Consider the following 271,384-nt stretch of genomic DNA (forward strand, 5'->3'; position numbering starts at 1 on the left):
CCACAAGGGTCATCGAGTCCAACCCCATTCTGCCATGCAGGAACTCTCAACCAAATCATCCCCAACAGATAGCCATTCAGCCTCTGTTTAAAGACCTCCAGGGAAGGAGTCCCACTAGGTTGCCCTTTTCTGTCCCCTTCCCAGCCTCTACTGTATTCTTTTTCAGGAGGAGTTCAGGTCAAAAGTCACACTCTGGAGAATGTGCCCATGTACTGTTGGTATTTGTGAAGGGATGGAGTGTGTTGTGCTGTTGGGATTTCCCTAGAAACTGAGCTGTATCTCTTGTAGTGCTTGGAAGAACTGGTTATCCATCTGGGAGTGGTTTCTCATGTTCAGAGGAGCGTTGCTCTTTTCCTGCCAGGCTGAGTGGTGTGTGCCCTTGCAGTGTACCCACCTCTGGGGTCTGGCCTCATTTTATGACTGCATAAAAAAAACGAGAGCGAAAACCGCTCCATCAAGCATTCTCCCGGCATGCGTTGCGCCTTCTCCTCTGTGTATCACAATCAGGCCAAAGCAGGTTGCAAATACTGAGCTGGTGTTTGCTTTTGATTTGAAAATCAGAGATGAGAGATGCGAGGTTTCTGAATGCAACCTGGCAACGCAGAAGCAAAAATGCCTTTCTTTTTCATGCTTTGGGCTTGCAAGCACCACTTTGCCATCTAGCTTTGGAAATGGCCATCAAAACTTAGGTAGTTTTGCACTGGCTAGAAGAGGCTTTGGAAATGACCAGTGATGGAGAGTGTCTAAAGGTCTTAAAAATAAATGTTGGAAATGTGGTGTACGTTTGTAATTATTCTTTATTTGTTCTTTATTTTGGATGTTTTGTGTTTCAAAGCAAATCAAAAAAGGTTCATTAAAAAAAGGACATGGCCAGCAAAGAAGAGTGAACTAGGCCAGAAAGAGGGAACTTTTGGGAGCTGAATCTGGCCATCTGGGATTCCCTGGAGAGCTATCTCCCTTCTCCATCGCACCTTTGTTGAGTGGATTTTCAGATCTTGTACAGTGTTGTTGTTGTTTTTCAAGCGCAAAGGCTGAAAAGCTTTCCCTGAGGCTTAATTTAAAGTATTAAGGGCTTTGAGCACACCGATTTATTTCTACCGTTTTAGGCTTAGCAGGCCTTGGGGACTGGCTGCTAAGCCTAAAACGGTAGATCTACAGCAAAGAGACACGTCTCGAAGCAAGCAGCAGTGAGGGAGAATATAGTAGTATTATTTCAATGTGCGAAGAGGCTTTAAAGCTAGATGTCCGTCCTTTTCTCACTTCCTGCAGGCACTAAGGTTATGTGGCCTAAGTGTGAACATGTGTGCATGCATATGTGCATTGCATTTGTGCAGCATAATGCCTGGAGTGAGGAGAAAGAACCAAGAAGAGAGGCAATGCGTGCTCCACTTGGACCCACCATGTCATTTGGAACAATGGAAAAAGTATCTTGTAGGACCTTTGAGACTAAGAGACTAAGTTGCTAGCATAGGCTACATGGAGTAAAGTGTCTAGGAACAGACTTTTATAGTTATGATTGAGCAAGCTGTGTGTATGAAGGAGAACAGAAATGCAGAATGTGCGGGTAGCATAGTCAGCCCTCCGTATCTACAGATTTTTTGTCATGGATTCAAGCATCCATGGCTTGAAAATATTCATATATATATGCTATCCATGGAGCGGTCCTGGAACCAAACCCCAGCAGATACCAAGGGCCCACTGTAGTAATAGCAGTAATAGTAATACTAGTAGTAGTAACCTGCTGGAAGAGATATGACAGCTGAAAATGGTGACAGCATCTAAAACAGCCTTAAAGACATATCTCTTCCAGCAGGCCTACCCAGTCAGTTTTAAATCATGACTTTGTAATTCGACATGTACTGTTACGAGTGTACAGTCGGCCCTTCTTATACACGGATTTTTTATACACGGATTCAAGCATACACGGTTTAAAAATGTTCCAAAAAAGTATAAATTTACCTTGATTTTCCATTTTTTATAAGGGACACCATTTTGCTATGTCATTATATTTAATGGGACTTGAGCATACACGGATTTTGTTATACACGGGGGATCTTGGAACCAAACCCCAGCATATAACAAGGGTCCACTGTATTTTAATGGTTTTATAGTGTTGTATTTTCACTTATGTGTTTTTAATTGTGTTTCCTATTTTAATATGCTGTATCCCTCCCCCCCTTGAGCTTTGAGGAGAGGTAGGAAAGATGATGATGATCATGATGATGAACCAATAAACTTTTGTAAGACCCCAGAATTCTCTGGCTTAAGGACTCAACTGACAATGCTTGACGTTTAAGTTACTCTCCACTGCATTGGTGGGATCTGCTAGAACCAGTCACAGCAGAAGCAGATGTTTCCTCACATCTGAAGCATAGTCATTAAGAATCCCCAAGTGGATTATCTGTCTTGTCCCATTGATCAAACCCTTGGGATACATTTTTCAAGGAAGCTTGAGCAGTCATTATTCCAAAAGCTGAGGATTCCCTTTCTGTAAGCAGAACTAGCAGTGGCTACGTTTGGAGTTAAAGGGTTAGAATTTAAAACAGAGGTGAAGTCTTTATGAAACTAGACTGAAGCCTGCATGAAGCCTACAGACCACAAATTTCCAGCCCCACAATAATCGTTCCCACTGCTGTCGTTTTTACTGATGGTACCATTTTTCCTTTTTTGTTCCAGAGTTGACCCATGATCTTGAGATGAAGGAATTTGAAGCCAACCAACAAGGTAAGAGAAAACAGTAACCAGGGAGAAAGGGGGTTCTTGCCTAGGATGCGTGCATCATGGTCAGAAGGTCCTAGCAGTCTCCAAACCCAGTAATCTCCAGATGGGAAAGATCCCAAAATTGGAAGAACCACTTTGTAAGTAATAATCGTAGCAGTAACATGGTCCTGGGGATGGAAGGAAGCAGGAGCATGATACAGGTACAGCCCATCCCCTTGAGATGACCAGCTGGCATCAAACACCATACATGTGCATATGATGATGATGGAGTTGGAAGGGACTTGCCAATGGAGAAATCGGACCCAAATGCCAACTCTCACAAAACCTGTGGCGAGGAAACAAAACAGACACTACCTGCCAAAGTGCTGAAAGTCACACTCACCAGATTGTAAACTCCTGCAGTTAAACCACTGAGGCTTTCTGCCTAACAATTTGGCACGGACCTCCGACTGACCTCTCCTGCGCTGCCAAGTTTCGGATCAATCTGTTAAGCCATTTTCTAAATATAAACTGTAGACGCTTGTACACACACACAAACTGATTATAACAGTCAGATGCAAGTTCATCCAATTAGCCTTCCATATAGCCAGCATGGCTTAGTGGTTTGAGCGTTGGACTATGACTCTGGAGACCAGGGTTCGATTCCCAGCTTGGCCATGAAACCCACTGGGTGACTTTGGGCAAGACACATGCTCTCAGCAATGGCAAACCTCCTCTGAACAAATCTTGCCCAAAACAAAACCCATGATGAATGCAAGCATCGTGGTCAAAAGGTCCTAGCAGTCTCCATCTTAGGGGGAAATGGCTTGAAGGCACCCAAGATGGAAATGGTTTCCAGCAGAGGGAGAACGTTGCACTTGCAATCCTCCCCAAAAGAATTGCATTTCCCTATTGAGCAAAAATGCTGTGCATCTCTGCCATAGAATTCGCCATCCACCTTCTTCCCATTCAATTTCTGGTGATAATGGCAGAATGCAAGTGGCCAGGTTTTGACATAGCTAGGGCTGCATCTACACTGCAGAATTAATGCAGTTTGACACCAACTGCCATGGCTATGGAATCCTGGGATGTGTAGTTTGTTGTGACAGAGAATGCTATTTCACAAAATAATGAATGTCAGAATTCCATGGCATCGAGCCGTGGCAGTTAAAGTGGTATCAAACTGCATTATTTCTGCAAATCAGACCTATGTCATCCATCAATATCGAGTGTTGGGCTAGCATTCTGGAGACCAGGGTTCAAATCCTGCCTTGTGATCTTGGGCAAGTCACACTCTCTCGCCCTCAGAGGAAACATGCCAACAAAACCCCATGACAGGCTCACCTTGGGATCGCTATAAGTTGGAAACGACTTGAAGACACACAACAATAATTGAGACTATTTGCACTGGTAGTTAACAATTCTTATAAGGACAGCTTTTGTATTCATGGAATGCAATTCACCAGAGTGGCTTCTAGTGCCAAAAAGAATGTCTCTTCTGTAGTTTCTTGTTTTTCCTCTCCCCGCAAATACACAAACCTTTTGATTCATTCCTAAACCTTGCCCTGATATAGCCAGCAGAGGGCATGAAGCGCATGGATGTTGCACATTCTATTCCACCAGCCCTTTTATTTTTTTTCCTCCAGCAGTTTCTTCTTGGCTTGGAAATGTTCCCAACCATTGTGATCTCTTTTGTGACTCTTGTCTCAGGTTCTGACCCAGCCTAGTTTCACTCTTTACCAAGGATGCTGACAGGAGGCAATAATATTGTTTCAAACTGGCACTGTGGGGTTTGCAGCCTCATCTAGGAGTTGCGCCTTCACTGTACCTGGAACCATAGCTGTGTGCACACATGACATGTGCATCAGCAGTGCATGGTGTGTGGATTTGTGGTATATGTTAAACCATATAAGTGAGTTTAAACAGTTTCATTATGTGGGGCCGCAGGTATGGTTTCTAGAGCCATAGAATCATAGAAATGTTCCCAACCATTTTTTGTGATTCTCGTCTCAGGTTCAGGTTCTCATAGAGTTGGAAGAGACCCCAAAGGCCATCCAATCTAAACCCATTTTGCCATGCAGGAACTCACAATCAAAGCACCCCCGACAGATGGCCATGCAGCATCTGTTTAAAAACCTCCAAAGAAGGTGACTCCATCACATTCCCAAGGCAGGATATTCCACTATTGAACAGCTTTTACCATCAGGTCAAGTCAGCTTCGATATATGATGACCCTATGAATGAGAGACCTCTAAAGCTATCCACTGTCCGGGTCAGGCTCTGCAAATCCAGGATGATAGTTTCCTCAATCCATTTGTGATGTAGTCTTCCTTTTTTCCCTACATTGAGAGAAAGGGAAAGACATTTTCCACACTTCCATAACATGAACGGAATAGGGGCAACGATTTTTTTCCCCTTGACAAGTGGCCCAACCCTGCCATTGTCCCAGTAAAAAACATCCCCTAAAAGAATGGTCACTTCTTTTTTTGGAAACCAGATTTTTACAAACACACACACACACCCTCAAAATTGCATGAAAATGGTACATTGTAAAGCCAGTGTGGCATAGCAGTTTGAACACTGGACTATGCCTCTGTAGACCAGGGTTCAGTTCCCCACCCGACCATGAAACTCACCTTGGGCAATAAGTCACACTCTCTCAGCCTCAGGGGAAGGCAATGGCAGACCTCCTCTGAACCAATCTTGCCAAGAAAACCTCACGATAGGTCTGGCTTAGGGTTATCGTAAATCGGAAACGACTTGAAGAGACCCAAGAACAACTGCCAAGAAAATTCTGGAGGTATTTATCTGCCATTGAGAAAAAAGTAGGGTATAAATCCCATATCTACAGAGGCTGCCCAATGCCCACCTTTGTTTTATGCTTCATAGACTGGCATGCTTCATTTGCTGTTGAACTGTGACTCAACATTAGCCTCCATAAACAGGGTCAGTGGCAGAATTCAAAGATATAGCCGTGTTAGTCTGCAGAATCTGTATGTAGCCCCTTTGAGACCAACTAAAGAAAGAAGTTGGCAGCATGAGCTTTCCTGGACTTCAGTCTACTTCATCAGATGCATTTGAGCCAGTGAGACAGGAACGATGGGAGCTGCAGTACCGAAACATCTGAGCATTGTCTCATAATTTTCATTTTATCTCATGCATAATAGAGGCAAACCTCAGAGCTGAGGCCTGATGACATTCTTCCGAACAGTGGGGAAACCTGAGGGAGGAAAAGGTCTCGAGATCTTTCTCGTTCGTGTGGCATCTTTTTTATCATGGCAAACTGCAGCTGGATGGGCAGACTGGCCTCACCCAGGCCTCCGGGCGAAAGGCGAGGCTGCTGGGTCTGTCTTGGTTAAAGAGTTTGAGGTGTCGACAGCAAAGACGTCTCAGATGAATGGAATGCTGGCGGAAAGCAGCCCCAGATTGCAAAGAAAAGCATCCATCCCTTTCTCTCCTGCACTCTGGCAGAAACTGCGTTGCATTCATTCTGCCATGCCTTGCTCTCTTCAGCCACTCTTTGGAGAATATGATGGGACCCTAATTCCCTAAAGGCTTAGTTCCAGAATCCCAGAATCCTAGAGTTGGAAGAGACCCCAAGGGCCTTCCAGACCAACCCCATTCTGCCATGCAGGAACTCTCAATCAAATCATCCCCGACAGATGGCCATCCAGCCTCTGTTTAAAGACCTGAAAGGAAAGAAACTCCACTGCACTCTGAGGAAGGAGTATGTTCCGCTGTCAAACAGCCCTTACTGTCAATAAGTTCCAATAAGTAATGTCAAGCTGGAATCTCTTTTCCTGGAGATTGCATCCATTGCTCCGGGTCCTAGTCTCTGGAGTAGTAGAAAACAAGTTTGCTCCCTCCTCAATATGACATCCCTTCAAGTATTTAAACAGGGCTATCATATCACCTCTTAACCTTATCTTATCCAGGTTAAATATCCCCAGCTCCCTGAGTCTTTCCTCGTAGGGCATGGTTTCCAGACCATTCACCGTTTTGGTCGCCCTCCTTTGGACACGCTCAAGTTTCTCGATGTCCTTTTTAAATTGTGGTGCCCAGAACTGGACACAGTATTCCAGGTGGGGCCTGACTAAGCAGAATAGAGTGGCACTATTACTTCCCTTGATGTAGACACTATACTTCTATTGATACAGCCTAAAATCGCATTGGCCTCGTTAGCTGCTGCATCGCACTGTTGACTCATGTTCAGTACTGTTTTATGTGACATTTATTTTAAAATGCATACCAGTAATGCCTTTGTTGTTGTTGTTGTTGTTGCTGTGTACCTTCAAGTTGTTTCCAACTGATGGCGACCCTAAAGCGAACCTATCATAGGGTTTTCTTGGCACGTTTCGTCAGAAGGGGTTTGCCATGGCCATCCTCTGAGGCTGAGAGATTGTGACTTGCACAAGGTCACACTGTGGGTTCCCAAGGCCAAGACGGGATTCGAACCCTGGTCGCTCAAACCATTACGCCACGCCAACTGAAATCTGAAAAATAGGTTGCAGATGCTTTTGAAGGTTTCTGCATCATTCATGAAGACGAAGGGTCACAGCACTCTACTGTTCTTGAGATGTTAAAGCTGAGTGTAAGACAAGGGTTTTGTGCAAGTGGAGGCCACACTCTTTGCTGGGAATGAGACGTTTGGGAACAAAGGAAGGCAAAGCAATGTTAAAAACAAAGATGTTTCCTTTGAGATCTATCCCCTATAAGTCCTGTGCAAAGTGACAAGCCACTTTGTAGGCAAAATCCAGTGAGACTCTGGACCGAACTGTCTGGAGGAAAAGTTCGGATCTGTAAAACAGTGGTTCTCAAACTATAGTTCTCCAGATGTTTTGGACTCCAGCTCCCAGAAGTCTTAGCCAATGTTCAGGAATTCGAGAAGCTGAAGTTAATTTACTGTAGAAACAGTGGAATTTGACCCCGCTTTAAGCACTGTAGCTCCATCTGAGGGGATCCTGGGATTTATAGTTTGCTATGGTACCAAGGACAAGCCTGCCTAGCACACCAAATTGTAAATCCCAGGATTCCCCTGCACTCAGCTGTTAAAGTGGTATCAATTCTGCAGCACGGAGGCAGACAAACTGACTAGAAATAATCCAGTTTGACACCACTTTAGGTTCCACAGCTCAATGCGATGGAATCCTGGGATTTGTAGTTTTGTTGTGGCACCTGAACTCTCTGGCAAAGAAGGCCGAATCGCTCACAAAACTACAAATCCCAGATTTCCAAAGCATGGAACCACAGCAGTTAAAGCGGAGTCAAGCGGCATTATTTCTGCAGCGCAGATGCAGCCTAAACTAATGCTAAAACCCCAACTCAAATCGATCCCTTTCACTAAAAAAAAGTAAATTTAATTACATTTTCTCTTTATGCTAGGAAATTTCCAATTGAATTGATCTGCTAATTGTTTTTAACTAGTTATTGATTTGGTGTTTATGGGGACTGAAGGGAACAGGGACCTGGAAAGGCGAGGCAGAAAATTGTATGGATGACAGTATGTGACAACACAGATTTTGCTACAAAAACTACCTACACGCATCATAGAAATCCATATAAAGCCTTCTAATTTCTTCCATTTTAATACATGACCAAAAACAACTAAAGAAAAAATAAGCAGACTCTAATTTTTAGCTGTTAGTAGGGGAATAGTATTTCATATCCTGTGTTTAAATGGTATTTCAAGTCCTTAGGGGAAAGCCACTAGGAAGGCTAAGCTGCAGGAAGAAGGGGATACAAATTGCATCAGAAAGTGTTGGGAAATGTAGTTCTTTCTTGAGGATCGTTAGAAACTCAGGAAAGTAAGCAAGATTGTTTAATCTCACTAGCAGAGCTTACTCAGCAGAAAATGGGGCAAGCATAGGGTTGCCATAGTGCCGGACCTCCAAACCGGGAAAAATGTAGGACAAAATTTTCCCTTGCAATCGCAGCGGGGAGCGGAGGCCAATGTTCAGGAATTCGAGAAGGAATTCGAGAAGGGACCAGGAAGGAGGCGGGGAGAGCGCCGGCGATGGCTGGGGCCTCGCCTTGTTACTGGCCCCCGCAGGGACCAGGAAGGAGGCGGGGAGAGCGCCGGCGATGGCTGGGGCCTCGCCTTGTTCCTGGCCCCCGCAGGGACCAGGAAGGAGGCGGGGAGAGCGCCGCCGATGGCTGGGGCCTCGCCTTGTTCCTGGCCCCCGCAGGGACCAGGAAGGAGGCGGGGAGAGCGCCGGCGATGGCTGGGGCCTCGCCTTGTTCCTGGCCCCCGCAGGGACCAGGAAGGAGGCGGGGAGAGCGCCGGCGATGGCTGGGGCCTCGCCTTGTTCCTGGCCCCCGCAGGGACCAGGAAGGAGGCGGGGAGAGCGCCGGCGATGGCTGGGGCCTCGCCTTGTTCCTGGCCCCCGCAGGGACCAGGAAGGAGGCGGGGAGAGCGCCGGCGATGGCTGGGGCCTCGCCTCCTTCTTGGCCCCCGCGGAGACCAGGAAGGAGGCGAGGAGGCTGCAGGGAGGCGGGGAGGTTGGCGCGGCTGCGCCCAAGAGGCGCCGCCTCCCTGCAGCCTCCTCCGCCCCAGGCCTCGCTGCCCTCCTTTTCCTCTGCGCGGCCATGCATGGTGGAGGAGGAGGAGGGCAGCGAGGCCCCAGGGTTGCCTAGCAACCCTGCTGCAACCGGGCTTTTCATGGTTTTTGGCTGCACCTGTGCCGTGACCGGGCAGGTGCCGCCAAAACCGGGAAAAACCCGGTTGCAGCCGGGTTATGGCAACCCTAGGCAAGCAGGAAAAAACTTTATCTAGCTCACTCCTCTCCCAGCCACGTGTCCCCAATAAAAACACACACTCACTTGGTTAAAAGTGAAAAAGAAAATAAGTTTACTTACAAAATCATGTATGAAGAGATACACAGGTCTAGCTTCATGTGGCAAGAAAAATGAGGTAGAAAAGGTAGTCTCCATGCATATCAGGAAAGATGTTCCCTCAGCATGCTTCCGCTCCGGAGATAGACATGCTGATGAGTTTGCAAGCAAGTTTAGTAATGGAGCCGCATCTCTGCTGCTTCTTCACTCAAGACAAAGGAAATTAGGTGTCCTCATGGTAAACAGGAAAGGAGGAGGGGGAGTGAGGAGGGGTTTTGTTAGTAAGCAATAAACTACCATAGACATGCATTACTAGAAAGTCTTAGCATGCGAAGTTGCTATATCCCAACAGAAAGTTTATTTCATTTTGACATTTTATTTATTTAATTAGTTTCTGTATATACTCATGTATATGTCTAGACATTTAGGTCAAAGAATTGACCCCAAAAACCTGAGTCAGTTTATCTACAAGTCAATGTAAATACTGTATCTTATTTAAAAGAAGGGAACATCCCCTGGTGAAAAGCAAATCTGTCCTGGAAGCACTTACCCTCTGTTTTCTTTCATCCATCCAGCCTTCAGACTAAGCTATAAGCCCCTAAGTTTTACCCTCGACTTATCCACTGGTCATAGCAGAGGCTGGATGGCCATCTATCATGGATATTTTGACTGAGAGTTCCTGCATGGCAGAATGAGGTTGGACTGGATGGCCCTTGGGGTCTTCTTCAGCTCTATGATTCTATTATTCTGTTAACTTCCCTGTCATCAGATTCACCCACGCAGCTCTGCTGCATCACCTTTTGCTCCCCTGATATCTCACAGGACCATGAATGGACAACGTCATCCAATAACTGAGGTTGCAGCAAGCTTATTTTCTGCTGCTCCAGAGTCTAGAACATGGAACAATGGATGCAAGCTACAGGAAAAGATATTCCAGTTAAACATTAGGAAGAACTTCCTGACAGTAAGAGCTGTTTGACAGTGGAAGACATACACATGAAGAGTGGAGGAGTCTCCTTCCTTAGAGGGCTTTAAACAGAGGCTGGATGGCCATCTGTTGGGTATGCTTTGATTGAAAATGCATGCATGGCAGAATGCGGTTGGATGGCCTTTGTGGTCTCTTCCAATTCTATGATGTTTATCACACTATACTCTTATAGTGCTACTATTCCACTTTGACTGCTCTAGCTGCCTCCTGTTGCATTCTGGGATTTGCAGTTTTAAGGAGGGGTATTTAGAATTCTCAGGCAGAGAACTTCCATTCATGGTCCTGTGAGATAAAACTGCCAATCCCAGAATGCAACAGGAGGCAGCTAGAGCAGTCAAAGTGGAATAGTAGCACTTTAAGAGTATAGTGTGATAAACATCTATGATTCTAAGATAAGTGCTTTGTCTCCTTTAATGATTACAGCCCTACCTTTCTTCAAGGGCTCACTCTAAAAGACTTCGAAGACAATGCTGTAAGTGGAGTGGATTTTTAAAAGAAAGAAAGAAAGAAAGAAAGAAAGAAAGAAAGAAAGAGAAAGAAGAACAGAGAGAGGAAACTAGATCCAGTTTGGACAAGTCGCTGCATGGCTAAACACTGGTGTGGATGTATTCATGCAACTACAGCAGCATAGATCTGCAGGCACTGGGTTTGTTTTAACAAGGCATTCACACACATATACACACCCCAACCATATACCTGGGGTTCCCTTGTTGCTATATAAAGCTTGGAATATGACTCTGGAGACCAGGATTCGATTCCCAGCTCAGCCATGAAGCCCACTGGGCAACCTTGGGCTAGCCACACACTCTCAGCCTTAGAGGCTGGCAATGGCAACCCCCTTCTGAACAAACGTGTCAAGGCAGCCCTATCCTAGGGTCACCATAAGTCAGAAACGACTTGAAACAGCAGCAAATGTAAAAGTGGGATTCTTTTAAAAATTATTATTGCATTTAAAATACCTGTATTTATGTTCAGTCTCAAATCACAAGGCCTCTGTCTACAATTAAATCAGTTTGAAACATTTCAAATTGAATAAGTAACTATGGAAAACAGATTAAACATGTAAAACAATTGAGATCTATATAAAAAGTGAACGTTAAAATGAGCTAAAAGTATATACATATATAACCATACACACACACACAAACACATATATACCAAGTTATATGTGCCCATAGACCTGGTTACGAGACATGGGCTGCTGCCACACTGTAGAATTACTGTAGTTTGATACTGCTTTAACTGTCATTTGTTGTTGAATTCAAAGATATAGCTGTGTTAGTCTGTAGGATCAGTATCTAGAGAGATCCTGCAGCACCTTTGAGACTAACCAAAGAAAGAAGTTGGCAGCAGGAGCTTTCCTAGACTTATGTCTACTATGTCAGATGCATATATTTATTCTCAAATGCATCTAAGGAAATAGACTTTAGTCTAGGAAAGCTCATGTTGCCAACGTCTTTTTTTCAGTGAGTCTCAAAGGTGCTACAAGATCTTTCTACATACTGTCATTTGCTGTTGTTGTTGTTGCTGTTGCTGCCTTCAAGTCATTTTTTTACTTACGGCAACCTTAACAAACTTTATAAGGAGTTGCGATCTCCCTGTAACATGTGCATTTAACAGTCAAGAGAGCGCGAGACAAAGAATCTTGGCTATTGAGTCTCAAAAGGATGTAGCCACACTTGGTAAGGTAGGCAACCTAAAATGGCTGAGCCAATATAAAAAGACCTTTCAAATAGCTAACTATTTAAGAATGCATTAGGGAAGCATTTACTTGAGCTAGATTTGATCAGCTTGACGCTATGGTAAGATATGGGAAATTTAAGGGCATCCCTTATAATGAGCGAATATGTGTATGTGAAGAGCATGAAATTAAGGATATCGCACATATACTATTTAAGTGCAAATTGTATCAGCAAGCGAGAGATTTGTATCTCAGACCCTATATTAAGCGAACAATGCACTGGATACCCACATTAGAACAACGTATTTTACGAGTGGTCAAGAATAAAAACTATCTCTCATGACAGCTCGGTATTTGAGTAAAACAATTCATCTGAGATTTTCATATGTGGGGCTGATTGGAGTAAATTGTAGAGGTTATAAAGAAATATGATGTATAAACCTATGTCCACTGTACTTATTTAATGTATTATTGTTTATTGTACAGTGCACCTGCATCATATGCTGAAAGCCGTGTGGGGAGGAAGGGGTGGTGCGACCCATAGGGACTAATGGGGTGCGTACTCCGCCGCGCCACTGTGCCGCTGCGTGCACGAGCCCCATTAGTTTAAATGGGGCTCGAACATGCGCAGAGTTTGCTTTACGTAACATGGGGGAGTCTGGAACAGATCCCCGCATAAAGCAAGGGCGCACTGTATTTATATTTTTACTTCTTCATTTTTATATCCTTTTTATTTAACATTTTATATAGAGGGCTTTTACAGAGGTTATACAAATTTTGTTGTATCTGTTGTGTTTTGAGATGGCCCACAGGCTAATCAATAAGCATTGTTGTTGTACTTATGGCAACCCTAAGGTGAACCTATCATGGTGTTTTCTTGGCGGGTTTCTTCAGATGGGTTTGTCACTGCCATCCTCTGAGGATGAGAGAGTGTGACCTGGCCAAGACCACCCATTGGCCAGTGCCTCAATGGATGACAATAAAACCCTTAGCATGGGTTTTTATCTGTGAAATGTTGGAGGTCATACCAATCTGATTTCTACTTTCCATCCAGGACAAATATTATACCCCAAATATGAAACATTTGGGAAAATCATTCTCTGAAGATGCCACCCCCAGATGCTGGCGAAACGTCAGGAATAAACTCTTGTAAAACATGGCCACGTAACCTGAAAAACTCACCAAAAAATTGGGGAAACTATTTTCTGATGTAGGCTACTGCCATGAACTGCTTTACGGTTGGTTTTATGTTTAAAATTGTTCATTTTCCTGCTTGTTTTGTCTTGAATTTAGACATGATTGACCAAGAACTGGAAGAAAAGTGCAAGATCATGGAGGCCCAGCTGGAGGAGAAAGAGAAGGACAACCTGGAGCTGCGCAAGGAGTTGAGACATAAAGAGAGCTTGGTGGCTGCCCTCCGGTCCAACCTGAGGAGTAAAGAGAGGAAGTTCTTGGAGGAGCTGAAGAGGAGAAGCCACCGGGTCACTATCCTCAACACGGAGCTGCAGAAGCAGACAGAGGCCGCCGCTTACCTCTCCTTCCAGCTCCACGCAACCAAACAAAAACTTCACAGCTCCAGGCAGAGTGGGAAACTGCTGTCCGAAAGACCACCAGAGAAAGCCTTCCTTCCTCCACCTTGCGGTGAAACCAGACCCAAAAAGCGGACTCAGAAATCCCACTCTCGCAGGCCGGCCACCAGCAACTTCCACAACAAAGGGGCCTTCAAGGACTCTTCGTCTCGGGACCGGCTGAGCAGCTTTGAAGATGCCGAACCCATGCCCGACCCGGCCCTTTTTTTGTACACAAAACGGCACCACGCTCCCACTCACCATCTGAAGTCGGAGCAGAAGGCTTCAGCCTCTTCCGCCAAGGCGGACGTTGACCAGAGTGCCCCCAAAACGGGTCGCTACAAGTCGTTGCGCCAGGCTTCCCAGGAGGCCTCCGAAACCAGCAGCGGCGTCAGGACTTTGGGCAAACCAAGACTGTCTTCCAAAGGGGAACAGCGCAAGCGAAACAGCCCCCAAATGTCAAAAGAAACGGAGTAAAAAAGGGGTTTGAAAGAAGAAGGAAAAACACACAGCCATTTTGAAGCAGGTTTCCTGAAGATGTCACTTCCAAGGCCGATCTTTCCAAGCGCACCCTACATCCGAAGTTCATTGTGGGGAAAATGCTCAGTCCTAAGGCCTTGCAGATACGACCGTTTTGTCTGTCGAATACGTATGGCATCCGGAATAACCCTGTGTTGCCCAGGGAATGTTGTCGGCCCCATCGCCATGGCCAAAGTGCCAACGCTGAGGTTGCTTTGAACATCGTGAAGTGAATGTAGCAAAAATCACTCGCCCTTGCGACAACGAACACCATTGCACAACATTTCGGCAAAGAGGCTCAGTAAATTGAACCTCGAGTTTCCGTGCCTTGAGATTACAGCTTTTTGGGGTTTGGGTTTTTTTTTCCCCATTGCAAATTCTTACATGAGCTTCAAAATATGTGGCTTGAAATCGAGATTTCAGTGCCAGACCTGAAGCTTTGGCACCGATGTCTGGGTTTTGATTATCTTGAATGTGTACTATTCATCCCATCTCAATTGGGTGTGATTTCTTTTTAACTTATTTCTGGCTTTATCATCACTGCTTGTTCTACCATCATCTCCAGGAGAAGATGGCCCAGGACCAGTGGATGTGAGTGTTTAGGGAAGCAAATGTTACCAGATGTGCTGAGGAGGAGTGAAGTATTTTGAGCAGGGTATCCTATAGAATAGTTTCCTATCCTCTTCTCTATGGGATTACAAGAGAGCAGGAGGTTGGACAGTTGAGCGCATTGCAATAGTCTAAAGCCCCATTCCCACTTACAGATAAATTGGTGTGCTATCCAAATCGATGGATCGATTCAACAACGGAGCGTGGTTCCCACTACCTTTGCCCTGATCGTATTATTTCCCTCCAAAACAATCCACTTGTGGTTCCCATTCACAAATGAATTGATTAAAAATGATTCGGTTCCAGCCAGACAAAGGGGAAAGTTGAATCAATTCTGATCCGCATGTGGTTCACACTTGCACAGATTCGATTTCTCGAAAAAGAAGCAGGAAAAATCAGCATCAAAAAGACGTGGGTTAAATGGGTCTAGCACATGGCCCCCCTCTCGGAATCACTTCAGCAATTCGGTTCAAGTGGGAACCAGGATCGTTTGAACCGGTTCAAAATGATTCACGATCCGTTTAAAAAGTAGTGGGAATGAGGCCTAAATCACTAGTTCACAACCTTGGGTCTCCTGACGATGTTGGACTGCAGCTCCCACAATCCCTGACCATTGGCCCTGCTGCAGAGGGCTGCTAAGATCTAAAGTCCCACAACATCTGGAGACCCAAAGTTGGCAACTGCTGTTCTAGACCATAAAACATGAGTCATGATCATGGCTCTATCTGACTCAGGAAACTGGTTGAAAACCTTGGAAAGTTGCAATGCTTAAATTACAGGATCGGCAGAGAGGTTCGGACCCACTTTGCTGGTGTGACAGTGCCTTTGGTAATTTTTTACAGTGGTACAAAAGGACCATGATTTGTCTAAAATTTTCAAGGAGCTTCAATACTCTAAATGTCCTGTCTTATACCCAAACATTCAAGCATTGGCAGGCATCACTTTGCCCCTTATCACACAAGCAAAATTTGAAGTTATCCCAGGGTCAGTGTGAAGGCAATGCAGGGGCAATCATGGGGTTTCAATCAGGAGCAATCTTAAACACAATCAGGGGTCATTCCAGGATCATTCCAGGGTTAGGTAAATCCTCCTTTTCCCCTAACCCTGGAATGACCTTGGAATGACCCCTGATTGTGTTTAGGATGGCTCCTGATTGCATTTGGTGTCATGTGATAACCAAACTTGAAACTTTACCAAACCCTGGAATGATTCTGGAAGGACCCTCGATTGTGTTTAAGATGGCTCCTGGTTGCGTTTGGCGTCGTGTGATAAACAAACTTGAAACCCCATGATTGCCCCTGCATTGCCTTCACATTGACTCTGGGATATCTTCAAATTTTGCTCGTGTGATAAGGGCCTTTGTGAACATGATGCTAAGTTCCCATCCTTAAAGGTATTTGGGAGAGGTTTTAAAAATTGCGAAGGGGAAAGAGGTCCTTTGCACATGCACAAAAAACAAAACACATCTGGGAATTTCAAATTGCTGTCGTCCCCCTTCCCATTTTCCCACTCTCTCCAAACTCGGCAAATATCTCTGATTCTTTGATGGACAGGGAAATTTTGGAAAATGAAATTTAAATTGAAAACCAACCTTAAATTCTGAATTTTTGTCAAGTTTTGAAGGCAGACTAAGATGCGACCACGACAGAAGCTGAAAAGAAAGTAGGCATTTCCCATTTCCTATGTGGTGGCAAGGGTCACATTTAAGATCCCACTTTGAAATTTTAAATGAAAAGGTCTTTTGAGGAGCTATTTTAAACAGTAGTCCTGGATTTGGATACCAACAAACATGAGGCTTGTTGATTCTCATCTCCTCAACCCTTCCTATAATTCAAGCACTGATGTGAACGTGAATAATTGACTTTAAAAGAAAATCCTGGGGAGACAAATTGTCAGGCAGTGGAAAGAAATCCAATATCAAGCAAGTGGAAACCCCACTTATATTATTACATTATTATATTATTACATTCTTCTCCTCTTGCAGCCGTCCCAAAATCTCCAGGGCCACTGGAGACAAAAATAATCGCTCTGTTCCCCATCCACCGGTGGAACTTGTTTTGTCGATAGCATAAATTGGATTCCACTCTGAGGATATTTCTAATCCTGGTCCCCAGTTCGTGGTGCTACATTCTCACTCGCTTCCCACCAGTGGAGATAATTTTGTACGTGAGATATATATAAAAGTCTATGCATTGAGATGGGTTTCAAGGGAGGAAATTGCATAGTAACTTCTTCAGCCGGTTGCAGTGGACATGAAAGAATCAACCTCCTCAATCTGGGTCAGAACTCTGCTTTTCTTCCATGGAGTTCTAACATGGTTAGGTTTGGTTCCAGATATGTGTAGATAGATTGTTTTATATTTGGAGGGGGAAAACTCCCAGAAGATTGAATGACAATCAAGATGGATAAAAGGGTACTTGGGGGGGGGGGGGTTGCTACAGGGGTAAAAGCATACCAGGCAAGCGAACGAGGTCAAAAATAATTTTGCCCGTCTTCGGATTCATGTGTTTGTTCCGTTCATGTTCTTTTATAATGATGCCAGTTCAAGGCAGTGGTCTGAAGTGCTCCTAGGTTGCATCCATATGTGTTTCTAAGCAACTGCCTCAGATACAGGAGGAAGATAGGATATGGATGGATGGATGGATGGATGGATGGATGGATGGATGGATAAAACCAGATGAACGCAAGTGGGATCTGCAATAAAAGATTGTAGTGATTAAGGTTCCAGTCAAGTAGTCATGTCCTTTTCCAGAATACGGCATTTCTACTCTCACTTCCCAGTTTTTGCCTCCCCAAATGTGCAGCCAGCTCTGCCCTCCACAAATTGTTTTGGGAGCTGTTAAGTTCATTCCAAAATATTGTTTTCTTTTGTACATCTGCAAACCTTGACATCCACCTCAGCTTGCAGCCATCTCCGTTTTTGTATGTGGAGTACAAAGCTTGGAAAGGTTACCGTTTCAGACTACAACTCCCAAGAACGCCTAGCCACAAATGCTTGGTGGCCATGATCGCCAGGTCAAAAAGGTAACTTTCCAAACTTGGGGAGTTGTAGCCTGAAAAAGTAACTTTCTGCTTTGGGAGAAAAGACCAGCTCTCAGATAATTAATATTGATTTATTTGAATCGTAATCTTTGCCTACCTGTTTGACTGGGGGAAACAAACTGAGAAAAGTGTTATCTAATCCCATCGCCAGGATCTATTCACATGTTACATTTTACAGGTGAACCTACCTTTTTGGTCAAGTGCACATCTGAAAGATAAGGTGAAACAAATAGGAATTTAGACGGGAGTATTCTTTAGAAATAGTACAATATTGGGAAAAGATTGGCTGAGGTTTTCTCTCAAGGGTACATTTACAGTGCGATTCTGTTCATGTTTACTCAGATGTAAATCTAATTTCCTCCCCCGGTAAATGTGAGTGAAATTGTGGAGCCAGTAGCAAACCCCAAAATGTGGCAATGTATTGTGTCCAATGTGCCTAAAATAGCCGATCCTTGTTTTAGGGATGTTTTCAGAAGCCAATATCTAATCCAGAAAAACAACACAGTTAAAAAGGAATATATAATTCAGTGCAGGTTGAGTATCCTTTATCCAGAATTCTGAAATCCAAGACTCCAAAATCCAAAAATGTCCACATGGCTGGTTGAGACAGTGGCACTTTTGCTTGCTGATGGTTCAATGTCCACAAACTTTGTTTCATGCACAAAATGGCTAAACAGGTTGTCTTTGGGCTATGTGTATATAAAACATAAAATAATTTCATGGAAAAAATTGGGTCCCATCTTCAAAATATCTCATTCCAAATATTCCAAAATCCAAAAAGAAAATGCGAAATCAAAAACACCTCTGGTGCCAAGCATTCTGGATACGGGAGGTTCAGCCTGTAATACTAGAGATGGGTTCTTGGAACTGGATAATGATTCAGAGCTTGGAAATGTTACTTTTTGGCTACAAATCCCAGAATGCTCCCATCCTGGAAAGCTTGGAAAATGGACTCAGGTCCATATCTGAGGGTTGTGATCCCTTGCCCTCCAATAGTTAACCCTTCCAAGCTCTGAAACATATCCAACATTTCAAAGATGAAACCCGAGAGACATGTGGTTGAGCAGCATCAGAGTGTGGTCAAGATGGCAAAAGGTCTTGATGAGGAACAAAACTCAAGATAGGAGAGACTTTAGCAATTTGCTTTCACCTGAGACTATTGAGAAGAAAGGCCATATTCTTCCCCCCTTCTCTCTCCCCACTTAACTAAGGAGTTTATCACAAGGGAGGGATCCCATGCAAAAATGGGATTTAAAGTTTAAAAAAACCACAAAAGCAGATGTATTATCAGACAGTAAGTAGAAAAGACACACAAAAGTGCAATTGGTTTTCAGACGACATCACTTTTAAGGTGCATCTGGAAAATTCTGAAAGTAAAAAAGGATTGTGTTTTGTTGATTTTTCTAGCTGGTTTAATGTTGCGTTAACCCCGATGTGTCTGAAAAATCAATTGTGCTTTTGCATGTCTTTTTAGGGTGGGGGGGGGTGTTAAATCCCTTTTTATAAATCCCGTTTCTGCATGGGATGCCTCTTGTGTGATAAGCTCTTGAGTACAAACTACTTTTGCACTTTCAACTCAATTTGCACCTGCTGAAGTACGTTGAGGACAAAGTGAGAAGGTGGAAGGAGTAGGGAGAAACTGGGACATTTTAAAAGAAGCTGGAAAGTGGGGTGGTAGAGGAGTAATAGGGACTGCCTTCCAAATACGAAGTGATCTAGTGGTTTGAGTGTTGGACTACGATTCTGGAGACCAGAGTTCGAATCCTCGCTTGGCCATGAAGCCTTGGACAAATTGCACACTCTCAGCCTCAATGGAATGCAATGGCAAATCTCTCTGAACAAATCTTGCCAAGGAAACCCCATGACAAGTTGCAAAGAATACAAAAGGCACTTGCCAAGAGCTAGGAACAGGATAGGAGCAGGTAGAAGTAAGGAGATTATCGCACTGTCTTTTCTCCCAGAGAAACTTTGGGCAGAAACTTTGAAAACGGGTGTTATCGCCTCTGTGCCCAGTCTGGGAAAATCCCATTCTTTCAAAAAGTATGCTGGAGAGGTATGGATCAAGTACAAGATGCCAAGATCCGTATGGGGTGCCTCTGGATTGGGCACGGAGCCATGCAACAGCACAGTTTCAGCCTGTGCAGTGCAATAATCTCCTGAGTTTAAACCAATTTGCTTCTCAAGGGGAAAGTGAAAATACAACAATAGGAAGCTGCATTACAGCACATCATTTCGGGCCTGAACAGACAGGCCAAAATAAAGCTGCTTTGGGTCACTTTGGAGGTATGCTGTTTCAATGACAAACGCATCTTAAGAGGCCAGAAGCTGCACTCCAGTCCTTAGGACTCTTAGGACGCATGCATCATTTAAACAACATACCTCGAAAGTGACCCGAAACAGCTTTATTTTGGCTTGTCTGTTCAGGCCCATCATCATTCCCTCTAGCTCAGTATTATCTTCTCTCAGTGGCAGTGGCAGAGCCATTCTGGTTTTAAACTCAAGGCATTTTGTATGCAAAGGGCACATTCTGTTGCCACGGAGTTGCAACCCTTCTGCTGGACCTTTTGAAATCCCAAAGCTTGGCGTTGCTGCAATGTATTTATGGAAGGCTAGTTTAGTGTCCAGCAATAATAGTCAACCTGCTGTCTTCAAAACCTTTCCTCTGTGTCCTTGTAAAAAGAGAAAAGGAGAGAACCCAAACATTATACTCCAAATACATAATAAATAAATACATTACAAGGCTGAAGAGGCAAGAACCGAGGGCACAAGGTGGGGATGAAAAAATGGTTTCTAGGAATGAGGTAGAGAATTATAAAAAGACATGGAAATACCAAGAATGAAGGGTCTACAATAAACTTGATCCGTATAAATAAAGCTAAATCCAAAATCCACAGGCAGGCAATACTTACACTGCAGGGTAGGCAAAGTTCTTGTACTGCAATTCCTATCAGCCCTGACCATCATGGCTAATAGCGAGGGATACGGAAAGTTATAGTTAATAATATCTGGAGGGACATATTTGACTGAGCCCTACTTTATTGCAACCAGTTATAATTCCATAATAATGTGCAAGATTTGAAGTTCTTTTAACTGAAGTTCTTATAATTCCATAATAATGTGCAAGAGTTGAAGTCCATTATAGTGAATGGGTGTTGTTGTTTTAAATGGGGGAAGGAATATGGAAGCCCTAACATTTGGCAAAATATTAACCTTGAGCCCTATAGTTAAACCTAGCTCCAAAGCAGAATGATCTCTGATTGATGAATTGGAGATAGATGTGCAGGACTCCGATTATATCTAGCAAAGCCTTCAGAGATGAAGGCAAAATGGTGGATCCTCATCTCAGGAAACAGAAGGCAGGTAGCAGTTCAGGCATCTGCCTGACGTATACAGAGTCTAAAGATTTTGGTTAGCAGGGAAGCACTGGCTGAGCAAACTCCTATATTGAATTCAACACCTGTTCTTTGGCTGCAGGTTTGGAAGTTAAAAAATGACCCCAAATCCCTTTTGAAATACAGTGGGCCCTTGGCATCTGCTGGGATTTGGTTCCAGGACCCCCGTGGATACCAAATCCCATGGATGCTCAAGTCCCATTAAACACAATGGCATAGTAAAATGGGGTGCCCTATATAAAATGGCAAAACCAAGGTTTGCTTTTTGGAATGTATATTTTTGGGAACATTTTCAATTTGTGGAAGCTTGGATCTGTGGATAAAAAAATCCGTGGCTATGGAGGGCCATCTGTGCAACTATTTTAGTACGTTCCTTTGAAAACGTTCTGCTTTGATATTCGGTGGGGGAATGGAAATATCCCCGTGATAGCAATAAGTGATTTTTGTTGCACTGACTATGCAATCCTAAACATTATCTATGTGGAAGACCCTTTTAGCTGAATTGGGTTTGCTCCCAGGTAAACAGCTACAGGATTGCAGCCTGAGGAGTGTGTGACTTGAAATGCAAAAGCCATAATATCTGGAGGGACATACTTGACTGAGCCCTACTTTATTGCAATCAGTTATAATTCCTGCCAAGGATGCCTGTTACGGGTGGAGTCTCCTTCTTTGTTGGGGGGGGGGGGCTTTAAGGAGAGGCTTGATGGCCATTTGTTGGGGATGTTTTGATTGTGAGTTCCTGCATGGCAGAATGGGGTTGGACTGGATGGCCCTTGGGGTCTCTTCCAACTCTATGATTCTATGATTCTAGGTTGGCTCAACTAGAGACTGCTGCTCCCTTGGCCACAGTGGGCATTCCTCCAGCAGTTACTACTTGCTTATGTATTACTTTTCTATAACCAAGAGCCCAAGTACAGTGGGCAGTTCACAAAACAGGAGGGATCCCATAAAATGTAAGCATAAAACAGAATGTAGAAACTAAAACAAACAAAAAATAGTCGGACGGTTACAGACAGGGACTGTGGCTAATGCGTGTCAGGTTAAGCCAAGGCTGTACTATCAATGTTGTGTTAGGTGCTAGTTCAAACACACTCTTTAGGTCTCCATTCATTGATATTTACTCTATATTCTCATGTATAAGTCTATAAATTTTAGTCCCAAAATCAATCCAAAAAAACTGGTTCATTTTATCCATGGGTCAGTGGAAGTACTGTACCTTAAAACTCTTATCCAAATAGGAACCAAAGCTATAACCGTGTTAGTCTGTCAATGTAGCGAGATCTTGTAGCACCTTTGAGACTAACTGAAAGAAAGAAGTTGGCAACTTAAGGATGACCTAATTAATGGAGTGCAAGTGGTGGGATCCTTAGGTGGAAGTGACCATGTTCTCCTGGAGTTTGTTATACAGTTGAAAGGAGAAGCCAGGCATAGTCAGACACGCATCCTAGACGTTCGGAGAGCAGATTTTGGTAAACTTAGAGAAATACTGGGGGTGATCCCGTGGTCAGAAATACTAAAAGATAAAGGAGTTCAGGATGGATGGGAGTTTCTCAAAAGAGAGATACTGAAGGCACAATTTCAAACAGTTCCAGTGAGAAAGAAAAACGGGAGGTTTCTCAAGAAACCAGGATGGATGACTAAGGAACTTTCAACTGAGCTAAGTTTGAAACGGAACATGTATAAGAAATGGAAAAATGGGGAAATCACCAAAGAGGAATTCAAACAAATAGCAAGCACATGTAGGGGTAAAGTCAGAAAAGCTAAAGCACAGAATGAACTCAGGCTTGCTAGAGAGGTTAATAACAATAAAAAGGGCTTTTTTGGATATGTCCGCAGCAAAAGGAAGAAGAAGGAAACAGTAGGGCCACTGCGTGGAGAAGATGGCAAAATGCTAACAGAAGACAGAGAAAAGGCAGAGTTACTCAACACTTTCTTTGCCTCAGTCTTCTCAGAAAAGGAAAAGGATGTTCAACCTGAGGATAATGGAGCAGAGGACAGAATAGGGGAATTTCAGCACAGAATAAGTAAAGAGATAGTGTAACAGAAATTTCAGGAAACTTAAAAATCTAGGCCTGGCATAGCAATGATTGACAAGAGGACCTAGTAGATTGAAAATCCATAAGTTTATTTCCAGTTGTTGACAAAGGAAAACATTGAACTCAGTGGAATTCAAGTTCCAAAAAGCTGAGATCCTGGCTCTTTTTATATTATTGAAGACAAAGAAGCTTCTTCAATACACCTGATTGGCTAATTACAATTTAAACATACAGAATTCTTACAATCAGAACAGAAATACATGCATACATTAAAACTGCATCATCACTCCTTATCCCCTCCTTTAGGAATTTAGTAGCTTCCTTCTAACCTTGCTTCTGAATATCAACAATGTATCCCTATCTTAAATTGTGTATATTATGTCTAATTCCGTTGGTGCCAGCTTCTTACGGGTCATGATGCTCTTTTTACTCCTTTGCTCTAATTTTTTCTAAACTCCAAGCCTCTATTTTAAAAACCTATTTTTCTTTAACCAAAGCGACTCCATGTTTCTATGGCTTTTTATTTCAACAAGGAATTTCCACCACAATAGTACAGGAATACCTTGTTAATCTAAACAAATATAAATCTCCAGGACCAGATGAACTCTATCCAAGGGTACTAAAAGAACTGGCAAATGTAATATTGGAGCCATTGGCAATGATCTTTGAGAACTCCTGGGGAACAGGAGACTGGAGGAGGGCAAACGTTGTCCCCATCTTCAAAAAGGGGAAAAAAGAGGATCCCAGCAATTATCGTCCAGTTAGTCTGACATCAATACCAGGAAAGATTCTGGAGCAGATCATTAAACAGAAAGTCTGTGAACATCTAGAAGGCAATGCCATAATCACAAAAAGTCAACATGGGTTTCAGAGAAACAAGTCATGCCAGACAAACCTAATCTCTTTCTTTGATAAAATTACCAGCTTGGTAGATGAAGGGAATGCTGTGGATATAGTATATCTTGATTTCAGTAAGGCCTTTGACAAGGTTTCTCATGACATCCTTGCAAACAAGCTTGTAAAATGTGGGATAGACAAGGCAACTGTTACATGGATTTGTAATTGGTTGACTGACCGAACCCAAAGGACTGACCCAAACCCAAAGCAATGGCTCCTTTTCATCCTGGAGAGAAGTGACCAGTGGGGTCCCACAGGGCTCTGTCCTGGGCCCAGTGTTATTCAACGTCTTTATCAACGACTTGGATGACAGAATTGGAAGCATTCTTATCAAATTTGCAGATGACACCAAATTAGGAGGAGTAGCTAACACTCCAGAGGACAGGATCAACATTCAAGATGACCTGAATAAACTAGAAAGTTGGGGCACAGCTAACAAAATGAACTTCAACAGGGAGAAATGCAAGGTACTGCACTTAGGGCGGAAAAATAAAATGCACATATATAGGATGGGAGACACATGGCTGAACGAGAGTTATATGTGTGAAAGGGATCTGGGAGTCAAAGTAGACCACAAGCTGAACATGAGTGAACAGTGTGATGTGGCAGCTAAAAAGGCCAATGCAATTTTAGGCTGCATCAGTAAGAGTATCGTATCTAGATCAAGGGAAGTAATAGTGCCACTCTATTCTGCTTTGGTCAGGCCCCACCTGGAATATTGTGTCCAGTTCTGGGCGCCACAATTCAAAAAGCATGTTGAAAAACTGAACATGTCCAAAGGAGGGCAAGTAAAATGGTGAAAGGTCTAGAAACCATGTCCTATGAGGAAAGACTTAAGGAGCTGGGGATGTTTAGCCTGGAGAAGAGAAGGTGATATGATAGCCCTGTTTAAATACTTGAAGGGATGCCATACTGAGGAGGGAGCTGACTTGTTTTCACTTGCTCCAGAGACTAGGACCCGGAGCAATGGATGCAAGCTACAAGAAAAGAAATTCCACCTCAACATTAGGAGGAATTTCCTGAGAGTAAGGGCTGTTCGACAGTGGAACACACTCCTTCCTCAGAGTGCAGTGGAGTCTCCCTCCTTGGAGGTCTTCAAACGGAGGCTGGATGGCCATCTGTTGGAGATGATTTGATTTGGATTCCTGCATGGCAGGGGATTGGACTGGATGGCCCTTGTGGTCTCTTCCAACTCTATTATTCTATGATTCTATGATTCTAAGTAGACTTTAGTCTATGAAAGCTCATGCTGCCAACTTCTTTCAGTTAGTCTCAAAGGTGCTACAAGATCTCTCTATATCACAAAATAGGAGCGGTTCCCCTTCTCTGAGTGGCAAAAGGCAAGATCATAGTCCATCCTTGGAGAACCTAAGAAACACCAACCCATTGTACTATTTCCTCTGTGGCACTGCATCCGGCTTTTTTCAATGCCTGGGCAGGAAAATGCCAGCATTTTTGTGGGCATCGTTTTCCTTTGCTTTATCCTTTATATCTTTTGCTACATACACCTAAGATTTACCCTCAACTTATCCATGGTTTATATCAAAAGCCCTCAATTTAGACATGACGTCAACTTACACACGAGTATATAGAGTATTTATTTATCCATCTATTTAGCTGTCTTTCTCCCAAGATGGGACCCAAGGCTGTGGTGGGCTACAAACTGGCATATTCTGTTGTCCTATGTGTAGTAGTAAAATTTATTCTACTGCGTCTGCATTCAGGCCTTTCTAAGGGTCCCAATCCAGCTCTCTTGGCTTTCCCAGAGAGGAAAGCCCCTTGACCTTTGGTGCTTGCTCCAGCATTCGTACAATTGTTCCCCACTCAAATATGTCGAAAAGCAGTTCCTAAGCCTTCGTAAGAGTGTCAAGCTAAAACAGGCTGGTATTTTTAACCTCATACTTTTGCTTTTGCCCCCCTTGAATTGGTTCTATAGCTAGGATCCCTTAATGTTACCCAGCAGGGTTGCCAGAGTGAAAACTGGAGAGGGCTCCTGTACTTTTAACGGTTCTCTAGAAGAGGGAATTTCAACAATTGTTGCTTGTTACCTGGTTGTGTGGCACACAACACCTGCTGAAATTCCCTCTTAAGATTACAGGAGCTCTTTCCAGTTTTCACTCTGGCAACCCTATATCTGAGCAACATATATATATATATATATATATGGACAAGTGACACCTGTGGGAACTTTCTTCCATGATGGAATACAAGGGAGTTTATGTAGGGTCCCTAAGTGGTCATTTATATGACCAAGGACCTTTATTGCATCAACAAAAAACCTGACTGCTCTCCAACGGGATGCAGTTGGGTTGCGGGTTACTACCAGGGATTATTGCACGTAATTCGCCACCGATTCCGCCGGGCGACTGCAACCTGGCTGAATCCCGGTTCCAGGAATGCTTCAGAGGCCATTTTCCAAGCTGGGAGCTTTCTGACTTGGAAAAGTGGCCTCTAAAACACACCTGGGACCCAGGATACAGCTGGGTTGCAATCGCCCAGCAGAATCGGCGATGAATTATATGTGATAATTCCCAGTAGCAACCCACAACCTAACTGTATCCTATTGGGAAGTAGTTGGGGTTTTTGTCTATATGATAAGATCCCAATACCCAGCTATAGGTCCAACACTCAGCGACAGCAAGATAGCTGCATCATCTGCCCTCACCTGAGGACATTTTATAACCCAAAGTGATTATATTGTTCTTGATCTTAACCCCAGTTCCTTTTGCTGAAAGGGTGGTTCCAGTTAGATGGGGAAAGTTTCTGAAATCTGCTATGCGATGTGGCCGGGTAATTTAAACGTTAGTCAAATACTTTGTAAAACTTTGAATTACAAAGTCTAAAATCTGTTTAGGACTAGGTCTGCTTTTCCCAACATGGTGCCCTTTAGGTATGATGAACTACATTTTCCACCATCCCGAACTAGAATAGGTATTGGCCGCCTTAAGGATACTTGGCAAAAGCAGGAATGGTCATGGCTTAATCAGTTTCACAAGTGTTAACCCTGATTCTGTGTTAATCTGTGATTATTATTTGTAATAGCTCCACAAAACTTTACATTTGAATAGGTGTTTAATAATTAAAATGTATATTTTAAAATACACTCGTCCCTCCACATCTGCAGCTTTCACTTTTGTGGATTTGGACTGGATGGCCCTTGTGGTCTCCTCCAACTCTATTATTTGATTATTCACAGATTTGATTAATATGTTCTCTCTAGGAATATTTCGGTCCTCCAGTGCAACTCCATGGTCAACTTTAACTAAAGGTTGCACTGAAAGACCTAGAGATTCCTAGAGAGAACACTCTACTAGGCCTTTGTAGCTCCTCCAGCGCAACTCTATGGTCAACATTAACCAAAAGGACTCAGGAAATGCAAATAAATAAAGAAGGATAACTGAGTTCTGACCCATACATTAGTCCAGCAGCTGAGGTTCAACTCTATTCATAATGGAATCCGCAAAAACAAAGGCCCGTTACAAACGGGCCTTTTAGTACGGAGTCAGTCCGTACTAGGGTTAGGAAGGTGCGGTGCGTCTGCACCCCCCCTAACCCTAGTACAGACTGAGTTCGTACAAAATGGCGGTGCCCCATCTACATGGGGGCCGCCATGACGACGTCATGACCGCGCCGCCTCTATATGGGGCGGCGCGGATGTGACGTCACACTGCGCCAGGGCGCTTAGTGCGCCCTTTGCGCGGAGCAGGAAGGAGCTCCGTTTCGGAGCTCCTTCCTGGTTTGCGCCACTGGGCGCAGCCTTCACACGGCTGCGCCCAGCAACGCAAACGAGAAAGGGGCCAAGGGGCCCCTTTCTCCTCCTCCCCACTGCCGTGGGGTGTCCTTGGGGCTTGAAGCCCCAAGGACACCCCTTTCCAGGCTGTGGGGAAGCGGCCTTTTGCCGCTTCCCCGCAGCCTGGAAAGCGGCAAATCGGGGCCTCAGCGGCTGCCGTTCTAGCTGCTGAGGCCCCAATACCCCGGGGAAAGGGGCGGGTACAGGCCGCCGCTTTTCGGCGGTCTGTAATGCACCTAAGTTAACTAAACATCACAACATAAAAAGGTTGTTACTCCCTTGTCTTTAGTCTCTTAAACCACCCTGGGCATTTGTAGTCCTTAGTTATGGTGGTAGGATTCAAGAACAGTAACAAACTTGCGATGCTACCTAGTGTCCTAGGATATTGAAATTAATTCTAAAGCAGTGCTTAAATCTGTCACTTTAAGGGCCTCCCTGCAGAGATCACCATCAAATGTCAAAACTGGATGGGCAATATATGGTTTTATGCTACATTCCCTCATCCCAGTTTTTGCAGCTGCTGAAATTCAGCAATGTAACAGTTTTTTAAAAATCACATTTTGTGGCAAAACAAGGAGAATCATAGTTTTTTGTGGGTTTTTTGGGTTATGTGGCCATGTTTTAGAAGAGTTTATTCCTGACGTTTCACCAGCATCTGTGGCTTTGGCATCTTCAGAGAATGCTGGCATGGAAGTCACCCAGTATATATACCCCACTCACTTCCATGCCAGCCTTCTCTGAAGATGCCAGCCACAGATGCTGGCGAAACGTCAGGAATAAACTCTTCTAGAACATGGGCACATAACCCGAAAACCCCACAAAAAACTATGGATGCCGGCCATGAAGGCCTTTGACTTTACAAGGAGAATCATGCTCCTGGAAGAACAATTCTCCTTTAAAACAAGGTGCATGGTCCCCATATACCTTCTTTTAGTACCGTTAAAAGGTACATCTTTCTACATTTCCGTTATTGAAATTAGAGAACAGGATTCGGGCCCTGGGGAATGGGGATAAGAGGAGAGTAATGGAGGAACCCACCAAGGTTCTCCACTCTTCCTTAAAAATAATGCATGGAGGAAATGTCAATTAAGTCCTGAATTCAACAGTCAGTCTCAACTAGAGTAGGCCCATTAAATTAATAGGTACAATAGGTACAAAAATCAATAGGATCAATAGGTATAAAACAAAGCTCTATGTGAGTCTGATATGGAAGTAGAACCAGTTCACAAAGGTGTTGACCTTCAGTGGGTCTACTCTTGTTGGAACTAACCAAGATGATACGGACATAGTCTGCATTGACTGGAACCCTTTGTAAATTGTCACGCAAAAAAATCAACATCTCCAAGCTATGTTCCTCCTTGGGATGTATTGTAGATGCTTGCCAAAGGAGAACCCATAAACCACAACGACAACAACAACAACACCAGCTTTCCCAAAATCAATTTTTTAAATATGTAAAACAAGTAAATGTTGGACAGTAGCATCCCTAGGTGATACGTTGTTGGTCATCATGTAGACACAACATTGTGCATATTAAGAATTGAGGCAAATTGACTGCGATCTCCAACAACAACAACAACAACAACAATAATAATAATAATAATAATAATTTGTATCCCGCCTCTCCCTGTATTGGATCAATGAGGGTAACAGCAAACAAGAACAACAAAAGCAAACATGAGTATCAATAGATAAAAGCGTAACAGGACATATTAGGTCCTAGTTCCCCTATCTCCAAGACCTCAGTACATACAAATGCTCACTGAGTGGTAGACTGGTATCTGGGCTGTAGTACAAAGTGTGAACAGCCCCGCCATTGCTTGGGCACTTCCACGAATGTCCAAGAAGATACATGACTAGATAGCTCATCCTTTGTGGAAGGCCGGGAGAGTTTAGCAAGCTTCCCAGATGAAATCAAATTGCTAGCGGTTACGCTGGCAGTGCCAGGCGCCATTGGGTATCACTTGCCAACCGTGACACTTGCATCAGGCTGTTGCTTGGCAATTATGATGCTCCATCTAGTTGTTGCTCTGTAGTCATTCAGTGCTGCTTCTGGTGGGAAACCAGTCCCCTATTTTTACATTATGATTTTCCTTCTGCTCCGCCGTTACACATTTTAGACAGCGACACCAATCACTTTGAGGAAGTTTGGTCTGCAATGATCACCAAACGACAACATTGAGCGATAGAGGATTCTGCCATATACTCACGTCTGCCTCCACCTTTTTTAATTCATCGCCTTCACCGCTGCTTCCGCGGATGTTTTGGTACAGAATATCCAAAGCTCCATGCGGTTCTGATATGGGAATGGACCGCCACACCCGGCTGTCTCATCCAATGCTCCGCATGCACAATGAGATTTTCCCATTGCATGAGCAGAGCAAAGCTCAGAACGGAGCCGCATTCACGCATGAAGCGCCACTTAGCGACGTAGCGTCTCCATGTGAAATGCGATGCAAAGCATTCAAAGCAATTCTGTTGAACTGATATATGTTCAAGGAGACTTGGGTTTCTTCCTTTGGGTTTCTTTTTTTAAATAATCTATTTCTATAAACAATCAGAGAGAAAAAAACCCATATTCTTAGTGTTTTTACATTTGTAAGTGAGGGAGATCTGGAGTGTGAAGGAGTAACATATACATCATATACACATACATACCAGAGGAAATGCAGAAATTTTTGTACCAACTGAGGATGGGTGTTTGTAACTGTATAGACTTCCTTGTGTAATATACACTATGTATAGGAGATTTTTATGGCGTCCACTTCCTATCATAGCCTCCTTCCCACAAGATAAATAGTTTATAGTTTGTGTGTGTGTGTGTGTGTATGTATATATATGCACACACAAAAATGTACCTAAACTGTATTTACATTTACAAGGGAGCGTACCAAATGAAATCCAAATGACTAAGGACCAATGGGCAAAGTTTTGTTAACTTGTAAAGCCTCAAAAACTAGACTTTGGGAAAACGGAGACATCGCTCTTAGCAATAACTTGTACTACAAACTATGTGTCTCATGATATTCACATGTGCTGATCATCTCCCGGCTATGGCTTAACCATCACATGGACTTGGATCTCCAAGATCTCCGTTCCTTTCCTTCATTCTGGAACTGTACGGTTGGCTCCACGGCCAGTTACCATCTTTAGTTGCACACTCACCTTGCTCTTTCAAATGAAAACCGTTTTCCTCACAATGTCTGTGTTCAGCTTTTAAGATTTATTTCGCCAAAATAAGAAACTGGGGAGGGGGCTGATGGGATGGTGGTCAGGAAATTCTTTGCTCACTTACCTGTCATGGTGATTGTTGGTCTGGTCATGCTGCGTAAGGCTCACTACTGGTACATGAGGTGCTGCTTCCGGTTGAAAACCTGTCCCCATTTCACTACCGGTACTCACTACTGGTACATGAGGTGCTGCTTCCGGTTGAACACCTGTCCCCATTTCACTACCGGTACTCACTACTGGTACATGAGGTGCTGCTTCCGGTTGAAAACCAGTCCCCATTTCACTACCGGTACTCACTACTGGTACATGAGGTGCTGTTTCTGGTTGAAAACCAGTCCCCATTTCACCACTGGTACATGAGGTGCTGCTTCCGGTTGAACACAAGTCCCCATTTCACCACCAGTACTCACTACTGGTACATGAGGTGCTGCTTCTGGTTGAAAACCAGTCCCCATTTCACTACCGGTACTCACTACTGGTACATGAGGTGCTGCTTCCGGTTGAACACCAGTCCCCATTTTATCACCGCTACTCACTAATGGTACATGAGGTGCTGCTTCCGGTTGAAAACCAGTCCCCATTTCACTACCGGTACTCACTACCGGTACATGAGGTGCTGCTTCTGGTTGAAAACCAGTCCCCATTTCACTACCGGTACTCACTACTGGTACATGAGGTGCTGCTTCCGGTTGAACACCAGTCCCCATTTTATCACCGGTACTCACTAATGGTACATGAGGTGCTGCTACCGGTTGAACACCAGTCCCCATTTCACTACCGGTACTCACTACTGGTACATGAGGTGCTGTTTCTGGTTGAAAACCAGTCCCCATTTCACCACTGGTACATGAGGTGCTGCTTCCGGTTGAACACAAGTCCCCATTTCACCACCAGTACTCACTACTGGTACATGAGGTGCTGCTTCTGGTTGAACACCAGTCCCCATTTCACTACCGGTACTCACTACTGGTACATGAGGTGCTGCTTCTGGTTGAACACCAGTCCCCATTTCACTACCGGTACTCACTACTGGTACATGAGGTGCTGCTTCTGGTTGAAAACCAGTCCCCATTTCACTACCGTTACTCACTACTGGTACATGAGGTGCTGCTTCTGGTTGAACACCAGTCCCCATTTCACCACTGGTACTCACTACTGGTACATGAGGTGCTGCTTCTGGTTGAAAACCAGTCCCCATTTCACTACCGTTACTCACTACTGGTACATGAGGTGCTGCTTCTGGTTGAAAACCAGTCCCCTTTTCACCACCAGTACTCACTAATGGGACATGAGGTGCTGCTTCCGGTTGAAAACCAGTCTCTATTTCACCACCAGTACTCACTAATGGGACATGAGGTGCTACTTCTGGTTGAAAATCAGTCCCTATTTCACCACTGGTACTCACTAATGGGACATGAGGTGCTGCTTCCGGTTGAAAACCGGTCCCCATTTTGGTACTGGTACTCCTAGTGGTACATGAGGTAGCAAGAATGTGGCCATACTGGGTGGGGGATTTTGGTCATGAAAGGCTATGGAAGGCCTTTAAAGACATGGGAGTGCCAATACCTCTGATACTCCTGATGAGGAATCTGTTTTCAGGACAAGAGGCTACTATCAGAACAGAACATGGAGAAACAGAATGGTTCCCAATTGGCAAAGGGGTCAGACAAGGCTGCATCCTTTCATCCTATCTCTTCAACTTGTATACTGAATAATAATAATAATAATAATAATAATTATTATTATTATTATTATTATTATGTAGCATATTGTATAGCATATTATACAGAAGGCATAGGAGTGAAAATAGGAGGAAGGAATATCAACAACCTCAGATACGCAAACAACACCATACTACTAGCAAGAACCTGTGAGACTTGTGTACTCTAACCAAACACCGACAACAACTATTGTAAAACAAAAATTTATTGTGGATAAAGTAGAAATACACTGGATCACGTCTTTGCTGAATCTGAAGAACTCCCAAGAGAAGCCGCACTTTAAAGAACCCCGACCCCCACCCTTTTTTTCCTGTTCAGCCCAAATAGTTACTCCCAGTCCCCCTCCTTCACCACAGAGGAGGGAATTCTACATCAAAGCTGTCCTAGCGAAAGCGCCATTTGGTTCCTAGTCTCTGCTGCCTTGAGAGATCTATAGATACTGGAATAGAGGGTATCTTGTTACCCATCACTCCGTCATAAAACTGTCTTCCTGGCGGGAATTGTTTGCTGCTCTCATGCTGATCATCCTGAGCATAGCCCATGGTGGCAGCAACTCTTTCCCAGAATGCCTTTCCCTGAGAGATTTAGATACAGGTGTTGTTGACCTAAGATCCATCATGCCTATCTATCTATCTATCTATCTATCTATCTATCTATCTATCTATGGCGGGTTACAGACCGCCATTTAGTACGTAATGAATACATAATAGGGTTAGGAAGGGGCGGTGCTTCCGCACCCCCCTAACCCTGGTATGTATTCTGTACATACAATATGGCGGCGGCCCTTCCACACTGCCGCCGCCATATTTACATATCGGACGCTGTGCGTCTGCACATGTCACGGTGTCTATGACGTTGCGAGTCCGCCCCTGGCGCCTCGCGACATCATAGAGGCGCTGCTTAAAGAAGCTCCATTTTGGAGCTTCTTTTTTGCTCCGTAACGGAGCCGCGCGGTTTGGCTGCAGCGGCTCCCTTACGGAGCAAACAGCGGCGGCGGCAGATTGCCGCAAAGCAGCGGTTTATAACCCGCCTATCTATCTATCTATCTATCTATCTATCTATCTATCTATCTAACTATCTATGTGTGAGAGCTTACCCACTGGCCTTCCCTTCTGCAACCTCCCTCATGTCTAGAAACTATCCCTAATTATCTCACTAACTTATACAATCCCCATGGCAGAATAAACCCTGAATCACTGCATGACTGTGGATTCTGACAGAACCATCATAGGCCTGGAACAGCTACTAAGGAAGATCAAGGACGCAAACACAAAGGCAGGCTTACTGTTGAATACAAAGAGAATATACACAAATCTAACCTCCTAGACAATTTAGAAATAGTAAAAGAGTTCTCATACCTGGGATCAAACATTGACTGGAATGGGGTCTGCAGTTAAGCAATCTGAAGAAGACTAAGGCGTTTATTAGACGGGGTCTTTGCAGCTCAGATTCGGAGCGTCTGTGGATTGGGCAATTCGCATTCACGTGATAAGGAGAATGTATTTTCATACCTGGTTGCTTTAAATGTGAGCCCCTTCCGTGGGACTTCCGTGGGACTTCTGAACTGAATCCTTACTGGCTCCTCATTTTGGCGAGTTCACTAAATAAGTGGATTGATGCAATTCGCATTGGGGCTCGGTTCAAACTCACTGCGAATTGATCTGGTGTGGAATCCCAATTTGCTTGTGCTCCTGAACACCATCACAAGACCCCCGGGTTGCAAATCTCCCATGATGCCCTGGTGGAATGTTGCCCCATTTGCTTCCAGTGGCCCTTTTCCCTTTCAGAGCAACCGGGGCTGGGAGTGAGCTCCTTCCTCGCTGCACCTTCTGCAGAGCAGCCTGGCCAGCAAGCGCTCTCTCTTCCTCCCTGCCTCTCTCTCTCTCTCTCTCACACACACACACACACACACACATATATACACACACAAAAAACACACACACACAGCTTCTTTGTTGTTGGTGGTAGTGATGTGTGCATCTGTGTGTGCCAACTGTAGGGCAAAAATCTGGGGGAAATTGTAAATGGGGGGGGGGGGGGTTGAAAAAGGTAGAAAATCAATTATGGAGTATTTTATTTTATCATGATTCAGGAAAACTAGAGCCAAAAATGGTCTTTATCCTAGTTCTTTTCGTGGGCCTTCACATCTCTAGTCTGCACTCAAGTCATTTCCGGACTTATGGCAACCCTAGTCAGAGAGGGTTTGATTTTGCCATCCTCTGAGGCTGAGAGAGTGTGACTTGCCCGAGGGGTTTCCTTGGGCAGATTGTTCAGAGGGGGTTCACCCTTGCCATCCTCTGAGGCTGAGAGAGTGTGACTTGCCCAGTGAGGTTTATTTTACACCCAAGCAAGGAACCAAACCCTGGTCATCCTCCACTGCTGCCTCTTGCAGCACTTCCTCAGATGCATCTAGGTGCTCCAAAATATGTCTTTGAATTCTATTATTATTATTATTATTTGAAAGAAAGAAGTTGGCAGCATGAGCTTTCCTAAAGTCTGCTTCCTCAGATGCATTTAGTCTCAGAGGTGCAACAAGATCTCTATAAGGATGTATATTAATGTTTTTGAAATAGATTATTTCCTAATGCAGATGCAGAGAAAAGGGATTTCAATCCAGATTATAGATATGAATGAAATGAAACATGAGGCTTGAGGGAGAGATGGAACTCCCAGAATTCCATAGCACTGAGCCAAGACAGTTAAACTGGAGTTAAACTGGATTATCTCCTCAGTGTGGATGCAACCAAGGAGAAGGCAACTGCTACAAAAGGAAGGAGAGATGTAGATGGAATAGATGAGGAGAATGACAAGAGGATGGATGTAGATATATGTAGCTGAAATAGATAAGGAGAATGACAAGAAGATAGATGTAGATGTGGATGAAAAGAATGGGGGCTCTGACACAGAGGACGCTTTGAATTTGGCTGCCAGAAATGGGGAAATAGAAGGGAGTAATAAAGGGGAAGCTGTCATTCCCGTGAAAGTGGAGCCAGGCTCCCTTCTTAACCCCGAAAGTGCAAAAGTTCAGGATGCCTTCAGGGCCCCACTGGGCATGTGCAAGGGTCCCAATTCGAATCGTTGTATCCACATGGTATGCACCAGTGTGGAAATACAATTTGCACTCACTCCGCTTTGCCTGAATCTGCATCACGTGACTTCCTTCGATTCGATTCCTGTCAGTTCGGAAGGGCAACGGAACAGCAACCAGGTATGAAAATACATTCTTGTTATCACGTGAATGTGAATTGCTTGATCCGCAGAAGCCCTGGATCTGAGCTGCAAAGACCCTGTCTGATAAATGCCTAAGAATGGGGAGGGCAGCTATGAAGGAACTAGAGAAGGTCCTAAAGAGCAAAGATAGGCAACTGAGCATGAAAAGCTAGAATCGGACAAGCCACTGTATTCCCCATCACCATGAATGGATGCAAGAAGCGGATAGTGAAGAAAGCGGATAGGAAGAAGATAAATTAATCTGAGATATGGCGCTGGAAGGAAGTGCTGAGGATCCCATGGATGGTCAAGAATACAAGCAAATGGATCCTAGAGCATATCAAGCCAGACATCTCCCTGGGAGCCAAGATGACTAAACTGAGGCCGTTGCTCTTTGGCCATATCATTGGAAAAGACAATAATGCTAAGGAAGGTGGAGGGAAGCAGATAGATAGAAAGGTGTCATGGCCAGCCAAGAGCCGGACTCAGAGGATGAGGAGGAGGAGGATGTAGCTCCTCGAGTGCAAGGGGAAGTTGTGGCTACACCAGGTGCTAATCCTGCTCTGCCAGATCCCAGCTGCGACCTCTCAGCCCCAGAGGAGGAGGCTCAGCCAGGTCCTAGTGCTGGAGGGATTCCTCCTGAGGCTCAGCAGCCCAGTGGTGACTCTGGGAAAGAGTCAAGCTTGGAGGTGCCTTCCTTTAAGCAATGCAGGGCTGAGAGTGCTTGCATGCATTGGTCCAGGAGAATTGCTGAGAGACAATTGGCTGGCACTGAGAAGAGCGTCTCCTACTTAAACACCTGGGAGAGGCTGATGTGGTGCCAGAATTTATTGCCGTGTCCTTCTGTGCAATTAATGTCAGCACTGGCTCCTTGCTCCCTGGAACCCTTGACTTTGGACTGGACTCTGGTTACCTTCTGGCTGCCCTGACCTTGGACTGAGCTGACTTCTGTGGACTCTGGACTCCTGACCTTGGCTTTGTTACTGGGGTGCTTCTTGTGGACTAACCAAAAGGTCTGTAGCCTGCCTTTTAGCTCCTTTTTTGTTAAACAATCCTTATCAGCAATTGTTTGGACTTGTGCTGGCCATAGTCCAGGACAAAAGGCTCATAGAATCATGGAAGAGACCCCAAGAAGGGCCATCCAGTCCAACCCCATTCTGCCATGCAGGAACTCTCAGTCAAAGCATCCCCATTGACAGATGGCCATCCAGCCTCTGCTTAAAGACATCAATTCTTTTGAGGTGTGAAAGGCTGGATGGACTCTATAAAAGAGGTCACAGATATGACTTTACAGGAACTAAGTGGAAGGCAAGGAGTCTTGGAGATGTCTCATCCACAGGGTCACTATGGGTCCAGATCAACATCAGGCCAGTTAACAACAAAAACAACAACAGGTCTGCAACTTTTCCAACCCCTGTTTAGGACTTCAATAATGGAATGTAATTTGAGATGAAAATGAACCCTAGACCAAGGGCAGGCATCTCTTTGGGGGTGGGGGTGGGGGTAAGGATTCACACTGGATACTCAGAGGACCTTTGAGGTACATACCTTTCACCTCCAGACCTCAAAAGGATTGAAGTCTTTAAACAAAGGCTGGATGGCCATCTGTCAATGGGGATGCTTTGATTGAGAGTTCCTGCATGGCAGGTCATTTCCTTTGGGGAAAAGAGTTTGGAGCCTAGAAGTTTAGCAGGAAATAAATAATATTAATTATTATTATTATTATTAGAATTTAATAATAATAGGGTTTGGGAAACAATGCTGTTGTGTTAAAAAACCACAAATGAATTCAAGACTGAGAGGAACTATGCATCTGCACTGTAGAAATAACCCAGTTTGATGCCACTTTAACCGCCATAGCTCAATGCTTTGGAAATCTGGGTTTTGTAGTTTTGTGTCAGTGGCACCACAACAAACCACAAACCAGGATTCTGTAGTTTTGATCCGTGAAAGTTACAGTAGTGTCAGACTGGGTTATTTCTGCAGTGCGGACGCAGCCTATGATCCCCTTCTTCAAACATTTGGAGGGAGGCCACATGGAAGGCGGAGCAAACTTGTTTTCTGCTCTTGCAGAGATCAGACCATGGACCAATGTACTCGGATTATAAGAGATTCCCATTAAACGTTAGGAAGAAGCTCCAGGTGGTAAGATCTGTTCAATGGTGGGTTTTGGATGGCATCTAACCATGGCCCAGAATTCCCTGGAAGGAAGAACACAGAAGCTAAGAGCAGCTGCAGCGGTTTGCTTTTGCCTGAGGCCCTTGGGAAGGGAAAGAGACTTTATATATCCCTTCCTCTTCTGTCTGTTCTTCCCATATTGCTTCATTTGCACAATTGCGTGTGATAACCATTCCTACTTTAAATGCGCTTTAATCTCGACATCAGCCCCAGTGTGATGAACTAAATAGTTGAAGACATCTCTCTAGGCTGAGAAGGGCCGCCTGGGATCGAACTCGCAACCTCAGGGCTGCAGTACCGGCGCTTAACCACTGCGCCACCAGGGCTCCTTCCCTTTCCCTCTCACTCAGACTCAGTTCCTCTCGCTGGCCCTTTAAGGCGCTTCCCTTTGCTTTCTTCGCTCTTTAGTCCCAGCGGCGCCGCCGTAGTCGACGTCGACGTCGTCCTCGGCGGCGGCAACGGAGCAAGGTGAATGGGCGGGGCGAGGGGCGGAGTGGTAGGGACGGCGCAAGGTGATTGTGCGGAGAGGCGGTGATGGCAGAGGGTGAGTGGGCGGGGAGAGGGGCGGGGCAGTAAGGACGGCGCAAAGTGATTGGGCGGGGCAGCCATGACGGCAGCGAGTGAGTGGGCGGGGCGCGGGGCGGGGCGGGGCGGCAGTGACGGCGCAAGGTGGGGGGTCAGATCGGCGGCCGAGGTGAAGCGTGGACCACGTGGGGCGGTGGCGGAGGCAGCAGTCTTCGTCTGTCCTTCGAGCGGCGAAGGGAGAAGCAGAGGGCCATGGTCATCAAGGCGGACGAAGGGGCTCCGGCCGAGGAGAAGGCCGAGGCAGCGGCGGCGGCGGCGCCTCAGAGGGAGGCAGGTGGGTCTGGCTCTGGCGGGGCGAAGGCTGGAACCGCCGCCTCTCGCCTAAGGAGGCCTTGAGGGCGCCTCGGTTGCCTTCAGACGGGGGCCATAACCGCCGAGGAGGGCAAGGAGCCACAAAATGGAGGACCTTCCTTCAGTTTAAGGCTTCCGTCATGCGCCTTCCTTGGTGGGTTTCTTCAGAAGGGTGGCTTGTTTGTGGCTCTTGAGGCTGAGAGAGTGTGACTTTGGGCCCAAGGCCCAGTTGCTGCGTGCCTCTTAGTCATCTCTGACCCACGGCAACCCTATCCTGGGTCTTTCTTGGTAAGTTTCCTCAGAGGGGGGCTCTGCCATTGCCTTCCTCTGAGGCTGAGAGAGTGTGACTTTGGCCCAAGGTCGCCCGGTGATTCGAACCTGGAGCCAAGAAATCAAGAAAACCTTATGAGGGTCGCCAAAGGTTGGGAAGGACAACAACAACAAACAACTCCCTCTGAGGCTGAGAGAGTGTGACTTCCCCAAGTGGGTTTCCATGGCCAAGCTGGGACTCGAACCCTGGGCCGTCGTCCGACGCTCAAAACGGCCACGCCAGGCTGGCTTTAGAGGCCAGTAGCCCAGTGGTTCCCAAGCTTTGGTCCTCCATGTGTTTTGGACTTCAACTCCCAGAAGCCCCTGCAGGCTTAATCAACTGTCAGGAATTCTGGCAGCTGAAGTCCACAGAGTTTGGTAATCTCTGCGCTCTGAGCAGTCATTCCCAGACCTTGGCCCTCCAGGAGCTTTCGACTTCATCTCCCAGAATTCCTGACCTGGCTGGGGCTTCTGGGAGTTGAAGTCCAAAACATCTGAAGGACCAAAGTTTGGGAATCACTGCCCTAGACAGTCGTTTATGATTTAATGAATGCAGTTCACCTGCATTTTGGTAAGCAGCACACGGTCAATAGTGGCTTGACTTTGTGACTCTGGAGACCAGGATTCGAGTCCCAGCTTGGCCATGGAAACCATTGGGGGACCTTTGACAAGAAGTCACACTCTCTCAGCCTCAGGGGAAGGCAATAGCAAGCCTCCTCTGGACAAGTCTTGCCAAGGAAACCCCATGATAGGTTTGCCATAAGTCAGAAACAACTTGAAGACGCACAGCAGTAGCAAAATCTAGATCTGGAGAAGGTCTTCTTAGGCCCGACCTATGCTTTCATGTCCAGCTTTGGCAGAGAGTGGCTTAAGTAGGCCCTATGGAGACCCCTGGCGCCGCAAATAGGGCTATAAGCATGCAGTGCTCAGAAGACCTTGAGCTTTTCTCATGCATATTGTCCCCGGTCTGTCTTCCCTCAACCACATACGTGAAAAAGCATGTTCCTGAGCTGTCTTTTCTGCAGTCGCTGTGTCCAACCTTCAAAGGTATAGCCGCATTAGTCTGTAGAATCAGAGATCTTGGAGCCCTGGGGGTGCAGTGGTTTAATGCCTGTACTGCAGCCACTTACTCAAAACCATAAGGTTGCAAGTTTAAGACCAGGAAAAGGGCTCAAGCTTGACTCAGGCTTGCATCCTTCCGAGGAGGTCGCTAAAATGAATACCCAGATTGTTGGGGGCAAATCAGCTGACAGTTGTAAACCGCTTAGACACTGCTTAGGTGGTATGAAGTGGTATAGAAATGAAATCGAGCTTTGAGATTAACAGAAAGAAAGATGTTGGCAGCCTGAGCGTTCCTAGACTTCAGCCTACTTCCTCAGATGCGTTCAATACTAATCCTTTTAGCTAAGAGAACACTTCTCTAGAATTCTCCAAGTGCTCCAATGCAACCCTATGGGCAACACGCAGCAGGAGTTGACCATAGAATCACGTTGGAGGACCTACAAATGCCCAGAGTAGTGTTTCCTCTAGGTTCTCCAGTACAACATTATGGTCAACATCCAGCAGAGTTGCGCTTGGAGGACTTAAAGGATTCCCAGAGAGACCATATTAATCAAACCCACAAATCATCAAATGTGCAAAAGTCAAAACTGCAAATGTGGATGGCCAACTGTAATTGGAGGGGATTTGTATCCTTACCTGGTCAGTCCTTTTTCCTCCCATTCCCTCCCTCCCCTTCATTTTGGGTGCATAGAAAAGTAAATGAGAACCAGTGTGGTTTGAGCATTGGACTATGACTCTGGAGACCAGGGTTCGATTCCCAACTTGGCCATGCGCATCCATTGGGTAACCTTGGGCGAGTCACACTCTCTCGGTCTCGAAGATGGCGGTGGCAAACCCCTCCAAAGAAACTTGCCAAGAAAACCCCATGAAGTCGGAAACGACTTGAAGGCACTCAACAAGAACAGAAAGGTAAAACTGGACCCGTTGCCGCTGTCTCCTTCCTTTTGCGCACACTGAGGATTAGCAGCTTTATTGTAATCACGCTGAAGGATAAATTATTCCTGTCCCAGGTCTCATTCTGAGGATCCATATTTTGCAAGGTGAGAAGATCAGCAACACCACGAGACATTTTCCTAAGCCTGACGGTAGTGACCTTTGGCCAGGTCCAGCCGGCTTTTGCCCGAAGCTCTTTCCAGGCCTAAATTTCTGACCCCTGTGTAACCTTCCTTGGAACAGACTCTATCTTGGACTCTTTGCTTAGTGAGGCCTTATTTGTTACTATTATTATTTGGCTAGCATACCTCTTTAGGAATCTGCTATTCTCCCCAAAACGATTTGTTTGGCAGTAATGTTTTTAGCCTTATGTTATCCAGGTTTTTCTTAGGAGAACAATCTGGATAACATTCAGAAAAAAATATGGACAGCATTTTACTTACTTAGGTGCCATACAGACAGGCCAAAATAATGCTGCTTCGGGGCACTTTGGAGGTATGCTGTTTAAATGATACATGTGTCCTAAGAGTCCGGAAGCCATGCCAAAGTGATGCTGCAGTCCTAAGGAATGGAGTGTGGCTTTGGTGAAGCTTCCGGACTCTTAGGACGCATGCATCATTTAAACAGCATACCTCCAAAATGACCTGAAGCAACTTTATTTTGGCCTGTCTGTATGGGGCCTTACTTACTTACTTCATTTATGTACTGCTTCCAAAAAGGTGCTGTATGGGTTGATGTTTCCTATCCTAGTTATATGTACAAACACAGCCAGCCCTCCATATCTACGGCGTCAACCATCCATGGCTTGAAAATACTCCCAAAAGATATGGTTTCCAAGAATCAAACCTTGATTTTGCTATTTGATACAAGGGGCTACGTCATTGTATTTCATGGGACTTGAGCATCCATGGATTTTGGTACCCACAGGAGGGTCCAAAATCAAAACCCAGCAAATACCAAAAGCCCGCTGTATAGACAGTGGTTCTCAATCTTTCACCCTCCGCATGTTTGAGACTTGAGCTTCCAGAATCCCTAGCCATTGGCCAAGTGAGCCTGGGCTTCTGGAAGCTGAAGTCCAAAACACCTGGAAGATCATAGTTTGAGAACCCCTGGTGTAAACAACATGGGGTGCCCATATCCTTTGGGGTGCCTGTTTAGAAACTTTGGGGTGTTTGACCATAGCTCCTGTGTAAGACATCTTAGTCTGAGAAAAACCATACTTAAATACATCTTTTCACAGGATGCCACCCCCATACTAAACTCTTCGCCATTTTGCAAACAGACCTTCCTCCTCCATTCAGGCTTGTCTTCTGATTGCCCCCATGTTGGTTGGATCCTTCTCATTTTAGGCTGCATCCACATTGCTGAAAAAATCCGGTTTGACACAACTTTTAACTTCCATGTCTCATTGCTATAGAATTCTTGGAACTTATAGTTTGTTGTGGTGCCAGAGTTCTCTGACAGAGAATGTTAAATGTCTCGCAAAACTACAATCCTCAGAATTTCCTAGCATTGAGTCATGGCAGTTAAAGTGGTGTCAAACCGGATTATTTCAGCCATGTGGATGCAGAATTAAAAGAAGATGGGAGATGATCCAGAGATTGAATGTGATGTCTCCGGGAAGACCATATGTGAGTTGTCCCCAGCATCTACTTCAAGGTCGGCTTCCTATCTAGATGAAGCCTTGATTCACGAATGCAAATAAGGAGTTGGTATAGAGTGACATATACTACTAATGCCTCCTTTGCATAGTGCCATTTTTGGTAGAGTCTTTCTTCAAGTAAAAATTATATGAAAGAGTTCTACATTTGGGGAAATGGCTCCCTTCTCATCATTTCCTCATTCAGCTACATGAATGGAAAAAACATGGTTGTAGAAACAGAGTTCCTTCCTTCCTGACTCCCATTTTCTCCAAGTGGAAAACAAGAGCTGAGGATGGAGATGAACCTATCTACCATTTTTAGAAGATGAAGTAGAGAGAGGGGGCACGTCTCCAAAACCACTTTTGGAATTTGAACACAGGAGAAGGCAATGGAAAAGGTTAGTAGACACTGGCACAGGAGTGGGCATGTGCCCATTGATAGAGGTGTTTTCATGGCTCCTGTGAGTAACTAGAAAGGGCGGCATGTGCTGTCACACTGGTATCTGCCTTTGGTGGCTCTCTTTTTTGCAATGCCCAGAATCTCCCATGACAATTCTGGCAGTTGCAGTCCAAAAAAGCCAGTGTATGTTCTTCTAATACAAATGTATCGAACTGGCTTCAACATTCCTGATCAGTTATAGAGAGGTGTTTTTGTTAGAAGAGAGGGGTTACTCAGTTGAATCCTAATCACTTGTGTGGGTTGTGGGGAAACCTCCAGAAGACTGTTACAGCTTCCAAAGCTGAGCATAGAAAAGTTACTTTTTTAGACTACGATTCCCAACAGGGAATTGTAGTCCATGCTCTCCTCTTGGAGAGCATGAGGAAAATGTGTAGTTGAATCGGTGTGGGTTTGCTTGCTTACAGAATTACTTGTGCTTCCTTTTCAAGCTCTTGAGCAATATAAAATATAGAGCGCGTGTTTTTCTGACGTTAGAGCAAATAACTAATCCATTTAGTAGGGTTTTTGTGGGTCAAAGGCCTAGCAGAACGTTTGAACGGCTAACTAACTGTGAAGCAAGTCTGGTTGAAGGCCGTGTCTGAACTCTGAAGGTTAAGTTGTGGCCAGGGTGTGTGTGTACATGTTGCATGTTACGGTGGAGTTACTCCTGAATAGAGCAGGTATAGCAGGACAGCGCACTAGGGTTTCAAGGTTTGCCTAAAAACAACAAATATTCAAGGCCCTGTTAAACTGTAATTATAGCCACCCCATTTAGGGATTTGGAGACGTAGTAAATATGTATTTAGAGGTGGAGGAATCCCTCTTTACATGTTTGTTAAGGTGTTGCACTGTAACTCCTGACCCTGTTTTCCCTGAAAGCAAGGTGTGTGGCAGGCATTTTGGTTTTGTGTTTCTGAGAGTTGTGAAGGGAAGAGGGTGGTGTTAAGAAGGCGTTGGCTTCTTGTAACTGCCAGAATTTAATTTGGCATTCTTGTCTCTTCCTCTTGCTTACCTAACGGAGTTAGAGACAAGGTGTGCATGAATGTGTGGGACTTGCATATTTAATCTTTCCCTGGGCTGCACAGGGTTCAATCTCTGCCAGGATCTGTTTAATGCCAGAGTGATGTTCTGGCATATGTGTCTTAATAATAAAGTGGTTCCCCTAAACATCTGTAAAGTGCTTTTTGCAGCTGTACACAAGGCACAGGGTATTTTTTTGGTAAAGGGTTGCATTTGCATGAGGGAATATTTGGGGTCGATGACAGAAATGGGTCAGATCAAAGTGAAATGTAGCTGATCCTTTCCGTTTCCCTCTCCTACTGGAAGGATGGATGGATCCTTCTCTCAACAGTTTTGAATATAGCTTGGAAAACTGACTTTTTTGGACTGCAACTCCCAGAATTGTCTTGGGGGATTCTGGCCATTGCAGCATAGAAAATTTACTTCTTGGGTTGCAAGCCCAGAATCCCAAGAGCAATTCTTGGAGTTGCAGCCACCTTTCCAAGCTCTGGTTCTGAATAAATTGCTTGCAACAAACTACTGAATCACAGAATCATAGAGTTGGAAGAGACCGCAAGGGCCATCGAATCCAGTCCCTTGACCCTCTGAAATTGGGCCAGGAGGACCACAGGTTGCCTACTCCCTGCTACAGAGTCTAAAAAGCAGCACATCTGTGCAGATACCATCATTCCTGGAAAATGTAAGTGCCATCACTATTTCAAACTTGTCGTGAGGTTCCTTAGTTACTTTCCTTACATTTTATGGATATGCATGGGTATACATGCAGTGGGGTGTACACAAGAAGGAACTTCTCTATGGGAAGCCTCCAAGTAATTCTGAAGGGGAGAATGGAGTTAGTTTTAAAACCAATACTCTGTTAATGTTGGACCCACTTTCTCTTCTCTCCTGCTCCATCATTCTTTGCCTCATAGGAGGAAGTGGAAAGAAAATAGGAAGGAGAGAGACATGCAGTTTCCCCAACATCTGTCCTGTCCTCTTTTAAAATCACCCTTGAAATGCGTCATCTGGAGGGGAAAAAGTAATTAGAGCAAGCTACAGGTTGAGTCTCCCTTATCTGAAATGCTTAGCATCTTGGATTTTGGAATATTTGCAGTTACGTAATGAGATATCTTGGAGATGGGACCCACGCCTGAACATGAAATTCATTTATGATTTGTACACATATTATAAACATAGCCTGAAGGTAATATCATACATAATGCTTTTAATAATTTTGTGCACGAAACAGTTTGTATGCCGCGAACCATCAGAAAGTAAAGGTGTTGCTATCTCAGCTATCTCATGTGGACAATTTTGGAGGATTTTGGATAAAAGGCGAGGGGACTGGACTGGAGGGCCCTTGCGGTCTCTTCCAACTCTATGATTCTATGACTCAATCTGCATTTTTAAAAATAGCTATTAAACTTTAATGTATTTGAAGAAGTAAATTCTGTTTGTCAGTATATGGGCATAATGGAGATAATTACAGTAGAGGGTGTGTGTATGCGCACACTTGTGCACCAGTCTGTTTTCATGTGGCTACTGGGGGGGAAAAGCCAGTGGTCTAGCTAACTCTGCTTCCCTACCAATTTGAATATATACTTTTATTTTCCAGTGTGGCAAACATTGTGGGAGTAGATAATGGCTTTTCTGCATTGTACAGGTGGGAAAACTGCCAGAGGAGATATTTTTTAACTCCCTGTGTGAATTTGAGGGCTGCAGTACTCTTAGCACTGGCCCACAGGATTTCTCCCCTGCGCCTCAATTCTTAAACAGTGGAAAGTTACATCCAGTTCAGTCTGTGGCCAAATTCAGGCTGAAAGCTTAGCTCAGTCATGACGAGTAAGTCTGTCTCCTACTCCCGCTGCCCTCTGATTTTTGTATTGGATGAAGGTATTAACTTGGTCAAGAGAGTGTTGCTTTGAAATGACAGCTTAATCTGTCGTGACCTGGGAGAAAAGTGGCTAGAGACACCCCAGTGTAGTCTCTATCCTCTTGCCTGCTTACTTGGAAGCAAATCCAACTTCAGTGGGGCCTCTTTCTCCTATCTAGATCACAGCTGTGGAGAAGACAGCCGTTTTTTCAAGCAGATTTGACCTTTAAATCTTGTCTCCCTCTCCCTTCCCCAAAGCTAATCGTCTTCCATGTTATCTCCCTACTTCTATAACATATAATTGCCAGCCTGTTTGACAACAGCCCCCACCTTTCCTACCCCCCCCCCCCCCCCCACAATTGTTAGATCTTTATGGTTGGCTCTTTGGATGGGGAGAGAGAAGCATTTTGCTTGCTCTGGTTTGTTGGACGATGTTGCCCTCTAAGCATTTAAGAAACGAATCTCCTTTTTATCTAACTTGTGCAGGGTTGGGAATATTTTTACACCGAAGGCCTCATGATGTCGGGCATGGCTGTGGCCAGCAGTGGAAGGTGGGGCCAAAACTGGTCATGGTCTCCTCCTCTTTGTCCAGGAGGCTGTCGGGAGCAAGAGTGATTCCTTCACAGACCTTTGCCTGAGTCTCCTAGAGATCTGTATGGATTTAGGAGCATTCATTTTGGAGCTGAGATGCATCTGCCTTCCACGCAGAGGGCCAGCCTCATGGTGGAACATGACATGTGCATACTATGAGCTCTATAGGAATGTACCTTCAGCTAGGTCAGACTGCTTGTCCGTGCAACTCAGGTGTAGGAATGATGTGGCACTGTCACATGTTGAACCACATTGTCCAATATTTCTTATCATTAGCTGTGCTGGCTAAAGCTGTGAGGAGTTTCAGTCCAGCAACACCTTGGTGTAACCCAATATTTTCTGCTCTGACTAGCAATGATTCTTCAGAATCCCAGGCACAGGGCTTTCTTTCCCATCCTCTGTTAATGATCCCTTTATCTAGAGGCATTGAGAACTGAACCTGCAACCTTTCACCTGGAAACTTTATGGTCTTTGTTCATAGGAACCTAACTTATGCAGGGTTGGACCCTTGGACTTTTTAACTCTACATGGTCTGCAACAGAGGTGAGCAGTGTGTGGACAATAGGCCACACCACACTCCCATTCTGATTTTGTGGTTCCCAGAAGTTTCCCTGCCTCAAAAGTCATTGTCTGCTTCTGTGAAGAAGGAGAATTGTGTTCCTGGAAGCCTCTTCCTTTAAAGTAAGGCTTCCTCCACATTCCTAGAAGCTTCTTCTTTAAAATAAGGTTTACTCCATGTTTCTGTAATTCTCTGTCATGCCCATATACTGACAAATAGAATTTAATTTTTCAAATACAGAAAGATTTAATAGCTATTTTTAAAAATACAGATTGACCCCCATCCCTAACACAAAATACTCTAATACCATCTACATGGGTGGCTGAGATAGTGTGCATATGCACGCACACCTCTGTATTACCCCTCAAAGCTTTGGGGCCACAGCTTGAGGCAGTGTGATATAGTGGTTTGAGTGTTGGACTACAAAACTGGAGACTCAGATTTGATTCCCAGCTTGACCATGAAACCCTCTGGGTCTGGGCGTTCTTGGCCAAGTCACACACTCTCATCCTCAGGGGAAGGCAATGGCAAATCTCCTGTGAACAAACCTTGCCCAGGAAACCCGGTGACAGGTTTGCCTTAGTCAGAAACAACTTGAAGGAACACAACAACAAAACACCCACAGCTTTCCCTATCAGGTATGTTTGACAGTAACTCCCATCATCCTCAGACAGCACAACTCCTAGGTGCCAAATTGGTGAAGACTACTGGGAATGCTGGATTTTGAGATCTTAAGGAGAGTGGAGAGAGACAGAAAAAATAATGATTTAATTAGCCCTCATAATGAAAAGTAAATTATCCAGTTATTGGAGCCGGAGGACCCAAGAAGAGTGAAAGGAAGGTGGAATCCAGGAGCAGAGATTGTAAGGGAAGAGTGTCTCTGAGGAATAAGCTGTTGAAAGCCAAACCTTATCTTTCCCCACTACAAGTCCCAGAATCCCCAAATAGCTTGTAGTCCAAAATTGGAGGGGAGAGGTTTGGCTTTCAACAACTTATCCACAACCAGCTTGGGGATTTGGACTCTGTCCAGAATTACAGTGGGCCTTTGGCATCTTCTGGGGTTTGGTCCCAGGACCCTCTGTGCATACCAAAATCCTGTAGATGCCAAGTTATTTTCAATCATGGATGCTTGAAGCCATGGATTAGAAATCTGTGGATATGGAGGTCTGACTGTATAACTTAGCCCTAAGTTCTATGTACAGGGGGACAAGGTGGAGCGGTTGGGTTGGCTTAAAGCAAATTTGCAAGTATGGCTGATTTTGTGGCTTTGAATGTTCATGCCAGATTTTTAATTTTTGGAGCGGTGGTGGTGGTCTGAAGGCATTTGGTCCACCTGGCCACGTGGTGGGCATCACTTGCACTGCAGCTGCTGTTCTCTCCTGGTTTCTCCTCCTTCCGTTTCCCTTTTTCCTCTACACCTCCTTCCTCAAGGTCACCTTCATACTCCTGGGTGCAATTACTGCACAGCCAATCCAAGCTGAGTGGGAGGGCTCTATGATCTCAGGATCCTTTAAGGTGTCCCTTTGTACCTTTTTTATATTAATATTATTCCTTGGCTCTCTTTCCCTTCTTCCTTAAAGATTGTTTTTTAAAACCAACTTTCCCTCTTTGATGGCATGCCTGTTACATAAAGGGCTTGTCTGGAAGTGACTGATCTTATTTTGGGGAAATCCTGCTGCCCTTGGGTGGTCATTGCAAGCCGGATAGGAAGGATTCCCTCCTTCCATCTCCTTTCCTCCCCCCAATTGCACATGGGCATGAGTTGGCCGTGGCCCAAATCTATGGAATGTGGCTCAAAGGGAACATTTAAAGAGGCAGGCATGCTGCTTCTCCCACTCTTCTGCCCCCCTTTTGCAGCCTCTTAATTCTTTCACACTGTGAGTCTGACTCATTTCAAAGACGATGGCAACTGATGGCAGGTATTCATCCCATCTGATCTTGAAAGTCAAGCAGGGTCATCCTTGGTTAGCACTTGGACGAGAGGCCACCAAAGAATACCAAGGGGCTGTAGGCTGTATTTCAGAGGAAGGAACTGGCAAAATTATCTCTGATTATTTCTTGCTTAGGAAAACCTATGATATTCATGGAGTTGCCTTACTGGTCTGCGTCACTATTGTGTCCTATCCTGTCCTATATTAATTTGCAAAATTTTAAAACAATGTTCTTCAAACCCATCTTTATCTACATATTGTCATTTTCTTTCTTTCTTTCTTTCTTTCTTTCTTTCTTTCTTCAACACACACTCTTTCTCATCTAAACTTGTATATTTTAACTGAATGCTTTAATTTTGGGTCTAAGGACTGTAATAAATTATGAATGAATGACTTTCTTCTTATGTGCTGTAAGCTTTATTTCAGACAATACAAAATCACCTTAGGGGATTCCTTGCTTAAGAAAACCCTATGAAACACATAGGGTCGCCATAAGTTGATAGGCAACTTGAAGACACATATATACTCACACACATACCCCTTGTGTGCCTAATGCTTTTACACAGTTGAAGTCTCTTTTGTAGTGTTTAGAGTTACGGATGTTGGTTAAACACTTGGCTAGGTCTGCTGCCTGATGTTGAAACTTGCGCAGTTAGTTGGCTCAAAGTTTTCTTGGAAGGTAAGTGTTCCTGTGAGTAATTCTAGTTCTACTCTGGAGCATTTTGAATGATGCATGAACTTTTCTTCTGCAGCAGATGCTCTCTGAGGACAGGTGCTTGTGCTGCAGGTGGGAGCAGAACTTGGAACATTACTTTCCCCCCCTCTGGATCACACAATCGACATGGTTGTTGTAGTCTTAAAAAGTAACTTCTAGCCCTTGGTTTGGGAGAAGTCAGATGAATGCCACATCTTCAAAACAGCCTTCTGTAAACGGCCATCCTCTGGCTGTTTGTAACTACAACTCCCATTACATGCACACATTGCCATCATGGTCGGGGGTAAAGCCCATCTCCGAAGGTATACAGTATTAGCTTTCCTCCCTCTGCTCTCCAGTTTTGGAAGCACTTATTTTAATTATATTTACTTTAAAGCAGGGATAGGCAACCTTCGGCCCGTGGGCCGGATGCGGCCCGGCAAGGCCTTGGGACCGGCCCCAGCCCGGTCCTGCCGCCGATTGCCGCCAGGGCCTTTGGGGGGCAATTGTCTATAGAAGCCTCAGAAACATGCATTTATATTAACACTTTTTAAAAAATCAGCAAATTTTTTCGCGTGTCCTTCATTTTTTTAAAAAAAGTGTCTTCCATTTGAAAATTTTGTCCTACATTTGTCCTGGTTTATTTATATATTTATTTTTTTTTTAATTATTTAATTATTTATTTTTTGGCTTTGGCCCCCCCAGTTGTCTGAGGGACAGCAACCTGGCCCCCGGCTCAAAAAGGTTGCCTACCCCTGCTTTAAAGAAAGTTTGCCTTTGAGGCAGAGGATTCTTGGGACGATTTACAAGCAACAGCTAATCATTCTGGAAGCCCACAGATTTGTATGCGCAGATAAGTCCCCAGGCTGAGATATGAGACCGGGGGGGTGCTTCCTACGGCTTCTATAGTTACAAGGCTACAAGCCACTGAAAGCTCTGTCTGGTGTGTGTGTCCTCCTGCGCAGGAGTGTTGCAACAAGGAAGGTAGGGAGGTTCATGTATGCTGCCTTAATCTCATTGGAGCAAAGGAATATATGTGTAACTAATAAATCAGGGATGTGGAGCATGTGGTCAGTGGTGATACACACACACATACATATACACATATACACATATGTGTATAGACACATACATACCTAGTGAACTCTTAGTATCTGCTGGGGTTTAATTCCAAGACCCCCTGTGGATACCAAAATCTGTGGATACTCAAGTGCCATTAAATACAGTGGCATAGTAAAATAGTGTCCCTTAAGTACAATGGCAAAATCAGGGCTTGCTTTTTAGAAATTACATATTTTAAAAATGTTTTTCAAGCCATGGATGGTTGAATCCATAGCTAAAGAATTCAGGGATATAGAAGGTTGACTGTATTTGCAAAGCGTAGGCGTGCATGCGCGCACATATTGTAGCACATCATGTCTGAGGAGAGCTATAACCACTTACGTTGAAGTGGGAACAGAGCTTGGAAATCAACCATCTTTGGTAAAACCTATAGCATCATCACCATCAGCATGGCTGTTGTAGTCCAAAGATGTACAGGTTGAGCTAATGCCCTGGTGGCGCAGTGGTTAAATGCCTGTACTGCAGCCATTCACTCAAAACCACAAGGTTGCGAGTTCAAGACCAGCAAAAGGGCCCAAGCTCGACTCAGGCTTGCATCCTTCCGAGGAGGTCGCTAAAATGAGTACCCAGACTGTTGGGGGCAAATTAGCTTACTTGCTGTTCACCGCTATAATCTTTGGAATAGCGGTATATAAATAAAACATATTATTATTACTAATATTATTAATGTCAGTTGGACACATGAGTCTCTGGGAACTGTAAACATGTCAACTGCCGTAGTGTATTCCTGAGGTATGTGCAGTTGTGGGGTTTCTGCATCACATCAGCACTCTTGTAACTTGGTCCCTTGGACTGGTAGCTACTGCCTTCAACAGCAGACCTATGCAGTGTATGAGAAAATGTGCATGTAGTCACTGAAAATGGTATTTAAAACTTCAAATACACAGCCATTGGAAATGATTTTTAAAGCTTCAAACACACAGCCACATTAATAAATCAATATAAGAAAACTAGAAAGCATTTCAGACACCACACCTTTGTGACTCCTTTTAGTATGTCTGTCAAGAGTCTAGTTTTCATGGCTTTGGAGCAATGGATCTGGCACCCACATTTTCAAATTTTATGACAACAGGCAAAGTTGGACTGCAGCTCCTATGATCCCTTACCATCAATTATGGTAGTTGGGAAATGTGGGCAGAAGTATATTAAGAGGGCCACAGTTGCCCACCTTGATGATAAGATGATAATAATTTCATGTAATTACTATATATACTTATGTATAAGTCTAGAAGTTTAGATTTAAAAGTTGACCCAATATACTTGAGTCGACTTATTCATGGGTCAGTGTAAATACTGTACTTTAAATTGTGTGTGTGTCTATATCTATATCTTTCTATCTAAACCCATCCCCTGGTGAAAGGTTTAATTTGCCCTAGAAGCACTGACCACCTCCTACTCTCTCATCCATCCAGCCTTTAGTATGAGTACAAATAGTTATACCTGCTGGAGTTTTGTAAGTTCTTTGGCATTGTTTTCCTTTGCTTCGTCCTTTACATTTTTCATTGCATACCCCTAAGTCAGTGATAGTGAACCTTTTTGAGGCCGAGTTCCCAAATTGCAACCCAAAACCCACTTATTTATTGCAAAGTGCCATGTCCCTCTTGCTTTCTAGTAACAAGCTCTGGCAGACTCTGTGTTGGGACGATGGCACATATGCCCACAGAGAGGGCTCTGAGTGCCACCTCTGGCATGTGTGCCATAGGTTCGCCATCACTGCCCTAATTTTTACTCTCGATTTATCCAAGGGTCATATCAAAATCCATAATCTTGGCCTCCAAACCTGCCCTCAATTTATACATGAGGTCGACTTATAGTTGAGTATATACTGTACTTCTTCTCATTAATTTATTTTCCTCCATTTATAGAGAACTTGAAGAGCGTTTGCCCATTCTGTTATGTGTGGTAGTAACTCCATACCCAGCTTCATGGTTTGAAAGAGCTTGGAGCGTGTGTTCTTGCTCCAACTTGTTCATAACAGGGCTGGCATGGCTGCTGCAAAGGAAGAGTAGCCAAAAAGTGCTGGGGGTGTGCTTCTGTATTAGTGGGGACCATTGTAGGAGCATGTTTTCTCTTGGCAGCGGTTGGGAGACAAAAATCATCTCTGTGTCAGCATTGGCCTGTTTCTCTGTTTGCCTGTTCAGAGAATCTGGTTTTGCGAGCAGAATTGCTGGAGGGATTTAGGGTCTGGTGTGTGATGCTTGGCAGCACTGGCAAGAAGAGACTTGCGTATGGGTCCTTACCAGGAGCTCAGTTTGTGCTACCAATTAGTGTTTGGTGCCTGCCAGCTTAAGTAGATTGTGGGGAAATGCTTTTTTATTTCTTTTCCGTTCAGGGCCTGCATTCCCATGGGGATGATCCATCAAGGAACAGAACAAAAAAAAAAAACCTGGAAAGCACGTATTCGCAGTAGAAGAATGAAAGGAAACAAAGTCCCACGTGCTTTCCAGTTCCAGTGGACCCTCCAAGTATCTGAATACAGTCGGAAGTCCCGTTGTCCCTAATGGTAGTGTGGCATGTGGACAACTGCATGCAGGCACCACCATTGGGGACAACAAGGCTTACCATCTGCGGAGGGTCAAATCCGCAGATGGCTAGGTCCCACTGTACATCTAAAACTCAGAAGTGTATTAGAATACATCTTATGAAGTAGACTGAAGTCTAGGAAAGCTCATGCTGCCAACTTCTTTCTCAGTTAGTCTCAAAGGTGCTACAAGATCTCTGTACATACTGATTCAACAGACTAACACGGCTGTATCTTTGAATACTATCATGTGGGATTTGGTCTGCTTTCATTCTTCTGTGGTGAACCATCAGGGGCCAGATAGCATCAGTGAGCAAGGCAAAGAGCCAATAGTTGGTAGGACCCCTCTCCTAACACTTCCTTCAGTGCCTCCTCCTTCCTTCGACACTTCTTTCTTCCACTCTTTCTCTGGCACTCTCTCTATTTCACCAGTCAAAGTGCTACAGAGCGAGGGAAGACATATTCCAGAGCTTTGAGTGAATAGTTAGTAGCAGCCTTTTGAAATTAAACTGGGGCTGTATGTTGCAGTTTTCCAGAGGCTAGATCAGTGGTGGCGAACCTATGGCACGACTGCCGGAAGTGGCACTCAGAGCCCTCTCTGTTGGCACAAACACCATCACCTCAGCACAGGGTTCGCCAGAGTTTGTTACTAGAAAGTCAGAGGGACATGGCACTTTGCAATAAATAAATGGGTTTGGGTTGCAGTTTGGGCACTCAGTCTCTAAAACCTTTGCCATGACTGGGCTAGATGTTGTCAAGTTGAGTTGCATAATAGGATGGTATGGAATAAAACGGGTGTTTGCAAAAAGTTTTAAGTATTGCTCCCTCTGTGGGATTTAGGGATGCTGTAGGGTCACTGTAAATTAGAAACAACTTGAAGGTACACACAACATATGAACCTGTCATAGGGTTTTCTTAACAAATTTCATCAGAGGGGTTTGCCATTGCCATCCATTGAGGCTGAGGGAGTGTATGGTTTTTCGTTGTATGGTTTTTAATTGGTTTTTAGATTGTGAAATTGATTGTATGAAATGTTTTAGTATACTTTGTATTGTTTTTTAAACTGGTATCGTGCGTTTTTGTATTGTAGTGTTTTGATGGTGATTTTTGTAAACTGCTGTGATCTGCAAGGAATAGCGGTATAGAAATAAAATTTCATTCATTCATTCAGTGTGACTTGCCCAAGGTGGGTTTTTATGCTTGAACAGAGATTTGAACCCTGGTCTCCAGACCAGACCAGACCAGAAAACAGGCGCGCACACACACACTTTTTGAAGCTCTCCTGTAGTGCCTGCCAGTCAAGTGGGTTGACAAGTAACACTGGTTTTTCTGCTTTCGGATGTTGAGCTGAGTGCCCAGCTCAGCAAAAGGTATGAGTTTGCAGAATGTACACTCTCTATGCCCTAGAAGAAGTACATGTTTTTTAAAAAAGATTACAACCTTTCAGGGTGTCAAATGAATGCTTTCCAGCCAAACGCATTAAGAGAGGTGCCTATGAGTTGTTGGCACATCTTTCATAACCCATTCTTTTGATATTTTGTGTTTGTGAGTGTGGATTGAAGAGGGTGCTAACCTCTCCTTGCGGAACCTATTAAGTATTCCATTGCAAAGTTATGTCAGCAGCCGTGGTTCTCCAGATTGTTTTTGGACTGCAGCTTCTATCAGCCCCGGCTAGCATGGCCAGTGATCATGTATGTTGGGAGTTGCAGCCCAGCAACATCTCGAAAGCGACAACTGCTCACCTCAACATGTTGTTCAAATGTATTTGATTAAATACATTCAAATGTGTTTAATAGAATATACAGTAATTTCTTAGAATGTGCAAACAAATCTAAACCTTTCATTGAAGCACAGTAGCATCCAGTTTCAAGGGTTGCTCTCCTTAGGTCCAAAGCAGTGATCCCCAAACTTTGATCGCCCAGATGTTTTGGTCTTCAGCTCTCAGTATTCCTGACAGTTGGCCAAGCTGGTTGAGGCTTCTGGGAGTTAAAATCCAAAACATTTGGAGAGCCAAAGGAGTATGTTAACTTGTAAAAGCTTAGTACTACTAAAACAACTTCTTGTTTGAGTAGGGAGGGTTTGTTGTTATTGTTGTTTTGATGCACACATGCTGCAGAACAAGTGTGTACTGGAAAAGTCCTATATTGTGTCCTAAATCTGTCAGAAATTTAGGGTTTTTACTGCCCCAGGGAAAAGATTCCCAAACATAAGTGCACCTGCTGCAGTTTTATCACACTGACTGCAAGTAAGAATATGGCCTAAGTACCCTAAAGGCACCCAATCCCATCCGGTCTTGGAAGCTAAGCAGGATCAGCCCTGGTTAGTACTGGCATTGGAGACCACCAACAAATACCAGTGCTGTAGGCTATATGGAAACTGACAAAACCACTTCTAAGGATTTGTTATCTCCCCCCCCCCCAAAAAAAAAAAAAAAAACCCTGTGAAATTCACGATGTCAAAGTCCACAGGTGACCTGAAGGGACATAAACACACAACTTTACAGAACTTGGAAGCGTTCCTACAACTCACAGAATTACCTAGCTGGCAGTCAGGGGAATCTAAAAGTGCAGTTGCCAAATCTATACATCCATTTTATTTTATTTTATTTTGGCTACAAAGGCCCAGGAACCGCCAGTTTAAAACTCTGGGAAGTGCAAACCTCTTTATTATCTGGAGCATGAGAACCAAGCACTCTGCCAACCACTGACAGCTTAGAATGGCTGAAGTCTTTTCAAATGAAGCCAGTCTCCAGTTCTCATCTCCTATTCTCCTTCCTCCTTTGAAATAAAGAGTAAAATATTCCCCAACACTGGCTCTATAGTTTAGGGAAAAAGCTACTCACTGCTTCTGCTAATTTCTTCCCTGGTCCCTTGATCCTTGGAATTTAGTTTTGGGCCTTGAGGATTTAGCATCCAAATGCAGTGCACATGATTGCTTGCTTGTTCTTCATGTGGACTGATCCAGAGTAGTAGTTATGGCTTGCGTTCATAACATGTACAGTATGCCCTTGGTACCTATTGGGGTTTCGTTCCAAGACCCTCTGTGGATACCAAAATCTGGATGCTCAAGTCTCATTAAATACAATGGCATAACAAAATGGTGTCTCTTACATAAAATGGCAAAATGAAGAGTTGCTTTAGGAATTTATATATTTTTTGGAATATTTTCAAACCGTGGGTGCTTGAATACATGCATAGAGAATCTGTAGATACAGAGGACCAACTGTAGTAGAGCAGGACAACCCTAGGAGGTAGACAAGACTTAGAGGGCATTCATGTTCATATTTTTGTCCCAAGGAGATGTGGACCGCCACACTGATGTTTGTTGGGTTTGTTGTTCCCATTTTGTTTTGGGCTTGCAAATTCTTCAACTCCTTGTAACCCCTTGTTATTGACACATGCAATTGTTTCGGATTAAAATGGAACTGCCTCCCTTTCAAGGAGAAGCAATGATTCAGAGTGATCTGCATCGATTCAGAAGCTTATTCATACTGCTGACAACGCGGATCTTTCAGGAAACTAAGAGGGAGGAAACAGTTTCAAATCTCCCAGGTTAAGTGGTTTTTTTTGCCAGCCCCCCAAAGACATGCATTGAGTGCATTCAGGACATGTGTGAACAAGAAAAATTCAACCTGGATTCATCCCAGATTATTTTCATGGTGTGAATGGGACCTGAGAAAGAATGTTACTGGCCCAAGATGAGCCAGTGAGGGACTACTAGAATCTGGCTCACCCGGGCCCCTCTCCAACCAGTATACTACTGAAAGCTTTTTATCTGCAGGGTGTGTGTAGATTTTTTCATGTGAGTTCTTATTTATCATTAGAACATAAGATACAGATATAGTTTAATAACTGTGAATAAGCCCAGGCACAGTTTTGGTAACTGTGGGCTTCAGCCCACTTTCTGCATCTGTCCGTTAATGCTTTTTCCTCTTGGTCTGTTTTGTATGGAGAGCTGTGCAGACATCTAAGTATACTTCACTTGCTATTGCAGCTGACCTTGATTCTGTCGTTCAGTGTTTGTTAGTAAGTTTGGCAGAGGGGAATGCTTCAGCTGTGGTCCCGTGTTGGTTGGTACAGAGCCCATCCTCGAGACTCTATTTATAACCAACTTTGAAGCTGCCACAGTGCTCTTAGTCCCAGTCTATTCCAGGGTCAAAGAGGAAAAGAAAAACAACACTATTTTCTGGGACTGTTCTCCAGGGCAACAGAGAAGGAAAACCCCAGCTTCTAGTGGCACTCATTCCTGGCATCATACAGCAGGGCAGTCTGCTGGCGTCTTGCTTTTTCGGAGAGACGAAGACTGCAACTGGGAACTCCGGCAGGACTTGCACTGTGGGAACGCCAGGTCTGTTGGATATTGCTGATGTTTCCCCATTATTTTTCTTTCCTGTTTGCCATAGGAGGAAAAAAAGCACCCATGCCAACTCTTGTTACTAGTTTTATTACAATAGAGTCTATGTCTTCTGTGAACTTATCTCAGTCTGCATGCTTGCTAAGACTCTAGGAAAAGAGGAATTGCCATTTTGGAAACCATTTAAGCCTCCAGGCCGTGAACATTTTGAGAGCGCTGCCTTGTATGTAGGCTACACCATTGCTAACCAGCATGAGAAACCTCTACATACACCTGAAATTATGGGAAACACCCTTCTTGCCAATTGCTGCCAGCACATTGCCAGCTTGATCTTCAGGGTGCATGGTGAAGATTCATTGGATGAGAAGTCACCCCTCTTGCTGACACATCCGGCTGTGGCTCAGGAGAGAAGTCCCCAAATCTAAAACAAAATGGATGCTCCTGAAGCTTGCGTGTGCTCACCAAAGTGCTCACACGTTTCCCTTGGCTGTTCATCTTGTGAATGCTTACAGAGTGGAGGAAAAATAGAGAGACCCTTAACAGAGGAGAATAGAAATGGGCAGCCAGCCAGGGGCTCTGATAGCTGTGAAGCCTTTGCAGCGGCTGGACTCCTCCAGCAGTGTTGTGTTCCTGATGACCTTCAGCGAGAATCGACATGGCCTCCAAACTATTCTTGCTCACCTCAAGCCTCCCAGGATTGTGAGGTGCCCAAGGAGCTACTCTCAAGCTTTCAAACAAAGGAGTACAAAGAGACTACAGGACCAGCCAGTGAAACACAGGCTAGTCATGGGATGCCAGCTTTTAGGTTGCACCATTGCCAAGAAACCACGGTGACAAACAGGGCTGTGTGCTGTGAGCCCATTTCCACAGATCAAGCAGTGGTAGCTTGCAGTGGTAGCCACATCAGTTCTGCTTTTGAGTCCAGTTACTTAGGTAGGAATATGGTCTTGGACAGAAGACCCCTGGGTTGCTCTGGAAAGAAGAGCTGGATTGTTCCAGAGGCCACTTTGTGTCCCACAGAAGACCATGAAGGCATGCCTGCAGGTAAAAGACCTTGTTGCTTATTGATGAATTTTAAGATTGCACAGAGTTCAGCAATGCAAACAGAGGATGAGAAGGAAACAAATCTTTACGTCTTGTTTGCCTTTTTAATCAGGCTCCTTAAAAACAAAAAAAGCTAAAACGAAACATGGCAATGAAGCCATGAAATTGCTTGGCCACTATTGACATTCTTGGGCAAACGCAACATCATCATTATTGGTGGCGGCGGCAGTAGTATCAATATTTAAATGTCATATTGCAGGTTGTCGTTTCATGCCTCCCATGTAGAAATGTACATTTTCTGGACATTTTGAAGCTGGGATAAAACAGTCCCCCAGCCCCACTGGGCTGCTTGGGGTAGGAAATGGAAATTTGGGGAATAATTGAAATATGTGCAATGTCTATTTTCAGATGAAACCCAAGCTTGTTTTACGTCTTCAGCAACAGATGTTCAGTATACCATATATACTCGACTATAAGTCGACGTTGTGTATAAGTCAAGGGCAGGTTTGAGGGCCAAAATTATAAATTTTGATATGATGCGTGGATAAGTCAAGGGTAAAATTAGGGGTCTATAACAAAAGATGTAAAGGATGAAGCAAAGGGAAACAATGTCAAAGAACGTACAAAATTCAAGAAGGCATTACTGTTCGCACTCACCCTAAAAGTTGGATGGATGAGAGAACAGAGGAAGGTCAGAACTTCCAGGAGAGATTAGATATTTGTAACACTGAAACTCTTTAATAGTGTGTTATCTTTGCAAGCATGAAGATGGCAGCACCAAGTGAGTGAGAAATACATCTTGGATTTGAGGGTTGTATATTTCCACAGAAGGTTGACAAGACACATACATGAATGTTGTAGATTTAATTTGTGCATTAACATTGGAAACCCTTTTAAATGAATTTTAAAACTCCTAGTTTTACAAATACCAATAAAGACTGAATTGACATATGACTCGTCTTTCTCTCCCCCCCTCCACCTCCTTGTTTTTGTGGGTAGAGTACACACTTGCTTGCACATGGAAAGGTCCAAAGTTCAGTCCCTCATGTTGCTTGTTAGGCGGGTTGGGGGAAGACAGAAAGCAGATGCTAGCAAGAAGCAACAATGGGCTAGAGGGGTCAGTAGTATCCGTTGTATACAGCAGTTGTTTGGGGGCTACAACTTCCATGTTTCCCCTACTCAGCCTTGCCAACTGGATTTTGAGAGTTGCTGTATACCAAAGGATAGTGTTGATCTCACTAGACCATTGTTGCTTCTGGAGACCAGAGTTCGATTCCCAGCTTGGCCATGAAATCCACTGGTTGACCTTGGTCACATGCTCTCACTTTACAGGGAAGGCAATGCTAAACCTTCTCTGAACAAATCTTGCCATGATAGGTTCACCTTAGGGCCTCCATCAGTGGGAAACAATTTGAAGGCACACAACAAAAACAATCTCAAGCTTTGGGTTAAGTCTTTCTGTGCTTTCTAGTCCTTCGCATTTAAACATGGGAATGTGCAGCATTCGGGGCTAGAGTATTTTTGGACGGACTTTGGCAGTATGCATGTTTGCAAACACTGAAACTTGGGAAATATTAGCATTTTCTCTCTCACACACACATGTGCACAGAACTGCATCTAAACACACCATGGAATTCACTATGCATCCCCCTACTCCTTCACCCATATCTCCCATGCGTACTCTCTGGCAATGTGGGTTAATGTTTAATGTTGTAAATTGCATCACAGGCCTTATAGGCTGGAGTGCCATTCAGATGCTTTTTAATGGCTGCAAACAATAGAAAAGCAGATAAAACTCTGTGACCAAATAGTAGGCATTAGAACCTTCATCTTGTTTTAGTGTGTAGCTGAATTTCTTGCAAAGGAAAGTGCCTATTTTGTTCTTTAGAATGGGAAGGTATAGAGGTCTCTATACCTTGTCCAGCCTTGTCACTGGGTATTTGGGGAAGGTTTGCCACTCAGCAGTCCAGGTCCAACACTTGCATATTTCTTCTCCTCCCGTAATCTCAGAAGGAAAAGAAGAGTTGAATTGAGTTTGCAGCTCACTTTGTGGCCATAGCCCTCCTGGACAGAATGTTTAAGTTTAAAACTTTTTACGAAGCATGTGCTGAGACAAGGAATTGCATGCAGCTGACTATAAGGAAAGTGATAAAGAATGGAGTGCTCTGGTCATCTTCTGTGCCCACCATTAGACGCCAAATGAGCTACAAAACCTGGGAAGCCCAGTCTATACAAAAAAGAAGTGGGCTTTTATAAAAAGGTGGATGCTCTCAGTCTCGGCCCCTCTTTTTTCCTGTCATTCCCTATAACAAGGTAGGATAACTTATTTTTGCAAATTTGTACACTGGACAACAAGACATTACCCCATTGTATACAGTACACAGAGAGATCTTGTAGCACCTTTGAGACTGACTGAAAGCAAGAAATTGGCAGCATGAGCTTTCGTAGACTAAAGTCTGCTTCCACAGATGCATCTGAGGAAGTAGACTGAAGTCTACGAAAGCTTATGCTGCCAATTTCTTGCTTTCAGTCAGTCTCAAAGGTGCTACAAGATCTCTACGTACTGATTCTACAGACTAACACAGCTATATCTTTCAGTTCTACTATTGTATACAATGAGACTTGAGCATCCGCAAATTTTGGAAGCCATGGGGGGGGGGGGGTAGAGTTGTCCTAAAACCAAACCCCAGTGGCTAGCAAGGGGCCCACTGTATTTCCATATACATCATGGAATAGTTTGGAGATGGGACCCAAGTCTAAACATAAAGGTCATTTATGTTTATGGACTAGGGGATACAGCCTGGTAAGGGAGCCAAGATAGATGGATATGGAGCCCAGGAAAAGTGATTTTGTCCCCAGAGAGTGACAATCCCTGTCCCTTCACTAGACAATGGATTTCTAAGATGTTTGAATGAAAATAGCTATAGAAAATAGCAAATAGGCTTAATCACAATTGTTCATTCTGTCTGACCAATGCTGGGATCAGTGCAGCATCCTTGGTGATACAAGATGACAGTTGCTCTGCCCTCTGAACAACTCCACACCTGGCTGGCTGGTGCATCAACATCCAGTCTGCTCAATATGGGATGATCCAATCAGGAAGACTTCTTTTTAGCACACATTCTTAGAAGGAGGTAGCTAATCCGTCGGCATTGCATCCAGATTTGGCACCTGGCAATCCGGGTTGCAGTACAAAGTTGGATGTTGTGCCTTCTCACATTCCAAGGGAAACCAAGAGTTGTGTGGCTTACCTTGAAGCACCCGTGGCAGTTGCCAGCAGACATGCCCGGGCAGCCGTACCTCAAACGAAAGGAGCTTCCTCCAAGAGCTTGGAAGCAGCACAGTACAACCAGTGTAGTTACCTCTAAGAATAACTCTACCTCTCTTTGTGAAAAGGGTGTGATGAAGTTGCCTTTTAAAAGTAATTCAACAAAGCTAAATCCTGGTACAACAAAGTAGGGACAAAGTTAAACAACCAACCTAGTTGGTTTCATGGCTGAGTGGGGATTTTAACCCTGATGCAACAACCAGTATTTTCTAGTAAGAATGTTTTTGTTGTTATTGTTGTGTGCCCTCAAGTCTTTTTTGACTTTATGGTGACCCAAAGGAGACCCTTTAATGGGGTTTTCTTGACAAGATTTGTTCAGAGGTTTGCCATTGCATTCCCCTGAGGCTGAAAGAGTATCACTTGCCCAAGACCACACAGTGGGTTTCATGGTCAAGCAAGGATTTGAACCCTGACCACCAGAGTCATTGTTCAATCTTCAAACCATAGCAGCTTGACATTGCTTTAATTGCCATGGCTCAGTGCTATGGAATTCTAGAAATTGTCAAAAAATTGTGGTACCAGAGATTTCTAACAGAGAAGGCTAAATAGCTCATGAAACTACAAACCCCAGAATTTCATAGCATGAAGTCATGACAGTTAAAGCAGTGTTAAACAGTCAGGGTTTCCATCCATTATGCACTTTCTTGGAGACCTTTGCACAGAATCCTGTAGAGCCTGGAAGTTGCACCCACTGATTTTCAACTCCCCTGAAAGTGTGCCATTTCAACTGTGAGATAGTATTTAGATTGGTATATGCTGTACATATACGTGTATAAGTCTAGAAATTTTAGTCAAAAAATAGACCCCAAAACCTGAGCCAACTTATCCATGGGTCAGTGTAAGTATTGCAACTATCTTCTGGTGAGAAGCAAGAGTGAAATCTGTCCTGGAAGCACTAACCCTCCTCTACTCTCTCATTCATTCAGACTTTAGTGTGAGCACAGTTATGCCTGTGGGAATATTGTAAATTCTTCGGCATTGTTTTCCTTGCTCCATCCTTTAGATCCTTTGTTACATGCCCTTAAGTTTTGTCCTTGACTTATCCATAGGTCATATCAAAATCCATAATTTTGGCCCCAAAACCTGTCCTCAATTTATATGTGAGGTTGACTTATAGTTGAGTTGGCACTCCATTTTCGTGGGGGATCAGTTTCGGACCCCCCTCACAAACAGAGGCTCATGCATATTCAAGCTTCATAGGCTTGAATGGGGTGCGCCCCCCCATGCGCACGGACCATTGGAGACTAAGATTTTTGTCTAGTTTTTTAAAAAGGTTTCTGGGGATGATCCCAGAAGGCCCACGCTAGACCTCCCCAAGAGCTGCATGTGGGCTGTGGGCTGTGTGTTCCCACCCCTCCTTTACAACATAAATGATAGTGAGGAAGTAGACCTTTTATGTTTTACCTTTTACATTTTATTTTATGATTGTGTGGTTCTATGTTGTTGGATATTCTTGCATGGCACAGGCTGACACTAGGTGACACTTGTAGTACCTTAAAACTCTACTGTTCTATTTCTCCCCATCTTCATGTCTTTAGGGTGACATGCTTTGTTACCCTACCTGTTCTATCTTTACAACAACCCTGTTGGGTAGATGAAGCTGAAAGTGAATGACTCAAGGTTTTAATATACTTTGTGCATGAACAGTACAGTGATAATATCATCCAGTGTTTGTGTAATGCCCTCAAGATAACTTGAACTCCATAAACTGGGATGGGCAGATTTGGACTTCTGGGGTCTACTTTGTTAGACTTCTGGGGTCTACTTTGTTGGGGCTTTTTAAAAACTTCTACCCCAAGATGGATCAATCAGAGCTGAGTGCAAAACACGTAACACTTGAGATAAAATCATTCTGTGCCCAGATTGTTTTGGACACAGTCTTTGTACATATATACCTGCCTTGTCCCCAAGCTGGCTTCACTTGAGGCATAGAATTTAGGGTGGAGAGGGGAGTCATTGTGTTGCCGTTAGGGATGAAATGGCCGAGGGTGAGTCAGAAAACCTTTGCTGATCCTCTTTAAATCCCCTAGGGCTCTACCAGTACAACCAGCTCTACCTGCTGGTGTTACCTGTTTGCTTGGGAATTTGGGGGCATTGTAGTCCCAAAAAGTAACTTTCCCAGGCTCTGCCATCCTGCCACAAGGCGTTCTCCTTGAAGAAGTGAAGGCGCAACATGGGCGAGGTCTCTCCCTTCCTTTTTGGTTGCAGGTTAGCAACGTTTGTGCAATCCACGGATCTCAGTGGGCATACCGGTTATTGCTGCCCCTGGGCATCAATGTTCGTTCGCTCGCACCCACTTTGTGGTGGTTTTAATTAAAGAGGGCTCTTCAAAACCTGTAATGAATGAGTATTTTTTTAATCCCACCTTCACTGCCAGTTACACTTCTTCTCTTCCTCTGTTGGCTGCTTCTTTTCCTTCCCAAGATGTATATCCACCCCTGGGCAAAATATGGAAGGGTGTTGGTCTGTTGGGCAGAAGCGAAAGAAGAACACCTACTTCTAGCAAGCATCAACCCAAAGAGAGGGAGGGAGGAGAGGGAAAATGGGAATTTGCAAGGAACTAGTTTAAAAGTTCCTTGCCTCCAGTTTTTGGCAAGCTTGGGAAAGTGGTTTTTGTGGGACCACAACTCCCAGTATCGCCAGTGGCCCTTTGGGAGTTGTGGCTCCACAAAAGCCACTTCTCCAAACTCTGTTCTTATATACATGGGGCCCTCTGGTAAATTTGAATTGCTAACTGGTAACCTACACCTAACCAGGCTGACCCTACTTAGCTTCCAAACCCCAGTGGTATCTGGTGCCTTCAGGGTGTTTAGGGTAGGGGCAGCAAATAGTTATCATATATTTATAAAAACACTTACTATAACTAGCCCTATTATCTTCACTCACAACTACCAATACACTACAGGCACCAGAACCTAAGCCCTGGTTAATACTTGGATGGGAGACCACCAGCAAGTGCTGTAGGCTATATTTCAGAGAAAGAAGCTGGTAAAACTATTTTATTCCTTGCCTAAAAAAACCCAGTGAAATTCAGCGAACCCCAACTCTTTTTATCTTTCATAAAACCCAAACCCTCTGCATGCCCAATGGCTGAAACTCATGCACATGATTTACTGTTCTTCAGGTGACAATGTTAGTAATTTTTTCCTTTGGACATGTAGTTCTGTGTAAATTCTACAACAAAGCATCACACTGTCCTGACGGATGAGGGTTAAGTTGAATGAATGGACTTAAATCAGGAATAGACTGATATAACCTAAAAAAGTAGGTTAGGGTCTAATGGTAATCTCTTGGTGATTCCCAGTAGATTGGTAAAATCTTCATATTCCCCATTGTGTTAACAGTAGTGACAACTAATTTGGATTCAGGAGCTAGTTAATTAGTCTACTTAGACAGAGGAAACTTAGGGGAAAACCAGAAAGGGATGTTTGTGTATAAAAGGTGTGCAAGGTCTGTTCTGGAATAAGCTCAATTCCCAGTCTGAGAGCTTTGGCCTTTTCCATTCTTTCAGTAAGCAGTTTTTAATAGTGGGTACTTCTTCATTTGGTGGCTAGGAATCTTTTGATTGCAGTGTTTAATGCTATAATACAGGAAGAGTCAGGAAACCTTTTGTGTATACCACACAAATTTCTAAACATATGTCTTGTCCGCCTTAATCCCCTCTCAAAATACCAAAAAGCACCAAGAACTGTAGCCATGTCATAGAAATCATGTTTTCCCCCAATATATTTTTCAACCCTATAGCATTCTGTTGTAGACGTTGCTTCCAGACCATTACATAACACAGTGATCCCTTGGTATCCACTGGGTTTGGTTCCAGGACCCCCCCCCCCCCCAAAAAAAAATATCCATGGATGTTTGAGTCATACTGTATACAGTGGGGTAATAATTTTGTGTGTGTGTGTGTGTGTGTGTGTGTGTGTGTGTATTGGCTTCCAGTGAGTCCAGCAGTGGATGTTTTAATCCGTGGATAAAGAATCCATGGATGCAGAGAGTTGACTGTATTCAGTGTGTGATATATTTGCCCAAGCATGGCCTGCAATAACAGTGCTTGGTGATCAAGCCCTTTGGGTGTTGCGGAGCTCATGTAGAGGCCTTGAGCCAGTCACAAAATATCAGCCAAGCTTGCATTAGTTGTTGTTTGTTTGGATAAAGTGGAGGGTTGAGTTTCACTAAGGCAAGTGAAGCAGACCGGCCCTACCATTGGGCAGGGAAGAGGTGGCAGGACATGGCAGGCGGCACATTGAACCAGGAAGGTCCCTTCTTCCCACCCACTCCCCATAAACTCCTGCTGCTCAAAGCAGCCAAATTATCTTAATGCATTGCTCACAAAATCAGGCTGGAATTTCATTTTGCCGGGCAAGGAAGAAGTAGCTGAGCACACTGGGGTGTGCAGATTTACCTACGTTTGCAACCAACCCCATGAATTTCATAGGGTTTTTTTAGGAACTGAATACACACAGTTGTTTTTCCCAATTCCTTCCTCTGAAATGGAGCCCACAGCACCTGGTATTTGCTGGCAGTCTCCCATCCAAGTACTAACCAGTGCTGACCCTACTTACTCTCCCAAGATCAGTTGTGTCTGTGTCATACCAATGTTAACTGTCTTGGCTCAGCACTAAACAGGGACGTAGCCAATGGGGGGGGGGTTGTTCTTGGGGTCCAGACCCCCCTTTCCATTAGAAAAATGAATGGTGTGGGCTGCTGTGCCGCCGCGCCCAAGCCCCATTATAATGGTGGCACTTAGTCTGGATCCCCCCTTCCTAAAATCCTGGCTATGTCCCTGCACTAAAGCATCTTGGGATTTGCAGTTTGTTGAGATACTTAGCATACTCTATATGTCAACACTGGAGCTCTGTGGGATAGAATCCTGTGGTTTTACCCAGTTACAAGTTCAGTGATTCTGTAGGCTGTTGCCACGATAATGTAAATGAATGGAGTTTAGAACAAATCAAGCCTGAACTATCAAAAGAAGTGCAAATGACTAAACCAAGGCTGTCGTACTTTGGACGTATCATGAGAAGACATGACTTACTGGAAGACAATAATGCCTGGTAAAGTGGAAGACAGTAGGAAAAGAGGAAGACTGGATTGGTTGAGTCAGGGATGCCATTGCTACCCATAGTTTGCAAAACCTGAGAAGGGCAGCCGATGACCTGGGCTTTTGAAGGTCTCTCATTCATAGTGTTGCTGTAAGTCAAAGTTGACTTGATGGCAAATAAAAACAACAGGAACAAAACCCAAAAGCTATAATAGTCAGTTGTATAGAGCTGTAATAATTGTGTTAGTATAAATGTATCCCCGGTGATGGCTGCAGGGCTTGGGGGTAGCAGTGTCATCTTTTCCAACCCTCAGGCAGTAGGAAACCTGGGGCCACCACCGATAGTGAGAGTTTGTGTGCTTTGTTCATGCTTTAGTGGGTCTCAGTGGTATGCTTTAGGCCCAACTCTCTTTTCCCTCTCCCAAGTTTAACACGTTTCAGGATTCTGGCATTAAAAGCTCCTTCAAAAGAGGAAAATAGGTGTAACAAATAACACAGTTCCGTTGGTAATTTAGAAATCCTGAGATATTTAATGCTGCAGTACTTAAAATTGCACTTCTCTCTAAAATGGAGTCACACAATGAGTGGATACAATACCAGTCGAATTGAGCAGGTCCAAAGGTGTAATTACCTTTTCCCCCGGGTGACTTGGAAGCATGCATGCATATATAACAAAATAAAATTTGCTCCTCTTCAGCCATGTTAAAATTAGTATGCAGTGGGCCTTCCAGAACCTCAGGCTCCAGATCTGCAATTTTGAGTGACAGCAGGCTGTCATGCCCCATATTATTAAATGCACACGCTCCAGTGTGTCTGCATTCACGTTGCCGTCATTTAATAATATGGGACACAATCATCTGCGTTTTTTCTATCCGCAGAGAGGGAGAGCAAAACCCCCGCAGCTCTGAAAGGCCCACTGTATTACCATTTTTTGCGCCTTCTCTTTTTATTCTTCCATTTCACACAATGGAAGGAAAAGCCCATGCTGCTGAACTACGATGTCACAGATGTTTGTGAAAACTCTTGCAGCAAATATTTTAAGTAAAGCTTTGCATCTGTTTGGAAATGCGGCATTTAAAAGCAAATTAACTGTATTTGGTTTTAATCCAAGTGTTAAAGCACAGCTATGGGCTACTGGGAAAATATTTTTGAGATTACAATCTGTTCAGGGTGTTGGGTAATGTTTCCCACAGGAAACCCACATTTCTGCAACCTTATTGATACCAAAGCTCTTTTGGGTCTTCAAGTCTGCTAAACATCTCTGTTTCTCTTTCTTCTGGCCAGAGGATCATCCGTCCAGCATAGCCTTGATGAACGGTGATGGCTTGCATGAGAACCATAAAGAGGAGGCCAGACAGAATGGCCATGAAGAGACAGATCACACGGACGATGGGAACGACCAAGAGGTCATTGTCATCCAGGACACCGGTTTCACTGTCAAAGTTCATGCGCCCGCCGTAGAACCATTTCCCTTGCAAGTGAGTGCCACTGGTAGATCCTTGGGCTCCCATCTCCGTGGGGTTGCTATCGTACATTCTGGGGTGTCTTTAGAAGGAGTCAGGGACAGTTTTGCTTCTCTCCCTTCAAGGACACACCTTGGTTTCAAAAGTCCAGTCCTTGTCTAAATACCCTTCACTTAAAAAAGGTGTGATGTGAGGCACAATGTGATTTTAAGGTAGAGCATGCCCTGGAGCATCTAGACGTGTTATTAATTCTCTCTCACGCATGCATGCTCTCTTTCTTTCTTTCTTTCTTTCTTTCTTTCTTTCTTTCTTTCTTTCCCTCTTAAGACTGTGAGGGGATTCTGGGGCTACTTGCAGCCCACAAGCTGCAGGTCATCAACCCCTCCCTTAACTCCTTGTTTGTTTGAGTCAGAGGACGACAACTTGTTGCCCTCCAGATGTCATTAGATTGTAACTTCCATGGACCCAGAGTGTTGTCTAGAGCTGCTGGGAGTTGCAGTCTGAGAACATCTGGAGGGCCACATGTCTCCCACCCTGGTTTAAGCTTTTGTGTGGATTACATCCATGGTGAGGATGGTTCAAGTTTAAGGGCTATGAGCCAAGCAGCTCTGGTGAACTTCTTCTGTGTTGGTAGCCATGGACAGCAGCCACACTGTGATAAGTGCACCATTTCTTTTAGTTTCCCAGAATGCCTCACTGTCGGAGTGATTGTGGATATATAATGGCTAATAGCTCCTTGACCTGCTCATGTAGTGTGAGTTGGCCCCGACGGCAGGAGTCAGCACAGAAGTGTGCTCTGTCAAGTTGCTTGGGGGAGGAGGATGTTGTGTGCTAACACTGGCCTTGCATAGGGTGTGCTGTCATAACACACATTTGGGCAAGTTGTGGACCTCCATAAGTTGCTGAACTACAGCTCCCATCCAGCCCAGCTAGCATAGTCAGTAGGAATGAGGTGAGGAATCCTGGGAGTTAGAATCTAATCACATTGGGAGGGTCACAGGTCATTCACTCCCATTTGACTAACAGAAGCACATCACTGGGCAGGGGGCAGGGCTCCCTGTGACCATGTGGGATGGAAGTCAAAGTGTGGTCATTGGGAAATTAGAGAAGCTTCAGCTCTTGTTTGGTGGGACTATGTGGGTGGTGGGTTTAGAGTAGCAGAATTATATCCCCACCATAACCATAAGGAAAAATGAAGCCAGACTCATATGTTTGTCAACTAGGTAGGGGGAAAATATGACTTTGAAAATAATAATAATAATATAATAAAATTATATTTTTATCCCGCTTTTCCACGATGATCAAAGCGGCGTACAAATTAAAATTTCAACAAATATCTTTTTGGCCAATAGTTCTCTGACTTTCCTAGGCAACATGGCCTGATTGTGGGAGATATATGCGACAAAAATCACTTCTTCTCATGTTTGGGGGAAAGAAGCGGAAAAATATCTGGGGACAGAGGAGTTCATGGAATTTTGCTCGTTGAAGAATAGCACACCTTTTTGGGGAGCACTTTGGTGCAGGTCCCACTTGTATTTTGTGTTAGATTAGTTACACTCCTTTATAATCTTACTTTGTGGATAAGGCTTGTCTAAACAAAACAAAGCAAAACTGGTTTCAGAAACTGTGAACCTAGAAAGTGTAGCATGTGTACTATGTGTTGAAATCTGCAAGCTGCATTTCTTGGCTGAAATGGAATTTAGTTACATCCAGACAGCCAATTCGTTTTGTCTAGGGATGAGACATTTTCCCCATAATGCAACTCTGTGGCCTTCCAGATGATGCTGAACATCCAAGTCTCATCAGACCTAACAGGGCTGATGGGAAATAGAGTCCAACAACATCTGGAGGACCACTAGTGTCCCAGCCTGTCCATAGAAAGGAAGTATGGTAGAATGAGAACCATAACATACTATTATTCTCTCTTTATTACTGAAAAACATGGTGTTTCTGTGATTTAATTGTGTGCACAGCACACACACATACTTCCAACTAGAATGAGTTAGAAATTTAATGAAAAGAGGCTCAGTTTTTTCAGATGCCAGATTCTTTGCCAGATATCAGTTCTGATGCTTTCACAATCTGCATGTTGGTTGCTTAATGTTGCACAACAAGGCCAAAGCTTAGAGGAGCAAAAGGGCAAGGAATTCTTTCAGAGGGAAGATCTGAGTGAGAGCAGGAATTCTTAACCTATCGTTTCCCAGGCAGAATCATAGAGCTGGAAGTCCAATCCCTTGCTCAGTGCAGTATCTTCTTCTAGATGAACCCAGCAATTAGCTTTCCAACCTCTTTTTGAGGACATCCAGAGAAGGAGACCTCACCACCTCTCTAGGCAGTTGGTTCTATTGCCAAACCAGTGTTACTGTCAAGACGTTGCTTCTAAAGTTTAATCAAAATCTTTTCTCCTGTTAACTGAAAACCATTTTGGTTTTAAGTTAGAGATGTTTTGATTTTTACCGTTGGATATCTCAGGCTTCTTGGAATTGAAGTCCAAAACATCTAGGGCACCAAAGTCCAAGAAGCATAGCTCTAAGGTGCTTGAATGTTTAGCCTCTATTCTGAGCTCACTGGTGAAAACTACCCAGTGTTAAAAGCTTAACCAGTAGTTGAATATATTTCCATTATATTATAAACATGAGAGACTGTGATTGAAGAGTGTGCAGGGAGAGGAGAAGAAAGAGCTATACAGTACGCCCGCGTCATACGTGGCTTTGAACATATGCTGAAAGCTGTGTGGGGTTCAAGGAGCGGCGTGTCCCATTTGGAGGAATGGGGCGCGCACCGCCACATACATGAGTGAATGGGGCTTGAGCATGCTCAGTATTTGGCTTACACGGGGGGGGAGGGGTCCGGAACAGATCCCCCATGTAAGGCAAGGGCGCACTGTAGTAGCTTCATAACAAAAACTGAGACTCATCCTCACTATATTTGACCCTCTGTACCCATGAATTCAAGCATCCATATCTTGAAAATATTTTAAAAATTATAAATTCCAAAAAACAAACCTTGATTTTGCCATTTTATATAAGGGACACCATTTTACTATACTATAATGGGACTTGAGCATCCACAGATTTTGGTATTCACAAGGGGATTTTAGGACCCCCTTGTGAATACCAAAATTCATGCATGCTCAAGTGAATACCAAGGACTCACTGTATAACAAAATGACTCTTATTCTTTTAAAATGCTGCTGCTGCTATTTCAAAAATAGACTCAGATTAGTCAAGTGTCCTGTTTGTGCATCCGCTTACTCTAAACCATCTCAGATTCAGGGAGCTAATCCTGATCAGTCTGGATGGCGATTTGTCCAGTGAGAGTATGAAGAGCGGTTTAGTGTGGGGAAGCAGTTACTTTCAGCATCGTTGGGGGAATCATAGAATCATAGAGCTGGAAGAGACCGCAAGGGCCATCCAGTCCAACCTCCAGCCATGCAGGAAATCGCATGCTGGGCTGATCCCGAGACTTGTGGCACTGCAAAAGCAAACTGGACAAACTGGGGTAATTTTATTAAACAGCTCCTTGAAATGCAGAAACTGGGAGCCAAGTGAGGTATTGAGAATGCTGGATGGCTCTTTCTGGACTGTACCATTTTGAAATTAAAGTAAATATGAGATGAGGAAGATAGGTAAAGACTTCATGTCTTTGTAGGGATGAGGTTATAGGGATAAGGAAAGTTAGAGAAGAAAGCACAAAGGCAGACTTACTGCTGAATGTTAAGAAAACAGAAATAATAACCACTGAGGTTTTGCTTAAATTCAGTGTAACATGGAAATCTAAATAGTTGAATACTTCCCATATCTTGGCTCAGAATGGGGACTGCAGTCAATAAATCAGAAGAAGGCTAAGAATGAGAAGGGCAGCTATGAAAGAACTAGACAAAATCCTAAAGTGCAAAGATATACAACTGAGCACTAAAGTTACAGTTGTGCAAGGTATTCTATTCCCTATCACCATGTATGGATGTGAGAGCTGGACAACGAAGAAAGCTGACAAAAAGAAAATTAACACATTTGAGATGAAGTGCTGGGGAGGGGTTTTGAGGATACTGTGGACAACCAGAAAGTCAAACAAATGGGTCCTAGATCAGATTCACCCTGAACTCTCCCAGGAAGTCAGTATGACTAAATTGAGGCTGTTGTACTTTGGCCATATAATGTGAAGACACAACTCACTGGGAGAGACAGTAATGCTAGGAAAGGTCGATGTAGCAGAAAGCACATGGATTGATTCATTCAAGGAGGCCATGACCCTATATCTACAGGACCTGATCTGAGCAGATGAAGCCAGGGAGAGCTTTGGAGTCTCTCTCTCATGGGGTCACCAAGACTCAAAGTCAGCTCAAAGGCAGTTATGAACAAGGGGTGAGGTATCACATAGTTCAGTGGACAGGGCATGTGCTTTACACATAGAATGTCCTAGCAATCTCTAGTTAAAGAGGGAATTTCTCTGCTACAGGCCCAAATTCAGCTTCACAGAATTTCTTAGGGGCCGCATTATTGACTTTGGCAAAACCAAAGGCAAACAGGTGGCACCAAAAAGACCAGCAGGTTTTAGTTTAAAATTCACAATTTAAAAACCACCTGGATAAGCTTGCTGGGGGAACCTAAAAGTTTAAGGCTCTTACCAGTAACTAAACCTTAGGAGAGGCATTTCAACCAGCTGATGGGGAAAATCTTTGTTTGTAACCTAAGGCTGGAGGTTGCAGGTAGACAGAAATTGTACTGGGTTAAGTGGGCAAATACGTTCACGTCAGGTATAAGGGAGCTTCCTATATATCTGTGTTCCTAGATGAACGTACAGAGACCTTGCTTAGTATGCTGCAACACCAGAGTATGGTTTCCTGGTAAGTGAGGGGCAGGCATGCTTCCACAGAAGCACAAGAGCTGTTGACCTCTTTCCTGAAAGAAACAGTGAGGTGAACTCTCTTCACCATGGGTCTTTAGAAGCCAGCTTCTTCTGGAGGGTTTTGCATTGTCTTATTACTTTTGCTATGGCTAATTTGGCCACAAACTGCCAAAGCTTTCAAAGGTGAGCTTGAGTGTACTTTTCTCAGATCACACCAAGCTATATGGCCACTGGCTAAGTGATTCTGGGAGAAGTAGGTCCACAAAATAACCTCCCTGTTGTGCATGTGTTTGATCTTAGAAGTTTGTACTTTTGTGTGTGTGTCCTGTAGTCAGCTTGGCATGTTTTTTTTTTAAAAAAGCAGGATGTAAATAAAGAAATTGTATTCTGCTCCTTCTCTTCCTGTGGCAAGGTCTCTCCCCAAGAGATGGTCCAGGAGATCCACCAAGTTTTGATGGACCGTGAGGATACCTGTCACCGAACGTGCTTCTCTCTGCAACTCGATGGAAATGTGCTGGATAACTTTGCTGAGCTGAAGACCATTGAAGGATTACAAGAAGATTCAGTGTTAAAAGTAGTTGAAGGTAATACATGGACCAAAACAAAACACATGTACAAAATCTAATCCTGGTGAGATGATATAAAAACCTGGAGCCCCCAACCCTATATTGGAGGTGGAGAACCTTTTTCCCATTACTTTGCACAAGCACCATGAACTAGTCAACAATTCATAATTGCTGTGGTGGTGGTGATAATCATAAATAATAAATATTTTAAATCACAAATTACGTCTATGTAAAATCACAAATTAGAAATGTTCACTAAATACGGTTAAATCAATAAATGTCCACTAAAATGCAATAACAACAATACAAAAAAACAGCAATGAAGGACAAGGAAACCAGCTGCTTATTCCTTGAAAGCTTGTAGAAATAGTTATGTTTTTTACTGGATTCTGAAAGAGAGGACTGTGGAGGCAGTGGGATCTCTATGGAAAAGGAGTTCCCTTAGTTGGGTGCCACCACCACAAAAGCTCTGTCATGTAATCTGAGATCTATTGGCACAGAAGTAATGTTCTTTCTTGTTGGCAGTTCCCAAGACAATTAGAATACCACTGCACTGTGTTGGTATGAATGTTGGATAGTGATGAAGACGACCCAGCTTCACACACATCCTTTACCATGGGTCACTCCCATTCTCTTGGTCTTACTAACCTCAACAAGTATAATTGGAAGTGTAGGTGGAGAAAAACTTGTGGAGGAAAGGATATGAATGTAAAAATCTCCCTCCTTATAAGTAAAGTGCATGAGATCTAGTCCAAACTTTGGTCAGTTCCAGAAATCCAAAGCAAGAGCATCCTCATTAGGATTGATTCTCAAGACCTCCAGAGAGGGAAAACTCACTTTTGCTAATCACTGAATCCGTCAGATTGCTTTTACCTAAACTCTCATTTCAGATCTATTGTCCTGTAATGTAACTCCGCTAGATCGTTTCCTGCTCTCTAGGGCAACAGAGAACAGGTCTTTGATGTGGTACCATTTAGATATTTAAAGAGTGCTACTGTGTCCTCGTTCTGTATTCTCTTCCCATGGTTAAATGCACACAGTTTTTTCAGCCTTTCTTCATAGGCCTTCTTTCCCATGTTCTTGATGGCTGTTTGCCCTCTTTTTAGTTTGTCTTCTGAGTGAGGCACCAAGAATGGGCTCTTCTTGAGTTCTTAGGTGATCAACTGGACATGGTATGTGCGCAGAATAAAGTTGGAACTACTACTTCTCATGGCTTGTAAATAAGGGGTCTATCAATGCAGCCTGGCAGGGAAGAGGTCTTTTTTTAACAGCAATAACACACTGCTGTTTCATGTTACAATATTCCAAATGAAATCCAACATGCTGTTTAATCTTTATCTCTCTCTCATTTTTTCCCAAACCTTTCCAGAGCCATACACAGTCCGGGAAGCCAGGATCCACGTCCGCCACATCCGAGACCTCCTGAAGAGCCTTGATCCCTCAGACGCCTTCAACGGTGTTGACTGCAACTCACTCTCATTCCTTAGTGTCTTTACCGATGGGGACCTTGGAGGTAATCACACCCTGGTCTTCTAGTTGCTTCTGCTGTGTGAGGATATGCTCTTTCCTCTGTCTTCCTTGACATATTTAAGCAGAGCTTAGACACAGTCCTTCAATGCTTTTCATCTTAAATTGTTACTAACATTAGATTCCTGACATTGATGAATCGGGTAAAAAACAATCACCTTTCATTTTGTTACTTATATTGGCAGAGGAGAGGGAGTACTCAGTTAGAGAACTCCAATTTGTATTTAAAAGCAAGAAAGGAAGTTGGATGAAGAACATGGAAATCTATGTGCACAGTAAACAAGTTTCTGGGCTTATGGCATCTGCTGAACCCATAGTCATGGGCCAATATCTGAAGTACCTCCAGATAACGTTGATCTAAAATGGTATGAGAAAATTGTAAAGTTAACGCATTACAATGCTTGTAGTTAATTTGTGTTGCACCATGTGCATATGGATGGCCACCTGAAAAGCGACATGGAGCTCTGTGCAGACTAGAGAATCTCCTCTCTCCTTCCAGAAGCAGACAAATGAGACACCAGGCAGATAGCTCTCAAACAGGCAGTTTATGTTTTGTTCCTCTATATACAAGCTTGTCCTGACCGACTATGAGCCTGTACAGACATGCCAAAATAAAGCTGCTTCAGGTCACTTTGGAGGTATGCTGTTTAAATTATGCATGCGTCCTGAGAGGCCAGAAGCCATGCCAAAGCCATGCTCCAGTCCTAAAGACTGGAGCGCAGCTTTGGCACAGCTTCTGTCATCTTAAGATGCGTGTGTCATGTAAACAGCATACCTCCAAAGTGACCAGAAGCAGCTTTAATTTGCCCTGTCTGTATGGACCCAAAGCTACTTGCAATACACCATAACACCCACACTGTACATTGAGGCTCCTCTCTTATATGCATGTGCATCTCTCATGCACGTTAGTCCAGCCTCTTGTGTGAACCCTCTATACAATTCTCCCATGCAGGGTGATTTTGCAGATTTCTACCCATGATGATGTTACCTTCTGTGACTCAGCACAACCCAAATGCTTACTCATCATGGCTCCTGAATGACCAGAGGTAACCCAGGGATGTAGCCAGGGGGGGTGTTCTTGGGGTCCGCCCCCCCTTCCGCTAGATAAAATGAATGGTGTGTGCTGCTGCACCGCTGCATCCAAGCCCCATTATAATGGTGGCACTTAGTCTGGATCCCCCCCTTCCCAAAATCCTGGCTACGTCCCTGGGTAACCCCTTCACCTTTGTTTCACATCTGGATATTTCCCCTTAGGGCCTGTTCCTAACAATTTGTCCTTTATATTGATAAAAAACAGTATAAAATCCCCTTCAGATTACCAACCCATCCAGAATAACCCCCCCCCCGGTGAAATAAAGATTAATATAAATTGCTAATCACTGAAAAGTTAATGCAGATTGCATTTAAGGATTAAAATAACACATTTTAAAGTAACAGCTGAAACATTTTACTGAATGGAAGTAACAATCATTGCTAGGTCAGGGACCTACATTGCTCCATCAATGTTCAAATGGAGGGTGCAAGTCCAAAGGACATCCTGGGAAGATGCTGGTTTTCCATGATTAACTGGTGCAGACTCAAGGAGTGACTCGGTTTTATCCCTGTATGTTTTTTGATCTCATGTATTTTATTGTTGATATGGCCAGCTAACTAATCAATAAACTTAGAATCATAGAACTGTAGAGTTGGAAGAGACCGCAATGGCTATCCAGTCCAACCCCCTGCCATGCAGGAAATCACAATCAAAGCATCCCCAACAGATGGCCGCTGTTTAAAGACCTCTCCACTACACTCCGAGGGAGTTTGTTCCACTGTCGAACAGACCTTACTGTCAGGAAATTCCTCCTAATGTTGAGGTGGAATCTCTTTTCCTGTAGTTTGCATCCATTGTTCCACATTCTAGTCTCTGGAGCAGCAGAAAACAGTTGTTGTTTTTGGTGGTGCAGACTGTTGGGTGCAAATTCAAGGAGAGAAAGCTCTCCTATGGTTCCTGACTCCCACTCAAGTGTCCCTGTTTATAGTAGACTGGGGACTGTCAACTCATTTTACATCTTATATTGACCATACAAGTTCTTCTGATTTTAAATGTTCACGCTTTCACCTAGAATTGGTTTTTCTACAGAGGAGAAAGGTGTACTCATTTTTTAAAAAGGCTTATGAGAAGACTTCAAACTAGGAAGATCTTTGAAAGCATATCCAGGGGGTAGCTATGCTGGATATACAGCAAAATGCAGTGACATCCAAAATCTACAAAACAGCAATACCTTTATTGGGCCAACCCAAAAAAGCAGAATTTACATCATGCAACCTTTCAAAATTCCACTTACTTCTTAAAGGACAACAGCAAAAACAACTTTTTGACAAAATGCAGGCCTGTCACTATAACATCAGTTTTTTCCTTCTGTATGACTTTTAACACCTTTGCTTGATGAAGAAGCCAACTGAGCATCAAAAGCTTACATGACATATTTTGTGCATTTTTCTTTTGTGGGTTTTGGATGTTATTGTATTTAGCAAGATCTTTGCTTTAGATCAGGGCCCTTGGATCAGCCAGTGAGAAGCAGGTGCAAAAGAATTTCTGAGTGCCGTTTTCTTTTGAGTACCAGAATGAAACGGAGCTCCCAGTCCTTTTAAGCAAAAATCCAGTCCAAGTTCCAACAAGCTTTCATTGTTTCAGCCATGCAATTTAGGGCAGAGAGTGGGAGTCTTTTTGTTGCTGCAGTTAGTAAACAACTAGGTGTGGTTAAGTGAGCCTTACTGCTGAATTGTGGTATCTATATTGGTCTGTGAGTTGGTGTTCTCTCTTCAGCACCTTTCCAGCACTGCAGTGCTGATGGCCAGTGGGTAGTATGGAATCATAAGTTGGAAGAGGCCACAAGGGCCATCCACTCCAACCCCATTCTGCCATGCAGGAACTCTCAGTCAAAGCATCCCCAACAGTTGGCCATCCAGCCTCTGTTTAAAGACCTCCAAGGAAGGAGACTCCACTACACTCCAAGGAAGGAGTCTGTTGCACTGTCGAACAACCCTTTCTGTCAGGAAATTCCTCCCAATGTTGAGGTGAAATCTCTTTTCCTGTCGCTTGACTCCATTGTTCAGGGTCCTGTTCTCTGGAGCAGTAGAAAACAAGCTTGCTCTCTCCAAGTATTTAAACAGGGCTATCATATCACCTCTTAACCTTCTCTTCTCCAGGCTGAACATCCCCAGCTCCCTAATTCGTTCCTCATTGGGCATGGTTTCCAGACCCTTCACCATTTTAGTCGCCCTCATTTGGACACGCTCCAGTTTCTCAACATCCTTTTTAAATTGTGGTGCCCAGAACTGGACACAGTATTCCAGGTGGGGTCTGACCAAAGAACAGAGTAGCACTATTGCTTCCCTTAGACACTATACTTTTATTGAGCCAGCCTAAAATTGCATTGGTCTTTTTATCTGCTGCATCACACTGTTGACTCATATTCAACTTAGAATCATAGAGTTGGAAGAGACCGCAAGGGCCATCCAGTCCAACCCCATTCTGCCATGCAGGAAATCCAAATCAAAGCATCTCTGACAAATGGCTATCCAGCCTCTGCTTAAAGATCTCCAAGGAAGGAGACTCCACTACACTCCAAGGAAGGAATGTGTTCCACTGTTGAACAGCTCTTACTGTCAGGAAGTTCCTCCTAATGTTGAGCTGGAATCTCTTTTCCTGGAGCTTGCATCCATTGTTCCGGGTCCTACTCTCTGAAGCAGCAGAAAACAAGCTTGCTCCCTCCTCAACGTGACATCCCTTCAAATATTTAAACAGGGCTATAATATCACCTTCTAACCTTCTTTTCTCCAGGCTAAACATCCCCAGCTCCCTAAGTTGTTCCTCATTGGGCATGGTTTCCAGACCCTTCACCATTTTTGTCGCCCTCCTTTGGACACGCTCCAGTTTCTCAATGTCCTTTTTGAATTGTGGTGCCCAGAACTGGACACAATATTCCAGGTGGGGCCTGACCAAAGCAGAATACAGTGGCACTATTACTTCTCTTGATCTAGACACTATACTTTTATTGATGCAGCCTAAAATTGCATTGGCCTTTTTAGCTGCCACATCACAATGTTGACTCATGTTAAACTTGTGGTCTACTTGAACTCCTAGGCCTGTTACAGACAGCCAAATTAAAGCTGCTTTGAGTCACAGTGGAGGTATGGTGCTTCAATGATGCATGCGTCCTAAGAATCCAGAAGCCACACCAAAGCCACACTCCAGCTTTGGTGCGACTTCTGGACTCTTAGGACGCATGCATCATTGAAACACCATACCTCCACTGTGACTCGAAGCAGCTTTATTTTGGCTGTCTGTAACAGGCCCTAGATCCCTTTCACATGTAGTTTCAGTCAGCCAGGTATCTCCCATCCTATATCTGTGCATTTTATTTTTCTGACCTAAGTGCAGTACCTTACATTTCTCCATGTTGAATTTCATTTTGTTAACTTTGGCCCAGCTTTCTAGTCTATTCAGGTCATTTTGAATGTTGATCCTGTCCTCTGGAGTATTAGCTATTCCTCCTAATTTGGTGTCATCTGCAGATTTGATAAGTATGCTCCCAATTCTGTCATCCAGGTCATTGATAAAGATGTTGAATAACACTGGGCCCAGGACAGAGCCCTGTGGGACCCCACTGGTCACTTCTCTCCAGGATGAAAAGGAGCCATTGTTGAGCACCCTTTGGGTTCGGTCAGTCAACCAATTACAAATCCATGTAACAGTTACCTTGTCTATCCCACATTTTACAAGCTTGTTTGCAAGGATGTCATGAGAAACCTTGTCAAAGGCCTTACTGAAATCAAGATACACTACATCCACAGCATTCCCTTCATCTACCAAACTGGTAATTTTATCAAAGAAAGAGATAAGGTTTGTCTGGCATGACTTGTTTTTCTGAAACCCGTGTTGACTTTTTGTGATTATGGAATTGCCTTCTAGATGTTCAGAGACTTTCTGTTTAATGATCTGCTCCAGAATCTTTCCTGGTATTGATGTCAGACTAACTGGACGATAATTGCTGGGATCCTCTTTTTTCCCCTTTTTGAAGATGGGGACAACGTTTGCCCTCCTCCAGTCTCCTGTTCCCCAGGAGTTCTCAAAGATCATTGCCAATGGCTCTGATATTACATTTGCCAGCTCTTTTAATACCCTTGGATGTAGTTCATCTGGTCCTGGAGACTTAAATTCGTTTAGATTAACAAGGTATTCCTGTACTATCTCTTTACTTATTCTGTACTGAAATTCCCCTATTCTGTCTTCTGCTCCATTATCCTCAGGTTGAGCACCCTTTGCCTTTTCTGAGAAGACTGAGGCAAAGAAGGTGTTGAGCAGTTCTGCCTTTTCTCTGTCTTCTGTTAGCATTTTGCCATCTTTTTAACACAGTGGCCCTACCATTTCCTTCTTACTTTTGCTGCAGACGTATCCAAAAAAGCCCTTTTTATTCTTTTTAACCTCTCTATTAAGCCTGGGTTCATTCTGCGCTTTAGCTTGTCTGACTTTACCCCTACACATGCCTGCTATTTCTTTGAGTTCCTTTTTCGTGATTTCCCCCTTTTTCCTTAGTCATCCATCCTGGTTTCTTGAGACACCTCCCGTTTTTCTTTCTCACTGGAACTGTTTGAAATTGTGCCTTCAGAATCTCCCTTTTGAGAAAGTCCCATCCGTCCTGAACTCCATTCTCTTTTAGTATTTCTGACCACGGGATCACCCTCAATACTTCTCTAAGTTTACTGAAATCCGCTCTCCTAAAGTCTAGGATGCGTGTCTGACTCTGCCTGACTTCTCCTTTCCATTGTATAACAAACTCCAGGAGAGCATGGTCACTTCCACCTAATGATCCCACAACTTGCACCCCATTAACCAAGTCATCCTTGTTGGTTAGGATCACATCCAAAATAGCTGATCCCCTTGTTGCCTCTTCCACCTTTTGGACCATGAAATTGTCTTCCAGGCAAGTGAGGAATTTGCTAGGCCTTGAGGATTTTGCTGAGTTTGACTTCCAGCAAATATCAAGATAGTTGAAGTCGCCCATCACTACTACATCTCTCCTTTCTGAGTGTGTGGTCATCTGTTCTAGAAAGGCATCATCCAATTCCTCAGTCTGACTTGGGGGTCTGTAGTAGACTCCCACTGTAACATCCTTGTTGTTTCCCTCCCCTTTGATTCTTATCCAGATGCTCTCCACCTGGCTTCCATGATTGATGTTCAGGATCTCTTCACTGGTGTAAATATCTCTGACATATAGTGCTATTCCTCCTCCTTTCTTGTTTGGCCTATTTCTCTTAAAAAGATTATACCCCTCTATTTCCACATTCCAATCATGAGACTCATCCCACCAGGTTTCAGTGATGCCTATTATATAATATTTGCTTTGTTGTACTAGGAATTTGAATTCATCTTGCTTATTTCCCATGCTCTGTGCATTAGTGTAGAGACATCGCAAACCATGAGTCTCCTTTACTTGCTGCCTGTGCAAGATTTTTTGCCTCCCACTGTTGGGTCCTTGCACTTTTTTCTTGTTTCCTCTATGTCTGTTTGACTATTTTCGCCATCCCTTTTGCTTTCCTTAATATTGTCTCCCTTCCCCACGGAACTCAGTTTAAAGCCCTCCTGATCAAGTTCTTGAGACTGTTGGCAAAAACATTTCTTCCAACTGGCGTGAGATGCAACCCGGCTGTTGCAAGAAGTCCCTCCTCATGGAACCGCAGCCCATGATCGAAGAATCTAAATCGTTCTCGGCGGCACCATCTGCGAAGCCAGTTGTTCACATCCGCTATTTTCCTCTCCCTTCCTGGACCATGCCCTTCCACTGGCAGAAGAGACGAGATGACAACCTGTACATCCATTCCTTTCAGCTTCCTACCAAGCGCCTCGTAATCCCTTTTGATGTCCTGAAGGCTGTGTCTTGCAGTATCATTGGTTCCCACATGGACCAAAAGGAAGGGGTATTGGTCAGTAGGCTTGACCAGTCTTGTCAGTCTCTGTCACATCACGGATATTTGCTCCAGGGAGACAACACACCTCTCGAGACATCTTGTCAGGCCTACAAATCACTGCTTCTGTACCCCTCAGCAAGGAGTCTCCCACTACGACCACCAGCCTCCTCCAAGGCTTAGCAGTGATTGTTCCCTCGGATGGGATTCTCAGGCTCCCCTGCTCTGTCCCTGAAGTCTGTCCGTGCTGCTCTTCCTCATCCTCCTTAATAAGGGAAAGAGCTTCGAATCGATTCTCTAGCTGCAAGCTCCCAGAACAATCCCTTCTTGGCCTACTTCTCTGTGTGACATTCCTCCAGCTGTCTGCCACCTGTGTATGGGAAGTGACCTCCTCCGCCCCAGTAACTTCCTCTGCGTGGTACTTGTCCAAGATCGTTAGTTCTGTTGTGTCCAGGAAATCCTCCTGCTCCCTAATATGCTGAAGCGTAGCTACTCTGGACTCCAGCTGCTGCACTTTCTCCTCCAAGAGTGCTACCAACTTGCACTTGGGGCATGTGAAGTTCTCCACTTCTGTAGGCAAGAAGACAACTTGTGGTCTACTTGGACTCCTAGATCCTTTCCACATGTAGTTTCATTCAGCCAGGTGTCCCCCATCCTATATCTGTGCATTTCATTTTTCCATCCTTAATGCAGTACCTTACATTTCTCCATGTTGAAATTCGTTTTGTTAGCTTTTGCCCAGCTTTCTAATCTATTAAGGTCATTTTGAATTTTGATCCTGTCCTCAGGGGTATTAGCTACTCCTCCTAATTTGGTGTCATCTGCAAACTTAATAAGAATGCCCTCAATTCTGTCATCCAAGTCATTGATAAAGATGTTGAATAACACTAGGCCCAGGACAGAGCCTATTGTTGTTGTGTTTTTTTCCCATGAGGCCTCCCACCACCAGGATGTGACCCACCTCCCAACCCTATTTCCCCTTTGACTTTCCCCAGCCTCAAAACTGGGTTGGACCATTGCAAGAAAAAGATAGGGTTGTATACCATTCGATGTTTCAAGAAAGGCTTAATTTTTTACCCTACACAAAGATGATAGAAATGTAATAGATTTGCTCATGTTGGTTCAGTTTGGTTCAGTTTCTTTTCTGCTACTCATGCAAACTGGCAAAGCACTGCATTGGTATGGAGCTCCGATCTCCTCCTACTATAGAAAAATACTGCTTACACCTCCTTTTCCTGTTCCACCTCTCACGATATGAGCTATGAACTTGTTTTGTCTTAACAAATACTTTTTAATGAGAGAACCGAGATGCTTTATTACTCGTGATGAGGACAGATAGTTTATTTCTGGCCAGTCTGCAAGATTACTTATTAGTAGCACTAAAAGTAATAATGCTGGGAAAGGTAGAAGGCAGTAGCAAGAGAGGAAGACCACATGCCAGATGGCTGGACTCAGGGAAGTCACAGGCCTGAATTTGCAGGATCTAAGGAGAGTAGTGGAGGACAAGGGGATGTTAGAGATGTCTCATCCACATGAGTTGAGTCGACACTTAACATACACACAGCACTGATCTCTCTCTCCCCTCCCCCATGTTTTTGTTCTAGACAGTGGCAAGCGGAAGAAGAAGGGTACAGAAATGGAACAGATCGACTGCACCCCTCCTGAACATATCTTGCCAGGAAGCAAAGAAAGACCCCTCTGTCCCCTTCAGCCTCAGAATAGAGACTGGAAGGTAGGCCTCAGGACTGTACAGCTATACCTCTTGCTCCAGCCAGCAGCTGCATGTGGCATCTTTGCATTCACCTAACTGCTTGCAAATTGTTCTGCATAATTCCATCTCTCAGTGTGCCATTTGCAGGAAAGAGATAATTTGCTTGTTTATTGTTGTTATTATTAACCACTAATTAATAATTACAATAGTAGCAGTAAACATATCTAGGGGTAGCTGTGTTGGCCATGTGGCAAGGTACAATTACATCCAAAATCCACAAAACAGTGATACCTTTATTAGCCAACCAATATATGTATCGCAAGTTTTTGAAGCTCCATGGGCTTCTTTATCAGACAAAAATGTTAAAAATCACAGGAGGGAAAAATAAATTATGATAATATTAGTCACAAGCCACATTTTGTCAAGATGTTGCTCTTCTCGGTTGAGGGTTTTTTGGAGAGACATTCATGTAGGCCTGCCCCATCTCCTCGTTCCATGAGGGTATTCCGGGGAATTAAACAGATTAAATGCTCTCTTTTATTTATTTTATTCCAGAGTTATTGTAATCGGTCTCATCCATTGTGACTAACCCTAAAGCTACAGATGGTTGTGATGTGAGTGATGAGCATGCTTTGTTTTATTTAAAGCTTGTTCCTAATAGAAAGTGTATTTTGTTCCCCTTTCTGCTTTTCCCCTGCCCCACCAGCCTCTCCAGTGCCTAAAAGTACTGACTATGAGTGGCTGGAATCCCCCACCTGGAAACCGGAAGATGCACGGCGACCTCATGTACCTCTACGTCATCACGATGGAAGATCGCCATGTGAGCATCACGGCATCCACTCGAGGCTTTTACCTCAATCAGTAAGTAACTAGAAATGGGTCTGTTTTGCAGCACCCTTTCCAAGTGGAAAGAGTTTCATTTACTGCAACTTGGAACTTGCTTTACAGCAAAGTCCCCACTGGTGTTCACACAAGTATGTTTTTATTGCTTGATGGGCATGCGCTATAAAAGCTTTCATACTAAGCCACAACTACTCTAGAAGACCACCTTTCCTTATCATCATATTTCAGCAAGGGCCTTAATCTTATCTAGACCTGGCTAGTTTTGGTGGACAGTTTTCTTTTGATCTTGTATAGGCAAGGTGCTTGCTCAAAAACAAAAGTGCAGCAGCCATGTGGTTTAAATGAAGATCATTGATGAACAATAATTTGTTACTAAGGCCACTAAAGTTGCAACTATACAGAAAATAGAACCCTTTGTGAGTAAATTCTCAGAATATCCAAATGAAGACTGGGTGTGATTAATGGCTATGGGATGATGGATGGATGAATGGATGGAATGGAGGAGGAGAAGGAACAGGGAGGGGAAACCAGGGGAAAGGGTCGCAGAAATAGAGTGGAGTGAGTGGAGTTTCAAACAGCAAGAATCTACATTGCAGTGTATTGTTGTTGGTCCCACTTTAATCTTTGAGCATCTCTGCTCCCCCACATTTGCTGTACAGGGCCTGGACAAGCCTTTTCTAGCCTTGTCTAGTAGATTCCGTATCAATGGAATAGTGAATCTGCACCAGCTTTTAGTCTGCATTTAAAGGAATTATCCAAGGTGCTAGACTTTATCCCCAAAAGATGTCCAGAACTTGGAATAGCTGGAGCAGATTCACTACCCCAATGATGTAGAAGCCACTAGGCACCACTAGCTTCAACACTATGGAGAGAATGGATTCTGCCTGAGGTCCACAAATTTGGCCAAATTTATGGTTGTTGTTGATCCTTCCTCTTCCCATGTGTGTGTAGACTGTTGCTTCTGGTGTCCTGGAGTGCTTTAAGAATATTCCTGTCATCTCCAGGGCCCAGCAGGATTGTAGTCTATTTTCTCCTTTCGCACTAGTATGTTTTCAATCCCTTCCTTTTCACAGGTCCACAGCCTACAACTTCAACCCCAAGCCAGCCAATCCCAGCTTCCTCAGCCATTCCTTGGTAGAGCTTCTGAACCAGATCAGCCCCACCTTCAAAAGGAACTTTGCCTCACTGCAGAAGAAACGGTAGCCTTCTACTCCCTCCCTCAACTTCCTTTTCTTTACTAGATTCCTAGGTTTCTTTTGGAAGGATAGACCTTTATATTTGTATCCCTTCCTTCAAGAGCTTTTAACTTCCTTTAAAAACAGAAATACCAAAATCTGTGGATGCTCTAAGTCAGCCCAGAAAGTCATACTGATAAAATCTCCGCTTGGCTGAGTGTTCCTTATATAAAATTATGGTTATAATGCTGTCCCTTATATAAAATCAAGGTTTACTTCTTGGAATTTCTGTATTTTTAAAATATTTTCAAGCCATGGATGCTTGAATCTGTGGATAAAAAATCCATGGCTAAGAAGATCTGACTGCAAACCAAAAATGATGGTGTAAGGGTAATTGACTATCTGGGGGACCTCAGAAGGGCCAGAATCACCACCTCCCTGTATATAATGTTCCCCATCCCCACATAAGAGGGTCATGTGCAAAGCAGTTGGAAATACCTTCCTCTGCCTAATATGCTGGATATTTGCTGGAAATCAGAAAAAACTTTTAGAAAATCAGAATATTGTTGTTTTTTTAACTCCAATATTGACTGAACTAAGTGGCAGCATCTCTCCAAAGTTTCAGAGGAGAATCTTTTCTAACCCTACTTGGAGATGATGGATATCGAACCAGGGATTCTTTGCTTCCAAAGTGGGGGTTCTACAGCCATTCCCTAAAAGAATTGTGGGCCTTTGCCTTCTTGTTGCTTGAACCAGTAGCATTGGTATTTGCATTGCCGCATACTACACAGGTGACAAAGTCTATTTTTCCCAAGAAAAAGTAATGTCAGGGCTTTTGTGCCTCATCTATCAAATAGGGCTCTCAGGGGAAAAATTAGAAATACAAATAAAATAGTTAAAAAAATAAAAACTGGGGCAAAGACAAATTATTTTCTGAAAGCAAATCTAAAGAAGCTTAGAAAATCATTGGCCTGTTACAGACTGCCAAAATAAAGCTGCTTCGGGTCTCTTTGGAGGTATGCTGTTTAAATGATGCATGCACCCTAAGAATCCAGAAGCTGCACCAAGGCTGCACTCCAGTGCTTAGGAATGGAGTGTGGCTTTGGCGCGACCTCCGGACTCTTAGGACCCATGAATCATTTAAACAGCATATCTCCAAAGAGACCCGAAGCAGCTTTATTTTGGCAGTCTGTAACAGGCCATAGTGGAGTTTAAGAAGAGATTTAAACCTTGCAAAATTAAAATGCCTCTACTGCGACTTAGTTACTGAAAGTAAGAGCTTTAAATTAAAATATACTGGTATCTTTCATCCCATTGTTTTGCTTTTGGTTCCACATATCACTAAAACATAGCCTGTAAGACCCTTATCAATTCAGATGTCATCTGTCTGTTGATTCTGCATGAATTCTGCTGATGCGTCAAAGAGGGTTGAATTCTAAACTTCATATCATTTGACTCTAAACCAGTGTTCAGAGGCATCCACTGGAGCGGATATCCACTCCTTTCCAAGTGTACACCTGGACAGCACCTCTGGCTGAGCATGCCATGGACTGTGTGAGAGCGGAAGATGCTTATACCTCAAGGCTTGGCTATGAAGAGCACATCCCAGGACAGGTAACAAAAGTTTGGGCTGTGGGGCTCAATTATTTTGAATACTGCAGTAGGCTTGCACATGGAGGGTCTATCCATTGTGGTTATAAGAGTTGTTCCTTCTTACAATCAGTGGGTAAAGAAAGATGTGAACCTACTACTTTAGACAAAACTGTCTTGGGCAATAAACGGTGATTAATCATAGCTTAATGGTGGGAGGACTTGTTCAGATGTTGCCATCTTGAGTTGATGTGTTCCCTGGGTACTCTGCAGCTTTCTCTGCCCAGATGTAGTGCTGAGATGATGCTTGTTTAAGCCATGCTGTGTCTGAATTGGGAGTCTGTGGTTTAATATGTACCTCATAGCTAGATATAAAATAAAATCCCACTTTCATGTCCTGGTTAGTAAGGGATTAAGTAACAATTTTCCAAGTTGATGTAGTAAGGGACCATTGCTTGTAAAGAAGCCATGGCCTATGCGCAGAAGGCAGGGGGGGAAAAGCCAGTAGGTAGCATATGTAAGTTATTGCTTCAATACTGTTATTATTCCTTATTGCTGGCCGGAATCTAACCTTCTGTTTGATCTAGATGATGGAATATATCCTTGCAAATTTTATATCTCTCTTACAAATTAACATTTTGATGCCTGTTTTGTGTGTGTGTGTGTGTGTGTGTGTGTTCCGCTGTCATCTCCTTTTCAACCACTTCAGACCAGAGATTGGAATGAAGAATTGCAAACAACCAGAGAACTGCCACGGAAAAACCTACCAGAGAGGCTGTTGAGGGAACGGGCTATTTTCAAGGTAAATTCAAAATGACGGGGCTGGTGGTGAGGGCAACAGAGTTGTGATCCTTATGGTTAGAAAGAACAATGTAGGCATGGTGTTTGCTTTCTACTAGCAGCTTAGAAATTCAGAAGGGAAGATTAGGTGGGGTATCCAATGGCCTGATGGTGGTGCTTTATTTTTATGCATTTGATAGATAAATAAAATATATGTTTGTGTTCGCTTTGATTTAAATCACCTTTCTTCCATCTGTGAGAGCTTTTTCACTGGGGAATGTGAGCAACACAAACACCCTATTTTGCCTTCTCCCTTGCTTAGCTGCTAGGCATCCAAAAAGTCCTGAGAAGATTTAGTCCTGAGAAGCTGTAGCCCTTAAATGCCTATCTGAACTCACTTCCACTTCCTTATTCCCTGTAGCTGGTGTTAAAAGAGGGACCAGAACTGAGCAGTTCAGTGCATCATGAGCATATAGAATGGTTCAGATTTAATCCCTAGCGTCTCTGGTTAAAACAGTCAGATAACATGTTTCTTTTCTGGACACTCTGGCGAGGAATAGAGATTGGGGGCATAAGTAGTAGCTTGAAGTGTTTCAGTGATCCAAGAACAGAGTCCCACACTTGTTTCCACTGTTGGTGTTGCTTAAGGCTACGGATCCTTTTATGTGAGGGGCAGCAGTTAATTCTTAGAACCTTTGGCCCACAGGTTGTGGTGTATGTGGGCAATGGGACTTACTACTATTATTATTAACTTTTATTTATAAAGCGCTGTAAATTTACACAGCGCTGTACATACAATCTTTTTAATTGGATGGTTCCCCACCCTCAGGCTTACAATCTGAAAAGAAATGACACAAAAAGAGAAGGGAGTGGTGGTGGGGAAGGGGATGAGGGCAGCAGTTCTTCTCTACCTCCGAGGCCTGGATCAGGGGAGATGGACTGGAGGGAGGGCTTGGCTTCTTAATGGATGGTTGTAGTTTTACACACGTGGAAGGCACCTGGTGTCAGTGATGGTCAGTGGAGCCTGCAAGATTGCACACGCATACACCCCTTCACATCACATGAAAGTAGGCTAAGGGTGCTGGTTCTCCATTGCAGGTATATTTGCGTGTATAAAAGCACCGTGTTGATTCTGGCATTATTCCCTCTGAGTTAGGGTTGTCTATGTTGATTGACAGTTGCTCTCCAGGGTCTCAGATGGGGACTTTTAACTCATGGGTGGAGAATCATAGAGTTGGAAGAAGCCCTCAAGGGCCATCAAGTCCAACCCCCTGCCATGCAGGAGGACACATTCAAACCACTCCCAACAAATGACCATCCAGCCTCTATTTAAAAAACCACAAAGAAGGAGATTCCACCACTCCCTAAGGCAGCGTGTTCCACTGGCAAACAGCTCTTACCATCAAGAAGTTGGCCCTCAATCCAATGTGAAACCTGAAATCCTAAAAGCATACTCCTTTCTCCATGACATCATTGTTTGGAGTTTTCCCAGCTTTGACATTTTTTTTCTTATTCTGAACCTTTGAAATGCCTCTCCTACAGCTTAGTTACTGAAAATAAGGGCTTTACATTAAAATGTGATAGTATCTTTTGCCTTTCGTTCCACTCATCACTGGCCTGTGGCCCTTAAGAACCTCTCTGAAGTTGAATCCAGCCCTTGAGCTGAAAATATGTTCTAGCTCTTGTATTTACTGGAGGTACTGGTGACCTCCAGAATACAAAGGAATGCTCTTTACCACTGAGTTACATGCTTCCGAGTTGGTGAGTATAACCACTCCTTGCAATCCATCCTGCGTCTCAACCCAACTTTGTCCTATCCAGCTGGTGTTCAGTTGCAGTTCCTATAAGCTTCTGCCAGCAGGTTGTGATTTAAGTGGGCAATGGGAGTTATAGTCTCACACATCTGGAAGGCATATGGGTGGAAGGCTTGTTTGTTTGACTGTGCCTTTTTGCTTCCCAGGTTCATAGTGACTTCACTGCAGCTGCCACGAGAGGGGCCATGGCGGTCATTGATGGCAACGTGATGGCCATCAACCCCAGCGAGGAGACCAAAATGCAGATGTTCATCTGGAACAACATCTTCTTCAGCCTGGGATTTGATGTCCGTGACCATTACAAGGACTTTGGTGGAGACGTGGCGGCCTATGTGGCACCTACCAATGACCTCAATGGGGTCCGGACATATAATGCAGTGGATGTAGAAGGGCTGTACACCTTGGGCACCGTGGTGGTTGACTACCGAGGGTACCGGGTGACTGCCCAGTCCATCATACCGGGCATCTTGGAGCGGGAGCAGGAGCAGAGTGTCATCTATGGTTCGATAGACTTTGGCAAGACCATCGTCTCCCATCCCAAATATTTGGAGCTGCTGGAGAAGACCAGCAGGCCCCTCAAGATCCAGAAACACACGGTGCTCAATGATAAGAATGAGGAGGTGGAGTTGTGCTCATCTGTGGAGTGTAAGGGGATCATTGGCAATGACGGCCGCCACTACATCCTGGACTTGCTCCGCACCTTTCCCCCCGACTTAAACTTTTTGCCTGTGGAAGGGGAGGAAATGCCAGAAGAATGTCAGAAAATGGGGTTTCCCAAACAGCACCGGCACAAGCTTTGTTGTCTAAGGCAGGAGTTGGTTGATGCCTTTGTGGAGCACAGGTGAGCCCCAGGAGTGCCCCTTCTCTGTTTTCTGTCTCCCCATTCCTCCCAAGCTGATGCCACTTCACCATGTTTACATAGCTGGGGCATTCTGTTTATTTGAGTGCATTTAATCAAATAAATTAGCTTGTGATACCAGCTTTTGTGCAAACCCCTTGCCATCTCAACGCTTCTTCCCTGGACACTTCCCTACAGTGTTTTTTTTCTGTAAAATGTTGTAAGATTCCTCCCATTTTGGTTGTCTTCTTGAAATGGGATGCCCAGAGCTGGACAGAGAGCATCCACTCTGTAGTAAAGCTGGAACATGGACTTCCCATGACTTATAGACTGTACTTGTGTTACTCCAATCAAAACTTACCAGCTGATGTTGTTCCCTCTCACCTGGAATCTGGAGGACTCTTCACCTCCCAAGTTCCCCCCAAGCCTTACTTCCATGGCTGGCTAAAGCATTACCTTCTCTGCCTTCTGGTGCAGGAGGTTTGGGTTCATCTTGGGAGGAGGTTCCCCCTAGTAGACTAATAATACCAGCTCCACCAGTGGACTGCCATGAAGTGATGGTTATTTACACAATTATTCAATGTGGTGCATTTCCAAATGGCTTGGAAAGTGACATTGTAAAAGTAATTAGTGCCTACTGTTCATTGCAGTGTGTGCATAACAACTGTTTGCCACTACTCATTACAGGGTTAGAAAAAGCAGCTTTGTTGAGGTATTAATGCCTGTTGACTAAAAACCCATGAAGATTGGTAAGAGTGGCATGAAACTTACAAATATTCATGACAAAGTACCTCTAAAATGCTCTTTAAAAATAACTTTGAACAATAACCGGAAATGTTACGCATTGCATCAATAAACTTTGTCCCTATTTCTTTTGATTTAAAGGTAACCTCACTATGCTCTTGTTACCAACACATTTAAAGTCTCCAAATCCAATTTTGTTACAGATGCCACTGCATCACTTATACTTTGTTTTGTCCAAGCACTGCTTGGAAATTAAGTCAATGCAGGTGGCATGAACAATAAAGATATTTTTATAGGTGCAACTGAAATATTTGTAATCAACATTTTAGCAACCAGCAAATATTGAAATCTGTTTAAAGCATCCACAATTACTAAATAAAAACCTTTACTACCATGTAATCCAAATCACCATGGTAATCAATACCATAAAACAAATCCATTATTGATGTTACAGTTTAAATTTGAAGACCTCCAACATATCAATACTAGGAAAACAGGAACTTCTTTTTGAATCCTATCTAAATGTATTTATCAGACTCTCGGTTATGTAATTTATATTGAAGATGAAAGACATTTCGTTATCTCTGGTCCATAAAAACTAGAGTTGTCATGCAACCCATAAGTAAAAACAAAAATCAGAGATGAGTAATACCTTTTATTATGTGTATTGAAGGGTTACAGAAATGATTGCTAAGTGATGAGAACCTTTTGAGTTTTCCAGAATCATGGTATAAAAATTAGGAATTAAGGGAAGAATCAAAAGTCAGTGGAGGTCAAATTTAGATGTAAGAACAATGAATGTAATCCCCTTGCTGCTTCACATACATACACAAATGGCCAATCCACCAAGACAGATAATTGTTTTCTTGATTCTTCCCCTATCCACTAATTGTTCTATCATCCCCAATTAAGAATTCTGAGAGAACTCAATAATGGATGCTACTTAGGTATCACCTCTGTAACATTTTAGCAGCACTGATCAAACATATTACTAGCCTTCCATGAATCTTTCTGATGGTTTGTAGTGAAGTATCTTTGGCCACAGGTCTTGGGCTGATGGTCATATGCCGGCTTTGCAAACAGACATTTCATAGCTTCAAGCCTCCCAGTAAAAGAAACTTCAATGGCATGAATTTTAAAACCTAGGGCTTGTCTACATGGATTTTTTACTTTTAATTCCCCCTGGGCTCTCCGCATCCTGTTTGCATGACACAGGGCCAAAAATGCTGAACTGGGCATGGACTATCTTAGAATCATAGAGTTGGAAGAGACCACCAGGGCCATCCAGTCCAACCCCCTGCCATGCAGGAAATCTAATTCAAAGCATCCCCGTCAGATGGCCATCCAGCCTGTTTAAAGACCTCTAAGGAAGGAGACTTCACACCCGACTCATGCTTTCCTGCCTTTAACCTGAATTCTGAAACATCACCTTTTACTGCGGGTTTTTTGGCTCTCTCTACAACAATGATGGACATTTTCCTTCAGACGCTGCCCCTGCAACCCAGCTAGTGCCACCACTGTAGGTGCAAGTCATTATGAGGCCAGAATGAGATGCCCAGCATCTATTATTATTATTATTATTATTATTATTATTATTATTTATATGTTTTATGTATATACCGCTATTCCAAAGATCATAGTGGTGAACAGCAAGTAAGCTAATTAGCAAGTAAGCTAATTAGCCCCCAACAGTCTGGGTACTCATTTTAGCTCCCTCCTCGGAAGGATGCAAGCCTGAGTCGAGCTTGGGCCCTTTTGCTGGTCTTGAACTCGCAACCTTGTGGTCTTGAGTGAATGGCTGCAGTACAGGCATTTAACCACTGCGCCACCAGGGCTCCATGGCTGGGTATCTTGTGACTTCAGCGGTGGCACCAAACAACGGACAAGGGATAGCATGGGAAGACAGCCACCATTGTCACTATGAAGAAGGGTCTGGAAACCATGAAACCCTATGAGGAACACCTTAGGGAGCTGGAGATGTTTAACCTGGCGAAGAGAAGGCTAAGAGGTGATATGACAGCCCTGTTTAAATAATTGAAGTAGTGTCATATTAAGGAAGGTGCAAGCTTATTTTCTGCTGCTCCAGTGACTAGGACCCAGAGCAATGGATGCAAACTGCAGGAAAAGATTCCAGCTCAACATTAGGAGGAACTTCCTGACAGTAAGAGCTGTTCAATAGTGGAACAAACTCCCTTGGAGTGCAGTGGAGTCTCCTTCCTTGGAAGTCTTTTAACAGAGGCAGGATGGCCATCTGTCAGGGATGCTTTGATTGAGAGTTCCTGCATGGCAGAATGGGGCCTTGCATTCTTTTCCAACTCTATGTTCTATGATTCTAAGAAAGCACAGGTAAGGAGCAGAATACTCCATGGGCAAAGTATTTTGGCTAGTGAAGACAAGTCTTATTGCTGAAGTTAGTGAGGACATCAGTGTCTGTTAAAGAAGTTAGCCCTAAGCTAGATGGACCATAATCCTGTATCAAGTGCTAAAGCTGGACAGGCTTGGTTATGGTCATTGTCTGGATGGGTGATGGTCTTGGAAAGACTGGTGCTTGAGCTAACCGGAAGATGGGCAACATGTATTCATGTTAAATAAATACATTGTGCAGCAGACCTGGCAATGCGCCTTGGTTTGTCATGTTCCTTCAGAAGAGGTTGCTTGCAAGTACAGCCCTGGGAAGCTGAGCCATGTTGCAAACCCATAGTGTGGTGGGCTAGCTCCTCAATATTTTATGTTTTTCTCTTGCTTTCCAACAGGTACCTCATGTTCATGAAGTTGGCAGCCCTGCAGCTAATGCAGCAGAAGGCCAGCAAGCAGGAGAATGTCACCACTCTGGAAAATGGCGGCAGCCCCACCGCCTCGTTTCCAGAGAATGGGGTGGAAGATGGTGAAAAGTCCCCACTGGAAGATGAAAGACTGGAGGGCAAAATGGATGGCAAGGGAGAGGATGGTGTGGCGGGACTGGATCAGGTGAAAGAGCTCACTGAGACGATAGCGTCAGATGATGGAGCAGGTATCTGTCACAATCCCCTATGAGCTGGTAATTTACTGCTTATCAACATATTTAAGAAACAATCTATTGCTGTGGCTTGTTATGTGTTAAAACCATCATATACTGGGTTGTTCTTTGTTGTTGTTGTTTATTACTTTTAGGGGGGAAATCCCACTTAGTACAGTCGTCCCTTCCGATTCACAGGGGATCTGTTCTGGACCCCAACCTCCCACGAATTGGGGAAATCACCAGTATTGGAGCCCCATTGATTACAATGGGGGGCACTACCGCGTGTGGCGCTGCATGTATGTCTCAGGCCATCTACTTCCCTGAGATGGCCTTCCTCAAAGTTTCCCACTTCTTGCACGCTTGGCAAAAACATCTTTATTGAAAAGAATGCATGAAAAGTCAGCCAACCAAAAGACCCATCTACCCATTTCCTGCTTTTCATAGCCGAATACCACGGAAGACAGCAGTCCCATGACCAGCAGCATTTGAAACTCGGGGCTGGATAACGCCTGAGGTTCCATTTAGCCATTGTGCATACTATTTGACTTTATTTTATGTTTTGTATGACCTTTTACATAATGTAATTTTGCACATACATAGCTAAGTAGCAGAGGTGCTAAGATGCCAGGTTACTGAATTGCAAAGATGCATATTGGAAGATCAGCAAGTGTGCCTGATGCGCATTGGTGCCTGATCTTCATCAGGAAAGATGTGCTGCACATCAGAACTCATGCAGTGTGCATGGGGACCGATGTGCATGATTCCCATTGTCCATTGTGTACTAACATGCATTGGGCACTTTGCCAGCTCTGCTACATAGTAAACTAACAGCAGTGCTCTTAATGGATGTTGGAGTTGCACAATTTGTATAGTTTTAATTCCCACAGATGTAAGCCACTTACAAAGGTGCGATGCCCCAACAGAAGTGTCGCCCACATTTATATACCAGCCAATAACTATGTTCTCTGCTAGTGAAATCAGTAGAAATCAATAAAATGCAAGCCTCCAGAGACGTTCTCATGGTCCAGATAGGTAAATGTCTGTCATTAATTGTAGTAGGAGGTGACCGTTACAGGTAATAGCACTAATAGACCTCCACTTTCTCTTCCATGGCTTTGTCTCAATCCCTTGTAAAGACATCTACTGTATATACTTGTGTAAATCTAGAAATTTTAGTCAAAAATTGACCCAAAAAATCTAAGTCTACTTATCTCCAGATTAGAGTAAGTACTGTATTTCAACTCTTATAAAAAGGAACCATCCCTTGGTGAAAGGCAAAACTGTAATCTGCCCTAGAAGGACTGACCCCTGTCTGCTCTCCCATACATCCAGCTTTTACTGGGAACACAGACAGTTATACCTGCTGGGATTTTGTTAAGCTCTTTGGCAACATATTCCTTTGCTTCATCCTAAAGATCCTTTGTCACATGTGCCTAAATTTTACCCTTGACTTATACATGGGTCATATCAAAATCCATCATTTTAGCCCCGAAACCTGGCCTCGACTTATACATGAGGTTGACTTATAGTCCAGTATATATGGTAAGTCTGTTCAAAGCTAATCAGTGCGATGGATATCATATGTTTGCAAATCAATAATTTTGTCCTCTATCTCGTATTAGTTCCTTTGGGTGACCCTTTTCCTATTTCTTGGTCCACACCAAACCTTAACATTCTAAATCCCTTGTCTCATCAGCCCACATTATTATTATTATTATTACTACTACTACTACTACTATATCCTGTTCTTATCCCAAAAACTGGACTGAAGTGTATTCCCAAACACTTCAGTCTAGCCATCCCCAACCTGGTGACCTCCAGGTGGGTATGTGCTATGAACCATGTTCTCAGCAACCATGTTGGGGCTAACACATCTGGAAGGCAGGACATTGAGAAGGACTGCTTTACTCTTTCCTTATAGCAATAATTCTTTCCTCTCCTTTTTTTAAGCCACACTTTTCCCAGCTCTTACCACATAGATGAGCCCCTTGTGATCCTCCAAATGTTGTTGAGCCGCAGCTCCCATTGTGCCTCACCAGAGGTTATGGTGAGTTAGACTGATGGGACTGGCAGTCCAGCAACATCTAGAGAGCCACAAGGGTCCCACCCTTATCTGACGGTATCCTTTTTTGAGGTTGTGTAGCCAGAATATCTGGTACTCCCTAAATTTAGCCACACCAAAAACCCTATAGATGCAGTAGCAATACCGGCAGCTTTCTGTGTCTTCAGTCAAACCCCCTCACAATGAAAAGCCTTTGCAATAATCTCTGCCTCTCTTTTCCATGTCCAGTGGATCCCAAAAGCCGAGAAGTGATCCAGAATGCATGCAAAGCTGTTGGCTCCATCAGCAACACATCTTTCGATATCCGGTTTAACCCAGATATCTTCTCACCAGGTAAGTAAGTGTTGCTGGTACAGCTGTGTGGCTGTCCTGGCTGGGGAGTTTCTAGGAGTTGTAGTCCAAAAAATAACATCTCTTGAGCTCCACAAAAAAATGGGTAGCTTAGCAGTAGAACACTTGCTTTGCACATAGAAGATCCCAAGTTCCCTTCCTGGCATCTTCAGTTAAAAATATCCCTGTCTGAGACCCTGTAGAACAGGGGTCGGCAACGCCTGGCCCGTGGGCCGGATGCAGCCCGCGGAGGCAGCAGGACCGGCCCCAGCCCGGTCCCGCCACCGCCACTGCCTCCTCCACCACCTGGGCCGTGCGACCGCGCTGCCCTCCTCCTCCTCCACCGCGTGGAGGAGGAAGAGGAGGGCCGCATGGCCTGGGGCAGAGGAGGCAAAGGGGGAAGCCCCGCATCGCCCTCCCTACCTCCCTGCATGGGCCTGCGCTGCCCTCCCTGCCTCCCAGCGCCGCCCACCTCCTTCTCCTCTGCCTCCTCCGCCCCGCCCCAGGCTGCGCGGTGCATGGAGGAGGAGGGGGAGGAGGAGAAGAAAGAAGAGGAGGAGGGGGGAGCAGGAGGAAGAGGAGCAGAAGGAGGAGGAGGAAGGAGGAGGTGGTGAGTGGCCAGAGGCCTCAAGGTTTTTAAAATTTTTATTTTGGGTGCTTTTAATGCTAACAAGTCTCCCTTGGTTTGACAGTGATAGTGTGTTGATGATGATGATGATGATGATGATGATGATGATGATATGAGTCAACTTGAGAGGCATGCAGGCACTGTTTCTTAAGCCGAGAGAGTGTCACCTTCCAAAGTGTGTTTTGGGTGCTTTTAATGCTAACAAGTCTCCCTTGGTTTGACAGTGATAGTGTGGTGATGATGATGATGATGATGATGATGATGATGATGATGATGATATGAGTCAACTTGAGAGGCATGCAGGCACTGTTTCTTAAGCCGAGAGAGTGTCACCTTCCAAAGTGTGTTTTGGGTGCTTTTAATGCTAACAAGTCTCCCTTGGTTTGACAGTGATAGTGTGGTGATGATGATGATGATGATGATGATGATGATGATGATGATGATGATGATGATATGAGTCAACTTGAGAGGCATGCAGGCACTGTTTCTTAAGCCGAGAGAGTGTCACCTTCCAAAGTGTGTTTTGGGTGCTTTTAATGCTAACAAGTCTCCCTTGCTTTGACAGTGATAGTGTGGTGGTGGTGGTGGTGGTGATGATGATGATGATGATGATGATGATGATGATGATGATATGAGTCAGCTTGAGAGGCATGGACGCACTGTTTCAGAAGCCAAGAGAGTGTGACTTTCCAAAGTGCCTTTTCTGTGTGTTTTTGGTTCTTTAATGGTGATATTGATATCAGAAAGCCTCTGAGGCATGGTCAATGTAAATTGCTGTGATTTTTACAAACTCATGCGCAGTGAAGAAAAACCAAAGTCCCTTGACCAAGTACACACTTCTGAGAAGTACACTTGGTGCAAGAACAGTGAAACCACCTTGACATGTTCAATATGCATAGCCATGTTAAAACATGCTAAGTGTTAAACCCAAGAGGTTTAGTTATGGAATAAGCCTCTGAGATATGCAAGAGGCCATCTTAAGTAAAGCCATGTCAAATGCCCAAATGTGCTATTTGGAATGGGGGGAGGGGGTGGCCAGAAAGGAAAGTACATTTCTGCCATCTGTCTAGGAATAATGCCCAAATGTCCTCCATTTTGATTATGCCTAAGAAACATGCATTTATATTAACATTTTTTAAAAATCATCCAATTTTTTGGCATGTCCTCGATTTTTTAAAAAATGTGTCCTACATTTGAAAATGTTGTCCTATTTGCCTACCCCTGCTATAGAACATCTGCAATATTGGGATAGGGGCCAGTAGTCTCACCTACTAAGAGGCAAGTTCCTAGCGTCCTTCCTTCACTTAAATACACATTGAAACAGGTTTTGAGTACCAAACAAGTTTCAATCCTAAACAAATGACCTGGTGCTATTATGTTTTCAGCCTCTTGCAGCAGATGGTGTGATTTAGAGAATGGGGAAAGTGGCATCTGTCACGGTTACTGGCATAGTCTTGGATCCTGTCTGCATCTGCCTGGTGTAGTAAAATATGTTCCTTCTATTGTGAACTGAAACCCAAAACAAGATCCTAGTAACAATGAAAGGGAGGTGGCAGTTTTTGCCAGTTCCCTTGTTTCCCTACTGCAACACATCCGCACTGTTTCAGAGTCATCCTAACCTTTTGAACAGATTTTTAGTGTTCTGAAAGGGGAATTGGCAGAGACTGTTTCCCTCCTATTCTCCTCCTCCAGTGGCAAATAAAAACTCAGGACCTCAGCCATCAACAGGTGCTTTCCTTCTCTTCTCCCAGTTGCCTGATCGTTGTTTTTCGCCACATAGGTGTCCGTTTTCCAGATTCCAGCAAAGAGCAGATTCAAGATCAGAAGCGGTTACTGAAGGATGCAGCTGCATTCCTAGTTTCCTATCAAATTCCAGGCTTGGTAAGCAGAGATAGTAGAGTGGAGATTGGGAGGGAGAAATCCTAGGCCAGCAGGAGACGAGATTGGGGGCTTTGGCCTGGTTTACTTTATGCTTTAAACCTCATTGAGAAAGATTCAACAAGCAAAACCTCAACTGAGAGATTTAATCTGGATATTTTCTCACCCCAATGAGAATTCAAGTCTTTTGCAGAGGGTAAAGGTGCCCTATGTCCACAAGAAGTAAGAACTGTTAGAAAAGCAATGGCAGTTTGATAGCCTTAAAAACGCACCCCTTGAAACTGCAGCAAAAACCATCAGTGGAATAATAACATAGGACCAAACACAGAGGATGTAGTTTTTAAAAACGAAATCCTTAAAATATGCTGTACGTCCCATCATTGTTTGCCAAGGTTCAACAATGGGTCAAACTTGAGTTTGCAAGATCCTGGAAAGGGTGTTTCAGGCTCAATATGATATTGGCCTTTTTTGTACTTTCTACTTTTGGAAGGTTTTTTAATGTATGGTTGAGCAAAGACAGGGCCAAATATTAGCCCCAACAGTCAATGCAAACAGTATTAGCCCCAGAGACATGTAGAAATTCCTTCTTCCCCTCTCCACCCAAAATAATCTACAAAATGGCAAGAATTCCACTTTGGGTATTCAGATCTGCGAGGCTACTTAATTTCTTTTAAGTGCTGATCCTTGAGTGCCTAAAATGGCAACATCCAAACACAGGAGGAAAGGTATCATCTGGCTTGGGGAAACCTCAAGTTTGCCAAAGTATACACACACAGGTGGCTGGCAGGGACTGTCTTCATAAAGGACAAGGCTGACCAGAATAAATTGTAAGTGGAGCACAGGGTTTTGTTTTTTGGTGGCATGTCTCACTTGTAACTGAAATAAAATATAGTCGGTCCTCTGTTTTTGCAGGGATCCGTTCCGGGACACACACACACACACCCCGAAAACAGAGATTTGCGATATTCAAGCCCCATAAGCTTGAATGGGGCACGTTCCTGTGGGTGTGCGCCACGGGGGCGCGCCCCATTGAACGCAAGAATGGTGAGGCAAGTGTAGATACAATGCAACATGTAGATAAATAGCTGATACTACTTCACCAGCTCAGACCTAATTGAATGCCATCCACCCACAGAAAAAAAATTGAAAAGATTCCAACAAAGGCAAAGAAATGTGGTCCTTCTCTCCCTCAGTGCTTGTTTTTCCTTTGCAGGTCAAAGATTGCCTGGACCACACCATGCTGCCAATGGATGGCGCCACCTTGGCAGAAGCCATGCACCAGCGGGGTATTAACATGCGCTACCTGGGCAAAGTGATTGACTTTATCACCAAAACCCCAGCCCAGACTCAGCTGGATCACATCTACGTAAGCCTCACCACCTTCTGCTTCTGCTTCCTTGAGGATCATTTCCCATGGCTGCATCTAACATAACAAATCGCCTTTCACCTAAAAGCAAACACACTCTTTCCATGTCTGCTTGAGATCAAAGGCTTGTCTTAAATGGTCCAAATATTTCAAATATCCCAGGAAGTTAAGGGTGTTCCCTCATGCCCTTGTCTTTGATTGCTATTTTAATTTTAAATCTTTTAGTAAATGCTGTATTTAAGATTTGGAAGCAGTCAGTACTATGTGGAGTCAAAGGCTTTCACTTCCAGCATCCATAGTTTTTTGTGGTTTTTTCGGTCTATGTGGCTGTGTTCTAGAAGAGTTTTTCCCTGATGTGATCATCTGTGGCTGGCATCTTCAGAGTAAAACCCACAAAAAGCGATGGATGCCGGCCATGAAAGCCTTCGACTTCACAGTATGACTTGGCTTTATATAAAATCTTGGGCTACATCTGCAGTACAGAATTATTGCAGTTTGACAACATTTTAAAATCCAATGCTCATGAGATTTGTAGTTTTCTGAGCTATTTGGCCTTCTCTGTCAGAGAATGCTGGTCCACAGCAAAGGACAAACCCATGATTTAGTGGCGGTGTGGTCTCTCTTAGGTGATACCAGTGTTTTCTCCATAAAACTAGGTGAGAATGTGATGAAGATTTTCCAGAACCTAGAGATGCTCTTTTTCCATGATTTTGGCAGTACCAAGGGATCACAGAAACTGGGTCCAAGATGTGTGGCACATCCATCATCACATCTCTTTGTCAACATTGTCATTGTGTGTCAGTCTTAACTGGTTCTCTACTTCTTTGTGTTTCTTTGTACAGAAAATCGGAATCATGGACCTGATCACCCGATCGGCCAAACACATCTTCAAGATATATCTTCAGGTACAAATCGGATTATCTAACCCCGACTGCCTTCCCTTGTCTGCCCTTTCCTTAGCATCTCTCTCCCCTGCAACCGGCATCAAGGGAAGCCATTTCCTCATTAGTGCTTTTACGACAGTTGCCTAGCAACTAGAAGTACAATCTCATTAAGGACCAAAATAGGTGCAGGTCTATGTGCGGAGGCAAAATGAGTCCCCACTTGACAGTGGCGACTTGCGTGTGTGTGCATTTATTTTTCCAAAGGCTGTTTGCTCATGCTCTGGTGTTTCAGCTCGAAATAGAGTGAAAAGCTAATGCAAGAGGACTTTATGTGGTTGTGCAGTCTGCTGCAATGTTGAACAAAGGTCGGTTATTCCTGCATCCCTGAGAAGGAGGTCTGTTTTGGACAGGCTCCACTTTCCTCTTGCATTAGCCCTGCCTCCATCCCAGACATTGCACTTAGCAGTTGGTTTGTTTCTGAAACGACGCTTCCAAGTGTTTTGCATGCCAGACAGTTGCTTCTTGGCCACTCACTGCAGTTGTGTGTGTGCAGAATTTTACAAGGGTTTCAGCCTCTGACACACAACCTGGAGCGGCTGAAGGGTGTGTTCGTAATGAAACACCCCCTTGTTTTTGCATTAGCATTTCTTCACAACTGTGAAGAACAGAAATAAAGTGGGAAAACAAAGATGGACAAGTCTTTGGAAATTCTGGCAGTTTTTATAGAATTTTGCTGTCACGGTTTGTTTCAAAGATGAAAGAGCTGCTGGTTTGGATGGTGTTTCAAGAGGGCAAATCCATGAACTGTTGAAGAATAAAGATAGCCTCCATGCTCAACAGCAGCCTACCATCCAATGCAGTTGCTTGGAAACTGCAGGAGGAGAGAGCAATTGAACTTCAACTCCCATCAGCCCCAAACAACAATCCATTTGGGTGAGGATGTGGGGTTGTAGTCCAACACAACTAGAGGACATTAGTTTATGGAATCCTATTACTAGATTAGATGTCAGAAGCCCAGTGACTATGCTGGTTGGGTTATTCTGGAAATACTAGTTCAAAAAGTAATGTTTCCAACATTTGCACGTTCCCTTTTGCTCTTAATAGAGCAAATTGTAAACTGCTTAAGAGTAGTGGTCCTCAAACTATGCCCTTCAGGAGATTTTGGACTTCAGCTCCCAGAAGCCTCAGCCATATTGGCCAGTAGTCTGGGATTCTGGGATCTGAAGTCCAAAATCCCTTAAAGAGCACAGTTTGGGGACCACTGGGTTAGAGAGTGCTGAATTCACTGATAAGTAGTATAGAAACGTAAATGCTATTGCTATTGCTATTTGGTTCCTGTGTGCATTTAACATTTGGGAAATATCACTGGTCATCATGTTGTTATAATTGTAAGGAGTAGAGGTCAAGTCTCCTTTATCTGGAATTCTGAAATATTGCAAAAACCAAAAGCTTTTTAATGTGTGGATGAGACAGTGACTCCCATGTTTTCTGATGGTTCAGTCTACACAAACTTTGTTTCATGCACAAAATTATTTAAAACATTTCATACAGTTACCTTCAGGCTATGTGCATAAGGTGTATAGGAAACATAAATTAAGTTTGTGTTTAGACTTGGGTCCTGTCTTCGAACTGAATATAGGAATTCAAAATCCAAAAGATTCTGAAATCCGAAACACCCCTGGTCCCAAGTATTTCCGATAAGGGAGATTCAACTTGTGTTTTGTGCTCATTTGCACACATTTTCCACATTTGGAAAGACTGAGTTTGGTGCCCGTTCGGTTTATAAAGGTCCATTAGCCTTATAAAAGTATGTAAAAGTAATACAGGTATTAAAGTATTACAAGAACAGGCCTTATAAAAGTATGGATTTTGGAATATATGCTTATGTACAGTGGTCCCTCCACATTCACTGGGGCACAGGACCACTATCTTTCTACCTGAGAGGACACCTCTCTAGGCATCCCTTGGTCCTCCAGTGTAATTATGTGGTCAACATCTGCCAAATATTGACTGTAGAATTGGGTTGGAGGAGCTACAAATGCCTAGTGGAGTGTTCTCTCTAGGAATCTCTAGGTCCATCAGTGCAACTTTGGGTTAAAATTGACCATAGAGTTGCACTGGAGGACCTAGAGATTCCTAGAGAGAACATACTAATACAATCCATGAATAATCAAGTCCGCAAAAGTCAAAACTGCAAATGTGGAGGGATGACTGTATATGTATATTTATATGTATGTGTGTGTACCCTTCCCCAGTCATGGATTCCTATCTTTTTCTTGCAGGGCGTGGAGCTTTCAGGCTTGTCAGCAGCCATCAGCCACTTCCTCAACTGTTTCCTTAGCTCTTTCCCCAATCCTGTTGCCCACCTTCCTGCTGATGAGTTGGTCTCCAAGAAAAAAAATAAGCGGAGGAAGAACCGGAACCTGAGCTCCTCTGACAACACTGCCTGGGCCACCATGAGCCCTCAGGAGCTGTGGAAGAACATTTGTTCGGAAGCCAAGAGTTATTTCGACTTCAGCCTTCAGTGGTGAGTCTAAACATTCATGATTGTCAGGTTAGGTCAAACTTGCATTGGTATTATTAGCTCAGTGAGGATTCGGACAGCCATATATGGCTTTGGTTTACTGAAACAGGTGGGTCCTGCTTTTCAGATTGTTGTTGTTGTTGCTATCACCATCCATCATCCTTGCTTTTTTCATGATGGAGCTCAGGGTAACATTGGCCTGATACAGACAGGCCAAAAAAAAGCTACTTCAGGTCACTTTGGAGGTATGCTGTGATTTATTATTATTATTATTATTATTATTATTATTATTATTATTAACCTTTATTTATAAAGCTCTGTAAATTTACACAGCGCTGTACATACAATATTTTTAATTGGACGGTTCCCTGCCCTCAGGCTTACAATCTAAAAAGACACGACACAAAAGGAGAAGGGAAAGGTGGTGGGGAAGGGGCCTCTCTAGTAGGATAATACATATAAAATACATAGCAATACAGGAAATGATTCAGTAAAACAGACAACAAAAGAACAATAAAAAGCAAGTGACAATTATGCAATGCCTGGGAACGCTTCTCTGAACAGGATGGTCTTCAGCTCCATTTTGAAGCTGGTTAAAGAAGAGATGGCTCTTGCTTGTGGGGGAAGAAGGTTCCAGGAGTGAGGGGCAGCGAGTGAAAGGGGGCGAATCCGGGATGGGGCAGAGGAAATCCTAGGCTGGGACAGCAGACCTTGACTACCAGAATGGAGGGCCCTAGTGGGAAGGTGAGGAGAAATAAGGTCTGATAAGTAAGGAGGGGCCAGCCCATGGAGGGCTTTAAACGTCGACAGCAGGAGCTTGTACTGAATACGGAAAGGGAGTGGGAGCCAGTGAAGGGATGCCAACGCAGGGGAGATGTGGTCAGAGCGGTGGGCGGATGTGATAATGCATGCAGCTGAATACTGGACAGAGATTAAAGGACGGAGGTGAGAAAGAGGAAGCCCAGCCAGGAGGACGTTACAGTAATCCAGTCGGGAGATCACTAGGGCATGGACCAGGATCTTGGCAGTAGAGGTGGAGAGATATAGTCAGATTTTGGTAATATTGTATAAAAAGAATCTACAAACCTTGGCTGTGGTCTGGATCTGAGGGATACACGACAGAGAGGAATCAAAGATGAAACCAAGACTGTGGGCTTGCTGAACTGGTTGAATAGAAATGTTGTCCTCAGAGACAGAAAAGGAGTATTGAAGGGTGGGCTTAGGAGGAAAGACAAGAAGCTCTGTCTTGGACATGTTGAGCTTCAAACGCCGATGGCGCATCCACTGCGAAACAGCTGTGAGACAAGACGAGACTTGCTGTTCAAGCCTTGGAGAAAGGTCAGGGGCGGAAAGATACAACTGGGTGTCATCGGCATACAGATGGTAGGGAAAACCAAAAGAGCTGATGAGTTTACCTAAGGACAGTGTGTAGAGAGAAAACAGAAGGGGACCCAGAACAGAGCCCTGGGGAACTCCAACAGATAAGGGAACAGGAGATGAAGTCTGACTACCTGCAACCACTGCAAAAGATCTGTCTGACAAATAAGATCTAAACCAGTCAAGAACAGAGTCTGAGAACCCAAGGTCAGAGAGTATGTCAACTAGGAGACAGTGATCAACGGTGTCAAAGGCTGCAGACAGATCCAGAAGGATGAGAACAGAGTAAAGGCCATTAGCCTTGGCCAGTAAAAGGTCATTCGAGATCTTAGTGAGAGCTGTCTCTGTGGAATGCCTTGGGCGGAAACCAGACTGAAAGGGATCGAGGATGGAGTTGGTTTCAAGAAACTCAAGACAGCGAGAATAAACAACCCGTTCCAAAACTATAGAAAGAAAGGGAAGAAGAGAAATCAGACGATAGCTAGACAGAGAGAGGAGGGGTCAAGAGAAGGTTTTTTCAGAATTGGGGAAATGAGAGCATGTTTGAAGTCTGACGGGAAGGAGCCTGTAGAGAGAGAGAGATTGAAGATATGGAGAAGCGAGGGCAGAAAAGAGGGAGCTATGGAAATAAGAAGACGAGTAGGAATTGGATCAAGAGGACAGGTAGCAGGTTTGCAAGAGTTCAGAAGTGTAGATAGTTCATCCAAAGAAGCAGGAGGAAACACAGAAATTTTTTTAGGGGAGGGCAAAAGAAGATTATGAGCAGAAGAAGAATCAGGAGGGACTATCTCAGAGCGAATAGTGGTAATCTTTGAGACGAAATAATTAGCAAAGTCATTAGGAGAGAATGATGAAGAGACAGGAGGAGAGGGAGGTTTAAGCAAAGAGTTGAAGATAGAGAACAAACGCTGCGGGCGCCTCTCATTGGCGGAGATCAATGATTTGTAATAAGTTTGTTTAGCCATAGACAGGGCACGTGAGAAGGAAGGAAGAACAAATTTGTAATGAATAAAATCAGCCCACTGTTTGGACTTTCTCCAAAGACGTTCGACTGCTCTAGAGCAGGACCGGAGAAACTTGATGATGGGGATAAGCCAGGGCTGAGGCCTAGTCTTAGAGGAAGAAGTGCATACAGAGACAGGGGCAAAATGGTCAAGAGTTGAGGAAAGAGTGGAGTTAAATAAAGACATTGCTGAGTCAGCAGAATCCCCAAGATTTAGGGAAGAGAGAGAAGAATCCAGGATCTGACCAAGATGGTTAGAGTTAACAGATTGAAGATCACGAAAATAGTGTTGAACAGTGTGACGAGGAAGTGGAGTATGAGTAAGAGCAAAGGAGATTAAATGATGGTCAGATAGTGAAAAGTCAAGCGCCAGGTAGTCAGAAATGGCACAGTTTGCAGCGAGAACCAGGTCAAGACAGTGACCAAGAGAATGGGTTGAGGAGTTGGAATGTGGTTGGAGGCCAAAAGAAGCTAGGAGAGAGTTGAAGCGAGACATTGTAGGGTTGTTGGAATCGTCAACGTGGATATTAAAGTCACCTAGGATCAAAGAGCATCTTAAGAGGCCAGAAGCTGCGCCAAAGCCATGCTCTAGTCCTAAGAACTGGTGTGTGGCTTTGGCACAGGTTCTGGCCTCTTAGGACGCATGCATCATTTAAACAGCATACCTCCAAAGTGACTCGAAACAGCTTTATTTTGGCCTGTCTGTATGGGCCCATAGATTGGTTATATGAAGAATGGGGAAGTGGTTTCCTGTCCAAACACCAGGAGAGCTATGCCAGCTTAATCACTGCAGTTTGGAAAGCAGGGTTAGAGTGCCAGCTAGGACACACTCTTGCCATTTCTTAAGGTACCTCCATTGTTTCCTGGTCGACTTCCAAGCTTAATTTAAGGTGCCATTTATGCCAGTTCTTAAATCCCTACATCACTTAGGGTAGGGAATTGTGCAGTCCTACAGATGTTGTTGCACTGCAACCCCTAGTAGGCTTAGCTAACATAGCCAATGGTGAGGAATTCTGGGAGTTGCAGTTGAGCAACATTTGGAGGACCACACAGTTCCTGTCCTTGTCTTTAAGACTGCCCCATCCCCACAAACCAGCACAGATTGAAAGTCCTTAGAGTATTTTGAGGGTTCCCACCTTCCAAAGATAAAGCATAAAGGCTTTTTCAGTGATGGCTCCCAACCCTGGAAACCTCCTTCAACCCCAGGGAGGGTCATCTTCCAGACCAGTTTCATACATGCTTCTCTCTCAGTGTTGTACTTACAGTGAATAACAAGCAATGGACAAAAGTCTGCCCCAAATGTCCTTTACCTAGATGACAGATTAAATATCCAGCTTTTTCTGACTTTGACTCTAGAACAACATACTGTCAACTGTGTGTTTGCACTTGCATTATGTGATTCCTCAAACAGTTGTTTTTGTGGTGCCTTTGGGAAATCATTCATGTGGATACTGATGTTTTCACTGTTTGTTCGTAATGAGTTTCAAAAAGTTACCTTTTGGGACTATTATTCCCAGAATCCATGAGCCAGGATGGCCACATGCTGGTTAAGAGCTACAAAAAATACTTTTCCAAACTCTGGCATTTGTTCTTGAATTCCTAATCCTGCTTGTGAGCACTGCTAAAATTTCATAAAGTCATCCGGAGAATTTATCCTTGCTTCATCTCCTTCTTTTTTATTTTCAAGCGAGAGTGTTGACCAAGCAGTGGAGGTATACAACTTACAGAAGATCACGCTCCTCCGCGAGATCTCCCTCAAAACAGGAATCCAGGTGCGGACGACATATCTAAACTTTCCAGGCACTTTCATTTCCAAGTCCAAACTAGGCAATCATTGAAAATGATCTTATGCCACTTCTGGTATTTTCTACTTTGTCTCATCTCTTCAGTTTCTGGTACAAACTTATTTGTCATTTGCTTATTGGATCATCTTCATCTGGAGATGCTAGGAACTTTCTACATCTTTTTCCTTGAAGTAGACCAGATACAAGAACCCCAGGACTCCCATGGGCTGTTTCATCTCCTCAAAATGTAACTAAAAGTGGCTGGAATTCATATTTAAAATGAATGTTGGGCTCAGATAATTTGTAGGATTCACACCTTTTAGAGAAGAATTGGACCTCCTACAGGTGTGGTTTTCCCATTTTGGAGAAACGAAGTCCCAGAACTTGGGGAACTGCTTTTGGGAGTTGCATGTGGTTTGCACATCCCATCATGCACACCCTGTACATGTACGGCTTTACCCACAATGCAGGTGTGTTGCACATGCCTACAAAGACGTGGAATCACGGAAAGAAGAATCAACATTAGAGGTTGAAAAGTTGAATAGAGTTTGGGGCATCAAAAGCTTATTGCCATCTGTATGATATTCATGTGACCTCTGAGTGCTTTAGGAAGCTCCAGACCTTTGGACTCAGTGGGCATTGGCACTGTATTGGGAAAGTTTGCAAGCAAACATGGAAAAATAGATAAAATAGTCCCATGTTATACTCTCTGGAGTGTTGGTTTGGATCCAATATAGTAAACTGTTGTTCCTCACCTTTCCACCAGCTTCTCTTGGGATGTGTAAAACATATTGAAAGAATAGAAGTGTAAGAATAGAACTGTGGCATTACAACAGAGCAAACCAAAATACAATGAAAACTAACAGGGCGCGAGACAACACAATTAAATAGGAACCGTATCCCATCAAATGGAGTCTAGTCTGGAACCTAATGAAAAGTGGAATGGATGACTCAGAAACATTTGAGGGAAGAAATTCTATAATAGCTATTTACAGGTTTTATTTTGTTTGGTTTATTTAAGGGGAGCCAGGTGCACAGGGTCTGTGCATCTTGCTTTATAGAAGCGTCATGCTTCCTGGAGTGTGGTTGTTCTTGTTTTGTTAGTTGTTTAATTAATTGGGGGTTGGGTTTTTGGGGGTGCATATGACTTGTAGGTCCATTGGCTTAAATTCTTGAAATCTCTCCAAATATTTATGTGTAGTGGAACTTAAAAAACAGTCTAATGGGAGTTGTGCTGGTAGCTCCAATGTCATTGAAGAAGAGAATTTGCAGGTATTTAGTCCAGGCACTAAACCCCATCCCCAAAATAAGATCAACAGTATGGATAGCTCTTTCAAAGTTTGGACTAAAGTCCGGAGCAGATGTATTGCCCCACTGACATGAGGGTCAAGCGTTGCTACTGCTTGATGGGAGTGGAGACTTGAGACCAGAAGGGAGACAACCTGAAAGACATTGCTGGCTGAGGCTGAGGCTGGATTAAGATTTAAAAAGGGAGCTTTCTTGCTCATTGCTCATCTTTTTCATCCAGGATACAACATTTTCAAACTGGTGCCATAGTGTCAATAGTCCCTTGCTTCTTATTTTTAAGAAGTGCATGTCTCATTCCCTACTGGACATTGGGTCATGTTGGGTAGCACTGTTGTTGTTGTTTTCCAATTTGCTTTGAATTCACCCAACAGAAGAGGTCCTTGTGAAAAAACAAAGTGCAGGACACCATTTGAATGTTCTCATGATACCTTGGGATGCCAACAGCATTCTGGAAAAATTAAAAAATGGGATTAATTCAGAACGCTGCTGTTGCCTGCTGCTGCTTCCTCCATCAGGATTTACTGTAACTGAAGTTTAACTGGAGTGGTTCTTTCCAGCCTTTCATTTACAGTACTAGACAATTTAGTGTTCAGCTTCCAGAATCCCTGTTGTCCATACAAGCTGGGGCTTCTGAGAAAGACCTGCTTCGAGATACAAATTAATATAACACATAAAAATAAATAAATCCAAAACATATGTAGAGTACATAAGTTGAGAACCACCAGTATCCCACAAGACTGCAATCCCTTCAGAGCTTTCCCATAGCTTTCCTACCCTTTTAGGAAAAGTACAGAAAGTCTCTTATGCGTGTGTGTGTGTGTGTGTGTTTCAGATCCTGCTGAAAGAGTATAACTTCGATAGCCGACACAAGCCAACCTTCACAGAGGAAGACATCCTCAACATCTTCCCGGTCGTGAAACACGTCAACCCCAAAGCCTCGGATGCATTCCACTTTTTCCAGAGTGGGCAGGCAAAAGTTCAGCAAGGTAAGACACTGGCTGTCAAGAAAATAAAAACCTTGCGGTGGGGTGTGTGTGTGCAAGCAATGCTGCATATACAGTGGGCCCTTGGTATCTGCTGCGGTTTGGTTGTAGGTATTCATGGATCCCAAAATCCGTGAATGCTCAAGTCCCGTTAAATACAATGGTGTAGTAAAATGCCATTCCTTATATGAAATAGCAAAATCAAGGTTTGGTTTTTGGAACTGATACACACACACACACAGTATATATATTTAATATTTTCAAGCTGTGGATGGTTGAAACCATGGATAAAGAATCCGTGGATACGGCGGACCAACTGTATAATTCTGATATCATGCACAAACGGTGAGGGTTTGTTTTCCTTTTGTACATCTCAGGTTTCCTGAAGGAGGGCTGCGAGCTGATCAGTGAGGCCTTAAACCTCTTCAACAACGTCTACGGTGCGATGCACGTGGAAATTTGTGCCTGCCTCCGGCTGTTGGCTCGCCTGAATTACATCATGGGAGACTATTCAGAGGTATGGGGCACTGAGTATCCCTCTCTTCCTACTCTGCATGATATCAGAACCTTGGTGGATTGGACCAAAGCGCTGGCTGATCCAGCATCGTCACTAACTGTGGTTTTCAGATCTACTTGAGAACTCAAATAGTATTGAAGAGACATGTGGTAGGGAATACTGGGAATTGTAGCTCTCTGATAGAGAAGGTTAAATATCTCACAGAACTACAGTTTCCAGGATTCCCTAGCACTGAGCAAGGGCAGTTAAAGCGGTCTCAAACTGGATTATTTCTGCAGTGTGTTTTGGATCATGGATAAAGGATCTTTGGAACAGGCTTTCTCTGGGAAAGAAACTCAGTGGATTGCTTTTGCATGAATAAATTCAGTAACCTGTCAAAAGCTACAGCTTCTTCCACTTTTAAGCCTTTTCCCTACCAATCTTAAGAACGCTTACTCCGAAAGGAAAGGAAAAGAAAAAACAATGGGCCATTTGCTAAAAGTTCTAATTAGTCATAACAGGAAATTACTTTATATTTTTACATGTATTCCTAATAACAAAAGCAAACCAGTGGATGATGCTTTGACAAGGGTGAGAACAGCAGCAGCCATTACAAAAAGAAATCATCTGTTAATGGCCAGTTCTGTCTAATACCTGCCTGGAAAGTCTTCCATCTTGGGTTTGGTCACCTGACATGCAGCCACTTGAACTTTTCTTTCTTCTTTTCTAGGCCTTAAGTAATCAACAGAAAGCGGTGCTAATGAGTGAGAGAGTCCTTGGCATAGAGCATCCCAACACAATCCAAGAATATGTAAGTAATATTGGGATGTGGGCGCAAGACATGCAGTTTGAAGGTAGAGATATGGTGGCTTCTAACAGAATCATAGAATCATAGGGCTGGAAAGAGCTACAAGTTCCCTCTAGTCCCATGGTTCCCAGCTTTTGGTGCTCTAGATGTTTTGGACTTCAACTCCCATATGTCCTGACTGTTAGTCAAGTTGGCTGGGATCTGAAGTCCAAAATAAATGGAGGACCAAAGGTTGGGAACCACTGCAGTCTAGTCAAACCCCTGCCATGCAAGAAGACACAACACTCCTGAAAGATACCCACCCAACCTTCTTGTAGAAAGACCTCCAAAGAAGGAGCTTGCACAATAATAATAATAATAATAATAATGAGTTTTATTTATAAACCGCTATTCCGTGTTGATCATAGTGGTGTACAGGTAAAAATTGCAATATCAAATACAAAATACAGGATAAAAATTGCAATACATAAATAAAACTTCAATAAAAACATTTCAAAATACAGATTAAAACCCTACATCAAATCCAGGCCAGCTAAATGTGCTCGATAATGCTGTACATATAGGGGGGAGTCATATATCATCAAGGAGCATCAGGGAAGGCTTGCCGAAACAGAAAGGTCTTAAGTCTCTTTCAACCCTCGGAGGCAGTCCCATTCCACTGTCAAACAGCTCTTACAGCCAAGAGGCTCTTCCTAATGTTTAGATGGAATCTCTTTTCTTATAATCCACTGGTTCGTGTTCTAGTTTCTGGAACAGCAGAAAACATGTTTGCTCCCTCTTCCACATGATTAATATTTAAAGATGGCTATCCTATCACCTATCAGTTGTCTCTTCTCCAACTGAAATATACCCATCTCTCTAAGCCCTTCCTCATAAGGCTTAGTTTCCAGTCCTTTCACCATTTTGGTTGCCCTCCTTTGTTCTTGCTCCAGTTTTTCAGTATCCCTCTTGAACTATGGTGCCCAAAACTGGACACAGCATTTCAAGTAAGGTCTGGCCAAAGCAGTGGTCTCCCATCCCAAGTACTAACCAGGGTTGACCCTGCTTAGCCTCCAAGAGCAGGTAGGATCTGGTTGCCATTAGATGTTGTCTCTCTTTCCATTCTAGATGCACCTTGCTTTGTACTGCTTCGCAAATAGCCAGCTGTCCACAGCGCTCAACCTACTGTACCGCGCACGCTACCTCATGCTGTTGGTGTTTGGTGAAGATCACCCAGAAATGGCTCTCCTAGATGTAAGTAGATCCCTCAGGAGACAGCAATCCACAGCACATCCACTTGGCTCTGTGCAGCTTCAGTGGGTTTGACCCACTGGACCATAGTTGTTTTTTTGTTGTGGAATGCAACAAGGTGAGAGCTTCTGCCTTTGTTTTGTGGGTAGAAGGTTTTCTAGCTCTCATGGTTTATTGTGAAAAAGAATGAAGACAACATGCTGTAGAGTAGACTGGGAATATCATGGCCCTCCAGATGCTTTTTTGGGTCTGCATTCCTCTCCAGGGGCTCTGCTAGTTGGGGCTGCTAGAACCTGCATTGCAAGGAGAGCTATAGGTTTTTGTGATTTCCATCCCTGTTGTAAATTTGGTTTTAAAAATTGGAGGAGGGAAGCTTGGTTGGGGGAACTCCTGGAAAAGCTTAGAGGACACAAAAATGGCCTGGGTGGAATTCACTCTTACCATTTGATATTTGTTTTTAAATTGTTGCATTGTATACCCTACCTGTCTTTGAAGGAAATCAAAGATATAGCCGTGTTAATCTGTAGAATCAATACGTAGATTGCCTTCCCTTGTGGCTGAGAGGGTGTGACTTGCCCAGGTTCACCCAGTGGAATTCACGGCCAAGGCAGGAATCTAACCCTGATCTCCAGAGTCATAGTCCAACGCTCAAACCACTACGCCACACTGGCTCTCACCATATCCCAATCTACCTCCTGGCTGCCCTGGCATAGACCATTGCTTACTCAGTGTAGTAGTCCACAGACCAGTGCTCATCCACCTGTCTGTTATTCAAATACAGTAATGGTGTGGCAAAAAACACATGACACATGGAGAGAGGAATAGCTGCTCTCCCATATCACATAGCTGGAGAAGACAATACTGGTACAGACTATACTGTGCTAGATGGACCCATTGCTTCCTGCATCCCTTGACTTTAGATTTGACTCGCATTTCATCCATTCCTTTCACCTAATTTTATTTAGATTGTGGTGGTTTGTTTTATTACTAGTTCTTGTGGAACGAGTAATAGAATAAACTGACATGTTGAACTTCATTTCCTTTTCCTTCCCTCTCAAATTACTAACAAATGATGGACTCAGATCAATGGGCTCTATTATTATTATTAACCTTTATTTAGAAAGTGCTGTAAATTTACACAGCGCTGTACATACAATCTTTTTAAGTAGACGGTTCCCTGCCCTCAGGCTTACAATCTAAAAAGACACGACACAAAAGGAGAAGGGAGTGGTGGTGGGGAAGGGGATGAGGGCCAGCAGTCTTCTCTACCTCCGAGGCCTGGACCAAGGCAGATGGACTGGAGGGAGGGCTTGGCTTCTTAATGGATGGTGGGCTTCCCAACCTTCAGTAGCCTGTATGTGGCCAGAACCACACTTAAGTTTGTCTGCTGCCCTGTCTAACTGGCATGTACCTTTCTCTCTAGAACAACATTGGCCTGGTCCTCCATGGAGTTATGGAGTATGACCTCTCCCTGCGGTTTCTGGAGAATGCACTAGTGATCAACTCTAAGTACCACGGCGCCAAGTCCCTGAAAGTTGCACTGAGGTGAGTCAGTTCTCTCCTTCAGTTGACGGTTCACAGCTAAAAGTGCACCTTTTCATACATAGAGAACACGTCATCTCTTCTCTTACAGCCGAGGTGGTACCATCCTGGAGAGACTGCACCATGTGCATTTTTGAGCATGGGAACTAGAGCAATGGCATACCTCTCTGTCCTTAAGACTAATGGCTGACATGCAGGTTCTGGAGGTCTCATCCAAACCACTTCCATGCTTACTCTCCCCACCACTCTGGGGTCTCCATCCATATTTTTTGCCAAATCCAGAAGCAACCAGATGGTCATTGCTGAGTTTTTTAAGGGGACAAAAAGTCTATTTCTGGCCCCAGAACAGTTCAGCTTGTAAGACCATAGTTCAACTAACTTCGTCCCCTGCTCCTCATGCGCATCTGTATACATCTTTCCACCACATATAGAAATGTTTCACCATCTTCCATTTCTATCTTTCCTGCAGCCACCACTTGGTAGCCCGAGTGTATGAGAGCAAAGCTGAATTCCGGTCCGCTCTGCAGCACGAGAAGGAAGGCTACACGATCTATAAAAATCAGGTTTGTTTTGCCTTACCTTGGGTTGCGTCTCGAGCATCTGCCTCTCTCTTCATTCATTTCAGTTATTTTTATGTAATAAAGTTTGAAATGTGCAGTGTTAGAAACCTCCTCATCCACCAAGCATTGTCTTCCTTTTGAGAGACCACATTTCATAGAAAGTTCACAAGCAGTGCAGTATATAGAAAAAGTTGGATTTTCAAGGAAGGTAGGAAATGCTCAGTGTGGGATGGAGCCCAGAGATGTGGGCAATGAAGGTGGGATGGAAAAGGGCCTGTACAGACAGGCCAAAATAAAGCTGCTTCAGGTCACTTTGGAGGTATGCTGTTTAAATGACACATGCATCTTAAGAGGCCAGATGCTGTGCCAAAGCCATGCTCCAATCCTTAGGAGTAGAGCATGGCTTTGGCACAGCTTCCGGCCTCTTAGGACGCATGCAGCATTTAAACAGCATACCTCCAAAGTGCCCCGAAGCAGCTTTATTTTGGCCTGCCTGTATGGGCTCTTAAATCTGCTTAAATGTAGTATTTTTATAGCTGCAAACAGTTTGCAGATGTCTTCATAGTTTACGAACCCTGCCCCACTCCTTCATAAACTGGATGATGTGAACTGTTTTTGTCTTGTGTTTTAAATTACGCCAATTCCCTTTCAAAGGGAGGCATATGTTGACATTTCAAAAGCCATAGTGGGGGAAAGTTTGCTATTGGACTAACTCACAGATAAGAGAAGATGGCTATTAAAGTCATGAAGGCTATATAAAACCTCTGTGTTTAGAGGCACTATGAGTTGTGGGTACCGTTTCCCTTCTCAAAAGCATGCACTTGGTGGATCTGTTTGGTCTGATCTAACAGAGTCCCCATCCGTTCTCTGTGACTCACAACCTGCATTTTGTGGCTAGCTTGGTGAACATCATGAGAAGACCAAAGAAAGCTCCGAGTACTTGAAATACCTGACTCAGCAGGCTGTGGCCCTCCAACGCACAATGAACGAGATCTACAAGAACGGATCCAACGCCAACATTATGCCCCTGAAAGTGAGTTACTGCATGCTCACCCCCTCTAGGACCTGGCACTAACATCTGATGGCATTATTATTATTATTATTATTATTATTATTATTAATATCTTACCTGCCTCTCCTGATGGATCGGGGCAGGGAACAACAACAAATCAACAATTAACCACATCACTTGAAACGCTTAAAACATGTATCAGCTTAAAGGGAAAAGTGAGACAGACACATTTTAAAACAAAGACATAGCCGTGTTAGTCTGTAGAATCAGTACGTAGAGAGATCTTTAGGCACCTTTGAGAGTAACTGAAAGAAATTGGTAGCATGAGCTTTCGTAGACTTCAGTCTGAAGTCTATGAAAGCTCATGCTGCCAATTTCTTTCTTTCAGTTAGTCTCAAAGGCGCTACAAGATCTCTCTATGTACACATTTTAAAACAGTCTACATTTAAGATTCAGCATCTTATCTGGATATGCCTGCTGGTAAAGACCAGTCTTCCATACTTGCTGTTTTAACCACCTCTTGCCACATTGGTGGTGCTTGTACTTCAGGGGTTGGCACCATTTGGGCATCTCCAGACCTCTCCCCGAAGCCTTTGCCCTCATTAGCAACTGGATGTGATCTTTTGGGCAGGTGGGTGTCATTGCTGGTCATTTCAAAAAAATGATTTTAGGGTGTTTTGGAATGGGATGGGATCTGAAACAGCATTTAGGATAAAATGATGCCCCCTAGAAGCATCTTGCATCTGAAAAGAGGGGATTATGACTATAGATTTTTATGGGGTTTTCAGGATATGTGGCCATTTTCTAGAAGAGCTTCTTCCTGACGTCAGGCTATGGCCACATAGCCTGAAAACCCCACAAAAAACTATGGATGCCGGCCATGAAAGCCTTTGACTACACATTGGGATTATGACTGTTTGGTTCTTTTTGATGGGGTTGTTGTGGAGCTTTTTTAGGATGCACAACCCCAGGACTTCATGTGATCCATGGGCCACCCAGTTCTCAGTCTTGGTATTCTTACCACTCCATCTTGCCTATCCATATTCTTCCTCTGGAGAGCATCAGGAGGAACACTGGTTGTTAGCACCAGCTCTCATGTTTAGGCACCTGAAGCTCAGGGACCACTTTGCAACTTTTCCCATTTCATTCTTGGCTAGCATTGTTGTATTTTAGAAAGGAGAAAGGGTGGGCAATCTCCAGTGGTCTGAGGATCAGTCTTCTTGTTTCCCAGCCATGGAAACCTTCCCCCTCTCCGAAAACCTGAACAAAACAAATTTAGAAGTAGCCAGAAGCCCACTTCTGCTTTTGTAAACCTACTTGAGAGTGGTGTGGTGGGCAAAACCCAGAGAGGACATGTACCTTGTCTTAATGTGAAATTGCTGCTCCTACAGGCCTCTAGGAGCGAGGATACCAATTGATTTCAGTGGGGGAAGAGGCAACATGGTGTAGTGATTTGAGCATGGGACTAGTGTAATAGCCGTCAGACTCTGGAGACCAGGGTCTGAATCCCAGCTCAACCATGTGAACCCATTGGGTGACCTTGGGCAAATTACACACTCTCAGCCTCAGATGGCAATGGCAAACCCCCTGGGATGAAACTTGTCAAAAAAGCCCCATTATAGGTTCACTTGAGGGTTGCCATAAATCCATAACAACTTGAAGGCGCACAACAAGAAGCCTGAGGGCTCTGGATTGCAGAGAGTGGGATTCCCACTCCATTTTAAGAGTCTGAAAGCAGTTTTGGAAACCACCTGGTCCCCCCCTCCTGCTCCGTATGGGGAACTCATTGGCTTCTTAATTCTTCAATAGCAAAATGTTTGTGTTTAGTTTGTTTCTTAGTCAGTGAGTAAACCTTGGCTCTTTTATTCCCTCCCTGTTTGTTTTTCCAAACCCTAGTTCACAGCTCCAAATATGGCCAGCGTCCTGGAGCAGCTGAATATAATCAATGGGATTCTCTTCATTCCAATCAGGTAAAGTAAGAACCAGCTTGACGTAGTGGTTTGAGTGTTGGATTGTGACTCTGGAGACCAGGGTTCGTTCCCAGCTTGGCCATGTAACCCACTGGGAGACCTTGGGCAAAATCACACTCTCAGCCTCAGGGGAAGAAAATGGCAAATTTTCTCTGAACAATCCTTGCCAAGAAAACCACAGGATAGGTTCGCCTTAGGGTTAATGTTTTAAACCCTTTTACGAGTTTTGATGGGTCTGTGATCGCATAATCTTGAACGGGCAGATGGATAATAAAATGTTATTATTACCATATATACTCGACTAGAAGTAGACCTCATGTATAAGTTGAAGGGAGGTTTTGGGGCCAAAATTATGGATTTTGATATGGCCCATGGATATGTCGAGGGTAAAACCTAGGGGCATGTAACAAAAAATGGAAAGTATGATAGAAAGGGAAATGATGCCAAAGAATTTAGAAAATCCTGGCAGACATATGTTTGTGCTCATACTAAAGGCTGGTTGGATGGGAAAGTAGAGGGGCTCCATGCTTCTTTTTGGTGCTCCCAGAATGGACTAAGCTCTTGCCTTACACATGAGTATATACAGTATTATATTTTAAAACGCAGACAGCTGGGGGAAAACATTGTTATGCAGAAACACTGCCTCAGTTAGGATAATCCTGAAAGTTGGAGCAGCTGTACTGGCAGAAAGGACACAGAGTGGTAACCAGAAAAGGACCTTTTCAGAGTCCTGATCTCCAGGTCAAAGCAAAAGAGAGCCATATTCCTTGTGTCCTCCCCTGTCCTGCTTGGCTGCCATCCTGGGAGTTTGTTCCCAGATTTCCCCTCTTGCTGTCGGGCCCGCGTGACCCTTTTTTGTCTTCTCTCCCCGCAGCCAAAAAGACTTGGAGAACCTGAAAGCGGAGGTGCAGAGGCAGCAGCAACTCCAGGAGGCTTTCAAGAGTGGAGAGCAGCCGGAATCGGAAGACAAGTCTCCCGAAGAGAGAGAACCTGAAGGCAACCCACCGGTCATCTCGGCTCCTTAGTCGAGAGAGAACCTGCTTCCTTAAAGTTAGCCGGCCCTTTTGCAATTGGGATCTGACCCCTGGCCTTGTTCGGGCAGCTTCTCTTTGGCAATGTGGTTTTTGTTTCGGGGTTTTTTGGTTTTTTGTTTATTTTTTTTGGTTTTGATTTGCACTGGTACAATGAATACACAATGCAAAAGAACTAAATCTTGAGAAATTGGCCCTACCTGTTGTGGCTGCTGTGTCGCACCCCCTGAATGTGGGGCTGTGGAGCTGCTGCCAGTGGCCAAAGCCTCTCTGTGGTCCTCGCCGGAGGCCGCGACGCTGACATGGGGAGGGAGCAAGGGGGCAGGAGGTACGCGCAGGGCCTGGGCATCTGTGGATGTAATAATCATCAAGCCATTTCTACTGTGTACATAAGAGATTTAATTCCAAGTGGAGGTATAATAACATTTCTCAGGTCATTTTTATGTTGATTTTACAGGACGCTTAAACTTTGTGGAGAAAGGAGACTCTTGCCCCCTGCCTCCCTGCGGCTCCCACTTTAATATTTTCTCTTGGCTCCTTAGTCCCCCTTTGCCTCCCAGTTCCAATGCTCTTCGGGTGATTGCAACACTTTAAATGCTCTATATTAATTGTAGATTCAGCCATATTTTTATCTAAATGTTGACCGACCATTTTGAGGTTGTTATTTTTTTTTATAAGGCCAGGAAAGAGTTGCTGCGGCCAGGCTTTCGAGGAAATGCTGGAGAATTATTTTTTAATTCTGATTTTTGTCCACTTCTAGGAGAGAGAGCCATTGGATTCCTTCTGGGTCTCACTGTCTTGCGTTTCCCTGGGCACTTTTTATTTTCTTATTTTGGCAATTCACGCTTGTTCGGGAAGAGATTATTGTTATAAAACTAGCCATGGCCCAAGGCAGGGTATTCTTTAGCTGAAAACTGTACAAGGGTAACAACCACCACAGACATTACATCCGAGATGCCTTTCAGCGCTGGCAGAGAGTAAACGTCACTTCCCAGCTCTTCCAGAGCCGTTCTGGTGGCTTGACCAGCTGTGGGTAGTAAAATGCTGTGCCTACACACTATTGCACTGTAGGGAAATGGTTTGCACAGGGGGGGTATTGGATATCTCCTTAGGGAAGTGATTTCCAAAGTTGATGGTACTGCCACTAGGGAGTGGCAAGGGAAAAGGGGGGGGGGGCGGGATGGGGGGCTTCAGTCAAAATAGTGGCAGGCAACAAAGGGGGGAAACCAGTGGCTTTTGGGACCAGGATGGTGGGGACGAGGGTTGCATGAAACGTCTCTTTTCAGGGTCCCTTAAAAACTACCCCACAGCCTCCTTGGTCTCAAAGTCCAGCACGGGCGAGAGGCTTCCCAGTCGCTGCTCAGTTGCTACTCCCAGGGTGACTGGGTGCAAAAGGAGCGGCGACTGGGTTTTGATTTGAATTTGCAGTTAAAACAGTAGACCTGATATCAAGAAATAGTTGTTGTGGGGAGCTGGGTTTGATGCCCAAGAGGAAAGAAGGCCATAGACTGAAAAAGCATGGGGACAACTGGTCTAAATAGTACCACGGCTGGCGCGACATGCCAGTAAGAATCCAATCCACTGTAGCTTCCATTGTCCACAGATGGGCCTGAATCCTGATAAAAGAGAAGGACTCAGGCATAGAAGTTGCCAGAGGGGCTGTGTAGGTGGGTTCCCCTCTTCTCCAAGCACCCTGAAAATCTATAGACCCTGCTCTCCGTCCCACCTCACCTCTTCAGCGTTTGCAATGGAAGATCCCAGTGCCTGCACACTCCTCCTCTTCCAGAGAGGTCCTATGAATCGCACAAAGCAAAGCCCTCATCCCCAACAAACCTCTCTGGAACAGAAATCGGTGTAAGGACTGTGAAGGGGTGTGTGGAGTGTTGCACAGGATAGGATTTGGGACAGGGTTGGAGGGAGAAGCAAAGATTGCCACCACAGAAACAGCCAAGCGCTCAAGCTGTTCAGGTCGAATAAATGTCGTTTTATTTTCAAGATTGATCTGTGAATGTATTAAAAACCAAGAATCATGAACAGAAAGCAAAGCTTCATTCTTTCTCTCCCTCCCTTTCTTCTCCTGCTGAAAGAGGAAATCTTTGTTAAATACTGTGGTGCTGGAAGAGTTCAAAGATATGGCTTTGTTAGTCTGCAGTCAGGACGAGATCTTGTAGCACCGAAGCTGCCACAGAATGCATCTGAGAAAGTAGAACTGAAAGCTCATGCTACCAGTTTCTTTCATCAGTTAATCTCAAAGGTGCTACAAGATCTCCCTAGATACTATGAAACTGGAAAATGATGGGTGACGCTCGAAATTTCTTTCTCATTTTCTCCCCGTGGCCGCTCATCCTCTTAATGGATTTGAACATAGGTTTTGTAGGAAGGCATAGCAACAGATTACACCCCATAAAATCTAGTGTTGCTGCTGGGATCAGCACCAGCATCTGCCCTGGTTGTAGATCTCCACTACTACCGACAAGTGAATGTGTCTTATGTGGTCACTTTGGCTTCTCCATCCCAGCCCTATCTTGCCAAGGAGTCCAAGTCTGGCTACTGAGCCCACTTTTTAGTAGAGCCACCTTTTGTATTGCATGGCATTTTGTTGACCTTTGCAATAATGTGTTGCCCACTGTGCTGCAAATACATACCTGTCTGTGCATGTGCAGGCATTTTCTCCATGTGATTCATTCTCACAGTATTTGGAAGGGGCTGGCAAGTGTGGGTGGGTGGCCTGTGTGTCCCTGATTCCCAAAACCAAGACACCTCTCATCCCCATTTCTTGAAGCATCGCTAGCACTGTAACCAGTTGTGGAAGGTTTTTTAAATCATCCAGAGCAAACTGTTGTGTCTGCATCAGAGATGAATGTACTGCCTTGTAGTGGAGACAACAGATGAAACCCAATTGATGGCCAAATGCAAAACTTGCAAACAGTTGCTTTGGTATGGAAACAACTGGGTTGTGACAGTTGAGTTGCCCCTGCTTGGCTCAAGGTGATACAGCACAGAGCCTTTCGAACTTCATTTGGTCTAAAGAAAAGTGTGAGAACTCAGAAACCGTCTCTTAAGGACAAATATCAATCCAATAACTTTAGGGGATTGTTAGGTTTTTTATTAGTACAGTGAGCCCTTGGTATCCTTGGCTGGAGTTTGCTTTCTGGACATCCAGGGGATATAAAAACCTGTGGATGTTCAAGCCCCATTCAATACAATGGATAATAAAATTATCCTTTCCCTTATATAAAATAGTGAAATAGAGGTTTGCTTTTTAGAATTTATATATGTATTTTTAAGCCATGGATGCTTGATGAAGAACCAGTGGATAATATTTGTCAGTCCCACCCTTAAGTTGCAAAGTGGGTAGATTACTGCTTTTGTTCATCTTTCCTTGCAAGGCTTTGGGACTTAGTTCACCAGTGACATTAGGTTGGGACAAATGACACATCAGAAGTCATAGGATTCCCCCTTGAAGGATTTCCAATGGCAGAAATGGGATCTGTTGGCTTATTTAACTGTGGTTCAGCCACCATAGTTGTGTTGATCTTTTCATTAGAAACTACATGGACAAAGTAACCCATGGAACAAGAACATCCATGCCTTTGCCACCACCGGCCATTGCAGGGAGAAGGACTGCCTCTCAACCTAAGTCCGCTTTTATAATGGCTGGAAAACCTTGGACCCCAGGGCCAAATGTGGACCTCCTGAGCTTTCAGGGGAGACGTGTGCCTTCCTCTCAATTCCAGCATTTGGTGGTTTTGCTCATTCTGCATTGCCAACCACAGCTTAGACAAAAGGAAGGACCATGTTACACTAGATCAACACGTGAGGCACTGCCTCTTTTGCTCCAATTTCGGGGCAGAAGGGTCACGAATATGCAAAAACCAACAGTTTGCATAATATAGACTAATCCTCAGATGGCTGGGGCTTCGAAGGGGATGGAAAATGCAAGGTCTGAACAGGGGTATGTAGCACGGAAGACTCAACTCAAACTAGTCTTCAGACCATTAAAGACCATTATCTGGCACTAGCAATCCTCTGTGACTAATTCACCTTAGTCCTTCCTCCGAACGACTCTTCCATCCCCTACCACTCCTCAAGTAAGTATGAATGAGGAAGAGCTCACTTTGCAACAACTGATAGCAAGACTCATAATGAACCTGTAGTTTCTTTTTTAACTGATTTACCAAAGTGGTAACAGTGGACAACCATCTCTTCTGGAAAAAAAAAATTAAGGACAAAGATAGTATGTCTAGGTAAAATCATTTCAGTGGAACGAACATAATGAGGTCACTCTATAGAAGAATCAATATTAATTAGGTTAGCAAAACTCTGATCGCCTACGGTTGTTAATACAGTTGCTCATTTGGGTGTTCAATGAAATTTAGGTCAAATTACAGCTCTGTAATTTGGGGCTGTGGGGCTCAATAGTAATTGCAGTGGCTTTTCAGTCATATCTGGCACATTTGAGGTGGCTTCTTCATTAGGTTTTTAACATAGGGAGAAGTGGTCATCCCCAAAATACTTCCACAGCTGGAAGTAGTGCTCCAGGTATAGCTTCCTCCAAGTATTCAGAACAATTGACCCAATAAAACGATTCTAGTTTGTCCTGAGTAACTCCAGTTGAGTCTTCCTTATCTGGAATTTCAAAATCCAAAAAGGTCCACGTGGATGGCTGAGATCATGACAGCTTTGCTTTCTGACAGTCCAAGGTACAGAACATTTGTTTCACATTAAAATTGTATAAAATTACTTTGAGGTTCTGTATACAAGGTACTTTGAGGTTCTGTATACAAGGTATATATCTAACATAAATTTTGTGTTTAGACTTGGGTCCCATCTCCAAGATAGCTCATTGCATGCAGATATGCAAATACAGGTGTTCCAAAACCCAAAAGGTTCTGAAACCCCAAGCACAGTTTCAAAATAAGGGAGACTCAACCTGTATTGCTTGTTCCCTACCCAAATATAGGACCAACAGTTCTGCTAGTGCAGTGCCATTTTTGTGCTAACCCCTGAAACCCCTCAGTAGGTGGTATGAAGTAGCAAGTATCCTTTGGCCATGTTAAGCCATATCGATTAGTAGACTATTCCCTCTCCTCCTTCAGGCATTGCCCAGAACATCTAAATGGATGCCCATCATCATGTGGTAGGAAATTCCTCAGTGGAGGACTTGTCTGCAACTCAGTCTTATAGCCCAAATCTGAGCCATAAGGAGGTGGGTGAGGTGGAATCACGCATGTACTGTATACACTCATGTGTAAGTCTAGAAATTTTAGTCACAAACTGACCCCCAAAAAACCTGAGTCGACTTGTTCATGGCTCAATGTAAATACAGTATTTTAATTTTAAAAGGAACCATCCCCTAGTGAAAGGCAAGAGCATAATCTATATCCTGCAAGCACTGACCCTTCTCTGCTCCCTCATCCATGCAGCCTTTAGCCTGGGCACAAATAGATATGCCTGTGCAAGTTCTTTGGCACTGGCTTTCCTTTGCTTCATCCTTTTAGGTCCTTTGTTACATGCTCCTAGGTTTTACCCTATTAAATTCCATAATTTTGGCCCCAAAGCCTTCCCTCAAATGATATATGAGGTCAACTTAAAGCTGTGTATATACGGTAATGAGGAACCCACCAGGTTGATGCACGTTGACTGGCCTCAACTGTAAGTATCTGTGTTAGACAGCAGGGAGGTCTTTATACACAAAAAGATGTGTAGGCTTGCTCACAATTTGGATGCCAACGCAAGCAGCACACAAAAAGTGCACGCAAGCCACTGCTTATGTGTACATTTCCCAACCACAGCCTACAGGACATGAGTGCAATGGCAGAGGCTGAGCCAGGAGTATGTTCCTGCTCCTCTTTATTCATTTGGCACAAGATACAAGTAAAGCTCAAAGGGGGTTCTAGGTTCATGGAAGAGGAGAACAGAGCAGAGAGATTGGATGTAGGCCTTGCACCCGGGACCCAGCACCACCAACCTGCACAGAAATGAAAGAGTCTCACATTTGACGCCTCTAATCCTAACACCCAGGTTACTATTCTTCCGACCGCTTAAAAATGAACAACTCAAAGCATCTGATCTTTTCTGCACCTAAGCAAAGAAAGAAACACATTTAGCTTTATATGCATTTAATAGTTTACCAATTGGTACAATAAGATTTTTTTGTTTTAATATGCAGAAAACATGAATAAATTTTTGTTTTACACAGTCTGAGAGCAACAAATCTTACTGTAAAACACAGAGCAGTATTATATACATTCCTTTACTGATTTTTTTTCTTTTTGTTTTAAATTTTTAATGGTGTCAATATCTTTCAGTTAACTCCTACAGTCTGGAGGGGGGTGAGGAAAGAAACTTTCTCCAACGGCAATCTCTATCTTGTTTTCTCATGAGAAAAGAAATGATCATAATAATAAAGACGTTCGTCTTCATGTCAGTGTCGGGATCAAACTTCTAAAAAACGTGGAAGGGTTTGGTTTTTTTTTGCTAATTCTCTTAAGAATGAAATTTGGAAAGCTTGGAAGGATCTGCGCAGGACGAGAAAGCGGTTACTTACAGGGACACAGTGGAAAGAGAATCAAAAAAGGCCAGTTAACATCCAGTCGTGACTTGCCAACCCAGTTTCCCCCATCCCAAGTTTTCTCTCCCATACTGGTTTTGCCTATTTTATACATACAATTTCTGCCACTAATGGAGAGGTTTTGCATTAGCTAAGTACCCTGGGTATTTAAAAAACAAACAAACTGGACTCCATGTGGAACTGAGAACCGTTTCCCCCCCTTCGTTCAGATACTCAAAACATCCATCTTGGGATTATAAAGCCACTACTGCGTCTGAAACCCGACCCGAAATTTACCTTTTTAAATAGCTTTCAAGGGCTGGGATCCTGAAGTAAGGGAGTGAGGCAAGGTGGGGAAAGGAGAGAAAGCTACTTAAGAATGGTTTAAGAGACGGTTTGCATTAAAAAGAGGTAAAGAGGAGAAGCAGCATCCAGGTACCAAGGGAACCGACCTGGAGTTGGAGCGGGGCAGGGCTTGGTGAGGCGACGGCCAAAGCTTTCAAAATACTACAGTGCTCCACTGCTCTTGACAACTTTGCTAGCAACTAGTATTCTGTGTTTATTTTATTTTTTTGTAAATTTTGCTTTTTTAATTATTATTATTATTATTAGTGCTCTGGGCACACCATTGGTCACACCACACACACAAAAGCAGGACGGCTTTTCAACAAAAAATGGTAAAGTGCAAGACGTTCTGAGACATGTCGGCTTTCGGGTTGTGTCAAAACCACACACAAAAGTAAAAGAGAGAGAAAGGAGGGAGAAAGAAGGATGCACCTAGAACGTTTCGCGGGAACATCTCGATCCATGCAATGCTGGAATGTGTGTGTGTGTGTTGCGCGCGAAGAGAAGGGGAAAGAGAAGGTGTGTATGTGTGTGTGCTTCAGAGAGAGAATCTGTTTGCAACATTATTTAGAGAGAACGGACATGGGGCCGGTCTGTTTGGCAATGACCCTGCCTATTCCTGCATGCGGTGAACCCCTAAACTCCAAAAGCCTCTTACAATCCAGACCAGTTAAACCTCAGCACTCAAAAGACTCTTCACAGAAAAGGAAAAAAGGCACAGGAAGAGACAGCCAGAGAGACAAACGCAAAAAGGCACGCTCCAACTCCAAATCACGCCACCTCCCTTGTCTGCTTTTTCTTTCATTTTAAAAACCAGGGTTAGAAATGCTGATCCAGTCCACAACCTTCCCTGAGAATTTTCTGGTTTTGATCATACTAAATGAATTTGTATTATACAAATTTGGAGTCATTCAAAGCAAGGGGGCTTTCCTTCTTGCAAACTAATTGGAGACTAGAAAAAGGGCTTTTTCTTCCTTTTTTTTTGTCCCGAATCACTTGGCTGAGGATTGAAAAAGGAAAAAAGAAAAAACCAGTGGTCAAACTCCCATGTTAAGAAGGTACCTTTGTTTCACTGATTGTGGAAATACATAAACGTTAATCCTTAACCTGAATTGCTCTATCTTCTCAACTTTAATAATGGTTAGCAAGCCTTGTTACAGCTGCATCACTACAGATTAAGAAATTCTCAAAAGGCAAGAAGAGCAATGAGGTTTTACATTTTTGAAAGAACAGCTTAAACACTAGGATAAGACTTTAAATGTGGATTTTTTAAACTGACCATCAAAACGGGAAAATACTAGACTCTCCAGAACTCAGCCTATTCCTTGCCTCTGTCATTAGCCGCCTTTTGGTTTGCACAAGACGCCAAAGACATAAAATGCTCTTCCATGTGGGTGAACCAAAGTCTGCTATTATGCTTTCTCTTGAAGTGCACTGAAAGGAGGGTTTAGGGGTTGTTTCTAGCTATATTTCTTTTTGTTTCAAAAAAGAGAGGGAGAGTCATTAAAAATTCACAGAGTAAATAAAACAAATTGCATTTGTTTGTTAAAATATATCCAGCCGGCTGCTTCGTACACTTTTACGTGGATTTTTAGATTAATGAAGAACCGGAATACGTGACCCATTGGGAATTTTGTCCAAAAATGCTTAAATGTATCCTCTTTCAGAAAACCCACATGTGTTTTAGGGCTTTTCCAATAGTGGGGTAAAGTTTCCACGCTGAGCATGGACACAACAGCAAGCTGATGAGTTTCAGCACACAAAATGGGATGGTGAAGTTCCCTAAAGGCTTGCCAACTTACACCAAGAAGGTTGCCAACTTTCTGGTAGCATTAAGAGCCTTCCAGTTTCCTCCCTACACCCCTCCCTACTTTCTTGAATATCACAAGCTGTGAACACGACACATTCGGAGACGCCTGCCCCACGCTCTCGGACCTTCTCTCTGGTTTCCTGCCCTGCTTTCAATAACTGGAAAAGCCTCATCCAAATCCTACTCCATTTTCTAATACTCAGACTAAGGGGAGGTGGGGAGAGACACCTTTCGATGCTGACACTGAAAAACCTTAACAAGCCACAACCAAAGCCAACAGGGAGAAGGCCAAACCGTCAGGAGTCAACTGGGAGAGATTTAAGTCTAACTGCCCAGGTAAGAGCCGACTTCAAACAAGACTGACAGCCTCCCGATGACACATTTTGCATGGAAAGCGTTAAGCGCCGAGTGTTAGAACACAACAGAATGGCAAAGACCAATTTTAATAAGAATTTACACATCACATCATATCAAGGTTTCTCTTCCTATACTGCAGCTTGTTAGTACAGGAATACTAACTTCTTTCTTCTTCTTCTATTTTTTAATAGACGTGATAGGAAGCCAAAATAAAAATATATCCTATTGATTTGGCAAATATGTCATGAGAGGAGAGAGAGGGAGAAAAAACCCAGAAAAGTTTAATTAGTATCCATTAATTACATAAGATTCTAAGTTGCAGCCTTGTTCATCTAGTATCCTTAGATTTCATAAGCACACTTAAGTGATGTTACAGAGATACGTGTTTCGGAAAGAGCCCTCGCCCACCCACCCCCAAAATATCCCACATGAGAGCCGCTAAGTTTACAGGCACCACCCGAGAGAAGAGGAGGACGGGCATTTAAATCGATCCGGTACAGAACAGTTTTGCTGTCGCCAGTTTAAGTGCCCCGAATTCAACCAATCAGCTTCTGCCTTCTCAGGTCTGATGTGACCAATGCCAGCCCATGTTCTTAAAACCTATGGTACTTCTAGACAACGTATGTAAATTTACAGTATACAATTTGGATTCACCATGCATGAATACTTTGTGTGTAACATTTAATAAGCTCAATCTACATCCAGAATAATTTACATGAAAGGACAATATTTATTTTAAACAGAGCTCAATGGGGAATCATGGTATCCGAGTGCATCCAGAGGGGGAGGGAGGGGGTGGGTCAGACGTGAATTCGATCAACGGCACTCCCACACTTTTACTGTTTGATCTACACTGCCAGTGACCACGTAGGGCGCTGTCTTGTGGAAATCTGCAAGAGAGGGGGAAACAGACGTTAACACACATCATCGGTGCGAAGAAAATTAGGGCTTGATAGTAGCCAAGTACCAGAGCTGTGTGATGTCAGATGAGTTGCAAGAATGCCTCCGCAACAAATAGGATGCCCCACATGCCCTGACACAGGGAGAATGACTACAAATGATGCCTGATACAACCCACAGAAAAACAGAGGGAGAACAGCTGTCCTTACTGTTTTTCAGAAGCAAAGCCAAAGCTTCACACAATCTAGTTAACTAAGGGCCTGCTTCGGGTCACTTTGGAGATATGCTGTTTAAATGATACACATATCTTAAGAGGCCAGAAGCTGCAGTCCATAGGACTAGAGCATGGCTTTGGCATGGCTTTTGGCTTCTTAAGACACATGCATCATTTAAACAGCATACCTCCAAAGTGACCTGAAGCATCTTTATTTTGGCCTGTCTGTTCAGGCCCTAAGATGTTGCTTTTAAGGGGTAGACAGATAACCTGTCATTGTAAGCCGCCCAACAGGCAAGGAGGCAAAATGGATGAGGAAATCAAGAGTTCCGCCACCTGAGCCAATTTGCAGCATCAAAAAAAAAATACATCTCAAGATACAAAGAGCAGCTGAAACACAGACTAAAGCTGAACCATGCTCTGTTAAGATTCAAAGATATAGCTGTGTTAGTCTGTAGAATCAGTATGTAGAGAGATCTTGTAGTAACTTTTATGATTAACTGAAAGAAAGAAATTGGCAGCATGAGCTTTCGCAGACTTCTAGACTGAAGTCTAGGAAAGCTCATGCTGCCAATTTCTTTCTTTCAGTTAGTCTCAAAGGTGCTACAAGATCTCTCTACGTATATATTCTACATATATACTCTGTATATACTCTCTCTATCAGCATCAGATCCCCGCTACCACCATCCATGTCATACCAAACTGCTTTTGTAAATCTCCCCCATTTTCTCCAGGTGGTTTCGCTAGATGGCATGGGAGCTGCTTAAGAAACAAAAGCCTAAAGCAGTGATGTCCAAACTCTGGCCCTCCAGGTGTTTTGGACTTCATCTCCCAGAAGCCCCAGCCACCTTGGCCAATAGTCTGGGATTCTGGGAGATGAAGTCCAAAACACCTGGAGGGGCAGAGTTTGGACATCGCTGGCCTAAGCCTTTTAGCATGTGCCATTCCTTGTGTGGCTTGGGGAGGGGGGAGGGCTATACCTAGATCAGTGGTTTTAGATGTTTTGGACTCCAGCTCCCAGAATTCCTGAGTGTTGGCCAAGCTGGCTGGGGCTTCTGGGAGATAAAGCCCAAAACCCTTGGAAGACCAAAGTTTGACCTAGATCACCAACTGTTTTATAGATGAAGGGGTATTACATGAGAATCTATTAAGTAAGGAGCTCACACATGCTATATAACCTTGTCTTACAACTCGGCTGTGTTCCTCCTCCACCTTCACTCTTGAGTTTGTGTTGCCTTACATGTCACTGGGGACCAAGCACTGGCATGTTTTCCTCAGATGACGTCTCCCTCCACAAGCTCAAGTTTAAAGCAAAGAACAAACTCATTTTGTTAGCAGTGGAGAGGAAGCCATGTGGAAACGCAGCTTCACAGATAAAACAGCCAGCAAGCCTATTGCTCATGCTGGATAAACCACCAGTATAGTCTCCTTCCAACTTTCAATACTCCTCCCCATTCTTCTTTTATGAAGAAAGAAACAAATAGTCAGGGCTCTTTCTTTGAAAGGATGGGGAATTTTACACCAGTCTGAAACAGTGGTGTGCTCCTATGGTTGTGCTCATTCAATAAAGCATTATTTATCTAGCACTCAGCTATATGTTAGACAGTTAAGTGGTGAAAAATACAAGTTTGACTTGTGAGTTCAACTTTGGCTGCAAGCACAGTCTCTGTAAAACTCAGCTGCGTTTTGCTAGAAGCACAATGAACACACATACATACCCAACGAGGTAACAAAGTGTTCGTGCGCATTAAGAGTCTTCATGCATCTTTTGTTCTTGTAGTCCCAGACACGCAAGGTCTTGTCATCGGCACAGCTCAAAATAAATTTCCCCCCAGAATGGAAGAGGACACCACGTACCCAGTTATCATGGCCCACCTTTAGAAAGAGAAAGAGAAACAAATGCAAGGCCATGCAAGCAAGACTTGAGGGCACACCTGAACATTCATAATGCAAGTCAAAGCCCTATGCCAAGTTGTGCTTGTCTTTATCTTAAAGGAGGAACTATCAGAATTCATGAACAGATACAGTACTCAGCTTTTCCTCAAACTTTCTTGTAGCTCCATCAATTCTATTTATTGTGACTAGTCTAACTGGACTCCTTAGCAACTATTTAAGGTCATCCAGTCCAGATAGTCTTGTCTAAATGCTTATGAAACAGCTGAACAGTCTGACAGCGTGTCAGGGAAGAAATGCAGGGCACTTACAAGAGTCATAAGGCACATGCCAGTACTAATGTCCCACATCTTAATGGTCTTGTCTCTAGATCCAGAAAGCAGGAAAGGCCCGGGCTTGCCACTCTTCTTAGTCTACAGAGAAAAGAAGATACTGATTTTAGAAGATGGATACTTCACATGGTAGAACTACATACCCGCCTTTAGAGCAAGCAAGACAGAACACTAAATTAAATAAAAAAGAAAGTTACTTTCAAAATGAATAATACTGTGAATCAGCATTATGCTATGCTAAACAAATGCAGGAGAGCCAGCATGGTGCAATGGTTTGAGCACTGGATGCCAGAGACCAGGGTCTGAATCCCCCACTTAGCTTTGGAAACCCATTGGGTGACTTTGGGCAGAGGAAGGCCATGGTAGCAAATACCTTCTGAACAAATCTTGCCAAGAAGACCCCATGAAAGGGTCACCATAAGTCAGAAACAATTAGAAGAAACACATTAACAAAATAAAAGAAAGGCAACCCCCCAAAAAAACAGATCAACAGATTTTGGAAATAAACGTAAAACATAAATCCAACCAAAAATACCAGTTAGACCTACCTGACACAGCAAAAAAGTGTCCTATAATTAATGATAGTTCAATTTTAATTTGTTTGGATCACCCTCCCTGCCCCACACTCATTCACAATGGATTCATTGTGTGTAACAATGCCAACAAACTTGCTCTGGATATTACAAGCAACCTTCCTGGCACCTTCTGGAAACAGACTGCAACCTTTACTTTCCCCATCCATTGCTTGAAATAATGGCAGCTGTAATCGAAACAAGAACAACATGGGGCTTGGCAAAGTTTGCTACAGAACCTACAGTAACGAGAGTAAGAAGGAAGGTAAAATCTATATCAGAATGGGTCAGTCTCTCATTGTCTCTCTACTGGGCTTACTTTTACCATCCTCACCCCAGTGCTTTTTGTTCACACCAATGCAAGCTGGCAGTCTGGAAAACCAGAGACATGAAGAGGCCTATGTACTGGATAAGATCACGTAAGTAACAAGCTGGGGAAGAGAGCCTGGGGCACGCTATCATATGATCTGCTCCTCTTAGAATCCCAGAGAAGAGCAGCACAGAACTTGAACCAAGGTGTGCCACTCAGCCAAAAGGCAAACACTATATTTAAGAAAAAATATTCAGGGGTAGCTGTGTTGGCCATACAGCAAAATACAATAACATCCCAAATCCACAAAACAGCCCTTTATTCAGACAACCAAAATGCACAAAATACACGATGCAGGTTTTCAAAGCTCCACAGGCTTCTTCATTGGGCAAAAGTGTTAAAGAATTATATTGGAGAATATTCTCCTGTATAATTCTTTGATACCTTTGCCTGATGAAGACGCCTGCATCGTATATTTTGTGCATTTTGGTTGTCTGAATAAAGGCCTGCATTTCCTCAAGGTCTTGCTGTTGTATTGCTCTGTGGGGGGGATATCTATGCAAGCGGGTCCCTCTACCTCCTGGCCATGAGGCACTGGGAACAAAGCATCCACTCATCCCTCCACATTTGTAGCTTTGACTTTTGCAGATCTGATTATTCACAGATTTTATTAATATGTTCTCTCTAGGAATATCTAGGTCCCCCAGTGCATATCTATGGTCAACTTTAACCACAAGTCAGACTGAAAAACCTAGAGATTCCCAGAGAGAACACACTCCACTAGGAATCTGTAGCTCTTCCAGTGCAATTCTATGGTCAATGTCTGGCAAATGTTAACCACAGAGTTGCACTGGAGGACTTAGGGTGTTCTCTCAGGTAAATCATGTTTTTGTTATCTGCAGCTTTTCCACATTCACGGAGGTCCTGTGCCCCTAATCCCAGAGAATGTGGGGGGACAAGAGTACAGAAATACCAAATGGTACTTCCTCTGAGATCCAAGATGTCTCCATTTCTTGCGAGATCACAATCCTCTCTGTTAGCAACACTGAATCTCTCTCAAGACAAGCCTCCATGCTTTTGCATTAGGAAAATTTTAGGTACTGTTTTAGTAAAACATGACCAATTTAGTCCGATTATTTTTTTTTAATGTTATTCCTTTGTTGGGGGTACAAATCTCTAATAGTAAGATTCTCGGTCCATTGACTCCCTCTTTAGGATTCCCCTGTAGTGGCTAAAATGTGGTATCTCCACATCCAGGAAACATATTTAGAGGTAGCCATGTTGGCCATGTAGCAAAGTATTTTGTGTTTAAATGGGACTTGGGTCAGCACAACAACACTTGGACAAAATGCAGGCCTGTGACTAACACTGTTCTATTATTTTAACCACTATTCTTTTTACCTAAGAGAACACCTCTCTAGGAATCTCCAGCTCCTCCAGTGCAACTCTCCGGTCAAGATCTGCCAAAGGTTGACCGCAGAATCATGATGGAGGACCTACAAATGCCTAGAGAAGTGTCTTCTCTAGAAACATCTAGGTCTCCAGCACAACTCTACGGTCAAGAGTTGCACTGGAAGACCGAGAGATTCCTAGAGAGAACATATTCATCATAATGAATCAAACCGGAAATAATCAAATCCGCACAAGTCCAAGCCGCAGATGTGGAGGGTCAACTGTACATTCTCTCCCCTTAGCACAGCTCCCTCCATTAGCACACAAGCCAAGATGGAATGGGTGGGATTGAAAGGCTGCTTGAACATCAACATTTGATTTATTTTATTTCAAAGATTTACCTCCCGCCTTTCTCCCGCAATGGGCTTCAAGGCCTTTGGCCACTTGGCTGCTGTGCCTTTGGGACCATCGTTCCTGTATCAAGCCAGCAGAGGGCAGAGAAGAGGAAACTGCTGCAGATAAACAGTCAGCTGAGAGAAGTGACCTCAAATACACCCTTGGAAGTCTTTTTATGAAAGTTAAAAGGAATGAGTTCATACCTACTGGTGGCACTAACTGCAAAACGATCACACACTCTTTCACAATGCTAGAAACCTGACAACGAATGAACTTTCACGGAGGGTGACCATCTGTCAAAAGTAGCAGTGACCCACTATCTGCCAGCAACCAACACATTTTTGCATTTCCCCCCTCTACATACACTCCAGTTCGCCTTTCCCAACACATTTAGCTATACCCCATACACACACACACACACACACAACTGTCGCTATTGCCTGTCCCTCAGTTACTTCCAAAACTTTAACCAAAAGTCGCACTGAAGGACCCAGAGATTTCTAGAGAGAATACTCCATTAGGCCTTTATAGATCCTCCAGCGCAATTCTATGGTCAATGTCTGGCAGATGTTGACCATAGAGATGCACCAGAGGACCTAGAGATTCCTAGAGAAGTGGTAAAAACATAGTGTTTTTGTTACCTGTGTTTTTTTCACATTCACAGGGCGTCCTATGCCCCTAACCCCAGCGAATGTGGAGGGACAAGTGTACAGCAATACCAAAAAATGCTTCCTCTGAGATCCAAGATGTCTCCATTGCTTGTGAGATCACCCCCCCCCCTTTTGTTAGCAAGAGAACATTGAATCCCTCTCAAGAGAAGCCTCCTTGCTTTTGCATTAGGAAAATTTCAGGTACTGTTTTAGTTTCATGTTATTCAAAGGGGCTTCCTTGAAAAGCCATCTGGAAAATCTAACAAAAGGCAACCACCCAGCTATCTGGGGCATGTTATTTTGACTGCTGCACACCAGGGATGGTGTTAGTCTACAAAACTATAAATGGTCTGCACAATGGCACCATATTCCTCCTGCATTGGTTGGTCTATTCACCATGATAGTCAAAAAGCTTTGATCCAAAGTGTCACACCAGGCATAGGACTGGCAAGGATGGGCCTTCTTAGCAGTGGCTCCTGGGTTGTGAAAGCTGCTGCTTAGAGGAACCACATGACCTATTTTTGGTTCAATGCAATGTTAAAACTTGTTTGAATGACTTCCTCCAAGCCGGTGGCTTGATGTTTATTTCAACTTGAATGATGATGCATTTCAGGCACCTGATGAAATAACTAGTTCATGAAGTACTATGCCTTAACAAAACTGTCAAGGTGTCACATGAGTTCTTTGTAAGTTTCATTTATATCAACTTCTATATAAGTTAAAAGTATAAGCAAGGCTATAGACGTTTTTGAAGCTTTTTATAAACTTCACTTATTTGCTGTTATGACCCCTCTCTACTCTCTCATTCATCGAGCCTTTATTGTGAGCCTTTATTGTGTTATGCCTGCTAAAAATCTGTAAATTCGTTGGCATTGTTTTCCTTTGCTTTATCCTTTACACCCTTTGCTAAAAGTCTTCAAGTTTTACTCTCGTCTTCTTCATGGGTCATATCCAAATCAGTAAATTTGGTCTCAAAACCTGTCATCGAATTTTACGTGAGGTTGACTCGTAGTAGAGTATATACGGTAAGATTATTATACATCTTTTAAAAAAATAAGCTCTGGTGCCACAACAAACTACCATTGCCAGAAATCCATAGCATTAAGACATGGCAGTTAAATCTGGTCAAATCATCTGTCAAACCAGATTATTTCTGCAGTGCAAATGCAGCAGCAGAGAGACCACTAAAGCAGTTTATGGTCTAAATTGCCTTCCTGAAAAGGCCTTAGAAGGGAGTGCTAAAGAAAAACCTTTCCAGATAACTCCACAGCCACCACTTCTATCTATCAGAGTCTATCTGAACCAAAAGAGAAGAACTGCTGCGGACAGTACCAGCACCTAATAGAATTTCAAACACCACAGCCACTGCATGTTTTCCTCTCTACAACCCCTGCTCCCTACAATAAGGTGCCCTTTATGCCATGGACAGTGATGACAAGTGGAAGATGAAATACTCTCTGATGGATGAGTATCCACATCTGAGTGCCCACCACCACAAATCCTCTTCAAGTGTGTAAAAGGTTGCAATGCAGACAAGGGTGCCATTATCAGCATGGGTTTTGGAGAAGGAGAACATAGGTCACTTGCCTCAGATCCCGTAGCTTCCGATATGGTGGAATAGGAGCTTTCAGGAGCCCAGGAGATGCACTCTACCACATGCTCATGTTCTCTAAGTTCAGCTTTGCATTCCTTTGTTGCTACCACCCAGACACGCACCGTCTGGTCATTGGAACAGCTGGCAATCAGCGTGCCATCCTGGTTAGGCCGTACCATGCGGACCCATTCTCTATGCCCCGAGAAAGTCTTCACACAGTAGCTGTTTGAAAGAGACAAAAACGGACAGGTTTTGACAGAATACAACTCCACCTAACACAGGGGTTCCCAACCTGGGGGTCGCCAGGTTGGGAATCCCCCCGCCTCCCCCTCCCCCTCCCCTTTTCTCCGCAGGTGCCGGCGCTAGCGCAGGCACTGCACGGGGAAAAGGGGAGGGGGTGGGGCTCCCTCCTCCTTCCCTTCTTGCGAGTGCTGGCCCTGGCACAGGCACTCACAAGGAGAAGGTGATGGGGGCGGGGCCTCCTCCTCCTCCTTCCCTCCCTTCCCGCGGCTGCCAGACAGCTGTGGGGAGGAAGGAAAGGGGGGCTCCTCCTCCTTCCCTGCAGCTGCCAGACAGCCGCGGGAAGGAAGGAAAGGGGGGGGTCCTCCTCCTCCTCCTTCCCTCCCTTCCCTGCAGCTGCTAGACAGCTACGGGGAGGAAGGAAAGGGGGGGGGGTCCTCCTGCTCCTCCTTCCCTCCCTTCCCGCGGCTGCCAGACAGCCGTGGGGAGGAAGGGACGGTCGGGGCTGCCTCTTCCTCTTCTCCCCGCGGCTGCCAGGCAACCACGGGGAGAAGGGGATGGGACTGCAAGCCCCAGAGGCCTTTGCGGCTGGAAGTCCCACCCCTTCTCCCCTGGTGGCCTCCCTATTTGGTTGAGAGGTTGGGAAGGAGTGGGACGTCCGGCCACAAAGCCTGCTGGGGCTTGTATGCAGCCGAAAATCCTGCCCCTTCCTGGCCTCCCAACCTATCAGGGGGGCCACGGGCGGGACTTTCCTCCCCAATGGGGGTCGCGGCCCAACCAAGGTTGGGAACCACTGACCTAACAAGAATCTGACTGAGCTGATGTTTAAGGGCAAGGCAGCCCCCTTGAGCCTAGCAGGACAAGCTATCTGCTGAAGAAGAACTAGACATTAAGAATATCTGGCTTTGCAGGTCTTAATACACAGTCTTCAATCTTGTTAATATCAGAGGCACATCTTTAACTAGCAACAGGGGATCTAGTTTTGTTTTAACATTTTGTCTCTTGCCTTCTTCCATCGTACTTTCAGCTTCTTTCTGTATCATTACTCCACTAGTGGTCTACTCATTTGTCTTTCCTTCAGCACAAGGAAGTTTGGGAACTGAAGTAGGGTAAGGAGATTGATTTATTTTGTCCTTATGTTTTTGGTTTTCTTTGCTTTTGGTATATGTATTACTGTTATTTGGTGGAATAAGATACAAATTTAAATAAATAAAACAAGAGGATTCTTAATAGCTACCAAACCACAATTCTGGGGACTGGAGAGGGAGCACTACAGTTCAATTTATCAAAAAAATATACCCACTCCTTGCATTCTCATCTTTTCAATTTAAAAACACTGATCATGCATTTATGCACCATGCATCAAGCTGTCAAACTGATGGTTTTTACTGTACAAACAGATAACCAATGGCCTATAAACTATCAAGTAGTAACAGGGAGCTGTGTTATACCAGATGACACAATTTGTCCAGCTACTACCGATCCAACTAGCAACAGGATCTCAGGGCAATAGTTTTGCCCATAACCTGCTATGGTGCTCTTTTTAACTGGAGATATCAGGGACTAAAACTAGTACGCTGTGTATGTGAATCCTGTATACTTACACTGCACCATTGTCAAAAACCTAAGTTACAAAGAATTCCATACCACGTGTGTTTCTAGGAGAGATTCATTATTGCAAACAGACACAGTTTCTCTTCACATCAGCGAGCTCTTACCCTGTTTGAACTTCCCACATTTTGATGGTTTTATCCCTTGAGGCGGAGGCTATATGATCCCCATTGGGCATGATGGCTACAGAAGAAACATTATGATCATGACCTGGAAGGAAGAAAAAACAATCCCAATGAAGCTCTGTTTTGACACTGTCACACTACAATCTGTGTGGGTGCCACAACTCAAGTAATGCAAGCAGTAGTTTCTGCAATCCTATAGTAATTCTCAAGTCAGAGGCATGAATGAAAGAAGAAAAATCTTAGTAAACTAGTAGTGTGTATATCAACAATGGCACACTGCAGTTTCCTAGGAAGAACTGAGAATGCTTACTAAGCCCCCGGAAATAAAAAGCTTTCTTTAAAGATACCTGAACAAGAAACCACAGCACTTAAAACAGCACCTTTACAAATATCAGCTCCCTGACACAGGCTGGAAAAGAGCAGTATTCCTGTTGCAGATCCAAGCTGGGAGAGGCAGGCTCAGGACCTGTGCAGCATTTTCACCAGTGAAGTAAAGAACGATTCAACAGCCAAGGAGGGATAGACCTCTCGTGCTCTAGATACGCAGGCAAAAGATCACTAAACAACTTCTCACCTTTGTTGCTGTTGTGTGCCTTTCCAACCTATGGTGACCCTAAGGCAAACCTATCATGGGGTTTCTTGGCAAGATTTGTTCAGAACGGATTTGCCTTTGAAGCTGAGAATGTGACTTGCCCAAGATCACACAGTGATCACCACAGCCAAGAAAGGATTCAAACCCTGGTCGAGTCACAATCCAACGCTGGCACTCACCTGTAAAGAGTCCATAAATCTACAATGCCAAACTTCTTTCTTCAGCCTCCTATGATCAACACTACTGCCTTTTAATAAGTAAAAGGGGCAGCCATGTTTGGAATGCAAACAATACATATGCTAGACTTTAAAAGGCTTCTGAAAAGGAAAGGCTTCTAGTCAAGAGACTAGATTACCTTTCCAATGAGAACAGCACACTGGAATCTTAAAACCATTTTAGGATTGGGGGGAAATGTGGCAGATAGGGGGAAAGGATTTTCTCCCATGGAACTACAGGCAAAGATTGCAGGGTAAACAGGACATGGTTAGATTTGACTTCCCCAAGTTCATTGAGTGGGCTTCCCTGGCTGAGTGGAGATTTGAACCTTGGTCTCCCAGAGTCCTAGTCTGACCATCAAACCATTCCACACTGACTCTTGCCTTAAGATACGTTCATAGTAACAATAATTATCTTAAATAGCTTTAAAGCATGGTTGTATGATTTTACAGAGGAGAGGTAGTGGCTATTAGCTGTGACAGATTAAAGGAACTGCCACATCCAAAGGAAGATTTCTCAGAAGCTTCTGGTTCATCATCACAGAAAAGAGAAAGCTAGACTAGACAGGCACTTGCTCTAACCAGAGGTGGTTCTTTGAGCATTGTACCCAGAACTGGTACCAACACTGGTACCCAGAAGACATCACAGAGAATTGTTCAGTGGTGGTGAAGAGATCCACCTGAGCACACCATCACCTTTGGAGATCTACTTGACAGTCAAGTGGAAGAAGGCTGTCTCAAGCTTAAGGAATGCACTCCCTTCTTGCTGCTTTTAGGAAGGATGTGACAACACCTCTCTTCAAGCTGACATTTTAAATTGTTTTAATGTTATTACTATCTCAATTTTAATGGTTCTGTTGCTTAATTTGTTTTTAATGACAATTGCAATGGTTATTTTGTCAGTGGTGCTTGCCAGCTGCCTTGAGTACTTTTTAGCAGCAATGCAAATTTTTTTAAAAATACCTACTGTCAGATCTTCCTAAGCGAACAAAATCTTACAATGGGCAGTTGCCACACTAGACACAGGCACTGTAAAAAATAAATGAGGTGCCCTTTGTTGCCCTTCCATCTCAGGACACATATAAAAGAACTGGTAGGGAGCAACCTCCCTTGTCTCTCTCACAAACGTGGGCTTCTTTTTGCTTCGAGGCATTATTTCTGCTCATGACTTTCTCAAGCATGGGGAGGAGAGAAAATCTTGCAGGTTTCAGAGAGGGGAAAAAATAATGCAAGCCTTCTCTGTAGCATCTTGGGAGCCCAGCATCTTAAAAACCCTTCGGTCATTTGCATGCACAGATCTAAGCAAGGAATAGGGAAACTCAAATCATGCTGGGCTCTGGAACAAGCAAATAGCACAAACATTTCATGTTGGTTATGTTTGTACTGAAGCTGACTGAATAGCTAACTATCTTCTCCAAATGTGTGGGAGGGGCAATTCTCTCTCATTCTGATCTAGCTCTTCCTAAGCTCACAGTCTCTGTAAGAATCCTACCTTAAATTTTACGAAGCACACAAAGAATGGGAAAGCGGATTGTGTGCTGACAGTGTCAGGTTCACAAGGGGCATTTCATCTGCTGTGAGCAGGTCCACAGAGATGTGCCCCTGAGAAAAGGCAGGCATCCCTCCTTTATCCAGGGCCATCACACACTCCTTCCAGACTGACAAATAAACACAAGCTGCTTATTCAGGCCCTTTAAGGACATTCCTAGGCAGCAACAATAACTAGCACTCCCATTCTTCAAACTGCCAGGGGGATGATAGCAGCTGCAGCTGCTTCCAGACAGTTAAAAAGCAGAGGAAGAATTGCACATGAAGAAGAGAGTTGGGAAGCAAAGCCTCTGTGGTCTAGTTCACCCAACCAATGTTTTCTTTTCATGCTTAAATGCTGAGTTCTTCCAAATGATATGAAGAGCTGAGCTTCAGTGACAACTGTAGGTATGAAAAAGGGAAGGAAGGCAATATTTTAAAACTCAAATGATCCATGGAGCAAGGAATTATGCCCTTCTTGGGAAATAACCAAGATTTATAGACAGCTGGCAACAAAATGAAACGAAATGTGATGTTTCTCTGTATGACTGTCTGTGTCGTTTCATTTCCCTGCAAGTGCAAGGAATGGCAAGTACAAAGGCATATAGCACCCATTCATCAAGTCAGAATAAAACCTAACATTTCATACTGAGTAGAGCAGAGCTGAATTACAATAGGACAGTATTACCAAGGCATGAAAAATACTAATATGGTTAACAGTAAACATGTGTACTGGGCTTCTAGATTGCAGGTCCTGATTTCCATGGTTTTTATGTTCCTCCAGACAACACAGTTTTCTGCTACAATATCAGAGAAAAGGCTAGGCTAGCACTCTTTGCCCTGAGGCACTAGCAGTTTATATGCAGAAATATTACTGTATGGACAAGCATTTAACCATGTACTCCAACCTGTTACTTAAATTGGCCCAGTCCAGACCATGTGTTTTGTTCTTGTGGTTGTTTCCTTGTGCCTTCAAGTCATTTCCAACTTATGGCAACCCTAAGGCAAACCTATCACTGGAATTTTTTGGCAAGATTTGCTCAAGGGGGGTTGTTTTTGCCTTCCTCTAAATAGACCTACGAAGCAGTATCTTTGGTTTATCAACTCCTTCACAAAGAAATACAGCTAGTTTTATTTTGTCGCATGACCACTATCTAGGGTTCCTCACCATGCATGGTTCTGATACACTCGAAGCCTTGGAAATCCCATAGTTTAATGGTCATATCCGCAGAGCAGGAGGCCAACAGCTTGCCACTGTGATCGAAGGAAATATCCTGCACAGAGTCTGTGTGGCCCTTCAGGGTTCGTTCAAAATCACCTGTCTCATAATCCCATACCTAAGAAAAAAGATAAATAAATTAGTAATATCCACTCTTGTAAAAAAAATTATTTCATACTGACATTTGCAGCATAAGCTGGTATCCAGTGCTGTGTTGTAAAACTTCCAGGACAATAGCCAATAAGATACCCATAAGAGATTGTGTCCCCTTTCCATGGTAAGAATACTTAATACTCATACAAACACATACACACACACAGAGCACATTTCCTCTGAAAGCATAGCAAGATCAGGTTTCTTCTTTCCAATGGTTACATACACTAAGTATACTAAATATGCTTCCACCAGCAAAACACATTCCTAATTCTCACCCATGTGCCTATGGGCTCTACTAAACCAGGGTGAAACACACATGAACAAACCAACCAATAATAAGTATCATTCCTACTTATTGAAAATTACTGTCAGGAAGATGGGCTAACCTTCCTGACAGGCTTTTTTTCAATTGAGATCTGTGCAGGGACAAATGTGAGCCCTCGCCTGGGTCTCAGAGCCCCATACATAGGCTGGCCACAATAACTAGCTCATAAGGTTCGGGTTTATACAAGTTACCACATAAATGAAATTCATCACCAACAGCTACAACCAAAATATTAATCCTGTCTCCTTGATGTTCTAGCTTGATCCCAAGGGCCACGATGGGACAAGAAAAGAGGAAGTGTATCTTAGGACCCTTCATACTGAGCCAGTTACACAAAAGAAGATCATTTCCTTTATATGGTGACAAGAAGCACACCAGCAAACAAGCCAACAAGAACACAGGCTTCAAAGAGCTGTGAATACGTTTATCATCCCGCACTGACTTCAGGCGGTGAATCATCACGCTGCACACTAAACTAAAATTTCCAAATTTTGGGGAGGGGGGGGAACCACTTGGAAAAGCACAATTCAAAAAGATACTGGAAAACAAACTCAAACTCTGATTGTTTTTTTCACAGCAATCAGTGTGTAATTTGCTTGATTTGGGACAGCTCAGTTACACAAGGAAGTTTATTTCTCTCTGCCTGAAGCTACAATGCTTCTATTCCTTCTGCAGTCCACCAGGGATGATTTGCCACTATGACTCTTAACACACAGGACAAACGTCTCAAACACATCAAAGGCAAAACTGGAGTTGAGAAGTTCCTATCTCCCGTTCAATAGTTTTTTGTGGCTTTTTCAGGCTTATGTGGACATGTTCTAGAAGAGGGTCTTCATGACGTTTCACCAGCATCTCTGTCTGGCATCATCTTCTAGAACATGGCCACACAGACTGAAAAACCCACAAAAAACTATGGATGCCAGCCATGAAACCCTTCAACTTCCCATTCAATCGTTTGAAGCCCTTCCATAAGCCACTATGTATCCTTACAAGCTGCAAGGGAGACAAGGAGACCATATGGGTCCACAACATCCAGAAGGCTGGATATAAAACAAACAAACCAGGGTCCTACCTTTATTGTGGCATCCTCTGAAGCAGAGACCATAACACTGAAAACTGGATGGAAAATTACTCTTGTGACAGGACTCCGGTGCCCACTCAATGCATACTTTTCTGGAGGACGAGGGATCCACTCTTTAGGGTCTCGCTTCTGGCCAAGAGGCCCACCTGATGTAAATTCTTCCTTAGCTTCATTTAGTTTGGATTCTAATTCCATAACCTGAGTTTGAAGAGAGGGTGAAGAGAGAAGTTGGGAAACAAAGGGGGTAAGAAGTTTATGAGATAATATTTTTGTGTGCCTGAATCACAGCATGAGAAAGCTAAAAAACCTGCGAATTTTCCTGTAAGAAAACCTATGAATGGTAAAGAATCCATATCCATTTTTTTCCTGCAGTAGCCTGAATTTCTATATACTGCCACTAGTACTTCACAAATCACTTTTTTAAAACACAAAATTCTCCAAAGAGAGTATATCAGAGGATACTTTAAAAACTACTGCAGTTGTTTTATGACCATGATCCCATCCCATCCCATCTTTTGCTTCTGCTTACCTTCTTCTGTAATCTTATAACTGATGTCCATTTTTTTTCCAAGAGTCCAGCATACTTTTTATCTAACTCTTCATTCTGAAATAAAATAAGATCAAGACAAGTGTCACACACCAATACTGCTTAACATAGTTTTCTCCCCAAATTAGAATAATCTTAATGCATAGGAAAAACTTGCATAAGCTATTTTCTCTAGATAACAGCTCTGAGCCAAGCAGGTGTTTTAAACCAGATTTCTCATCCACCTTAGCCAGTATGCCAATGACCCAGGATTATGTGATCTGTAGTCCAAAACATTTGGAACGCACCATGTTGCCAACCTAGTGCTTTAAAAAGGTGTGGTGTTTCATAAAGGCTCTCTAGAAGCAATTGGTTGTGAACAGTTTATTATGAACCTTGATTGTGAACCTGTATGGAACAGAAATGTTAAAGCCATTCCTACTCAATCTCAAAGAAACAAATTAGAAAATATTATTTTAAGTCTGTTTTCCTACATTATGCTCTAATGGTGGTCTTTTGGGAATCCATGAATTGATTCATGTGGCTGAGAACTACCTGCCAACATCAGCCTCTCAAGTATGGTTTAATATGGACACAAACTGTCATAAAATATAAGGCTCATCTATTCCAGCTTCCCATATTTTTGGAAAGCCCATGAACAGGAAAAGGCAACAGCCCTCTCTCTTGTTCCACCCAAGCAACTGGTTTTTCATGACTTATTACCTCTAACCAAGCAAGTTCTATTTAGTCAAGTGGTTAACAGCTCCAGACCAATCTGTTACAGATTGTGAATTTGACTGTTCTCATTCTGAAATCATCTAATAGGGATCACCACGTCTTGTGGCAGCAAGTCCTGGGAAACCTCTCTCAGCCTGAGGGCCAAATTCAATTTCAAATAGTGCATTCCAGCGATGGGCAGGGCTGAAGACAAAAGGCTGGGAACAAAAACACAAGACTATTTCTCTTAAAATACTGGCTCATGAAGCCAGTAACTAACCCTTGGGAGAAACATTTCAACCTTTTAGTATGGAGAAAAACCTGTACAAAAGCTGGAAAATCACCAAACAATGGCATCAAAGGTGTCGTCTCTGGGAAATGGGCTTGGATGCATCCCTAGGGTCAGAAACTCCCTACCCTGTCCTATATTCATAGAAAAAAGCAGGATTATTTGTCTCTTCAGAATCTAAGCTACTCACTAAAACCAGTTTCAATGAGTTACATCCATAACCACTTAATTGTGTCAAACAACCACAGTCTAATCTTGTGGTCCCCAAACTGTGCCCTTTAAGAGATTTGGACTTCAGCTCCCAGAATCCCAGACTATTGACCAACATGGTTGAGGCTTCTGGGAGCTGAAGTCCAAAATCTCTTAAAGGGCACCATTTGGGGACCACTGGTCTAATCCATGTATGTTCAATGATACCCACACAACATCTGCAAACACCTATTTCAGCTGAGGCAGTCAGAACAAGTTCTCTTCACATTCTTCACTCAGAGGAAGCCAATATTCAGAAAGTTCCCAAAATTTAGTACAGCCGTTGCCCACCTCAAGTCCCTCTCCAGTCTGCTTTACAAGATGTGTGAAGTCCCACATAAACATGGCCAGGTACCAGTGTCCATTTGAGAAATGAACAACAAAGGAATTTTTTGGCATGACGGACATCAGCTTCCCTACCCCCCCAGCATGAATAGTTTGTCCTACAAAGCATGGGAGCGGTTGATCTCAAAAACCATGGCAGGCAAAAGACAGACACACAAAAGCTGATGTTACTGACATTTTAGGTTCTGGAGCATCATACAGAAACCAGCAATAGCAGAGATTTAAAGAGGCAAGGGAGGAGTGGAACATCACAGTTGGTAATTGGATTATCTTCTTGGGTAAGAGGCCACTGTGCAGGCATTACCACCCTTTGTGCTTGGGGCAATTTGGGGTTATTTGCAGAACTAATTTGTGCTGAAACCAAATGTAGCCCCTGTAGCTGTTGCATGGATGGCATCTAATCCACTGATGTTGGGATCTTTAAAGGTCTTTAATTCATTAAGAGTTCTCTGCTAATTCACTCCTCTGATTCAATACCCAGTTCTCTCATAAGGAACAGAAGCACCCTCCCTTATGGCTGCCGAGTAACAAGGCTGCTTAGCATCTTCAGGCCCTCCTTTTACCTTTTGGGGGAAAGATTTTTAATGAGGTTGATGGATAGGCCAGCATTCCTTTCATCAAGCCCCATTTTCAATTACACATACAACGAGATTACAACCGCGACTTTATTTGAATGAGATTTGGGGAAATGAAATTAAAGCCTCAAGTGGGTATTTTGGTGCCGCAGACAAAATTCCATGCTTTTACAGTCTGATTGGTAGGCCTGAAGAGTACTCTGAGAGATTAGTATCTATTTAAATTGATCATAGTCAACAGCCATTTGTATGATCTGAAGAAATGATACAGTATTTCCAGATTTTACCAGGATAAATTACTCCAATTTCACTTCCCAAAGAATAAAAGTTAAATGAATTTTTTGTGAGTGATACGGTTGAACGAAATGCCTTATATCTGCAAATAATGGCAGCTGTATTGTTTAGTTACAATGGTTTTCTATTTAACATTTAGGTAGCATGACTTCTACCAGTTACTCTGTTTTGCTGCTGAACAGAAAGCAAATGCTGTACCCTTTGGATTTATAAAGCTTCAGATGAGAGCAGGATAAAAGATGAAATAGGAAGACCGGGCAGTATAGGTGAGGCAAGAATGAATTCATAATAGACAACACACAATCTGCAAAGCCACAATAGTCTGAGCACAGCATTTCAAGAAACAGAGAATTATTTTGACTCATTTACAAGACACATGCTAAAAAAAGGTACTTAAATATTGTCCTAATGGGTTTGTTTAAAATTTCTGAAACCTTAAGACAGAAAGAAACTGTGAATGGCATGAAGCCCTTGCTGAGCATCAATATACTGGAGCATTCTTGGATTTTACAAATCTCTGGCAGAGTGCGGAGATATCTTCCAACAAGCCGAAAGGCATCTATTTTCACACAGAACATTTCTACGCTGATGTTATTCCAGTTAATGTCTAGACTACTGTTAATGCCATATCAGGTCTACTTACCACATCAAGCTCTGCTTCCTTTTTAAAAACAGAGTATGCCTCTTCGTAGCCATTAGAACGAAGATAATCTGCTATCGCTCGATTTCTACAAAACAAGATTTGGGGTTCAAATTAACATTCATCTTGTTCCTTCCTCCAATGCCCACAAAGCCAGGCATCCGCCTTCCCTTTTTATTTGAAAGAGAAATCATAATTATAACTCATAATGATCTGGATGTTTATAGGCAGCTTTGTAACCAGAAAAAGAGCTATTCACTTAATATAGTATAGAGGTGTTGCTCACTGAGAAACAGAGGAATGTGTTCTTGTTCACTTGCCAAGATTTCTTAATGCCTTTAACGCTGGTGCAATCTCAACTCCCTATCAAATTTGGGAATTGGGGCACATTGCTTTGTGAACAGGGGAAGACCTCCTCTTCTCCCTCATTATTCTGTAGCGTTTCTTTCAAAATCTACAGAATGTCAACTGGTGGAGGTTGACATCATGATGCTGACGACATTTAATCACGCCTTCCCTTTTCTCAAATTCCTTTGCAGCAGTGGAAACCCTGAATCATTGCCTGGAATTAGTAATGGACCAAAATGAGCATCAACAAAATGAAACTCAGCCCTGGTGTGACACAACTGATGACAGCTGGCAGGGGTCCCAGTTCAAGTAACTGGTAGAAGAGGTTACACTTTCTCCGTGAAATCTAACAGCTTGGGATTTTTGCTGGTTTCCCAGATGGTGACTACAGCTATGAGTTCCTTTATTTCTAAACTGATTCGGTCTACCAACTGCAAAACTGTACCTTGGTAACAGAGATCTGCCCAAAGTAATCCATGTGTAACATCTAGCTCAGTTCAATTCAATGCACCCCTATACAAGGCTCTTTCTGAAAAGAGGTCAGAAGCTTCAATTGATCCAGAAGATCATAGCTAGACTTTTAATTGGTACAAGCCCTAATAGCCATCCAACACCAGTCTGGAGAGATCTAAAAAAATTACTAGTCTCAATTCAGTCCTTAAAGCCCTCCATGACTTCAGTCCTGTATATATGAAATTATGCTTCTTCTCATTTCTTTTCACTCCTCCTGTCACTTAAAGAATCTTTTCACGTGTGTTTCAAGATACAAGCATCAGAGATGCCTTGAGAGCTCTGCCAAGTATTAGAACAGAGATCACATAGAGCAGCGATTCCCAAACTTTGGTCCTCCAGGTGTTTGGGACTTCAACTCTCAGAAGCCTCAGACCACTTGGCCAACAGTCAGGAATTCTGTGAGCTGAAGTCCAAAACATCTAAAGGACCAAAGTTTAGCAATCACTTACCTAGAGCTAGATGTGTGTTCTAGTGATTCCTTTCCCTATTTACCGTCTTTACAATCTTGCAAAACACTCAAGAGAGCTCTGGCTATAATAAAGTAAGTTTAAGAATTTGGGACCTCCAATTTAGGAGGTCCAGATTAAAATTCCAGTCAGGCATGAAACTCAGACCCTAGACTAATTATTTCTCTCAGGCAAACTTGCTTCATAGGGTTGCTATCAAGATAAACTGGGGAAGAGATGCATCACTCTGAGCTCACTGGGAAATAAATGAGAAATAAACGTGATTATGAAAATATAAGTGTGAAAAAGAAGACAATTTAAACATTAAAATAAGTAAAACTCATTTACAGGGATTGTTATCTTGGCTTTTTTCTACAAGTTACTCACGATAGCTTTGGATCTTTTCATGGTGGTTTTTTTGGGCCATGTGGCCATGTTCTAGAAGAGTTTATTCCTGATGTTTTGCCAGCACCAAGATACCAGAACATGGCCGCATAGTCTGAAAAACCCACAAAAAACTATGAAAGCCTTCGACTTTTTATGGTGGCTTTTGATCTTTGCATTCCTAAAGCTGCCAGCCTGTATCACTGATAGGACTCATAGCATAGCTACTAAAATTCCACTGACTTGCTAGAGAAGTACTGGTGAACTATTCTGGTCCAGTCTTTAAAACACTGTCCTCTGTCAGGTAACACCCTCAGCTTAAGGACAAGAAGACAGGTCAGCAAGACCTTCACTGCACTGATTTGGAAGCTTCACATTTTCCCTGGATGAACAATAACTACATATACAAGTTCTTCATGCAGCTTGTTCCTCTGCAGCGTCACACTTGCTAGTCCGATTCATATCCACCCATGCAAGGCAAATTACCAGGAAATAAATACACAAACAAATATGCCCAAACAATAGTTCATTCTGCAGGATGGAACAGTTTGACGGTTGCTTTTGACTACCACAACCTTACCAGCCACACCAATGCTTAGGCACGATATGAGATGTAGTCTAACATTATAGGGGGGACAGCAGGTTTGGAAAAGCTGGCTAGAACAACACTACTGCCCACTTGCAGAGTATATATAACTGTCATCGTCCGGCCTCTGAGGGGGAGAGAAGGCTGGCCCAGTTCCATCAGGGGCTAGCCTGAAGAAGAAGAGCCCTCCCTCCGGTCCATCTGCCTTGGTCCAGGCCTCAGAGGGAGAGAAGAATGCTGGACCTGATTCCCTCCCCCCTCACCATTCCCTTCTCCTTTTGTGTCGTGTCTTTTAGATTGTAAGCCTGTGGGCAGGGAACTGTCTGTTATCCCCTCTATTGTAAACCGCTCGGATTCCCAGTGATTGGGCGGTATATAAATAAAACCTATTATTATTATTATTATTATTATTATTATTATTTCACATAGAAGAGCTTCACATATAAAGACCATACAAAACAAGCCATGATGTTGCTGTTGTTGCTGTGTGCCTGGTAAGTCATTTCTGACGTATGGTGACCCTAAGGTGAATACTATCATAGGGTTGTTTTGGCAAGATTTGTTCAGAGAAAGTTTACCATTGTCTTCTCCTGAGGTTGAGAAAGTTTATGACCTGCCCAGGTCAACCAGTAGATATCATGGTCAAGTGGGGAACTGAACCCCGGTCTCCAGAGTCACAGTTCAACACTCAAACCCCAAAGCCATGACTGACTCTCATAAGCCAGGACACCCTTCTCTAAAATGAAGGGAGAACAGAGAGGAAGAGCTGTCTAAGGCCACTTAGTAAGTTACCAGTGGACATAAGACTCGAACTGGGCAACCCCATAAATATTATAGGGCAGGGGTCGGCAACCCCCGGCCCGCGGGCCGGATGTGGCCCGTGGAGGCCTTTCCGCCAGCCCCTGCCTTCCCCGGCCGCCTCCACTTGCAGCTTTTCCTGGCTCCCAGGGGCCGCCATTTTGTTTTCCAAAATGGCGACGAACTCTCTCGCTACCTTCCCTGAGGTCGCGCAAGACTTTGTCGCCATTTTGGAAAACAAAATGGCGGCGGCCTAGAGGTGAAGTCTCACGCGACCACAAGAAAGGTCACGCGAGACTTCGCTGGGGCCCTCCAAGAGGGCTCTGGCTCTGGCGGCGACCCTCTGGGAGGCCCGCTGCCTTCGCTGGGGCCCTTCAGGGGGGCTCCAGCGGCGGCAATGACCCTCTGGGAGGCCCGATGCCTTCGCTGGGGCCCTCCAGGGGGGCTCTGGCTGTGGCAGCGGGCCTCTGGGAAGCCCGTTGCCTTCGCTGGGGCCCTCCCAGAGTCCCGCTGCCGCCGCCGGAGCCCTCTTGGAGGGCCCCAGTGACGGCAAAAGGGCCGGCAAAGAGGAGGAGGCCTCCAGCGCTGGCGCCCCCCACTGACTTTTTTGCCGGCCTCTGACGGGGCCGGCAAAGAGAGGGAGGCCTCCTGTGCTGGTGGCCCTCGCCGGCTCTTTCCCGGCCTCTGACAGGGCCTGGGGCCCCGTCAGGGGCCGGCGAAGAGGAGGAGGCCTGGCCCCCAGGGGGTGGAAGCTCCACCCCCCGGCTTCGGCCCCTCAGTTGTCTGAGGGACAGCAAACCGGCCCCTTCTCAAAAAGGTTGCCTACCCCTGTTATAGGGTTTTCTTAAGCTAGGAGGAAACCTCGGAGAGGATTTTGTCATTTCCTTCCACTGAAAGTATTCATTGGCGGTCTGCCATCCAAATACTAACCAGAGCCTCACCCTGCTTAGTTTCCAAGATCAGATGTGTCCACTATTTCCTAAATGGGAGTCCACAAAATAAAAACTAACTGTTCTGCATAATATGACTCTTCCCAGTCCCACTAGATAGAAAACCAACGTCAAGATTTCACACTTTTGTGGAACACACGATGGACTTATTCATGGCTGTAACTTTAAAAGCCTAAACAGATGCTACAAAGGATTAGGCCTTGTCTTCACATGCAACAAAATGAGGAGGCCTGAGGCAGTAGAAAGGACTGCATCATTTTGGGCTGTGGGGTGAAATAACTATCTCTGAATGCTCTTCCACATTTTTTTTAAAGTCCAGCAATTAAAATAGCAACATTTCAAGGAGTGGGCAGGCATGACTTTAAAAAACAAGTAGGTTCAGAAGAGCAGAACTGCTCTGTCCTATGCAGATCCTATAAACTACATTTCATTGCTTAAAAGAGTACCAATATTCTCTATAGCAGCAATCTTGTCAGCACATTGACCAGGAAAAAAATGCCTGGATCTGACTCTTTAGAGGAAACGTTCATAATTTCAGTGTATCAAAAAGATGTGAAGTGCCTTGTGAATTATGTCACCAAAATCTTAAATAAGGCAAGTTTAGAAGTTATATTTCATTTTATGATGGGGGGGAGAGCCAGCATGGCATAATGGTTTGAGTGTGGACTACAACTTTGGAGACCAGGGTTCAATTCTACACTTGGCCATGAAATACAACAACACTATTCTTATCTTGGACTCCAGCTCCCAGAAGCCTCAACCATCTTGGCCAATGGTCTGGGATTCTGGGAACCGAAGTCCAAAACATCTGAGCAAACTGAAGATAGGCTGGAATCAAGATGTATAGGAATTCAGGGGAAAGCTTTCTAAATCTTTAAGAGTTCAAATTTCATTCCATGACCAGCCAAAAGGCCACTTGAAATAATGTTTGATTGGTACTCATCTATAGGGTTTGGAGGAAGATGAACAAGCAGCATACAGCCAATATACTACCAATGCCTCCATTACTTTATAATTATTGCTTTAAGGTGTTCTGACCAGGTGTTGACCACATGTGCCCTTCTCCTGGTTTTATCAGCCTGTTTGCCTCCTGCAGCTCTGCTGTTACTGAATTTACTGCAGGAGCAGCAAGAGAGCAAAAATGAAGGAGACATGTTTTGACACAATGAACCTGGCGCGTGCACGGCTTGCAACACAGCTCTTGCAAATCCTGAGAAGATGGACAGGCTCACAGGTATCTTTCATTTGCTACAGAGGGTGACACGGAGCCTGATTATTGACAACAACTAACTGTAAGCAGCAAACTTGTGCAATGCGATACTGAGTTACTCACAGCTCATCTCGTTGCCTCTGTGACAGCACCATGGCGGCTGTGATGTTAGGTTAACGTCGCTCTGCTGTCTCTTTGTCAAGCAGCCCTGAGACTCTGAGATCCACAATTTGGTTTGCCACCAAGTGGCTCCAACCAAAGGACAACTCTTCTCCACAAGTAAACTCTCAAGAAGAAGACTAGATGCATTCAACAAGGATTCATTCCATCTAAAAAATATAAGAATGAAAAAGACAGATGTTATTTTGTAAAAGTTGTTCATAGCCACAACTGCAGAGGACAGTGACTTTTCATTAGACAAACCTGTGACAAAAGAGTTTGCAAAACTGTAATCATAAATAATTATATAAATCATAGCACACTGACAAAAGTATTGAAAATACAAAGAATCCAGAACTGACAAGGACTGGGGGGAGTTGGTTTTTCAGCCAGATGGGATAGGATTTCCAGTGTGTACTCCAACTTCAGATACAGAACCCTCTGATCATTTTATCAGTTATTGCACACACAAAGATGTACACACACACACGTGTGTGTTTGTGTGTTTATCTCCCAGCTCTCTAGATACTAGTTACTATAGAAGTCGATTTCTGCATCCCTTCTGAGCAAAACATGGCCCTCCAGATGTTGGACTACATCTCCCAGGAAGCTTCACTACTGGCTAGGCTGGCTACAGCTGCTGCAATTTACAGTCAAGCAACATCTGGAGAACAACATTATTCCCACAGCTGGTATGAAAACAGATACCCATTTTCATAACAGCTTTATAGCAGAGATGTATCCAGTATCACTTTACACTAGAGGTCTCATCCACAACACAACAGCTGCTGGATAACAAGCGAAAGATAAAAAGTAAGAGCTTTGCCACTGGATAATGCCTGATTACACTTCTGCTTCCCAATGCCACTGATGGGTCACAGGGTCTCCTGGGAAAGCTCCTTCCCACAACTGCTGGGATGGTCTCTTCTGTCCTTCTTGTGAGGACCTCGCATAAGTTATCTGTGGAACGTTATGCTTTGCCAGCTTTCTACACAAAATTTGCCATTGTTAAGAGATCACTGCCCGCATTGCATAGAATTTAGGGGGTGGGGGGTGGCTGTTAGGCAAAGGAAGGAAGGAAATAAACATAGCTCAATTCTGCAGCACACATTCTAGCTTCTCATTTATCTCCCTCACTCTCAAGATATTTACATAAAATGAATCTGGCACCACTACTGCCCATGTACCTCACTTAGGTTACATCCGCACTGCAGAAATAATCCAGTCTGACACCACTTTAATTGCATGGCTCCATGCCATGAAATTCTGGGAATGGTACAGATGCAGGGTTGGATTAGTATCACAATTCATCAGCAAATGATCACTGAGCTACAGACAGCGAAGCCCCCCCTCTCTCATGTTCTTTGACATGTAAGAGATCACCAAGAGTGTTGGATGCAGACTGTAAGATAATGAAAGATGATAAAGAGTAAAAGCTTTACCACAGATAGCAAGGGATTGAAAACACTGACCAGTTCCAATTGTTTATCTTTACATTCAACAGAATTATTACAGACTTTTAAAATCCACCAAAAAACATTTCACAAAAAAAAATACATGGCTGAATGCTTCTCCATTTACAAAGAGAAACATAAGATGCTACTCCGAATTTTCAACGTATCTTTCTGCCAAAGAACTTACTTTTTATCTTGCTGTAGTATCTATCTATTACTACCATTCTTATGAAACCAGGCCTAACAACACTTGAACAGGAGGCATGCTTTGCTAAGCTGTCATGTACTCAATCCACTCAAGAGTTTCTGGGAAAACGTTACTAAAATGTCTGTTTCAGAAGAACACAATTGCCGATTTTGCAAGCAAGCCATTCTTTTGTAGCTGGCAAGGAATGCCACAAAAATGCCATTCTGAACAGATATAATCCCAGATGCAAGTTCGCCAACTCAGTGGAAGCTAGTACTGAGTTTTTCTTTCTATGTTTTGGGATAATAACTTAATGCAGAATGATGTACAATCAGCAACAAAAGAAAAGGGTGCTTCCATACATACATACACACACACACACACACACACACACACACACAAAATATACATAACATAGCAAAACAGGTTTTATCTTTCTTTCTTTTTTTACAATGAGAACATCATTTATAAGCCAATGCACCTTTACATGCACAATACAGTACTTTAAATGAGAGCAAAATATATAAATGTATGTTTTTCAACTCATGTCAAAAGCAGAGATGCACACAGCCTGATGCTGGACCAGAATTCAGCAGCCACAGGATCTGAAGTTTGGGGGTAAACTAAAAAAAAGATTTCAAGCATTTAACATCTGTAAGGCTAGGCTCTAAAGCATGAGTGGGCACCTGGGGGTGGCATTTTTGCCCCCTGTGCCCCCCTAGCAAGTTTTACTGGTTGAGTGAAAGGCCCCAAGCTTCATCAAAACACAGACAAAATCTACTTTTCTAGGTGATATTTCATCCAATCAACCCAATGGCTCAAAACCACTGTAAAATACAGTGGTCTTGCTCCCTCAGGTCCACAAAATGGTTCTAAAGCCTATCTGAACCCTGCATCTTATCAACCAAAGGTCAGATGAAATTAAAACACGAAGTGAGCAATATCTGGCAAGTTTTAAAGGTATGTGGGTGGAGACAAAATGCCCATTTTTAAAGGGGAACTGGAGGCTCCAAAGGCTGGAATTTGAGGGATGGGGCAAGAGAAGCAAGAGCCTTAAACAGTGAAAACTAGAATATCCTCAAGACAGGCTTTCAGATTACTCTCAGCTCTGATATGCTAGTTTTATTTGCACATGGACTCTGGGCAGGGAACAGATATCACTCATGAAACGCTTCCTCCTATGCTTCATGGTTCAACCAAGGCTTACAACGTCATTGAAAATTAGGCCATACCAAATGCCTTTGGCGGCACAGCAGCAGCAGTTCTGTGTACTGGACCAGATGAAGAAAGAACTGTAGTACCTCAAACTACATGTGCACACACCACTTATATATATATTAAGAGCAGAGGTGACAACATTCACAGGCTAAAAAATATTTTAAGTGGCTCACACTGTCATGTGTTAAGAACCAACACATTAAAGAGCTCAAAGATTCTATGTCCAGTCTAAGATGCTTTAACAGCGAACCAGTCTACTGGGTGGCTGGAAAAGGAAAAAAGAGTCCCTGGTTCAAATTTCTCATCTGCCACCAACTACCATCAGTGGCTTGGGGAAAGCTATAATCTCTAAATGTTTATTTTACTTACATGCAATATTAAGAAGGTAACCCATTCCCGTATGGAACGCAGACTAAACACATTTAGGTGAAAGCAAAAATTTAAAGATTCCATGGCTGCTGAATACTATTCCAGTATCTATTAGTGTGTGCATGTGGCATATGAGATACAGCTGGTGCAAGAGTGAACTATCAGCATATGTGTGTCTATCATTCTTTCCCAAAACATGCAGGTGCCAAGCACTTACACTTGATTCGTGTTTATGTCTTTCACTGTCCTAAAATTCTACCCACAAAAAAATTCAGTAGAAATTCCCTCATCTGAATCTTGTATCATGGACTGCTTGATAAATGGTTCCTAGAGGAAATCAAGCTTGAAATCTGTCTAGAAGCCAAGATGACTAAACTGAGGCTATTGTACATTGGTCATTTCATGGGAAAGGCATGGCTTGCTAGACAAGACAATGATGTTTGCTAATGTAGAAGGCAGCAGGAAAGGGGGAAGACCACATTCTCGATGGATACTCAACCAAGGATACTATGGCCCTGAGCATGCAAGACCTGAGCAGGGCAGTTGAGGATAGGGTGACTTGGAGGTCTCTAATACATAGGGCCACAAAAGTCAAAGTCAACTTAGTGGATCATTCATTCCAACAAAACATTGTCACATATGTGTTTAGCTTCATTTCTTTACTGGAACAATTCTGCTGCTGCAGTTCTGAGAGCGAAGTCCTTCTGACAAGGTGCCGCTGCTGCTGCTGTTGTGTAAACAGGAATCAACATCATGTATTAAGCAACAGCAGCCAAACACTGCATCACCGCCTGCTTCGCCATATGCACCCTGACAAGCAGTTCTGCATATCACTACAGTGATCCCCCCATATTTGCTGGGGTTAGGGGTGAAGGACCCCAATGAATGTGGTAAAACCACAAATAAAAAAAAACACTATTCTTTTTATCTAAGAGAACACATCTCTAGAAATCTCCAGGTCCTCCAGTGCAACTCTATGGTCAACATTTGCCTGAAGTTGATCACAGAATCAAGCTGAAAGACCTACAAATGCCTAGAGAAGTGCTTTCTCTAGGAACTTCTAGGTTCTCTATGGTCAACTTCTGGCAGAGTTGCACTGGAAGAACTAGAGATTCCTAGAGAGAACAGATAAATCAAAACCGCAAATACTCAACTCTGCAAAAGACGCAAATGTGGAAGGTCAACTGTACTCATTCAATTCACAAAGAGGAACTACAGTTCCCAAACAAAATCTAGATAAATTAAATCTAGGAGAAAGTATAAGGTGCATCCAAAGATAAAATTCTAGCAGGTATTATGTATAGCCCCCCAGTCTTACCAGAACTAGAGTAAAAGTTACTTTTCATCAAATAAACAGAGGCAACCAAGTCCAGAATTCTGCACTAACAGTCCAAGAAAAAACAAAACATATGTCTGGAGTAATTTATGCACACTAGATTAGCCCACATTAGTAGCTCTCTTTATCCTAGGGATTTGGCAGTTATTTTTATCTTTAGGGGGCAGAGATAGTCACTTATTGATGAGGAGAACTAACCGATGGCTCTTGCCAAAGTACCTCTAAAGTCAATGGCCTAAATCCAACTATCAGTGTCAACAGACTAACTGAACAGACCCACTGACTGTCAACACATATGGAAGGTCCATCGATTCAATGGGTCTACTTTAGCTGGGAATAACCAATGGATTTAGACCAAAATGTTTAGCATAAAATGAACCCTGCAAGTTAAGACATTACATGAGATTTCTAGCAGTTGAGATGAAACATGTAACTTTCTGCAGTGAAACAAGCTGGAGTGGTTTTAAATCACCATTTTCAGAGTAATGGAATGGGGTTCCTGCCCTTCATTCATTATTGGGTATGTTCTAATTCAGTCTGAGCAAAGGGAGAAATGTAGAAAGGGTCACTTGGAGACTACTGAGGTGGCTCTTCTGTGTTGGTGTTCTGCAGCTAGCACAAAGCCAGAAACAATGGAATGAAAGAAGAGGAGGAAACACACTAAAAGATAAGCTGCACTAGATATTCAGAGTTCGTGGAAATGTTTAAAAACCTCTAAAAGGTTAGGCTGCCATTGTGGCCTTCTGCCTTCTGCCCAAAGGGAAAGATTGCTGCCACTACCAGAGAGACAAAAATCAGTGTGAATGCTGGGGAAAAAGAACTGTACCACCAGATTGGCCGCTCCAAACAGTGGCACTTGGAGTGGTTGTGTTGATGTGAGTTGTCAAACAAGATTTAGAAGGAGGGAATGTTTCCCTGTACAGGCGGCCCTCCATATCCAAAGTTTCTTTATCCACCGTTTCAAACATCCACAGCTGCCATTTTGGCCTCCTCCCTTCTGCCCAAAGGAAAGACTGCTTAAAAATATATATAAATTCCAAAAAGCAAACTTTAATTCAGCATTTTATATAAGCTTTTATATGCCGTTTTACTATGCCACTGTATTTAATGGGACTTTTAGCATCCACGGATTCTGGTATCCATTGGAAAGGTTCTGGAACCTCTCCAATGGATACTCAACCAAGATGAAAATCTGTAAAGCGAACTGGTGCTGTCCACTCAAGATAAGGCAACTCCTAAATACTTTGGATTCAGCAAAAATCATCCAAACCATACAATGTTGCTGGGAGAATCCATTTCTCCTTTTGCTATGAGCAAAATTTTATTTAATAAAATGTTTATAGCACAGCCTATGTTTGAAGATCAAAACATACAAGATTGAAATAATTCCAGACAATTTGAAGGTTACAATAATAGAACATAATTTAATAAAAACATACACAATATATTAAATTTAAAAAAAGTTTAAACTGTGTAAATGGGGATAAAATCATGACCAGATATGCTTTAATTAAAAAAAACATGTTTTTACTCGGTACCAGAATGAAGCCAGAAGTGGCACCAACTGGGCCACCAATGGAAAAGCATTCCACAACTAGGGCACCATAGCAGAGAAAGCTCTTTCCCAAGACCTCACACAGTATTTTACTCCTCAATCCTATGGTAGATGGTAGGAAGAGACATCCCTTCAAGAGCTGAGGTCACAAGGGCTTTAAATATTGTCACCAGCTCCATGAATTCAGACCAGAAGTGCACTGAAAGCCAGGGAAACTCCCTTAAAAGCAGACTTATATGATTTTATACAATATTTCAATCAGCAATGGAGGCACTGGGTTTTGTACTGGCTGCAGCTTCCAGGAGAGTTCTGTATCCCAGTTCTTGATAACCTAAGAACGTGGTAGTTGTAGTATACTACATCTCAATGCTTTCTGAATATATATCTCTGAGGATTAAGCCTGAACTTAGACCACATAGTGCTTCCTAAGTCATAACCAACACTTTGTATTGTGCCGAAAAACAAACCAGCAGCCAGTGGAGATGTTGTAACAAAGGAATTGTGTTCTCCCTGTAAAAATCACCTCCAGTCAGCAGCCTGGCTGTTACTTTGGGAGCCAAATGAAGTTTCCAGATGAAGTTTCCAAGGGCAACCCCACAGAAAGCATGTTATGGGAATCCAAAGGAGCAAGGAAAGACTATTCTTGCCCCCCAAAAGTGCAATCCAAAAAAGTAACTTTTCCCAAATTCTATTCTCAGTTGTGTCTCATCCCATATTTTTCCCACTGGGAAAGGAACCAGTGACAGTCAACATAGGTCCCTCTCCCTTTCAGAATCCATTTATTTGTTCAACACACCCAGACCTATAGTTCTGCATCCCAGACCTATGGGATGAAACATCTAAAAATACTTTCAGAAAATACTTAAATGAAGAAAATCCCAGGAAAATTCAATACTATGCTTTGTTGTTGTTGTGCCTTCAAGTCATTTCTGACTTATAGCAATCCTAAGGCAAGATTTGTTCAGAAGTGGTTTGCCATTGCCTTCCCCTGAAGCTGAGAGCGTGTGACTTGCCCAACATCCGCTAATGGGTTTCATGGCCGAGCTGGGACTCGAACCCTGATCTCCAGAGGCATAGTCCAACACTCAAACCACTGTGCACATTTGCATATAATGCACAGAAACTAGAAGATGCTTACTCTTCCACCTTCCTAAACCTATTTTTATGAAGACGCTCATTGTTTACTAACATTTCTTCACCTGATGTTTATTCTTAAATCCATTTCAAACAGATCACTACAAAAGTGGTATTAAATGGCATTAAAGAAAAGATGTGCTGCAAAAGATAGCCTTTTAATGCAAACTTTCTTCCTAATAAATATAGAAACCAGTACAGTGGGGGGGGGGGGGGTCTTAACAGAATTACTGTGGTGCATTAGCTGCTATTTACATGCTAATACCGACTGAGCAAGAGAGAGCAAGGACCCTGACCTTTTGATCTGGTTAAAGCACATTTACTCCACAGGGATGGCTGTCTACACAGGTTTAGTAGGTCAGCCAAGCAGATGGACTGCCTTTCAATTCTGCTATTAATGAAGGGATGGGGAGCACCTCTACAGACAACAGACCTTTAGGGCTGAAGAGCGGGGTATAAATACTGTAAATAATCTTTTTACCCAACAGAACACTTCTCTAGGAAGCTCCAGGTCCTCCAGTGAAACTCTTTGTGCAACATGTCAGAATTTGACCACAGAATCATGCTGGAGGACCTACAAATGCTTAGATGTGTGTCTTCTCTAGAAACGTCTAGGTTCTCCAACACAATTTAGGGCAGAGTTGTGATGAAGGACTTAAGACTCCTAGAGAGAACATATTAATCAAAACTGCAAATAATCAAATTTGCAAAAGTCAAAGCTGTAAATGTGGAGGGTCAACTGTAATTGCTTCTGACTCGATTGAGAATTATGGCTAATCTATGGGGGGAGCTGCTGCCTTGTGAACTGTTTCAGCAGCATGGAACAATTTAATGTTGGAGTTGAGCAAGAGCTACTCAACTGGCTGTCTATGGTGAGCAAAACACCTACTCTCAGATGACCAGAAAAGAAAAAGCTTACATGTATATTCTCCACCTTAAATACACAACTCACACCCTTTGGCCTGCTTGGGTCACAAAGTACTGCTGGGACTGGCAGGATCTGTGAGCTCATAAAAACCCTAAAGGCACCAGATCCCATCTGATCTTGGAAGCTAAGCAAAGTCAGCCCTAGTGAGTACTTGGATGGCAGACTGTCAACTCATACCAGGTGCTGCAGGCTATATTACAGAAGAAGGAACTGGCAAAACCACCTCTGACTATTCCTTGCCTTAAAAGAAAAATCTATGAAATTCATAGGGTCGCCATAAGTCAACAGGTGACTTAAATACACACAAGATTTCAAAAACTATAGGATGGGTTTGCATTGTCAATTTCTTTCCCAAGTCACTGCGTGGAAAAGTCTGAAATAACTTTTCAACTTCTCAGCATCACAATAAACTCCAGCCACACTTCATGTGTCTCTCAGTCTGCAAACTCTCCTTTCATTATGCATAGCATGCTTCTGAGAAGGAATGCCCTCAATGGGTTTCAAAGAGAATCCACCCAGCTTTCCACAAATCTCCACTTTGCACATTTGATAGCAAAGATGTATGGGGTTTACAAATGATTTGTTTAATTTATTCCAATTTCAACTGAGCTGTTATACAGGGTCAGAACTTTCTGGAAACTGTTCATTTAGCAACCAGAGAATTCAGAGATTAGTTTTACTTCACAATTTCACCTCCCACTTGAAAGAGGTTTTTTTCCCCTTAACATAGAACATAATAATATACGAAATAAGCTCTTATTAAAGGTTAATCCTTGAATGTAACTGCAAATATCAAAGCCATATTGACAGTACTTTATTAAATTTTTTAGCATGACAGCTATGCTTGTGAGAGACTGGCTTGATGTAACTCAATAAATCTTAGCTTTGCTCTTGTATATTTATCTAGCCTGTTTTAGCCTAGTGCATACTTCCATGAACTCACTTAAGTAAAACACCTCCATCCTTCCAAATCTCCGCTGTAGCCACCACTAAAAGGCATTAATGAAAATCATGTCTGCCATCATGATAGTAAATATTACTAGTGCCTTTACACTGTCCGCTTAGATCTTAGAAACATAATTATTTATCACTAATATCATGATACGGGTTGAATATCCCTTATCCAGAATTACTACAAAATCCAAAATTGGCCACTGGATGATAGAAATGGTGATGCCTTTGCTGGTTCAGTCTACACAAATTTTGTTTCGTGCACCAAATGATTAAAAACTGTGTGTATAAAATTACCTTTGGGCTAGGTGGATAAGGTGGAAGGTCCCATCTTCCAGGCAATTTTGCAATGTTCCCTTCCCCTCGGCTGAAATAACCTTCTCTGAAAACAGCCCAAAAACATCATAAAAGTGGCACCTACATGCCTCGGGAAACACGAATTGGGGGAGATTCTGGAGTCACTAAAAACAGCATGGACACTGAAGACCTCATCTTCTGAACCTCTGATGCAGCCAATTCTTGTGGCAGTATTACACATCACTAGTATAATCCCCATTATAAACCAAGAAGAGGTAACTCCCTTTGTTAAGTCATACAGACCAAAGGTGCTACAAGATTTTTTAGTATTTGTTTTGAAAGGACACTCCTATGGGAAGATCACTTGCTTAAAATCTTAAATTCAGTTAACAAACATCTAAGTGATATCTCCTTTACGTTGGCAGTGCTGTTCAGCAGCAAAACAAATTAAAAGTTGTAAGCACAATGCAAACATTGAAGATAGCATCAAGCAATAATGCAGCAGTTTGTTGGACTTTTTTGCTCAAGTGCAATATCTTATGATTAAGTTCATGCCATTCACTCTAAAGGAGTAAAAAAAAGTGTCAAGATTTTTTGAGTAAAAAAAAAAAAACTGCAAAGGAAGACTGGAAAGAAATTGCAGAACTGGAATGTATCCACAAGCCTCAGTCCAGCAACAGTGGGTTGAACAGAGACGATGGCTTCCTGGCATACTATATATATGTTATAACATTACCTAACCTGCCAGCCATGAGGGCTCTCCTGGCCAGTTCATCACATCTCCTTTCCGGTTCCCACACTCCAATACTCATTCATCTGGTTATCTACTCCTCTTGGCTTTAGGCAACATCTTTCCTCCTATCTTTGTTCCCCCAACTACAATAGTTACAAATTGAACTTGTCATCTCATCTTCATAACCACAAAGTTTTGCATTTCTATTGCAATTCTCATACACACAGCCTGCTTGTATAGTCTGTCCCTGGACCCTCCACTACACTCCATGCACCTGAGGAAAAAGATTCAGTGAGGTTCTACGAGGTTCTCTCTTTCAGTTAAAGGTGCTGCAAGATTCCTTAGCGTAAAGATTACTAAATGGTCTTGATCTAAGGCTTCTCTCCTTCCTCTGTGAGCTTTCTTCTCAAATTCAAGACGCTCCAAAGGAGAACTAGCTCTCCATCAGCAGTACAGTCAATCTCACATTTTTTTAATCTAAGGAACAGAACAGATAAGCAGGAAAAAGTGGCTCGAACTTGCATTTTCCAGAAATGGTTCGATACCCCAAAGTCCACATTGGCTGCTCCCAAGGCAGCCCAAATGTGCATGCTTGACCACATGGCCTGGCATCAAGCCACACTGCTAGGTGATATTTTTTGGCCACCTCCCCACCATGCATGAGCACCGATGCACAAACACACCACTGGTGACTGCCTATTGCCTAGGTGCTGTCCCACTGAATGGATGCCCCTTTGATCGGTCATGCAGAAGCACCTGCGATCCTCCAGCGGTAAAGTGTATTGGAGCATCAAACACTGGCAAAGCACAATCATGCCCCCGCAACATACCCCCTTCACCTCATGCCCCCTCTTGGACTATCTGCTTTGTGTATGTTGTGCTCATATCCACTGAAGGTGTCACACTTTTACCTCTTTGCATTGCTGTTTGGCTCTGTCCTTTTAAAATGTGCACCTGCACCAGTGCGTTTATAAGCAACTTTAGAGTTAGGGTTAGGATGGATATCTCCTTCAGAACCACTCTAGCATCAGGGCGTTTATATGCAGGGTTGAAGGTGCACATTTTCTGGGCTACATTTTCTTTTTGCTCTGGTTTTTAGACCTGGAGTGTGGGGTCAATCTGGTTTCCACCTCAATGTCCCACCTTCAAAGCAGGTTGAAGCCACTTTATTTGGCCTGTGTATTTCACCCCTTAGTTTCTTTTCAGCTTGGAAAAGGCAAAATAGAATAATAAAATCAGAGTTGGAAGGGACCACAAGGACCATCTACCACAACCTCCTGCCAGTCAGGAATATAGCTAAAGCACTCTTGAGACACAGCTGTCTTAATGTCTGCTTAGAGCCCTCCAATGAAGGAGAGTTCACCAGCCACCAAGGCAGGCCATTCCACTAATAAACTGTTCTTACTTCTTGCAGTTTGAATCCACTGGTTCATGTTCTAGTTTGTTCCATTTTCTACACAGAGATGGAATATTTGTGAAAATTTTAAAGCCAGGGGCAAGGAGGGGAAAAGGCTATTTTACCTTTTGGAGTAAATTTTTAAAAAATTAAATAGAAGAATACAGAATAGTACTCTTTATAGACTGAAAGTCATTTTATACTAGCCAGGGGCTCCAGGTCAACTCAGCCTGGCATCCTTCTGTAGGTCGCTAAAATGAATACCCAGTTCGTTGGGGGCATTTAGCTTACTCTTTGTAAACTGCTTACTACATCTGTGAGTTGTATAGAAAATGTACTTGCTAGTTAGAGTTATATTTAGCAACTTTGTACTCTCCTTTTATTACTTTAGGAACATAAAATGTATCATGTATACTTTTGTTTGACATCAAATTTACATGGTTGGTATATTAAAAGTACAATTTGTTCAGAAAATAATTCCATGGTCTTCAACCATACAGAACACCTGAACTGTAAAGTAACTTCTCTGGTTTTGCCAGTTTATGAAAATCAAGCAAGAAACCAGAACGAACAGATGAAAGCATCAACATCAGGAAAACAAAGAACATAATTTTGGTTCCTCTAAAAGTTATCTAAGGCCCCATACAGACAGGCCAAAATAAAGCTGCTTCAGGTCACTTTGGAGGTATACTGTTTAAATAATGCATGCATACTAAGAGTCAGAAGCCGCGCCAAAGCCACGATCCTGTCCTAGGGACTAAAGAGCAGCTTTGGCGCAGCTTCCGGACTCTTAGTACACATGCATCATTTAAACAGCATATCTCTAAAGCAGCTTTATTTTGGCCTGTCTGTATGAGGTCTAAGACTTTAAATTAATTAGAATGATCTGCTACTGTAGAGCGGTGTTTCTCAAGTTATCTGATGTGCGGAAGAGGAGAGATTTTTCCCCCTAATGTGCCATGGACCAGTACCATATTCATGCCTGTTGTCTAAAACAGACATTTCTTTCTTGGAAACTCACCGCAGACTGGCAGCCAATGGCTTTTGCACTGGCACTGTAGTCCATCACTTTTAGTTGCACTGCTGTCTTACACAAGTCTACCTGATACATAATTTATTTACTTTTTAAATAACATGGGGTGAATAAACATATGAACATCTTATCTTTAAAAAAATCTTCATAATTCTAAAAGAAAATGTTTAGAGGGAATACTTGGATGACGCCTTCATAAATGAAGGCACAAAACAAAAGGAGAAATCTAGGTAACAAAAGTAAGAAAATGAACTTCAGCAGGGATCAGTGGAAGTTATCAAAAGTGAAATGTATGAATATGGGATGTGTGACATTTGGCTTGAAAGCAGCGCATATGAAAAGGATCTAAGTGTCTTAGACCACAAGTTAAAAATGAGTCAACAGTGTGATTGCAGTGGCCAAAAAGCCAATGAATTTCTAGGCTAGGAGCCAGAGTGGTATAGTAGTTTGGGTGCTGGACTAAGCCACTCCAGGAAACCAGACCTGAAATCTTCTCTCAGCCATGGAAACCTATAGTAACTGTGTACAAGTCACCCTCTCTCAGCCCAAGAGGCTATTTTCTAATTATTTTTTAAAATTAATTCCTGCAAAGCAATGTCAAGGCCATGTAAAACTCCAACATCTAAATACAACCATACCGTTTGGATAAGTTTTTTTTTAACTTAGCTTAGGTGGTTTAGATACTTAGATACCTTAGGATGCAGCCCCTTGTAATCTGATATTCTCAATGGTTTAATTTAAGAGTTAGGCATGATCCCTAGCATGTTCTCCAAGCACACAATGTAGTAACCTTGCTGATTCCAGGTCTTGATTCTCGGTCTGTAATAGGATAAGAAAATGAGTACTAGCTGCTATTATTATTATTATTATTATTATTATTATTATTATTATTATATCCCACCTTTCTCCCAACGCAGGGACTCAAACCAGCTATGACACTTTGGATTTTCATAGTAGAAGTACAGCATTTAAAATGCAACCAATTTAATAAACCCACAAATACTGCAAAACAGTATTAAAATGTGCCATAAAATTATGTCCCCATCTTCCTTATACCGCCCCAAGGGACTACTGATGTAAGAAACATCCAGAAAATACACAGTCCAACTTTAGGATCACAACTGTACAAGTATGTATATTTAGCCAGAAATAATACCTGTGAGAGATTCAACTGGAAGTAAATATGCACAGGGTCAGACTCCATGTCGCCTTTACCTTCATCTATTCTAAAAGCCTTGGCAGCAGACTAAGGTGCTATGCTGCTTTTAAGGGAAGGGAGTTGGTTTTCATGCAGCCACTTATGCCAGAAATTTACACAAGCATTCCTCAACTCAGTGCCTTCAAGATATGTTGGGATTACATCCTCCATTATCCTCAACCAGCCTACCTAAGTGTGATATAGTGGTCAGAACATCAGCCCAGGACCTGAGTTCAAGTCCTCACTGTGTGACCTAAGGCTGATCCATTTCACTCAACTTGACACATGATGAAGAGAGAAGAAGAAAGCCACATATGCCATCTTGAAATGATTGGAGGAAATATATAAACGTATCAGAATACATATATTTCCTGGATAGCGATTGTGTAACTTGAAATTCTAGCACATGTGAAATGAACCAGGATGGTCCCTGGTGGAACATTTCCTTTTTGAACGTTTCTTCAGAGCCATGCACTGCAATTCTGATATTTAAAATACATTATTTTTAACACATTAACGTTTTTGGAGTCCGCACAACATAAATGCTGCCACTGAAAAAGCAATTTAAATTAGCAAGTCCATTTCGCTGCACACAGATGGCCATTATAAGTAACTTAGGCCTGTTAAAGACTGCCCAAATAAAGCTGCTTGGGGTCTCTTTGGAGGTATGCTATTTAAATGACGCATGGGTCCTAAGAGTCCGGAGGTTGCGCCAAAGCCACACTCCATTCCTAAGCACTGGAGTGAGCTTTGGTGCAGCTTTTGGATTCTTAGGATGCATGCATCATTTAAACAGCATACCTCCAAAGAGACCCCAAGCAGCTTTATTTTGGCAGTCTGGAACAGGCCATACATAAGTTATAAAGACCTCGCTTTCAAGGAATGGCTTGTATTTTTTAATATATTGTACACCACTAGGAATCCCAAAGTGGGAGAAAGACGGGATATAAATCTTGGAAATGAATAAAATAATAATAAGGAATACAGGTTAAATGTCACAATTTACAAGCTGCCACTTTATATCACCTTTCACAAGTTACAAATGGGAAGCCATCACAATTTAGGGAGGGAAGAGGATTTGAAGCTCAATTGGCCAAAATGAACATGGAATAGAAAAACACTTTAAATATGAAAGGTCAAGACAATAAGCCAAAAAAAGCTCAAACGGTTAACATTCAATAAATACAAGAACGGTCATTAATTGGAGATGGTATGCTTCTGAATACCAGTTACATGATAAGTGTGAGAGGCTATTGTATTCATGTCCTGCTTGTGGGTTTCCCAAAGGCATCTGGTTGGCCACTGGATAAAACATGCTATGCAACTACATGGACCCTCAGTCTGCTGTAATACTGTATCTCTAAAGAATGCACATTTAATGAAATGAAGCAGCAAACTTTACAAAACTGGATTTTTTCCCTTAAAGTCATACATTTTCTGTAATGTTAACCACTCGCCCACTACGACTAAGCCACTACTGTAGTGTTTCTGATGCACTCAGGTCCCCATTAAAACACTGAACAAGAACAGCAAGCAACTACTCTGGATGTTTAATGCAATTTTCCCTTTGGCGATCATGAATACAAAGGAATACTTCTTGTTTGTACACATCTTGAAGTATAAAGAGTTCTCTATCCTTAACTGCATGTGTCCTAGTGACGGCACAATCCCTCCCTATCTTTTAAGGCTATCTATCTAAAGAAGACTGATCTGGGGACCATGGAAATATGGGACTTGCTTCAATGTAAACACGAGCAGGACAAAACCTAACAGCTTTTTGAAGTTATATCTACAGTCTCTAAATAATGGGGCATGCTATTTAAATTTCAATAGAATATATATATATAAAACTATTCTAGGGTTATTAATATTACAGAGTTACTACTCTGTAACTAGTTAATTGTTACGAAAATAGATTCAGATCTGAAGATTGTAAGATCTTAAAAGACAAAATGTTAAGAGCAAAAAAATCCAGTTATGTTTATTTATGGGCCCTAACAGACAGGCCAAAATAAAGCTGCTTCGAGTCACTCTGGAGGTATGCTCTTTAAATGATGCATGCGTCCTAAAAGGTCTGAAGCCGCGCCAAAGCCATGCTCCAGTCCTAAGGACTGAGGTGCAGCTTTGGCACAGCTTCTGGCCTCTTAAGATGTGTGTGTCATTTAAACAGCATGCCTCCAAAGTGACCTGAAACAGCTTTATTTTGGCCTGTCTGTATGGGGCCTATATCACCAAATGATGTCCATGAAGATCACCCACTCCCCATACCTTCCTAAGAACCTGTAGGTTAGACAGGTGTGAATTTCTAGAACCATAAATTTTAAGCATTTCATTGTAATCTCTTATCAAAGATTGCTGGTGCCTGTTAAGATTTAAAAGCTACTTGAAATGCCTCACTGCTGACTGCAAAACAAATCACCAGAAGAGGTAAGCCATAAAGGTTAAGATTCAAGATTTTAAAAGTTTAAGTTCTTTCACAGATAACTGTTTCTGCAATAAACCAAAGAACTTGGCTTATATAGTGGTCCTGCCACATTTGCTGAGGTTAGGGGTGAAGGAGCCCATGAATGTGGTGAAACTGCAAATAAAAAAACATACTATTCTTTTTACACAAGAGAACACCTTCCTAGGAATCTCCAACCTCCAATTCAACTCTATGGTTGACCATAGACCAAGTTGACCATAGAATCATGCTGGAGGACCTACAGATGCCTAGAGAAGTGTTCTCTCTTGCGCTGGAGGACCTAGAGATTCCTAGAGAGAACATATAAATCCAAACCGCAAATAATCAAATCCACAGAAGTCAAAGCCGCAAATGTGGAGGTCCAGCTGTAATTATTAATTAACATAAACAATTTATTTTCTATATTCCATTCTGTTGGCTTTATCTCCTAATATATGCATGTAACCTCTTGGACAAACATTCATAGTCATGATCAGACAATTTTTTAAAGATTGATTCTTCATTGGACAAGCAGTAGTTGAAATGCAGGTGGGTCACAGTACGTAAGATGCTAACAGACATAAAATGAGGTGTTTTTATTCTTCTTTTCTCCCTCTCTGACATGGGAGAACTCTAATATGGTGTACGTTTGCCATGTGTACTCATTGTATGTTTTTGGATGAGAAAGGCTAACGTCTTAGGAATTCATGTACTGAAGGAACCCTGGTTTCTTCAAGCCATCTATTTCTTTTAATGAACTATTTATTTCACTGGAATTTAAAGGTTGTTGCACTTTGTTGCTGTAACCAAGGGATGGCCACTACATTCCATGCTAGATGCTTCTTCAGTCATTGGGGAGGAAAGTACATTTTTTCCATATGGCTCATAGGAACTGGGGAGTGGCAGTGAAGATGCAATTATTGATGGCATTGATAACAAATAAGTTTGAATCTATCCCTGCTGCTGAAAAATATGTGCTAAATTATAAGGAGGCATGGTGTGTGGGAGTGTATCTTACTTCAGCATACCTGTTCTGTATTTTCTGCTAGAGAAGAGAGTCCTATTCCTAGAATTGCTGTCTAAAACTACACATAAGTTAAGGCGAGCTTTCGTTAAGGTTTGTTTTTAAAGCAGGTGGCATATTCTCTGAAGATGCCAAAGCCACAGATGCTGGTGAAATGTCAGGAATAAACTCTGCTAGAACAGGGCCACAGAGCCTGAAAAACCCACAAAAAACTATGGATGCCAGCCGTGAAAACCTTTGACTTCACAGATGCCTTATTCTTCACTTCACAGAAATATTGTTCTTCCCAAAGAGGGCTGCCTCTCCATCCCTCAGTTTTGCTGTTGTGTGCCTTCGTGTCGTTTCTGACTTATGGCCCTATCAGGGGTTTTCTTGGCAGGATTTGTCCAAAGGGGGGTTGTTTTTCCTTCCTCTGAGGCTGAGACAGTATGACCTGATTCACAATGCATCTCCTTTTAATCTCATTTACCTTCCTTGAAGGCTACGAATAGTCCATCCCTATGTTGAATTGACTTTCTGAACGAGTTTTTCTTTGTATATTTTTAAATTCCAGGACTTCCCGTTGAGTATGGGAGAGTTCAAAGAGAATTTCTGCCTAATGTTGTATTTCGTTCTGTATTAAAATTCTAGCTGCGGCATTTCTAAAGTATTCTATGTGGTAGAATTGCTGATATGTAACTTTGTATGCTCAGTCAGGGGCATGCTCACTAGCAACAATACTGCCAACATTGCCATTGCTATGGAAAAACAACTCGACAGTTACCTTTTCTCCAAGTATGTTTGCTGAGGAGAGAACAGTGGTTTATAGCTTATTTCTATCTGGGTGGTATTTGGAGTGGCTTTGTGCTAGACACAGGTAACCTTTAGCACTGAAATCTTCCATAGACCTGAAGACTTAGCATCCAGCACTGACCTTTCTCCCCATTAGGGTTACAAATACATAACAACACACATTGTTAATACAGGTGGTTTCCCTTTTGCACTTGAAAGCATTGCACACCTAATAATTTATCATTTCTTAAATCATAAAAAAGCAACTGGAAAAGAGCTCAGTTTGAAAGAAATGCACCTTTTAAATGGTCTTATTAGCCATCGCTGACACCATCCAATTTGATTCTGCTTATCAAATATGCTGAAATGCTTAACTGTGCCACTTACCTCCCCCCCCTCAAAAAAGCTGCAAGAATTTTAGTAGAAAATCTAATACATGTATTATTACTATTGATTATATAAAATATCTTGTTTAAAATGGAATATCATCTTAATCCAAAACCTATTAGAAATTTGCAATCTTTGGTATCTCAAAAGTCATTTAACAGTGAATTGTTAAATTGTTATTTTTATGTGTATGTGAAGAAAGCCTGAGTGACTGAGCTTCAGCATTAAACACAATATTCTGTGTATCCTGTTTTATAATCAGGGCTTTTCTATTGGACATAAACATTAGGGACACACTGAAGAAATCATCCAGTTTGAAACCGCTTTAACTGCCTGGGCTCAAGGCTAGGGAATTCTGGGCACTGTAGTTTTGTGAGGGATTTAGCCTTCTCTGTCATAGAGCTCTGGTGCCATAATAAACTACAATTCCCAGGATTCCCTTCTACTGTGTTTTGGACCCTAGCCTCCAATCTGTTACTACAGATTCTGATATGAATCTGATCTTGTGCTCCTATTATGCCCTCCAAATATTCTGAGTTTGTGATGTGTGTGTCCAGTTCTTAACTATTGGTATTTATGACTACCACAAAGCAGTCACTTCGATCTCACAGAATAGCTTTCGTCCAACAACTACAGACTCTAGGACTGAAAAAGAGTTCTTACTTCTTATACTTACTCAGGAGATACATAACATACCACTGTTAAGCCCAGTTGGTTCAATGGGATTTTATTTCAACTATGTGTGCACAATACTGCATACTAGCTTTTGAATTTGAGTATATAATACTGCATCCTAAAGCTTATTATTTGAGTCTGTGTGTAGTTGTTTGACAGAGGCCTGTTCCAGACTGCCAAAATAAAGCTGCTTTGGGTCTCTTTGGAGGTATGCTGTTTAAATGATGCATGCATCCAAAGAATCCGGAAGCTGCACCAAAGCTGCACTCCAGTGCTTAGGAATGGAGTGTGGCTTTGGTGCAACCTCCGGACTCTTAGGACCCATGCATCATTTAAATAGCATACCTCCAAAGAGACCCCAAGCAGCTTTATTTTGGCAGTCTGGAACAGGCCTATGACTCTGAAGTCCAGGGTTCGAATCCCTGCTTGGCCATGGAAACTCACTGGGTGACCTTAGGCAAGTCACACTCTCTCATCCTCCGAGGATGGAAATGGCAAATGCCCTCTGAAGAAACTTGCCAAGAAAACCTCATGACAGGTTTGCCTTAGGGTTGCCATAAGCCAGAAGCAACTTGAAAGCACACAACAACAACAGACAAATAGAAATCTACCTTGGCTTGGGGAAGTACAACAGACACATGAGCAACGTGGCCAAAGCTTTTGGATGCTTAGCCTATAAAGGTTCAGTCATTCAGCAACTATTACTTAATGACTATTTATATTTACATTTAGATTTAATGTTATACATTAAAGGTTAGCGCAAACAGTTGGTACCTATGCTTATTCGAAAATGAATTCCCAAGAGGAAACATGATTTAAATTGGTTATTTACATTGGTTTATACAAAAACAACCCACACTAACCAACAATACAGCTCACATAGTTGTATTGTAGGAATGCTCAGAGCCATAGACCAGCGACACTTAAGACACTAGTTCCCAAACTTTGGTCCTCCAGATGTTTTGGATTCAGCTCCCAGAATTCCTGACAGACAGCCAAGCTGGCTGAGGCTTCTGGGAGTTGAAGTCCCAAACACCTAGAGGACCAAAGTTTGGAACCATTGTCTTAAGAGAGCCATGTGATCCCAATCTCTGATGCAGATAGATGCCATCCATACCTTGGATAAAGATTTCTAGTTGTGCGATTATTTTGTATTTGAGCAATCCTAACAGTACACACCAAGTCTGTCAAACTAAAAAGAAGCTTTTAATTTGATTCTTACAGAAAGAAGACAGTTGACTATGCCAAGCGCAACGTGAGTCCGGTAATGGCTCCTCTGGAACCTCACTTTAATAAGAAACATTAGTGCTTAGCCATCAGTAATGAATACTAAAGACTTGCCCAGCCAGGATTGCTGCAAAACAACACCCAGAAAAGTAGTTCGTATCTATAGTCTTCATCAAAAGTTACATTAATCTGTTTAAACCACAATATTCCATGATTACAAAAATAGTAATGAAACTTTATCACATGGATCTCTCAAGGCTAGCTAAATACTGTCTCGCTGACAGAAGCAGGAGTCTGGTTATGACCGCTGGCCTCCAAGGTAACAAGACAAGCATGTTCTTTTGCATTGTGTATTTTCTGACTTTCCGTTATGGTTCACTCAAATCATGACAGAAATTATTCCTAGCCACCTTTCCTTTATCCTTGCATAAAGATTGTCAGTTTAGCCTATGTGCAATTCTGCCTATAGATTTTAAATATATATTGTTAAAATGATCCTACTCAGTTTCGAAAGGTTCAGGAAGACACAGATGATATGCAGCTGGCCTTCCTCCAGTTGCGGCTTTGACTTTTGCAGCTCTGATTGCTTGTGGATTTGATTAATATGTTCGCTCTAGGAATAATCTCGAGGTCCTCCAGAGAATTTCTGCTGGAAGGTGACCAGAGTTGCACTGGGGGACCTAGAGAAGACTCTTCTCTAGGCATCTATAGGTCCTCCAGCATGAGTCTATGGTCAAATTCTGGCAGATGTTGACCACAGAGTTTGGCTGGAGGACCTAGAGATGACTAGAGAGGTGTTCTCTGAGGTTTAAAAACCCAGGGTTTTGTTATTTATGGCCCCTAACGCCAGCAAATGTGGAGGGCCCACTGTATATCCCTCTCTCATTCTACCTTCACAACCATCTTAGAGACACTCTAACAAAAGGTCAACCTCCAATGGCCTCATAGTTGAGCAGGGATCCGAATCTGGCCTCCCACACTCTCACTGGAGTAATAGTTATTATTTGGTAAAGAGAGAACTCAATCCACATTTCAAAATCATTCCAGAAGATCAAAGCTTTTAACAGAACAATAAAAATGTTATTATCCTCTTTTAGAACAACCAGCAGAAATCTTTAACAAGTAGAAAACTAAAAAGGTTCTGAAAAGGCAACCTTTATTAGAAATATTCATACCACAGTCCCAATCTGATATGCATACCAATGAAAACCCCAGTAAACCACCATGGGAATCCATGTCAAATGGCATATTTGCCAAATCATGCTACGCACGACACAGATATTAGAGAATAAGTCAACTAATCCAGAAGGAGAATAGACTGAAGAATGCATGATGAAAAAAGGCTAAGGACAATACTGGTTTTGATCCTCCACAAAAGAGACTCAAGACCAGTATGATCCTTTTTTTCACTATTTTTACTATTCTACATAGATCATGAACTATGTATGAGAGATAGAATTCAAAGATATAGCTTGTTAGAGAGAGATCTTGTAGCACCTCTGAGACTAACTGAAAGAAAAACTGGCAGCATGAGCTTTCATAGACTTTAGTCTACTTCCTCAGATGCATTTGGTTGAGTGGAAGCCAGGTACAGACATATACAGTATATGCCATATTGGTATGTGCCAGTGGCATATATATGTCTGCACCTGGCTTCCACTCCATCAAATACAGCTGAGGAAGTAGACCTAAGTCTATGAAAGCTCATGCTGCCATTTTCTTTCTTTCAGTTAGTCTCAAAGGTGCTACAAGGGCTCTCTATGTATGAAAGGCTAGAGCCCCAGTGAATACAACAAGGCTTATTCCCAGATAGCATTATTCAAAGCATCAAGTTTAACTACATACCTCTTCTGCTACATTATGAAGCTATTTAAGGTACATTTCACAATTAAATGAGTGGGAACAACACAAGGTAACAGTGCCATAGAGCAAACAGATGTTTATAAAAGGTTAAAGGCATGAAACAGGTATTCTTTCACTAAAGATGTTGTTCTACAGTGGGGCATAAGTATATATGACCCAGGACTGCAATTGTCTACCCCTTACATACACACAAGTGCATCAGTTAATGCTAGTCCGCTTAGGACAACTACAACCTTTGTTCTGCGCTTGCCATGTGTCACTATGACAGATTATCTACCTAAGTACTTTACAAAGTAGAAAGGTTCCAACTCTGACCACACTAAATGTGAGCAGGATATTAAAGATGTCCAAAAGGTTATTAATGCAATCAATCTACATTATATGGCAATCAAAGAATATAATATAATTATTTTGAGATAAAAAAATCAAAGCAACAAACATGAAGCAGCAATTCCTAATAGAAAAGGGGTGCATATTTAACTTACTCACCTCTACTTTGAGTACAACTATCTATAAAGGCATTCAAATCTTTCTGAGTCCTGGACTACAGCAAAAAGCAACATGTGTGGCACTGTAGTTCAAGCACAAGTATATTGAATACCTTGCCACGGACTTCACTACACGTTTAAACATGAAATACAACTGGATGTCCTTCAACCAAGCCAGAGGATGGTGTAACCAAGCCTCATGTAGGACACTAAAGAAAAATAGATCAGTAATTTGGCAATGGATCTTGGAGTTGGAGGGAACAAGAGGCTGATGTGATAGACCATGTTCTGATGTTCCAACAGCACTACATGATATTGAACACAAACACATGATGGGAAATTATACAAAGAATGCCACACAAAATACAAGATACAACTTATAAGCAACTGCTATAAGGTAAGGCGAGGGAAGACTTTTCTGAATGGATCCATTATACTACCAATCTTTTCTTTCCAAACATACATTGCCTTCCTATATCCAACACAGTGTCAACTCAAACCTCAAGGTCAATCTGTCCGGATGAATTAAAGTTGTAGAGTCCTCTGATATTGGCACCTTAACAACTAAGCCCTCCTTGGTCTGAAGAAATGGAGGAAACAAAGATCAGAAGGCACACTGCACAAGAGATTCTGCAAATCACGAACGAACAGTTTAAATTTGCACCCTACTATGATAAGAATCAAATTATTGTGCTTTGTCTGATACAATCTATGTATTTCTACCCTACTTAAGGATTGGATTTGCCATGACAAAGATGGAATTTCAATGAGAATGCTGCCATCCTTCATTAGATAAGTGTGGGGAAGAAGGAAACATCGTGTTTACCATTTTGCCAAAGGATTTCCCACATCCTTTGTCCGGCATTTCTACCATGCTCCTAAAATACATGAAAGGGAACAATTAGCAAACAGAACTAAAACATTTATCGTCTGACAACTGAAGCGCCACACTAAATTTGATCATACTGGGGAGGGAGAGGTCGATAGTGAAGGCAAGGTAGCTGCAGAAACCTACATTCATCCACAATACGTAAATCTGGCATGTACTATTTGTACAAATACCCCACATAGTTGTATCGAGATTTTTCACTTAAACCAATTCACTCAAAATAAAAACCGACAAATAAAAATCAATCCACGCTGGAGAAAGATAATAAGACAAAACAAAATGCCTTTGCTTTCAAGCAATGACTAGTCACTTTACTGCTAGACGAATCGAGATCCCACCCTGCAGCAGGGAAAAAAATACACACAAGAACATTGCATTTGCTTGATTTCTGCACCACTAGACTCCTCCCTACAGAAGAGACTTCATTGTTACTGCAATTACTATTCCCTTCACCCTGGTAAAAAAAAGCACAAGCAGAAGGGGGGGATTTACTATGTAAAGGGCAATCTAGCAGTTTCACAGCTTCTGCCTTACTCCACCCTGATTCTCCTCTCCTCAATGGCTGTACTTGCCCACCGTAAACAGTATCCAGCCAAACAAGAGCATGCAGCAACATCCGCGACAAACTAGGCATCTCTGGCAAAGGCTTTTGTTAAAAGTGCCTTCTTTGTTCAGCATCACGATTCGTTCCTGAGATGCTCAGAACCAATCTGGAATATTTTTATGTATTTAAAAAGACTCCCTCCCCGCCCCCACCAGACAAAAGGCAGTTCAGTAGTGCATAAATACTTAATAAATAATAAATCAATACCATTTCCCCCCTTCCCCCTATAAACAGATCCTCATGCATTCTACGAATGACATTTGCAAGTGGCAAGATGTTTCAAAATTGGCAAAATAAAACCCCAAATAGATAAATAGGTTACTGTCGCTAAAGACATCTCACCATTATTTTCCCCCCGGAGTGATGCTCAAGCTGCCTTAATACATCATTTAGTAACCAAACGTTCACTGGCTAGAAAATACATTTGACTCTGCAACAAACAAGCCCTACTGCAGCACCATTGGGACAGTTGTTTAAATCGCTTCTACCAAGACAAACGGGGTGGGATGTTACAAAGGATGGGTACAGCATCTTCCGCCGACAATACTCCTCTGTGAAAACAAGCAAGCCGCCCCCAACTTTTTCATTAAGGTGACAGAAGAGACTCCGCAAAACCAAAGGCTTCCGATAAAAGATGCACTTTTTCAACAAACACCGTAATGAGGGTATCTTTAGTATTTTACTTTATCCGCCTTACACATAAAAGGGGAAAAAAAGAAAGGTCTATGCTTCCAGCAACAAGGAGGTAACCCCCACGTCGAATGTTATCTTCAGTCCCTTCATCTTCCATCGCGTTTGCCTCCTCCCATTTTTGCTGCAGCTTGCTTTGAAGGTCTGAGCCATCTCCTATCAATGCTTTTTCTCTTACTCACACTGCAGGGAGGCGAGTGAGAAAAGGGCCTCTTCGACAGAAGACCAGATTAGAGTTGCCAGACACCTCTCTGTTTTCATGTCCACAGGTCCCTTATTTTAGTGATCCAAATCCCTTCAGCTTTGTCATTTGTTTGTTTTACCAAACAGCTAGGCCACCTTGCCACACATTTATGGTAAAGAAGAAGGAAATACAACAAAACCCTAACAGCAGCATAAGGGAAATAGGATCTACAATACAGGAGCTGAAATACAAGGTTCAAGATACGGTCTCAATCTTGACTTCTTTAATTCTAGGCCTTCATGAAGGCCATTATTACCATCACCTCCTCCACTCTTATTTCTTGCTAGGTCACCAGAAGAAAACCACATTAGGGAATGCAGATGGTCAAGTAAGAGCGACAGGGATAAAATATGAAGGAGAGGAGCTAAAATTCTAGGCCTGGGAGACAAAGCTTACAGGGAAACTATGCTGGAAATTTAACAAACTTATACGGAGGTGGGGAGTAGGCAGGCATGAACAGATTATGGGTGGCAAAATATGGGGTTGTACTACTAGGAGCGGAAGAGGCAGAGAAACCTAATTGTATGATATGGGGATCCTGAATCGGGTTGTGTGGGATTTACAGAAGGCTGTAGCCACATAACAGAGGCTACAACAAAAGTAATATAGATATTCCAGTTTCAGCAAGCTGGAAGAATGGGCTCACAGTTATGATGGGGGTCCCTTTTGACAAGCAAACAGAGGCTTGTGTGTTGCTGCAGGAAACAGCCTTCTGGATGCTAGCAGCTAAAACAGCAAGGGCTAGTGGAAGGGAAAAGAAACTGGACCGGAGAGCAAAAAGGCCTTTAGAAAAGCAGTACCAGAGTGACAAAGCAAATAAATGGAGGGGGAATGAAAGAACGAGCAACAGAGGCAGCTGAGAGAGGCTTTGGAGGTGGAAGGGAGAGGTACTGACAAATTAGGCTGAAAACAGATGGCTGGAGGATGAGGGGAATACGAAAAGCAAAGGAAAGATGGAAGGACAGAAGGTGACTGACCTAGTAAACCACGCAGAGGAAAAAAAATGCTGAGGTGAGAGGAATGGAAAAATGCAGCAGGTAAGGGAATCAAGAAGCTATGGCAGAATCCAGAGGCTGAAGAAATGTGGGAGGCATGAGTTAGGATCCATTAGGGCTGAAGCAGAGAAGGATGCTAAGAATCCAGAGAGCAGGTGTAAAATCACCTCCCTTCTTTCTTTCCTACAGAAAATTATTTAATGGGCATGTGACAGGTTCTCCATTAAAAACAATGACAGGAGGAGTGTTGCACGTGAAGTGAGGGCATCTACATGAGCAGACAGACTAGATGCGGAAACAACAGGCCCTATCCTCCTCATTACAAAGAGTCATTTGTGCCCCATATCACACACCCTTCAAGGGAAGAGAAGCAGGAAGGGAAAGGCTATTTCGCATGCCATTAGACTAAGGTTAGAAGTGTCACCTATCAGAGGGGTGTGGATGGGAAGAAACAAGGGGCAGTTACACTCCCATTAGGAAGGGTGGCTCTTAAATGGGGGAGGCAGGATGAAAGAGAGAATCATCTTTATCCCATTAGAGACTGAGAAAGGGTCATCTGCCAGAGAAAAGTGTTATGTGAATGTTAAAGGGGGTAATCATACCCCTCCACATACCACAGAAAGACCCAAAAGGGGAAGGAGGCAGATACTGTATAACCTATTTTGAAAAGAGGTGGAGATGGATGAGGAGGGGGATCCTCACTGTGTGAAGGATGGGGATGGAGGTACAGGGAAGAAGAGGGCAGGGAGGAGAATAAATGTGTGCGAAGAGGAAATGCTGGACCATGTGCTTGAACAACAGAAGCTGCATGAAGGAGACAAAATGTTTTGAAGTGTGTGTGTGTGTGTATGAGGGAAGGTAGGCACAATGCATGTGGGTGGAAAACAGGTGGGGAAGGAAGGAAGAAAGGAAGGAAGGGATGTTGAGTGAGAAAGGAGGAAAAGCAGCTTCATCTTTCCCAAAGGTATCCACCTCCTCCACTTTTCTCACCTTGTCATGGATGGAGAAAAATAAATAAAAGGCATGGAGTGGGGGGAAGGAAAGAGATAAATGAGGCATTATTTATTATTATTACTTATTGTTACTGTTGTTATGGGGGAATCTATTCTCTGTCTCACCTCTTTCTTTAAAAAAAAGAACAAAATCTTGTCTCTGCCATAGTGTCTGTTCTGGGGAAAAATAAAATGGTTGTGGCAGATTATAATATATATATATATACACACACAGGAGAGAGAGAGTGTGTGTGTGTGTGTCTTTAGTATTCTCTGGGGTTTGGATCCAGGACCCCCATAGATACCAAAACCTGTGGATGCTGAAGTCTCATGAAAAACAATGGCATAGTAAAATGGTATCCTTGTTTTTAATGGGACTTCAGCATCCACAGATTTTGGTGCCCATGGGGTCTTGGATCCCTTATATAAAATGGCAAAATCAAGGTATGCTATTTGGAATTTGTACCTTTCTGGAATATTTTCAAGCTGTGGATTCTTGAATCCATGGATTTAAAAAATCCATAGATGTGGAGGCCTGACTAAATAGGTGATTCAAAAAGAATGGTGTAAAAACCAAATAAGAACAGCTTGAGTTTTGCACCGTTCTTTTTGAATCACCCATATCTATAGATATAGATATCTAGAGAGAGATATATCCATGGAGAAACAAAACCTCTGAACGTGGAGGATTGGCTGTAGGTGCATATATGTATATATAAATACAGATATAGACATACAGTTGGCCCTCCACATCCACAGATTTTTCCTCCTCTGGATCTAAGCATCCACAGCTTAAAGATAATTTTAAAAAAGCTGTAAATTCCCACTAGCGAATCTGGATTCTGCCATTTTAGACAAGGGACACCGCTTCACTATGTTGTGGCATTCAATAGGACTCCTTGAATCAGCCTGTATATATAAAAAGAAAAGAAGAATGAATGAGAATAAACTATCTACAAATATATAAATATATATATTTGCAGTCTATATATATATGTGTGTGTATGCAGTGTGCAAATATGTAGATAAAATATATATTTGAAGTCTGCAAATACATAAACATATATATATATATATATATATATATATATATATATATTTGCAGTCTGCAAATGTATACATTTTATATATAAATAAATATAAATGGTCTACAAATATATGTATATATGTGTGTGTAAGGAAAACAGGGGAGACATGGCAGGGAGGAACCCCTTCCCACCATAATGATGATGATAATGATGATGGGGGGTCATAAAGTGTCATCTCCTCATTCCCCCCCCCTTTTCCTCCTTCTTCCCCCCTCCCCATCTCTCACAATATGAATATCCTTCTTTCATTCTTCCGCCTTCTTCTTCTTGTCCCTTCCTCTCTCTCAATATCACTATCTCTCTCTAAATACCCCTCCCTCCCTCCTTTTTCTTCTCCTTCTTCCTCCCTTCCCTCCCAATATCCTTCTCAATCAATATCTCTCAGTCTCAATAGTCCTCCTTCATCCCTCCTTTTTCATCTCCTTCCTCTCCCTCCCTCTCAATACCAACATCAGTATCTCAATCTCCCTTCTTCCTCCCTTTTCTTCTCCTTCTTCCTCTCCCTCTCTCAATATCCCTCTCTCTCAATATCAATATCTCTCTCAATATCAATATTCCTCCCCCATCCCTCCTCCCCCCTCTCAATATCATCAATATCTCCTTCAATATCAACATCCTTCCTTCCTCCTCCTTTTTCTTCTCCTTCTTCCTCTCTCTCTCAATATCCTTCTCAATCAATTATCTCAGTCTCTCTCAATATCCATATCCCTCCTTCCTCCGATTTCTTATCTTTCTTCCTTGCCCTTCCTCTCTCAATTATCCCTCTCTCTCAATATCACTATCAATATATTTCTCAGTATCAATATCCCTCCCTCTTTTTTCTCCTCCTCCTCCTCCCTCCCTCCCTCTCAATATCAATCTCTCTCTCTCTCTCTCTGAATATTAACATCCCTCCCTCCTTTTCCTTCTTCTTCCTCTCTCAATCCCTCAATCTGAATATCCCTCTCTCCTCCTCTTCCTTTCTCCCCTCCCCTCTCTCAATATCTCCCTCAATATCAATCTCCTTTCTTCCTCCTCCTCCTTTTTCTTCTCCTTCTTCCTCCCTCTCTCAATATCCTTCTCAGTCAATATCAATATTTCTCAACATCCATATCCCTCCTTCCTCCCTCTCAATATCAATCTCCCTCCCTCTCTCCTTCTCCTTCCCATCCCTCCCCTCTTTCTCAATCTCAACATCCCTCCTTCCACCCTCTTTTTTCTTCTCCTTCTTCCTCTCCCAATATCCCTCTCTATCAATCTGTGTCTCAATATCAACATCCTTTCCCTCTCTCCTTTCTCTCCTCCTTCCTTCCTTCCCTCCCTCTCTCTCTCTCTCCCAATATCCCTCCCTATCAATCCCTTCCCTCTCTCCTTTCTCTTCTCCTCCTTCCTTCCTTCCTTCCCTCCCTCTCTCTCTCTCTCCCAATATCCCTCTCTATCAATCCCTTCCCTCTCTACTTTCTCTCCTCCTTCCTTCCTTCCTTCCTTCCTTCATTCCCTCTCTCTCTCTCTCCCAATATCCCTCTCTATCAATCCCTTCCCTCTCTCCTTTCTCTCCTCCTTCCTTCCTTCCTTCCTTCCCTCCCTCTCTCTCTCTCTCCCAATATCCCTCTCTATCAATCCCTTCCCTCTCTCCTTTCTCTCCTCCTTCCTTCCTTCCTTCCTTCCCTCCCTCTCTCTCTCTCTCCCAATATCCCTCTCTATCAATCCCTTCCCTCTCTCCTTTCTCTCCTCCTTCCTTCCTTCCTTCCTTCCCTCCCTCTCTCTCTCTCTCCCAATATCCCTCTCTATCAATCCCTTCCCTCTCTCCTTTCTCTCCTCCTTCCTTCCTTCCTTCCTTCCCTCCCTCTCTCTCTCTCTCCCAATATCCCTCTCTATCAATCCCTTCCCTCTCTCCTTTCTCTCCTCCTTCCTTCCTTCCTTCCTTCCCTCCCTCTCTCTCTCAATATCCCTCTCTATCAATCCCTTCCCTCTCTCCTTTCTCTCCTCCTTCCTTCCTTCCTTCCTTCCCTCCCTCTCTCTCTCAATATCCCTCTCTATCAATCCCTTCCCTCTCTCCTTTCTCTCCTCCTTCCTTCCTTCCTTCCTTCCCTCCCTCTCTCTCTCAATATCCCTCTCTATCAATCCCTTCCCTCTCTCCTTTCTCTCCTCCTTCCTTCCTTCCTTCCTTCCCTCCCTCTCTCTCTCAATATCCCTCTCTATCAATCCCTTCCCTCTCTCCTTTCTCTCCTCCTTCCTTCCTCCCTCTCTCAATATCAACGGGCGCGGCGGCCATTTTGAGAGCGAGCTGGGAAGGAAGCGAGGAGGAGGGAGCCGTGGCCGTCGGTGACTCCTCATCCTCCGGGGCCTCCTTCCTTCCTTCCTTCCTTCCTTGGACCCCCCCAAACCCCCCAACCATGGAGTCCCCCAGAGCCCTGCTGGGACCGAAAGAGCCGGTCTTACCGGCGGCGCTGCTGCTGCTGCTTAGAGGCCGCTCCCATTCACCGTTTCCTGAGCCTCGGAGCGGAGAAAGGAGGAGGCGAAGGCGGCGGCGGCGGAGGAGGAGGAGAAGGGGGCCCCGAAAGAAGATGGAGGCGGAGGAAGGGTGGGGCGGAGGCAGAGGCAGCGAAGGAGGCGGCGCTCCTCCTCCTCTCCTCTCCTCTCTTTCTGGGGCTTCTCCTTCAACGGAGGCCCGCTCTGCTCAGGAAGGAAGGGAAGGAGAAAGACGAGGAAATGGAGGAAGAGGAGAAGGGAGCCAGGAATAGCAGCAGCCGCCGCCGCCTCAGGGCCCGGTCCGAGCACTGCGCATGCGCCGACAGGAAAGGAGGGAGGAGGAGGAGGAGGAGGCTGGAGACCATCTTGGGGGAAGGACAAAGATGGCCGATTCCCGGCATGCACCGCGCGCGCTCAGCGACGACGACGACGACGAGGCCTGGACTCGACTCCCGGCATGCACCGCGCGCTCTGAGGGGAAGGCCGTTCAGGCTCACCCTTCCCTCGCAAAAAACAAATACATATTATTATTATTATTATTTACTCTAGAGTACTCTACTCCCTTTCTCCACTCATAATGAGCTACCCATATTAACGCGCTACATTCTTAATTCTAGTCTTAACTGCTCTGGCCGCCCCCCGTTGCATTTTGGGACTTGTAGTCCAGCGAGGCCTCCTGACGCAATTCTCTTTCTGGCTGAAAATTCTAATAGAGGGATGTTCCTTGAACTTCAAGTCCCACAATGCAACGGGAGGCAGTCAGAGAGTGTAATAGCAGCACTGTTAAGAATGTAGTGTGGTATTCTAGTGAGAGAAATATAACAATAATAATGTTTATTTCTACCCCGCCTCTCCAAATATGAGGACAATATTATAATAATAATAATACAAAAATGATAATAATAATAATAATAATAAATAATGCAACAGGAGGCAGCCAAAGGAGTTATAGTGCAATAGCAGCACTGTTAAGAATGTAGTGTGGTATTCTAGTGAAAGAAGTATAACAATAATAATGTTTATTTCTACTCCGCCTCTCCAAATATGAGGACAATATAATAATAATAATAATAATAATACAAAAATGATAATAATAATAATAAATAATGCAACAGGAGGCAGCCAAAGGAGTTATAGTGCAATAGCAGCACTGTTAAGAATGTAGTGTGGTATTCTAGTGAGAGAAATATAATAATAGTATAAATAATAATAAATAATATATTTATTTCTACTCCACCTTTCCAAATATGAGGAGAATACAAAAATGATAATAATAATAAAATAATGCAACAGGAGGCAGCCAGAGCAGCTAAGAATGGAATAGCAGCACTGTGAAGAGGGCAGTGTGGTATTCTAGTGAGAGAAGAATGAGGAGATTATTGCATTAATAATAATAATAATAATAATAATAATAATAGAATGCAACAGGAGGGAGCCAGAACATTCAAAGTGGAATAGTGCGATAATGTGGTTTATTTCATTTTTAGGACTCAATGTAGATTATCGACTGCACTCCTAAAACATTGCTAATTCACTTTTAACTACTCCGGCTGCCTCCTGTTGCATTCTGGAGTTTGTAGTTCAATGAGGCCTAAAATAATTCTCTCTGGCTAACAATTCTAAATGCCTCCTCATTGAACTACAAATCCCAGAATGCAACAGGGGACAGCCAAAGCAGTTAGAGTGGAATGGCAGTGCTGTAAAACTACTACGGTTATCTAGCACACGCATCCCTCAGCATTTGAGGATTTGATTATTTTATCAATATGTTATCTCTAGGAATATCTAGGTCCTACAATGCAACTCTATGGTCAACTTTAACCAAAGTTGCACTGAAAGACCTAGAGATTCCTAGAGAGAACACTACTAGGCCTTTATAGCTCCTCCAGTGAAATTCTGTGGTCAATGTCTGGGCTGGCAGATGTTGACCACAAAGTTGCACTGGAGGACCTAAGAGATTCCTAGAGAAGTGTGCTCTCAGATAAAAACATAGTGTTTTTGTTATGTGCGGTTTTTCCACATTCACGGGGGTCCTGTGCCCTAAACCCAGCGAATGTGGAGGGATGAGCATAGTGTTTTGGAAATACATCCTTGTATTTCTTGTTTTAGGACTCAGTAACGAAGAAAGAACGGGAAGAATCATTCAGTGAGCAGCTACTACGCTCTTAAAGCGTTGCTATTCCACTCTCTTGCTACCCCTGTTGCATTCTGGGATTTGTAGTTCAAGGAGGGGGGCATTTAGAATTGTCAGCCAGAGAGAATTCTCTTAGGCCTCACTGAACTACAAACCCCAGAATGCAACAGGAGGCAGCCAGAGCAGTCAAAGTGGAATAGCAACGCTTTAATAGGGATGCCATAACCCGGCGGCCCCCAGGAGAAACCCGCTTTTGGGGGGTCCCTCCCGGTCCCAGTCCGGTTTGGCCCCAAGCCCGGGGCCCGCGTGGCGTCTCCCCACCTTCTCCCGCCTCCCCGCGCGGCCGTGCCACCCACCACCTCCTCCTCCTCCGAGAAGGAGGGAAGGCCCTGGCGATCGCCAGCGGCCCAGAGCCCTCCTTCCCTAGGGTTGCCATAATTCTGGACCTCCAAACTGGGACAAAAGTAGGACAAAATTTTCAAATGTAGGACACGTTTTTAAAAAATGGAGGACACGCAAAAAAAATGATGATTTTTTAAAAAATGTTAATATAAATGCATGTTTCTTAGGCATGATCAAAATGGAGGACATTTTGGCATTGTTCCTAGACAGATGGCAGAAATGTACTTCCCTTTCTGGCTAACCTCCCCCCCCATTCCAAACAGCATATTTGGGCATTGAAGAGGAGGAAGAGTGGAAAAGGCAGAGGAGGAGGAAGAGGAGAAGAGGAAGAGGAGGAGGAAGAAGGGGAGGAAGAGGAGGAGGAGAAGAAGAGGAGGAGGAGAAAGAGGAAAGGCTCTTTCCCCTGCCTGGCTGCCTCCGTTGCCAACGGAGGAAGCCAGGCAAGGGAATGGGGCCTCGCTGAAGCCAAGCCCCAAACCCCTGCCTGGCTGCCTCCGTCGCCGTTTTGCCCCCACCCCCGGGATTCCCCCCCCCAGGGATGGAGGCAGCCAGGCAGAGGTTTGGGGCTTGGCTTCAGCCGTCCTCCAAGCCCCAGCCAAGCCTGGAGGACTCCGCGATCGCGGAGGAGCCCCCAGGGCATGGCTGGGGCTTGGAAGACAGACGTCCTCCAAGCCCCAGCCAAGCCTGCAGGACTCGCTGGTGGGGGGGGAGTCCCGGGGGCGGGGCCAAACCGGGGCGGGACCGTGCAGACCCGCCCCAAATCGGGAAAGTCCCGCCCCCAGGCGGGATATGGGAAGCCTATCCTTCCCGGCCTCCGAGGAGACCGAGGCCTCCGCAGAGGCTGGGAAGGAGCGTGTGGGGCCGCCAGCGATTTAATTTTGAAATGTAGGACACGTTTTTTTAAATGGAGCCTCCATTTTAAAAAAAAAGTGTCCTACATTTCATAATTTTGTCCTACATTTCCCCCAGTATTGAGGTCCTGATTTATGGCAACCCTACGCTTTAAGAGTGTAGTGCACTAATCTTCTCATTCTTCTCTCACTAGATTACCGCACTACACTGTTCATAGTTCTGCTATCAACCGGGAATGCTTAGGGATCTGGATATGTTTGTTGGAGCAGAGAAGGTTAAGAGGTGATATGATAAATTTTTGTAAGTAATTTTTTTAAGTATTTGAAGGGGTGTCATATTGAGGAGGGAGCATGCTGGTTTTCTGATGCTCCAGAGACAGGTTTCTTCAGAGGGGGTTTGCCATTGCCATCTTCTGAGGCTGAGAGTGTGTGGGTTTCCATGACTGTGCCAGGATTCGAACCTGGGTCTCCAGAGTCGTAATCCAATGCCGAAACCACTACACACCACACTTGGCTCTCTTACTTTGTACTAATGGAAGTTACATTTCCTGGAGGGCCCACAAATAGCCAGAAGGAGAAGGGACCGGCCTAAATTAATGGCCTCTAATACCTCCTGAACTGAGAACAGCGACATCTTGACAAAATGCAGGTTTGTGAGTAACGTCCTCATAATCTATTTTTCCTCCGACGAAGAAGCCAGCGGAGCTTCCAAAGTTTGCAACATGTGTGCATTTCGGTTGGCCCACTATTGCAGTTGTACTTGGCGAAGTGAGGTATGCCTGCAGTAAAATAATGCAGATTAAACACTTTTATTATGAATGAATGAATGAATGAATGACATATTTGGTGGGACATAAAGGTCTTTGCCACCCATGATGAGGATTTACAAAGTATAAGAGCCCAGAATGCTAGCAATGTTAGAACTTAAAATATGACACATAGGAAACAAGAAGCGGACGCAGGCTAAATTACTATTCTTCTTATTCCTCCATATTTCTACATATGATACAAAGGATTTTAAAAGCAACATGGTACAATATGAATTATCTAGAATAGAAAGAGTTTTGGGCAGAAAAGTCAATACAAGCTGGAGTCTCCCTTGTCCAAAATGCTTGGAATCAGAACTGTTTTGGATGCCAGAGTTGTTTGGATTTTGAAATAATACACAAGGATAGTTTTTTTGTGGGTTTTTCGACTATGTGGCCATATTCTAAAAGAGTTTATTCCTGACGTTTCGCCAGCATCTGTTCCAATTTTGCTGTTCACATTGTGTTTTTTAATTGGAACTGCATCTGATGCGCATCTCTGCGCATTCTATTGCTCAGACATGTCAGCACTGCGAATATAGATGGATTTGATGATTCAGATATATTCGAAACACTTTCAAGGCAGGCAGAGTTTTATCCCACTTTATCTTGGGTCCATTCACAGCGGTTATTCTCACAGCAGACAATTCACACTCGGTTTTTTGTCCCAAGGAGGTGTGGATCACCATGCTGATGCATATTGGGTTTATTGTTCCCATTACGTTTTGGGTTCGTGAATCTCTTCGAGTCATTTTAACCTTTGTGTTGTTCATTGTTTCCAGTTAAAATGGAGCTGCATCCCTTCCTTTAACGATACAGAGCAATCCCAATCAATTCAGATGCGTATTTACACTGCCGATGATATGGATCAATGCGGATCTTTCGGGAAAACTTGTGGGGGAAAACAGTATTGAATATCCTGGATTGAGTGGGGTTTTTTGCCAGCCCTTCCCCAAATAAGAGCATCGGAACACATGTGAGCAACAAGGATTCAATCCAGATTCATCTCACAGTATTTTCACAGTGTGAGTGGGGCCAATGTGAATCTTTTAGAAAAGTTGGGGCGGGGGGAATTTGTCCTGGGTTCATAGAATCATAGAATCATAGAGTTGGAAGAGACCACAAGGGCCATCCAGTCCAACCCCATTCTGCCATGCAGGAACCCTCAATCAAAGCATCCCTGACAGATGGCCATCCAGCCTCTGCTTAAAGACCTCCAAGGAAGGAGGCTCCACTGCACTCTGAGGGAGTTTGTTCCACTGTCAAACAGCCCTTCTGTCAAGAAGTTCATCCTAATGTTGAGCTGGAATCTCTTTTCCTGGAGCTTGCATCCATTGTTCGAGTCCTAGTCTCTGGAGCAGCAGAAAACAAGCTTGCTCCCTCCTCAATATGACCTCCCTTCAAATATTTAAACAGGGCTATCATATCACCTCTTAACCTTCTCCAGGCTAAACATCCCCAGCTCCCTAAGGCATTCCTTGTAGGACATGGTTTCCAGACCCTTCACCATTTTAGTCGCCCTCCTATGGGCACACTACACTTTCTCAGTGTCCTATGTCCTGTTGGGGAAAAGCTAGTCTTGTGCCTAAACTGGACTGAAGAGTGGGGGAAATGCCAAAATTTTCTCCTTCACCTCCTGGGGGAACATTTGAGGATTAAAAAATAGGAGGGATGTTTTTCAACAATAGCTTTTAAGGTGCCCTGGGGGCCACATTTCCCAATCCTGCTGTTAAGTCCCTCTCCTTTCATCTACCATTGGAACAGAGGAGAGCAGCGTGCTATTAATATACCTAGGTATATTAATTTATTACTTTTATTTATGAATTTTAATTATACCCAGCTTACTTGATTGCAATTAGCCAGATGCCTGTCCTCTCTGGTGACAAACACTTGCTGCTTCTCTATATGATATTGCAATCTATTAATGGTTCTTAAGTAACTGATCGGGTCTCCCTGCCATCTTGACTGTGAGACAGAAAAAGCGCGCTCATAATGAAAAGAATCAACACACACAGCCATCCCTGGAAGGGTTGTTTGTCTTTGTGAGTTTGTTCAATGGGGGAGATGAGTGGAACAGAAGGAATGACTGGAAACCGTATTTTAAAGCTCACCTGGCACGATAACAGGGAAGATCAAATGATGTATGAAGGCTGAACAACAATTTTTTAAATAGAGAGAGAGAGAAAGAAGAATTTAAGCCACGACTCCATAACACTCTGAAGTTGTGGCAGGCAGAGATGTATGTTTAGCATCAGAGACTCTTTGTGATCATCCGTAAGGTTTGGTTTCAAAGAAAAGAATGCTTCATGTGGGAAAACACAACTTAGGCTTCTAGGAAGCATGGGGCGCTTATATTACATTGTTGGTTTCTTTCCAAAGCATATAGACATTTTATATGACAGCAGCCTAGTAAATCTAGTGAGTGCTGTTTTGCTAAAACTCCAGTCTTATGGCTTGATGTGGATTTTGTGTCCCTCCAAGGTGGAACAGTTGCTCCCCCTGATTAGCAAGATCCAATTTGCCTCGATTATTACTTGATCCCATTGTTAAATCAGACGTACCCATTAGATAAATTGCAGCCTGTGCCAAAACAAGTTGGAAAGAGGGATGTTTGAAACTGCATGCAAGCGTCTGTTCCCCACAGCAAAAGCTTGCACTATGGGGTGTGTTCCACAAATCCTTTTCTAGGCTAAAAATAAAACATGAAAAGGAGTTACAAACTAGTTGGCTTTCAGTGGAGATGTGAGTAGCATAATTTGGACTCCCCCCCCCCCCATCTAAAAAGGTCTTACTCTCACCCCACTCTGCACATTTGCGAGTAGTCAGTGACATGTGGCTGCAGGTGGCAAGTCTCCACATGTTTAGAAGCATTATGTTTTATGGCCAGCCTTGAAGAAACGCACAGAACAAATACGCTCTGAATCAGAGAGAATGGGATGGCTACTTGATGCATTACTAGAAGAAACTGAGCTAATTCTACTATCTGGATTCTGCTAGCAAAAGGTTGCAGTGGGAGATGCTACAGAGCAGTGGTTCTCAAACTTCTTAATGCCACAACCCTTTAATATAGTTCCTCATGTTGTGGTGACCCCCAGCCACAAAATTATTTCCTAACACCATCGGAAATATGTGATTTTCCGATGGTCTTAGGCAACCCCTGTGAAAAGAAAATCAACCTATTTGAGATGTAGTACTGGAGAAGAGCGCTAAGGATACCCACAGGTTCAGAACCGCTGCTATAGAGGAAGAAGTGGAAACAATCCCATTGTTGTTGTTAACTACCTTTGAGTTGGCATCTCATGGTGACCATGGTCCAAAACACACTGCAGAAATAATCCAGTTCAAGACCACTTTAACTGCCCTGGCTGAGTCCTAAGGAATACTAGGAACTGCACTTTGTTGTGGCCCCAGAGCTCTCTGAGAGAGAAGGCTAAACGTCTCACGAAACTACAGTTCTCGTAATTCCCTAGCACTGAGCCAGCGCAAGTGGTCTCAACCTGAATTATTTCTGCAGTGTGTTCTGGACCCATGTGGATAAGACATCTCCAAGTCCCCCTTCCTCAACCACTATGCTCAGGTCCTGCAGGTTCAGACCTGTGACCTCCCTAAGTTCATCTAACCATTAAGCATGTACTTTTCTTCTCTTTACTCTTCCCTCCACCTTTCCTAGCATTATCACCTTTGCCAATGAGTCGTGCCATCTTATGATGTGACCAAAGTACGACAGCCGTCATCCTGGCTTCCAGGAAGAGTTCAGGCTTGATCTATTGAAGGACCCATTTGTTTGTCTTTTTAGTTATCCACGGTATCCTTCGCACTCTTCTCCAGTACCACATCTCAAATTGGTTGATTTTCTTTTTACATGCTTTCTTCACTGTCCAGCTCTCACCTCCATACATGGTGATGGCAAATACCATGATTTAGATTATCCTAACTTTTGTGTTCACAGTTATATCTTTGCACTTTTAGGATCTTGCTTAGTTTTTTCAAGCTGTCTTCCCATTTCTAGTCTTCTTCTGATTTCTTGATTGAAGTCTCCATTTTGATCAATGGTTGAGCCAAAGTGTGGGGAAACCTTTGACTACAGTGGTCCCTCACCATTCGCTGGGGTTAAGGGTGAAACGCCCCCATGAATGTGGAAAAACCACAAATAAAAGAGCACTATTCTTTTTGCCTTTAGAGAACATCACTTTAGGAATATCTAGGTCCTCCAGTGCAACTTTGTGGTCAGTATCTGCCAGAGGTTGATCATAGAATTATGCTGGAGGACCTACAAATGCTTACAGAAGTGTTTTCTCTAGGTCATCTTCTGGCAGAGTTGCACTGGAGGACCTAGAGTTTCCTAGAGAGAACATATTAATCAAAACAGGAAATAATCAAATACGCAAAAGTCAAAGTCACAAATGGGGAGGACCACCTGTTTTTTTGATTTCTGTGTCATCTAGCATGAACTCATGTAGCTCTTCTGTGGCCATTATTTTTGCTTTCTTAATGTTTAATGTTAAGCTTACCGTAGCACATTCTTTTTTGACCTTCTTTAGTAATTATTCCAAGTCTTTTTTAATTTTCTGCTAATACTGTGGCCTGTTACAGACTGCCAAAATAAAGCTGCTTCGGGTCTCTTTGGAGGTATGCTATTTAAATGATGCATGGGTCCTAAGAGTCCGGAGGTCATGCCAAAGCCACACTCCATTCCTAAGGACCAGAGTGCAGCTTTTGGTGCAGCTTCCAGATTGTTAGGATGCATGCATCATTTAAATAGCATACCTCCAAAGAGACCCGAAGCAGCTTTATTTTGGCAGTCTGTAACAGGCCTGTGTTTCCCCAAAAATAAGACACTGTCTTATAGTTAACATTCATTGGAAGTCTCCCATCCAAGTTCTAACTAGAGCTGACCATGCTTGGCTTCCAAGATCAGATGGGATCTGGTGCTTTTAGGATATTTAGGCAGCCTGTGAATTTCATAGTTTTGTTAGAAAATCTGGCTAGCATCCTCTTCGATATTTATAAGGGTTGTTTGTAAGTGTAACTTTCAATGTTTGCAGTCATGAATTTGACCCAGGGGTGTCATTGGGGGTGTGTGGATGGCACTGGGTGACACCTCAGAGTTAGGTCAAGACCCATTGTATGTCCTGACCTTCAGGAACTGGGTAAGTTTAGCCTGGAGAAGAGAAGGTTAAGAGGTGACATGATAGTCCTGTTTAAGTATTTGAAGGGATGTCATAATGAGGAGGGAGCAAACTGGTTTTCTGCAGCTCCAGAGAATAGGACATGGAACAGTGATACAGGCTACAAGAAAAGAGATTCCACCTCAACATTAGGAGGAACCTTCTGACAATAAGAGTGGTTTGACAGTGGAACACACTCCTTCCTCAGAGAGTGGTGGAGTCTTTTTCTTTGGAGGTCTTTAAACAGAGGCTGGATGGCCATCTGTTGGGGGTGCTTTGATTGTGAGTTTCTGCATGGCAGGGGGTTGGACTGGATGGCCCTTGGGGTCTCTTCCAATTGTGATTCTATGATCCCCCAGCACACGTCCCACCAGATTGCCTCTACCATGGTGGGACTGGGCTGCTGCTGGTGAGCAGGAGATGGAGGTGACCAACAGAGGGGAACGAGAGGCAGCAGTGATGGAGGCTCCATGATCACTGAGGTCCCTGCCCTGGCCACAACCAGCCCTTCCTTCCTCTTCTTCCTCCAAGGCAATGGCAAGGTGGTGATAGTGAAGGAGAAGGAGGCAGCAGTGCATCTTTGGAGAGGACCACTGGACCACCTCGTGCCCAAACACCACTGCTAACCAGGCCGTTGAGGCTGCCTCCCTGCAAAGCATGCCTGAGTCCAGTTGCCACTGCCGCCACTACTACTCCCTGGATGAAGCTGTGTCTCTCTGTCCTCCACCTCTTCTTCTGCCTCCTGGGTGCAAGCAATGACTGTGGGTGGATGCATTTCCATGTAGGCAGTGGCCAAAGCCCAGGGCTACATCATCACCACCTTCTCATTGCCATCTTGCACTTGCTTCACCAAGCCTGCCACTGTTCCTCCTCTGGTCAGGAGGGGCACTGAGCATGGTCCAAGGTGGTCTTTCTTCGCCCTTCCTTGGGAGCCATTTCCCTCCAAGCCCAGGAGAAGCAGAGACATGTGAAGGAGGAGAGAGTGTGTGCCACCTTAGCTGCCCCATTGGCCTGGCACACATCACCCACTCCTAACTTGCCCTGCCTGCCTGAGTGTCACTGCAAGCAATCTTTTCTCCCCCAGCTTTGTCCTCAGCGGTCACCTTTGTTTTATCTTAGAGGGTCTTTCTTTGACCTTCCTTGGTGATCAGATGGGATCTGGTGCCTTTAGACTACTCTCAACAGATTATGCCAAGAGGATGGGGCATTTGACAGCGAAAACAATATTGACTCCTTGATTTAGGGGCCAACTGTGCATGTTTATTATTATCCCACCCTGGAACATAGTCAACTGGTTTTGTTCAGTGACATGCACTGTTGCACACATGGACCTGGAGTGAGAGATTAATGCTCGGTGTCTCCATCAGTCAGGTATAAATCTGGCAGCACAAACATTGTCCTAACTATCTGCCCATGTATTTACAGAAGGGAATTAACTGTGTGCACTGTCTTACCATTCAGTTTAATGTGTCAGTGGACATGCCCACCGATGTTATTATCTCTGTCACAGACATAGATCATGCAGATTTCATGGTGGCAAAAGCCCAAACCCTGAAGCTCTTTGTGTGTCATTTGTAGGTCATCCCTGCACAACTGAATTGTTATTTTTTTCCTCAGGTTTCCATTTCTCAGGAAATGCCAGGGTGAGCAACTGCTGGGACTTCATGGATGGTCAGTTTTCCACCTTAGGACCCAGTTCTGAAATTGTGGTTCAAAGGGGAAAACCAGCAAAACCAGAAGTAGCCAGGTGTCCACTTCCAGGACAAAACAAGGTGAGAGGGGGTCCTGCACACTGTTTGAATGCAAAGAGGCTTCCAGACAATGGAGTTATTCAGAATAATTAAGTACCAGTTCTGTCTGTATAGTTGTTCTGTGTCTCCCTTCCTCTGAAATATAGCCTACAGCACTTGGTATTCAGTATTATCCAAGTATTATCCAGGGATATCTCTGCTTAGCAGCCAAAATCAGATAGGATTTGGCGCTTTTAAGGTCTATGCTAGTCTGAGTTTGTTTATGTCCCTTTTGTACTCTGCAGTTATTGGCTTTGGGAGGCAAAATATACACTAAAAATTAAGGAGAAGGGTACCTCTGAGCATATGCGAAAACCAGAAAGTGCCTACATTACCAGAGCTGAGCTAACAAGTTCTTTAACTCACTCCTAGGAGTAACTGTGCTTTGCAGTTTTGCAGCACCCAAGCTTTAGTAGCCCACTTCATCAGATGCAATTGCAAACCCAAAGGGACTGGACAGCCCTAGTAATTTGAGGGATGGGATAAGAGAAAAAATTTCATTTGCTCCTCTTCGGAGTTGAAAACCGTAATTGCCCAGAAATATACCAGCAGATAACCTCCTTGAGTCCCTGTACCAGGAGGAAGGCAGGATAATAATAATAATAATAATAATAATAATAATAATAATAATAATAAGGTACCATAGAGTTGAAAGGGATTCCAAGTGCCATCTTATCCAACTAGATGGACATGACTAGAATTCACAGCTAACACATCTTTGAGAAGTGGACACCTACCCTTTACCTTCAAGTAAGCAGGGTCAGCCTTGGTTAATCCTTGGATGGGAAACCGCCAACAAATACCAGGTGTAGGCTGTATTTCAGAGGCTATATTTCCTTGCCTAAGAAAACCCTGTGAAATTCATGGGGTCACCATAAATCAATGGGCAACTTGAAGGAACTTAAAAGGAGACTCTACCTCTATTTAAAAGTTGCCAATGAAGGAAAGTCTAGGGGTGTAAATAATCATAGATGCAGTTTGACACCACTTTAAATGCTCTCCCTGTTCTATGATTTTATCTTATGGAATCCTGGGATTTGTAGTTTTACGAAGTCTTGAGCCTTCTTTGCCAAAGATGTTTGATGTGATGTGATGTGATTTGCTTTTATATTTGATGTTTTTAATTTGTCTTTTCTTTTCTACATGGTAATTTTATCTACTCCTTTATTTAATTGTTATTATCTTAGAGTGTACGCCTTGGGCAGGCTTTTATATACTCCTTAATTTTACCGACTTTGTACAGTGCTGTGTATAATTACAGCACTCTAGAAATAAAGTTTAATAATAATAATAATAATAATAACAACAAAGAGTGCTGATGCCTCACCAAACTACGGATTCTAGTGAGTTTATCACACAAAGAAGATTGGGAGCATCCCGTAAATATCCCGGGATCATTGTGTAATTACACAAAACAATTTCACACAACATCACACAAAACCCACCATTAAAGTGGCTGCGAAGAAGCATTAACACATATCTTTTTTACTTTCAGGATTTCAGCGGCAATGCATTTCCGACATCACTTTTTTATTTGCGCAGTTGCGTGTAATAACCATTTGCGCAATTACTCGTCATTTTCGCTTTATTTGTGGGATGCTTTAAATGGGCTTTAATCTCTCTTTAATGCCGAAATTAGCCCCAGTGTGATAAACTCCTAAGATTCCTTGGGAGGGAGCCATGGCAGTTAAAATGGTACCCACTTGCATTATTTCTATAGATGCCCCCCAGGTCTACCTTCTGCCTCTCCCTGTTTTATGGCACATATCTATCCTCCCTTGCCATCCAAAAAGTCACACAGTAAGCATCTAGCCCTGAATGGTTCCTTATCTTAAGCCTCTCGCTTGATTCAGTAACAACCAGTGATTTTTCCCATTTTGAAAGGTGTGACGAAGGAAGGGACTCAATTGACAGTTTGTTAACTCAATCAAAACGAGAAGAGTCAGGTTCATTTGGAGGATCATCCCCGAGGAATCCTCTCTTGGCTATTCCCCCCAACCCATTTTTGACATTACACAGTGGCTCTTTCTCTGAGAGCGGTATGAAATTTAAGCGTTTTTGACATTTTCTAAAGCCGGCGAATGCTACCATCATTTCAGTGTCCCTCTGACAGGTTACAAAGTGCAAGGCCTGTTGTTGCATGAAAGCCATTGATCTCCGGGCGCATGCGATCGATAGAATGTTTCTCAAATGTTAGTGTTATTGAGCCGGCCCCCGTTTTTCTCTTTGTTTTAAGGAAAATAACATGCCCTTTTAAGAAGGTGCCTGGGAAGGAGGCAGTGGGGAATCAAATAAGGAGAGTATGCCAAGTCAACAAAATGAGAATTATGTAAATCTGAAGGTGTCTCTCTCCTCTCTGCTGGAGGCAAAGTTATCCCCCTGTAGCCAAGGGTCCGTTTAGGGGAATTTTATTATTATTGTTATTAGCTCAAATATTGCAAGAGGGGGCCTGCTACGACGGCCCTTGCAGAATCGTCTCCCGATATGTATACGGAGTAGACCAGGGGATCCCACTAAATGGAGCTGAGACAGACTTCTAGAATTAATAACCAATTTATTTATAAGGGGAAAAACACATACGATTCACTAGCATACACACACACATACAAGGCTCAGGAAAAGCATAGGTTAGCATGGAATAAGATTTTAGGCATCACTGGGGTGATACGTACCAGAATGTAGACTCCCTCCAGGAATCCAAATGGAATATGATGAGGATGGCATGAGGCTCAGCCATGGAATGACTGGCCAGGAGCCAGGAGCCAGGTCAGGGTTCAAGGGGACAGAGCTTCCCCCTGAAATCCAGACTGGCCCAGTGAACAAGCAAATCTGGGAGTATTTATAGGCAAAATCTTGCTTCTGGCAAAGGTGCTTGATGGTGAGAACAAAGGTGTTTAATTACTTGCTTTTCACCTGGATGTCCCTGTCTGATTGTCTTAGTGGTCTTAAGCTGCTCGGACAACAGACCTGGGGAGGGGGTGATAGCTTCAGGCAAGGCAAACATTTACTCTTCCTGACTCAAGATAATCCCTTCATGCGACTTCCCAGACCTTCTAAGATGTTAATGTGGCTGCTCCCCTCAGGGGAGGTGCACATGTCCTCTCGCTTTGCCAGTAATGGAGGACAGGCTAGGAGTCTGGCCAGGGGTCATCCAAGGGTTATCATTGATTCCAAAATTTATATGAAGCAGCATGGGTAACATTCCCCCCCCTCGGAAATTACGAGGACTCACAGGTGGGTGAGGATTAGTATTTTCCGAATTAATCTTTGCCATAGAAATTTTGGTGTGAGAATATTGGAGAGGGCATCCTATTAAGGGAAGTATCACACTTATGATGCCCAGGTAGGTTTTGGTTGTCTGGAACCCAATCATACACCATACATACCAAAGATTATACAAAGTCAAAAGTGGGGGTGAAAAAAGGAATTATGGGAAACATAAGCAACAGAAAAAGCCTTCAATAGGCCAAGAGAAAAGCAATGAGCAGTCAATATGCAGTATGAAAAAGCAACAACCAATAGAAATGAGTCCAATGACTGAAAAGAGCAAATGAATGTGACATGAGTCCAAACAGTTGGTGGTTTGTATATGGAATGACAGAGTCCATGTTAGGTTTTGTCCAGCGGGAGCCAGATGGCTCAGTATGGATATGAGAATGCGGGCATAAGGTATAGCTGTCTTGTAAACAGTTTCTTTGCAGCCAATGTCCATCTGGCGAGAGGATGAGCCATAGTTCTTGTATGTGGGCATTTGTCATAGTGAAGTGGGCTAATGTCCATGAGATGGCAGTTTAAGTCCAGTGGCGAGTAGTTCCACATGTGGAACACTTGAATGCAGGCAATGAGCTTTTGGAAAACAGTGATGAAAGCTAACAGCGATAGGTCTGTGGAGCTTGTCATCTGGACAGACAGCAATAAGAAAGGCATCTGAATGTAGGTAGGGCCATGGAGGACCATCTGGAACAGGAGCAGAGGTGTGAGGACACCGGTTGTGTCTTGAATGAGCCTTTGGAGGATGTCCATGGCAGCAGGGGATGGAGGACATCACAGGAAGGATGCAGGCAAAATAGTCTCAACCCTGGAGCAGGGAACATCACGAAGGCTGGGAAACAGCTTGGAGAGTCCTGTATCATGGCATCAATGGGATGACATCTGTGGGGTCTGGTCCGGCTTTTGGGAATGAATGTAGGAGGCTTACCTTCCCCATGAGGATATAGGAGAACAGAGCAAGGACAGGATAGAATTTTACATGCACTGGGGATGGAGGAAGACAGACTCCCCCCCCTGCTCCCAACAGAGCAGGTCAGCTTAAAAAGAAGGAGTGTAAAAGAGAGATTTTTTTTTATCTGCCTTGGAGGATGAAGAGGACAGTTTCTTCTCTCCCCCCCGGCCTCCCGCAGAGACCAGGCTGGCTTTGCTATAGGAGTTTTGTAAGAAAAGGATAGGACCTCCAAATTATATCTATGTGCCATGGGAATTACTGAAAAAGATAGGAAATTTACCCTGGCTCCCCGCTGGAGCCAATCCTGATAGGTAAAGGATGCGGAAGAGGTCAACATTTAAAGCAGTGGCAGAGAAGTTCAGTGAGGCCACTGTCCGGCACTTAAATAGGCAGACAGATAGTAAATAGAGGCCAGGGATAGGACTGGCATACACATGCAGAGTATAGAAACACACAACATTAATAACAGAAAACCAAGGGGTTTGTAAGGCAATGCACTGAGGCCACTGCACTGTTTGGTTGTGGTCAATTTCCAGACTTGACCAAGGCTGCTGTGAAGATGTGTAAATTTAGTCCAACTTTTAGCAAAAACTACATCCAAAATAGCCAAATCATTTATTTCTGGATCCCAATGCCTGGGTATACTTGCACCATTTGAACAGAGTAGTCCAGCCATGGGTGCATTTTAGAAACATTTCTTTTAAACAGTGAAAATAAGCTGGAGCAGCCCTGGAGGAAGTTTTAGCTTTGGCAAAAATTCTAACCATTGGGCATGCTGACCGGCAAAAATGGAAAAGGCAAAAGAAAAGCAAAAACAACAACAGCAATTAACATTGTGAAGTAATGTGACTCGAAAATAACTCAAAATGAAAACAAAGGCACACAGTCAGGCGATTTGACCACTAGGCCTGCTGTTACCAAAACATTGTATGGGAAGCGGCATTAAAAGACTGATCAAAAGACTAAAACTCTGCTAGCCAAAAATGTGGAATCCAAAACAAATGTGTTGCCGTAAATGCATAGTGCTAACAGCAAAAATAGAACAAAAACAAGAACAAAAATGAGAAGGCACAGCTAATGTTTGGGCTGAGAGAGTGTGACTTTCACTCAGTCTCAAAGTTGCAGAACAAAACGGACATAAAACGACACACATAAAAATAAGCCAACACCTTGTGGAAGAAATCACTCAGTTCTCTAAGCATAGGCAGAACAAAACTGGGTATATTTGCAGCATGATCCTAGCCTCTGATCATGTGCAGAGAGCAAAGCAAAACCTTTAGGAGGCGCTGTGAGTCATTATTGGCAACACTCACAGCAAAGAACAAAGTAACTATGAGGAAATCTATCCTTCCCAATTCCTAGGTGAAAAGAAGAGGATTCCTGAGCATGCTTAGAGTGCATAGTCTCTGAGCATGTAAAGAGAAAAGCAGAAGCAACAGCTTGTGACTGACAGGGCACTTGTGAGACAAACTGGTATGAACACACTTCAAATTAAACAGTGGATGTGCTGTCCTACATAAATTGTGGAGGACAAAAAAGGTAGACTGCTCAGCCAGTGAGGCTCATCTATGAATTCCAAGGCTCTGAAAATGGAGTGGAGGGAGTTCCTTTACACTCCCAAATCTCAAACAATTAAACAAACACAAATACCAATTCATGTATGGAGACACCAAGGTTGAGAGTCAGCAGCTAAGACATTTTTCACAGATAGACTATGCTGACCTGAGGCTCTTTATAACTACTTAACAGAAAAACAAAGACATTTAGAATAATGAATTAATGCCTACAGACTTTAGACCAAGAGGAAGTTGCCTTCAAACTCCTGAATCCCAGGCAGTCAAGCAAACAAACAAACAAGAACAACTTTACAATGCCCGACCCTGCTGGCCAGCCAAATCTATGCAAATTAAGGCAAGGGAGACAAATGGGGCTCCATTTTCCTGATCAAGCAGGCTGAGTATGGAAAGTCTAGTTTCCCAAGTACCTAAGTACCAGATTTATTTCACAAAATGCTATGTTTTCTTATCACAACCAAAACAACAAAAGTAGCCCAAATTTGGGTCAAGAGAAAAAAACTAGAAAGTCCTGTCCCTTCTCCATAATTACAGAAGAGATCTATAGTCTAACCAAGTAACATCCAAATTAAAGTCTAAGAGCATGTTGTACTCACTAGAAGAGGGGGAGCGGAAGAAAGGCACACAAAATCAGCTAAAAACACCTGGGGGGAAAGACCAAAACTTTGGTTTGGGGCTGAGACAGTGTAACTCTGTCGAGTCCTACTCTCGGGAATGAGGATGTAGGACAAGACTCATGGAAGATGGCCAGATCAGACTTACAAGAGCAAAAGAAAAACGTTTGGCTGAGCAGAAGGTCTACAAAAACTTTACACACAGTACTGATTACTGAAGACAAGACAAAGGAATAGCTCTCTTGAACAATGCAAGAATAACAAAAGAGAAGATGGAGGTGTTGGGCGGCAGGAGGCCTCTGAGCATGTAAAGAGAGCAGAAAAAACTGAAACAGGAAACTACAGCTTAAGACCTATGCAGCCCCGAGCACATGGCAGCAGAGATACACTCTGGGTCCAAACCATGTGTTCCTAAGAACTGGAGGGGCACAGTATGATAGACTACTTGCCTTTATCCAAAGACAAAATCCTAACAGCACAAACCTACACTAAAGAAAAGACAGATTGTGTGTTCTTGCCAAAAGAACACCAACCCAATAACAATATCTCAAAACCTTAAAACACACAGAATGACAATCCTAACTATACCAAGCTATACCAAGAAACTCAAAAAGAGACTTATAAAGAACAAACACAATGGGGAATGGGCTTGAAACCATATTTGCAATGGATTTCAAAATCCAAACTAGTTCCGTGGAACAGGAGGTGCTGCAAACAACCTGAGCCTGCAGCTCTGAGCTTTTGTTCTGCATTGCATCTGAACACATGCAGAGTGTAAGCAAACAGAAAACAATGAGGCATTTCTCAATCTCTAATTTGCAAAGCAGAAAAGAAGAGGGGGAGGGAAGTCTTTTCCCTCCAAGCCTTCACAAACATGGTGTTGCAAACTTTACAAAGATAAACCATCTTTCCCTTGTTGACAAGCTCTCCACTCACACCAGAGTGGTAGAAGTCACAAAAGGGGAAACAAAGGCAATTTGCCATTAACTGAATCTGAGTTCTAAGCTAACCAGGATGATGGGCTTTGCAACTTCCTTTGCCCATGATTCGGTTTTCTTGGCTTCTAGCAGCCAAATTTTCCATGTGGCTGTGGCATTAGGCAAACTATAGAAGAGGAGAAGAAAACTGCCTGTTTTCTAAAATCTCAACATTGACCAAAGTTCTCTGCACATGCCTGGAGGGCCTGCAGAGTGCTATGTTCCTCAAAGGGCAGTCTCTAAGATACCTTTTCGAAAGCTATTTTCTGGGGCCTTTCTTCCTTGCCATGTGATGGAGGATGGGGGAACTGAGGCTGAGACAGTGTGGCTCACCTCTCGGTCAAGGAACTGGGCTGAGTCTCCTTGGGGGGACACATCTCCCAGTGCCATTCCAATTTGGACCGCGGGGATGGGATGAATGACCTCTAGGGTTTCCTTTTCCTGGCATGCCTGGCTGGAAAGGTTTCCAAGTTTTGGGGCATTTTTCCCAGGAGAAAGGGGGACCATTCTGTTCTTGGATCCTGGCTGCCAAAGTGGAACTTTCCTCTTTGAGGAGGTTGACTTGGGCTGTCAATTCTGTAATTTTTCTCTCCATAACACTGGGGGAGTCTTTGGGATTTTGGAAACTTGGAAAGGCTTTTCCTTTGTACTGCCTACTTATGGATTTGTCTAAGAGATCCATCAATTCTGCATTGGGCCTATGATCTAACTCTTGTTTGCTAAACCCCAACTCTCTGAGCTGTCTCCAGATGTTGTTTCGCATTTCCCAAAGTGATTGTCTGAGGGGTTCTGTTCTTTTGGGCTGGTTCCTGGGGTTGTTTATCCCAAACCTCCTGGTTTCTTTCTGCACTGGCTGGAAGTGGGGACCCGTGTTGTGATAGGTGACTGTATGAACTGGTTCTCCATCTCTTCCTCCCCTTTTCCTTCCTGCCCTGGGGGGCCTGCCAGATCCTGCATTCAAGTCCCTTTCTGCCTTTGTGCTCCAGAACATCTCTGAGACTGCACAGATATTTTCCATGAATTGGGCCCACGTGGAAGTGTGTAATTTTAGTGCTGCCGGTCCCAGATAGGTTTTGGCGGACACATGTAAACCCTCATACACTTCAGCAATAAAGTTGCAGTTATCGAGGATGGGCTGGCCCTCTGCATTGAGGCCAATTTCCCCTGAAAGAATTCCTAACATCTTCTTCCTTGCTACATAGGTGTCAGGGGCTTCATCTGAGGCTTGTCTTTCGAGTTGGTATTTGGTGCGCAGAATTGTTCCTGGCCATAGGATGCCTGCAACCTTGGACATCCATTCACTTATCTCTATGTTGCTTAGATCAAAATTTATGGAGGCGGCTTCGAAAGCTCCCATGTATGCTGGATCTAAACACATGCTGGCAACCTGGGTCAGGTCCTGTCCTTTGGCTTTGGGATAGGATATGTACACACTAGTCATCCATTGAACCCCAGTGTGGGCATCAAGTCTCCCTAGGTGGTCCGCTATAGTTTTTACTTCTGTTAGGGACCATGAGACAGTTTCGACCACTGTTTTAGTTACCACCCTGTCGTCCTCTGTCTCTCTGGTTTCTACCATCCTTCTGGTTTTTACAGGGTTTATTGGTGCTGGTGTGTCTGCGGTGACTTTTTTGGGAGGATTTGGAGTTATTATGTCCTCCTGCTCACTTCCTTCCCACTGGGAATTATAACATGGCTGTGTTTTGGCTTTGGTGGGGAGTGGGGTCTCCTCATCCCAGTCTATGGTCCTTAAATACTGGGGGCTCACAGTGGCCACCACTGAGTGCCTGAGATCTAGGGCAGCCTCAAGCTCCTGAATGCGCTTCTCACACTTTGTGTGGTCAGCTTTTGGGTCTCCCTTTGAGTAGCGGGCCAATACGTAATCGGCTGCCTGCTTTGCTTGCTTGAGCCTTCCTTCTAAATCCCGGGTGTATTCTTTCAGCAGTTCAATCTCTGCCTGGGCCATCTCGGCCTGGCGGACTGCTTCTTCCCTCGCTATGATAGCCAGCGAGGCTTCGGCTTCCTTTTTCTTTACCAAGGCGGCCGATGCTTTTTCTCCCTCCGCAAGCCTTTTGTAGGCTTCGGTGGCTTCGTGGGCTAACATCCAAATCCCCCACGATGCCCATCTGTCCTTTTCTGATTTGGACACCCTTTTTAAACCTTTCCTCGCTGTCTGGGCATTGTACACCATGAGCAGCGTCTCAAATGGATCGTCGGTGAGGAGGCTTCTAGCCTTCCAGGGATTAGGTCCCTTTCCTAAGATCCATTTCTTCAGGCGGTCTTGAGGCTCTGCCGCCTTCACAAATTCCTCAACGCCTACCTGCATTTTGCTAAGGTGGATTGTGGACTGAACCTTACTCAAGGCCTCCAGGGAATCCCTTAGCTCCCGGAATTGCCACTCGGCTTTTCCGATAACCTACTCAGGGTCAGGGTTGGACACTCGCCTCCCCAGTTCGTGCAAGGGCCCGGCGCTCCTGCAGGTAGCGGCTTAGGGGTACTCCTTCGCTTAGACCCGGCCAGAAGTCAGTTTGGCCCTGCCTCCCTTTCACTGGGGGGTTTGGGTGCTGCAGTCCCACTCAGTGTGGCCCGGCTAACAGTACTCAAACCTTGGCCCCCAGCTAGACTTCTGCCTGAGCTTTATTTCCCGGTGGAATCGCCCACTTGGCGTCCACCGATGGCACTCCTACTCTAGAACTGCCTTCTCCCACCCTTGTGCCCGGGTTTTGGCCTCCGGTCAGGGACGTCCTCCTGCCTTTGCCTACCTCACCCGTCTAAGGGCGTTTAAAATTGCTGGGGTGAACCTAAAGTATATGGGGGTTTGAAGATCGGGGAATGGGGAGGACCTCTTCCTCTGCTTTCCCACCCACGATAGTGAAAATAAAAATAGGGCGTCGGGCTGCCTACTCCGACAATCACGCCCAAGGGTGATTAGGGCCCACCACTGGACGGCGTACCGGAGCCAATGAGCAGGACACCTAACCAAAGAAATGAAACGGGATCAGCCAACCCAAGATAGCCCTTTGCCCTTATGGCCAAGCGCACAAGAACACACTCACACCTCCCTATTTATTCCTGTCTGCAGCGGCCTTTTTGGAATCCCTGTTCTCTCTACGTTCCGAGATCTAGACAGCCCAAGTGATCAGTTTGGAAAGTCTAGATTTCGGGGGAGAGTTCTATGCCCAAGCTTTCTCCACCATTTTGTAGCCAAGGGTCCGTTTAGGGGAATTTTATTATTATTGTTATTAGCTCAAATATTGCAAGAGGGGGCCTGCTACGACGGCCCTTGCAGAATCGTCTCCCGATATGTATACGGAGTAGACCAGGGGATCCCACTAAATGGAGCTGAGACAGACTTCTAGAATTAATAACCAATTTATTTATAAGGGGAAAAACACATACGATTCACTAGCATACACACACACATACAAGGCTCAGGAAAAGCATAGGTTAGCATGGAATAAGATTTTAGGCATCACTGGGGTGATACGTACCAGAATGTAGACTCCCTCCAGGAATCCAAATGGAATATGATGAGGATGGCATGAGGCTCAGCCATGGAATGACTGGCCAGGAGCCAGGAGCCAGGTCAGGGTTCAAGGGGACAGAGCTTCCCCCTGAAATCCAGACTGGCCCAGTGAACAAGCAAATCTGGGAGTATTTATAGGCAAAATCTTGCTTCTGGCAAAGGTGCTTGATGGTGAGAACAAAGGTGTTTAATTACTTGCTTTTCACCTGGATGTCCCTGTCTGATTGTCTTAGTGGTCTTAAGCTGCTCGGACAACAGACCTGGGGAGGGGGTGATAGCTTCAGGCAAGGCAAACATTTACTCTTCCTGACTCAAGATAATCCCTTCATGCGACTTCCCAGACCTTCTAAGATGTTAATGTGGCTGCTCCCCTCAGGGGAGGTGCACATGTCCTCTCGCTTTGCCAGTAATGGAGGACAGGCTAGGAGTCTGGCCAGGGGTCATCCAAGGGTTATCATTGATTCCAAAATTTATATGAAGCAGCATGGGTAACACCCCCATCTCCCCCATCTGCCCAGTATAGATCTTGGAGGGAACCCAGCAATATGAGCTCAATTATTTTAAAGATTTTTGTCACATTCCATGACTGAGAACCTGAACAACGATACAATTCAGGATGCAATGAATACGCTAATGCACAAAGCCCGCTCCATAGGTAACATTCCAGAATGACATTTAGAATTTATTCCTGCATGATGGGGGGGGGGGGGGGAGAGAAAAAAAACCAACCCACAACATTTGGGTGGGATCTGTTCCTTTCCATTTGTTGCGAGACAATTTGCCTTGCTGAGCCGGTGACCTGCTTCTTGAGAAACCTGGCTTCAGGGAGATAGAAATGTTTGATTACTTGCATCATAACATCAACTTCTAATAACTTCATCGGTAAGATGAATCAACGAACAACCTTTGCAATTAAGAGAACAGTCCTATGTCCCCTGAAAGGCAGCTCAGATTCCTTTGGATATCATGGGTTTTCCCAGAGGGCCCAAACAGACAGACCAAAATAAAGCTGCTTCAGGTCACTTTGGAGGTATGCTGTTTAAATGATGCATGTGTCCCAAGAGTCTGGAAGCCACGCCAAAGCCACACTCCAGTCCTTAGAACTGGAGCATGGCTGTGGCGCAACTTCCGGGCTCTTAGGATGCAAGCGTCATTTAAACAGCATACCTCCAAAGTGACCCAAAGCAGCTTTATTTTGGCCTGTCTGTATGGAGCCAGAGAGAACATCAACTGCTAGAGGTCTACCCAGGATGCATCCGCACTGCTAAATCATCCAGGTTGACACCACTTTTCAATGCTATGAAATTCTGGGAATTGTAGCTTTGTGAGGCATTTCACCTTCTTTGTCAGAGGGCATGGTGCCACAACGAATGACAGTTCCCATAACTCCATAGCACTGAGCCATGGCAGTTAAAGTGGTGCCAACCTGGATTATTTCTGCAGCACCAGAGATATTTGGGGGGCATTAGAGCCAAGTCTGAAATGTTGCAGTGGCCCATTAGAGATTATCTGTCCTTCCAGGGCAGATTAAACTCTTGTCTTTCACCAGGGGATGGTGATGTGAGATAGATAGATAGATAGATAGATAGATAGATAGATAGATAGACAGACAGACAGACAGATAGATTTAAAGTACAGTACTTACCGTACATTGACGCGTAGATAAGTCGACTCAGTTTTTTGGGGGGTCAATTTTTTAACCTAACTTTCTAGACTTATACATGAGTATATACAGTAGTTGTGCTCTGTTCTGCTCTGGTCAGAACCTCACCTGGAATATTGTGCCAATCCTAGGAACCACAGTTGAAGAACCATAGGATCATGAAACCAAAAGGTACTGCAAGGATCATCAAGTCTAACCTTGTCGTACAGTAATATACAATTAACACACTAACTTTAAAGGACAGTGACAACCTGGAACATATATAGAGGAGGGCAACCCAAATGGCCAATGGTCCAGAAATCAGCTCTAGGAGAAATGGTTGAGGGAGTTGGATACATTTAGCTGGGAAAAGAGAAGATGGATAGGTGATATGACTTCTTGTATGTAGAGAGATCTTGTAGCCTCTTTGAAACTAACTGAAAGAAAGAAATTGGCAGCATGAGATTTCGGAGACTTCAGTCTAGTTCCTCAGATGCATCTACGAAAGTCTACGAAAGCTCATAGTATCATAGAGTTGGAAGAGACCACAAGGGCCATCCAGTCCAACCCCATTCTGCCATGCAGGAACTCTCAGTGAAAGCATCCCCAACAGATGGCCATCCAGCCTCTGCTTAAAGACCTCCAAGGAAGGAGACTCCACCACTCTCTAAGGGAATGTCTTCCACTGTCGAACAGCCCTTACTGTCAGCAAGTTCCTCCTAATGTTGAACTGGAATCTCTTTTCCTCTAGCTTGCATCCTTTGTTCCAGGTCCTAGTCTCTGGAGCAGCAGAAAACAAGCTTGCTCCCTCCTCAATATGACATCCCTTCAGATATTTAAACAGGGCTATCATATCAACTTTCTTTTCTCCAGGCTAAACACACCCAGCTCCCTAAGGCGTTCCTCATAGGGCATAGTTTCCAGACCCTTCACCATTTTAGTCGCCCTCCTTTGGACACGCTCCAGTTTCTCAATGTCATTTTTGAATTGTGGTGCCCAAAACTGGACACAATATTCCAGGCGGGGCCTGACCAAAGCAGAATAGATTGGTACTATTACTTCCCTTGATCTGGACACTATACTTCTATTGACTTTCTTTCAGTTAGTCTCAAAAGTGCTACAAGATCTCTCTACGTACTGATTGTACAGACTAACACAGCTGTATCTTTGATGACTTCTTGTTCTTTGTCATCAAGTTGACTTCAATGAAAGAATTTCAAGAATGCTTTTCATCAACTGTTGTGCTCAGGTCTTGAAAACCCAAGAGCCATGACTTCCTTGATTGAATCAATTGACCTCTAATGTGGTCTTCCTCTTTTCTTCTTTCCTTGCTACCTTCTACCTTGCCAAGCATCATCATTTTTTCCTAGAGAGTCATGTCTTTTCATGATACATCTTTCCTAGTGAGTCATTATTTTTTCTTGCGAGTCATGTCTTCTCGTGATATGTCCAAAGTAAGACAGCCTTGGTTTTGTCATCTTGTTCAGGCCTTGATTTGCTCTTGGACCCATTCATTTGTCCTTTTTTTAGCAGTCGATGGTGACATGATGGCCTTGCAGGATCTCACCTTGCAGGAGCTGAGCAAAGCATTTGAGGACAGGGGGTTGGAGGTGTCTCATTCACAAAGCTGCCATGAGTTGAGGCCAACTCAAAAGGCAGTTAACAACAATATTCTTCAAGGAAAGGTTGATGTGAGGACTAGCCTAGAACTTCAACATACTGTATATACTTATGTATAAGTCTGGAAATTTTAGTCAAAAGATTGACCTAAAAAAACTTGAGTCAACTTATCCACAGGTCAATGTTAGTACTGAATGTTAACTCTTATAAAAAGAGGAACCATCCCCTGGTGAAAAGCAAGAGTATAATCTGTTCTAGAAAACTGACCCCAACCTCCTATTTTAATAGTAATAATAATAATAACGATTTACTTATAGCCCACCCAATCACAAAGAATCAGGGTTGGTTACAACAGTAAAGAAAATACATAACAATCAACAATAACAGTAATAATAACATAACAGATCACAATAGTAATAAATAGCAAAAAAAGAAGAAAAATACATAGCAAATAACGACAACAGTAGAAAGAACAATGAAAAATGTTCTCATCCATCCAGCCTTTGGTATAAATACAAACAGATAGGCCTGCTGCAATTTTGCAACTTCTTTGGCATCGTTTTCCTTTCCTTTAGTTCCTTTGTAAAATGCCCCTAAGCTTTACCCTCGACTTATCCATGGGTCATATCAAAATCCATGATTTTGGCCTCCAAACTTGTCCTCGGCTTATACATGAGGTCGACTTATAGTTGAGTATATACAGTACCTATCAACTTTAATTTAACGTACCGACTTACTTACTGCCATTTTTTGATATCAAGCATTTCTGCAGAATTTGGGATGTATTTGGCTCCTTTCTGGGGCAAGCAGTTTACTCTGTTCTCTTTCCTTGAGGATGGAGACCTTTTGCAATTAAAAAATTATTCTTCCTTGGAGCAGTATCCCATCTTTGCTGTCTCTACTGAGCATAGACGATGGCTGCAGGATGCTGGGTTCCCCAGGCTGAGACCTTCCTCCCCATCCAACACACCCATCTCAGGAGGTCCATGGTGTGATACCATGAGTTACTGCATTGGGTGACACCAACCCTAGTAATGCCACTGGTCAAAGGTTTATGGCTGTATCTGCAGTGCTGAAACAATCTGGTTTGACACCACTTTAACTACTATGGCTCAGTGCTACAAAATTCTAGAATACCCATAATTCCAATCCTGAATTCCTATTCCAATTCTGCAGTGCGGATGCAGCCGAAATCTGAAGTGACAATGGGTCGATGGTTTGAAGCCGAGAGCTGCAGGGAGTCCAAGCTTGCTGTATTTGCTTATTTCATTACTTATACTCTTCTCTTCTTTTGGAGTGAGTGGGTGGGTGAGAATAAACAAGGTGGTTAAGCTGTTGATCGAGAGTTCCTGCATGGCATGGGGTTGGACTGGATAGCCCTTGTGGTCTCTTCCAACTCTATGATTCTATGTTTCTATGAAAGGAAACACCCCCCCCCCCGTAACTCCATGCAGAGAGGCACAGCAAAGGCAGACAACACTGAATATATGCGCATGCAACATAAAGCCAATTAAGTAGAAATGTGCATAGGAGGAGGACTCCATCTCCTTTTTAACCATTATGATTGGTTTTCACCTATATTTTGTTTTAGTCTTGGTTGTGTACCACCATGGGTCCCATATTGGGCGAAAGGTGGTATATTAATTATTTAATTATTTAATTTTTATAAATTTTGTAAGCCGCCCTGATCATTTCCATGGAAGGGCGGGGTAGAAATAAAATTTATTATTATTATTTATTATTAATCACACAAATGCATAATCTTATATTTACTTCACCATTGGGAAAAAAATGCTCTATGGGAAATATTCTCCGTAGTTGCAAGCATAGGAATGGAGAGAATGAAGAATTTATTGTGTGGTGACCAAACATTTGAAGCCTTTTCTGCTCCCCATGCCAGGGTCCTCAGTAGCACTTGTAGACAAGATTAAAAGTAATGACATTTATTGTAGTGGCATAGTGTTAGGGCCAGCTTGGTGTAGTGGTATGAGCATAGGATTTATAGTTTTGTGAGATATTTAGCCTCCTCTGTCAGAGCTCTCTGCAAATCCCAAAATTCCATAGCGTTGAGCCATGGCAGTTAAAGTGGTGTCAAACTGCATTGTTTCTGCAGTACAGATGCAGCCTATGACTCTGGAGGTCAGGGTTTGATTCCCTGCTCAGCCATTTCGGACATATCAGGTGCCCTTGCGTGAGTCACACACTCTCAGCCCCAGAAAACTCCATTACAGGTTCGCCTTAGGGGGGTCGTTCCCACTCACTTATACACCGGTTTACAAATCGAATCCAAGGTGTATCTTTCCCACTCAATCCCGAATTAACTCTAGAACAGTTCTAGATTAACCCGCAATCGTTCCCATTGCGATTCGAATCTGATTCGAATCGTAACATTTAACCCAGATTAGAAGCCTATAAACCGGCGTAAAAAAATACTAGGGTCTACCCTAGTATTTTCCCTTGATCCGAGATAGGAATCGGTGTATTTAAATGGGAACGTTTCGGCGTCTGATTCAGGTTCCACAGGATGGGAGGAGCAGCGCTCAAGGGGCTGACCTGGGGGTGTCACCCTCTTTGGTTTCTTTCTGCATTACCGGCGCCATTTTCTTCCATTCACATAATAGCCTTTCCTCCGGTGGACTGCAACCTCCCCTCTGCTCCTCTTTCATAGATCGATGTGTGAGGAGAGCCATTGAACCATTTTTAACTATTCTTTTTTTCTTTTTCACCTCTGCCTGAGCACCAGATGGGCTTTGGAGGATAGCCCAGAGATCAATGGGGCAGGCAAAGTGAATTTGGGGTACCGAGGCTCTTTCCAGAGGAACTATGGGATGGGTTTTGCAGGACATCCCTGCTTCATGGCTCCCAAGACAGCCCAGGGAGCAATCTTCCCCAAAGCTTCTCTCCCCATGGGGCGGCCAAAGCGAATTTGGGGAACCGAGGCTCTTTCCAGAGGAACTATGGGATGGCTCCCAAGACAGCCCAGGGAGCAATCTTCCCCAAAGATTCTCTCCCCATGGGGCGGCCAAAGCGAATTTGGGGAACCAAGGCTCTTGCCAGAGGAACTATGGGATGGTTGTGTTTGTGAGACATTTATCCTCCTCTGCCAGAGAGTGCTGGTGCCATAATAAACTACCATTCCCAGGATTCCCTAGCACTGAGTTATGGCAGTTAATATGGGGAGACACAGAAGAGGACGAATAAGCGCCTCCTGATTGGCTCTTTTAAAAAAACATCGCAAAATGTATAACGAATTAAAAACGGCCAGGTAGTGGGAACGCAGGTACAGGCTACATCGGTGTATGTTACTCCGAATTAATGTGACGTCATGATGACGTCACTTTGACGTCGCCGAAACAAGTGAATGTGAATGAAAAAGTAACAAAACCGGTTTAAATATACACCAATTCATCCTTGAATGGGGACGAAACAGGGTCAATTACAGCGAATTAAAATAAAACGTTACGTAAATGGGAACGATACAAATAAAGCGATTTGAAAAGCGGGATAACACTCGCTTTATTTTGAATCGCTTTAAAATGAACCGCTGTATTTACATTAGTATTAAATCGCAAGTGGGAATGCCCCCAGGGTCACCATATGTCAGAAACGATTTGAAGGTGCACAACACCAAGAACCACAACAACTTTTTTGCTTTTTGACATTTTAAGGACCAATGTGGGATTTGCAATTTTTGCATAAAACGTCGCAATCGCTGATTGTTTTAAAATGTCACTTTGGTGGGGATTGAGGAGGGATAGCCATTCAAACAAAAAACTTACCAACAGATTTTACATATGTGTGTTGTTGTTTTCTTATATCCCACCTTTCTCCTAATACAGGGACTCAAGGCGGCAAACAACAGAAGAGTAACCTGCAACATCAGTCATCGTAAGTAACATATAAAATCTGCAATGGATTGTGCATGAAGTAGCTTTCCCAGCTGTGGTCATGAATTAGATCACATACTTGGAAATCCACGCACACACATACATACCCACATCTGTAATGTCTTTGCTCTGTCAAAAGCCACTCACGCCTTTGTTATTTGTGTGCCTGCCACTGTGTTGTTATCAAGCCCTGCAAATTCTCCCCCTCCAGCATCTCACACACACTACACACACCCCTCTCTCAGATCATCCGAGAGAGAGAAGCTGCTTTCAGACAAACGCTCCCCTTCATGCCTTTACGATGACAATCCGTTCACGAGGACTGGGCCGCTGCTTGGTGATGTACGCTGGCACCAGCCTTCTGTTTCCCTAGCTACCCAGGCCTTCTCTGAGAAATCAAATGGAGCGTGTCTGTTTTATGTCTTTGTGTTCATCTGCACTATTCTCCTTTCTAAGTACCAATTCTATTTTGGGAGGAGGGAACAAAAAATATATATATTGAAAATCCAGATACGTCAAAGACATGCTGGGGGGCATTCTCTTTTGGGTAGAGCGTAATACCGCCTGACTGGCTTAAATAATGCTTCTGGCCAGGCAGAATCCAGTATCATTTAATGAGATGCGTTAAGCCCTGCATTCCAGGAAAAGAAAAACCTTGATAGCATTATCTGTCATTACTTACACATACTGTGCCGATTACTGGGTAGGAAAATCTATTCCCGGGCATCCTGGGCGAGAGAAATGAAAAGAGTCTCAAAACAATCAGGTCCTGTTCAGCATTCATGTTTTATGAGGCCAGAAAAATATTGCAAGAAGAGAAGGAGCAATATGTACTAACTGAGGCTTTAAAGCAGCACAAAAGAAAGAATTAACAGTACTGTGGGTCCTTGGTATCCACTGGGGTTAAGCTCTAGGGAGTATATCAGACGTGAGTTTTTGGTGATTTTTCCTGCCTATCGCGCAGTGTTAGCGTCACCAACGTTGCGCAATAACGTGAAAGCACGACGTCCTTCCAGACGCCATTCATTTCTATGGGAGCCCATTGTGCAACGCTCCCATAGTTTAAGCATCATTCCTCCCGTTTTGGGGCGTTGCGGGCAAAAAGGGAAGCCAGGCCATGGTCTCCCGTTATCCTTGCAAAATCTGTTGCGAAATGGTTATGTGTGGTAGGCAGCAGCGCAATGCAACGCTCAAGTTACTGATTGCAAAGTTCCCATGATGCTGGGCTGCTTTTTGACCCCATTCCCTTCCGGTGGCCTTCCTTTTTCAGGACAACCCCTTGGAGGGGGGGGTGGCCTTGTCTTGCATGTAAGGAACCCCTTGGGGTCATCCATCCCTGCCCCATTCCTCTGTCCTGCATGGACACCTGGGGGGCTGCACATGCAAGGGGCCCCTAGGGGTCGTCCATTCCAGCCCCATTCCTCTTTTCTGCATGGACTCCTGGGAGGCTGTAAATGAAAGGTGCCCCTAGGGGTCATCCATCCCAGCCCCATTCCTCGGTCCTGCATGGACACCTAGTAGGCTGTAAATGAAAGGGGCCCCTAGGGGTCATCCATCCCAGCCCCATTCCTCGGTCCTGCATGGACACCTAGTAGGCTGTAAATGAAAGGGGCCCCTAGGGGTCATCCATTACAGCCTCTTTCCCCTCTCCCCCCCAGAAGCACAAAGGTCAGGATGCCACCAAAACCTCCAAGGCGCATGCGCAAATATGTTGTTGCAAAATGCAAAAGACAAAAGGAAAGCGCTGGTGTAGTAAATAGTTCCGCAATGCATGGTTTTGCATCACGGAAATCGCAACTTTCGCGCAATTGTAGCGCTAACATAATGTTACGGGGGAATGACGGAAAAGCAAGCAATGTGGTAAGACATCGCGCGAAACAGTCATTTCGCAACGTTCTTTACACTTCCTTAGCGCAATTGCAGGGTGCAAAACTTAAGTCTGATAAACTCCCAGGTCATAAGCACACCAAAATCCATAGATGCTCAAGTCCCATTAAATACAACACCATTGTAAAATGATGTCCCTTAAGCAAAATCAAGGTTTGCTTTTTGGAATTCATATTCTAAAATAAACATTCCAAAATTCCACCTTGAGTCCCTATATTGGGAGAAAGGCGGGATAAAAGAAAGTGATGATGATAATAATAATAATAATAATAATAATAATAATAATAATAATATTTTTCAAGCCGTGGATGCCTGAATCCATGGATAAAAAAATCCTTGGATATGGAGGGATGACTATATGTCTTTTGCAAAATTAAATCAATCTTACCTGCGTAATTCTGAATGCTAGTAAAATCTTACACCATCTCCACTGTTCTTTGCACTTTTCATTATAAACCAGGATATTGTCCTGGTTGCATAGCTGTAATCAATGTACCCAAGTGTCAGCCAGGCAGCCCTCCCTGATCTGGGATATGTTTGCCTTAGGATCACTTATGTGCTTATGCACATGACAACCAAGGAATCTGAACAAAACCTGGGGTGCTATCAAATAAGGTGTCGTGGTGCATGGCCATCTAGGAAAACACACAAGGCTGGATGGGGAGACTAGGGTAAAACAGATGGTCAAAATAAAGCAGCTTCCAGCCACGTTGAAGGTGGGACATTTACACGACGCATACCTCTGAAGTGGCAGAAACCAAAATGAAGCCACACTCCATGGCTAAAAACCAGAGCAAAAAGAAGCTGGGATACTCCATCTTAATTGAAAAAATGTGCATCTTTGTGCCTGTATATAAACACACTAGCATGAGTGCAAGGCTGCAGCAAAGCAAAGTAATGAAAGTGCAACAACTCCAATTGAAAGTACAGTTAGCCCTCCTTATCCACATACTTTTTTTATCCACAGATTCAAGCATCCACGGCTTGAAAATATTTTAAATATACAGAAATTCCCAAAAGCAAACCTTGATTTTGCCGTTTTATATAAGGGATGCCATTTCACTCTGCCATTATATTGAATGGGACTTGAGCATCCATGGATTTTGTTATCCACAAGGGGACCTGGAACCAAACCCCAGCAGATACAAAGGGCCCACTGTAATGACAACAGACACAAAGCAGAGAGTGCAACAGGTGGGCATGGGGTGAAGGGGCATGTAGGGGGGCTCTCCATGATTGTGCTTGGCCAATGTATCACTTGCACACCGATGCCCTGTACCAGCAGTGCATCACACATTTGACTGTGGTTGATCAGTGGGGCATCCATGCAGTGGTATGGCATCTGGGCAGATATGAGAGGTACTTGGACAAATGGATCAGACCAAATTGGACCCATTCCAGCTGTCCGGTAGAATTCAAAGATGTAGCCGTGTTAGTCTGTAGAATCAGTTGAGTCACCGTTGAGATTCGCTGAAAGAAAGAAATTGGTGGCATCTGAGAAAGTAGACTGAAGTCTACAAAACCTCATGCTGGCAGTATATTTCTTTCAGTTAGTCTCAGAGATGCTACACGATCTCTCTACGTACTGATTGAAATTGGATTCATCTTCCATTTCTGTGCAGCCTTTTTGCTACACTGAAAACTCCCTTCCTCCTCCCCAATATTCAATATTTCCTACCATTTCCTTTGATACCTTCATAAGAAAGAGAACTTCTGTGCAAGGTCACACATCCGAAGCATTAATCTCTTGGCTCAATTAACCAGGTTGTGGGGGGGGGGAACCCTTATTCCCACCGTTAACAAATGGCTTCATTTCTGGATAACCTAACAACAGATCCTTATCTGTGACTATTACATTTCCTATCGTGCTCTCCCTATAAAGAAATAAATTTCTGTTTGGCATTCTGAATCGGTGGAATCTCCTGCAACAGACACTTAGCAGGGCATGCTACAGAACTAGACTCTATCCATATGTCCCAACAAATGGAAAATATCACCTTTTCCTAAAATTGCCACCACCACCCTTGGCCTTGTTCATGTTTCTTGAAGTCAGAATCCTTGTGACAATGCAAGAGCAAAAGGAAACATGTTTTTAAAGTGTGTATTTGTTAGGTTTCACTTGGATTGGAAAATGGGAGGTCTGGGTTTTACACTCCAGAGTCATACACTGTCTCAACCTCACCTAACTTGCAGGTAGGGTTGCCAGGTCAGGAGCATCCTAGGCCCTGTGATTTCACGGCATTTTCTTCTTCATTACAAAAGAAAATATTTCACAATCTATCCCCCCCCCCCCATTTCTCATGGAAAAAAGTACTTAAAATGGGGCCAAATCCTTCTGATATCAATGAGTAATGATGATACATAAAGTATCAACTCTCATGGCTCATTCAAATAAAATGTAATTCAATTTAAAATAAGCACAAATATATCTCTGGTTGGAAATTAAGTGATCCAGGCTATGCATTCAAAAGCTAACAGCCACTACAACCACCGCTATTTTAAAAAAATAAATCGACACCATTGCATGGGCTTCTGTTAAAAATAAATGGATGTTATACTCCAGCTAAAGGGAGAATTCCAAGTTTAAACCCGCATCTGAACTGTGCACCTTGATATTGATGATGATGATGATGATGATGATGATGATGATGATGATGATTCAGGAACCTTCAGCTACACATATTACATTTTTTTCTCAAATAATAGTTTTTGTTAAGGTTGCAAGATTCAAAGGCAATATAAAAATCTATAGTGAAAACAAACAACACAAACATACCATCGCAATTGCCAGACAGGTATATACCACAATATATTTAACATACAGATAGTGCGATTACATAGTTTGTCCTCCCTAATCTAGGCATTCAGCCTTCACCCTAATCTCATCCCTGTATGACTCAAAGGGGAGGCTATTGTTCTTCTTATTGAATCCTGATTAATCATCTTGTAGTACAAGAATCTTAGAACTGGAAAGGACCCCAAGGCATCCAGTCAACCCCCAGCCTTGCAGAAATGCATGACTAAAGCCTCCCTGAAAGTTGCCCATAACCTCTCTTTATAGACCTCCAAGGCAATCCATTCCACTGCTGAACAGCTCCTATCCTAAAGTAAAGACATTCTTCCCAATGTTTAGATGGATTCTCTTTTCTTGTCATTTTAATTCATTCATTCATGTCCTTGGGTCCATCTGCGCTGTAGAAATCATGCAATTTGACACCACTTTAACTGCCATGGCTACAGAATCCTGAGATTGGTAGTTTGGTGAGGCATCAGCCCTCTTTGGCAGAGAAGGCTCAAGACCTTGTAAAACTACAAATCCTAGGATTCCATAGGATGGAGCTACAGCACTTAAAGTGGTTTCAATCTGCATTATAGTTTGCCAACCATATCGGCAGGCTAGCTATCTGTGGTTTGGAGTGTCTGCAGTTAGTCTTCCCCATCTAGGTCCATAGTTGCGCATGCATACAGTCTCACCAATGCTGACACGCACCAAAGGGTGCTCAGCAATGGCTCCTTTTCATCCTGGAGAGAAGTGACCAGTGGGGTCCCACAGGGCTCTGTCCTGGGGCCAGTGTTATTCAACATCTTTATCAATGACCTGGATGACAGAATTGGGAGCATACTTATCAAATTTGCAGATGACACCAAATTAGGAGGAATAGCTAATACTCCAGAGGACAGGATCAACATTCAAAATGATCTGAATAGACTAGAAAGCTGGGCCAAAGCTAACAAAATGAAATTCAACACAGAGAAATGTAAGGCACTGCACTTAGGGCAGAAAAATGAAATGCACAGATATAGGATGGGGGACACCTGGCTGAATGAAACTACATGTGAAATGGATCTGGGAGTCCAAGTAGACCACAAGTTGAACATGAGTCAACAGTGTGATGCGGCAGCTAAAAAGGCCAATGCAATTTTAGGCTGCATCAATGAAAGTATAGTGTCTAGATCAAGAGAAGTAATAGTGCCACTGTATTCTGCTTTGGTCAGGCCCCACCTGGAATATTGTGTCCAGTTCTGGGCACCACAATTCAAAAAGGACATTGAGAAACTGGAGCGTGTCCAGAGGAGGGTGACTAAAATAGTGAAAGGACTGGAAACCTTGCCCTATGAGGAACGACTCAGGGAGCTGGGGATGTTTAGCCTGGAGAAGAGAAGGTTAAGAGGTGATATGATAGCCCTGTTTAAATATTTGAAAGGATGTCATATTGAGGAGGGAGCAAGCTTGTTTTCTGCTGTTCCAGAGAACAGGACCCAGAACAATGGATGCAAGCTCCAGGAAAAGAGATTCCACCTCAACATTAGGAGGAACTTCCTGACAGTAAGGGCTGTTCGACAGTGGAACAAACTCACTCGGAATGTAGTGGAGTCTCCTTCCTTGGAGGTCTTTAAGCAGAGGCTAGATGGCCATCTGTTGGGGATGCTTTGACTGGATTTCCTGCATGGCAGGGGGTTGGACTGGATGGCCCATGCAGTCACTTCCAACTCTATGATTCTATGGACTTGAGATCCTATTATTTTTTTTTGTATGCAGGGGTGTAGCCAAGGGTCCGTAGGGGAATTTTATTATGTTGTTATTAGCTCAAATATTGCAAGAGGGGCTGGCTACAAGAGCCCACCGAAATCGCCCTCCCGATATTTATACGGAGTAGACCAGGGGATCCCAATAAATAAAGCTGAGACGGATATTAATAACTAGATGTCTAATTTATTGAAATAGGGGAAAACACATACGATTCACTGGCATACACGCACACATACAAGGCTCAGGAAAATTAGGGTTGGAAAATAGGAACAGATTTCAGGCGTTACTAATGGAGATGCTTACCAGAATGTAGATTCCCTCCAGGAAGCGAATGGGGTGATGGACAGTGAGACAAGCCTGCTCCGCAACCTGGGTTTGAGCAGAAATGCCGGCTACCAAAACAGAGGTCCGACTGACGTGGAGTAAGTAGACCTTGTAAATGGCGCGCTGAGCAGCCAAAGTGGGGACTTTTTATAGGCCAAATCTGGCCTGGGGCAAAGAGGCTGGCTTGGCTGAAACAAAGGTGTTCTAAAGATTTTCTTTTCACCTGGATGTCTGCTTTAGATAGTATAAAGGGCTTATGCCACTTGGACAATAGGTTCGAGGAGGAGGTTGATAGCTTCAGGGAAGGCAATCCTTTTACTCTTCCCAGCCTTGAGATAATCCCTTCATGCGACTTCCCTGGACCCTCTGAGATGTTAATATGGGAACTCCCTTAGGGGAGGTGTACATGTCCTCTCGCTTTGCCAGTAATGGCAGACAGGCTAGGAGTCTGGCCAGGGGTCATCCAAGGGTTATCATTGATTCCAAAATTTATATTGCAGCATGGGTAACAGGGGGCAGAAGCCAAACCCGCACTGACACAAGAGGGTCAACTATATTTCTGTAGGTGAACTTATCATGGGGTTTTCTTGGCATGTTTTGTTCAGAGCAGGTTGTCATTGCATTCCTCTGATGCTGAGAGTGTGTGACTTGCCCAAGGTCACAAAACAAAGGGTTGACTGTATTTCTACAGTGTAGATGCACCCTATTCTCTGGAGCAGCAGAAACTCAGCTAGATCCATCTTCTCCATGACATCCCTTCTGACAGCTCTGCTCACAGGCACTCCTTCCTATTTTTATCCTCACAACAACCCTGTGAGGTAGGTTTTCCAGTATGACAATCTGTGACTGGCTCCAGGTCAACACTAGAGAGTTTCAAGCACAGGCTTGAACCTGGATCTCCTAAGCCTTGGTAAAGTACTATAGTATTGATGTCTTCCCAGCAATGAGGGGAGTATTCCAAGGATAGGTGTGCAACACAGGAGCTGTGGGTCTCTTGAGGCTAGTGTTTATTTAGACAAACGTGGGGTTCTCAGAAACCCACATTGTCATAACCACTGCCCACACCGGCTGGGGGATGCTGGGAGCTGTTTTCCAGAAAAGGAACTTTTCCAAGCTCTGTGAAACTGAACTTACCTATTTTGAAAAGCAGGCCAAAACCTTGGTTGTTGTGTTCCTCCCAGCCATTTTTTACTTATGGTGACCCCAAGGCAAACCTGTCATAGGGTTTTCCTAGCAGGTTTCTTCAGAGGGGGTTTGCCATTGCCATCCTCTGAGGCTGAGAGAGTGTGACTTGCCCAAGATCACCCCGGTGGGTTTTTTTATGCAGGGAATTAAACCCTGATCTTCAGAGTCATAGTCCAACACTCAAACTACTACACCATGCTGGCTCTCAAGCCAAAGCCTACCCAGATATTATTTCTGTGGGATAATCTTTTACATATGTTAAGATATGAGAAAGGCCAGATTTCATTGGTGTGCCACATCTGTAAAATCAATACAAAATTATTATTTCTTAACCTTATCCAAAACATTCAGGAGTGTTTGGGATTTGGGGATTTTTCGGATTTTGGAATATCGGCATATATATAATCTTGGAGATGAGGCTCAAATTCATTTATGTTTTGTATACACCTTATACACATACGGTAATTTTATACACAATCTTTTTAAATGTTGTGCATGAAAACTAACATTTGTGTACACTGAACCATTAGGGAAAAAAAGTGTCACTATCTCAGCCACCCTTGTGGACAATTTAGGATTTTGGAGTATTTTGGATTTCAGAATTCCAGATAAGGGAGACTGGGTCTGTTCCAAATTTTACATCAGTGGCTATTCCATTCCATGTTCCGGTGGCACGACTGTGTACAATTCTTTCCTTTTGGACAATAACAATAGAAGACTGTTTGGGTTCTTCGCTCCCGCTCAGTTCCACTGTGGGGAAAAATAGATGGAGAAGGAGGAAGAGAAGGAAAAGAAAGAAAAGATGCCACTTAGATTTGATTTTTAAGAGACTAGGCAGATGATGATGTGGTGAGCTGTGCCCATCAGAAGGGAAGGGAATTGGAAGGGAAGGGAGAGCTAATCTGATGCTCATTTAGAAGTTATGAAAGGGCCTCTCTTGATCCTCAGTGGCAGGCAGGACAGGGTGATCCGGAGGAATCTCCTTCCTTGGCTTGGAGAACATGCAAACCAGGAGAGCCAGCTGAGCCAGAGCAGAAAAGAGAGAAGCCGTTGTCAACACCAGCCATAAAGCATTGCCTCATCAGCCTGACAGTCCGGCCAGTGAAATGTACCACAGTCCTTTGATTCGGCAGGTGGCCTGTTCCGCACATGGCTTGCCAGGTGAGCCCATCCAGCCGCGAGGAGCCAGACAGAGTGTCAGGTGGCCAGATCCATTGCGTAGGCTCCAATTAAAACCCAGCCTGGTCCAAAGCCAAGGAGAAACCCACCCTCCAGCCTGCGGGGCAGCCCGTTGTCCGTTCATGCCTTGCCACACGCCAGTCTTGATTTGCTCCATGGGCAGTACTCTTGACCTAACTGCCACTGAAGGCTCTGCAAACATCTGGAGAGGCTGGTGTCAAGTAGGGAATTCATACACAGAGCCAATTTTTTTTTCTGGAGGAGGGCACATTTCTCCCTCCCATTCATATGGCTGCACAGCAAGAAATGACAATGAAAAGCCAACAAGAATAAAACTGGTATCTTTGTTTCCTCCCCTCCTGTGCTCGCCATCTCTATTTGTTGGTCATCGTCACACTGCATTCTTCCTTTGCAAAGCTGGATGGAGGTTGGTTAGGGCCTTGGAAGTCCCAGGCTCACATTGTGCACTTGTGACTGTGACATAGACATGAAAGAGTACAACAGACAACACAAAATTCTTTATGCACAAAACTGTTTTCAGTCTCGCAATGCCAAGGAGTCTAACCACTTGATGCCATGCATTTTTATTCAGTGACTCAAGTAAAACACAAATCACTGATGGTAGCAGAAGCATCAGCAGATTTGGAAAGTGATGGCAGAGAAGGGGAAGCAGGCGACACCTTTTCCCATCAGGACTGGGCTCTCAGTTATCAAGGGGATCGGAGCCATTGCACTGGTTGAAACAGATAATCCAGCCCTGTTCATGAGGTGCATTGGCCACAGTTACACACACACACCCTCCACCAGAAAGCACTACAAATCCCTGGGATGTGGTTATCACAACTTTTGAAAGAGAGTATCTTGAATGCTCAAATCCAGGTAGGCAGAATTCAGAGATATAGCCATGTTAATCTGGAATACCAGTCTGCAAAGGGCTCTTGTAGCACCTTCGAGACTAACTGTGCAAAAGAAGTTGTGGCATAAGCTTTTGTAAACCTACTACTGGTCCACTTCCTCAGATGCATGGAATGATCTAGTGCCCAAGAAGGACCTTTAAAATCAGACTATATGAATGGCCAACACCTATGGCTCCTTGAATGCTTTCATCAGCGCTGTTTACGCACAATTCTAAATATACACTGGGCTGACTATGTGACAAATGTTGCTGTCTTTGAGCAAGCAGGGATCACCAGCATTGAGGCCATGCTATTGAGAATGCAGCTGCGCTGAGCAGGACACGTTTCTAGGATGAAGGACCATTGCCTCCCAAAAATAGTATTCTATGGTGAACTCGCCACGGGTCAGCATAAGAGGGGCACCCCAAAGAAGAGATACAAGGACTCCCTGAAACAACATTTCAGGCTCGGCCAAATTGATCACCAACAATGGTCTGCCCTGGCCTTGCATTGGGAGACATGGAGACACACTATCCATGATGCTGCAGCCTTTTTCGAATGCTCACGCCGAATGAGTCTCGAAGAGAAACGACAATGCAGAAAGAACCGCAACCCGGAAACATCACCCAAGGAGACTTTCCACTGTGCTTTCTGCAACCGGATCTGTTTATCCCGGATTGGCCTTTTTAGTCATCAACGCACTTGTAGAAAGCACGGGATGAGTCCTTCCTGAATCTTCGTTCGCGAAGCAAAGCCAGAGACAGATATGAATGGCCAAAGAGGAGGTCATCATACCCGCAAGTTTTGAATTTCGATGGTTATTCGTACAGTCTGTTTATAAAGGTCATGCCTTGCAAAAAAAATAATAATCCTGTGATAGGCTTGCTTTAGGGTCACCTCAAATAAGAAATGACCTGAAGGAACACAACAGCTGTAGCCCTGCAGATGCGACTAGACTGCAAATCCCAGCAGTGTTTACCACTGGCTCCCACAGACGGAAGCAGTGCCCAGATTTATGGAGAAAGGCCCAACCACCTGAGACACCTTAAATTTTAGCCAGTTTTTTTAGCTCCTTCAGTCCTGGCAATGCAATACAAACAATATAAGACAGCAGTCCCATCCATCATCCCCACAATCTGCCGATTGGGCACAATCTGCCAGAAATGGTCTGCAACAAAAATGGAGTTGCATTATGATGGTAAATGACACATTTTGCAGGGTTCATTCCATGTAGAGGGGTTGAGAGTGGTTGATACACTTATTCCTATCTCATCACTTTCCCAGACTGGGATTACATAAGCCCCCTTCTTCTTCTTTTCCTTCTTCTTTTTGCATTATGTCATGAATCAGAATTAGATTTTAATCACCCAGCACTCCTGCTTTTTTCCGAGAAGCGAGAATCATTTTGGAATTACTTTATTAGACAACAGCACTCAAAATGCAGAGGGGTACATCCCACTATTGTAGTAGTATGTGGATATTTTTTGTTAAAGCTATGAAAACGTTTTTGAAACTGAAGCAAATATCAGCCCTCCTTTGCTTGGAGGCAGTTAACAGGAGAATGGGGCCGGCTGCCAATGACAAATCATCCTCTCTCTTGTTGTTTTCTGGTGCTGCAGTTGAGCCTTGCTGTCCATCCTGGATACGGCGTTCCCAGTCTGCTGCTTGCAAACAGGCCCAACCTCGCAGCAATTGCCAGAAGTTATGCCAAGTGGCTTGCATCATCCTCTCTCCCCATGCCTCCCTCCCACAGCACAGCTGCCACAGTAGCAGCCCAGCGGAGAGCGGAGGACCTGCAGGTGTCACTGCATGTTTGCCGCCTTCCTAGTGCTTACTTGCACATGACCAAGGTGTGGCTTGCCTTCCCTTTTTGCTGACGTGGGGATCTTTTCAGCTGTCAGCACCATGCTGGCGGGCAAGGCCCTCTTTGCTGCAGCCATCCTCTCCCTTCTCTTATTCCTGAGACAGCATCCACATTTTCCAGATGCACATAGCTGAGTTTGCTAGTGAAAACATGCAGTGGTGCATGAGTGGTAGATTATTCTGAACCTAAGGCCCTTGACTGGCAATACTATGTTGTTGTTGTTGTTGTTGTTGTTGTTGTTGTTGTTGTTGTTAGCAGCCCTCAGGCCAACCCCGACTCATGGCAACCCTGCAGGTGAGACATCTTCAAGAGCCCATGCTCTCCTGGTTGTTGGGGTTGTGTGCCTTCTAGTCATTTCTAATTCATGGTGACCCTTGTGTGGGACCTCTCCAAGACCCTCTGTCCTTCACAACCATTGTTCTTTCTTGTTGTTGTGGTTGTGTGCTTTCAAGTCATTTCCAACTCATATCAACCCTGTGGGTGAGACATCTCCAAAAAACCCTTTCCTCCACTACTCTGATAGTTGTGGCTGTGTGCCTTCAAGTTATTTCCAACCCATGTGTCAGTTGCTTCATTTTAATCACTTTATTTTCAAGTGCAACTAATGCCATTCAGAAACAGATACTTCCATTAACATGAGTTCCACCAAAACAACTTGCTTTAAACATCATTAAAAAAAAAGAACCATGACTATTCCTTGTGATTGGGTGGGCTGTAAATAAATCATCGTCATCATCATCATCATCATCATCATCATCATCATCATCATCATCATCATCTAAGCTATTGGGTATAACATCGACATTGCATTTTGCTACTTAATTTTCCGATTAGTCCTATTTAGTCCTATATTGGGTTAGTCCTACACATCAATGCAAAGAAGAAAATAAAAGGTTGAATTGGGATTGGCTCATCAAATTGGGCCAGCGGTGGCGGGGGCATGTATTGCAGCAATATTTTCAGCAAGGTAACCCAAAATCCACCAAATCAAGGGCAAGCTTTGAGATTCTCCAGAAGTCTTCATCAGGGGAGATGGTCGACAAGAGAGATTTAAGGGCTGGGGGAGCTCATTCATACTGACTCCCTGGTATCTCTGTTTGGCCCCAGTATTAGGATGGGGTTTGCAGTGTCACAGATGCTGTGACAGATGGTCCAGCAGTTGATCAATCTTCCATTATTGAAAATGTACAATTGATCTGTCACCCAGGTTTGTCTTCCTCTTTAAGGCATAAAAACGCATGGTTCCTTGTGCATATTTTTATGGTGACCCTATCACAGGGTTTTCTTGGCAAGCTTCTTTAGAGGGGGGTTGCCATTGCCATCCTCTGAGACTGAGAGAATGTGACTTGCCCAAGGTGGATTTATATGGCGGAGCTGGGAGTCGAACCCTGGTCTTGGACCAGGGGGTGGAGGAGAGACAAACTGGGACAAAGGAGAGTTAATTGGGACTGTCCCTGCCAAACTGGGACAGGTGGCGGGTAGATATTTTGAGTTCTAATAAGGAGAGGAAAGTTGAGATTAATAATAATAATAATAATAATAATAATAATAATAATAGTGGGGCATAGTAAAGAAGAGAGCCAGCTTGGTGTAGTAGTGTGAGTATTTGATTACGACTCTGGAGAAAAAGGTTCAAATCCTGCTTTGCCACAGAGGCCCACTGACTGGCCTTGGGCAAGTCATGCTCTCTCAGCCTCAGAGGAAGGCAATGTTAAACCTCCTCTGAACCAATCTTGCCAAAAAAGTCTTGTGATAGGTTTGCCTTAGGGTCGCTGTATGCTGGAAACAACTTGAAGGCACACAACAACAAGAGTGAAGAAGCACGCACATGTTCAAAACTGGTTCACACCTCTGGCCTCCTCTTTCTGGTGGCAGCTGTGCTCCTGTTCCTCCTCACTTTTGTCCAAGGTATGGGTTATTGCTCCTGGTAAACAGGCTGCTGGCACATGTAATCGCTTGCAAACCCAGCGGAGGTGGCTGTAGTTCTCTTGCAACGTGTTAATAAGAGCGTTTGATGGGACACAAAGACGCCCTGCCACCAACATCGCCGCTGTTGTTCCAAGGGTAAGCTGACTGTATTTCGTGGAGACAAAAACAGGACATCGGGATGGCAAAAACGGGACAGGGTTATGTGATATTCCGTATTCGTGAAAAAGTCAGACGATAATAAAAAGTTTTATTACACGAGTATATTGAGCTAACAACGTTTAGTCTTCAGGGTCAGAGCTCATACAAAAATTTAGGGGAAAGAAAACTGTATTTCATTGCAATCGTACCAGGAGTGGAGTCTCCTTACTTGGAGGTCTTTAAACAGAGGCTGGATGGACATCTGTCAGGGATGCTTTGATTGAGAGTTCCTGCATGGCAGAATGGGGTAGGACTAGATGGCCCTTGTGGTCTCTTCCAACTTTAGGATTCTATGATCATATGAATATTTCTCCAATTTAGGACTGTCGCAGCCATTATGTTTGCTTCCATCATGTCCACCTGTGTAACCCTGCCTTTGCACTTTCTACCTTGACTTCCTTCAGGAGTCATTCTAAGGAGATTATCAGATGGGGAAAAGGACATCCTTGTCCCGTCCTTATGGCGTGATCACAAAAAGATTTTCATACAACGTCATGCTTATTCTGTCAGTGTCCCATCATTGAACTGCAATTGGCCATGATCGTGCGAAAGACTTTCATACAGTGTCACGCTCATCCTGTTATTATCCCACCATTGAAGTGGAATTGTCCTTTTGTACAGTATTAACGGGAGTTTGCATTAATACAATTCCACTTCAATGATAGGATGAAATGCTTTTGCACCATCGCAATAAGGATGGGAGAATGATCTTGTCCCCATTTGATAATCTCCTAAATCTTTTCTATTTTCTCTTAGTAGCATGGTATCATCTCCATAGCATAATAATAACAATTATTATTATTATTATTATTATTATTATTATTATTATTATTGCCAACCTTGCCCCATGGATATTAACAGTATCTTAAACTGTTGATGCGCTTCCAGTTTCCATGCCTCTTTCCTCAGAGTCTAATCCTGCTTTCTAGTTTATATGCTCAGCACATAAATTAAACAGACAAGGCGATAAAATTCAGCTTTGCCTGAAGCCCTTACCAATTGCAAACCGTTCTGTTTCTCCATATTCTGCCCTTCAGCCGCCTCTTGTCCTGAGTACAGTTTATGCATCGGGATAATTAAATGTCGTGGCCCATCCATTTCTTTTAGAGTGATCCAATACCAGAATGTTTATGCTAAACCAGCCTTATGAAGGTATATATGACTTTGCCACTGTTGAGTAATATACACACATATATATATACCTAAGGCCACTTCTTTCTCTGCTTACTCCTGCAGAGAGTAGTAGAGTCTCCTTTTTTGGATTCAACTGACAAGATGTTTTATTGATCACATAGGGATTGCGTATCCAATAACATCCGAACGACATATGTGTTGGCTATATGGCCAACATGGCTACCCCTAGATGTTTATTGGGGTTGCATGTAAAGGTGATGAATTTATTTAAACATATTTTGGTTTTTGTATTTTATTATCCTTTAGTTTATTATAAGACAACAATTTATTACTATTAATTGAAATTAATATATATTGAATATAAATAAATAATAATAAATAAAAGCTTTATTTTTATACCGCCCTTCTATCAATCAGGGCGGTGTACAGCATAACACGACATACAATGCAATAAAAATACATTAAAATACCTTCTAGCCAGTTCACCATTGCCATCGGGGGGGGGGGGGGGGCTAACTAGGACTTATTTCGGGGAATGCTTGCTTGAACAGGAAGGTTTTTAAATCCTTCCTGATCTGTGCCAGGGAGGTGGCCGAGCGGAGCTCTATGGGCAGCGTATTCCAGAGGGTCGGTGCCGAGATGGTGAATGTCCTCCTTGCAGTGGAGGATAATCTTGCCCCTGGGACCCTCAATAGTTGCTGCCCAGATGTTCTGAGTGTGCAGGGCGGATTGTATGGGGAGAGGCGGTCCTTGAGGTATCCTGGGCCCAAGCCATGTAGGGCTTTATACTCATGTATAAGTCTAGAAATCTAGGTTAAAATATTGACCTAAAAACCTGAATCGACTTATCCATGGCTCAATGTAAGTACTGTATTTTAACACACACACATACATATATATATGGTGAAAGGCAAGGTTTAGTCTGCTCTGGAAGCATTGACCCCCTTCTACTCTCTTATCCATTCAACCTTTAATATGAGCACAACAAATAGTTATGGAATTTTGTAAGTTCTCTGGCATTGTTTTCCTTTGCTTCATCCTTTACATCCTTCATTACATGCCCCTAAGTTTTATCCTCAACTTATCCACGGTTCTCATCAAAATACATAATTTTGGCTCCAAAGCCTGCCCTCGACAAAATAAGGTAACATACCGTATATACTCGACTATAAATCGTTCTCATATATTACGGTATGTTACCTTATTTTGTCTAATTTATCTTATCCCATTCTATTTTATACATTATCTGCTTAACATGCATACGAGGCATGTTATGCGAACATGGTAAAATGTGAGAAAATACAATGCGTATTTTATGTATTTTATTTTGTCACATTTTACCATGTTTGCTGTTAGCTGTTTGATATGGTCAATTGACTAATCAATAAACTTTTAACTAACTAAATCCTTCTTTGGAGGTTTGTAAGCTGAGGCTGGATGGCCATCTGTCGGGGGTACTTTGATTGTGAGTTCCTGCAGGGCAGAATGAGGTTGGATTGGTTGGACCCCTGTTATATGCTGGAGTTTGGTTCCAAGAACCCCCATGGATAACAAAATCCATGGATGCTCAAGTTCCATTAAATATAACGACATAGCAAAATGGTGTTCCTTATAGAATCATAGAGTTGGAAGAGACCGCAAGGGCCATCCAGTCCAACCCCCTGCCATGCAGGAAATTTAAATCAAAGTATCCCCGACAGATGGCCATCCAGCCTTTGTTTGAAGACCTCCAAGGAGATTCCACCACTCTCCAAGGAAACATATTCCATTGTCCAACAGTTCTTACTGTCGGGAAGTTCCTCCTAATGTTGAGGTGAAATCTCTTTTCCTGTAGCTTACATCCATTGCTCTGGATCCTGTTCTCTGGAGCAGCAGAAAACAAGCTTGCTCCCTCCTCAATATGACAGCCCTTCAAATATTTAAACAGGGCTTTCATATCACCTCTTAACCTTCTCTTCTCCAGGCTAAACATCCCCAGCTCCCTGAGTCGTTCCTCATAGGTCATGGTTTCCAGACCCTTCACTATTTTAGTCACCCTCCTTTGGACACGCTCCAGTTTCTCCACATCCTTTTTAAATTGTGGTGCCCAGAACTGGTCACAAGGTTTGATATTTGAAATTTATACATTTTTTGAACATTTTCAAACTGGATGCTTGAATCCGTGTATAAAAAAATCAGTGTATAAAAAGGTCCGACCGTATATGATTCTATGAGACTTGCTGTACCTCATTCATGCCTTCTCTTTTGCTGAGCTCCAGCATTTTAAAGGGGTGTGCGCAAAGCCAATTTCTGCCCAATCTTTTTAGCCAAAAGGTAGGCATTTGGGAAGCAATGGTATCACCCCCTCCTTAGGGATGCAGGCCATATGCGGGCCATATTCCCTGCACCCTCCTAGTGACTCCCCAATTCCATGCCCATCATTGTGTAACCATGCACAGAGCAGTGTGGCTTGGCTATTATATTCCATCAGTGCAGTTGGACAAGTAGAAAGCTCATCCTAAAATAATTCAGCTAGTCTTAAAGATGCCGCGACACTTCATTTCTTTTCCTCCTTTTCACTTTACACCAGTCTGCCACAAGTATTCCCTTTCAGTTGAGTGCTTTCCCCCACCATTTTCCACTCTCATCACCACCTCCAACCAGTTTCTCTTGTCTTCTTTCTCCGGCTAGTTAACGTTTAACCCTTTTTGAGACATTAAAGCCAGTTGGCTAATTAAGTTTCATCAAACCCCACAAACCTTTGCTTTGCTCTTGCGCTTGCATTTTCCTTTTTATGTACAGGGAGAGGGGGGGAAAGAATTGCAGTGCTCTCGCTCCATAAATATTTCAACGTATTTGCTTGCACTGAGTGAGGCCACATCTGCTGTCTGGGTGTTAATAAGTAACAGCTTTAAAGCGACAATTTTCCTTTGCTCTGCTAATAGCCAGCCTGATCGCACCTGCCCAAACCCTCTTATCTTTCAAAAGGTGGGCAACTGAGGTTCCAAGTATCTATGTTGCTCTTTTCTCCCCTAACCGTCTTCATTTACAGTCTTTGTACATCTTGCTGGACCATTTCATTATTATGTATCCCTTCCTTTACCAATATTTGGCCAGGTTTATTGTAGCTACCTGAGCAAGAACAGGGATAGAGAAAGAAGCCTCCTATACAGAGCTTGGAAAGATACCATTAAAATGTAATTTGTCCTTGGAGCAACATGTGGTCCACAACTTGCATGATTTCCAGCCCTGGTTTGAATGAATTGCTCATTCCAGACCAATACTGGGGCGACATACATCATGGAACGAAGCCAAAGGAGGACAGCGATTTGCATAAAAATTGCACATGCTAATTTGTATGCCAATAAGCAAATTTGGAAATAATTGATGCTATTCAAATAGAAGTGCAATACATCTTACGCAGTTGTGGAGAAGATAATGACTGGGTGCGTTGCTCTATTTGCTATCCCCATGTTATCACTGAGAAACCTGAAAGGCCCTGCTGTCTCTTCTTAGGGTTTTGCCCTCTTTAAACAAGATCTAGGCTGCTGCCACACTGCAGAATTAATGCAGTTTGACACCACTGTAGCTGCCATGGCTCCAACCTATGGAATTCTGAGATTTGCCATTTGTTGTGGCACCCGAGCTCTCTCACAGAGAAGGCTCACAAAACTACAAATCCCCAAATTCCATGGCATTGAGCCACGGCAGTTAAATCAGTGTCAAACTGCATTAATTCTGCAGTGTAGATGCAATCACAGACTAGAGCAGTGCCCTTCAGGTGTCTTGAGTTCATCCCCCATAGACACTCATACAGTGCAGTTAATGATGAAGAGTTCCGGAAGTTGAAGTCTTTTCTGAAACATCTGAAGGCCCAATGACTGTGAAGCATTGGTCCAGAAGAGCATCTTCTGATACATGTTCAGTTAGAATACTGCCCAGGGTGCCATCAAGATTAGATTCCTAATGCTTAGGTGGAATCTCTTTTCCTATAGCTTGCACCCATTGTTCCTAGTCCTATTCTCTTTTGACTATAAGTCACAGAGCATGTCTTGTTGTTGTTTGCTGCCTTGGAGTCAGCCTCAACTCATGGCGAATCTGTGAATGAGATGCCTCCAAGCACCTCTATCCTCTACCTCTCTGCTCAGGTCCTCCAGGCCCATGCTCTCCCTGATTGAATCTATCCATCTGGCATGTGTTCTGTCTACATGGGCCAAATAAACCAGTTTCCCCCGTCTTCACCGTGACCCGTCTACACAACACAGGGTCAAATCCTTGACTTGAGTGCAGACAATTTTCACAATGCAAAGCCAGTTATGCACTGATTCTTCCCTATCCCTGTCTATAATAGTTTTCTAAAACTCACCTTTCACTCTGGATTTTGCAGGTAAATCCAGAGCATCCCGTAGTGACGCAGGAGCTGTTTACACATGCGTCCCACTATCCTGGTCTATGACCGTAATAAACTATGGATGGATTGGACATGCATCCAAATGTGCTTCCACCACCGTTGGTACAAGTCTCTCCCTCTGAGGTTACAACAAGGTGCCCAGCCATGTGAGTGATGCTGGGTGACTTGTTTCTGACCTCAGAGGGAACAACTTGGCACCAGGTGGCACAGCAGGATCCATATGTAGAAAGCTGCCTGGCATCGCTCCAGAGTGCAGAGATCTGGGGCAGACCCATGGCCAGCATACTTCAGGAGTATTCTGGCTAGTGTAGATGAGACTTGAAAATCTCCTAGGAAGAGAGCATGTTGGGGTTGTAATTAAAAAAGTAAGGAGCCAGTGTGGCGTAATGGTTTGAGCGTTGTACTAGGACTCTGGAGGCCAGGGTTCGAATCCCGTCTCGGTCATGAAAGCCACAGGGAGAGATTGGGCAAGTCACATTCTCTGAGGCTTAGAATGGCAGCCTCAGAAAAGATGGCAATGGTAGACCCCCTCTGAACAGAAACATGTCAAGAAGACCCCATGATACGTTCACCTTCGGGTCGGCATAAGTCAGAAACGACTTGAAGGAACACAAAAGTGACTTTTCCAGCTTCAGCTGAATCCAGGTCTTCCTTAGAGAAACATGCCCCTTGCCAACTTGTTCTCTCCAGAGACTCAAGTCAGCCCTTTCAGTCTCTCCTTCCCATTAATTAAACAAAGGCAGACTTACAACTGACAGCCTGCTGTAACTATCTGACTGGTTACTCAAGGTGTAAAATCTGCTGTTACGGTTTGACAGTTTAATGATCATATTTCTGCTGTCTGCAGCTTTATGCTCAGCCAGTTCCAGGCAAAAGAAGTTCATTCCGTTAAGGAGATAATAGACATTATAATGGAGCAAGAGCCAGCATGGTGTAGTGGTTCAAACAACTTTGTAAGACAGTGTTTGAATCCCCGCTCAGCCATGGGAACAGACTGGTTGACGTTGGGCAAGTCACACTCTCTCAGCCTCAGAGGAAGGCAAAGGTAAACCCACTCTGAATGAATCTTGCCAGGAAAACCATAGGGTTACCCTAAGTCAGAAGTGACTTGAAGGCACACAACAGCAATGGAGGCACTGTTGACTGCTCCCCCAACACATATATATGTACACAGTATACATATATCCAGCTGTCTTCTATGCCAACATTATCTGAAGATGCCAGCCACAGATTCTGGCGAAACATCAGGAATAAACTCTTCTAGAACATGTCCACATAGCCCGACCCTCCCCCCCCAAAAAAAGACTGTGTTTGTCGACTTTGCCTTTGTATTAATGTCGTGTTATTTCTCATTGGCACAAACACATGGGTGTTTTGCGGATTTTAAAATCCCGTTTCTGTACATGATTTAACCAATCTGCCTCCATGTTATAAAGTCCTATGTTTCTAGAGCTGTGTAATTCATGGGCTGACCTTAGGCCAATTGCTTAGACAGCCCCAAGAGCTAGGCTCTCCAGATATATTTGGCCAGCAACTCCCATCAACCCCAGTGAGCACGGCCAGTTATGGGAATAGTGCTCCAAAATTCTCTGGAGGACCACAGTTGCCCACCCCTGCAATATACCCCAACTGTCCTGATTTGGTAGAGATGGCCTCAATGAACCCTGTGTCATCTTTTCCAGCTGCTTTTAATACCTCTCAGTTTCTCTCTCCTCCTTCAACCTTGGCTTGCTTTTTGTACACAGCTTGGCAGTGCATAAGGAAAGGAGGGGGTATAGTCTTGCCCTTCCCAGTAGGTTCAGGCAAAAGCCAACTGCTGCAGCCCTCTCCTACCTTGTCTGTTCTTCCACATTAATAATTTTTGCCATCTTGACTGCATTCTGGAGTCACTGGGCCACATCTGTCCAAGCTTCCATCTGTGAAATGTTGGAGGGCATGAGCCCTTGATGATCCTGACCTCTCCTCCAGTGTCCTCTTTGCGTACAATGCTGTGTTTTTTTCGTTATTCTAGCTGGAAGTGGGGCCAGATGATCCGTGCTGAGGACCTTTCTGAGCTCTTTGGTGATGTAGTCCATCCCTATTCAGCAACTGTGGAAGATCGATGGGACACACACTCTCCCTCGGAGAATGAAGGCACTGAGCCGTAATCTGCAACCATCAACCAAGGAGCGAAGGGAAGGAAGAGTGAGCTGTCCATCATGGGACAATTCAGAGACACAGTAGATCACAGCAATGAAGGCTTAAAGGTGACCTTGCTGGTGGAGAGATGGAGGGGGAGGACTACTGGTGCATTCCTTTCTTTCTGATACTGTCCTTGGTAGTTAAAGGGCACATTCTTCAGACCATATCTGGATCATTTCTCTCTTAGCAACAGGCGGTGGACATTGTGCCATCCATGGGTTGCATGTGACCCACCAAGGGTATCAGGGTGCCCTCTGAGCGACCACAAAAAAGCCACCAGAAGTTGCTGTGTGTGTGTGGGGCGGGGGAATCCCTCCACAAGAAGGGTTGCCATATTCTGCATCCTCACATCCGAGCACCTATTCACATACTGTGCAAACTGTTGCAATTGTGCCAAACACAAGGAGAGTCAAAAAGATGGTGCAAAACTGCATACGAACAGCTTTCCTTTTGCATTATCCTTTTGGAATCACCTTGTACACCTTTGCCTTCTACATATGCAAACATGGCTTTCAACCTTCATACCCTTTTGTTTTGAGGCGACAAGTCTGATTTGTTTTGAGGTTACAGGCAATGTGAGAGAACCAGTACACTTTACCTGCATCCGCACTGCAGAAATAATCCAGTTTGACACCACTTTAACTGCCATGGCTCAATGGTATGGAATTCTGAGGACTGTAGCTTTGGGAGACATTTAGCCTTGCCCTAGCAGAGTGCTCTGGTGCCACAACAAACTACAAATCCCAGTATTCCATAGCATTGAGCTATGGCCATTAAAGTGCTATCAAAGAACCCATTTTCTAAATTGGCTTAATCTATAACACTGGATTATTGCTGCAGCTTTAAAGTACTATATTTAGGATAGAGACAGACACATCATCTCCTGACCCTTTTTTTGGGCCATTTGGGGGAGTGTTTGTTTTGGGATGGGGAGCACCTTGAGAGAGATGTAATAGCCCTGCAAAGAGGTTTTTGTTAATTTAAATATGAACCCAAAATTACTTTTTTTCGACTGAATGGAGAGGGGCAGTAGTTGTGGCAGGGCTTGGAGGGTCACTGAAGATCCCAAGGGCTGGATGGCCATCTGTCGGGGATGCTTTGATTTTGATTTCCTGCATGGCAGGGGGCTGGATTGGATGGCCCTTGCGGTCTCTTCCAACTCTATGATTCTCTATGATCCCCAGCCCTGCCTTAAAAACTAATATCTATTATGGCACACGTTTCAGGAGCCCACTTTATTAAATGCATGAATTAGCCCATTATATGGGAGATGGGTGATGGGGTCAGAGAGAAATGATGTTTAAGAAATATGGACAATGATAACCAAAATAAAGCTTAGATGTATTACAGTGGGCCCTTAGTATCTGCTGGGGCTTGGTTCCAGGACCCCCTATGAATACCAAAATCCATAGATGCTCAAGTTCCTTTATGCACAATGGGATAGTAGAATGGTGCCTCTTATATAAAGTTTGTGGGGTTTTTTTGTTTTTTGTTTTTTGGAAATTGTGCATTTTTTGAATCTTTTCAAGCTGTGGATGCTTGAATCCATGGATAAAAACTCCATGGTCTGACTGTACAATATTTATAGCAACCACTCACTAAGTGGAGCTGTTAAAGACACTGGCATTGACAATAAACAGTTCTAGTGCGATGAAAACTCCTGAACCGGATTCCAGCCACAGCTGATAGAATCCAATTTCTTAACAAGTCATAATTCAGCCCTGGATTTCCCCTGTGAATGCGGCTCTTGAAGGGCAAATATCCCAAAGAGTGCGTTCTGTGTTGCTAAGGCACTTTTAAGAAAAGTGACACTTCCGTATAAAGGTGAATTATTTGGTTACTGAAATGATTGTTTAAATTGTCCAAAGGAAGAGGGGGTACAGTGCAGGAACTCAAGAATACAATGCAGGAATGCAGGAACCCAAAGCTAAAATGAGAGCAAAGGACAGAATTTAAAACAGTTGCCTAGGCTGCTTAAGAAACAGATCAACTGGTTGGTTTTTATTTATATTCTTCTTCACAGAGAGCCCTGGGCACTAACAACTTACATAAAAACAATATAAGACACAAATACTACTCAGTTCATAGTTCTATGGGTGCATCTACACTGCGGAATTAATGCCGTTTGACACCATTTTAACTGCCATGGCTCCATCCTACAGAATGCTAGGGTTTGTAGTTTTGCAAAGCACTGGCACTCTGGCAGTGAAGGCAAAAGACCTTGTAAAACTAGAAATCCAAGGATTCCATAGGATGGAGCTACAGCCGATGTGATGGCAGTCCCATTTGAAAGGTACCAAAGAGACCCTGAGTCTTGCTCAGCCGCTCTAACATGAAACAGCACATAATGGCAATATTGTCTTTTGGCTACTAAACAAGGGTTCCCTCCTCCCAGACCTAACTGATACAAAAGCAAGACTGTCTGCTGAAAAAAGCAGCCCTCTGAGATGAGATCTAAAAAGCCTTACATATATAACAAGGCAGCCTTTCCCAACTATTGTGCTCTCCAGCTGTGTGAGAGTATAATGCCCATCATGTCTTGGCCAACATGGGTCTTGGTTGAGGATGATGGAATGTGCAGCTCAGTACATTGGGGTGGGTGGTACTCAGTCAGGAAAGAATGTGATAAATTATAGCCACATAAAGAAAACTATGGCCTGTTCCAGACTGCCAAAATAAAGCTGCTTGGGGTCTCTTTGGAGGTATGCTATTTAAATGATGCATGGGTCCTAAGAGTCCGGAGGTCGCGCCAAAGCCACACTCCATTCCTAAGCACTTGAGTGCAGCTTTGGTGCAGCTTCCGGATTCTTAGGGTGCATGCATCATTTAAACAGCATACCTCCAAAGAGACCCGAAGCAGCTTTATTTGGGCAGTCTGTAACAGGCCTATGTTTAGGTGACCAGCTCATATGCTGCCAATAGAGTGGGGTTTGGTTCCAGGATCCATGGATGCTCAAGTCCCATTAAATACACTGGCACAGTCAAATAGTGTTCCATATATAAAATGGCAAAATCAAATGTTACTTCTTGCATTTTTGCATAGTATTTTTTAATTTTTTCAAGTTGTGGATGGTTGATTCTGTGGATAAAGAATATCTCCCTTTCCTAGCGTTATGGCCTTTTCCAGTGGATCATGCCTTTACATAATGTGGCCAATGTACGACAGCCTGAATTTGATCATCACGGTTTCAAAGGAAAGGTCGAGCTTGATCTATTCAAGGACCCATTTATTCCTCTTTTTGGCTGTCCACAGTGTCCTAAGTACTCTTCACCAGCACCACATCTCAAGGAATGGCTTTTCTTCCTATCCACTTTCTTCACTTTCCAGCTCTCACATCCATACATGGTGACAAGGAATACCATGGCTTGGACGCTTCTTTTAGTGCTCAGATATATAGCTTTACTCTTTAGGATCTTGTTTAGTTCTTTCATAACTAACTTTCCCATTCCCAATCTTCTTATTTTCTGACCGCAGTCACCATTCTGATCAATGTCTGATCTCAAACCACTTGTTGTCAATTGCCCTTGAGTCACTCTTGATCCATAGCAACCCTATGGATGAGACATCTCCAAGACCTTCTGTCCTCCACTGCTCTGCTTAATTCCTGCAAATCCATACCTGTGACCTCTTTTATAGAGTCCATCTATCATGTGGCCTTCCTTTCTTTCTATTTCCCTCCAACTTCCCTAGCATTATTGTCTTTTCTAGTGATTCATGTCTTCGCATGATGTGGCCAAACTATGATAATCTTAATTTAGTCATCTTGGCTTCCAGGGAGATTTCTGGCTTGATCCTTTTGGCCATCCATGGGATCCTCATCACTCTTCTCCAGTGCCACATCTCCACTGAATTGATTTTCTTCCTATCTTTTTTCTTAACTGTCCAGCTCTGACATCCATGCATTGTAATCGGGAATACGATGGCTTGTATGATTCTAACTTTTGTGCTAAGTTGTATATCTTCGCATTTGAGAATCTTTTCTAGTAGTTTCATAGCTGCTCTCCCCATTCTTAATCCTCTTTTGGTTTCCTGGCTGCAGTCCCTGTTCCTATCAATGTTTGATCCCATGCTTATTATTATGTTTATTATGTTTATTTATATCCCGCCATTCTCCCAGTACAGGGACTCAAATACATCCACCTAAATCCAAAGGGCTACAACAGTTAGGGTAGCCCACGGAGTCAACTGGTTGCATGGTCAATTGACACATATATAAATCCCCTGGATTTAGTGGGTCGGCCTTATTATCGGCTAGCAATTTGGATATCGGCTATGACCTCCCCCTCTTCGAAAGTCTGAAAATGGAGCCGTAACTAACTCTGCAGGGCACCGAAGAGGTTAAAAGAGCTCATCTGCAGAATGTTTTAATTGCCACCCAGAGAATCGGGTGGGGAAGGTTGATTTCATTATTTTGCCGGGGAATGCAGCATGTCCTGCTTTTGATGTACGGCGCACTGTGCCGATTGGGAAGTCGGTCTGCTTTCAAGGTTTGTGGCTTCCAATTAATCATATCTGACCTTGGGAGATGGCAGCTTTGTTCCCAGAGGCTGGGAAGGGCTACCACTGGCTCTCCGGCCCTTGCCCTATTTGTCTATGGCTTGCGCCTGTGCACCGCACAGTCCTAATCATTTGCTGTAAAACAGATCACAGACATGTCATTGAGAAGCAAAGACAACATTCATCTGAGAAGAATTACAAGCTTTTAAGGAAAGAGATCTTCTTTTTTGGTTTGGTGTGATTATTATTTTTTAGTGCTGCAGACATTATAAATCAGAGGGCATGCAAGGGAGTTGCATTTGCCCCATAAAAAACTTTGGAGGGGCACACTCCCTGGCATCATAATAATAATAATAATGATAATAATAATTGCCCCCAATGCTTCCGAAAGACCATCTAGTGGATGTGGGGGGCATTTTTTGTCATGTTTTAGCCCCATCACCACCATCACCACTTTAGGCCTTGTTGTTGTTGCTGTGTATCTTAAAGTTGTTTCCAACCTGTGGCAATCCTATCATAGGATTTTCTTGCAGAACAGTGGGCCTTTGTTATCCACTGGGGTTAGGTTCAAGGACCCCCCATGGATACTCAAATCTGTGGATGCTCAAGTCCCATTAAATACAATGGGATAGTTAACTGATGTCTCTGATATAAAATGGCAAAATCAAGGTTTGCTTTGATTGAGAGTTCCTGCATGGCAGAATGGGGTTGGGATGGATGGCTCTTGGGGTCTCTTTCAACTCTATGATTCTATGACTTCACTGGGAGAAAGCACCACTGTATTTAAAAATATTCAATCGCATTGTTAGGTGCGTAATCAGTTCATGTCTTGATTAATCTGCATAGATTTGCATTGGAAATCAAATCAAAATACAACGAGTCCCTTGGTATCTGTTGGAGTTTGGTTCCAGCACCACCCATGGATACCCAAATCCATGGATGCTCAAGTCCCCTTAAATACTATGGCATAGTCAACTGGCGTCTCTGATATAAAATGACCAATTCAAGGTTTTCTTACTAGAATGTATATTTTGGGGGGAATATTTTCAAGCCGCAGATGATTGAATCCATGGATAAAAAAATCCATGGATATGGAATGCCAATTGTATTTCAGGATGCCCTTAAAAATAAGACATGGAAGCTATTAGAAGTAATCTCTGCTTTATTTCCTATTCTTAAAATGGCCTCTCCTGGCCCTAAAATGGCCAGAGGGGGAGCCATGACAAAAATACTTCACACAGGTCTGATGGGGGATACTGTAAAAATGGGGGACTTCCCTTGCCAACCTAAATGCCCATTTTTAAGCTCAAAAGTGCAATGGATGCTTGGGGAGCATACAAGGAGGAGGACTTTATGGACATATGTGGCCCACAGGCTGCACACTGGCAGGGAATTGCTTTGCCATTCATGATGGCCTACAGATTGCCATTCATAATGGTCAAGGGAGCATGCCACCTGGCATCCTCCAGATGTGTTGGACTCATCTGGCATGGTTCATTATGGAGGTTGCAGTCCAGAACATCTGGTTGCTGACCCTGACAGTAGACACATTAAACAGGTGCGCAACCTTGCAATTGTGATTTAGGTTGGCACAGCCTGGGTGGTTGAACCTGCAATGCCTGTGTGGCTTGTAACCAAAAAATAATTTAAGGTGGAAAAATATTTAAGACTTAATAAATGCCAGGGGATACCTTCAGTAAAGAGCCATGCGGTTTGTTAAAGGATATAACGCGTCCCTGCGAAAGATCATTCGAAAACCAGAAGATGCCAAAAGTGACTGCGTGGAATGGTATGTTTTTAGCATAATAATCAGGTTTAAGCTGCGATGCAACTGGGAAAGAGGGAAATTGCAACCAGGATGCAGTTTTAATTCCCCCTCACGTTTGCCCATTATCTAAGGGGAAAAGTAGGTTAAGGCATTTCAAACTGGAGGGCAATTTTTGAAAGGACTACAAAGGCAACTAACTCCTGCCCTTTCGTCAGAAAGAACTGCAGCCAGAAGCAAGGAACAAAAATTGCACTATTCTCATGCTACTTGCCAGAGCCAGAGGCACGGGGATTATTTATGATTTCTCTCCTCTTTCTCCATCATTCAAGGAAATCTTCCAGGTTACCACACAGCCTGCTTTGCCAGGCCATTAAGCAACACAATGGAGGGCTGAGAAAGTCAGAGAGGAAAAGGGTGGCTGGCTGGGAGGAATGAAGGACAGTCATCATGTCCTTCGAAAGCAAAGGGCACGAAGGTGGCACAAATGCGCATGGCAAGTAGACAGATTTGCACCCCAAACATCAATCCTGTCTGGCCTGGGGAGGACTGGTGCTTTGTGGAAACCATGGAGGATAAGGTCTTTACCTTAGATTTCAGGGCCTGGACCCTCTTCTCTAGGTTTCAATGCAAAGAGGAGGAATCTCAGGGCAAGAATACTGCCTTGAGTTGGCCCTCCATAACCACGGATTTTTTTATCCACAGATCCAAGCATCCATGGATTGAAAATATCCCCCCAAAATATAAATTCCAAAAAGCAAACCTTGATTTTACCATTTTATATAAGGAACACCATTTTACTATGCCATTGTATTTAATGGGACTTGAGCATCCACAGATTTTGGTATCCTTGGGGGTCTTGGAACCAAACCCCAGCAGATACCAAGGGCTCATTTTATTACTTTTAAAACTTAATTCTGTGAATGTAATATAAGTTTGATGGGTTTTCCCTGTCGATGAAAAAGGACACCTTGGCATACGCAGCATCTATGGCTCAGAGGCAATGTTGTGCAATAAATATCACCAAAGGTGCTGCAACAAAGGTGCTGTATATGTGCACCTCATTTATTAGATCTGATCTTTTTTATGTGAATGACTCTCTGTGCAGTTGTGATTAATGCTTCATGTATCATGTTCAATGACATCAGGGGCTGCCATTGGTAACATTACTAGATCCTGATACCTGGCATCAGAAGGCATAGTCCCAAAGTTTCAGCTCTGGAATAATTCTGACCTATCAGTTCAATGAGAGGAGTAAAGAGGGACAGCTATGGCTCAATAGTAGAACACTTGGTTCAAGTAGTCCCAGGTTTTGTTCCTGAAATTCTCAAAACATGAATGATAAAGATTTATTTTGGATCTCTAGATTGCTTTTGAAATCAGCATATACATTGTTGAACTACAGGGACCTTCGGTCAAATTCAACATAATGCAGCTTCTAATGTTCACCTTTATATCAACATTTCATTTGAAACCATCAGGTCTGAAATCTTATCTTAAAGTTCAGTGGTGCTTTGCATGTGGAAAGTCCATGATTTTATCCCTGCTGTCTTGCAATTGGACTGGGGAAAACCCCATCGGAAACTCTGGAGAAAGAGTTATAGCACCTTTGGTGATATTTAACGCATGACATTTCCCCCAACCCATAGCTGCTGCGTATGCGAGGGGAAATCCATCAATAGCTCCCGATCGCTCACCTTTTTTTTAATCTTTAAAAAACTTATATTGCATTCACAAAATTAAGTTTTAAAAGTAATAAAATAAAATAAACCAAAAGTCACACTGGATAGGAAACATCAGCAGTGAAACTAGTTCCCTTTCCCAAAACAACTTGTTTCATTACTGATTGCCTACTTCACCAGGTGCTTTAACACATGAACCCCATGCTTTAAGCATGCTATTTAACAAAAATGCGCATATATATATATATATATATATATATATATATATATATATAATTTGGGAGCCCTTGGAATGGGAGCTATTGGCAGATTTTCCCTGTCAATGAAAAGGGATACTTTAACCAAACTTGGCATACACAACAGCTATAGGTCGGAGGCGATATTGTGTGATAAATGTCACCAAACATGCTACAACTGTAAGCGTGGTTTAAAAGACACATGTAATAATGCCCTAAGTTCCTATTGCTGTCACCATTAACAGGATCTCAATAAATACTCATAAATGTTACTCATTATTTTAAGAGTAACGTGTTATGGCTTACTTTCTTATTCTTTTTGGAAAGTTTCTTGAAAATACAAAAATGACCCACCGAAAATCCTCCCAAGCAGTGTAAGGCTGCAGAAATAATGCAATTGACACCATTTTAACTGCCATGGCTCAGTGCTATGGAATTCTGGGAATTGTAGCTTTGTGACACCTTTAGCCTTCTCTGTCAGAGACCTCTCGTACCACAGCAAAGTACAAATACACCCAAAGTACAACTATTATATTGAATTAACAGGATTCTATAGCACGTTTAAAGCCCTCCATGGGCTGCCCCTCCTTACTTATCAGACCTTCTTTCTCCTCACCTTCCCACTAGGGCCCTCCGTTCTGGTAGTCAAGGTCTGCTGTCTCAGCCCAGGATTTCCTCTGCCCCATCCCGGATTCGCCCCTTTTCACTCGCTGCCCCTCACTCCTGGAACCTTCTTCCCCCACAAGCAAGAGCCATCTCTTCTTTAACCAGCTTCAAAACGGAGCTGAAGACCATCCTGTTCAGAGAAGCGTTCCCAGGCATTGCATAATTGTCACTTGCTATTTGATGTTCTTTTGTTGTCTGTTTTATTGAATCATTTCCTGTATTGCCATGTATTTTATATGTATTATCCTACTAGAGAGGCCCCTGCCCCACCATCTTTCCCTTCTCCTTTTGTGTCCTGTCTTTTTTAGATTGTAAGCCTGAGGGCAGGGAACCGTCCAATTAAAAATATTGTATGTACAGCGCTGTGTAAATTTATAAAGCTTTATAAATAAAGGTTAATAATAATAATAACATAGAGCCTTGCCAGTTAAAGCAGTATCAAATTGGATTGTTTCGGCAGGGCAGATGCAACCTTATAGGAATAATAAATAGGCATTACTCAACATACTCCGAAAGTAATGACATCCCCAACTGTTTGGTGTATTTGAAAAACATCAGCATGATCTACCACTCTTTATGCCCACCAAATAATGTGTTACATGTCAATAATTTTGTTATTTCTAATGCCTTCCTTCTGTGCACTGGGAAAGACTATGCTACGGCTCATTGTTAACATTCAATGCCGCTGTGATAAACTCTTATTAGATCTTGCAAGACGGTGCCCAGGTATGGGATGGCACACCCAGATGTGAGACTTCCCTAAGCCTGGAGGACCAATCTTGGTTTTCTAATCTTCCTTACACATATAGAGTATTACCTGTGGGGGGCTTTACACGACGGTTAACCTCTGACCACTACATTAAGGCTTTAATATGACTGGAACTCATTTGTTTAGTGATGATAGACTAATAAATTGTTCCACTTCATTAACTCAGTAATAACTCTGGAATTGCTTCCAACCATCAAGTGGAAATTGCTCAAAATCCAGCTGTTTTTTCCCTCTCTCTCTCTTTGTCTCTTTTCTTTGAAGCCAGCGATTAAAAAGATGGCAAAGGAAGCAGCAAAAAAGAGTTTGCCACAGGTCTCTAAAATGAAGGATGTGACAATGGGCACAAGTAGTGGCATGTTGTTACATGTGCCTTCAAGTCATAGCAAATGTTTTCGTAAGGCAAACCTATCCTGGGGTTTTCTTGGCAAGGATTGTTCAGCGGAGGACTGCCTTTGCCTTCCCCTGAGGCTGAGAGAGTGTGACTTGCCCAAACTCAATGCACGCATCAAACCCTGGTCTCCAGAGTCATAATCCAACACTCAAACTAAGGGCTTTAAAACATCATAACAAAGCGAAAATTGACACCCAATCCAGTCAAAGGCAACCCACAACAGCTAATAACATTCAAGTGAAAATACTACAAGGAGATCAATAATTCATTTAAAGCACAATGCAAAGGAGTTAAGTGGAAAACATCAGGGTATTTCAGAGAGGCACTAGATGGGGAACCTCTGAACTTCCATGTGTCATTGGATTTCAACTCCCATCATCCTTGACCACGAGAATGTTGCAAGTTCCTCACTCCTGAACTAGGATTTAAAATGGAGTTACTACTAAAACCCCAACAGTCGAAAATCCCAGCAGAGGATCAAAAAGGAAAGAAAAAAAAAAGGCCAGGATCAAAAACGGAGCCAATAAAATCTGCAATGAAATCCACAAGAATCAGTTTGTTGAAAAGATTTTAGAGGCATAAGGAGGAGGGTGACTGATTTTAGGTTGCATCACTAGAAGTATAGTGTCTAAATCAAGGCAGTGGCATTAGTGCCACTGTATTCTGCTTTGGTCAGGCCCCACCTGGAATGCTGTGTCCAGTTCTGGGCACCACAATTCAAAAAGGATGTTGAGAAACTGGAGCATGTCCAAAGGAGTCTGACTGAAATGGTGAAGGGTCTGGAAACCATGCCCTATGAGGAAGGACTTAGGGAGCTGGGGATGTTTAGCCTGGAGAAGAGAAGGTTAAGAGGTGACATGATAGCCCTGTTTAAATACTTGAAGGGATGTCATACTGAGGGGGGGAGCAAGCTTGTTTTCTGCTGCTCCAGAGAGTAGGACCCGGAACAATGGATGCAAGCTACAGGAAAAGGGATTCTACCTAAATATTAGGAGGAACTTCCTGACACTAAGGGTTGTTCGACAGTGGAACAGACTCCTTCCTCAGAGTGCAGTGGAGTCTCCTTCCGTAAAGGTCTTTAAACAAAGGCTGGATGGCCAACTGTTGGGGATGCTTTGACTGAGAGTTGATTGAGAGATTGAGGGTTGGACTAGATGGCTCTTGTGGTCATAGAAGAGACCACAAAGGCCATCCCTTCCAGACCCCTGCCATGCAGGAAATCACAATCAAACTGATTCTATGATGCACAAAGTTCTTCAAAGGGGGAATCCCTGTTTTATGATGTGGCTTGTTTCAACTGGTCATCTAAAGACAAAGGTATGCTCCCTCCTACATAGAAGTACAGTCAGCCCTCCATGCCCACTGATTTTTTTTATCCACAGATTCAAGCACCCACACCTAGAAAATATTTTTAAAATATATAAATTCCTATAAACAAATCTTGATTTTGCCATTTTATATAAGCGATGCCTTTCTACTTTGACGTTGAATTCAATATGACTTGAGCATCCACAGATTTGGGGTTTCCATGGCAGATTCCTGGAACCAAACTCCAGCAGATACCAAGGAATGCACTGTATTTTGATTTCCAACGCAAATTTATGCAGACTAATCAAGACATGAACTGATTGTACAACTAACAATGCAATTGCATGCGTATAAAGAAATACAATGGTGCTTTCTTCCTAGTGAAGTCATAGAATCCTAGAGTTGGAAGAGACCCCAAAAAGGGCCCTGATCCAGTCCAACCCCATTCTGCTATGCAGGGACTCTCAATCAAAGCATCCCTGACAGATGACCATCCAGCCTCTGTTTAAAGATCTCCAAAGAAGGCGGCTCCACCAATCTCCAAGATAATGTATTTCACTGTCGAACACATCTTACTGTCAGGATGTTCCTTCTAATGTTGAGGTGGAATCTCTTTTTCTGTAGTTTGAATCCATTGCTCCAGGTCCTATTCTCTGGAGCAGCAGAAAACAGGCTTGCTCCCTCCTCAATATGACATCCCTTCAAGTATTTAAACAGGGCTATCATATCACCTCTTAACCTTCTCTTCTCCAGGCTAAACGTACCCAGTGTGCAAGTGTGTAAAGGATTGAACGTGAAATTGAAAGAGAAGAAAAATCAGAAGGCTAGAAGGATGCAAAGGCTAGCCATAGTGGCCAGGGTCAGTCCCAATCCAGAAGGTTCGATGCTGGGAATCTTCTCCTTGCAATTCATTGATTCCCCACACAAGGCAGCAATTTCCAGTTGCTGAACTTTTCACTGCAGCAGTTATGTGCTTCGCTGCACAAGACGGTTCCTCATTTCCTGGCATGTTATTGGTACTCTGCATAATACACAAAGCAAATACCCACAAACAAGGAAGCATGGAAAGAAACACAAACACAAATATGTTAGCAATGTATGCTTGTTAACATCTCTTCCTGTAAACAGATAAAAATAATATTGTAAATAATATATAATAAATTTGGAATTTTTTATTGGTATGGTTGCTAGATTGAAAACTGGAGATGACTTCTGTACCTTCATTGGCTGTGCAGAAAAGAGAATTTTAGTATGTGTTGCTTGTCATGCAACCAATAATAAGTAATACCTGTTGTATCAATAGCAGTGTAGGGGATCGAGGGAAATAATAGTACTGCTCCATTCTGCTTTGGTCAAACCTCTTTTGTGTCCAGTTCTGGGCACCACAATTTGAAAAGGATGTTGAGAAAAGCTGGACTGGGTGGCAACCAAAATGTTGAAGGGTCTGGAAACCATGAGGAGAGACTTAGGGAGCAGAGTATGTTTATCCTGGAGAAGAGAAGGTTAAGAGGTGATATGATAGCCATGCTTAAATATTGGAAGGGATGTCATATTGAGGATGGGGACAGCTTGTTTTCTGCTGCTCCAGAGAATAGGACATGGAGCAAAGGATTGTGAGTTCCTGCATGGAAGGATGGGGTTGGACTGGATGGTCCTTGGGATCTATTCCAATTCTATGCTTCTATGGGGTCATTCACACTATGAAATAAACCGGTGTGGATCGTTCACACTGTGCTCCGAATGCACCCAACATATGTGTGTGAAAAAGCGACTTTACCTGGTGTATTTTGCACCGAGTGCAAACGCAGTGCCGAATCGCTCCAAATTGCTTTGATCCATTCCCGGATCCAGTGTGGCCAGTATGATAGCCGGACCAAGTTGAAGAGATTCAGTTGCACTAAACATAATCTGAATGCCAATTCAGGATCACATCACTGTAGAGATCCGCATCTCATTGGTACAAAAAAGTGAGTGTGAATGAGCCGTATGACTGATATTTTCTCTGCTATACAACTATTAAAGATACAGGAGTCCTCTCCATTTTTTGACTCTAATTACTAACAATCCTACAAGATAGCTTTGTCTGAGAGCAAATGTCCCCCATGAAGTTCCATGACTACCTGCATATTTGAACTCGGCTCTTTTCCGTTTTAGTCTAGCATCGCAACCCCTGTTACAGCAGAACCTAATACCGGCTTTAGTTCTTATTCAAACCTCTGTGATCTTTTCCCCCCCTTCCAAATGGAAAGGAAGGAATCAAACGCCTTGAACGCGTGCATAAATGGCATTGACACATCTTCAATTAAGCAATTCCCCCCTTCAGGCCTGAACAAAGAATGGAAACGCCACGCAGCAACGACGGCGGTACTGCTGACAATAGCATCGCGTTGCACCTAAAATATGGCTTTTGATTAGCAACCAGATGGACACCGATCAGCGCTGCAAGGCTGAATAAATTTGTCGCCGCTCCTCGGAATGATTGGAGGGGTGTGTGCCCATGCGCACGTGTTGTGTCCTTCAGTGCACGCCGCCAAACAATAACAGATGCACACATGCTGAGCTGTCAGAGGCTTAATGAAGTAAGACAGAGGTCACCAACCGTTTTTCCGGGAAGGGTTAAGGGGATCCCTTCACAATGGCTAATTACAGAGGACAGTGCACCTGTCATTAGGCCAAAGAGAGGACCAAAGGAACCGCCATTTCCGTCTCAGGAATGCTCCTTCTGCTACATGTGGTTGACATGACAGCCATGGCAGCTGGGGAAATGCTGTGACACTCCAAAGCCAAGTTTTTAAAACCCGCATTTAAAACCCGCATCAATATATTACAATGCTTACATAAACATAACACTACATAAAACATAGGTAACCTAGACATGACTAACCTAAACTAGACATGGGAGTTTATCCCATGTGGAGACGAGACTTAATCAGGAAAATCCCACAAAAGCAGGGCCTTTTTCAGATGATGTTGAGGGATAGAAAGTGGACAAATCCCGCAACAGTGGGACCATTTTCGGACAATACTGGGGGCACTGAGCATTAATCCAACATTAACCCCTCAGAAAGTGGATAAAATGGGCCACTTTTTACTTTCGGGATTTTCCTGAAAGTAAAAAGCGGCTGGTTTTGTCCACTTTCTGTGCGGGTTAATGTTGGATTAATGCTCAATGTTTCCGATGTGTCTGAAAACGATCCCGCTTTCATTTTTTCCGGGATTTAAATCCAGTTTCTGCACAGGATTTGGGCACTTAGCCTCCAGTGTGATAAACTCCATAGATATAGATTTAGACACAACAACCTATTAAAATACATAAAACAAATACTCGCGTATGTACTTCCCCAAACCTGCCCTCGACTTGTACATGCGGTCGACTTGCAGTCGAGTATATAGGGTAGTTCATGATATTGTATTTTTATTGATGTATTTTTATATGTATTTCATTACTGATGTATGTGTTTTAGTATGTAATCCCCCCTCAATCCATCTGGAAGAGGTGGGAAAATAATAATAATAATAATAATAATAATAATAATAATAATAATAATAATCATTATCATTATCATTATCATTATCATTATCATTATCATTATCATTATCATTATATTGTCAGTTTCTCCCTGCTATTTTTTTTAGGGTTTAAATCTCTGCTTAGCCATGAAAACCTATTGCAGTGATGGTGAACCTTTTACAGACCGAGTGCCCAAACTGCAACCCAGACACCACTTATTTATTGCAAAGTGCCACGTCCCTCTGGCTTTCTAGTAAGAAACTCTGGCAAACCCTGTGCTAGGGCGACAGCATGTGTGCCCACAGAGAGGGCTCTGAGTGCCACCTCTGGCACGTGTGCCATAGGTTCGCCATCACTGACCTATTGGATGAGCAAGTCGCATTCTCTCAGCCTTAGAAGCAGATAATGGCCACCCTCCCCTGAATACATTTTTCCAAATTAAACACTAGACAGGGTTATCATAAATCCACTTGGGAAGATAAGGATAAACAGCGATACAATAAACTAATAGTGATGCCTCTGCAACAAATAGGGATCCTGGTTTTTAGTGCTACATGGCACCTGTCAGCAAGGAACTTAGCTCCAGCCCAAAACCATCTCTTCCCCTGCAATTCCAACCTGGCTCCCCATCAGTCAGAGAGTGCAATGCAATTCGTTCTTTAAACCCAAGGGGCTTGAAACCTGTGGGAAGCGATCACATCCTGATCATAGCTGAAGTGACATAGATTGCTTGCAGATTGAGACGTTCTGTCACAGTCACGGCCTCTTAAAGGGGAAGTGGTGGCCACGAGCCATCTGCCTCCCCAGCTGTCAGGATTGTGAACGAGGCCATTTTAACATGTGCCATGCTATAGTATTAGATGGTATTTGAGCGGCTGGCAGCCATGCCTGTTGGTTACATTTTAAAAAGAATTACTACTAAATGCATAGAGGTCAGGAGTGTAGTGGGACAACTTTCACAGGGTGCGGGATAGAGATATACATTGATGAAGCAGAAAGGTTGGGTCATTGGTCACTACAAAAGTGCAAAAATGCAACAAAAGCGGTTCCTGTGGAATAAATGTTTTCACAGTTAATGATAATTAATGCAACGAATGCATTTTAATTGGAAACTATGGTATGAAGCTTACTCAGAAAGGCAAGCCACTTTAAAATACAAAATAGCTGCAAATACAAAACAACATTGACTAGAGTTTTTCACACTGGAGCTGATTTCGGCATTAAAGAGAGATTAAAGCACATTTAAAGCCTCCCGCAAATGAAGCGGAAACGGCGAGTAATTGCACGAATGGTTATCACACACAATTGCACAAATAAAGTGATATCGGGAATGCATTGTCGCTGAAATCCCAAAAGTAAAAAGATACGCAGAAGTGCTTCTTTGTGACCACTTTAATGGCGGGTTTTGTGCGACGTCATGTGAAACTTACACATAATTATGTAATTTTTACAGGATATTCAGGATTAAACTTCCAATGAGATAAACTCCCAGGAAGTCAACGAATGTTTTACAAGTCATCCTAATATAATGATCTGAACTGTCCATAAATTCTCACGTGCCATGATTTCTCTGCAACCACGTGGAGAAACCGTATGCTTGAAATTCCTTCAAAGGTATGACTTTGAAAAGCCAGGATTACTTTTTTCTCATGAAGCACTGAACACCTGCATGGTGTCAGCACATCTGCAAAAGTTGAAAGGTCTGGTTTTGTCTAGCACAGTTCATTGCTGTTGTTGGGTGCTTTCAAGTCGTTTCCAACTTATGGCAATCCTAAGCTGAACCTATAATGGGGTTTTCTTGGCAACATTTCTTTGGAGGGGGTTTGCCATTGCCCTCCTGAGGCTGAGAGAGTGTGACCCAGTGCGTTTCCATGGACAGGTGGAGCATCAAACCTTGGTCTCCAGAGTCGTAGTCCAACGCTGACCACTACTACACCACACTGACTTAAACTTGGCACAATACCTAAAATTATCTCCATACTTTGCTGCACAGAAAGAGACTTATTAAACTGTGGTATGAGAAACTGTGGAGAGAAGTGACCAGTGGGGTCCCACAGGGCTCTGTCCTGGGCCCAGGGCTATTCAACATCTTTATCAATGACCTGGATGACAGAATTGGGAGCATACTTATCAAATTTGCAGATGACACCAAATTAGGAGGAATAGCTAATACCCCAGAGGACAGGATCAACATGAGGAACGACTTAGGGAGCTGGGGATGTTTAGCCTGGAGAAAAGAAGGTTAAGAGGTGATATGATAGCCCTGTTTAAATATTTGAAAGGATGTCATGTTGAAGAGGGAGCAAGCTTGTTTTCTGCTGCTCCAGAGAACAGGACCCGGAACAATGGATGCAAGCTACAGGAAAAGAGATTCCACCTGAACATTAGGAGGAACTTCCTGACAGTAAGGGCTGTTCGACAGTGGAATGCACTTCCTCGGAAGGTGATAGAGTCTCCTTCCTTGGAGGTCTTTAAACAGAGGCTGGATGGCCATCTGTCAGGGATGCTTTGATTTGGATTTCCTGCATGGCAGGGGGTTGGACTGGATGGCCCTAGTGGTCTTTTCCAACTCTACGATTCTATGATTCTATGATTCTATGATCAGATTTGATTTGCTCAAGGATCCATTTATTGGTCTTTCTAGCCATCCGCAGTATCCATAGAACTCTTCTCCAGAACCACAATTCGGATGAGTTGATTCTCTTCCTATCAGCTTTCTTCACTGTCCAGTTTTCACAACCAGATGTGGAAAGTGAAAAGAAAATGGCATGGACAATCCTAACTTTAGCATTCAATGATATATTTTTACACTTGAGGATCTGGTCTAGTTCCTTCATAGCTGTCCTTTTCTAGTCTTCTGATTTCTTGACTACTGTCTCCATTGTGATTAATGACAGAGACAAGGTATGAAACATCTTTCACTATTTCTATGTCTTCCTGGTCTACTTTATGCACACCATCTGTTACCATTACAGTATTTACGTTTTCTTAATATTCAGTCTTTGCACTTCCTTCCTTGACTTTTGCCAATAATCATTCAAAGTCTTTTCTGTATTCTGTCATCTTGATACCTTAAATTGTTGATGTTCCTTCCTCCAATTTTCACTCCTCAAAGTCTAATCCTGCTTTACATATATGTTCAGCATACAATTTAAACGGATAGGACAGTTTTTTGTGGGTTTTTCGGGCTCTGTGGCCATGTTCTAGAAGAGTTTCTTCCTGACGTTTCGCCAGCATCTGTGGCTGGCATCTTCAGAGAGATACTGGCGAAACGTCAGGAAGAAACCCTTCTAGAACATGGCCACATAGCCTGAAAAATGCACAAAAAACTATGGATAGGGCAGTGTTTCCCAAACTTTGGTCCTCCAGATGTTTTGGACTTCAGCTCCCAGAATCCCTGACTGCTGGGGAAGCAGGCTAAGATTTCTGGGAGTTGAAGTCTAAAACACCTGGAGGACCAAAGTTTGGGAACCACTGAGATACAGTAATAACGTGCAGCCTTGGCTGACCTCCTTGCCAATTGGAAACCATTCAATTTCTCCATATTCTGCCCAGTTGTTAGCCTCTTGTTCTGTAGAAGGATTTTCTCTCAGTTTGTACCCAAAGATATTACCTGCAAGTCACCCATCCGTTTAAGTTCTGAATACAAGTGGAATCTGGCATGTTTTGCATTATATAATGTCCTCCAGTGCCACATCTAGCTTGGCACCAAAAGAAATCAGATTGGAACCAGGCCACAGGTTCATCTAATCCAGTAACCTTTGGTCAACCCAAAACATCTCTCTAAACTTACAAGCATGAAAGCAACTGAAATAATCACATCTTTCTTTGCCAGAACTTTACCCCCAACTCCACCACCTTTCCATGTTCACATCTTAGCTGTGGCGCAGTGAACATCTGGAAGGTGCCCTCAACATTTCTGACTACAGCTTGCCACTTTCCACCTCAACCAGAATCCAGACTTACGAACATGCATGAAAAGGCCACACCTGGTTTATCACATAGGTAACTCTAAATTTGGGCACCATTGTTGAGAAACCAATGCTCTTTCCTTCGCGGACCTCATTTTGCTTTTGGCCAGGGACCTTCAGCCATCGGTGTCTCCAGTGCAGTATGACGGCCGTCGTCTGAATCATAATAGTAATACATTTCCTTGCGTTCTATTCAATGCAAAAAGAGAGAGAAAGAGAGGCTTTCTGATTCGTAGTAACCCAGCAACAGTTCCTTAGCATAAACCCAGTTGACGTTTGCACAAAGCAATGGTGTTCCCAAGGATGGATAAGCAGGGAATGGGTAAGGGGGGCACAAGGGTATTTTCGCTTCTCGGGGAGGGCTGAGATATCTAACATGCCCCATGCCACGCTTAGGAGCCAGCTAAGCAGAAATATTGGCCTATATTTCTCCTCCCCAAACCTCTGTGGTTGGAAAGGTTGCACGTTTCTATGGTAACTTTCATTTTTCGGGTCTGTTCAGGCCTACTTGCTCCTGTTGGTGACTGCCACGTGCTCTTTAGGAACAAGGCTTTTCTTGCCTGCTAACAAGTTGTCAGTCGCCTTGGTGCCCTGAGGGGTGCTGCGGTTGTTTTGTCCAGTGCTAAAGCTAAAGGCGATGGCCGTGTGCCATGCGCCTGACTGGCTCCTGGTCTCAGGGGACCTCATAGGGGACTCTTTCCTTTGCCACTGAGGGTCTGGGGGCTTTGCAGGGCTCAACACAATGTTATTTGAAATCTTGATCAATGACCAATGTGATTTTAGGCTGCATCAATAGAAGTATAGTGTCTAGATCAAGGGAAGTAATAGTCCCACTCTATTCTGCTTTGGTCAGGCCTCACCTGGAATATCGTGTTCAGTTCTGGGCACCACAATTCAAAAAGGATGTGGAGAAACTGGAGCGTGTCCAAAGGAGGGCGACTAAAATGGGAAACCATTCCCTATGAGGAACAACTCAGGGAGCTGGGGATGTTTAGCCTGGAGAAGAGAAGGTTAAGAGATGGCCCTTGTGGTCTCTTCCAACTCTATGATTCTATGATTCTACACCTTGAATGAAGGAAACAGAGGGTGTGCTTATCAAATTTGCACATGACACCAAATTAGAAGGGGCAGCTATACCCCAGAGCAGAGGATCAAATTTCAAAATGACTTTGATTGATTAGAAAGCTGGGCTAAGACTAACAAAATGGTTTCAACAGGGAGAAATGTAAGGTCACATGGGCCTGTTACAGACTGCCAAAATAAAGCTGCTTGGGGTCTCTTTGGAGGTATGCTGTTTAAATGATGCATGCATCCTAAGAATCCGGAAGCTGCACCAAAGCTGCACTCCAGTGCTTAGGAATGGAGTGTGGCTTTGGCGCGACCTCCGGACTCTTAGGATCATTTAAATAGCATACCTCCAAAGAGACCCGAAGCAGCTTTATTTTGGCGGTCTGTAACAGGCCTTAGGCAGATAAAATGAAATGCACAGATATAGGATGGGGGACACTTGGCTGACTACATATGAAAGGGATCTAGGAGTCCAAGTAGACCACAAGTTGAACATGACTCAACAGTGCGATGCGGCAGCTAAGAACGCCAATGCAATTTTAGGAGCATCAATAAAGTATAGTGTCTAGATCAAGGGAAGCAATAGTGCCACTCTATTCTGTTTTGGTCAGACCCCACCTGGAATATTGTGTCCAGTTCTGGGTACCACAATTCAAAAAGGATGTGGAGAAACCATGTGTCCAAAAGAGGGTGACCAGAATGATTTTCCTTAGTAATTGTTTCAAGTCCTTGGTATTTTCCACTAGTATTGTGGTGTCATCTGCATAGCTTAAATGGTTGATATTCCTTCCTCTGATCTCTACTCCTCCTTCCTCCAAGTCTAAACCTGCACTGTATATGATGTTTTCTGCTTTTCTGCAGTGCCTGTACTTACCACGAGTTTCTCCCCCAAAATATCCATATGATGTACCTCCTGTCCTCACCTTTTCATCATAAATTTCGGAGACTAGCTGCAACTTTTTAAACTCAGGGCACCCCGTGTTAACTAGTAGGCAAGAATATGTCTAAATGGATTTCTTTATTGCAGCCAAAGACAAGAATATGTCATTTGGATCTGCCACCAAGCTTTCTGAATATACTCATGGATAAGTCAAGAAATTCAGGTTAAAAAATTGACCCCCAAAACCTGAGTCGACTTATCCACGGGTCAATGTAAGTATATATCCATCCATCCCCTGGTGAAAGGCAAGAGTTGAACCTGCTCTGAAAGCACTGACCCCTTCTAATCTCTCATCCATCCAGCCTTTACTATGAATACAAATAGTTATACCTGCTGTAATTTTGTAAGTTCTTTGGCATTGTTTTCCTTTGCTTCGTGCTTTATATCTTTCATTGCATGCTCCTAAGTTTTACCCTCGACTTATCCATAGATCATACCAAAATCCATCATTTTAGCCCCAAAACCTGCCCTCGACTTATATATGAGGCCGACTTATAGTCGAGCATATATGGTAGTTTACTTGCCATAACAAGCGTGCATTTATTGCGGGGAGCCGGAAATAAGAACTCACTCATTTTAGAGCAAGACCAATGACTTTACGTTGCTCTCCAGCAATGTAACATTGCAGCAGCCCCATAATATGAGCCAGGCCACAATCGGTTTTAGCTTTGCAAGAGAAAACATCTGATAGCTAGGGAGGCCGGTCGATATTTTGCCATCCCAGACTTTTTACGACAGTGCATTAGCCCAGCTGAGAAACAGCGGGAAGCAAAAGGTGAGTGCTTCATGTGAGAAAACAACAACATTGCTGGGAATGCCTCCCTAGATGCAGCTTTCAGGTCCCTCTGGGTTATTTCCCCCACTTTTTTGTATGGGGAAAATACACATTGCAATGCAACTCACTGTAACAGAAAGTAAAGCTAGATATGCACAGAGGGGTGCATTTGATAACAGCGCCTGGAGTATAGTATTGCACAAAAGGTGCACTTGTTGGTTGGTCCTGGAGTTTGGGACATGAATTCCTATAGATGGAAGACTTTACTTCGGGTCACTTTGGAGGTATGCTATTTAAATGTATTTAAACTCACTCATCTTAAGAGATCAGAAGTTTCATCAAAGCTGTGCTCCAGTCCTGGAGCATGGAGCATGGCTTTGACGTAGCTTCCGGTCTCTTAGGATGCATGCATCATTTAAACAGCGTACCTACAAATTAACCCGAAGCAACTTTATTTTGTCCTGTCTGTTTGGGCCCACACGAGGCATTAAAATCTTGATGTGTCTGACATGTCTCCTGACTTTTCCTTCTTAAAACTCAAATGTAACTGTGGAGAAGTGGCTCCAAATCTAACTGGTGCAGAAGTAGGGAAGGGGTACTTCATTCTTTTACCCCCAGATTATTTTTTTCTGATCCAAATCGTCTACCCTGGCTGCTTTTCAACCCACACTAGACAAGATATTAAGATCATGCAAGTTCTTATTTGCGGATGGGAAAGCAGCACAGGGGAAAGGACTGGAAAAAGACATTTCGGCACAGCAGAGGATTGAATTAGAATCCAGTGGTTCCCAAACTTTGGTCCTCCAGATGTCTTGGACTTCACCTCCCAGGTTTCTTCACTGTTGGCCAAGCTGGCTGGGGCTTCTAGGAACTGAAGTTCAAAACATCTGGAGAACCAAAGTTTGGGAACCACTGGATTAGATGGTCCTTGCAGCCCCTTCCAACATTACAGTTCTATGAAAAATATCCAGCATGGAACATGGCCCTTCTCTCCCCATTTCTACTGCTCTGATCAAGTGCCTCGGATACATTAAAATGAAACAACTACCTTCAGACAGGAAAAACTCTTTCAACTGCTCACAGATTAGAGCACTGACTTCCACACAATGCAATGGCTATCAGTATGGACAGGTTTCAGAGGCGATAAAACGCATACACTGTGGATAAGGCTATCGCCATCTTCGAGTTAGGATGGTTTTTGCCCAATAAAGAATCTTGCATTGTGTATTTTGTGCATTTTGGTTGGCCAATGAAGTTCTGCTGTTTCATGGATTTGGGATGTTTCTGTATTATCTTCGGTACTGGAGGCAGTATCCTTCTGAACACTAAGGTTGGAGAAGCCTTTACACTGATGTCTTGCTTGTGGGTTTTTCAATGGCATCTGATTGAGTCCCAGTCTGGGGATAAGGGAAGGATATAAATGAACATCATCATCATCATCATCATCATCATCATCATCATCATCATCATCATCATCATCATCATCTTGTTGACCAGTGGGGGGACCAAATGCTAGACAATATGGCCTCTGGTCTGATCCAGGATGGCCCTTCTTCTTGGAAGAGGCCGCTCATCTCTCCTGCATCCTAGCTAGCTGTATCCAACCTCGGTTTAAAGACTTCCAAAGAAGGAGAATCCATCACCCTCCACGGCAATCTAGTCCACTGTCAAAGAACTCTTACAGTTGGGGGGAAAAGGGGTTTCCCCCCTAATTTTTGGGTGGAATCTCTTCATGTTTTAGTCTCTGGACCCTGAAATGAAGTTTGGAGGCAGAGACAAGGAATACGTTAAAACACAGCAGGGCCAGAAATACTGCTCTTAATTGGGCAAAGTTTAGGACCACTCCTGGTAATGGAAGCTTTTTTGTTCATGAATGAATTCTGTCTACCTACCCACCTATCTACCCATCCATCATCTATCCACCCACCCACTCATCCATCCATCCATCCGTCTGTCTACCCATCTATCTATCACCCATCGGTCTATCTATCTAATCTATCTTTGATTATTCACAATTTGATTAATATGTTCTCTCTAGGAATATCTAGGTTCTCCAGTTCAACTCTGTGGTCAACTTTAACTAAACGTTGCATTGAAAGACCTAGAGATTCCTAGAGAGAATATTCTACTAGGCCTTTGTAGCTCCTCCAGTGCAACTCTGTGGTCAACTTTAACTAAAAGTTGCACTAAACATCCTAGAGAAAATACTCTACTAGGCTTTTGTAGCTGCTCCAGCGCAGTCCTATGGTCAGTGTCTGTCGGATGTTGACCACAGAGTTGCCCTGGAGGACCTAGAGATTCTTAGAGAAGCGTCCTCTCATGTTAAAAACATGGCGTTTTTGTTATTTGCTGTTTTTCCATATTCACGGGGGTCTTGTGCCCCTAACCCTAGCGAATATGGAGGGACAAGTGTATATCTATACCTGCATCTCTATCTATATTAGGGTTTGAAAACCAATACTTGGAAAGAGGCTTAATGAATTAGAGGTGTTTCCAGGGTGTTAAGGACAAATGAGTCACCCATCTGTTGTCAAAAGGCACACAAAGAGCCACAACCGGGTTTTTCAGGCAAGGAGCACATGCATTATTCAGCGTTTTGTGATGTCTCCACATTGGTAATCCAACTTAATGCAATGGCCTGGAAAAAGCCAATCTCTTGGCAATTTTGGATTGCATGGTGGAAGGCCATGGCTGAAACCATTCTGTGGAGCAGGACCCATCGTTCCTGTGTCACTTTGGTAGTTATAGCAATAGCAAATACATGGTTCAGACTGAATATTGCCTGGATCCCTTTGTCATGGGTGAACACAGAACCATAGGAGTTATCACACTGTTTCGGCATTAAAGAGAGATTAAAGCGCATTTAAAGCATCCCGCAAATAAAGCTGAAACGGCGATTAATTGCGTGAATTATTAACACACGCCATTGCGCACATAAAGCGATAGCGGAAATGCATTGTCACTGAAATCCTGAAAGTGACAATGCGTTTCCGTTATCACTTTATTTGCGCAAATGTGTGTGATAATCATTTGCGCAGTTACTCACCATTTCCAGTTTGTTCGTGGGATGCTTTAAATGTGCTTTAATGCTTCTTTGTGACCACTTTAAGACAATACAATACAATTACCACTTATTTAACTCACACAATTAATAAACTTAATAAAATATAACTTAAAAACAAACTTCCAGATATCTAAATTGTGAATTGTCAATTGTGAATTTTTAGATTATATGCCGCTTGGCAGATTATATGCCCCCTTATTTATTTTATTTGACCCTTGCTATGTAAACTTTACAGCACTGTATAAATAAATGTTAATCATAATGTTAATAATAATTATTATATTAGTCTGTATTATTGATTATTTTAAGTATTTACAGTGATCCAGATCATCATGTTCATGGGATTACCTACTACTACATTTGCACCCTTCCTAATAAAATATAGGTCTGATACAGACAGGCCAAAATAAAGCTGGTTTGGGTCACTTTGGAGGTATGCCGTTTCAATGATGTATGCGTCCTAAGAGGCCAGAAGCTGCACCAAAGGTGCACTCCAGTCCTAAGGACAGGAGCATGGCTTTGCATGGCTTCCAGACTCTTAGGACGCATACATCATTGAAACAGCATACCTCCAAAGTGACTCAAACCAGCTTTATTTTGGCCTGTCTGTACCGGCCCATAGCTGTCCAAAGTTTCTTATATCAGATATGTGTCCTTTATTTCTTATAACTGATATGTGTCCATTTTTTAAAAAATTAGGTCAATTTCAACTCCGTTGTAATCTTATCACACTGGTATATTTTAAAGAAAGTACTGTACTCATATGAGTGTACGTGAATTGGTTTTATTGTATTGGATTTTAACTATTGGCTGTATGTGTTTTCTTTTTAATTGTGTTTTGTGTTTTGACATGTTCTACCCTGCTTCAAGCCTTGAGGAGAAGCAAGAAAGATTATTATTATTATTATTATTATTATTATTATTATTAATTTGCTGCAGTTTTATTCTAGGATCCACCATAGATAACCAAAATCCATGTTTTAACATGTTGCGTTTTGTGTTTTTACATGCTATACCTTGCTTCGAACCTTGAGAAGAAGCAAGGAAGAATATAATTTATCATCATCATCATCAATATTATTTGCTGCAGTTTTGTTCCAGGATACACCATAGATAACCAAAATCTATATTTTAACATGTTGCATTTTGTGTTTTAATATGCTGTACCCCACTTCAAGCCTTGAAGAGAAGCATGAAAAAATAAAATGTATCATCATCATCATCATCATCATCATCATCATCATCATCATCATCATCATCATTTGCTGCAGGAGAGAGGAATCAGTGGATATGGAGGACTGGCTGTATGTATTTATTTCAAAGCAATATTCAGGTTGTGGGAGCAAGGCACCATCTTGTGGCAAGAGGATGGAGGAACCGTCTTCCCTTTCATTTGGGAAGGGAGCTATAGTTTGCAAGCGCTGTGTTTTGCAGAGAGTCCAATAGAGCTTCGTTGAAAACAAGCCGCTCCGAGAGCCTATATAGGGCTGAAAGGCGCGGGGTATAAATACCCTAAATAAAAAAAATGAAATTAAAATTAAAATGTTGGTGCAAAATAAACAGTGCTTGATTTCATTTCCGCACGACACAAATGGGATCCACGACTTTTGCACGCTTTGGAAAGCTTGTTTTTGCGGGTTGCAATGCCCCCAAATTCCTCCCCTACAGAAAGATTTAAATGTTAATATGTATTGATATGTATTATGTTTTAATTATTTTTGCAGAATGTAGAACTCAGGCAGGTTTGTTTTATTTTACTCTGTTTTAAACTGATTGTACGTACAGCGCTGTGTAAATTTACAGCGCTTTATAAATAAAGATTAATAATAATTAATAATAAATAGTAATATACAGACTGAGAGTCAACATGTTGTAGTGGTTTGAGTGTTGGACTAGGATTCCGGAGACCAGGGTTCGGATCCTGACTTGGCCATTGAAACCCATTGGGTGAACTTGCGCAAGTCACACACTCTCAGCCTCAAAGGTTGGCAATGGCAAATCCCCTTCAGAAGAAACTTGCCAAGGAAAACCCATCATAGGTTTGCCTTTGGGTCGCCATAAGTCAGAAACAAACTTGAGGGCACACAACGGCAACAAATATAAAGATCACTGTCTGTCCCAAGAAAATGGTCAGACTCACTGGACAGGGGAAGCGTTCGTGAAAGTAAAGTTCACCCAATGGGCAGAACCCCACTGGACACCCCACTGGTCACTTCTCTCCAGGATGAAAAGGAGCCGTTGTTGAGCACCCTTTGGCTTCAGACGGTCAGCCAATTACAAATCCATGTAACAGTTGCCTTGTCTAGCCCACATTTTACAAGCTTCTTTGCAAGAATGTCATGGGGAACCCTGTCTGAAATCAAGATGTATTATATCCACAGCATTCCCATCATCTACCAAGCTGGAAATTTTATCCTGGTTTGAGCCTGAACTTCAAATAGGTGATCCAAAATGATAAACATGTCATGATAAACTCCACCAGCGACATAGGAACTGCTGGCTGCGGCAGTCTTCAAGTAAGCACATTGCCGCTTTTCATGCGGCAAACATAGTCATAGCTGTGTCGGCCATGCAACTAAATACAACAAAACCCACCAAACGGTGATACCTCTTTTTAAAAGGAAAGAAAAGAGATCCTACCTCAACATTAGGAAGAACGTCCCGACGGTCAAGGTTGTCCAGGATAAGCCCTCTTCATCCCTGCACCACTTCTCATCCATGCAAAGCGCATGGATGCATGTTGCGGCACATAGGGGAATCCCTCAAAGATATCCTGCATGTGTGCGTATGTCACTTTCAAGTCACCTGTCGACTTCTTAGAGACAACAACAACAACAACGACAACAACAAGCCTTTATTAGGGTTAACAAACCGTAAGGCGAAACGGCAACAACACAGCAACAAAACCAGCCAACTATGATATACATCTTACACACCTATGTGCAAAATTGTGACCATTCCAAACTGGAAAGTAAGCGCAAACCGTATCAAAATAAAAACAGTGGGGTATAATTAAGTGTAAATAAACCCATTTTAAATACAGCTTAGTCCAATGAGTTTGAAATTGACAACAAAGCAGATGCGGTTAAAACGGATAAAATAATTGGTGTATATATACACACACACTATAAAATATAAAAGATGCATATAGATAAGTGGAATTCAAAGATATAGCCGTGTTAGTTTGTAGGATCAGTGCATAGAGGGATCTTGTAGCACCTTTGAGACTCACTGAAAGAAGTTGGCAGCATGAGCTTTCCTAGACTTCGGCTTATTTCCTCAGATGCATTTGGCCTATTAAAATATATATTAAAACCATGCGGCCAAAAGCCAAACCGTGCCAAAACTTGTCAATTTATGGTGATCCTATTTCATAGGGTTTTGTTCAGCAAGGAATCCTCAGAGGTGTGTTTTTTTACCAGTTCCTTACTCTGAAATATAACTTGGCATTTGTGGGCAGTCTCCCATCAAAGTACTAACCAGAGCTGACCCTGCTTAGGTGTTTATCACACAAGCTTTTTGCAGCTCAGATCCGAAGCCACTGTGGGTCCAACGATGCGAATTTACGCGATGACGTTATGTGTTATCACATGCAATTCCTTTCTATGGGGGTTCCTTCTGTGGGGCAGGGACGTAGCCAAGGGGGGGGGATCTTGGGGTCCGGATGCTCCCCCTTCTATTAGAAAAATCAATGGTGTGTGCTGCTGCGCTGCCGCACCCAAGCCCCATTATAATGGTGGTACTTAGTCTGGACCTCCCCTTCCTAAAATCCTGGCTACGTCCCTGCGTGGGGCTTCCGCAGTGATTCCAAAGTGACCCCTCATTTTGGTGAAATCGGTAACAAGTAGATTCACAGAAATGGCTTCCACTCCGAATTGGTCTGGCGTGGAATCCAGCTTTGCTTCTGCTCTGTTTCACCACCGCAAACCCCCCGGTTGCGCATTTCCCATGATGTGGCACTAGTTCCTCCCCATTTCCTTCCAGTGGTCCTTTCGCTTTCAGGGCAACTTTCAGGGCAACTCATTTTTGGGAATATATATATGTGTGTGTATGTGCGTGAATGTGAATATACATATATGAATGAATGTCTGTCTGTCTGTCTATCTATCTATGTGTTGAAATTGCTGAAATGGAAGGGAAAATAAAAAAGGGGATGAAGAAGACACAGAAACATTCACGAGACAAATATTCATGCAATCACGTAATTACGCGAAACAGGGAACAAGAACTTGCGCCCCTTTTCACCCCGGAAATGTACAAGGTCACCATGCATTCAGACCCCCACTGAGCATGCGCAAGGGTGCCGGTTCGAATCGTTGAATCCCACCGGTGTGGTAATACAATGTGCACTCACTCCACTTTGCTTGAATCCGCATCAAGTGACTTGCCTTGGATTCGATTCCCCCTCAATTCAGAAGGGCAATGGAAGGGCAACCAGGTGTGATAAAACATTCAGGTTATTACGTCAATTCGCATAGCGGAACCAGGAGTCACCCCGGATTTGAGCTGCAAAAACCTCTGTGTGATAAACACCAGTTTCTACTCTGAGGCTGCACTTCCCTCAGTGACCACTAAATGGCAGTGTTGGCATTCAAATCCATGGCAAGGATTAATGCATCAATTCATATTACTGTAATAGTATGAAACTTTTAGGAACTTCCTTCTTTCCTTATTTGTTGCTTTCCTTTCCTTTCCTTCCCCCTCTCTAAGCTCCGGGGTAAAAATTTCGGCCGTAAAAGAACAGCAAAACAGTGAAAACCCTGAAATCACATATCGGTAAAAGCATTGTTGCTGCGGTTGTCGTTGTTGCGTACTCCCGACCCTATCATGGGGTTTTCTTAGCAAGAGCCCGGACAGACAGGCCAGAATAAAGCTGCTTCGGGTCACTTTGGGGGTATGCTGTTTAAAAGATGCATGCGTCCTATGAGGTCAGAAGCCGTTGCAAAGCCACATTCCAGTCCTAAAGACTGGAGTATGGCTTTGGCGCAGGTTCTGGCCTCTTAAGAGGCATGTGTCATTTAAACAGCATACCTCCAAAGTGACCCGAAGCAGCTTTATTTTGGCCTGTCTGTTCAGGACCCAAGTTTCTTAAGAGGGGGTTTCCCATTGGCATCCCCTGAAGCCAAGAGAGCGTGGCTTTCCCCAAGGCCCAAGCTGGGATTCGAACCCTGGTCTCCAGTCGCAGTGCAACACTCAAACTGCTATGCAACTCTGGCTTCAATCTCATTATTTATATGTATATATCCCAAAATTTAGAAACTCCAGCATCCCAAAATGCTTCTGGTCCCAAGCCTTTCAGGTAAGGGACTCTGTTTGGAATTGCAGAGCATAGTCCTCCAGCGTCCGCTGAGTAACTTCGTAAAAGTAATTTTCCAGGTTCTGAGTCCCTTTGCCTAGGAGTGATAAGGTAAATATGTATTACGGCCGCAGCCCAGCATATGAACGACAAAACACAACATACAAAATACTATATAGACTAACAGAACTCATAAAGGAAGGAAAAATACATATGAATATCCATTCAAAAAATACAGATGCAGATAATAATCTGTCAAAGGCTAAACCCGATCCTATCTTGTCCATGCTGTTTGCAAGACCTGACCTGAGTTTGCAAGACTTGACCTGACTTTGCAAGACCTGACCTGAGTTTGCAAGACCTGACCTGAGTTTGCAAGACCTGACCTGAGTTTGCAAGACCTGGTCTGAGTTTTGTAAGACCTGGTCTGAGTTTGTAAGACCTGACCTGAGTTTGCAAGACCTGGTCTGAGTTTTGTAAGACCTGGTCTGAGTTTTCAAGACCTGACCTGACTTTTCAAGACCTGGTCTGAGTTTGCAAGACCAGGTCTGAGTTTTGTAAGACCTAGCCTGAGTTTTGTAAGACCTGGTCTGAGTTTGCAAGACCTGGTCTGAGTTTTGTAAGACCTGGTCTGAGTTTTGTAAGACCTGGTCTGAGTTTGCAAGACCTGACCTGACTTTTCAAGACCTGGTCTGAGTTTGCAAGAACTGATCTGAGTTTGCAAGACCTGACCTGACTTTGCAAGATCTAGATCTGACTTTGTAAGACCTGATCTGATCATGGAGCTTATCACACTGGGGCTGATTTCGGCATTAGAGACTAAAGCGCATTTAAAGCCTCCTGTGAAGGAAGTGGAAACGGCATGTAGTTGCACGAACGGTTATCACGCGCAACTGCGCAAATAAAGTGGCGTCGCAAACGCATTGCTGTTGAAATCCTAAAAGTAAAAAGATGTGCACGAGTGACCGCTAGATTTTGTGTGACGCCGTGGAAAACCGTTTTGCGTAACGGACTTTTGCAATATGGGGAGAGTAGCCACTGCAAAACCCGTGGGTCTCCCGGATCCGTCTCTTTTGTGCCTTGTGGGCCTTTCCGCTGCAACTGGCCCATGCTTTTTCTTATCCTAACATAAACTTCCCTTTCCTTTCCGGCTGAGGTTAGCGCAACAACATGACTTGTGCGCATGACACAAGGTGGAAGAAGATAAGTGTTTTGAATGCAAAAACAAGGAAATTGCAGAGCTGACAAACAACTGGCGCACTCTTTTGTCCACTTTCAGAATCCCAGTTGCTTCTGTATTTGTTAAAGAAGACATAATGACTATGGGTTGAGAGCCATGTGGCCCAATAGCAGTTTGAACATTGGACTGTGACTCTGGAGACCAGGGTTCGAATCCCAGCCATAGAAACCCACCTCGGGCAAGTCACACTCTCTCAGCTTCATGGGAAGGCAAGGGCAAACCTCCACTGGCCCAGAAAACTCCATGGTAGGTTCACCTGAAATCGGAAATGACTTGAAGGCACACAACAAATACAACGGTCATATTCTGGATGCATCATGAGAAGACTGGACTCATTCAGGGGAAAAAACCCAATAACGTTCAATAAGGTGCAAGGAAAAGGTATTACGGATGGATAGACTGAATCAAGGGAGATACAGACCTGCGTTTGCAAGACCTGATCTGACTTTGCAAGACCTGATCTGACTTTGCAAGACCTGATCTGACTTTGCAAGATCTGACCTGAGTTTTATAAGACCTGATCTGAGTTTTATAAAACCTGGCCTGAGTTTTATAAGACCTGGCCTGAGTTTTATAAGACCTGGCCTGAGTTTTATAAGACCTGGCCTGAGTTTTGTAAGACCTGGCCTGAGTTTTATAAGACCTGGCCTGAGTTTTATAAAACCTGGCCTGAGTTCTATAAGACCTGGCCTGAGTTTTGTAAGACCTGGCCTGAGTTCTATAAGACCTGGCCTGAGTTCTATAAGACCTGGCCTGAGTTCTATAAGACCTGGCCTGAGTTTTATAAGACCTGGCCTGAGTTTTATAAGACCTGGCCTGAGTTTTATAAGACCTGGCCTGAGTTTTGTAAGACCTGGCCTGAGTTTTATAAGACCTGGCCTGAGTTTTGTAAGACCTGGCCTGAGTTCTATAAGACCTGGCCTGAGTTCTATAAGACCTGGCCTGAGTTTTATAAGACCTGGCCTGAGTTTTATAAGACCTGGCCTGAGTTTTATAAGACCTGGCCTGAGTTTTATAAGACCTGGCCTGAGTTTTGTAAGACCTGGCCTGAGTTTTATAAGACCTGGCCTGAGTTTTATAAGACCTGGCCTGAGTTTTATAAGACCTGGCCTGAGTTTTATAAGACCTGGCCTGAGTTTTGTAAGACCTGGCCTGAGTTTTGTAAGACCTGGCCTGAGTTTTGTAAGACCTGGCCTGAGTTTTGTAAGACCTGGCCTGAGTTTTATAAAACCTGGCCTGAGTTTTATAAGACCTGGCCTGAGTTTTATAAGACCTGGCCTGAGTTTTATAAGACCTGGCCTGAGTTCTATAAGACCTGGCCTGAGTTTTATAAGACCTGGCCTGAGTTTTATAAGACCTGGCCTGAGTTTTATAAGACCTGGCCTGAGTTTTATAAGACCTGGCCTGAGTTTTATAAGACCTGGCCTGAGTTTTATAAGACCTGGCCTGAGTTTTGTAAGACCTGGCCTGAGTTTTGTAAGACCTGGCCTGAGTTTTGTAAGACCTGGCCTGAGTTTTGTAAGACCTGGCCTGAGTTTTGTAAGACCTGGCCTGAGTTTTATAAAACCTGGCCTGAGTTTTATAAGACCTGGCCTGAGTTTTATAAGACCTGGCCTGAGTTTTATAAGACCTGGCCTGAGTTCTATAAGACCTGGCCTGAGTTTTGTAAGACCTGGCCTGAGTTTTATAAGACTTTGCAAGATCTGTTGATAAGTGACTTGGCGGTCTCTCATTTGTAAGGTAGCCACAAGAGATATATACCCCATAAATAAATAAATAAATAAATAAAATATAACATTTTAATATTATATATAATATTTATATATGATGTATAATATTATATATATGAATATTTATATAATATTTATATTATATATTATAATATATATAATTATATATTATATATTTATAATATATATTATTACATATTATAACACACATATATATATAAAAACATAATATATAATATAAATATTATATAATAATTATTCATATATATATATATATATATATATATATAGTGGTTGTGAGTCAAAACAAACTACCATTCCCAGAATTCCCCAGGACTGAGCCATGAGCAGTTAAAGCGGGGTCAAACTGGATTAAAATTCCTCCAGTGTGGATGCAGCCTCCTCCTCTTGCACGGTTGCCTGCCATCTCATCTGGGGAACACTCTCAGAGCCATCCAAGCTCAGCCCTTGCTGTTTGGCTGCAGCAGAAAGGCCCCCCCATCTTTGCATGATGCAGCTCCACGTGCTTCCTCTTCCCTTTGGATAAATTGGGCGCGGCCCCTTTAAGGAGGAGGCTCCTTTCCCTCCCAGCCATGACTAGACAGATTGGCCCAGAGAGAGCACAGCAAGGGAGGGAGGGGCCCCAGGCTAAGCCACGCCCACGCGCTCTTCCACGCGCCTCGCTGACGTCACTACAGGAGGGGGCGGACCAGAGGGAAAACTGAAAAGGAAAAGAGGAAATAAAAGCAGGAAATTAGTGGAGGCTCAGCCTTTTTATTATTATTATTTTACTATTATTATTACTTTGGAATTTGCATCTAAATATTAATAATTATATAGATTATTATCCTCTACATTATTATTATGATTCTTATATTTTGGAATATTTACATCTAAATAGTAATCTACATTATTATTATGATTATTATGATTATATTTTGGGAATATTTGCATCTAAATATTAATAATGATGATGCACATCATCATCATCATCATTATCCTGCATTATTATTATTATTATTATTATTCAATATTTGCATCTAATTATTATTAATAATAATATTTTGGAATATTTTGAATATTTGCATATTTTTATACACAGCATTTAAAATCATTTTGGGCATCCAGCAAAGTTTGTAATAGTAATAGTAATAATAATAATAATAATAATAATAATGACTGTGGGTGTGTTTCTTTCAATTAGTTAAGGTGCTATAAGATCTAACAAGATAATATAATAATATAGTAATATGATATTATTATTATTAATAATACATGGTTTAATATTATAAATGATGTTTAATAAATTATGATAATTTATAATAAATGATGTTTCATAAATTATGACAATAATTTGTAATAAAATGATAATAATAATAATGACATAATAATAATATACCATTTAATAATATAATAATAATATCATATAATAATATAATATTACTATTATATTATTACTATCTGGGGCGATAGTGCGTGACTTGCCCAAAGTTGTTGTTGATAATGACCATAATTAATAACGATAATTATTAAAAATAATAGTAGTTATTGTGTCTATTTTTGTTATTATTATTATTAGCCACAGCTTAGATAAATTCCCCTTTTTGGGAGCTACAACTCCCAAAATTTCTTAGCTCAGTATTAATTAATCTTTATACATATACATATATATATAGAGGCTCTGCCATGCGACTGGAGGTATATATATATATATATACACACACACACACGTGTGTGTATGTGTGGTTGTGTGTATAGGTGTTTGTGTATATATCTCTGTATATGTATATTCGTACATGAATAAGTGTGTATATGTACATATGTATATATATATATGTGTGTGTATTAATATATATATCCTTTCTTTCCTCTTTATATATACTATATGTAATACACACACACACATATATACAGAAATATATAAAGGATTTCTCATCCTAAAAGGGGTGTATGTATATGTACACACACACACACACACATATATATATATATACACACATATACGTACAGACATACACACGTGTAAAGGCTTTCTCCTCCTAAAAGGGAGAGAAATAAGTACACGTATACCATAGAAATGTATATAATCTCAATGTCTCTGTCTTATCTCAGCCCCACGTGACTCGGACCCTGGGGGCGTGGTCTCCGTGGGGCTGGGGGCCAGAGGCGCCGTGTCTCTTTAAAAGGGGCGCCGGCGGAGGCCCGGGGGGCGCCCAGTGCCCATGTGGAGCCGCTCCATGCCTTGTTGTCCTGACGCCCCATTGGCCCACGCCCCGGTGACGTCACCCAGCAGCATGCGGACGCACTGCGGGGGGCGGGGCCGCAAGGAAAACGCGGAGAGATGGATCCGGACGGAACGGATAGGAAAGAAAGCAGGTCCAGGACACACTGCAGCAATAATGCAGTTTCAGACCGCTTTAAGTGCCCTGGAGGAGGAGGAGGAGGAGGCCAAGGCACCAGAACCACGACAGAGAAGGATAATGGTCTTACAAAAGTAGAACCCTAGGATTCCCTAGCATTGAGCCAGAGAGAATATCAGGCATTAAACTGGGTTGTTTCTGTAGTGTTTTCAAGCACATAATATAGGATCTCATAAAAACAAACACTCACATATATGTATGTGTGTGTGTGTGTATGTATATATATATATATATATATATATATACACACACACACAGACATATACATAGATACTCACACATATACATGTGTACATATGCACACGCATATAGACACATATGTATGCATATGCACACACACATATATACACACACAGACGCACACATATATACACCTAAATATATGCATATATACACACATAATGTATACACACATATATATGAACATATCTGCATATACATATATATACACACATATATATACACACATGTATATTCACATATATGTGTATATTTATGTGTGTATATATATATACACACAGACATAATTATAATATATACACATCTCTCTATATATGTGCATATACATGTGTGTATGTATATATATGTATATAGAGATGTGTATATAATTATGTCTCTGTGTGTATATATATATATATACATAGACACATAAATATATATATATAGTGTGTGTCTGTGCATATATATGTGTTGTATGTGTGTGTGTGTATATATATATATATACACACACATGTGTATATATTATGTGCCT

At 43.3% G+C, this 271,384-nt stretch overlaps 3 protein-coding genes and 1 long non-coding RNA gene across 6 annotated transcripts in view; 3 read left to right on the forward strand and 1 right to left on the reverse strand.

Annotated features, from left to right (window-relative positions):
* Positions 1-15,908, forward strand: part of LOC149286401 (coiled-coil domain-containing 92B-like) — a 37,119-nt gene extending 21,211 nt beyond the window's left edge. Inside the window, exons 3-4 of the mRNA XM_089494094.1 lie at positions 2,677-2,724; positions 13,494-15,908. Of these exons, the coding sequence (XP_089350220.1) occupies positions 2,677-2,724; positions 13,494-14,245 (800 nt within the window). The 3' untranslated portion in view covers positions 14,246-15,908. The remainder of the gene's footprint in view (positions 1-2,676; positions 2,725-13,493) is intronic.
* Positions 15,909-39,076: 23,168 nt separating this feature from the next.
* Positions 39,077-121,491, forward strand: LOC149286402 (clustered mitochondria protein homolog). 2 transcript variants are annotated; one of them, XM_089494035.1, is made up of 26 exons: positions 39,077-39,252; positions 68,995-69,188; positions 74,434-74,605; positions 75,957-76,100; positions 84,670-84,797; positions 85,483-85,637; positions 86,693-86,818; positions 88,261-88,408; positions 89,094-89,186; positions 91,125-91,819; positions 95,314-95,570; positions 97,849-97,953; positions 100,359-100,459; positions 101,670-101,822; positions 102,665-102,727; positions 104,989-105,233; positions 109,298-109,382; positions 111,535-111,688; positions 112,063-112,202; positions 112,912-112,992; positions 114,097-114,222; positions 115,643-115,764; positions 116,231-116,324; positions 117,220-117,354; positions 119,230-119,303; positions 120,178-121,491. In XM_089494035.1, the coding sequence occupies exons 1-26, from the start codon at positions 39,171-39,173 to the stop codon at positions 120,326-120,328; spliced, it is 4,023 nt and encodes a 1,340-aa protein (XP_089350161.1). In that variant the 5' UTR covers positions 39,077-39,170; the 3' UTR covers positions 120,329-121,491. The 2 variants fall into 2 exon arrangements, with proteins under 2 accessions (XP_089350161.1, XP_089350160.1); XM_089494034.1 differs by lacking the exon at positions 39,077-39,252 and adding an exon at positions 58,013-59,341.
* Positions 121,492-126,439: 4,948 nt separating this feature from the next.
* On the reverse strand, positions 126,440-184,732 carry PAFAH1B1 (platelet activating factor acetylhydrolase 1b regulatory subunit 1). Of its 2 annotated transcripts, XM_089494155.1 has the most exons (11): positions 184,363-184,732; positions 153,737-153,942; positions 148,382-148,466; positions 145,273-145,347; positions 144,735-144,941; positions 143,131-143,299; positions 139,611-139,713; positions 137,646-137,874; positions 132,718-132,819; positions 132,232-132,388; positions 126,440-130,289 (listed from the first exon to the last, which is right to left on the reverse strand). In XM_089494155.1, exons 2-11 carry the CDS (start codon positions 153,766-153,768, stop codon positions 130,216-130,218), a joined length of 1,233 nt encoding a protein of 410 aa, XP_089350281.1. In that variant the 5' UTR covers positions 153,769-153,942; positions 184,363-184,732; the 3' UTR covers positions 126,440-130,215. The 2 variants fall into 2 exon arrangements, with proteins under 2 accessions (XP_089350281.1, XP_089350282.1); XM_089494156.1 differs by lacking the exon at positions 148,382-148,466 and having other exon boundaries at positions 184,363-184,723.
* Positions 184,733-188,254: 3,522 nt separating this feature from the next.
* LOC149286404 (uncharacterized) lies at positions 188,255-195,519 on the forward strand. The gene is made up of 3 exons (XR_016277598.1): positions 188,255-188,552; positions 189,368-189,610; positions 195,371-195,519. It is a non-coding gene; the product is annotated as an uncharacterized LOC149286404 (long non-coding RNA).
* Positions 195,520-271,384: the final 75,865 nt, after the last annotated feature.

Source organism: Sceloporus occidentalis, unplaced genomic scaffold (assembly GCF_023333645.1).
Source record: "Sceloporus occidentalis isolate IW3139 unplaced genomic scaffold, rSceOcc1.0.p SCAF_69, whole genome shotgun sequence".
In the NCBI taxonomy this organism is placed as follows: Eukaryota; Metazoa; Chordata; class Lepidosauria; order Squamata; family Phrynosomatidae; genus Sceloporus; species Sceloporus occidentalis.

Excerpts from the sequence above, each read along its gene's own strand:
- PAFAH1B1 (XM_089494155.1), bottom strand. The coding sequence starts at position 153,768 with ATGGTGCTGTCACAGAGGCAACGAGATGAGCT. Across the intron at positions 143,300-144,734 it reads CAGAGGATGCCACAATAAAG|GTATGGGATTATGAGACAGG; the intron begins GTAGGACCCTGG and ends CTTTTTTCTTAG. Across the intron at positions 137,875-139,610 it reads ATGTGGGAAGTTCAAACAGG|CTACTGTGTGAAGACTTTCT; the intron begins GTAAGAGCTCGC and ends TCTTTCAAACAG.
- LOC149286402 (XM_089494034.1), top strand. The coding sequence starts at position 58,729 with ATGGATGCTCCTGAAGCTTGCGTGTGCTCACCAAAGTGCTCACACGTT. Across the intron at positions 74,606-75,956 it reads AGTGTTAAAAGTAGTTGAAG|AGCCATACACAGTCCGGGAA; the intron begins GTAATACATGGA and ends AAACCTTTCCAG. Across the intron at positions 109,383-111,534 it reads CCCTCAAAACAGGAATCCAG|ATCCTGCTGAAAGAGTATAA; the intron begins GTGCGGACGACA and ends TGTGTGTTTCAG.